Raw genomic sequence first — 288,358 nt, 5'->3', positions numbered from 1 at the left:
ATAGACACACATATCTGTATATATAAATACAAACATATATATGCATATCTCTAATTATACATCCATCTATCTTTCATTTATCTGTATCTCCTAACCATCTGTCTCCCTTTTTCATGTCTTTCCTTCCATGAAAAATCATAAAGATCATTGTAATTTGCCGAGAGTTCCCCAAAGTGGCTGTATAGTTGGATTTAGAAGAATCAAATTTCTGAGAAACATGACATATAATTTCAAAGAGTTTACTCAATCCATGGGATACCAGTTGCCCTTTCTGAGTACAGGGATGAAATTCAATTGAAAATGAAGTATGTCATTTTTACGGATGAATAGTTCCTTTCCAGTTCATAGTATATGCTAACAAGTGTATATGTGTGTGTGTGTGTGTGTGTGTGTGTTTGTGTGTCTGTAAGGAGGCGAGCTTCAGTTCAAATTGTCTGAACTACATGACTAAATGACATTTTTTTTTCCTTTTAGTCTTCACAGTTCTATGAGATGAAGCTGTGATTTTGCATTATTTCTAAAGTCATTTATCATTCTCATGTTCCCTCTAAAAAATTCTATGATGCAAAGTGCAAAAATATCAAATGCTAATTCCACACAGGTCCTTTTCTAATCTCCCCAATTGCTAGTGCCTCCTCTCAGCCTGTGACAAATATAATTTTTTTATATATTTTATACATATGATTTATCCTGATAGAAGGTAAACATCTTGAAGGCAAACAATATTTTACTTTTTTTTTTTTTTGTATCTTTCAGAAACAGTATGGGAAAATTTGATTGAGGGAGATAGAAAAGAGACCTGAGTAATATTTCCAGAAAACACTGAAATGCTATGTAAATGTGAGAGTTGTTTTAACAGTGTCTGCCTCCTTTTCCTTGTCCTCCTATTCTATTTTTTCTTCTCTCCATCACCATCTACAATCCATCTCTTTCTTCATGATTCAATTTCTTCAAAAAGCACTTTGAAGCCTCCATGTTTCTGTTTATTTATTTATTTTTTTTTTTTTGGCCAACCATTTTCTCCTTCCTCTCTTGGCAATCTGATTTTGCTTCCCAACACTCAAATGAAACTGTTCTCTCCAACATAGAACTCCTTATGAACAACCCATTTATGTTCCCCTTGGTGTCTGCCCTTCTTGAACTCTTTGCAGCATTTAAACATATGAATCACCCTTTCCTGGATGCTGTCTATTCTCTTAGCTTTAGTGAAGTGTCTTACTTGTTCTTCCTTTCTCTTTCATCACCTCTGTCTTCTTCACTAATTCTCTATCCTCTTTCTTACTTCTTCAGTTGGTGGTCCTGAAGGCTCTCTCTTTACTTCTTTTTCCATTTCCTTTAGCATCTCCTTGACAATCTAATTTATTCTTGTAACCAATTATCTCCTTTTCCTTCTTTAAAATGTTGTTTTTAACTGTGACTATTCTCTTTTTTATTGTAGTAAGTTTATTTTTAATATACATTGCTTTATCAAACATGTTGGGAAAGAAAAATCAAAGCAAAAGAAAAAAATCATGGGAATGACAAAAAAAAAAAACAAACAAATAAACAAACAAACAAAAAAAAAAAACAGAAAAAAGAAGTGAAATAGCTTGTGTTGATTTACATTCAGTCTCCTTAGTTCTTTTTCTAGGAGCAGATGGCATTTTATGTTCAAAGTCTTTTGGGATTGCTTTGGATCACTGAACTATTTAAAAGAACCAAGCCTTTTATAGTTGATCATCACATAATCTTGTTGTCGCTGTGTACAATGTATTCTTAATTCTGTGTTTTTCATTCAGCATCAGTTCATGTAAATCTTTCTAGACCTTTCTATAATCAGCTTGTTCATCATTTTTATAGAACAACAATAATTCATTATCTTCATATACCATGACTTATTCCGTCATTTCCTAACACATGGACATCTACTCATTTTCCAATTATTTGCCAGCACAAAAGAACTGCTACAAACATTTTTACACATGTGGATCCTTTTCCCTCTTTTATGATTTCCTATCTGTGACTATTGTCATGTCTAATTACTTTCCACTTTCTGTTCTATTGATTCTACTTCTTAATTTCCCAGGGTTCGAAAGCTTATGGTGCTTTTCAGAGTGAATCTTACTCTTCCCTCTTGACTTATCCCATTCTCCCAGTTTTAGGTTTAAAAGACAGATTGCATTGTTTAGTCTGTTAGATATCTCAGTCCTTTCGACTTTACCTTCCCCAACACAGCCCTAGTGTGGAAACTAAGAATTCCTAATAGATCCTTTCCTATTAGTAAATATTTTCATTTGAGTTTGAGAAACTCAACGCTAACTTAATGCCTATATTCCCTTTCCAAAATTAATTACCATAGTCCTAGGGAAGCATAATCTTACCAATATGAATGCACAGAAAGCTCTTTGACCAACTTATATTTTAAAAAGTCATGTATGGAAACTGAGAAGAGTAGTTAAGTGATACAGTGGATAGCTTGCTAGGTCTGGAATTCAAATTTGCCCTCACATATTTATTATTTTTTTAATCCTGAGCAAATCACTTAACATTATTTGTCTCAGTTTCCTCATTTGTAAAATAAGTTGGAGAAAGAAATGACAAACCACTCTAGTATCTTTGCCAAGAAAACCTCAAATGGGATCACAAGAAGTCTCACATAACTGGAAAAAAATAATTGAACTACAGCAACATACAAGATGAAAGTAAGGACATAGAACAAAAAAATTAAATGGCTAGACTACCACATTGAGGGATCTTATAGCTCTGGTTTATGTAATTTTATTGAAGCATTTGACTATCTAGTGCTATTCTTCTGAACAAGTTGGAGAAACATGGACAAGAAAATAATTCAGTTAGGTACATTTGGAACTGCCTAAATGAGTGGATATAAAGAAGAATCACTGATATTTCATTATCAACTTGTAAGGAGGCTTCTAGTACAGTATCTCAGAGACAAGTGCTCTTTAATGTATTTATCAGTGTTTTAACTAGATAGGCTGCTACAAATAGCAACTGGAGAGCTGATCTTGGAACTAGGATAATCTGGGTTCCTGGTCTATTCCTGACAAAAAGTGGCTCTGACCATGGGCAGGTGACTTAAACTCTTGATGATTCAAAAAAGCAACCAAACAGTACTTAGGGAAACTTTTATTTTTACAAGTTGGTGGCTTGACTGTAACAAAACATGATTTAGGAAATGACTTCCATGTCCATAAGTCATTTTATATCTTTTTAAATAAAACCCATTGAAGTACAAAACTAGGGAAAAAATCTTTACAGCCAGTGTTTCTAATAAAGACATCACTTCTAAAATAAATAAAGAATTGTATCAAATTTATAAGAATGCAAGTCATTCTCCAATTGATAAATGGTCAAAGGATATAAACAATTTCCAGGTGACAAAATTAAAGCTATCTATGGTTCTATGAAAAAAAAAAAAAGCTCTAAATCACTATTGATTAGAGAAATGCAAATTAAAACAACTGAATTACCACCTCACTGCTCTCATATTGATTAAAATGACAGGAAAAAATAATGATAAATGTTGGAGGGGATGTGGGAAAACTGGGACACGAATACATTGTCGGTAGAATTGGGAAACGACCCAATCATTCTGAAGAGCAATCTGGAACTATATCCAAAGGGCTATCAAACTGTGCATACACTTTGATCCAGCAGTGTCTCTACTGGGTCTGTATCCCAAGGAAATCTTAAAGGAGGGAAAAGGACCTACAATGTTTGTTTGTAGATGCCCATAAATTGGGTAATAGCTGAAGAAGTTATGGCACATGAAGGTAATGGACTATTATTGTTCTATAAGAAATGATGAACAAGCTGGTTTTAGAAAGTCCTGGAAAGACTTACATTAACTGATGCTGAGCAAGACGAACTGAACCAAAATACATTGCACGCAATAACAGCAAGAATGTGCGATGATCAACTATGAAAGGCATGGTTCTTCTCAGTAGTTCAGTGATCCAAAGCAATCTCAATAGACTTTGGACAGAAAATGCTATCTGCATTCAGAAAACGAATTAAGGAGACAATACTATGTTCACTTTGCTTTTCTGTTTTTTTTTTTTTTTTAATCTCTCCGATGGTTTTTCACTTTTGCTCTGATTTTTCTTTCCTAACATGATTTATAAAGTAATATGTATTAAAACTAAATAAATTTACTAGGAAGAAATATCCACAATTATATTTGATACTTTTCAAGTCTAGTGACTATGAAATTCTTAATAATTTCTGTTTGAAAAATTATTAGTGATATATATATATATATATGTGTGTGTGTGTGTTTATATATCTATATCTATATACATATATATGTATATATATGTATTGGATTTTTGTAGTCTACAATCCTTGGTATCTCATTTCTTACTGCTGAAAAATATGTTTCAAAAGAAAATATATTAATTTTCCTTTCCCTATATTTGCCTTTGCTTTGAAGTCAATGGGCATAAGGATATATGATTATTGTATTTAGAGGCTTCAATCGATTTTTCAGCAGGATTTCTCTTCTTTCTCGTTTTCTTCAATAGATGTTGGCACATAAGCAGCAATTATTTCCCTTATGGTCTTCTTGTAGAGTTTTATTATGAATTCTTCAATATAAGATCAGCAGATATTGCATACACAAATTCATCCACATATACACTCACACACAATTGTGCTTCTTGTTGCTTTTTCATTTGTGACAAAACCAATTCTGCCATTTTCTTTGCTTCTTTAGTGAGAACCTAGGAGCAAACCTTTTGTTTATCTGCAACTTTTGTCTTTTTGTTTCATTCATGGGTAAGTTGTTATTCAAGACTGGCAAGATTTTGTTCATCCAAAAGCATGATTACCTGGTCTTAGACAAGGACATTGCATTTAAACTGCCAACAGCAAAGTTAACATTAATATATCCAAAATGTCTTTGATTTTTAGCATTCTCTTATTTTATTCTGGTTTATTTTATTCTACCCCTATCTCTATTATTTTCATCAGCAGTTTTGATGAATTTTGACTCTCCTACCACTATCATCATCACCTATTCTTCCTTACCATCCAAAAGTAAAAGCATTAGCAAGAAATTCATTATAGTAGAGAGTAATCATTTTTTGGTACTGACTCATCAGTTTCTTCTGGTTCTCTGATTGGAGATTAAAGTAAAAACTCCTCTGATACCCTCCCTTTTTAAAGGTTTTCAAAATCCCAGATATCATTTGATTTGCCAACAGCTTCTAGGCTTGGTTCCAATTCTATCATCATCTTCATTGCCCCAGGTACCATTTGGGTGTTTGAGCTAGGGTTCCTTTTAATCTTTCTTATGTATATTTTTTTCTCCCATTAGACTGTAAGTTATTGAAGACAAGGATTGTTTTCTTTTACATATTTATATCTTCAGCACTTATCACAATGCCTAGCACATAGCTTAATAAATGTTTATTATATCTGATTGAAAGTGGAGGCAGGGACTTGCACTGGGATGAGAACAATGAAAAATTATTTTATTTTGCTGAGTGTGTTGTCATGGTGAGAGAATTCATCCCTAAAAAGCTAGCCTTTGTAGCTAGACTGGTTCTTAGGGGAAAAAAAAAAAAAAAAACTATTTGTCACAGTTTATGGAGTCTTTGATCAGAGCTTTTCTAAAATGGTAGGACTTAATTACAACTTGTATTTCAATGGCATAACCCTCAAAAACACTGGGTCGTTCACATTCCACACAATGATGAGACATCATAGAAAGAGTTTGAAATATGAAATATTTTTAATGTAAAAGTAAATTCTTTGTCTTTATATATACATATTTATGCACACAGATTGCACACATATAAAAGGGAGAAAGAAGATTTGACTTACATAGAAATTTATTCTTAAAGAAAGAATTTACTGAGAATTAAAAGTAAGATAAGTGAGATTATTTGGAAATGTTTTACTATTTAAAAAATCCCTTAAAATTTATTTCTATTTTGTTTCTTTTCATAATGTTATTGTTATTCTAAAAATATTTTCCTAGTTCTGCTCATTTCATTTTTTATCAGATTTTTGTCTTCAAAATTTCTTGTTTTTATTTGACATATTAGTTTATCATCTTTTCTCATGAAATGAGTATTATCTTTTCCTGTTTTGTAGTGAGCTTAGGCAGTTTCTCCCCAAGGTCTAGCATCTCTACTAGGCATGTCATTTTGATGGTCTTCTTGGATCTTTTACTCTCCACAGCTTCACTCCTCACAGCCAGAGCTAATGCTCTCTTGAATGACAAAGCTCATCCTAAGGTATATCTTAACTGTTAAAATCATCTGTGTGCCTTGCCCCACCTCCAAACCAAATAACTCTTGTTGATACTGCCTTTGATGGCCTAATCCAAATTGCAGAAGGAACTGGGGGAATAGAAGCTAAATACTGGTCATTTCAAAAATTAGTTAACACTCTTACCAGATACCTTTGCTAGTGGGAGGTGTATTGCTTCATATAGAGATAGCAAAGTGTGGATTTATTTTTCATTTATTTTACTTCAGACCTCTTTTAGTTACTGACTGGTTACTTTCTGTACTTTTATGAACTGGCCAGGGAGAGAAAATCAATTGATCAGAGGAGTGCTGTTCATCTCTCGTTCCCCCAACTTCCAATGTACTAGAAAATGATTTAAAAAAAAAAGAATACAGACAATGCATAATTTAGTATTTCCATTAATTCAGATTATTTTCCTTGTTATTTTGAATTATGTGTGATAGAATAAGAAAAATGAATGATTGGATAATGTGAGTCATTCTTAGAATTCAGTTACTTTGTTCTATTGTAATGCTTTATCTCAGAATATATCTTCCTATGAATGTTTCTATTACAAGTAGTACATAAGCTACAGTCTCATAATATTTAAAAGCATCAATCCACAGCAACCTATTAGGACATAGTGCCTTTTAAAAATGGCCTGTGGCATCCCAACTCATTTATATTGTATTAGCTACTTATTCAATAATATGCTTTTTTAGGTTGTAATACTAATTTAAGCAGTGGCTTTAAAGTAACCTGATAATATCACCTAAGTATCAGATGTAGTTTAACTCCTCATTGCTCTCCCTACTTCCAGCTTCACTTCCTTCAGACTGTCTAAACAATACCATTGTTATAGTAATCTTATTAAAGCATAATTTTGATCATACCATTCTAAAGTAAAAAACATCCATATATAACATATATAAAATATATATCTATACACACACACACATATATATATACTATATATGTGTGTGTATATATATATATGTATATATACATATACATATATATATATATATATATATATATATATATATATATATAATATAACTCGAAGTCCTTAACCTGGCAATAAATGCCCTTTGTTTTATCTTACATTATCAGAAAAGGAATAGTCACAGGGATGATGTCATTAGGTTCTTCGGACTATGGAGCCTACTGGAAACTGATTATAACAAGGACCTAGGTCCTTTCTTACCCTGGATATCATGTACTAAATCTTAGACTAAAACCTCCTTGAGTACAAATAGGTTGAAATCTGCTGAGGAGAAAGCAAAATCCTCCCAAAAAATAGCTAGCAACAGTGGCTATTTTTTAAATGGCTATATTTTAAATTTGTGTTATTAAAAATGTTTCTTTTCTTTTACTATTTAATAGTCTTTAGCTTTGCTAATGAGCAAGCAGAGATGCCCTTCGTGACTTGACCTCAATCAACTTTCCTAGCTTTATTGCCTACTGATACTTTATAAAAGCAATTCAATTCAACAGCATTGATTAAGCACCTACTATATACTTGGTGAATACATGGCTGGATGACAGAGGATAATATAAGAGTATTAGACTTGGAGTCAAGTTCAAATCTTATATTATAAACTTAGCCATGTGATTCTGGGCAAGTCACTTTACATTTATCTTTGTCTCAATTTCCTCATTTGTCAAATAGAGATGACAAAAGCATTATCTTACAGAGTTGTTTTAAGGTTCAAAAGGGATATAGATGTAGGGCTTTTTAAACCTTGAAATGCTATATAAATGCTGACTATTATGGTCACAGAAAGATGTCCTTAAAGAGATTACAATGTGTTTTAATAGCTCCAATGTAATCTATATAAGATCCAGAAGATTTTATATAATTGAGTACAGATTAAATTGTGAGTCACAATTTTGAATAGTAGCATTGCTTTTCTCCGCATATTCTATAATCCTGGCACACTAAACTACTCATTGTTTTTTAGATGTAGTTCTCGATTATCCAGCTGCAGGGTTCTATGTGTTATTCCTTGAAAACAACATTCTTTCTCCCATCTTCCTGTCTGCTCTTCAATTCCTGAAACTCTATTTCCCTTAGTGCCATTTCTTACTTTTCCTGACTTCCTTCAAGATTTCTGTAAGATGCCTTTCCTTGTCTCCTACCAGTAGCTTATGCCTTATATTACCTTCCATCTCTAGTTATTGTGTGTATACTTAGTCATTTACATGTTGTCTCCCCCATTATGTTAGCTTTTTGGGGGTGAGGACTATTTTTACCTCTCTTTGTATCCCTGTCTCATGGCACAGTGCCTGACAAACAAGTGGGTATTTAATAAATACTTGTTAATTGACTAACTTTCCCATTTCTACACCATTATTTATGCTTTTCTTTTTGTTTGATGTTTTCCCTAGTTTCCCTTTGTCTTTCAAAATAATTACTGCATAATATTCAAGTTTCAATTCAAATACCACCTTCTCCATTAAGAATTGACCAACATCATCCTGCCATCTAGGAGAGGGGGTGGGGGGGAAGGAGGGGAAAAATTGGAACAAAAGATTTGGCAATTGTCAATGCTGTAAAATTACTCATGCATGTAACTTGTAAATAAAAAGCTATTTTTAAAAAGTTAAAAAAAAAAAGAATTGATCAATACTATCCAGTAGCATGCATTGTTTACCTTCTCCAAACCTGTCTTGCAAATTGGGTGTGCCCTCTTATAAATAGCATAAATATACTATTTACCAACTCAAAGAAGTATGAAAAGCAGGCAGCCTTGGAGAAAACCAGGGATCTTCTGGTGCTTATTATCCGTAAGTTAATGAGTTCTTCATAAACTAGCAAGAACGGTACTTGATCATCTCTTTGGTAACCCTTGCCCCCTGTCAACTAGATTGCTTCATTTCAGCTAGATTATGAATCTTTTTTCCTTAATTCTGCCTGAGGTAACCCAAAGTTTCAATCCTCTCTGATTCTTGGGTTCACTATCTCTTTTCTAATGGTTTATGACCTATTGTCCTATCACTGGATTTTTACCATTTACCTTTCTGCTTTCTCCCTCTGTTCTCCAGTATTTAAGTTGAATATAGAAGGAAGGCAGAGAAAATGAAGTGGAGTGAGGGAGATAAGAGTATTCCAGGTATCCATGCAGTATAGAAGTAGGAAGGACAATAAGGGTCTAGAATTTTGTGTTATCCTCCTTCCTCCTTGTTGAGAATTTGAGGCCCTGTTTTTTCTATTATGCTTGGCATATAGTAAGTAGTAAATAAATGTTTTCTGATTCTTTTTCATTTAATTTGTATTTTTTACTATTCCTGAACAATGACTTACCTTCCTTGTAAAACTGGAAGTTTTTTGAAAAAAATCTTTGTCCTATTAATCTTTGTGTTCTCCATTGTGCCTGATATATAATACCTTTCATATAGTCAATTTTAAATAAATATATACTGAATAAATGAACAAAGAAATCATAGAAATTCAGACAAGTCCAAATGTTAGTGTTGCATGGGTGAAAGTTCAATATTATCTTGGGACTTTATATCTATAAATTGGAGTGCTGTTGGCTCTGGAAGAATAGCTGATGTGCTGAATTTGAAGTCAGAGATGCTGATTTTGAATCTCTGCTTTGCTACTTATAACCTGTGTGACCTCAGGCAATCCACCTCTTGGAACATGAATTTTTTTTTCTTTTACAAAATGAAGGAATTTAATTGGAATACCTCATGGGTCTCTTTTAGTTTTAAATCTATAATCTAAGATGTGGTTGTCTAGCAAAGGAGTCAGTCTAAAGTTGCTGAGAGAGAGCAGACCAAAGTTCTGGAGTCTAGAAACCATGGGGAGACTTGGTAACAGGTCAAGAGAGAATCATTTAAGAGCCTGAAACAGCCGTGGGACTGTTAGCTCAGCATCTTTCTACAAACTATCTATTTTTAAGATCACCCAACTCTACAGGGTTGTTGTACTTTATTAATAAGCCCCGGAACAGTGCCTGGTTTGGACAGGGTTATTGAAAAGACTAACTCTCAAATATCTGTAATGCACCTTGATAAAAGGTATATTAGATACTATTATCTAACAGTTAAACTCATATGGAAGATGTAACTGATACTTTGACAATAGTGGAATGAATTCAATCGGTAGATGATTTTAGTGTGATTCTTAATCAATATATACATCACTCTTTAATAACAAATAGCGAATGGGTGTTGACCAGCTTACCAGACTACATGGAGACTTTGTATTGATAACAGAGTCTCGGGGGTAAATAAATGGATGTGTACTTTGAAACCAGTTCAAAAAGCAATTTTTCCTAATACGCAAAGAGAAATGTGGGTTGAAATTGTAATGGAAGAGCCTTTAGAAAATCAGGGTCATCCATTGTCATAATTTGTTTTTTACTTTCCACTACAAAAGGTAACCAACCCATCTTAACAGCTCATCATATTTTTAGCCTTCCTTTGGATTTGTGCAGGTCTGCACGATGTGAGTTCCCTTACCAAGAAAAGCATTTATTGATTTTAACCTGAATAGCCAACTACTTGGAGGCTCTTGGCTCTATCAACAAGACTGAAATATATACCGAAAAGCATTAACCCTCAATGAATTTGTGGTGGCTTCTAGTATAGTACTCTTATTAAAGATAGAAGGTAAATATTCAAATATTTGAAGGATCTTTATTTCCATCAGCTATGAAAATTTTCAGAGTGGGACCTGCCTCTCTCAACTCTCAACAAAAATGGTAACTAATGTGTGAGATAGTAACTGTTTTAAGTTGCCAATTTACAGAGATTTAGTGATCAATTAATGGTTATCTATTTAATAATTTTCTGAGATGAGAAATGAACCCAATTGAGATCTTTCTGATTCGAAGAACAACAGTCTATTCATTATTTTAAAATCATAATTATGAAGACACGGGAGTGATTGCACAACTTTTCAGAGATGTATGAGCTGATACTAGGAATTATGTTATGTGCACATGGGATTTAAAAATACATATTTCCTCTTTTGATTAGCTCCACATACCCACAAAATTAACCAAAAATCTATGTTTTGATTCCTAATTATGTTTTCAATCCTTTATAATATAAAAGTTTCTATGGCCTATATATATTCTTGTTATTTTGTCTTTAATGTTTACTCTATTGTGAATAATATATATAGAGATAAATAAATATGCATGTGTGTACATGTATGTTTGAACATGTATATGTACATACTCATATATGTAATTTTTATTTTTTCCTAACATGGAAAGGTGATCTAGGAAGATCAGAATTCAAGTCATTGCCTCTGAAGAATATTAATTGTGTAACCCTGAGTGCCCAGAAAATGTTCAAAGAATATAGATTTCAGAGCAGGGATCAGTCTGCACTGGTAGATTTCCTCTCAGGAATCTCTCTTCAATAATGAAATCAGAAATACAATAAAAAACAAATCATGTCCTGTTCAGGTAATCTTAAACTCAAAATATTTTTACTAAAAATATTTTGAAAGGTTCTGCTGGTATAACCATTCAGAAATACATTTTTACTAGTCAAGGGAGGGAGTGTGTGTGTGTGTGTGTGAAGATCTAAGAGATGTCTCCTGCTAGTCAACTATGTTGACTGCACATGAATTTAAATGCTTATTTCATAAAATACTGGACTGATACCAAATAAAAAAAAATAATGAACAATTTTGTTGGACTTTATTTCAAAAAACTCTGGGAAATGGATTCTTTGATTAATATATTTTATGCACACAAATATTCACATAGGTTCACAAAAACTTTCTTGAAAACATTAATTTGAAGTCCTCTCCTTCCTCCTTTGCACATGAAGATATTTCTCCTTTTTTTTTTTTTTCTTTTCTTTTTGAGTGTTTTAAGAACGGCACAGCAGACAAAGAGCTGACCTTAAAGTCAATAAGATTTAAATTTAAGTCCTATCCCTGACAGGAGTTGGTTGAATGACCCGGAGCAAATCAGTTAACTTTTTAAAACTCTAGACATCTTTAAGTCTGAAAAAGGCATAGGAGGTGCTAACCTGAATTGGTAAAGAAGTTCCTAGTATTATTGAAATCTTAGAGCTATCCTTTCTTTTAGTATTTCCTGTTGTTTTCATCTCTAGGCTAGTTGGGCAATGGTGGCTATTGTGAGAAATCTCCAGTGGTTTTGACGATTATTTATTTATTTATGGTTTTCTTTTCTGGAGAAAAAGCTGGTTTTAATAATGTTCCAATGTAGTTATCTCCTTCTCCTCCCCACAAATCCCCTACATACACACTCTCCTCCCCTTCCCTGCTCCTCTGATTCTGGCATTTTCAAGGCTAGGTCAAAATGCATAAAATCAGGTGCTTTACATTAAACTAGAAAAGCTTCAAGTACATGGCTCAGGGAAGGGCTGAATTATGTCTGTTTCCTACGGAGCATATTAGTGAGGCTTAGAACCAGAGAACTGATCTTCAAATGACTTTTTTTTTCTTTGCTACTGCAGATCACAAAGTTTGTCTACCAAAATGCCTTGTACTTTAAGAAAAACTGGAGAGAAGTAACCAGAATATTTCTGGAATGAAAAATCTGTGCCTTAAGTGATTTTTTTTTAATTTTTAAAGCTTTTTATTTCAAAACACATGCACAGATAATTTGACAACATGACCCTTGCATAGCCTTGTGTTTCAGATTTTCTCCTTCCCCCCATCCCCTCCCTTAGATGGCAAGCAATCCTATATATGTTAAACATGTTAAATTATATGTTAAATCCAATATGTGTAAACATATTTATACAATTCTCTTGCTGCACAAGAGAAATCAGATAAAAAAGGAAAGTAAATGAGTAAGAAAACAAAATGTAAGCGAACCACAAAAAGAGTGAGAATGCTATGTTGTGAACCACACTCAGTTTCCATAGTCCTCTCTCTGGGTCTAGATGGCTCTTTTCATCACAAGATCATTGAAACTGGACTGAATCATCTCATTGTTGAAAAGAGCCCTGTCCATCAGAATTGATCATCACATAATCTTCTTGTTGCCATGTGCACTGACCTCCTGGTTCTGCTTATTTCCTTTAGCATCAGTTCATATAACTGTCTCCAGGTCTCTCTAAAATCATCTCCCTGATCATTTCTTATAGAGCAATAATATTTTATAACATTCATATACCATAATTAAGTAATTTTTAGGTGCATTTTAAAATAAGGCTTATATATAATTTGGCCTTTTAATTGAGAATATTTTGACTTTTGTGTTGGTATATGAGGCAGCTAAATGACACAATGAATAGAGCACCAATTCTGGAATAAGAAGGAACTGAGTTCAAATTCAATACTTGATACTAGCTGTATAACCATAGCAAATTACTTAACCCCAATTACCTCACAACATTAATAATAAAAATAACAATAATGATAATAATTATTATCATTAAAGTATATGTACACACACAAAACTTTGTGTTTTCAGATATTTTGATATCTTGAATTTTAAAAAATAAAAATAAAAACTCTTAGTATCCATTGTAGAATATCCCCTTTTCAGTAGTTGATGGCAAAATGAACAGGGCAATCACTTCTGTCACTTTTCATTATAACACAGTAGTGAAATAATCAGGAACAGGCCACCTGTCTCCAGACATCTGCCACCAGCAAAGAGTAAACTTACTTTTCACCTTCAGACAGGTTGCTGTCTGATATGACCTTATGTCTAGCTTATATTCTATGATCAATAAGAAATTGAATACATACACAAAAAAAGAAATTGACAACAGCATAACTATTACAAATTTGAATGATACTTCAAGGGCTTAGATGTTTTGATAATGTTTCTGTTCTCAGTATATAATTTTGTTTGCTATTTCTTGTGTATTTAAAGCCAGACATCAGGAACAGGAATAGTAAAGTGCTGCTCCATTTTGGCACCATAGCATAGTGATATGCTATGCATTTAAAAGCATTGTGTAGAAAAAGGAATCATACAGACCAGTTCCAATAATCTTGTGATGATGAGAATTATCAACACCCAGAGAGGGGTCTGTGAGAACTGATTGTGGATCACAACATAGCATTTTCACTTCTTTTGTTGTTGTTTACTTGAATTTTATTTTCTTCCTCATTTTTTTTTGATCTGATTTTTCTTGTGCAGTAAGATAATTGTATAAATATGTATGCCTATATTAGATTTACATATATTTTTACTGTGTTTAACATGTATTGGATACTTGCCATCTAGGGAAAGGAGTGGGGAAAGGGGGGGATTTGGAGCACAAGTTTTTGCAAGGGGCAATGGTAAAAAATTATCCTTGCATATGTTTTGAAAATAAAAAAGCTTCCCCAGAGATTCTACCAAAAAGCTATTGGAAATAATTCATAATTTTAGCAAAGTAGCTGGCTACAAAATAAATCCCCACAAATCCTCAGCATTTTTATACATCACCAACAAAACCCAACAGCAAGAGATACAAAGAGAAATTCCATTCAGAATAACTGTTGATACCATAAAATATTTAGGAATCTATCTACCAAAGGAAAGTCAGGAATTATATGAGCAAAATTATAAAAAAGTCTCCACACAAATAAAGTCAGACTTAAATAATTGGAAAAATATTAAGTGCTCTTGGATCGGCCGAGCGAACATAATAAAGATGACAATACTCCCTAAACTAATCTATTTATTTAGTGCTATACCAATCAGACTTCCACGAAAATATTTTATTGATCTAGAAAAAATAACAACAAAATTCATATGGAACAATAAAAAGTCGAGAATCTCAAGGGAATTGATGAAAAAAAAATCAAATGAAGGTGGCCTAGCTGTACCTGATCAAAATTATATTATAAAGCAGCAGTCACCAAAACCATTTGGTATTGGCTAAGAAATAGATTAGTGGATCAGTGGAAAAGGCTAGGTTCACAAGACAGAATAGTCAATTATAGCAATCTAGTGTTTGACAAACCCAAAACCCCTAACTTCTGGGAAAAGAATTCATTATTTGATAAAAACTGCTGGGATAATTGGAAATTAGTATGGCAGAAATTAGGCATGGACCCACACTTAACACCATATACCAAGATAAGATCAAAATGGGTCTATGACCTAGGCATAAAGAACGAGATTATAAATAAATTAGAGGAACATAGAATAGTTTATCTCTCAGACTTGTGGAGGAGAAAGAAATTTGTGACCAAAGATGAACTAGAGACCATTACTGATCACAGAATAGAAAATTTCGATTACATCAAATTAAAAAGCCTTTGTACAAATAAAACTAATGCAAACAAGATTAGAAGGGAAGCAACAAACTGGGAAAACATTTTCACAGTTAAAGGTTCTGATAAAGGCCTCATTTCCAAAATATATAGAGAACTGACTCAAATTTATAAGAAATCAAGCCATTCTCCAATGGATAAATGGTCAAAGGATATGAACAGACAATTTTCAGAGGATGAGATTGAAACTATTACCACTCATATGAAAGAGTGTTCCAAATCATTATTGATCAGAGAAATGCAAATTAAGACAACTCTGAGATACCACTACACACCTGTCAGATTAGCTAAGATGACAGGAAAAAATAATGATGAATGTTGGAGGGGATGCGGGAAAACTGGGACACTAATGCATTGTTGGTGGAGTTGTGAACGAATCCAACCATTCTGGAGAGCAATCTGGAATTATGCCCAAAAAATTATCAAAATGTGCATATCCTTTGATCCAGCAGTGTTTCTACTGGGCTTATATCCCAAAGAAATACTAAAGAAGGGAAAGGGACCTGTATGTGCCAAAATGTTTGTAGCAGCCCTGTTTGTAGTGGCTAGAAACTGGAAAATGAATGGATGCCCATCAATTGGAGAATGGCTGGGTAAATTGTGGTATATGAATGTTATGGAATATTATTGTTCTGTAAGAAATGACCAGCAGGATGAATACAGAGAGGCTTGGAGAGACCTACATGAACTGATGCTAAGTGAAATGAGCAGAACCAGGAGATCATTATACACTTCGACAACGATATTGTATGAGGACATATTTTGATGGAAGTGGATTTCTTTGACAAAGAGACCTGAGTTTCAATTGATAAATGACGGACAAAAGCAGCTACACCCAAAGAAAGAACACTGGGAAACGAATGTGAACTATCTGCATTTATGTTTTTCTTCCCGGATTATTTATACCTTCTGAATCCAATTCTCCCTACGCAACAAGAGAACTGTTCGGTTCTGCAAACATATATTGTATCTAGGATATACTGCAACATATCCAACATATAAAGGACTGCTTGCCATCTAGGGGAGGGGGTGGAGGGAGGGAGGGGAAAAAAAAATCGGAACAGAAATGAGTGTCAATATAATGTAATTATTAAATTAAAAAAATAAATAAATAAAAAAAAAAAAAAAGAAAATAAAAAAGCTTCAATTAAAAAAAAAAAAGAAAAAAAGGAAATATAGAGCAATGGAACCAATTGCCTGATGGTTTCACAGAAATTATCATTTCCTTCCATTTTATCAATGAGAAAACTGAAGACCTGAAAGATTAAGCAACTTTTCAAGAACTCCATGCATATTTATTTAGTAAAATTCAATAATTAATTTTTGTTAAAGATTGGAAAACTTTAACACTGAATATTAATAATTTGTTAGTCTCTAATTAGATTAAATTCTATTACAAACATTGAGATACTAAACACATATATTTTATGTAGCTATGTGGTTTTCTCTCAGAGCCAGCAAGGTAGCTCAGTGGATAGAATACTGTGTGGAGTGAAGATCTGAATTCAAATCTGCTCTACACGCTTACTAACTGTGTGAACTCTGGCATGTCATTTGAATTATTTCTGTCTTAGTTTTCTTCATTGTAAAAGGGGGATAATAATTCACCTATTTTCTAGAGGTATGAGGATTGAATGAAATAATAAGTACTTAATAAATGTTTTTTTTTCCCTCTGTGTCTCTCTATATCAGTCTCTCTGTGTCTCTGTCCCTCTCTTCCTCCCTCCTTCTTTCACTCCCTCCCTCCCTCTCTTTTCCTCCTTTTCTTCTCTCCCTTGTTCGTCCTTCCCTCCCTCCCCTTTCTTATTTCCTCCTGTCTCTCTCTCTCTCTCTCTCTCTCTCAGTCTCTCTCTCTCTCTCTCTCTCTCTCTCTCTCTCTCTCTCTCTCTCTCTCTCTCTCTCTCTCTCTCTCTCTCAGTCTCTCTCTCTCAGTCTCTCTCTCTCTTTTTCTCTCTCTCTCTGTCTGTCTCTTTTTCTTTCTCTCCGTCTTTCTTTTTATTCTATCTATTGTCTATCTCCCTTATACTTTATTATGACAGGGCAATAATCTTGTTTTCCCAAAGGTTAGCAGAGCACAACTTGTAGCTTCAAAAGTATCAGGTTTGAAATTGATGATAATTTATTAGTCTATAGTCAAGATAAACCATAGTTAATACCCTGGTTGACTACAGTGATGAGTTTTTAAGCCACAATAACTGTCAAAAGCCATCTATAGAAGAGGTATGAACTATACTGCTAGAAAGAATAATCATATCAATTAAATTTACTAAACTTGATATAACATTAATGAATGTACTTCTAAGGTTTTACCTCTCTGTGTTCATATCCCATCTCTATATATTTTACATGTTTATGAATAATACTAATCACTCACCCCTAAGGAACTGTATTTATTCCCTCCCATTCCCTTCCCTCTTAGCCAGCAGTATTTTGGGAATGCTTATCTTAATCTATATTTAGTGCTATACCAATCAGACTTCCACGAAAATATTTTATTGATCTAGAAAAAATAACAACAAAATTCATATGGAACAATAAAAAGTCGAGAATCTCAAGGGAATTGATGAAAAAAAATCAAATGAAGGTGGCCTAGCTGTACCTGATCTAAAATTATATTATAAAGCAGCAGTCACCAAAACCATTTGGTATTGGCTAAGAAATAGATTAGTGGATCAGTGGAAAAGGCTAGGCTCACAAGACAGAATAGTCAATTATAGCAATCTAGTGTTTGACAAACCCAAAGCCCCTAACTTCTGGGAAAAGAATTCATTATTTGATAAAAACTGCTGGGATAATTGGAAATTAGTATGGCAGAAATTAGGCATGGACCCACACTTAACACCATATACCAAGATAAGATCAAAATGGGTCTATGACCTAGGCATAAAGAACGAGATTATAAATAAATTAGAGGAACATAGAATAGTTTATCTCTCAGACTTGTGGAGGAGAAAGAAATTTGTGACCAAAGATGAACTAGAGACCATTACTGATCACAGAATAGAAAATTTCGATTACATCAAATTAAAAAGCCTTTGTACAAATAAAACTAATGCAAACAAGATTAGAAGGGAAGCAACAAACTGGGAAAACATTTTCACAGTTAAAGGTTCTGATAAAGGCCTCATTTCCAAAATATATAGAGAACTGACTCAAATTTATAAGAAATCAAGCCATTCTCCAATTGATAAATGGTCAAAGGATATGAACAGACAATTTTCAGAGGATGAGATTGAAACTATTACCACTCATATGAAAGAGTGTTCCAAATCATTATTGATCAGAGAAATGCAAATTAAGACAACTCTGAGATACCACTACACACCTGTCAGATTAGCTAAGATGACAGGAAAAAATAATGATGAATGTTGGAGGGATGCGGGAAAACTGGGACACTAATGCATTGTTGGTGGAGTTGTGAACGAATCCAACCATTCTGGAGAGCAATCTGGAATTATGCCCAAAAAATTATCAAAATGTGCATATCCTTTGATCCAGCAGTGTTTCTACTGGGCTTATATCCCAAAGAAATACTAAAGAAGGGAAAGGGACCTGTATGTGCCAAAATGTTTGTAGCAGCCCTGTTTGTAGTGGCTAGAAACTGGAAAATGAATGGATGCCCATCAATTGGAGAATGGCTGGGTAAATTGTGGTATATGAATGTTATGGAATATTATTGTTCTGTAAGAAATGACCAGCAGGATGAATACAGAGAGGCTTGGAGAGACCTACATGAACTGATGCTAAGTGAAATGAGCAGAACCAGGAGATCATTATACACTTCGACAACGATATTGTATGAGGACATATTTTGATGGAAGTGGATTTCTTTGACAAAGAGACCTGAGTTTCAATTGATAAATGACGGACAAAAGCAGCTACACCCAAAGAAAGAACACTGGGAAACGAATGTGAACTATCTGCATTTATGTTTTTCTTCCCGGATTATTTATACCTTCTGAATCCAATTCTCCCTACGCAACAAGAGAACTGTTCGGTTCTGCAAACATATATTGTATCTAGGATATACTGCAACATATCCAACATATAAAGGACTGCTTGCCATCTAGGGGAGGGGGTGGAGGGAGGGAGGGGAAAAAAAAATCGGAACAGAAATGAGTGTCAATATAATGTAATTATTAAATTAAAAAAATAAATAAATAAAAAAAAAAAAAGAAAATAAAAAAGCTTCAATTAAAAAAAAAAAAGAAAAAAAGGAAATATAGAGCAATGGAACCAATTGCCTGATGGTTTCACAGAAATTATCATTTCCTTCCATTTTATCAATGAGAAAACTGAAGACCTGAAAGATTAAGCAACTTTTCAAGAACTCCATGCATATTTATTTAGTAAAATTCAATAATTAATTTTTGTTAAAGATTGGAAAACTTTAACACTGAATATTAATAATTTGTTAGTCTCTAATTAGATTAAATTCTATTACAAACATTGAGATACTAAACACATATATTTTATGTAGCTATGTGGTTTTCTCTCAGAGCCAGCAAGGTAGCTCAGTGGATAGAATACTGTGTGGAGTGAAGATCTGAATTCAAATCTGCTCTACACGCTTACTAACTGTGTGAACTCTGGGCATGTCATTTGAATTATTTCTGTCTTAGTTTTCTTCATTGTAAAAGGGGGATAATAATTCACCTATTTTCTAGAGGTATGAGGATTGAATGAAATAATAAGTACTTAATAAATGGTTTTTTTTTTCCCTCTGTGTCTCTCTATATCAGTCTCTCTGTGTCTCTGTCCCTCTCTTCCTCCCTCCTTCTTTCACTCCCTCCCTCCCTCTCTTTTTCCTCCTTTTCTTCTCTCCCTTGTTCGTCCTTCCCTCCCTCCCCTTTCTTATTTCCTCCTGTCTCTCTCTCTCCCTCTCTCTCCCCCATTCCTTCCCTCCTTCTCTCTCTCTCTCTCTCTCTCTCTCTCTCTCTCTCTCTCTCTCTCTCTCTCTCTCTTTCTCTCTCTCTCTCTCTCTCTTTTTCTCTCTCTCTCTGTCTGTCTCTTTTTCTTTCTCTCCGTCTTTCTTTTTATTCTATCTATCGTCTATCTCCCTTATACTTTATTATGACAGGGCAATAATCTTGTTTTCCCAAAGGTTAGCAGAGCACAACTTGTAGCTTCAAAAGTATCAGGTTTGAAATTGATGATAATTTATTAGTCTATAGTCAAGATAAACCATAGTTAATACCCTGGTTGACTACAGTGATGAGTTTTTAAGCCACAATAACTGTCAAAAGCCATCTATAGAAGAGGTATGAACTATACTGCTAGAAAGAATAATCATATCAATTAAATTTACTAAACTTGATATAACATTAATGAATGTACTTCTAAGGTTTTACCTCTCTGTGTTCATATCCCATCTCTATATATTTTACATGTTTATAAATAATGCTAATCACTCACCCCTAAGGAACTGTATTTATTCCCTCCCATTCCCTTCCCTCTTAGCCAGCAGTATTTTGGGAATGCTTATCTTAATCTATTGGGTGTCTTTATTTTGTTCTGTTTTCTTTCAAAATCAAATATCTTTACAGTATCCCCCACAAAACTAGTTTGGAGAGGAGAAATGAAATTAAACTTTAATGCAAGCAACCATTTCATCACATTGGCCTCTATTCCTTATCCCTTAGTTGTTTTTCTTGTTTGTTAGTTTGCTATTTTCCCTCTTTCACTCCCATGTTCTTACATTTTCTAGATCATAAGGAAGATGCTTACCTGGTTCATTGATTATTATTCCCTCAGGGAAGGGGCCTGGGCCTTTTTGTCTTGAATCTGGGGTCCAGAGTTCTTCATGAGGTACTGCAATATAGCAGAAAGAATATGGGGTTGGAAGTATAAATGTTAGATTCTACTACTGAATTGCTGTAGGACTTAAGTCAATTTAGTTCCCCTTTCCCTTTCCTATCTATGAAGGGAGGGTATAGGACTGATTAGGTGATGGGATGTTAAGCATCCCTTCCAATTATGATTTGGCTCATATTAGGAGACATAAATGGTCTGGAATTGACAAAGGTCTATGCTAGGTGTTGTCGAGAGAGGAGAAAAGAAGTCATTTCTAAGTCAAAGACACAGTTGGAAGGAACCACAGCTGCTATCTACAAAAAAAGAAAGAAAGAAAAAACCCCAGAAATTCCTTACTGTAACTTACCCAATAAGCAATTTTCTAGCTTCTGAAAACCTCTAAAAAAGGGGAAAAACACCATGTTTAGAGATAAAGCATCTCACTTTTGGACTATTTTAATTGGTAGGGAGGTTTTTGTTTTTGTTTTTGCTTCCTGACATCAAGCTTAAATTTGTCTCCTTGCAACATGATCTTTTTCTGCTAATTCTGCCTTCTGGAGCCAAAAAAGTTAGTCAAAACTGTCTTTCAAATAGTTGGATGCAGTTATTATCCCCTAGCACTTCCATGAGACATTCTTTCTCCAAGCATGGTTTCTTACCTGAATTGTTTGTGATAGTCCATATCATGACTTCACACTTTACATTGGCCATTTTGGGGGGAATGTTTTTCCTCTTTACCTATACTTCTTACATCTATGGCTTCTTTCAGCATAAGCTCAAATCCTACCTTTTGCAAAAGTTCTTTCCCAGTCTGACAGTTCACCCTGCCTCAGCAAGCACCATCAGTGCCTTCTATTTGAGATGAAATCTTTCATTTATAAAATATAAATATATACATATCTTTTATGTAAATGGTTATTTGCATATTAACTTATTTATTTCATTTGAATGAGACTTCAAGAGCAGGTTTCAGGTATGATATAAAATTTAGAATGAGAACTTTTTCAAGGAAAAGTTTCATTGGAGAGAATGGGACATGTATAAAATTGCTTCAAGTAAAAATGATCCATTGAATCAGGCCAAAACACAGAAGTAGCAAAGTGGAAATTTTACCAAGGATCAAATATTTAAGATTCTGGTTCATTACTAATATACATCCTAATTAATGATTTTGTCTCTCCCTGACTAACTTTCTGTTATCATACTAGTTTAACTTTCATTTGTCATTACAGAATTGGGATTGTAACCTGAAGATTTCTAATGGTAGGAAACTCAGAAATTCTTAAGGTTTTGGATAACTTGAATTTAAATGAATTAATTTAATTTAATTAAGGTTTTGGATAACTTGAATTATTAATTAGTTTTTGCTCATAGCAAGTTAAACTTTTTCTTTTTCTTTTTTCTTTTTTTTTTGTAAATTCCTCCATCTGTTTAACTTCTTGCCCTCTTTAGCCAAATTGTTATTTTAATACTTCTTAAACATAATAGCCCTTCACATACGTAGAGATGGCAAGCTTATCTACTCTGAAATTTTTGTTGCTAAGGCTATATGTTATATAATATACATATACATATATAAGGCTATGTATATACCACATATACATATATATGTATATATACACATATACATACTTAAGGGTATGTATATACATACATAAGGTATGCATATATACATATACATACATAAGTTCTATACAACTCTTCAGTTTGGCAGTGCCACTTAGTTTTTTCCCTTACCTTAAAACTAATTAATTTTAAATTTAAAATAATTTTAAACTTTTTTATTACTTATTTATATTTTATGGATGTTGCTCATAGTTTTTATAGTTTGTGAAAATTCACATTTAAAAAAAGAAGAATAAGAATTAGATTGAGTTGTTGCCTAGGGGTTCACAGTAGGATATATAATTTCAAGTCGTTTCTTGCAAATTAATATTAACATCCATTTAAAAAAATATAGCAACTTCACTCCAAGCCTTCTAGATATCAATTATAAGGGAAATTAATTATATATGTAAATATACATATATGTGTATATATATATGTGTGTGTATACACACACACACACACACACACACACATATATATATATATATACATACACATACACACACACACACACACACATACACATATATATGTGTGTGTGTGTGTGTGTGTGTGTGTGTGTGTGTATTAAGGACCATACAGGGGCAGATTAATTCTCCAAGAGTTTCCACAGCTATAAATCATAAACTTGAAGGAGCTGCAAAGCAGCCTTTGCTTGTGAATTAGGAATGAAATAAATTGGAGGCAAGAGAAAAGAGGAGAGAGGTCAGAAAACAGCAACTGCCTCTCAGTTTCCTTGTGTCATCATCATCTTGAAGAGATGCATTCTACAGACTGCCACCAGCCGCTGGCAGGTGGCTCCTGTATCACGACATATATCCAAACATACTATCTTATATCCTGAGAGTTTAAATTTTTGGATTATATTTCCTCTTAATTGGGAAAATCATTTCAGTTTGTTCTAATCTCGCAGATGTTTTCAGGATGGATGAAAAAATAGAAACAAAATTATTTTAATTCCTAAGAAAAATGATAATTAAATAATTAAGATATTATTTAACTTATTTCTTTCAGCCTCAAGTGAGAAGGAAACCCTTACTGTGTTTTTATGCAATCTTTCTGCAAACATTTTTGAGTGCTTATTGTTATTTGCCCATTGCATTATTTTTAGTTGTGATCAAGAGTTACAACTAGAAACAGAAATTCTTGGAGTTGGAAAGAATCTTAAAGGTCACCTATTCTAACTTCCCACTTATGTAGGCATTCCTACTACAACCTCCTTGACAGATGGCCATCCCATCCCCACTTCACATTTTAGGTAAAACTTTTACTACCTAAAACGTGAATGAAATGGTAGATCCAAGATTCTGTCAATGGAGACTAATATGTGAGAGGGAGAAGGCTTAAGGTAAAATTACTCTTGTGGTGAGAACACTGATGATTTGTAGATATCCCTGCAGTAGGTGAAGTAGTTGAACAGAAACACAGTCCATATTATGAATAGACGTTTGATCTTTAAATAAGTGGCTTTCAAAAGTTGATGTAAAGTAGCTCACCTACATCCTAACTGTTATGGTCAGTGTATTTTGAAAACAATATTATGCCATAAAGAAAAAGAATAAAATGGCAAACAATCTTTTAATGGTCTGAATTTATTAAAAGCACTTAACAATGATTAAGATTGTAAATTAAATGACCTGTGGTCTAAACCTATTTCTTTTACTTTGAAGTAAAATTTTCATTTTTACTTCTCTTTTCAGATTGTTTTTTTGATGCATATAGTTTTGAGATTGTATTTTGACTTGACTAAGTTTAAGATAGCAGATGTACTAGGAAACAAAAAAAAAATTCTAATGTTCATTTCTTCTCTTAAGACTTTTCTGAAATTCTTTAGGAGTTTGTTTTCAAAATTCAAGTTGCCCAAATGATATTGTTGCTGCTAATGTTTTAAGTTGTTTTTGTTTGTTTGTTTGTTTGCAGAAACTGATTGTGATTAACATTTGTTAATACATGCACAATTTTTTATTACAAACATCTGCAGCCACTCAGGCATTGCAATAAATTGTTAATAATTTCCTTTATGCACTTGAAGCAAGTGACCATCCTTGATTGCTTTAATCAGTTAAACTGTTTAAAGTCTTAATCTTATATTATACTACTTCTATTTATACTGCAATTATTTTCCTTCACAAAGCTTTGAAAATGGACATGAGGACATTCTGAATATTTAAGTTAAAAACCAAGTATGTGTTTCTGTGTGTACCTATATTATTTATATATAGAATAGTTCCATATGGCATGAAACATCTAAATATCTGAACTAAATATGGCAATAATTTTGTTGGAAGTTAAAGTTTAATTACAGTGTTCATAACTTGTTACTTATACCTCAATATTTTGGTGGATTTATTAACTCATTGCTATTATTATCTCCCCTCCCATTGATACGATTACAATCTTTCCCTATCTTCTTATCCTGTGCTATTCTTTCTTCACTTCTTTTTGTAAGTCTTCTAAAAAGGATCTTGGCTATATAGGTCATTTACAATCTATTTACCTTATAACTTAGTGTCTGGCTATATTATTTCCTATATTGCTTCAAAGGAGAACTTTCAAGCCTTTGTTATAGGGAAATCCATAAGTAAATTTTCACTTTTCAAAGATGTTCTTTATCTTTCATCTTTTCATTATTCATGCATTGTATATATTGATCATAGGTTCTGCAATGTAAGTTGGAGATTTTTCTTTTGTTACTCCTGTTCTTAAAGTATTTCAATAATACAATTAAATTTTTATTGGTCATTGACTCTTTTGAGTCTCTTTTGATCATTTGTGTCCCAAATTAGAATTTTTTAAGTCCATTTCAAGAAGATATTATGATAGTATTTCATGAGGGTGCTTATGGGGTGGGGAAAAGAAATGCATTTGAAATTCAATTTTATCATTTTCTTTTTATTTCTAACCTTTGAAGAAGGGAGAATAAGTGAAGGGACTTTGTAGTTATTCTCAGCATGTGAGATCCTGATACTTTTAGAGTTTTATTGCTTTTTGAAAGGAAATACATTCATTCTTTCCTTGTTTGTCTTCTTGTACTCTAATTAAATTATTATACTTTAAATACATGTAGCAGTGCCCTAAATCTGAAAAGCCATCATTTACACTGCAACCTTTTTCAGTCAGTTCTATTTTCCAATTAATATCCAATTCTTTCAATGTTTTATTTCCATTTGTTGCTTCCATTTTGCCTATCCATCAGCTCTCTCCACGATTATTTTTATAATTTGGTTTATCTCCTCACCACTCTAACTGCTTAAAACTGGACTTAAATGGATCTGTACTTTTCTTTATCTTTCTCCTGTTCTCTTTGTACTATTTTTATTATTCTAGTTCTGTTATAATGTTTAATTTTACTATTACTACTACTTCTTCTATCTGGCATCTATATAGTACTTTAAGACTTGCAAAGCACTTCTCAGTTTATCCTCACAATAACAAAAATTTCCCCACTTTTCAATGAAGAAATGGAAGCAGAAACAGGCTAAATGAGTTACCAGGGGTCTTCTAGGTAGAAAGTATCAGGCTGAGTTTCAACTTAGTTCTACTTGATTTCAGATCCAGTGCTCCATCTACCATTCTTCCTAGATGTCTACATTTCTAAAATTTTGGAAGATTTACAAACTCCTTATCTCCTGTTTCCTAAGTTTGAAACATTTAGAAAGGAAAGGAAATAGAATTCAGATTGACTAATTTTATTATTGAATTATCTTTTTCCTATAAAATTTGAAGGCAAAGATAATTGAAACTTTAGACTCAAATGAAAGTTAGTGATGATGATTTTGATCTCATTAGTCCTTTAAACTATAATTGCCCCCTTCCCAACACCATGAATCTCAACTCACTATATTTGAGTGGTATTAAATAGAATCCTTTTATTCACGTAATATATGATTTTCATTAAATCATACACACTCTATAGTTTGCTTCTCTTTTGTCTGCAAGGCAAAATAATTGACAATCTGAAAGCGGTCTCTGATAGATATTGATGAAAGGATTTCCAATAAAGCTTCCATCTTTGTTTCTTGTTGCTCTACTGTTTTAAATTCACAACTGGTATAATATTCTGTCTTTGAATTTCCAAATTAGTATAGACAAAGAAATGGAAAAGAAAGCCCTTAAAAATCAAATAAAAATGTTCTAATATATCCTATAATCTTTGACTCTCTCTGTTGATTTGTAAGATTTAAGTTTGGTCAAAAACTACCCAAGAAGACATGAGAGTTTATGGAGGAAAAATTAATAAACTGAACTGTTGGAAGCTTTTATTTGTCTTTTTTTTTTTTAAAGCTAAGTAATTTTGTGTTTTGTTTTCTCTCTAAATATTCCTATTTCCAAAGTATACTTTCTTTGGAAAAACTATATAATTGAATGTTAATTTAAATCTAGACACCAACAAGTCTTGCTTAACATGCTTTTATAGAACCTAGTCTTATTATTTTAATGCAGTTTGGCTTTCAGCAAAGGAACTGTCTTAATTTTGAAAGCAGGAAGATGAGCATCATTACATTATAATGGTTCCTGCTGCCTTGGGCACAGGAGAATCTGAACTTAAATACTTTGAAGGAGAACTCTACAGTTGAGTACCTTCCCTCTTCAATCTATTAATCTTTCTCTATGTGTCAGCAAGGGATCTACAAAGAGTAATGGAATACTCAAATTCAAGTATTTCCTTTAGAGGTTGGTTATATCTGAATGAGGAACACTTAAAATATAAGCATCAGTGGAAGCTTATAACTCTCAAATTCTGTTTGTAAATTCATAGGTTTAATGCCAGAAAAGATCTTGGAAGCCAGTCTTCTTGCTGGTTAAATGAGCAGCTCATGACTTATAGGTGAGATTTGGAATTTAAGTGTAGGTCCTCTGCTGCCAGAACCCTTAATCTTTCTAATCTTGCTATGCTGCCTTCCCCTTTCGTGGTATGAGTACAAAATTTTAGAGTTTGGAAGAATTTAAAAAGTCATCTTCTCTAATCTCTGTTCCGTAGAGATGAAGAAACAGTGTTATTAAGGGATGGAATTTGGTCAATTCCCTCTGTCCTAAGCCTAACACTATTAACATAAAATAGTTAAGTCAAGGTCTAATTTTATCATCATGCTGCTAATTCAGGCTTTAACAAATACCAGCTTCCCCAACCTCTTTGCCTTTCTGACTGGAGAAATGGAGTATTAAACTCCTAATAATGCCTTCCTTTATAGTGGGTAGAAACTGGACTTTCTGGCCCACCCCACTTTGTAACTGCTGCTCTACCTGGTTTCAATTCCGTAGAACAAGATGCCCCTGTTCAGGGTATCCCTTAGTCTCCTCCATTCTTTCCTGCTTCCTTTTGAATGTTACCTCCTCCCAAATTATTTGGGTGAAGGGACTTTCTTTTTATTAATATTTGTATTTCCAGTACTTAATACAGTAGTAGGCACTTAATAAATGCTTATTGGATTAAATCAGAAATTAATTTCTCTTTAAGATACATAATACAGATAGTAAAAAAAAAATAAGTTTTCTGTAGGTTCTATTTTTCTCCTCTTATGAATCAAATTGTTTTTATAATATAAAAAAGGATATTTCATATTCTTCTCTTGAACTGTTCCTTTTCGGTGCACCATGGAACCTTAAACCATTTTATGTCTGTGCTATGTCAGTCCAAAGATGAGAAGAACAAAAAGTGACCTATGCCAGAGGGAAAGAGAAATGCCAGGAAAATGAATTTAATTAGTAGATTTTGAATTTCATTTTATTTTTTTAAAACCTGTTTTAAAAAATAAATCATCAAAAAAATCCAAGGAGAGGCATTTTGTCAAAGGTTTTATATGGATATGGTTTTTTTTGGTACATATATCTTAAAGATATGCTAATTTTCTTAGAATAGCGGAGAAACGTTATCAAATTTGATTTTTTCTTTAAACTCAAAAGAAAATTTTAGATGTTTTTGAAACTGATAAAATAATATAGAGAAAGACTTAAATTGCATGTATATGTGTATATAAAATTTGAATTGCCACATTTTGCCATTTTAAATTGTAAAGGGCAGAACTTTGGAGAAGTACACTTGAAAGAAGTATATTTGAAACAAGGTGTTAACTCAGTCCAATTGATGAGACAATGGTTATCTAGTTTACATATACTTAGTACTTAGCATGGTGATGTAATAGTTCTACAGCTGGTGTAATTGTAATAGGGTATTTAAACTGAAAACAAAGTCAGCCACAGAGATTCCATCTTTTATCAGCCTTGTGGTGGCTCTCCTGCCTACTGCACTAAGATTAAGACTGGGCCAGAATAAAGAATCTAGACTCTATTCTTGACCATTCTCGTGGTGATTATTCTGCTGAGATGAAGGACCTCCAGAAAACTAGCCTGAACAGTACATTAAATGACATTATTTTATTAAATGACATTAACAGTGCATTGTCACTTTTAAAATCTAATAAATCCTCTAAATTTCAGCATGAAGTTATTAGGGGCATGTATTATTCATTTAATACATAAGTAAACTAATACTTATAAATAAGCTTTAATATAAGATGACAAATGACAATGACTAGACAGGAAAAGATTAGTTTCATCTAGAGCCAAAATTACATGAGATTCTAGAAATCAAAATCAGATTTTATCTATAACTGAGATTTCTCTTGTGAATTCTTTTCCTTTTGGTTTTAAACCAACATAACCAAAATTATCCCTTTTATCAGACTTGAAGTCAAGAATTTTATTATTTTATTTAATGTTCACTTTAGTCTACCTCATTATTACTCAGTGTATTTTGGTCTGAGTTAGGCTACAATGCAAGTAGCTGCACAAAATTTTTATTGTCCAACAAATAAAAGAGATGGTCATGGAACAGCATTAGGTGATTTAAAGTATATGCTTATTCCTGAAAGAACTATTTGGCACCCATCCATAATCCTAGGATGAGGCAGCTACTAAGTAAATTTAAATTTAGCTCCACAGAGAAATTAATTAATGTCAGAAGGCCACTTCACTTGTTAATTGTATCAGGAAAAAAAAAAAGTATTTTCTTTAGCATATTCCTCATTACCAAAAGGATAATACTAAACCAGGCAAAAGTGAATCATTCAATTGGTTTTGTCTGGTTATGGTTATGCTATTAAAGATAATTTGGAAACATTTATTTATATATGATTCTGGTTCTTAAAGATGTATTTCTAAATATATTGAATATATTCATGTCCCAAAGTTCTGTAGAACATCATTCCAGAATATTCTTATGCTTTTGAATAGATTCTTAAAATGTCCACTTAAACTGACTACCATCATCAGCATACTACTGTGGATTGAAGAAGATTAAGGCCATGTATTAATATGTACCTACTTTGAGCCTAAAATCTTCATCCATTCAGTTGTTAACTGAATTTTGCTTTCTGAACCACATATTTTCTCATTCTAAGATATAAAATGAAAGTATTAGAATATAGAATGTGAATCCTTCTAAAATTCCGTGATTCCAAAATTGTATAATTGAGAAAAAAGCATAACCTTTAAAAAAAAAAATGAGTATTATTCTGCAGCAGAGGTCAGCACACTATAAGCTTCCATCTGTTTATGTAAGGCCTTTGAGCTAGGAATTTGTTTTTAACATTTTAAAATATTTAAAAATCTAAAAACAGTTTTTAGTTAGGGTAGATGAGATTTGGCCTTTGTTCACTTGTTTTTTCTGACTTCTATTCTACAAGCTACTAGCAAAGTATTGCAGTAATGTAGACTCAAAAGTTTAGACCAAAGTAGTATTTCCCAGTCTGTAGGCTGTAGAGCTCTAAAAGTATGAAGTTAATACAGGAGATCTTTAAAGCAATCAGTAAATTAATAAAAACATACCTTTATAAACTAAAAAAAAAACTATGCATAAATAAATAACATCATAATTAGCAAAATATTAATTCATAGATGATTTTTGTATTTTATCTCAATCAAGGGATATTCATGGTATATTTATGTTCACAGCAGGAAAATGATATTAAAGAGAGACCTTTGGAACAGAAAGATTGGGAACCAGATAAGTCAATAAATTTAACTGGATTAACTACAGTAGGGAGTAAAAATTTCCTATGTGATTATGAGATTCAGACTTGCCAGTGGGGTTATATCTGCTTACTTGACTTTTGACTTTTGATATCAGAATGTCATATGAATGAAATTTAACATAAAGAGCAATTTGGCATACTAAGAAACAGTTTGTTTTTCCTTATAAATCATAAAGTGTTATTTTCCTCCAACAAAAAGTTTCTTTCGTAGAATTGCACAGAAGATAGAAGACAAAAAAGATATTCATAACACTATAAGAAGCAATAAGGAAAAGAATAAGACCTTAAATTAAGATCAGATTAAAATTTTGAAATAATTGTACATTTTATAAATTCAGTAAATACAAGTAAATATTGAATAAATCTCTAAATACACCCTTAATTTAGAACTATTTACATTTTTATTTTTAAATGATTTGAATTTGTTAAATAAATCAATATTTACTCTGTGTCCCTTTCCAAATCCATTGCTGCATATATATAAAATAGAAATGTTTGCTGTTTTCTGTTATTATAACTGATGTTTATATATTTTGTCTTATGACATATATATGTATTTGTGTGTTTGTCTTTGTGTTTTCTACCTTAAAGTCCTATTGTGGTACCTCCTGGGATGCAAGTGATCATGATTTCTTTCAAGATACACCAGTAAGAAGATAAACTCTGTAACCTTACTAAGCTAGAAACATAATGTTGGATTGTATGTCTGTCATCTAAAGACTTAAGATTGAGAAGATTATCACAAGGTGGGACAAATATGATATTGTCATCAACTTCATTTTCAAAATCATCATCATCATTAGCCCAAGAGGTTCTTAGAGGCTGTTTATCAATTTGTATAGTAGTTCTGATCAGCACTGGACAGCCTATTCATAAAGGAAAAAAATTGCAGATCTTTGGAATGTTGAGGTACCTGGAGATACCATCTATAAATCACTTTTCAAATATGTTTTTCATGTTTGAACAATGATCAAGGAACAATAAGACATATTTTCAGGTTCTGTCTCTAGACTAGGAGAGGATCATTAAAAGCAGATAAATCTGGGGATTAGTTAAAGGCATAACTAGGATGAAATAACTGAGGTTTTGCCCATGGCAACACGTTTAGAGAGATGGCAGCTCTAGCAGTTCCTTCTTGGTATAGAAACAGCAGAGGTTAGCACTGAGTTAATAAGAAAAATTACTTAAAATAAAATCTTCCAGATGACAGGCAGGGGAGAACTTTTCTTCAGTCCAATGCTCATTCCAATTTAGCAAATTCCCTAGCAGAGACTGTGTATGTTTCAGACTTTCTGTTTCTCCCTATTGGGGCAGTATCTTCCTCTGGCTCAAGTGTGTCTATACTTTGGGTTTCTTGCCCCGGGCATGGTCCTCAATCCCTGCCTTAGGCCCAAATATCCCTACCCATAGAATCAGCAATTAGAAATGTTACCAAAATTTGAGTGTACTTTTTAAATTCTGTACAAAGACCAGAGTGATACTAATAAGAAATCTTAAAGACAAATCAATAAACAATAATAGCAAACATCTAATTCCCTTAAAATTAAAGGGAAATCTTTTGTAACTATTATCTGTGAAGAAGAAAACTATCATTCAGTAGTTTTTTTCTTCAAATTAGAATGTAGCATTTGGATTGATATACTAATGAGTAGTTGTTTTTGGTAGTGCCATTCTTATTATGCAGTTATGATAGGGCCAAGAATTTCTCACTGATGGGACAATTCTTCCAAGGTTAAAATTAGAACAGCATTTCAGAAAGCTGTTCTGATTTATCTGGCACCAAAAAACAAGTCATAGGTTAAACTCATTATTATTAAGGACAAAAATATTAACAATATTTTGTATTGTCCTTTTTATTTCAATCAGTTAAATCTAGCTCTTGCTAGGGGTCAGATATTGTGCCTAGCACTGAGAATACAAAAAGTAAAATGGCTTTACCATCAAAGAGCTGACATTCTAATTGAAGAGACTACATTTAAATAAAGAGAAGATAAATACATATGTAGAATAATATAAATAAATAAATAAATACATACATAGGAGATTCATAGAGAATAAATAGAACATGTCATAGCCTTAAGAAGACACTTGGTTCTGGGACAAACCAATAAAGGCCTCTTTTGAAAACTGAGATTTGAGTTGAATTTTGAAGGAAGGGACATGGAGTGGCAAAGTTGAAGTGGAAGAACATTCAGGACTTGAGAGTCAGTGAAAGTCAATGAAGTTGGAACTAGTATGTTAGTTGTAAAAAAAAAAAAAAAAGTCTAGTACTTTATTATTTTTGGATAATAGATTATATAAAAGGGAATAATATGTAAAAAGACTAGAAAGTTAGAAAGAATACAGGTGATGAAGAGCTTTAAATGCCAGAATGATTTTTATTTGATTATTTAGTTAAGTAGAAGACATCAGAGGTTATTGGGTAAAATCTGCAGATCTACATTTTAGGAAAATTGCTTTGGCAACTATGTGGAAGATGGATTGGAACAGGGAAAAACTTAGAAAAGTAAACCAATTTGAAAGCTCTTGAAATAATTAAGTCAAGAGATGATGAATTGTAGGAGTAATAGTATGAGGGAAAGAATATATTGGAGATGTTTTGCAGTCAAAAATATGAAAAAAGTTATTTTAACATAAAAGGAAAGGGAGGAAAGAAGAGAGAGAGGAAGACAGGCAGACAAAGAGAGGAAGGGGGAATGAGAGAGAGACAGAGACAGAAAAAGAGAGACAGAGACTAAGACATACAGAAAGAGATAGAAATAGAGACAAGGAAGTTATTTTAACAGAATAGGAAAGGGAGAGGAATAGGAATAGGAAGGGAAAGACAGGGTGAAACAGATAGAGACAGAGATAGAGAGAGAAGAGACAAGGAAGCTATTTTAACAAAATAGGAAAGGAAGGAAAGGCATGGGGGGAGAGTGAGAAAGAGAAACAGAAATAGAGGCAGAGACAAAAATAGAGATAGAAGAAAGATGCAGAGAAAAAGAGAGAGAGAGAGAAAAATAGAGTCAGAAACAGAGATCATTTTATAACAATGTGAATGGAAAGAAGGGATTAAAAGTAAAATCTGTTGTGTAAGATTTAGCCATGGATTAAATATGTAGGATAAGGGAGGAAAAATTGAGGATAACATAAAATTTACAAACCTAAAATAATTTTTTTCTGAGATAAAGAATTCTGTTTTGGTCATATCCAACTCTTAGTGACCATGGATAAGTGTTCATGGACAGTCAATCCATGGAGTTCTCTTGGCAAGGATACTAGAGGGGTTTGCCATTTCATTCACCAATGTGCCCCCACTTTACATTTGGGTGACTGAGGCAAATAAGAGTTAAATAGCTTGGCCAAAGAGACACAGTTAATAACTATCTGAGGACAGATTTCAATTCAAATCTTCCTGACTCCAAGTTCTGTGCTTTATCTATTGCATCACACTTGCCAAAAAGATTCAAAAGACATCCTTGATGCTAAGAATCTTGCAAGTTAGCGGAAGAGGCAACATTCAAACAAATGTATAACCAAGATAAATAGAAAGTAAGTAATAGAGGGAAGGCAGTGACTTGAGGCAACACGGAAAAGAGTAGGTGGAGATTAGGAGGGAGAGCATTCCAGGCATGGAGGAAGTGGGACAGTCATAGGAATAAGAAATGAGATACTATGTATGAGGAACATTATGTAACACAATTAAGCTAAATTTCAGGGTATTGGGAAGGGAGGAAAGTATAAGAATACTGGAAAGATAGAAAAGAACTACATAAAGAAGAGCTTTAAATTAAAAACTATTTTATTGTGAAGGTAACATTGAGCTATTGGAATTTAGTAAACAGGGGTGACATGCACATAATTATATTTCAGAAAATTCACATTGGTAGCTGGGTAGATAATGTATTGATGAAGAAATACTTGAAGCAGGAAGATCAACCAGAAGGTTATTGCTATAGTCCAAGAAATAAATAAGGAAGCTCTTAAAAAGCTATAGCTAAAATGATAGCTTTATAAGTGGAGAGAAAGGGATATATGTATGTAAGTACATACATACATATACATATATACTAGATGTTGGGAAGAAAGAACAAGATTCTTTGTATTTATCATCTTTGCTACTGAAAATATGCTACTCCATTCATAATACACAAAACTCTCATGTAGCATTGTAAACTCTAGCTTATAAAATTAGTTTGCTTGGTCTTCCCTGACTGATGTACATCTTGTTTACTTTCAATTCTTTTCTACTACAAAAAGGGATGCTAAAAATATTAAGGTTTATTTGGGATCTTACTTTTCATCTTTGACTTCCTTAGAGGTACATAGCTTTTCATAAGATCACTGAGTCAAAAAGGAGTAGTCATTTCAGTATTTAGAACAACAACAACATCAAACAAAAACAGCATCAAACAACAACACAATTCCAAGTTCTTTCCCATAGTTTTATATTATATTTATATGTATGTGTGTGTGTGTGTGTGTGTGTGTGTGTGTGTGTACATACATGTACATTTTTCCCCTCCAGTTCTACCATTACTGTATTCCTGTGCCTGCCTTTTGGCAGAATCTCCAGCATTGACTATTTCCATCTTTTCCAACTTACTATTTTTGGTTTACTTTTAAATCACTTACTCTCTAATAGAAATCTTAAATACAATTAATTTTCTGAAAGATTTCTTCCAAAGCTATAAAAAAGCAAGGATAATTGCAACCTTCTACTATTTTTAATTAAATCACAGAGTTAATGATGCAAATTTTATTGACTTAATCAATATCTAGGCCATTCTATCTGAGAGATTAAAACTCTTGATATTCTAGATCAGTTGTATTAAACATATCCTGATTCTACAGATCATTTGAGAGACTGTGGGTAAATCAGGGCAAACCCATTGTAGCTATTATTGGAAAAACAATTTAAATTGACTACTTGGGAGAATTCTGTGAAGATAGTGCAAATAGGTCAGAAAATTCCAAGCTCTCTACATTTCCTCAACAAACAAGATAAAATAGTGCCTCAAGGTGAAATACAGTTATAAGAACAACTAAGAATTGGAGCAAAACAGTAGTCATCCTGGGACAATCTAAAACTTTGAATAAAGATATCAAGATAGTAGTTTGACCTCTAGATTAGCTCCACTGCTCAAGCTACAAGAATTATCACCTCCTGGACAGTGTGGGGAGTTGGGTGTCTGAGTAGAGGAAGATTGAGGGAATCTCTGCTGATAATGGTTGCTAGCCCCACCCCTGTACTCCTGAGATATGGCCCTAGGTAAAAAGAAACAAACAAACTCTTGATGAATGTAAAAGCAGTGGGGCAGGGATATTGACTGTGGGCACTTATAGGATAGCAAACTTCTTGGTTTCAGATCTAGCTCAAGGGGAAAATTGTAGGAGGACCTAAGGCCAGAGACCCCATCCCTTATAACCTAAGACTAGAGGTGATAATTTAAAAAATAAGCAGGCAAAAAGAGAAAGAACCCAACCATACAATGCCACAATGCTACAGAAAAGATTGAAGTTCATCTTCAGAAGATACTAAAAGAAGAAAAGAAAAACAAAAACAAACAAACAAAAAACTTTAAAAATCAAATGAAAGATTGAAGATTTTTTTTTAAATAAAGACAACCCAAGAAGAACAAGATTATAAGGGGGAAAGCTAATCAACTGGAAAAGAAGATCCAGAATCTTAAGGAAGAAAATAATTCATAGACAAATTCCAAAACTCCTAGCTCAAGAAGAAAATAGTATGAGCAACAAGGGAAAAAAAAAAAAAAAAAAAACAATTCGAATATGGTATAGCCACTATTAGAATCACACAAGACTTAGCAGCACCTATATTAAATGACCACAGGTTTTGAAATACTATATTAGACATCAAAAGAATTGGAGTTGAGACTGAAAATATCATACCCAGCAAAGTTAAAATTAATCTTCAGTGAAAAAAAAGATATTTCAATAAATTTCCAGACTGTCAGTATTTTTGTTGCAAAAATTTAATAGAAAATTTGATGTATAAGATCTAAGAGACCTATAAGGTAAATATCAAAAATTAATTACAAAGTTCACAATAACGTCAAACTTTTTTTAACATGTGGAAATGTATGAAGTATATCTAAGATTGTCTTAGTGATTGGGTAGTTCTGAAGAAAGATCTGAGGAGAGCTGAGTATTATGAGATTCTAAAAAGCAAAACTTTAAGAAAAGGTAAAATAAGTCAATATCTTATACAAATGATATACAAGAGGAAACACTGACAGAGAAAGACCTGTCTTGATCTGATCAGCCATAGTTAGACACACTGTAACTTGATTCTAGCCTAGTGATGTAATTTTGGTCCTATTTCAGAATCAAGGGCAACAATTAAGAAATGGAAAAAAAAAAGATCTTCAAGGATCTGTTTCACAGAATCCCTAACTTCCTTCCAAGCTCAGATCAAGAGCTGCCTCTTAAAGGAGGTCTAATCTGTTTGACTAGTTGATTATAAATCATTTTGCATCTTTTAAAAATTTTCCCCATTCTCCAGTTGCTAAGTGGTCAAAGGATAGGAACAGACAATTTTCAGATGATGAAATTGAAACTATTTCTACTCATATGAAAGGGTCATTGATCAGAGAAATGCAAATGAAGACAACTCTGAGAAACCACTACATACCTCTCAGATTGGCTAAGATGGCAGGAAAAGATGACAAATGTTAGAGGGGATGCCGGAAAACTGGGACACTGATGCATTGTTGATGGAGTTGTGAACAGATCCAACATTTTGGAGAGTAATTTGAACCTATGCTCAAAAAGTTATCAAACTGTGCACACCCTTTGATCCAGCAATGTTACTACTGAGCTTATATCCCAAAGAGATCTTGAAGGAGGGAAAAGAACACACATGTACAAAAATATCTGTCAGCCCTTTTTTTAGTGGCAAGAAACTGGAAATTGAATGGATGCCCATCAATTGGATATACAGTATATGAATATTATGGAATATTATTGTTCTGTAAGAAATGACCAGCAGAATGAATACAGAGAGGTTTGGAGAGACTTAAATGAACTGATGCTGAGTGAAATGAGCAGAACCAGGAGATCATTATACACTTCAACAACACTATATGAGGATCAATTCTGATGGAAGTGGATTCAACAAAGAGAAGATCGAATTCAGTTCCAATTTATCAGTGATGAACAGAACCAGCTATATCCAGAGAAAGAACACTGGGAAATGAATGTGGACTGTTTGCATTTTTGTTTTTCTTCCCGGGTTATTTTTACCTTTCTAAATTCGATTTTCTTTCAACTTTACAATTGCTGGCTGTATAAATATGTACACATATATTGTATTTAAGATATACTTTAACATGTTTAACATGTATGAGACTACCTGCCATCTATGGGAGGGGGTTGAAGGAGGGAAGGGAAAAATTGGAACAGAAGTGATTGCAAGGGACAATGTTGAAATTACCTATGCTTATGTTCTGTCAATATAAAGCTATAATAAAAAATAAAATAAAATATTATCCATTTACTTCTTCCTTCTCCCTGAATAGAAATACAAATTCCTTGATGACAAAGTCCCTGATGACAAGGAATATTAATTTTTCCCCTTCATATATCTAGGTCCTTGCCTCAATAAGTGTTTATTGAGTGAATCAATGAATGAATGTAGAACAGCACTTTTGTGACTTTCCATTCTCTCCAAAATATTTTCACAGCAAATGGACAATGATTCAGCAATTTATTAAATTAGCATTCTGTGGAACTTCTGAGTAGGTGCTAGCATAAGGCTAATTACTATGAAAAATAAAACAAAAGTTAGCTGTTCCCCATCCTTAAGAAATTTATTATCTCCTGAAGGAGAAAATGTATAAATAAATAAACATTCTGAAAGATAAGAGAATGGGACAAACATTTATTAAGCACCTGCTATGTATCAAGTACTCTGTAAAACACTTTTTGGATTTATTTGACCCTCATGGCATTTTATTTGATATTCAAACAACTCTGGAATGTAGATGTATCTATTTTACAGTTGAAGAAACTGAGGTAAATAGAGGTTTAGTTACTTGTTCAGTGTCACACAGATTTGAAGCTGGATTTGAACTCCAAGCCAGTGAGTGAGTGAGTATTTGTGTGCATGTATTTATATATATGAAATATATATGTTTAGATTTTTGCTGAGCTGCCTTTTCTTTTCTAGAAACAATCATTTTTAGGGGTCAGGAGCTAGGGGAGGTGACGTTAGGCTGGTGATAATAATACTTTAGGAAGAGTACCAGTTAATTTGTGTTCAGTTGCTAGGACAACTCCCTTCCTATCTTGTCTATATTCAACATGGACCTTGGTAAACTTATTCAGTACTGTTACTTTTTCTTCCTTAAAAGGTTTCATCTCCTTTAACCCTTCCCTATTTATTGGGAGCTGTCAATCTTAAACTTTTCTAGAATGCTACATTTCAGTTAACCTTCTCTTAAAAGGTTAGCATTTCCTTTTCTCTCAAAAAGACAAATAAAGATGCAGACACTCATCTGATAATTCTGCTTCTTTTTACAAGGATAAAGAAACTAAAAGTGCTCCAGATGCTTTAAGCGTAATTTTCATTTGACAGTAAATTTTCTTCAGAGTGCTTGCTTCAAATAAGGTCAGGGCATTAGTGCTCATTAAGGACTATATACATGCAGAGCTTGAAAATTCATCCGAAAAACCAATCAGTTGTCTAAACTCAAAGAAAGCTTGGGAAAGAAATGCTAACTGATTTTTTCCCCTCTAACTTAGTAACCTATTGTCACCTTTCCTTCGCATAAGATAAGAAAAGGAAGACGGCTAGGTTGCAGTGTTGGAGAAAGAGTGCTAAATTTGGAATCCAAGGACCTGACTTGGAATGCTGGCTATATAGACCATATATTTCTTGGGAACGTCTTAAGGTCTCCAGCTTCTGATATTTCATATAAAATTGGAAGACTGGACTAAATCACCTCTAAAGTACTTTACAGCTCTGGGGAAGGAGGAAGAAGAAAAATTATTCAGTCTGCCAAATCTCAACTAAGGGAGAATTTTGGCACATGCTTTAAAAGCAATTTTAAAGTATGTGTGAGTGAATGGGTGTGTGTGTGTGTGTGTGTGTGTGTGTGTGTGTGTGTGTAAACCATTTTTAATTCTTATTTAGGTTGGCTGGCTTTACAATGAAGAAAAATTATAGTTAAGTAGTATTAAAATAATTGAATGACTCCATATTTCATTACAAATGATTCCATATAGTACAGGAATGCCTTCCATACTGTACGTTAGTGTAATTTCTTTTTTAAAACTGAGTATGCTTAGATGGTTTCATATATTCCTCAAATGAATATCTTAAACTCCTTTAAGATGGGAAATGAAAAATTTTACACAGGGGTATGAGACAAAGGGAAAATTTAAATCTCTCTGCCTGAGCCTTTGTAATAAAATAGAAAATTACAAACATGCTTATTGTATTAATAATATTCTTTCAGTCTTATGACTGGACACATGACTTTGTAAAGCTCAGTAATTATGTGTGTGTATATATATATATATATATATATATATATATATATATATATATAATTCTGCATTTAATGTGGTACTTCTGGTGGGTGGAAAATTATGTGAAAGGTAGAGAATAATAACTGGCTGAATGTTTAGCTGCATAATTGAAAAATTTTACTGTACTCACATGTGCCTCATACCTTACTTTTTTGATTCTTAATTGTATTTTGTTTTTCCAATTAAATTAAAGATAGTTTTCAATATTAATTTTGGTCAGATTTTTAGTTTCAAATTTTTCTATTTCTCCCTTTACCTCTCTCCTCTCTAATAAAGCAAGTAGTCTAAGTTTTACACATATAACCATTTTAGATATATTTCCATATTTGTCATGTTGTAAAAGAAAAATCAGAACAAAAGAGAAAAAACGCAAAGAAGAAAAAAACACCACCACCACCCCCTCCCCGCCAAAGTAAAAATAGTATGTTTTGATCTGTATTCAATCTCCATAGTTCTCCCTCTGGATGTGGATGGTACTGGTTCTGCTCACTTCACTCAACATTGATTCATGTAAGTCTTTGCAGACTTTTCTGAAAGCAGCTTGCTGATCATTTCTTATAGAACGATAATGTTCCATAACATTCATATACCATAACTTATTCAGTCATTCCTCAACTGATAAGCATCGACTCAATTTTTAGTTTCTTGATACCACAAAAAATAAATGCTACAAACATGTTTGTACATATGGATCCTTTTCCCTCTTTTAAGATCTCTTTGGGAGACAGACTCAGTAATGGCATTGCTGGATCAAAGGATATGCATAGTTTTATAGTTCTTTGGGCATAGTTTTTGATTGCTTTCCAGAATGGCTGTATCAGTTCACAACTCTACCAACAATGCATTAGTGTCCCAGTTTTCCCACACTCCCTCCAACATTTATCACTATTTTTTTCCTTAGTCATCTTAGTCAATCTGCCAGGTGCAAAGTGATACTTCAGAACTGTTGCAATTTGTATTTCTTTAATCACTAGTGAAAATCATTAACTTCTTCATTCTCCCTCTTATTCCTCACTCCATCCTCTAGCCCAGTGTTTTTTTTTAATTTTTTCCCCTTCTTTACCTTCACCCTTGGCATGTACAGATAAATGTTTAGCTTTCAAAAAAAAAAAGTGTTTAAGAAATAAACACTTTGAAGATTAATTTGCATTATTTTCTCCATACTTAAATTTAGACAATCAATAAAACAATGATTGCTGATTTCCAAGGGATAAGAACTCACACTGAAAATTAATCTTTGGTTGTTTGGAGCTGGCTCCAGGACATCTTTGTCTTAGAATCATCTCTCTTCCCTCTATTTAATCTTTAATATTAGGTTTCTAGTCAGTGGTTCTATTTGTACAAAGTTGTTAAGGAATTTTTCTGCAAATAATAAGGAAAATGGGAAATTTTTTCTCCTTATGCATTCAGACTCTTCCTTCTGTATTCCTTTTTAACCTTTGCTTCCCATGATGCTTTCTCCATTGAAGCACCCAAAGTTCTCTCCAAGATTGTTATGAAAGTTTTTTTCTTAAATTTCCTCCCCTTTCAAACTACAGTATAAAAGACTAATAATTGAAAATATTATATCATCTATTAGTATATTGTGATTGTATATGATTGTATATGTATATGTATATGAAAGTGCAAATAAAGTATTGAATCTTCTATTGGTATTTGAATTTTAGCAGTATGATTTGATCCAAAGAAAAAAAAGGCAAAATTTTAGGCATTAAGTATTGTATTAAGGTTTGAAAGATATTTCCAATTCTCTTGCAACAATTACTTCAGAAGTGATCAACTTGACTTTTTATTAAAATGCCTCCTAAAATATACTTGTTACATGGGGCAAAAACCCATGGACAGGAAGTTTAAGTTGTTCCTCAATCAATAGTGTCCATCAGTGCAATTGGACTTTTGTGTATGTCTCATTCCTTTAAATCAACTCAATAAAAATGTTTATCATTTTTACTATTTTGTATAAATATAGACTATAACTGTTATATCTATGTTTGATTTCTTTCTTACTTTTAATGAATAAATGTTTTTTCTTTCTCTTAATTCCTCCCCCCCATTTTTAAAAAATGGAAAAAGTCGTTTTATGACATAAAAGTACCTTATTTTCAATTTATAGAAGAAAGTATTAAAGGAAAAGGTAAGAGCATGATTGAAATTATGGTTAAATTACTTTTAAAAACCCTGCCTGATTATAAATGCAATAAATACAACACAAACTTTTTAATATATCAGAAGAACAAAAAATGATTACATGAGAAACTGTACTTCTTTTGTGTAGTTTATAAATATATATATATGTGTGTGTATGTGTGTGTGTTTGTGTTTACATATATATGTGTGTCTGGGTGAATATACTAATATCTGTATTTCTGTATATTATATTTAAAATGTGTGACAAAATTGCTATACTTATATCCCTTTCTATGCTTCTTTTTGTACTCTTTTGTATGCTTTTAATGTTATGCTGTTATTCTTTGTAGGGTTTTTTTTTTCATTTTTCTCTCACATTAACTGCTCCCACACCTGTTCCCAAATATAGTTGTTCCTTAGAACAGATATTTATAGTCAAGCAACAACAAACAAACACATTGGTTTTGTCTTAAAATGGATGTATTCATTCTATATCTTTTTGAGAGATATGTTTCTGGAGTCACAAATCGTTGCTGCTTTGATGAGAGTTCTGAAGTCTTTCAAAATTACTTTCATTTATGTTACTCTTATTTTCCATCTACTTTTACAATAGTATAGTGAACTATACCCTGAGGATGGGTAAAATAAGTCATATTATCTCTTTGAATGTCATATGTAAAAATAAAGAGATTGGATTAATGGATCTCTGAGATTTTATCAGTCTCTAAATTTTATGATCTAATGATTCCAAATAATGGTTCAGCGAAAGGAACAGTGAGGTTTTCCCCAAGACAGATACTAACCATCCTTCAATGAAATTAAATTGGATAGTTTCATAATGAACTTACCATTTGTATACTGACCAATTAATCTAGCTTTCATTATATTGTATTGAATAAAGAAATAAGGATCTATTGGATAATTTTTAAAAGTCTTACCGAATTTTAGGAAGGAAAAAAAAGTCCAACTTTACATATAATACAAATTATTAGCTGTTTTGATGCTTTGGTACAGTTACCATTTCCCAGTGGTGATTGCTAATTCTTTAGAAGGATGAAGATCATGGCTCACTCATCATTTTGAGTAAGAGCCTCGTCTTCTCACAGAATTAGAATTAGACAAGAATTTGTTGAATGCTACCCTTACTGACAATCTTGCCAACACTGATGCCATCAGCTGACTAAATTCTTCTTGGAATGCAACTGAAAAATGACCTAGTGGCCCTGAATGCTCCTTGTTACCATAGAGACTAGACTTTCTCATGTTAATAAGTATCCCCAGGGTCAACCTTTTGTAACAGTGATGTCACTTAGTTGGTAGCAGAACTGTTCCTGACTGTGGAAGAGAGCCATAAAACAAAACTACAGTTATGGGAACAAAGAATAACACCCACCCTCATTTCTCCTAATAAGGTTTGCTATTGTCCCAATCTCCCTGCATTGATGACTAGTATTCTTTTGCAGAATAACAAAAAAAAAATGAGGAAAGGTGGAGAGGAGAGAGTGGGATGAGTGCACTAATATTAGTAATGTACAAATGGCAAATTACTTTGGTCTTCATGTACTCAAAATGCAGGGGAATTAAGGCTTAGCAGTCATATAGAAATGCATGGGAATTTGTTGAAGTTTGGTCATTGTCAAACACTTTCATGTTCTTAACTTTGATTCAAAATAAATGAGGTGTCCTGTTTCAAGATTTGGTGGGCAGCTTGTCAGAATCAGTTAGAGTCAGAGATACAGAGGAAAGAGGGGAGAACAAGTGAACTGTTTTTCTTTTCATTTTTTTTTTCTCTCCTGACATCGTTTTGCTTTTTGATTATAGTTAGCAGGCTTGGTTGCCAGTTACTATGCTGGATAAAAACACATTGAAAAATATGACAGATTCTTGAGAAGTAAAAACCTATGGGTTTTAATTAAACATTTTAAAAATAAGGTGTATGTGTTTATAATTGAAAGCGTGTAATTCAATTGTGGTTCCAGATTATTTAGTTATTAACCACTGAAAGATACTTAAGCAATATCTTACATATTAAGGGCCGACGTAATGAATTCAGAAGACTTGTGTTTAAACACTTCCTCCACCAGTTGCTGATGGTACTTTAGGCAAGTAATTTTTTCCTCTCTGAATGTCCTCTTCCTCAAATGTAATGGAAGGATGGAACTTCCATTACCTACCTCAGAAAGGACAGTCATAGAAAGCAGAGCTATTTTTATTAAGTCCTGAATGAACGTTTGTTGAATTGAATTAAGACAGAAACCCAAAGTGACTGTCTTTTATAACATGTCAGTTTTAGCCCAACGAAGAAAAAAGATGTCTGAAAACTGACAGAATGTGATTTTTTCCAATACTGACATATTTTAGCTGAATTTGGTTTATAGAGCTTTGTTTTCCATTAAAGTCTACAACAGGTTTAAGAATTATACATTCTCAATTGCAAAGGAGCTGAACCTCTACCTGAACAGCAATCTCTTGATATTACCAACAAGTTTCCTTTTATAGAAAGGTGTCTAGCTTGTTATCTCCTGAGGTGGCCCATTTCACTTTGGAATAGATATGATTTTGAGGAATTTGAGAAAAACCCTGATATTGAGTGAGAATCAGTATTTCTCAGCTTCTGCCTATTACTCTTACAGCCAACCTTTGAGGCCAGATAGAATGAGTATCATCCCTCTACCACCTGACAATTTTTTGTACACTTGAACACAGTTATCATATTCCCAATCTTTCAAATATTCTGTTATTCAGACTAAACTCCTCAATTTCTTCAACTGATCCTTATATGGCTTGATTTCCAGTTGCCTCACCCTCATGGTTGTTCTCTGGAAAGATAAGCTGTTCTGTGTCCTCCCCAAAATGTGACATACAGAAATGAATTCAGTATGAAGAATTCAGTCTGATCAGAGCAGGATATGGTAGGATCAATGATCTCCATTTCTCTGGTAAATATTGTTTAATTAATGAAGCCCAGGAAAATATTCTGAGATTGGGAGGGGAAAGGCACATTTTGTCTTAACAAATTGTCAACTCACTGAGCTGGCAAGCCCACTAAAACCTCCACAAGGATATTAAAGGCATATGATAGGGAAAAAATCATCAACTCATTTCAGAGGTAGTCTCAGCAAAAGAAAAACTAGATAATTTGCCTAGATAGTATGACTTTTCTTATTTTCCCTATCGCTTCCCATCCAAAATGCCACCCCTCCTTTTACATTGGACATTTAATGAGTCTTCCCTATTCTATACATTTGCAGATGATTTTTTTTTCTTTTAGTCAAAATAGAGGACTTTAACTTTCTATAGTATTTCAAGTTTTATTCTATCCTGTAAATTCTGTGTGGATTAATGAAGGAGATTTCAAAACAGGAATGAACAAGCTCATTAATCTGTGGATTTCATGGAGGATATTTAAGGAAATGATGGGTCAAGAAGTTTTCTAAGAAACAGAAGTTTGAATCAGAAATTACTACTAGTGGCACACAGATGTGCTTAAAAGCTATAGAACTATATAATCTTTGATTATAACAAATTTAATGCATCCTTTATCTTCCTCAACCATCTTCCTTTCATACTTTTTATTTCATGACAGTTTATATTTAGATTAAATAGACGTTATACATACATATAAAAATATGCATATATATATATGTATTGCATACACACACACACATATACACACATATACATATATATAGTATGGTATATAGGTATATGGTATGGGATGTGGGCCTAAATCTATTTTTTGCCAATCTTCTTTCTTGATTCCCCATAATTATTATTGAATGGTAGTAATTTGTGTTGATTATCAAGTACTACCCCCTATCATATGTTCAAATGGTTTGGGGTCTTGCTTATCTAGCCTTTTCTGTTGACCAACTTTTCTACTTAAAAAAAAAACTAATCAATTTTTAATCATTCCTGCTTTGTAATATAGTTTGAGACTCAGGAGACCTTCCATTGCCTACTTTTTCCCTTTATTTTCTTTGATATCCTTAGTAGTTCACCCTTTTGGCTGATATTTGCTATTGTTTTCTCAAAATATGTAACTTTTGATAATTTGATAGGTATGACATTAAATTTATAAATAGATAATTGTCGTTTTTATTATATTGACAGAATCTAAGCAAAAAAAAATGATTAATCTCTTTCTAATTATTTCTGACTTCCTTTATTTCTTATAAAGGATAAAGGATACAATTTATTCACTGAAAAATTGAGCAGGTCATAAAGCTTTCAGAACACTTAGAGTTGATAGGAACCTTATAAATCAAAGTTTTGAGCTGGAAGGCATCTTAGAGACCATTAAGTACAATCCTGTATAGGATTTTAGAGGAAGAAATTAGATCACAGCAACAATAACTGACTTGCCCACTCAACAACCAGTAAACGTCTGAAATGGTAATTTAACCTAAATCTTCTCTAAGTCTAGGTCTATCCATTATGCTATGCTGCTTCATCATACCTTTCTCTTTCTACCTCATCCTTTCTTCCAAATTTCCAGATTTCTCTTACCTTACTACTATTTTCCAGTCACTACTATTTTCCAATCACCTAATCTCAAAAATTAGGTATTGTCACTTCCACTGATCCCACCTAGATAACACTGGTCTGTCAAGTTCTGACAGTCCTCCTACCCCCTTGCATCCAGCATCCACTTCTATCCCTTTTCCTGATCTATGCCCACCTGACCTTTCCTTGTTGGTTTTTCTGGCTTCATTCAAGACTCAGTTCAAATCCCACCTTTTACAAATGCCTTCCCTGCTCTCTTTTGACAATCTTTCTCTTTTCTTCCATTGCTAGTGCCTTGGTTAATAAATCACCTTACAGTTACACTCTATATGTCTTGTATATACATAGGTGTTTGCATGTTGCCTCCTCCATTAATAGAAAACTCAAGGAAGACAGGAACTATATTTTTGCCTTTCTTTAGAATACCTGGTGTTTAGCATTGGTATAAAGTAAAGATTTAATAAATGTTTGGTGCCCAGGTGTCTTTTCCAAGGTCTCACAAGGAATTTTAGTGAAGGTATGATTTGTATCCAAATCCTAAAAAACCACATGGTACACAAAGTAAGAAGAAAGAGAGAGAAAAGGAGAAGAAGAGGGGGAGGGAGAGGGAGAGGGGACAAAGAGAGGGAAAAGGAGAGAAAGAGAAAGAGGAAGAGAGAGGAAGAGAAAGAGGAAGAGAGAAAAAGGGAAAGGATAATTGATTTGGATTCAGAAAACTTGAATAAATCCTAACTTTGTCAATTAACCTTTTTATTCTCAGTATTCTCTTCTATATGTTAGACTAAATCAAGGTTTTAAAAACTTTCCTCATGACCCCTCTTAGTCCAAGATATTTTTAGGTGGCCCTGGATAAATAGATATATAAAATAGTTATACAAATCAAACATTTAACTGATAATAAATCATAATTTCATGATCCCCACACTCAGTTATGCCATATGGGGTGACAAACTATAGTTTAAGAAGCTGGGGACTAGATGATTTTCCATAGTGTCTCCAAATCTATGATCTTTTTTTTTTTTTCATTTAGAATCCATTGCTTTTTCAAACCTCCATGCTCAATACCTATCTGTTTGCTGAACTTAATGTCACTATCTATTAACTTGATTATCTTGACCTTGCTCCTATAGCTTGACAGTTGTTTACTTCAATTGCATTTGATGATAACCTTTCACAACTTTTTTTATATTGAGGTCCAGAATGCTATATTAGACAGAGAAAAAAGAAAGAATTGATACCTGAGGCAATCAGGGAGAAGACACTGATAAGATCAGTGTAGCTTCAAGGTCCCATCCTTTGGGGAGGTCATCCAATCAGAAATCCAAGTAATGTCAAATCCCTGAGATCCACTCTCTACGGGGGATTTGAGCAGTCTCACCTTGCCATATCCTATCAGAAATCCCAGTCATATATCTAAATTTAAATTTTTCCTATAAAATCTAATTGGGCCATGGCTTGGAAGCTACCCTCCTTTGAATCAGTCTGCCACAACACTCTGCCCTCTGATTCTTTCTCCTTACCTCTCCCATGCCATGTGGTATCTCCCCTAGCTCCACTATTCTTCTCAACATCATTTCTCCTCCTTACAGCTTTTTGTCCTAAGTTCCTTTCAGGATTTACCCTGCCACCTAAGGACACACCCCAACCTCATGGGATGTTCCCTTTTTACTTAGTAATCGTGAGTTCCATCTAGGAACTTTTCTTTCATATGCTTTCTCACTCTATTTCATATTTACCATTCCGTATGTCTATCATATCCCTTCATTTTGCCTGTAACCAATTCCCCTAAATCAATCTACCTTTTTTTTTTTTAATTTTTTTATTTAATAATTACATTATATTTACACTCATTTCTGTTCCGATTTTTTTTCCCCCTCCCTCCCTCCACCCCCTCCCCTAGATGGCAAGCAGTCCTTTATATGTTGGATATGTTGCAGTATATCCTAGATACAATATATGTTTGCAGAACCGAACAGTTCTCTTGTTGCATAGGGAGAATTGGATTCAGAAGGTATAAATAACCCGGGAAGAAAAACAAAAATGCAGATAGTTCACATTCATTTCCCAGTGTTCTTTCTTTGGGTGTAGCTGCTTTTGTCCGTCATTTATCAGTTGAAACTTAGGTCTCTTTGTCAAAGAAATCCACTTCCATCAAAATATGTCCTCATACAATATCGTTGTCGAAGTGTATAATGATCTCCTGGTTCTGCTCATTTCACTTAGCATCAGTTCATGTAGGTTTCTCCAAGCCTCTCTGTATTCATCCTGCTGGTCATTTCTTACAGAACAATAATATTCCATAACATTCATATACCACAATTTACCCAGCCATTCTCCAATTGATGGGCATCCATTCATTTTCCAGTTTCTAGCCACTACAAACAGGCTGCTACAAACATTTTGGCACATACAGGTCCCTTTCCCTTCTTTAGTATTTCTTTGGGATATAAGCCCAATAAAAACACTGCTGGATCAAAGGATATGCACATTTTGATAATTTTTTGGGCATAATTCCAGATTGCTCTCCAGAATGGTTGGATTCGTTCACAACTCCACCAACAATGCATTAGTGTCCCAGTTTTCCCGCATCCCCTCCAACATTCATCATTATTTTTTCCTGTCATCTTAGCCAATCTGACAGGTGTGTAGTGGTATCTCAGAGTTGTCTTAATTTGCATTTCTCTGATCAATAATGATTTGGAACACTCTTTCATATGAGTGGTAATAGTTTCAATCTCATCCTCTGAAAATTGTCTGTTCATATCCTTTGACCATTTATCAATTGGAGAATGGCTTGATTTCTTATAAATTTGAGTCAGTTCTCTATATATTTTGGAAATGAGGCCTTTATCAGAACCTTTAACTGTGAAAATGTTTTCCCAGTTTGTTGCTTCCCTTCTAATCTTGTTTGCATTAGTTTTATTTGTACAAAGGCTTTTTAATTTGATGTAATCGAAATTTTCTATTCTGTGATCAGTAATGGTCTCTAGTTCATCTTTGGTCACAAATTTCTTTCTCCTCCACAAGTCTGAGAGATAAACTATTCTATGTTCCTCTAATTTATTTATAATCTCGTTCTTTATGCCTAGGTCATAGACCCATTTTGATCTTATCTTGGTATATGGTGTTAAGTGTGGGTCCATGCCTAATTTCTGCCATACTAATTTCCAATTATCCCAGCAGTTTTTATCAAATAATGAATTCTTTTCCCAGAAGTTAGGGGCTTTGGGTTTGTCAAACACTAGATTGCTATAGTTGACTATTCTGTCTTGTGAGCCTAGCCTTTTCCACTGATCCACTAATCTATTTCTTAGCCAATACCAAATGGTTTTGGTGACTGCTGCTTTATAATATAATTTTAGATCAGGTACAGCTAGGCCACCTTCATTTGATTTTTTTTTCATTAATTCCCTCGAGATTCTCGACTTTTTATTGTTCCATATGAATTTTGTTGTTATTTTTTCTAGATCAATAAAATATTTTCTTGGAAGTCTGATTGGTATAGCACTAAATAAATAGATTAGTTTAGGGAGTATTGTCATCTTTATTATGTTCGCTCGGCCGATCCAAGAGCACTTAATATTTTTCCAATTATTTAAGTCTGACTTTATTTGTGTGGAGACTTTTTTATAATTTTGCTCATATAATTCCTGACTTTCCTTTGGTAGATAGATTCCCAAATATTTTATGGTATCAACAGTTATTCTGAATGGAATTTCTCTTTGTATCTCTTGCTGTTGGGTTTTGTTGGTGATGTATAAAAATGCTGAGGATTTATGGGGATTTATTTTGTAGCCAGCTACTTTGCTAAAATTATGAATTATTTCCAATAGCTTTTTGGTAGAATCTCTGGGGTTCTCTAGGTATACCATCATATCATCTGCAAAGAGTGATAGTTTGGTTTCCTCATTGCCTACTCTAATTCCTTTTATATCTTTCTCGACTCTTATTGCCGAGGCTAGTGTTTCTAATACGATATTAAATAATAATGGTGATAGTGGGCAACCTTGCTTCACTCCAGATCTTACTGGGAAAGGTTCCAGTTTTTCCCCATTGCATATGATGCTTACTGATGGTTTTAAATATATGCTCCTGACTATTTTAAGGAAAAGTCCATTTATTCCTATGCTCTCAAGTGTTTTTATTAGGAATGGATGTTGGATTTTATCAAATGCTTTTTCTGCATCTATTGAGATGATCATGTGGTTTTTGTTTGTTTGGTTATTGATATAGTCAATTATGCTAATAGTTTTCCTAATATTGAACCAGCCCTGCATTCCTGGTATAAATCCTACTTGGTCATAGTGTATTATCCTGGTGACAATTTTCTGTAATCTTTTTGCTAATATTTTATTTAAGATTTTAGCATCAATATTCATTAGGGAGATTGGTCTATAATTTTCTTTCTCTGTTTTCAGCCTACCTGGTTTAGGTATCAGTACCATATCTGTGTCATAAAAGGAGTTTGGTAGGACTCCTTCAATCCCTATTTTTTCAAATAGTTTATATAACATTGGAGTTAATTGTTCTTTAAATGTTTGGTAGAATTCACATGTAAATCCATCTGGTCCTGGGGATTTTTTCTTAGGGAGTTGATTGATAGTTTGTTCTATTTCTTTTTCTGAGATGGGACTGTTTAGGATATTTACTTCTTCCTCTGTTAGTTTGGGCAAGCTGTATTTTTGGAGGTATTTTTCTATTTCATTTAAGTTGTCGAATTTATTGGCATAAAGTTGGGCAAAGTAACTCCTAATTATTGCTCTAATTTCCTCTTCGTTAGTGGCGAGTTCTCCCTTTTCATTTTTAAGACTAACAATTTGATTTTCCTCTTTCCTTTTTTTATCAGATTTACTAAGGGTTTGTCTATTTTGTTGGTTTTTTCATAGAACCAACTCTTAGTTTTATTAATCAATTCAATAGTTTTTTTACTTTCAATTTTATTGATCTCACCTTTTACTTTTAGAATTTCAAGTTTAGTGTTTGACTGGGGGTTTTTAATTTGTTCCTTTTCTAGCATTTTTAATTGCAAACCCAATTCATTGACCTTCTCTTTCTCTATTTTATACAAATAGGCCTCTAGAGATATGAAATTTCCCCTTATTACCGCTTTGGCTGCATCCCATACATTTTGGTATGATGTCTCATTATTATCGTTTTCTTGGGTGAAGTTATTAATTATGTCTATGATTTGCTGTTTTACCCAATCATTCTTTAGTATGAGATTATTTAGTTTCCAATTATTTTTTGGTCTACTTCCCCCTGCTTTTTTGTTGAATGTAATTTTCATTGCATCGTGGTCTGAAAAGGATGCATTTACTATTTCTGCCTTACTACATTTGAGTTTGAGGTTTTTATGTCCTAATATATGGTCAATTTTTGTATAGGTTCCATGAACTGCTGAAAAGAAAGTGTATTCCTTTCTGTCTCCATTACATTTTCTCCAGAGATCTATCATATCTAGCTTTTCTAGTATTCTGTTTACCTCTTTGACTTCTTTCTTATTTATTTTCTGGTTTGATTTATCTAATTCTGAGAGTGCAAGGTTAAGATCTCCCACTATTATAGTTTTACTGTCTATTTCTTCTTGCAGCTCTCTTAGTTTCTCTTTTAAGAATTTAGATGCTACCCCACTTGGTGCATATATGTTTAATATAGATAGTGCTTCATTATCCATGCTACCCTTTAGCAAGATATAGTGTCCTTCCTTATCTCTTTTAATTAGGTCAATTTTTGCTTTAGCTTGATCTGAGATCAGGATGGCTACCCCTGCTTTTTTGACTTCACCTGAAGCATAGTAGATTTTGCTCCAACCTTTTACCTTTAACCTGCATGTATCTCCCCGCTTCAGGTGTGTTTCCTGTAAACAACATATTGTAGGATTCTGGCTTTTAATCCATTCTGCTAACCGCTTCCTCTTTATGGGGGAGTTTACCCCGTTCACGTTTATAGTTAGAATGACCAATTCTGTATTACTTGCCATCTTGTTAACCCCGGTTTATGCTTTCCTCCCTTCTTTCCCCTTTCCCCCCCTTCCAAGTATTAAGCTTGTGAGCACCCCTTGCTTCTCACAGCCCTCCCTTTTTAGTGTCCCTCCCCCCGCCTTAGAGTTCCTCCCCCTATTTTACCCCTTTCCCTCCCAGTTCCCGTATTCCCTTCCGCTTAGCTTATTCCTTCCCTTTCCACTTTTCCCTTCTCACTTTTCAATGAGATGGGAGAAGTTTCACCGTAGATTGAATATGTCTTAAGATTTTTCACTTAAAGCCAATTCTGAAGGCAGTAAGATACCCACTATATTCATCCCCCTCCATTCTTTCTCTCAGATATAATAGGTTTCCTATGCCTCTTCATGAGATGTACTACCCCCACTTTACCCTTTTTCTGGTACAATGTCCTTTCCACATCAATTTCTAGAACAAGGTATACATGTATTCTTTATACATCTATATAGTCGAAATATAGTTCCCAAGATTAATCTTTACCTTTTTAGATTTCTCTTGAGTTCTATATTTGTAGATCAAACTTTTTGTTAAGTTCTGGTTTTTTCATCAGAAATAGATGAAATTCGCTTACTTCGTTGAATGTCCATCTTCTTCCCTGGAAAAAGATGCTCATTCTCGCTGGGTAAGTTATTTTTGGTTGCATACCAAGTTCCTTAGCCTTTCGGAATATCATATTCCAGGCCCTTCGATCTTTTAATGTGGATGCTGCCAGATCCTGGGTGATCCTTATTGTGGCTCCTTGATACTTGAATTGGGTTTTTCTAGCCGCTTGCAATATTTTTTCCTTCATCTGAGGGTTCTGGCATTTGGCCACTATATTCCTTGGTGTTTTGATTTTAGGATCCCTTTCAGTGGGTGATCGATGAATCCTTTCAATGTTTATTTTTTCCTCTGTTCCTATGACTTCTGGGCAGTTCTCTTTGATAATTTCCTGGAAGACAGTGTCCAGGCTCTTTTTTTCATCATGTTTTTCTGGGAGTCCAATGATTCTCAGATTGTCTCTCCTGGATCTGTTTTCCAGGTCTGTTGTCTTCCCCAGAAGGTATTTCACATTTTTCTCCATTGTTTGATTTTTTTGGATTTGCTTGACTGATTCTTCTTGTCTCCTCGAGTCATTCAATTCCACTTGTTCAATTCTGATTTTCAGTGAAGTATTCTCTTCACTCACTTTTTTAAAATCTTTCTCTAATTGTCCAATTGAGTTCTTTTGTTCTGTGGAATTTTTTTCCATTTCGCCAATTTTGTTTTTTAGAGAGCTGTTTTCTGTTTCCAGTTCACTAATCCTATTTTTCAAGGATTTTACTTCTTTATCCACTCTCTCTTTAACTTTCTCCAGGCTCTTTTGCCAAGCCTCCCTCTCCTTTTCCCAAGCCTCCCTCTCCTTTTGCCAAGCCTCACTCTGCTTTCCCCATTTTTCTTCTAGCTCCCTTGTGAGAGCCTTTTTAATCACTTCTATGAGGTTCATCTGTGCTGAGGAACAGACGATCTCCTCCTTTGGGGAATCACCTGGGGACTGCCTGTTTTTAGTCTCCTCAGGATTTAGAGTCTGCTCTCTATCTGTATAGAAGCTGTCAAGGGTTAAAGTCCTCTTCAGCTTCTTGCTCATTCTGTCTATTAATCAGAGACAAACTACCAAAGAAAAACAGAAAAAACTGGAGTCTTTCTTTGGGGGGGGAGGCTGGGTGTGTTATCGAGCTTCCTCTACAGACTGCAGGGGGCAGCAGTGAGGCACTAGCAGGACTGTGCTGCGCCTGCGCTCTGAGATCCCAAAGCGTGCTGAGTCACTGAGGGGGGGGAAGGGGGGGGCGGCCAGGTCCTGAGAGACTCCAGCTGTTTGGGGTTGTATTCTTCATCCCCGGTGTTTTTAGCTTCTCTGCTGGGCTGTTGACTTGCTGCAGGTTCCAAACCTGTAGCGAAGCTCTTCCCGCAGAGACGGCTACGATCACTCCCCACCCCCTCTCCAGTCTGCTCCCGTGCTCTCACTGCCGCTGCCCTCAGCCTGCGCCCGATCTAAAACCGCCCCAGCCCTCCAGTAAAGACAGACCTTTCTTGGCGGATCTCAAGGATGGCTTCTCTTGGTAACTATTTGTGGGTTTTTTTCAGTCAAGCATTGATTCAGAGGCTTGTAATGAAGTGGATAGTGAGAGAAAGCGCGGAGCTTATGCAGCTGTGAGCCTCCTCTCCGCCATCTTAACAGGAAGTCCAAATCAATCTACCTTTTGCCAAAGAGAATAGACATTGTGAATTCTTCACATGATCAGACCCCAATTTTTGGTGTCTATCATGATCATTGCCCACATCATTTATAACCTTTATTTCTCAAGCCCATGTCTCACATAGGTCTTTCTGACTCAAAGATAAGTCTGGCCAATTCTCTGTTCACCATCCCCGGCTCTCTCTCAGAGTAGACTAATGACCAGAAATCTTGAGTGACGTTTATGTTATTCCAGCTATGCCTCCACACAGGCAAGTCTTGTTGCTCAATTTGACCAGAAATCTGAAAGAGTTAATATCACAGTGAATTCATTTCCTTTTGAAAGATATGATTAGATCTGTTGAGGTATAAGTACATCATAAATCCAATCTGCACCATAAAAACAAAGGCATAAAATGTCTGTTCAATATTATGTACTCTACAAAATGTCTATATTAAATTTTGGTCTCATCATAGAGAGAAGCAGTGAAATCTTGGGATCCAATTGTGCTTTTCAAAGTGTCCCAAGGAGTCTATATTTTACTGGCATCTTCCAGACTAGGTTGAACATTTTTGTCTCTGTTCACATTAACTGCCATTCATTTCTCCTGCAGCAGGAAATAAGGTTATATCTTCTTTAAGCTAAACTTCATGGAGATAGGTAGGGCTTAACTATTTTAAATAGATTTTAAACGTCTCCTCCCTCTTCCCAATAAGAAGACAATTTTCAATGTTGGGAGGAGTGGTGAGGATGTTGATTTGGGGAGGTTACTATGTCAAAAGATACTATAAAATGTTTAATGACTATAGCAATGTAAATGAAAAGTCACTAAAACACAAATTGAACAAGGGAAAAACCAATAATAGGTGGAGGGAGAAAGGGATAAGGAGATAGCTCCTTATCAGTGGTGAGATGGGAGACTACTGGGGCAACAGATTGTATTTCCTGTTTGGTGTAACTACTAGAATAGTTGCTTTTACTTTGTCACAAGAAAGTTCAACAGGGTTTTCAGGAAATAGAAAGTTGAATGGGGTGTGGGAGAGTGAAGAACGAATTCTAGAGAACACCCAAAAATAATTATGGTTAACAGCAGAAGTCACAAATAAAACTACTGTCTTTGAAAATATATTGATTATTTTTATCACATTAATTTTGAAATATATCTTTCCATCTTTGCCTATTTAAAAAAACTTTACATATAAGAAAATATAAACTAAAAATCGGCGGGGGAATGATGCTGCAAACTAACCAAATTAATCTCTGATAACATAGACCACTTTCTACATATATCAAAAACAACCACTATCATTCCTTCCCCAAACCCCTCTTCTAAGAAAGGAGACTGAACATATAGATCTATTTATTCTTTGAGGACAAACTTGATCGTTATAATTAGGGTGCTATAAAGCATACTGGATAGAGTTCTGAAATTGGAGTTAGGAACACCTGAATTCAAATTTAGCCCCAGATACTGATAAGCCAAGGAAATGTCAATTAAGTTTTGTGTGCCTCTGTTTCATCAACTGGGAAAAATATTAAACTTACTTCACAAGGCTCTAAGAATCAAATGAGGTAATGTTTTCAAATGGTTTTGTAGAGTGCCAGACACATAGTAACTAATAAATACATATTGCCTTGCCTCTCTTCTCCTCCCCTATACTCCCTACTTCTTACCTTCTTTTCCTTTCTCTTCCTTTTCCTTCCCTTACCTTCTCCCTTGCCTTCCTTTTCTTTCCTTTCCCTTTCCTTCTCTTTCTTCTATTTCCCATTTCATAAGCATAGCTGTAGAGCTCTAAGGGATGTCTAGGAGTCATCTTGTTCAACCTCCTCACCTTCAATTTACAGCTGAAGAAACTCAGCAGAGACTCACCTAAGACTAAACATATAGTACCTTGTAGAACAAAATTTGAATCTGGTTCTGATTCAGTGCAGCTTCTGCTCTATCCAGCTTCCATTTTTGTAAAGTGGAGCCTAGTGCATCCCTATTTATTGTATTTTCATAGTGCATTTGATAAATGTTTCTTCAATGTGGAACAAACCACAGTTACCAATATTTAGCCTTGATCATTGCTTTATTTTTAGCACTTAATTTGAAAAGTGGACCTTTGAAACAGTTCAAACACTAAAGTGCCAGTCCCCAAAATATAATACAAAATTGAATTGACAAATCCATGGGATCCCAAGGAGCCTTCACATTTTTGGGACCTGTTTCTCTAAATTGCTGGGTCATTATTTTCTCAACAGATCAGGAGTGAAGTAATTAGTTTTTTTTTTTTTTTTTTTTTTTTTTTTTTTTGAGAAACCCATTGAGAATAATTCAGTTGGATAATGAATAAGATTCAGAATATTATTAGTAAATTCATTTCTAAACTCACTCCATTAAAACTGGTTGGTGCTGATCAACTTCCCTTCAGATATCCGCAGAACAGTAGTTGAGAATATCTGACATCAGCTCCCCCAAACCTGCCAAGGTTTCTTGGCCTCTTGAACATTTGTTTCAGTATTTAGATTTTAGTTCTGGTCAAAATATATTGAAATTTGCTCTTCATAAATCTAGTTCAAAGTTTATAAACACAGAACAGATGAAAAGTGAATCATTCATAAGCCCTGGGGAAGAGAACTTTTTGTTATGAGACTGGGAGCACAGGGCAGAGGTTAGGGGTGAGAAACTTGGCAATGGAAAAATACAAATGAACTTAAATTAGTAAATGACAAGGCAGAATGTGTTAGATGGTAGAGTTTATGTCTTTTAGAACTGATTAATTTTATGGATGGTGTCCTGGGAAGGAAAAAGGGGACTTTATTTTAAAATAAGATACAAAGAAGGTGCAATTATGTTCTTTGAATATTTTATCATAAATTTAGATCTTTGAGAGAACTCTTTGAGGTTATCTAGTTCAACATTCATTTTCAGAGGAGGAAACCGAGTTCCAAAAGACTGACTTGCTCAAGGTCACATGGACATTATATGATAAACCTAGGATTTAAGGCAAGGTCCTTTAGCTACAAAACCTTGACCTCTTTTTACTCTGCCAAATTAACTGGCTTATTAAGACTCCAGTCAATTCACAAGCATTTGCTGAAGAACTACAATGGTTTGGGTGCTACAAAGATAAACGTGCTCATTTGAAGGCTTAAACATAGTAAGCAGATCTTTGTCACCAAATAAACTCATCAATTCTGTCAAACAAGTTAGTAACTGGTTAGTAATTGATTAGTGATGAGTGATGAGTGTGTTCAGACAAGCACTGTTAACATAGCTATATAGATATAAAATACCATATTTACCAATTTTCTGATTCTCCCTAGCATTTACTCCATCATATTATGATGACATATAACTTTATTAAATACCAATTTTAATACAAGACTCCTGAAGGCAAAGCAACTAATGAGTGTTTCTTTAAAAATGAAGATTTTTATTTCTTAAGTGTAACAAATTCTGACATTTGTATCTATCTATCTATCTATACATACACACGCGCGCGCACACACACACACACACACATACACACACACACACACACACACATATCATCCTTAGGAATTGTTTTATTTTTCCTTCCCTTTTATTATCACTTGTCAGAGTGATTGACACAATCATTGGGAGGCAATGGAAACACTTGGGATTTGTAACCATGGGATTTGGGTTTGAGTCTAGATTCTTTTACTATCCTCCTGTGTGAACTTGGGCACATAATTTTATCTCATTAGGTTTCAGTTTCCACATTTGTAAAACAACTGATTTGGACAAGATGAATTCAAAAATCCCAATTCATAATCCATGCTTCAAAAATTCAATTTCAAAGAATTTAATGTTTCTTTCAGGCTTTGTGTTGTTCTGGAGATAATAGCACAATATTGCATACATAGCTTTTTCTCTGTTTAAGTAAACAGTAAAATATCTGGAAATAAAGGAAACATAAGAAAATTAGGCAATTTTGCTACTCATTCAAGAAAAAAATATATATAATATATATGAAAAATAGAACTTACTTTTTAACTTTCAAAATAATAGATCTGAATAATATCTGAAATTATACTGTGAAATGTGACATTTGGTAGTATGCTTTCATGGATTTAATATTGGGCAAGTCTTTTTAATTCTTTATTTCAAAAAAGAAGAGAGTGATTTCAGCTTAATGACAGAACAGATTGATCCCTGCCAATGCTAGGAAAGCTAAAATCTTTTCAGTGCTGTTGACAGGATTACTGATGTCTTTGAGTAATGCTACATACACATAAATTAGCATTGATGTAAACTAATTTGTTGTATCTCTGCAGATTCCCCCGGCTAAATAGACAGTTTACCCACAACTATGTGAATAGAAAATTTTTATTTAATATCCTTGTTTGTAATCATAACATATCAATTGATTTGAAGCTTACTTAGTTCTTATTATTTTCAGGTGACTTCACTTTTGTTTCTATTTTCACCTTCAAATATTTCTTTATTACTGAATTCATATTCAAAGAAGTTTTATAATCATTCATTATATTTCTGAGAAAAAAAAAAAAACCAGAACCTCCCCCTTTTAAGAGGGAGTTCTCTCTTTTATTGATATTCATGTCTCACCATTCACAAGTCTTCAATTACTCTTTTCTGGATCTCATAAAGAGGTGATCCTTTTCATAGGGACAAACATCTCTATATATTATTTCCTCTATACTATCAACTCCCAGTAGCATTTCAGGATTCAGCTCAAATCCTTTTTGCTGGAGGTTTTGCCAGTATCTTTCCTTTGACCTTACTTCTAGTCTGTATAGATCTTGAATATAGATCTTGAATATTTATAATTATTTACATGTGGGCTGCTCCCTCATTGTGAATATCTTAAGGGCAAGGATTGTGTTTTACTCTCCTTAATGCAGGGTTTGACATAATAATTGCTTCAAAAATGCTTGTTAATTGATTGATTTCAAAGTACATTGAGTGTGTGTAATGTAAGAACTTTAGGGATTATACTCATTAAACTGGTCCCTGCTTGTTGAGATTTGATGGAATGACAAATATTACCCTATTCTACTCATAAAAAAATGCATACATACATACATATATATATATATATGAATATTTATTCTCATCAGTATGGATATTTTTTCCTAGGTCATATGCTGAAATATGTTCAAAGAAATGGAGATGTTTAACTTGATTGAAGGGATTACTACTGGTCATGGTAAGAAACAAAATAAAATAAAGTATTGATATATTTTTTATCATTAAGTTTTATAATTTTATTTTTATCTTTTGTTCTAAAATACTTCATTTATGAATGTCAGTCCTTCCTTCCACACATTATCTTTGTTTGTTGAAAAGTTTTTCATAAAAGGATATATGTTACTTTGTTTAGTAACCTTATCAGTTCCCACGGATTTAGTGACATCTCTATGCTGATAATTGTCAAATCAGTCTTTCCTGCTCCAATCTCTTTCCTGACCTCTAGTTTCATAATTCTATAACTGCTTTTCAAACATCTTAGACTGGCTATATGGTAGACATCTTAAATTTATTGTGTCCAAATAGTATTCATCCTCTTTCCCCTAAAATATCCATAAAATCAAAAACTATCTTTCCTATTATTGTAAAGTACAACACAGTCCCTTGTGTTACTATGTCTCCCCTTCAAAACTAAGCTGTTGCCAAAACCTATCAATTTCATCTTTTCTGTATCCTAAATTCTCTTCTCTCCTCTTACTTTGTTACCATTCTAGTGAAAGTCCTTATCCGCTAGCTCTTGATTACGTACTGCAATTGTTTGTTGGCAGGTCTACATGCCTCAAGCCTCTCCCCATTCCAAATCATCCTCCTATCAGCCATCCGAGTTATTTTCTTAAAACCTAGGTCCGATTATGTTACCTTCCCAACTAAATAAACTCTAGTGGCTTTCTATTGCTTTAGGGACCAATCCAAAAATCCCCTTTGGTTATCAAAGACTTTAAAAACCTAAGCCATTCCTGCCTTTTCCAGTCTTTCAATATCTTGCTCCCCAGTGCTCCTATGGCATTGGTCTCTTGGTATACAAGATACTCCATTTTTGTTGGTTCTGATCATTCTCTTTAGATGTCTTCCATGTCTAGAATAGTCTGCTTTTTTCTGCTCCAAATACTGACTTCTCTGGCTTCTTCTCCCAATTAAAAATCCACCTTCTCCAGGAAACCCTTCTCAATTCCTCTTAGTGCCAGTCTCTTTTCTTCATTAATTATTTCCTATTCATTCTGTATGTAGCTTCTTTATATATATTTGTTTGCCTATTGTTATAAATAGGTTATAAGTTTCTTGAGAGCAAAGACTGACTTTTGTCTCTTTCTGTATCCCTAGTGTTTGGCAAAGTGCCACAAAAATCTAGTAGACACTTAATAAATATTAATTGATTGAAGCAATATATATAGTGTATGAGAGAGAGAGAGAGAGAGAGAGAGAGAGAGAGAGAGAGAGAGAGAGAGAGAGAGAGAGAGAGAGAGAGAGAGAGAGAGAGAGAGAGAGAGAGAGAGAGAGAGAGAGAATGAATCTTCATCTCTTGTTTGGAAAAATTTTCCCACAATCCATATCTGTGAAAAGTACTTGATTTAGCTCTTGAGGGGATCAAGAAAGGTTTCATACAGAATACAGTAGCTAGAGCATCTATAGTAATTGCATACCTTAATTTATAACATCTTGATAAGGAAGATAGTGAAAATTTGCCAGCCATGTTGATTCATAAAACAGTGAGATGCAACAGAGAAGAAAATGTTTATCAAATCCTTGAAAAAAGGTACCTAACTAAATTTTTTTGAAAGTATTTTGTGATAATATTGAAAGATATCCAAACATCTTTAGTATATACACATCATTATTATTGTTACTACTACTGAAACTTTGAGGTTTAGAATTTAACATTTAAAGCACTTCATACTTTTCTTCCTTCGTTTTGAGTCTTCATTTAATCCCTTTTGCTCATTCTATGCATTACTTTCCACATAAATATTGTATGTCTTGTACTTTTTATCTTCATATTGTCTCTCCTTCCTCCCCCCATTAGAATGTGAGATCCTTGAAGGCAGGAATCTTGTTTTTGCCTTTCTTTGTATTCCCAATTCTCATTTAATATAATATCTGGCACTAAAGCAAAGTAAATTAGTAGTTATTGACTGATTAAATACTAGCCATTCCTGTAAGTGCTATATCAGGAAGCTAAAAAGGTAGTGGAGTAAACAAAGTCAAAAAGAATAGGTGGACAAGACAATTATGCACAGAAGACGTCTGTCATGTAGGGGAAATATTTTGAGAACATTGTGAAGAATATGAGAAGATACCAAAATTCTTAGAAGTACTCTTACTGTATTTCCAAAAATGAGGTGACTAAGATCATATTAATAATTACTCATCCATACACATACTATTCTACCTCTATGAAAATATTTGAAACCTCATGGGAAAGATTTGGATTCAGAGGTTTTAGGTTTTAATATTCCCCAACCCCTCCTTTCACTTCTACTTTTTGATTTGGACAAGTTATTTAACCCCTGTCTCAATTACTTCATCTATAACGGGATATTGAATTAGATGACCCCTAAAGGGTTTTCTGGATTTAATTATATTATTTTATGAATCTATTCATTAACAAATCTTTGACAAAATAGGAAAAGGGAACAGGAAGGCATTTGTAAATGGCATAGTATATCAAAGAACATCTTGACAGTTTTCCAGTTGACTTGATCCCACTATGCCCATCATCTGTTGACTACAAAAATGTATATAATTTGATAAAATACACTATGATTTTTTGGTTAGATAAATACAATATAAATAATTATGCATCCTCTTGACATTTTTTTTTTTATTATTGTGAGTTTCCTGAGGGGAACTTTTTTTTTTTTTTTTTTTTTTTGAATCTACAGTGAGTAACACTCGGCCTTTTGTATTAAGGACACTTCATAAATATGTGTTGCTTTGAATACAGCAAAACAAAGTAAGTGAACAAATTACATGCAAGTGTTTGCCACTAGAGGTTGTCTTGTCCAAAGTCCAAATGGAAAGATTTTCCAAGTAGAAAAATGAGGAGGTCTTCCAGATGCTATTGTTTATAGATGATAGTGTGATGATTGCAACAAGCCTGAGTGCTGGAGAGCCTCCTAAATGAGAAATAAAATCATCCTAAATAATTCAGGCCATTATTTATTCAGAGAAAAACAAGTGGAATTGTAATAATTATTTTAAATCTATAATATACAATTGAAGGGATAATAATAAATCTGGTCTACCAGCTCACATATATTAGACAGGTATTGCCAGTGAACCTGGCCTAAAATTGATTAGGAGAGAGAAGAGGGATGGATTGCTTTGGGTAACCATGCAATCATTTGTGATTAAGTTAGAGTTATCTTTTGAACTATAGCATTCTTCTAGAGATATATAATTGTGAGTTTCCCAAAAATTGTAGTTAAAAGTTACTTAAATGACAATATAGATTTATATAATAAATGTGCATAGACTACAACTTGGTACCAAGGAATACCTGCAAAAATAAGCAGTATAAAAATGTTTTCAATTGAGCTAGACTAAAATATGTGGATCAATCATATGGCAAGAGGGAGGAATGAGTGGTTGATAACTTGTGTGTATTCCTCAAGTATTCTTGGAATAACAAGACACTAGAAGAAGGCCTCCAAATGTTGAGTGAACTTTCTGTGAAGGAATCATAGGAGGATGTATTGAAAATAGTGACATAGGGTAGAATGACATGGAGAAATGGTAATCTGTACCATTGGAGAGAGTGCTTATTTCAGTGAAATTATAGATATATCAAAAATATCTAAGTATCAGATTGCAATCCCTTCACATTTTAAAAGCATATATATAAGATTGCTTAAAAGAAATAAAAATATTTAGTCTTTAATCTTCATGTAAAAGAACAATGACAATAACAGAAAAAAAAAAGTCCCTAAACCCACCAAATAACCAAACTACCTTGCTAAGAGAAATAGGAAGTCTCTTTGGAAGTCTTGAAGCAGATCCCTTGATGATCACTTGCCATGTAGATGAGTCATTAGGTATGGCTTAACATTATAGAGCCTTTGAGGCTTCTTCCAATCCCCAAAGTTTGTGATTACATGCTATGTGCTTCTGCCCATGCCCTCCCTTACATCCTTCAAAAAAGCTCCACTTAATGTATTGATGACTTCCTCTAAGTCTCACAGCTTTCTCTTGGTATCACATAAGCACTTGACAGATATAAACCCAGTACTGGTATTGCTGGGTCAGAGAATATGCACAGCTTTATAGCCCTTTAGGCATAATTCCAAATTGTTGAGATAATATTTGTAAAGAGCTTAGCAGAGTCTGCAATATAGCAGAGACTAAATAATTGTTTGTTCTCTTCCTGCATGTAAATAATTTCCATAGTAATAACTTTGAATTGTTTCAAAGACAAGTTATTAAAGTTTAGTGCATTTTTAGACAGCCACATACTGTCTTACAAATCATAAAGAGGTGATACTAAAAGTTTCTGTAGCCTTCATTTTCCCTTCTCTGATATTGGAGACCAATCAGTAGCACAGCCATATTTTACTTTTCTGGAAAAAAAAAAACTTGACCCAATTTTTGACATATTTAACATTACCATAGGTTATTTTCCATTGTAGCTACTATTAAGAAAACAAAGGCCTGAACAGCTTAAGTCAGTGACTGTTTGCTAGATAGTTACTCTGTATTTTTACTAGATCTTGGTTCATGCAAAGATGTATAAATTATGGTTCCTGTCATCACAGAATTTAAACATAATAGTAAAAATAAAATATACATCTACATAATTATAAGAAAATATAAGCACATTAGAAAATTAAAAATGCAGGTGATTTTATAGCTCTTTAAGGTTTGTGAAGCATCATTAGATATTATACCATTTGATCCTCATAATAATCTTGTGAAGTAAGTGGTTCAGACACTGTTTTCCCCATTTTAGAGTTGAGAAAACTCAAGTAAATGAATTGATTTGTTTAGAGTCACAGGGTAAATAAATGTTGGAGGCTGGATTTGAACACAGAAGTTGACTTCAAGTCCATTATACTTTATTTTTAATACAATGAAATATGGAAGAAAGGGAAGGAAAAAATGACAACTGGGGGGACTCAAGGAAAACTGGATGAAGAAAATCATGGTGTATCTTAACACAGCACAAAATGTGGATAATGCCCTAGGTCACATTGGTGTGACCACTCTTTGTGGTTTCTGCCACCATTTGCAATCCTGATTCTGCTAGAGAAAGTTTCCCCTTAAGAACAACCACTAACTCTCTACTTGAAAAGAGCAAAATTGACTTGACCTTGTTTTTTCCTTGAATTTCACTTTTCTGCTTCACTGCCTAGAATTGTCACTACAATGAATATTTTTTATGTATTTATTTAATATCATTAGACAAAGCTAAGGAAGGCACTTTAAACACAGTGAGTATGAGAAGAAATATGAAGTTAATTTTCCCAATAATCAAAATTCAAATGTCTAGAGTGTTTAAGGTTTACAAAGTGTTCTCAGAACAACTCAGTAAAGTAGATAGAACAAGTTAATTCTATTATGGATGGGGAAACATTTAAATTACTGTCAACTGAGTGCTGCTAAGACTTATTACTATTGAAATGGCTCCTTCCACTTCATTTTTTCCATAGTTCTAGCTCTCCCAGAATCAGAACAGCAGGTGCTGGTCAATAGGAAGACCTGCCATCATTGGATGTGCTCTCTCCTCTTGTCTTTCTGCTCACAGGGATGGATGAGATGGGATCCAATGACCCTATTCCTTCTGATAAGATGGAACACTACAAGTTTGCCATCTGCCCTGCTGTTCCCTTGACATTGTCATATGAATTATATGTCTTAAAGGCTGCTGTGCTTTGCCATTTGCCTCACCACTGAATCTTTAGGTCTTCTGGGTTTTTACATCTGCTCTGCAGCTGAACTTTATTGTATATATTACTATCTTTTCTCTTGATCTCATCACCTCTCAATATAATTTCAGTTCTCCAATAGTAGGTACTGTCTCAATGTCTCTATTCACATGCTTGGAACAGTTTCTCTTTTTCTCTATGATAAATGACCTTTCTTGCTTATTTTAAATCCCAAACTAAAATCCCACCTCTTACTTGAAACCATCCCCAATGCCTTTTAATTGTAGCACCCTTTCTCTGATAATTAATTCTTACTTATCCTATACATAGTTTGTTTTGTATATATATTTTTGCATCTTGTCTTCTACCTTAGATTGTAAGTTCCTTGAGGATAGGTAAGCACTTAATAAATATTTATTGATTAATTTTAGATCCAGTGATTAGCACAGGTGGTTGACATAAAGTAAAGACTTAATAAATGTTAATTAATTAATTCAGTATGATCTGAGAATGCTGAGGCAAATTTTTCTCTAATTATAAGCTGTGTACATGCTATTTGCTTCATTCATTCTATTCTCAGCTTGTAATCTGTAAACTATAATGGCAGAGTTTTACATAAGACTGTTGATAGTACACTTAAAAAGGTCTATATCACAATTTGCTCAAGATAATGAAAAAAATATCTGATGTGGTGAGAGGTGCCTGTGATTTTATATTTTTGGCAAGGGAAAAAAGATTTCTATAAAATTTTTTAAAAATACTATTTGAAGCATTAGAGCTATTTTCAGCAATAAACCAGAGGAACTTGGCTAAGAACATTCTAATTTTGAATGAATCATTTTGACAGCCCTTGTCTTCTTTCAGAGGAAAATCCTTTCCATCTTGGAGGAGATTTTAAGATCAAATATTTGACCTTTTGAATGCTTAGCTGTTCTTTAAATTTGATAAGAATCTGGCTTTTCTTAAGTCATAAATTTGGAAATCCATGAATTCCCTTAATAGCAAAGAAAATGTCCATGTTTGGCGTTATGAGAATTTCTTTTTACTCTTATCATGTGTTTTGCTTTGTGGATACAAAAGAATTTCCATACTATCTTTTTATTCCAATATCTGGGTGCAAATCTTTTATCCAATTTCTCATGACCTCTATGAAATAATTTCATTTTAAAAAATTCATGATTTCAACATTGTCTTATATGGTATTCCATTCACGTTGTACAGTTACACAAATATATACAAACAGATCATAGGGTAAAATGGGTAAAAGAATATTGGCCAATACAAACAAAATGGGATAACTATAAAAAACAATTATCTCATTTTTTTCCCCTCACAACACCCATGGGAGGAAAATTCTCTTATCATCTTTATTTTAAGAAGAGGAAGCTGAGATAGAAAGAGTTCATGACATATCATGAATCCAATAGCTCAGACAGGATTTGAAACCAGTCTTTGAGGCTTTAGGTGGCACAATGTAGAGAGTAGTAGGCTTGGAATCAGAAAGACTCATCTTCCTGAGTTTAAATCCAACCTCAAATATTTACTAGCTATGATCTTGGATAAACCCCTTAATTCTGTTCACCTCAGTTTCCCCATCTATAAAATGAGCTGGAAAAGGAAACGACAAACTATTCCAGTATCTCTGCCAAGAAAACTCCAAAGAGAGATCACAAATTAGAATTAAGGAAAGAAATAAAGGGGAAAGAGGTTTTAGTAGTAACTCTTAGCAACATTTTCCTCTCTAGTTCTGGCATTCTACCCACTTCACTCCCTGCTGCCCTACTAAAAAAAAAGAGTTAATTTAGAGTCTAGAGTATTAGGAAGGAAGAAAAGGGGAAAGTAACAAGCGATTTATTAAGCTTTATTTTGTGTTGTTTTATTTTGTGTGCTAAGATCTTTAGGAATATTATTTTATTTGATGCTCAAAACAACTCTGCAAAGTAGATGTTAGTTGTATCTTCCTTTTATAGTTGAAGGAAATGACTCAGACAGACATTAAATGACTTTCCCTGGGAATTTGAACTCAGGTCTTCCTGATTCCAGGCTTCTGTCCTCTGATACATGCACACTGGGAGCACATTGCATCACAAGTAAATAGGGAATTCTAGAGGAAAGTAAACTTAAATTAATAGAAGATGAGACAAAGCAAGGAATTGTGGGTCCTAGAAGTCCTTTTGTTGGGAGTACTTCATTTTATTCCTTTATGGGACTCTCATGTCTTTCTCCTTGAGTGTGATATAGTTTTCTTTGGGGCTCCTTCTGAAGCTGCATGTCCTTGGGGCATCTGGCTTGTGTTCTACATTTGATGTAGAAAATAGTCATCAGCTGTTTCAGGGACAAATTTGAGATGCCTATGGGAAATTCTCCTTTTGATCTTTCAGTATTCACAAGATTCTCTTCTAGCCAAGCTTATATAAACCTCTTCTCCTCATGCTCTTCTCCAAACAATTCCTTCTCAGAGGCTAGAATGGACTGTTTTCTCCTGTAGGTTAGCACAGTTCCTTGCATAATAGAAGCTAAAGTGATTGGCTTTTTAATATAAGCCTCAATCAACCCTACAATACCACCTGGGTCACATCCTTGCCAATAATTCTAAATACTCTCCTCCATGGTAACTTGATCAATTTATTTTAATTTCTTTGATTAATTAATTCAGGAAAATTGTTCCCACCAGATTAAGAGAAAGTGCTGTGATTGTGAAATTGATCCACATTTACACTAACAAGTGGGAAAAATTGAATTTAAAAATCATTTTTTATTTAAAAGCATACTTCAATGAAATCAAAATGATTTGGGATCACATATGAGAACATAAAATATTTCAAAAATTAAAAAATATTTTTTTAAAAAGCAATCATTACCACATAAGCTATTTCTGAATTATATTTTTAAAACTTAGCAGTGAGTGAAAGAGGAGGAAAGAACCTATTAGTTTCAGGAGGAGATAGGGACTAGATTTGTGATTTCATCAGCAAAAGGACTAATTCTCAGAGGAAACCCTCTCAGTGCTTCAATGAAGTAATTTGCTTTATCAATGAGGGGTATTAGTGTTTCTACAATTTGTAGTCTAAAAGAGTTTCTGAAAACAGAAAGAAACTTAATAATTTGCCCAGAATTATACATTAAGTATGAATTGAGTTTGACTCTGTTGAAAAAAAATATATTTGCTATATCATGCTGCTTATACTTAGTTTTAGTAATCCTATAGAAATCCTTGATTGAAATCCAAAAGGAAATCAAACATTAAAATATTTTTAAAAGAAAATCAAAGATCATTTTAATAACACTTTAAAGTAATATAAAAAAGTGGGTTTTGATAATGATGAACAGCAAATATATATGCACATCAAAGACATTGATATTTTATAAAGATTTTAAAATCCTACTATGTCCAAGGTCTTGTGTTTAGTAGTGAAGGAGATGCAAAAATGAATAAGAAATAGTCTGAAAAGTTTATACTGTACTTTAATAAAGAAACCATTACCAAATAACTGTAGTACCCCCAAAGCCCTTTATGGTATTTAAGAGAACTATATTTCAAAGAAAGGCTATAAAGGTTTAGCAAAAAGAAGGGATGTTAAAAAGCATCCAGTTGAACGTCTCATTTATAGATGATGAATGCAAAACTTAGAAAAGATTATATGGTTTGCACTTATTAACAGAACCAGAGCTTCTGATTCAATTAAATGTGCTCTTCTTTAATTTATTTTTACACAGTGATCCCATAAACTCAGGAAAAGAGCAAGGGTATTCAATTAAATTCAGTAAAAATATATTGGGTACCTACCATATGAAAGGTAGTGTGCTAGGTACTGAGGGATATTAAAATGAATAACATAATTCCAACCTTCAAACAACTCAATCTAGTGGTAGGAAGATTTATACAATTCAAATGCAAGATAAGTCAACCAAGGTAAATGATGAGAGAAAGAGGTGATTCTCTAAATTCTAAAGAGGGTGAGATTACAGAAGAGATGAATCTGGTCTCAAGTCCCACTTCTGACACATACTACAAGTGTGATACTGGTAAATTCTCCACTTCTCTTTTTCTTGGCAACAATATAAGATTATAAATTACAGAGATGGTGTTAGCCAAACTGTATCAGTAGAGTTTCTTCACCTTGAAGTTCCCTATACAATGAAATGACAGGTCTAGTACGTTTTCCTAGCGAAAAATCAGGAGAAATCTAAATTGACTTAGGTAGGATTTAAACAAACAGCGATTAAAAAAGGACATTTGTATTGGCAAAAGTGGAATGGTTAAATATTTAATAACTAACTATGCAGAAACTAAGTATATGCAGGACATGCTTTTTAGTCTAATCTTCATTATTAACATTTCTCCATCATTCTCTTAAGTTTAGACAATCAATAAAACAAAAATTCAATGCTTGCTTTGCAGATTGTCAATATCTGTTGTAAATGATGACACTGAAAATTTAACAATCAGCTCCAATGGGCTTTAGCATGTCCTGCAAAAGGGTACAACATTAGAAAAATCATGGAGAGAAAGGAAAGGATGAGACACGTTGCGGTAGCATTTTAAACAAGTTTGTGTTTATTAGTAATATAGGGTTGAGAGCCAACAAGTAAGGACTGAAGGTAGATTAGAATAAGATCTCTGCTGGGGAACAACCAAGAGAGGCTTCTCAATCCAAGTGAAGGACTTTTAGTTACAGTTAATTGGTATTCAAAGGAAGTTTTTTTTTTTTTTGGGGGGGAGTGATAGATTCTTCAAATCCCAATTATTAAATAGTTGCCAAAATAAACCAGTTGCCTGTCGGAGATATACTTTTGTGAAAATTGATGATTGTACTTGCCTCCAATTAATAGACATGACTTTTCCAGACAGACAAGACTATTTGTAACTTACACAGAACCAGAATTCACTTAGTAAAGAAAAATGTCAGGTTGATACACATTTTATCCAAAATATTATGGTTACTTGAACATAAAACATACAGATCCAATTTATTTCTCTTGCATAGAGAAGTATTAGTTTGAATTATACATCACCAGATTTCTAATATGAGATTGCAGAGTTAGATATATAGAGAGGTTCAGGCCTATCTGCCTGAGGCCTCTACTGGCTTTGGCCAGATTTGCCACCCTTTTAGACTCACTGGATATATCTAGGTGACAATTCAGAGGATGTAAGCTCAAAAGCTACAGGCTAGTCTATATTCAGTTTCATCCTGATTAACTTTCCCTTCTAATATGAAAATTTGAGGTTTTTCTTTCCTTCTTTTCTTTTCTCTTCTTTTCTTCCTTCCTTGCTTCCTTCCCATTTTACCAATGGCTGTATGATCAAGAACAAATCATATAATCTCTCTGATTTCAATGATGTCACCTTTAAAATAGGGACAAAATATATGGCTAGTTTTGTTGTGAGGAATGCATTTTAATACCTGAAAGAGCTAAATAAATACAAAGTATGCTTAGATATGTAAAATAGAATTATAATTGTAGATAGAAATAGACCAAATATGCAAAAACAAATACATACATGCATATACATATAAATATATATGGTGGAAGAAGAAAGAGAGATCCTACAGTCATTGACATTTTCCTCCACAGTTGAGAAGGGCCATTTTCAGTAATCCTGCTCTATATCTTCCCCTGGATTCAGATGGGGAAAGTGAGGGAAGTAATCTTGCATAGCCCTCCCTCACTTAAATCCAAATCACTTTCATGCTACGGCAGCTCCTTCCTGATGGCGTGGTCTCCTGGAAAATTGAATAACAATGGTTGAGAAGAGTATTTAGTCTTGTGTTGCCTCATCTAGGCAAGAGCATGGAATGACTAGACATGCATGAGCTGTTAGGATATGTGAGACCCTCAGGGCCAGAGTTTCCCTGGCTCCTGATAAAGGGACAAACTCATTGAACAAGGCATTTATTTTTTTCACCAACATTTATCAAGTTCTTATTGCATATAGTATGTTTTCTAGTGCCCTGGGTGATGGCAGAGTATGAGGGAATTTTCCATTTCTTTTGTTTTCAATGTATGGTCCATAACTCTTGAAAAACTTTTTACTTGATGCCAAAATTTCTTAGGCCTCATTTTAGTTACTGATTTTAGAGCATCATGAGGATCTCAAGTGTTTCCACTTGGGTGATTCAAAGGGAGAAATACATTCATAATTGATTTTAAAATCACTGTATTTTGGGATATGTATCTAGATTGGAGCAAGGTATAGAAGAGAGAGAAAAAAATTTTTGAGGGATAAGACCTGTGAAAATTTGAAAAAAAAATTGGAATATTCATTTTCTAAGGTGGTTTAATTCCATATTGGATATAATGTGTTAGGCATGTTAGATTATTATGTTTTAATATTTGTTCATATGATTCAATTAACATAGTTTTCATAATTTTAAGACTTTTCTTTAATAATCCTAATCCATCTGAGGATTTGACCTGAATTATCCAGAATACATGCACAGGTACACACAAACACAGACACATACTTCATTTATACTAATTTGGCATCTATTCAACAATTTAATTTCATTAAATAGGCAGTTATTAAGCATCTACTAATAAATAAGGTCCTCTATTAGATCTTGGATAACAAGGATAATATATAACTATGTCCTGCCCTCAAGAAATTTGAGGTACAATTGAGGAACACTAGACAAGGATTCTAATTAGGATGCCAGTTTGAATGTGCTCATAGAAAAATAAAGATTGAGACAAAGAAAAAAGTTGAGAAGGGATAAATCAGTTTCAATTTGAAGAGAAATCAAGAAAAGGTTCACACAAATGATAACCTAAATAGGGCCTTGTAAGAAGGAATTTTATTTTAACAAAGGAAATCAGAACTTATGTTGTGAATTAAACTCCAATGGCACCCTCCACTCCCTTAAGGGACTCTTGTTCTGGACTCAACTAGGCCAGGTTATTCCAAGGAGTGAGTTCTGAATACAAGCAAAGAATCAAGATTCTTTTGAATTTTGATTGATTGTTCCCACACAGATAGAGTTCCAGGAAAAATCTCTTCAAAGTAAGATCTACACTCTAATCATGGTGATGTTCTGGATGAATGCATAGAGAAAGGAGAGTGGAGGACTCATTTTGGTACAGCACAAAATAAAAGTATATAAATTAATTGATGTGATTGGCAGCTTGAATAATGGAAATTTCTAAGTATTGGAAATCGGAACTTATATTCTAAACCTGAATTGACCCTATGTAATCTCAGACAAATTATTTAACATCTCTAAGTTTCTATTATTTCATTTACAAAATGATACCATACACCCATTAAGCATATATGCTTTGCTCTCCCTCTTTCTCTCTCTGTCTCTCTCTGACTTTCTGTGTCTTTGTTCATCTCTCTTTCTCTCTGTGTATGTATCTCTCTGTGTTTCTCTATTTCTGTGTCTCTCTCTTTTAATTTCTCTCTCTCGATTTCTCTCTCTTGCTTTCTCTATCTCTCTGTATCTCTTTCTGTCTCTGTCTCTATCTCTGTCTCTCTGTGTGTATGTCTCTTATCTCTCGCTATCATACAAGATAATGAGTATACAATAGTTTGCGAATTGTAAAGTACACAACAAATTGGAACTATAACTATCAAATAACTAATACAACTTTTCTACTCCTATTTGAATGTGGAAACCCCAAAACAGAAGCAGCTTTTTTTTTTTTTTTTTTGGGTGGGAGAGTGGGTGGAAGACATCATGCATGTAAAATTCCCAAGAAAGGATCCAGGATACATATAGAAAAAGAAAATGAATCAGTTAATAAATTTAATTTTAAAGCTTTGTCAGTGATGATATGGAAATGAGTATGTAAAAGCTTCTAACTATATAATAAGGCCCAAAGTGAATTGCCAAACTCAACTAATGCTGATATAACCAGGGATGTGATGTACATAATTATTTGATAGGCTCATCTTTGAATATCATTGAGGTGGAATATTTATCAGAAAGTGAAGATGCACATCAAATACAAACTTGCTGTCATTTCAGGATAACTACCTACGTAATTTCCTAAAGAAAAAAAAAAATCCAGTAATTGAATCCTGTAGCTATGGATGTATTGTTAAATACAGAATGCCTTAAAGACTTGAACATGAAACTACTGTTGCGAATCTCACAGCAAATGAGTGAACAACTAAAATTGGCAGAATCTTGTTTACTGTTTGGTACATGTGTCATCTGCATCACTGTAACCTACTCTTCATTCATAGTGATAGTCGTCATAGTATTTGGCAAGGAAAAAAGCACCAAAAAACCCAAAGCAAAACAAAAAAACTTCCTCAACATGGAACAAACAACAACAAAACAGCCTCTTTGCATCTGTTGTTGTGAAACTATGATAGTATTTATTAAATTTTATTGTAGCTTCTTCAAAAGCTAAAGAATGAACAACCAGTCAATGAGGCTTTCACTTATAATTACTTCTAATTTATATCTAATTTAGGGTGCCTAAGCTCCTGGTTTCTAAAACAAATTTTAGAAATTTATAGACTGAAAATAATATTGATAAATCATCTAATCCATGTTATAAATATCCCAGACAATTGAAATTATATCCTTCTTTGAAAAGCTTACAGAAAGTATTTTTAATTCCCCTTGATAATATGTATAATGATACATAAACTTTCGTTATCAGAAATTCCCTCATATTTAAGCTATCTTGTACTATTGCTTAAAATTATATCCTTTTGTTTGTTTGACCCTCATTGGAGAGAGAATGCCTCTAGCTTTCATCTTTTTAATTTTTCATATAATGAAGAAAAAAAAATGCTTTCTCCCTTAGATTTACCCTGAATTGCCACCTATTATTTCAGCAATGTTTTGGGCTCAGATATTTTGTAGCTTGGTCAAAATTATGAACAAGAAAATGTGTACTAATAAATCCACATTTAAAGAAAGAAAAAAATCTAGATATTGTTAAATTCTTCTCTTATTTTTACTTTCCTTGGTTAAAATATTTCAATCGCCCCCCCCCTTTTTGCTAACCCTTTAATTCTCCTCCCCCCACTTCTTCTTAAACTGTTCCTGGTTTCTCTACATCCTTCTTAAATTATGGAGCTCAGAATTGAACATTACTTACTCTTTAAGTGTCTGAGCAGGGTTGAATTAATGGGAGAATTACTGCAGGTGGAGCAGATGATAAGGAAAGAGTACTTTATCCTTGCAGATTCTTTGAATATTTCTGACAGTAGTTTAAATAAACTCTACCTTTTGCTTTCCAAGGTGAATTTAAGCAATTCAAAAATTGTTCCACATTTCAAACTCTAACAGATCTCAGAAGAACATTCTATGCAATGCTGGGATGAAAGGATTCTAGTTTTTATCTATTGCTCTCATCAGGCATAATTTTAATAGAAAAAATAAAACTGATTTATGTCAGGCATCTGATGATTGTATACATAAGAGAATTTTATATTTATTGATATAGTATGGATTTTACTGCTGAAAGTTTGGGATTCCAGTTTTGATTAGTTTCTCTTTATATTATCTGCCTTGATTACAAACTTGAGAGACATTTTCACTGTCTTGTGTATCAGTTACGTTTTATTAAAAGAGTGTGAATATTCAAGTGTAGTAACCTTAACCAAACCCATAATGTAACATTATGCTATATTCTACTCTCAGTTCAAAGCTGGGGATAGTAATGGAACTAACTGATCTAGAGGTAAAGGAAACTCACAGGTTACTAAATCCCCCACTTTATTTAAAACAATAACTTTTTTCTCTAGCTATTTTGACAGAATTTCTTGTTGCTTTTCTGTCTTCTCCATTTCAAATGGAGCTCTTAAGAGCAATGAAATGACAAAATTGATGCAATTGACAGAGATGGAAAGTCATGAATAACCAAAAAATCAGTAACCTTTAGTGAAAATGCACCTTTTTTTCCTTTCACAGTATGATACAAAAGAGTAAATGCTCACATTAACCGATCACCTTCTAGTTGAAAAACATTTTATGAAAATTTAAGTGACCTGCCCCAAACTAATAAATGGTGGAATATGGACTTTAACCTAGTTTTCCTGACTTTGGGATTCTTTGTCTTGGGTAAGTTTGGTAATGATGAGATATCAGGAAAATTCTGTTAAAAAAAGAATATTAACATAATGTTAATTTAAATTTTGTATATACACATATATATGTATATATATATATAATACACAACATATGCATATATGTTTATATATGTATATATATGTACATATATATATGTACACACACACACATATATATACACATCCACATACATTATGTGTGCATGTGTATGACTAATACTATTAACTTAAAGGACCTCATATGGAGATGATTTTAAAATTAAAAAAATTGAGGTCATTCTGACAGTAAAGCAGTATATATTAGGATCATTTTACACAAGTTATTTCTGAAATATTAGTGAGAAACATTTTTGACAGTAAATAGAAGGGTAAAGATAAAATGTAAAAGATGGACCTTATTTCTCTATTTGTGAGTTTGGAGATAGAATAAACAATTTCACAGGATGTTCTTTAAATTACTTTTAAGTGTTATTTTTTCTTTATTTGAGGTAGTAGAAAATGGTTGGATAGTCAGCCTAGAAATTAGGAAAATCCAGTTTCTAATACCGGCTCTGACATGTATTGACTAAGTGACCCTGGGCAAAGCACTTAATCCCTTAGTTCCTCAGGCAACCTTAAAGTATAAGGAACAGAGGAGTTATTAAATGTCCTTGGCTGAGGAAGTTTGCTTGCTAGGAGTTCTTTATAACAATAAAATCATAAGAATCATAATGAAGATGATATGACAAAGCAATATGTATAAAGTACTTAAGTACAATACAGGAAAACTAAAATCGTACTATAAATTCATGCTCTAGAAACAATTTGAATAGATCTATTTTTGTACTTATAAAGGAACATTGTATAAATTCAAGAATAAGCTTTTATAGAAGATAAATTATTTTAACATATCAAAAATTGTCTTAAGGATTTCAAAATAAGGAATATTATCACTAATGAATATAGATTCAAAAATTTAAAATAAAATTCTAACTGACTACATTGTCAAGGCTCTTAAGTTTTAAGTAAATGGTGAGAAAGAAATCATTTGGGACAGAGTAGTGAAATCTTTAAGATAAGAAGTAAACTTTATTATATTAGAGATATCACAAATAAAATTAAATATATAATTTCATTGAAAAGAAAATGGTTTAACAAAAAAATGGAGCAGTCTAAACAAATAATCACTATTCTATAATTAGAGTAAATAGGAGGGTAGGGAATGAATATGAGAGAGCTTAATTATGATTTTATTTTTTTTTTGAAGGAAGATTTATTTAACTCAGTATGATATACTTAAAAAGAAATCAAAATACAATGAAAGATTTAAATCAAGGCCTCAAAATTTAATACAAAGACCAAGATCAAATCCTAAAGTATCCATATTGCATCTCAAAATTAAGGGGTTTTTTTTTTTTTTGTTTGTTTGTTTGTTTTTTTTAAAGTTTGAACATACATGCCTTACAGGATAGTAAACTAAATAAACTAGAACAAACATGTCGAACGTTTCTCTTTCAAATCACAGATACAGCTCCTATATTTGTTTTATATATAAAAAGCATGTCTCCCAACATTCATTTCAAACAGTATTCCATGTAATGTAACTTAACATAATTGTAACTACTGTAATTTAAATACACTTGCTGCTTAAGTACACTCCTACAACATATCTACCTTGAGAAAAGCTGAGATGGTTTAACAGTTATAATCTTTTCTCAACTTAGTTATTATTTCCTAGATGAATGTTTTTCTGTGTTCAATTATACTGAATTTGAAGTTTTAACAACAATCCCAATTTCACTTACAGTAATCATAAATCATAAGCTTGTGTTGAAAAAGTATTAAACTTCATTTGCGTCTGTTTTTTTTTTCTTTTAAAAAGGGTTAGAAATCAGTATTACTTCCCCTCATGTATGATGTGTCAAATGTTCTCCCTCATGTTCTACCACTCCCACAGATGTACTGCTCCCATTACTGTAGTAGCAGCTATTCCTTCACTTCCTGTGCAATGTTTGATTGAAAATCACTACAGTTTTCCTGTAAAATTTGGTCATCTCCGTTCATGCTTCTTTGACCACCATAGCCTTCTCCATAACCACTCAGCTGGTGGATGACTGGACCGATTGACAAGCTCATGCTTCCATCATTCACCATAAATAACACGGCTTGCACCTACTGTAGAATTCAAGAAGATGTCTTTTGACATAACTGTCCCAACAGCTTCATGAGTAGCAAATTCAGTATCTGCTTCTCCAGTCACTCTGCCATCAGGTCTGATTTCAGTGTGCACTCAAACAGGGTTGAGTGGTGAGAAGAAAGTTTAATATAATTTTCAGTATATCTGTAAGATAATCCCTCTCTTGTGCACACAATTGCCTCTTGTACTCTGGAAAGTGGACCCACTATCTCCATAGTATGCTCAAATATTCCTGAAAAATAGTGATTGAAATCTCTTCCAAATGTGTCCAACCCAAAGCCATATCCATCATTATATCTGTAATCATCAGAGACTCCATCCTCTCCACTATAGATGTCTCATTTTATTCTTTCAAATCCATCTCCCCTGTCAATGCTATTATAACCTCTGTTAGCCCCATGTCTGTCTTAAGCATCTGGTCATTGCAGAGCCATTAGCTCTTGAACCATTGAGTATATAAATTTCTGCTTAGTTGCTCTTGAAGATTTCAACATACTTCTACCCTTTTCTTTTCTTGTGTTTCTTTAGAGCCTTTTCATCTATTTCCCACAGAGCAAACTGCATGAAGACCTCCCTTAGATTCCTTCTCTGGAAATCTACTGCCAATATTATCCCATTTCACAAAATTTCCGACCCTGAAAAATAAAACACAACTAAACAATTTCTTCCTTGCTGCAGCCAAACAGGAGTCTCCTAAGGTACACAGAGCCATACTGGCAGTGTCAGGACTAATTGGGCCATTTCCATGTTGTTTAACTTGAACACTACAACATATTTATATCCCTTAGTTTGTCTTTTTTTCATTGCCAATTTGACTTCATCTTCTGATTCCAGTTCAACAAATGCTTCCACACTTGGTCTGTCTTCTCAGATACTGATGGAACAAATGCCCAATGCCTCATTTTGAATTTTGCACTCCAAGAAGAAGCATTGGAAATTTCAGCTGAATAGGATTAGGGCAAATCCTGGACTTTCACCATGAAGCCTTCTTCACCTTTGATCCTCAGCATCACTTCTGCAGCCAGTGATGGTGGCTTGATCCTTGACTTCAATGTGGCTACAAAGAAATAATAGTTATCACTTTAAATGAACATATTCAAGTTGAAAGTTAATGCAGAATGAGTTAATGTTCATAAAAGCATTGAAGATAATAGGAAAAAGCATTTACAAAGATAGTATACCCGAGGGAAAGATCCTAAAGAGAAAAGACTCTGGTAAAGAATGAGGAAGAGAAAAAATTAATGATGATGTTAAATTGGCACAGATATCAAGCTTATTATTTAAGTGAATTTTTCCATTAAATAATTGTAGATAATGAAGAAATAATGAAGACCTTGAAAAACTGACTGTTGACAGAAAGCAGATAAGGAAGTATAGTAATTGGAAAATTTTCCATATATGCAAATCAGTAGGTCCCCTCCTTTTTTTTACCATTATGTTAGAAAAATTATCTTTTGTACCTAACTTTTTTGTCATCAAGAAATTTGTTTGTATTGACTCATGTGTGAACTATGTCAGCATTGGTAGTTGGCTGAAAATACATATACATAGAAAAAGGAATCCTGTTACTTGGAGGAAACTTCTCTGGTTCCAGAGGTTTGGTGTTAGACTCAGTCTTGTTTGGAATACTTATTAATATATGTAAATGATACTAAATAGGAAGGTATTGTAAATTCTGTTATTGTGGTGGAAATATTAGAAGAGTGTAGCTATCTTTGATTAATTGTTTAGGTTGGTCGTCTAGAAGGTGCCAAATGTAAGCCATTTCATCAGGAATTGGAATTTTTACTATGTGTCAATTGCTTCAATTTTGAATGTTTTTTTTTTTTTAATTTTAAAATCGTATGTTTGGGTGTACATATGTGTATGTATAAGAGGAAAGGAAAATAAAACAAATCAAAATGTAAGGAAAGGATGAGTAGAAAAAGAACAAAATCAAATAAGAAGGCATGATTTCTATTTGGTTGCATGTAACATAAAGCATTGCTATTTGATTATACTTAATATATCAATTATTCCCCCATTATGTCTTCCTCTCAAGAGAAAAAAAAAAGACATTCATTAAGGAAGGGTTTATTATGTAACAGGCATTGTGATAAATGCCAGGACATCAATAAAGACCACTCCTATTTTCAAGAAGTTTAAATTCTAATGTGAATAGATAGTACCAAAAAGAAAAAAAAAAAAAGACAGTTGGAAAGGGAAAATAGGGAGGCAGCCTGACATAGGGCTGATTTAGGTTCAAGACCAATCTTTGACAGATATCATCTGTGAAATGCTGAGCATATAGGTCATTTAAACTATTTGTGCTCCCTGCAGACCAGAGACATATCTCCATTAAAAAATATATATATATATAGGTTTTTATTTTTCAAAATGGATGCAAAATCGTGCTTGCTTCGGCAGCACATATACTAAAATTGGAATGATACAGAGAAGATTAGCATGGCCCCTGTGCAAGGATGACATGCAAATTTGTGAAGTGTTTTATATATATGTGTGTATGTTTGTGTGTGTGTGTGTGTGCAAAAATAATTTCCAACATTCACCTTTGTGAAACCTTGTTTTTCAAATTTTTCCCTTCCTTCCCTCTAGCCCCTCCCTAGATGACAAATAATTTAATTTATATTAAACATGTGCAAATATATATATATATATATATATGTATGTATGTATGTATATATATATATATCCACAATTATCATGCTGCACAAGAAAAATCAGATCAAAAAGGGAAAAAATGTGTTTCCATTGTTGAAGTGAGTTTTTCACTCAGAGCTCCTTACTCTGATAAAATCACAGATCTTATTTTTAAATATATATGTGTGTATCTGTCTTTCTATCTACACACACACACACACACACACACACACACACACACACAGAGATATATATTTGTATACCATAGTTTATGTATCATTTCTCTCTTTATATATATATATGTATGTATATATGTATATATGTGTGTGTGTATATGTATATATGTGTGTGTATATATGTATATGTATACATATATATATATACACACACACATACACACACACACACACACACACACACACCAGGTAAAAATGTAGGAAACATATATATGTTTCTTTAGAAAAGGAACTACATTGTGTGTGTATTTATGTTTTGTGTATAAAATATTTTCTTATCTGCTTTTTGTCAATAATCACTTTTTCAAGGTCTTCATTATTTCTTCATTATCTATATATACACACATGATCTCTGCTCTTAGAGACATATTTATCTGCATAGATCAATTAAAGAAAACTATAAGTCAGTTTATAATCAAGTAATGAACTGAATAGACTATAAGTCGACAAAAAGCTCAGGATTTAAATGGAAAAATGGAAATAATCTTTTTTCTAAGAAAATTGAGAAATTATGAGTATGGAGTTATAAACTATATTCATAACTATTTATATGATTCTTTACATGTAACATATCATTTGATGCTCATAATATACTAGTAGATAGGTAGTATTATTACTTTTCTCACATTGCTAAAGAGAAAACTCACTCAAGAATGTAATGGGATTTATCCAATGTCACAAACCCAGTAAGTATGTGAGTTGGGATTTAAAGCCAAATTCTTTCCAATTCCAGATCCACTCTGTCTACTCTGCCATTTAGCCTCTCAAGCAATATTGATAACAATGATCTAATAATAATATTAATTGCTAATGATAGATCCTTGGGAAATAAAATCCTATGGGCTTCCCAAGGTTGTGTTCTATTTTCTCTAAGACTCCTCTAAGAATGTCTCAGAGGATTAAGAAGGATCAAATGATTCATGTCAAAATTTGTCTCTTATTTCTTACATAATTAAGCCAAAACTGTGGCATATTTTATTAAACATGAGTGCACAATGAAACCTCCCACTCAAACATATATAACAATGCCAAAATTTTATTATTCTTAATTGGAGACATAAGAAGGGACACGGAAATATTCGGTACAATCAGCTGGCATATGTGGGAGGGTGAGAGAGGTGCTTCTCAGTTAATACAGAAAATATTTTCCAATCCTTACCTATCAATTAATTTATAAATTTAGTGAACTTATTATTCATATTTTAAAAAGTTTTTCTACCTGCCTGTCTCTCTTTTTCTTCCTCCTCTTTTCCCTCCCTTTCCCCCCTCTTTTTCTCTATGTGTCTGTTGCTATCTCTCTGTCTCTCTCCCTCCCTCCCTTTCTCCATCCCTTCCTCCTTTTCTCTTTCTCTATCTTTCTCTTTCTATCTCTCTGTCTCTGTCTATCTCTCCTCCTCTTCTCCCTCCCTGCCCACAATCTCAAAGGAGTATAGAAATGACTGACTGTAGACTGAGAAAACTATAGCTATTATGAGTCTTGGGAGCAACTACTTGAGAAAAATTATGCCTCAGAAAACTTCCTAATAGTGAGACTATAAACAAGACTACACACTATTAACTATAAACAACACTTTAACCCCTCTCAGCCTCTGTTTCCTCATTTGTAAAATATTGTTAATAATAGTACTTAGCTTCTGGAACTATATTGTTGTAAGCTCAAAAGAGAAAATATATAAAACACTTTGTAAATTTAAAAGTACTACATCAATTTTGGATATTATTATTTATTTATTTTTTTAAACTATTGAAAAACACTATGCTCACAGAATGCATGCTTAGGCAGGTGTTGCCAGATTGAAAGGATTTTGAATATAAACTATATATACATATGGTATACACACATATATACATTTATATATAACACATGTGCAAGCACACTGTATGTGCGTTTACTCTTTTATACAAAGAGTATAACTCTTGTTATACTAAACATGGCAAGTTTACATGCACAGAGAAAAATATGCTGAATGCAAATTTCCCTTTTCTATTTTAAGTATACTCAAACATATTTCCTATTAGAAATAATATGGCAGCATTTATTTATTTACATTCATTGCAGTACAAATCCACACATAATTTCAATAGATCCCAGAAAATATAAATCAAAAGTTATGCTTATTTAAACAATGCACTTTGGATCTGCTGTCCTGCCTGCTCTCAACTCCATTGAACAAGATGCCCTTCTCCAGATATGTTTATCACTTCTATACTTAGCACCAAACTGCTAATTCATTACTTCACTGAAATTTGATTCCTTGTTATAGAATATTATTGTTCTGTAAGAAACGACCAGAAGGATGATTTCAGAGAGGCCTAGAGAGAATTACATGAAGTGATGCTGAGTGAAATGAGCAGAACCAGGAGATCATTATACATGGCAACAACAAGAATACTTGATCAATTCTGATGGAGGTGGCTCTCTTCAACAATGAGAAGATTCAAACAAGTTCCAATGAACTTGTGAAGAAGAGAGCCATCTGCTCCCAGAGAGAGGACTGTGGGAACTGAGTGTGGCTCACAAGTTTGCTTGCATTTTATTTTCTTTCTTATTTATTTCTGGTTTAATTTGATTTTTCTTGTTCAGCATATAAATATGTATGCATATATTGGATTTAACATATATTTCTACCAAGTTTAACATATATTGGACTACATGCCATCTAGGGGAGGAGTGGGAGAAAGAGGGAGGAATTGGAACACAAGGCTTTGCGAGGGTTAATATTGAAGAAATTAAAAAAATTAAAAAGAAACCACATATGAAGTTAAGCATAAATTTAATTCCTTCAAACCTCCTCTTCTCTCTCTTTGGAGGGCAGAGTACCAAACTCCTTCCAAGGTTTTCTTTTATAGAAGGCAGACATTAAACTTTCACATCATTGTACAGGGATTTTGCTGCCCTATCTGATTTTTGCTCCATGGAAAGAGATACCCTCCTGGTATCCCCTCCACATGCATCTTCATCCTTCTTTCCTCTTTTTATATGTTGTCTTCTTCTTTACAATATAGTTTCCTTGAAGGGCAGGGACCTTTTTTTCTTTTTATTAATTGTATCCTCATTGCTTTGCATGATCCTTGGCAAATAGTAAGCATTTAAAATTTTTTTATAGTGTTAGAATGCTTTTTTGTTTTAAATTGTTCTTCACTTACAAGAAGAGTAAGTTTCTGAGATGCTTACTAAAAGTAACTAATATTATTTTATTATATAACTCTGTTATCTTAACCAATAATAGTCACTGTCAAATATGGTGACTACATCAATGAATGCTGATGTTAAAGCTGCATTTACTCACCTTGAGCAAAATTGACTTTTTTGTGCAAGCTTTACCTTTTTTCCCTTCCAGGTTGAAACACTAGCTAACAAACACTTCTTTATTGCCCCTAAGGTAGTTTTTGTATCTCCATTCCCTTTTATTGACCTTATTTATGTTTTTAGCTTCCTCTGTTTTCTAATGCCTTTTCATTTGGCAAAAGTCAGATTGTAATAGAATAATCTCCTTTTTTCTATAGTATTTTAATGAAGAAACAGTACATAGAAGTTTTTTCACCATCATCCACAACTGAATCTTTTCAAATTCACATCATTTAATACTGTTTTGGAAATGTGTGAAATCTAGCCTCTTACTGGAGAGACCACTTTCTCCTGAGAGTGTAGAAAATTCCATTAGTAACTTTGTGCCCAAAGTAACATCAAAAATATCATTAAACTACCTGATTACTATATAGCCAATGCCCTCTATTATTCACTTGCTAACAATGTTTGTTATTTATAAGTGCGGAAAGACTACCACTGATTTATTAATGTTCTTCCTATTTTTGTTACTCTTTCATCACAAGGTTTGATGATATCCTATAAATCCATCCTAAGGAAGCAATTAAAAAAAATGATTCTATCTAGCATTTCTTTTAGTAGATTCCAGTAGAGATAGTCTTTTTTTCTCTTCTTTTTTCTTTTCCCTTCAATTTTGTCCCACTCCCCCCGCTCCCAATATATATCCAATACTTACTCCCATGTTTAGGAACCACACCAGTAAGAGTAAGGGGATCAAGCAAAGAGGAAGATAAAAATGATGATGGTAATGATTAATATGATGATGATAACTAGTCTTTATATAGTATTTTAAGGTTTGCAAATCACTTAATAAATACGATTAGTTTACTTTGACAGCAATGTCAAATGCTGTTATTATCATCACTTTATAAAAGATTAATTGGTACAAGAGATAGAAAGCTCTGGATTCAAATACTTCCTGAACTGAACTATACACTGATACTTCACAGCTGTGACTCTGGACAAGTTACTTAAGTAACTCAGTTAACTCATTTGTAAAAGGGGGGTAATAAATATCACCTATCTCCCAGGAGGGTAATGAAGATAAAAGGGATTCCTGTTTTAAAGTACTTTTTAAATATGATCACTATATAAATTATTATTATCATTATTATATTATTATGTTACAGATTAAGAAACAAGCAAACATGTCAAATGATTTGCACAAAGTCACAAAACTAGAGTCTAAGGGACAGATTTAATCTTAGATCTTGACCAAGTCTGAGAGTCTGAGCTTTTTTGGAACAGTGAAAAGTTGTCTGGCATAATTTAATCTTTGATATTTATGACTATGTTGCCATACAACTGGATGTGATTAGTTGAAATATTGGAAATATTTGCTGTGTTACAAGGCTAGTTATATGCAGATATTTATTTTCTTCAAACTACATTAAGGTTGGGTTTGCATAATACTAAATGACTGGTCAATTTGATTAAAAATAACTAATGGACAATGGAGAAAGAAATGGAGCAATGAAGAAAAAAAAACATTAAATAATTTAGCCAAGTTCTACTGATTACTTGTAAACTACCATACTGTAATGAGGAGATATAGACAGGTACTTTCTATCTATCTATTTACTTGTCTATGTATCTGTCTAGATATCTATCATCTATCTATCTGTCATCTATTTATCTATCTATCTATCTATCTATCTATCTACCTACCTATCTATCTATTCATTCATCTACCTCTCTATCTATTTAACTTTCATTCACATATAGCAAGATTCCTGAACTCCAGTTTAACATCTATATGGGAAAAATGTTTTTATCCATATTCAAATATTTACAAATATATATTTTTTTATATTTTGTAGAACTGATTGAAAGCTTTGATGTCCTGTAGACGTGTCCTAAGGAACAACAAGGTTTGTTCTCTTATTGATGACATAGTTATTCCTACATCACTTCAAATCATGAACCTTGTGATGTCAGGTTCTCTTTAAGAATGAAGGACAGTTTTACTAAGGAACTTAATATTTCTTATTTGTAAAACTTCTCAGAGATTACAAAATTATTTTTTAACAAAATGCATGAAGTAGGTAACTGAAAATGATTATTTACGTTTGTTAATAACAAGTAATACAGAAAAAACAAATTTTTTGCTCACTATCTCCCAACTAGTAACTATCAGAGCAGGGACCCAAACTGAGGTATTGTAACTATATTCTTTGGATTTTTTTTTCAGAAAACCACATTTAATTTAAACTTTATTGTCAATCTCTATAATTTCTCAGTCTTCCCTCCCAGAAAAACAAAACAAAACCATACACAAAATCTTCATTAAAAGGAAGTTTACCCTGATCATTAAGCACAAAGTGTCTCCATTTTTGAAATGGTTAGATATTTCTACATTTTAATAACCTTAAAAAGTAAAATCTGTAAAGAAATGTGAGGTTGATAGTTAAATACCTGATTATTTAAATCTATAAAATATTTATTCCCCCATTTAAATACAGGCATCCATTTAAAAAAATAACAATAAAACTTCTACTATATATAAGACATTTGATATATGAAGATCAAAATGATGGAGGTTTGAGTCAATGAGCTTACATTCTACTGGGAATAAGATTAATATATGTGCATAGACAAGTAGTCCACAAGTTAAGGAGACAAAGGAGACAGAAAAAATAATATAAGAAGATTTGAATAGGGAGAGAACAATTTTAATTGAGAGAATTAGAATAGGATCCTTGGGCTAGGGATTAAGTTAACTGAACTTTGAAGGAAGATAAGAATAGTGAAAGGTAGAAATGAAAACGGAGTGCATTATGGGTTCCGAGTAGGTATAGAGACAGGAAATAATTTGTTGAATTTGAGCAAAGGAAACCAGCAAGAAGAAAAAGTAATTTGAAAGGGGAAGAAATTTGAAACACAGTAAACTGGTTTCAGATTTTAATTTTAATTTTAAATTTTTTGAAATTTTAAAATTTTAAAGTTTAAAATGTTAAAATAAGGCATCATTAAAAATTCTTGAGCAGGAGAGTTACATGATCAAAATCATTTTTTTTTTTTTTTTTGTTTTTTTTTTGTTGTTGTTGTTGTTGTTGGTGGTGGTGGTGGTGGTGATGTTGATTTTTTTTCAGTCATGTCAAAATCTCTATGGTCCCATTTGAGGTTTTAGTGACAAAATTACCAGAGGCAAAGATACTGGAGTAGTTTGCCACTTTTTTCTCTGGGGTTAAATTACTTCCCCAAGTCGTATAGTTAAGTAAGCGTTTGAGGAACAGTTTGAATTCACATCCTCTTGGCCCCACAGCCAGCTCCTTATTCATTGCATCAGATAGATGGGCAAAAATTATTATTCAGAAAGATTATTTTGGCAATTTGTGGGTTTAATTTAAGAGGGGAAAAGACTAAAGGGAAAAACTAGTTGGGAGGTATTATAACAGTAAATATCTAAACTAGTGTGTTGATAGTATGAGTGGAAAGGAAAAGACCATGCAAAATATTGTGAACATAACAATCAACAAGACTTGTCAATTTAATGGAAGTGGTAGATAAGAGACAGCGAGAGTCAGAGATGTTTCCTACATTTTACTCCTGGTTGATTGGGAATATACTGATATCCTTAACAGCTATAGGGAAGTTTAAAAGATAAGTAAGTTTAGAGATGAAGAAGATAAATGATTACTAAATTAGGTATTTTGTGACTAGAAAAAGATGATGCCATCCTGACAGACTGCCATCCTTTTGTTGACAATCACTTTTCTACTCTGATATTGATAGTTCTGATAATATGTCTTTGGGGAAAATGATAAATATTCCAGAAAACCTTCTGTGTGTATAATTTTTTCTTTAAGGTATATTTTGAAGGATAAGAATATTTTTCAAAATTGTTGATGCACTTCATTATGTAACAGAAGAAAATGTGAATTTCATCTCAAGAGAAGAGAATATTTCTGTAAAAATCTCCAATCTCTCTCTCTCTCTCTCTCTCTCTCTCTCTCTTTCTCTTTCTCTCTCTCTCTCTCTCTCTCTCTCTCTCTCTCTCTCTCTCTCTCTCTCTCTTTCCCTCTCTCTCTCTCTTTCTTCTCTCTTTGATTACCTCTCTCCCTCTCTCTCAATATTTCTTTCTATCTCTCTCTGCCTCAGTCTTTCTGTCTCTGTGTGTTTGTGTGTGCAGATCAGTTTGCATTGATATGTATATGGAGAGCAATAAAGTGTATCTGGGTCCAAAATCCAGGGAAACAAATGAATCTTGTCAAAAACTTTTCCCAAAGCCATTTACATTTTAAATTAATTCTTAACTGGAATGGAATCTCATCTTCATCACTTACTACTTTTATAACCTCTGTTAAGTGAATAATCTCTCTAAATTCCTGTTTCTTCGTTTGTAAAATGAGGTAGTTGGGTTCAATGATGTCTTCCCACAATTTAGCACAGTTCCTGGATCATATTAAATATTTTACAAAAGCTTGTTAACTTACTGCCTGTTCTAAATCTATTACTCTTCCGTCCTCTCCACCCCTCAATGAAATCTCAGGACAGTTGATGTCAAACTTATTTTATAATCTTATTGAGAAAGTTAAAATATAAAACAACAAAAAGACCTCTAGCACTTTCAGGTTTCTGAAAGTTAAGAAAAAATGTTAACAATTCATTTCTTTTTATAATGAGGAATAGACTTTTAGTTGAAATGCAAACTAAAAGGTATTTTATGTTTCTACCTATAAAAAGGCTACTGAAGATCAATGTCCTTGGTCCTATTATGTTTAAGGTTTGTTATAAATGAATTTGAAGATGCCATAGAGAGTTTGCTTATAAAACCTGTATGTGTCACAAAACTGGAAAAAAACTATGTAGCTAATGTGTTTTAGGAAATGAGATTCAAATATATTTTGACAGGCTAAAACAATGGACTGAATATTTTACATTTGGTTGAAAAAAATAGCAACAAACTCATAGAGAGGTATCATATTATAGTGGATTAAGTGCTAGACCTGGACTCAGAAAGACAGACCTTGATTCAAATACCAACTCTGACATTATCTATGTGATCCTTAGCAAATCATTTAAACATTCTCAAACTCATTTTCATCTACAAAATAGATTTGTATTAGATGGTCCCTTTCAGCTCTAAGTCTTCAATCCTAAAAATACAAAATGAGAGAGGAAAATATGAAGAAGAAAAAAGGATCACGTGAATAAGATCTCCAGGTTTTAATAAACTGGGTAGTTATTATGTGATTTTTTTAAAACTGGTTTTGTGGGGTGGGACAAAGAAGATATGGCCCAGGAGGCAAAATATCTTTCTATAATAACAGCATGAGAATAAATACCTCATGGTCTTTCATTTGGAAGATACATCAATTGTGTTGCAATTCAGAAGCTAGAAGTAGACACAAAGGTGAAAGTTGCAGATAAAATTTTAATAACTATTGTGCCCCAAATGAAATAGGTTGCCTCAATTTTGTCTTCAAATGGAGATTGATTAAGCTTCTACTGGCTATATATTAAAGAGGATTTCTATTCAGATCTATAGTCTATAAACTTGGAAATGCATTTCAAATACTAGAGTCTTTGGTTCTTTAATAAAATGACTTAAAATCACTATTTTAATTTCACATTTTCATAACTTCTCTGTATGTAAAGATTATGTATCCATATGTGCAATAAATTATGTGTGTGTATATATTTCTGAAAAAATTAATCTTTGTGTGTTATATATTGTACTGCTTTCCAGGATCTAAAATTGTTTCAATAAGTATTCATGGAATCCCTATTATGTAACGAGTATTTTGCCAGTTAAGAGCATTTTCTAGTTTTAAGTTGATTATTTGCCTCCTTATGTCTATAACAACAATATATATTTATCCGGTGCTTTAAGATTTACAAAGCACTTTAGGTACATTATCTTATTTAATCTTTATAAAATCCTGGTGAGATGAGCACTCTTGGTATTATTATCCCTATTTAAAATATTAAGACTCTGAAACTCAGATCAGTTACTTTACTGCCCCAGGTTCACACAGCTAATTATTTCAAGAGAAGATATTCAAACTCATATCTCTCCCAATTCCAACTCCAGTGCTTTGTGCATGGTACAAAATTCTGCTAATCCTACAAAGAACTCTGAGTATCTTTTAAAAATCATAATTATTCTTAGATGGTCTGTACATAGAACAAAGGTGAATTGGGTGGGTGACCTGCTTTCATAAGCGAGAACAATGCTATTTTAATGGAAAATGTATTTTGTTTCTCAAATGATTCATTGATATTAGATCTTACAAAATAGCCACAACAGTATGGCCTGAATAGTGATTATTTTTAGCATTAGACATTGTAAGAAAAGTGGATCATATACATTTTACATGTTTCTGTAAAGTATAAATTCATAACAGTTAAAGGGATAGAGATGAGTATAACATTAAAATTGATAAAATTGATATGAAAAATAATGAATTAATATTAAAAATCAACTCATATAACAAGAAAAAATAATTGAATACAATAGATTGTGATGAATATTTCTAACAATGTTCTGCTATCTAAGATCAAGAATCACCTGTCAGAGATATACAATCAAATACAATGGTTAACTCCCTTATAGAGGAGTTGTCAAAAGAAATCATAAGAATGAATCAGTTTTAATAATTATATGAAAGAATACTCCAAATCTGAAATAATAAGAGGATTGCAAGGCAAAATGATCTTCAGATTTTACCTCACATTCAGAGAGTTTGAGATAATAAGAAAAAAATGAGAATAATCAATTTTGGAAGGGTTAGAATAATAAGCACATTATTTGCATTGTATGAGGAACTGTAAATTATACCAAACAACCTAGAAACTATTTTGGAATTTGGAAACTGCATAGAGAGATGGATTAAATCATTCATACTTATGTGTGTGTATATATATATGTTTACATATATATTCAACATATATGTAATTGTATATCTTTATATGCATAGATCTGTGTATATATTAAAGGTACATACCCCCATATACACCCCCCCCCAACATGAAGGAAGTTGTCATTGGCTTTTTCTGTTTGTCAAAACAGAGAAGCATTATATCTACCAAAATATTTATAGAAGTGCCTTTTGTGCTTCTATATACATAATGACTATGATAACTTCAATGAAACAATACAAAAATTATTAAAATTAAATGCTGATAAATGAGAATGATAGAGATTGAGACAAAAAAAGAGATAGGATGGTATCCTCCCCCTGCTTCTTTGTACAGATAGAAGACTTTTAACATCATATTTCTGTGTTATAAGAAATATCTCTTGGGGTGGTTGCAATAAATGGGAAATATAAGAGAAAGATAAAAAATAAAAGTATGATCAAAACTTTACCTTGAGAAAGCATTGAAGAATATGAATGAAAAGCGTAGACATGTTGTGGCTTGCATCATTGGAAAGTGTCTCACCCAATGAGATCACAGATTCACTGAGTTGTTGAAGTATAAAATGAATAAAAATTAAAGTGATATGTTCTGAATACACAGTAGGTATTCCAAAAAATAGGGAATAAATGAGAGGCAATTTGTATTCAAAGGGAAATTTGTAGTTATAATTTATTTTTATTTAAACAAAGCATTCAAAGAGGTCACATGTGACATAATATGAAGGCCCCCCTTTTCTTGATTCTGGCACACAGGGATTTGTGCCAAAGGTTTTCATTGTTCTCAGAACTTTAGACAAAGGAGATTGACTTTTAAACATTATGGCTTTCAATGTTTTGTGTTCTTAAGAACACTGTTTTCAGTCAAGGAAGTTGGAGCCATTTAATAATGCAACAAAATATGGCAAGCAGAACTCATGCAATTAAACTAAATAAGAATGCCACAGAGATTGGTGGCTAAGGTGCCTTCAGTGGTTAAACTAAGGGATTCTTCAATGGCCTTGAGTTGTTTCTGTCTGTTTTTGTCCCTCTGGGGAGAAAGACCTAGACTGCTTGTTTCACTGTGACTTAGTTTGCATTTTAAGATGTTAAGACTGGGGGATGAGAATATCAATGACCTACTTACCTCATATGAATATATTGCTAACTTGCTTGGTATCACTCGAATTTACTATGGCTTGACTACCCCTTGGATTTGGCTAATATTATATCTACACATCTAAATAATAGTTTGTAAATGGAAGCTTAATTATTATTATTATTGTTGTTAATATAAAGTAGAAGGTGTCAAGTAGATGTTAAGCAGAATAGAAGTCCTTAAGGGAGGTAAAGGAAGAAGGAACAAAGAAGGAAAGAGACAAAAGAGCTATGCAGTCATTAGTTTGACAGCATTTTCATTAAATTCAATTTAAAAAAAATTGAACTGAAACATTTTCATCTGACATTTCTTTAACATTTTAAGTTTGCAAAGATCTTTTTGTACATTATTTTGATTGATCTGAATGTTTCTTCTATAACTGGTTATTTTGGTATTGCCTAGATTCAATGCATGTAAAGTATATCAAGGGGTTTCAGAAAATAACAAGAACAATTTCTCCAATTATTTATTCATATTCAGAGGCCACTTAACGGTTTCAATAAGCATTCCATTCCACGCAATTGCAATGAAAAAGGGATGTAGCTATCATTCTGTAAAGAACAAATCCTATCGCTCTTAAGCATCAGCACTTAACCAACCTTAAAATAATTTAATTTTTATCATGATTTCCTTATTAGTTGTCTTGTTAAAATGCTAAATCGAAGCAATAAAGCACACATTGTATTGAATGTTAAGATATCTTTGATTAATTTTGAATCCAGAATTGTTCCATCTTCTTTCTCCCAGGGCAAAAATTACATTGTCCTTCCATTTCTTACAATTTGCTGGTGTTTGTGTTCACTATACACACATATAATTTTTCTTCACAATATAAACTCAATGTACTTGTGCTTTTTGATTTAGGACTAAAGTAATTTGTTCTACTGAGCACAATATGGAAAGAAGAATGACAAAGGAAGCAAGCGATATAGGGTTAAGACCCAGTTCTGCCATTATGCTGGTAGATAAACTTCTGTTAATCTTAGATTCTTTGTCCTTCAGTTTTCTCATATGTAAAATGAAAATTTTCTTTTTTGTGATTGGTAATGGTCTCTAGTTCATCTTTGGTCACAAATTTCTTTCTCCTCCACAAGTCTGAGAGATAAACTATCCTATGTTCCTCTAATTTATTTATAATCTCGTTCTTTATGCCTAGGTCATGGACCCATTTTGATCTTATCTTGGTATGTGGTGTTAAGTGTGGGTCCTTGCCTAATTTCTGCCATACTAATTTCCAGTTATCCCAGCAGTTTTTATCAAATAATGAAATCTTATCCCAAAATTTAGAATCTTTGGGTTTGTCAAACACTAGATTGCTATAGTTGACTATTCTGTCTTGTGAACCTAACCTTTTCCACTGATCAACTAATCTATTTCTAAGCCAATACCAGATGGTTTTGGTGACTGCTGCTTTATAATATAATTTTAGATCAGGTACAGCTAGACCACCTTCATTTGATTTTTTTTTCATTAATTCCCTTGAGATTCTCGACTTTTTATTGTTCCATATGAATTTTGTTGTTATTTTTTCTAAATCATTAAAATATTTTCTTGGAAGTCTGATTGGTATAGCACTAAATAAATAGATTAGTTTAGGGAGTATTGTCATCTTTATTATATTTGCTCGGCCTATCCAAGAGCACTTAATATTTTTCCAATTATTTAAGTCTGACTTAATTTGTGTGAAAACTTTTTTGTAATTTTGCTCATATAATTCCTGACTTTCCTTTGGTAGGTAGATTCCCAAATATTTTATGCTATCAACAGTTATTTTGAATGGAATTTCTCTTTGTATCTCTTGCTCTTGGATTTTGTTGGTGGTGTATAAGAATGCTGAGGATTTATGGGATTTATTTTGTATCCTGCTACTTTGCTAAAATTATGAATTATTTCTAATAGCTTTTTAGTAGAATCTCTGGGGTTTTCTAGGTATACCATCATATCATCTGCAAAGAGTGATAGTTTGGTTTCCTCATTGCCTACTCTAATTCCTTTAATCTCTTTCTCGACTCTTATTGCAGAGGCCAGTGTTTCTAATACAATATTGAATAATAATGGTGATAGTGGGCAACCTTGCTTCACTCCAGATCTTACCGGGAAAGGTTCCAGTTTTTCCCCATTGCATATGATGCTTACTGAAGGTTTTAAATATATGCTCCAGGAGATTGACTTTTAAACATTATGGCTTTCAATGTTTTGTGTTCTTAAGAACACTGTTTTCAGTCAAGGAAGTTGGAGCTATTTAATAATGCAACAAAATATGGCAAGCAGAACTCATGCAATTAAACTAAATAAGAATGCCACAGAGATTGGTGGCTAAGGTGCCTTCAGTGGTTAAACTAAGGGATTCTTCAATGGCCTTGAGTTGTTTCTGTCTGTTTTTGTCCCTCTGGGGAGAAAGACCTAGACTGCTTGTTTCACTGTGGCTTAGTTTGCATTTTAAGATGTTAAGACTTGGGGATGAGAATATCAATGACCTACTTACCTCATATGAATATATTGCTAACTTGCTTGGTATCACTCGAATTTACTATGGCTTGACTACCCCTTGGATTTGGCTAATATTATATCTACACATCTAAATAATAGTTTGTAAATGGAAGCTTAATTATGATTATTGTTGTTAATATAAAGTAGAAGGTGTCAAGTAGATGTTAATCTGAATAGAAGTCCTCAAGGGAGGTAAAGGAAGAAGGAACAAAGAAGGAAAGAGACAAAAGAGCTATGCAGTCATTAGTTTGACAGCATTTTCATTAAATTCAATTTAAAAAAAATTGAACTGAAACATTTTCATCTGACATTTCTTTAACATTTTAAGTTTGCAAAGATCTTTTTGTACATTATTTTGATTGATCTGAATGTTTCTTGTATAACTGGTTATTTTGGTATTGCCTAGATTCAATGCATGTAAAGTATATCAAGGGGTTTCAGAAAATAACAAGAACAATTTCTCCAATATTTATTCATTTGTGGAAGACAGAGGCCACTTAACGGTTTCAATAAGCATTCCATTCCACGCAATTGCAATGAAAAAGGGATGTAGCTATCATTCTGTAAAGAACAAATCTTATCGCTCTTAAGCATCAGCACTTAACCAACCTTAAAATAATTTAATTTTTATCATGATTTCCTTATTAGTTGTCTTGTTAAAATGCTAAATCGAAGCAATAAAGCACACATTGTATTGAATGTTAAGATATCTTTGATTAATTTTGAATCCAGAATTGTTCCATCTTCTTTCTCCCAGGGCAAAAATTACATTGTCCTTCCATTTCTTACAATTTGCTGGTGTTTGTGTTCACTATACACACATATAATTTTCTTCACAATATAAACTCAATGTACTTGTGCTTTTTGATTTAGGACTAAAGTAATTTGTTCTACTGAGCACAATATGGAAAGAAGAATGACAAAGGAAGCAAGAGATATAGGGTTAAGACCCAGTTCTGCCATTATGCTGGTAGATAAACTTCTGTTAATCTTAGATTCTTTGTCCTTCAGTTTTCTCATATGTAAAATGAAAACATTGGAGTCTTTTTCACTTTTCAAATGCTTTTAAAACACTCCAGAGCTCTGAGATCTCAGTAAATATTCCTTTTCCCATAAAGTTATATCTCATTCATATCTTATAAAGTACAGCTCTTTCCCTTGGTCTTCCATAATTTTGCCACAAAGGCTGGACCTAATATTCTGGAGACTTCTTTTACTTTTTTGTTGCATTGTGAAAGAAACAGTATAATACACAGACTACCCATCTATTCTTCTTTGACTGATTCTCAATTTAATTCTTGAGGGATTGTAGTGTTTCATAACTTACAGAAATATAGAAACACCAGAAGGATGCTGATAGTTTTTAAATGTGTTTTTGTTTTGTTTCAGTTTTGCCTAGGGTCAAGTCTTTCTAGAAAGTCACTGCTGACTCGCACTGGTGTCGTTTTGGTTAGTCGGTCTCTCTGGGCTTCAATTTCTGCATCTGTCAAGTGAAAGGTTTGGAGTAGAATACTCTGACAGTCCTGTCCACTCTTAAAGCCACAATCTACAAACCCGGCGGTGATTCTCCCTTGTGGGTTGGTATAAGTACCAAATATATTTTCATTTTTGAGGCTATAACTTGAATTAAAAATATTCCTATTCATACTCAAAGTCCAAAAGGAAATACAGCCATAAAACTTATTTGTTTTACTATCTGTACACACTGTTATGACTATGACTTTGGACAGGTCACTTAACCCTATTTACTTCAGTTCTTCATCTGTAAAATGAGAAGAAAATGATAAATTTTTTTTCTAAGAAAACAACAAATGGGGACAGAAAGAGTTGGAAAAGACTGAAAACGTTTTTCTACATATATTTGTAAAAGCAGGTTTGTTTTACTCCATATATGTGTGTGTGTGTGTGTGTGTGTGTGTGTGTATCTTTGCATGTTTGTATAATTATTAGGTTTGGTTAGCATATATATATATATATGCTTAACTCCTCTACATCTTAGAAACATATATATATATATATATATATATAATTTTGCCTAATTTGAGGAATGAAAGATAGAAAGTATTTTCTAGAAAATATTTTAATATTATATCTATAGATCTATAGAAAGGTGTGTATATATATATATATTGAGAGAGAGAGAGAGAGAGAGAGAGAGAGAGAGAGAGATTGATAGTCTTGTCTGGCTTAAATATTTAGCTCAATCATTTAATTTAAATGGAATCTGATAAAAATAAATTGATCAAGGAGAGGGATATATACTGGACCTGTGATTTGATTGATATAGAAAACACCTGGAGAAGAAAAATTGCTTCAGCAATCCATGTCAGTGTAGAGTATCATGAGGTAAAGTATCTTGTCCTGCATGGAAAGCCAGTATTTATCACACCTGGGATTTGAGTACAGGTCTTTTAGAACCAAAGGCAAATTCTAAATCCACTATGTCTTACATAATGATTCTGTCTCTCTGTCTGTCTCACTCTTTGTCAATGTTTCTCTCTAGCTTTCTCTATCTGTGTTTCTATATCTCTCTCTTCTCTATTTTTCTCTGTCTCTTTCTCTGTCTCTACCTCTCTTTGTCTTTCTGCTTCTCTCCATTGCTATCTGTCCTTTTGTGTTTCTTTCTATACCTCTCTGTCTCTGTCTCTCTTTGTTTCTCTTTCTCTCTCTTTGTCTCTATTTTTCTCTGTCTCTTTCTCTCTCTTGTCTCTCAGACTCTTTCTCTCTGTGTCTCTGTTTCTTTCTGTCTCTATCTCTGTTTCTTTCTATCTCAGTCTCTCTGTCTCAGTTTCTTTCTATCTTGATCTCTCTGTCTCTGTTTCTCTCTGTCTCTATCTGTCTCTTTCTCTATCTCTCACTTTGTCTCTATTTGTCTCTGTTTTTCCTCTGAATTTCTCTGTCTCTGTTTCTATATCTTCCTGTCTCCATCTCTCTCTGAATATCTCTGTCTCTGCCTGTTCTCTGTTTGTTTTTCTCTGTGTCTCTGTCTTTCTCTGCCTCTCTCTCCCTTCTCTACTTTGTCTCTCTCCTTCTTTCTCCACTAGGTGACAATATACTAGAGATCATTTGGTACCTCATTAGAATAGGGATACTTGAACCTTAAATACAATTTGTGCTATACCAATTTTAGATCAATGTTGGGCCCTTATTATGATCAAATTCACCATTATTTAAACAAAAAATGATGAATTTGTTTTACCTACTTTAACTTGTGTCCAAATTATGCCTAATAAATTATTTTGCTTCAGATTTAAAAATTGTCATTTATCTCAAAGTCTAAATTAAAAAATGATCATCTGTAGTCTCTCTACTTGGACCAGGTGTCATTTATAATTACTCTGCGTAGCATTCCCCTATTTAGTTGATATCTGATGATTTTCTCTAATGGTCAAAACCTACTCAGTGGGCTTATAATTGAATATAATGATTTTATTCAATCTTAACTTGCTGATGTGCATATCTAATCCATTTAAGCTTCTTCACTGAAGTTAGAGATGTTCCCGTTTTCAGATGACATCATAAGAATTTCACTGAACCCTGTGTTTAGCCAAAGGAAGAAGAGAAGCTTCTTTTCTTGTTATCATCATTATTTTTCATTTTTGGAAGGCTCATTTTCTTTATATTTCTGAGTAGTTTAAGAACTGTTTTTCCTGGCCTTGTCTTTCTTTGTTTAATAAGTTGTTTATTCCTTAATATTTTGATATCTTGCCTGTATTCCTTCCTTTCTGCTTTGGCTGGCTTCTCTAGAGCAAGGTTTCTTAAAATCTTTCCACTCACAACACCTTCCCACCCAAGACATTTTTACACAATACCAGGTAAATAGATATATAAAATACTGATCATAAATGACAATTTTATAACCCCCAGATTTAATTAAGTGATCTCATATGGGATCATGAGCCACAGTTTAAGAAGCTTTGCTCTAGACCACCGCTTCCTTACCTCATCAGAATTCTGAAAACATATACACCATATATTCCAGATTGGAAACTTAAAGCTTCTTATCTGATTAACTTCCCCATCCCCTGTCAGGGAGGAGCCAATTAGACCCTCCTAGGCAGAACCTCTACTTTTCAAATACTTTTTTGCACTGATCCTAAGATAATCATAATACTTTAGCTGGTTCAAAAGTTGCTCAGATACTTATGGTGCCTGAATTGTCTGAGCTATTCTAAAGCTTGAACCTTGAAGTCCTAAACCTTCATGGATTTCCTCTCCCTACTATGAATTGAAAGTATTTGCTAATATCCCTGATTTTATCCCTTCTGAACTCCTCACCAGTTCTTTTTGGGGCATTACTCTCTCCTGTAGTGTGAGGGATTTGGTGGGCTACCTTAGTTTGGAGATGTTGGTCCTGAATTCAATCCAAAGATCTCATCGGCCTGCCGAGGTAACCTTTCCTTGTTCCTGTTTTTTATCCCTTTGTCTGTCTCCAGTTTATAAGAGAGGTGGCCTTCTTTCCTGTCATGCCCTTTTAAGTCCCAGCAATATATTCTGACAAACCCCACGCAATATTCATCCTTTAAGACTAGCAGCACTGGGATTGAATTCCTCAGATATGTTTTATTGGACTTTGAATAATTGTATTTACCATTTGTAAAGGTTACCCCAGTGTCTCACATCTTAAGTAATTTACTTTGAGATTGCAAAAGCTTCAAATCTGTGGCCCATTCCTACCGAATAAATAGTTCACCCTTTCAGAACTCGATGGTTCTTTATGGTAGAGATGTCAAATCCTGCTGTCTGTAGGCTGCAAACTCCAGCCAAACTAATGCTGCCTGAACGAGATGAAAATGTAATTGGGAAATGCTTAATAAACTATATAAAAATCAAATAAAAATAATGACAATTTGTGCTTTTCTAAGTCTGTAACCACAGTGGCTGAATTCTATTTGATTTTAACATCACTTCTGGCTTTCAGAATACTCTCTTTGATTATGAAAGGCTTTTATAACCTCATTCTTTCCTGGATTTCTAGTCTTTTTACACTTACTCCCCTCCACATAGAGTGACACAGATCCCTTTGCTGTTTCTCACATAAAACATATCTCGTGACTATACCTTTTCTGTCCCCTATTCCAGAAATATTCTCTTTCCTCATGAACACCTTTTTGCTTCTCTGTGTTGTTAAGTATCAACTAAAGTCCCATCTCTGACCAAAAAAATCCAAACAACAACAACAATAAAAAACTCTTCCACTTCTGCATAACACTAGAGCCTTCCTTCTGTTGTCTCCAATTTTTAATGTATATTTCTTGTATGGTCATAATTGTTTGCATGTTTTCTCCCTATTGAACTGGGAGCTTCCTGCTTACCTTCCCCAGTCCCTTCTTTGTGTCCTGATCACTTACTACAGTACCTGTCCATAATAGGTGCTTAAAATGCTTATTGGTTTGACTTTTAAGAAAGACTTCATTTTAGCTAGTGAAGAAAAGAATGCCGTGTCAAAAAAATTCAGTTCTTGAGAAGGAATTGTCCCTCACTTTTACCTTCTATAGCAGGAAAGATGAGGAAAACATTTCTTTTTTCCTATGTTCTACTTTAACAATGATGTCTTATAGTAGAATTTGCCTTCTAGGTCTCAACACAGTCAGTAGAGAACAGTCTATATGTATATTAAGTTAAATAAAGAAATAAGCTTAGGGATCCTGGCACAGATGCTCTATCCAAAGGAAGCAGCCTCCTAAGGATACTTTGGAAAGCAAAAGACACGAGAGGGTAATGCTTAAAACTACAGTTGTTTTTTTTTTTTTTCAGATATCTTTGCCCTGTGTATTCATTTATATTTGCAAATGCTAAACATGAGCCCACTTGTCCAATACTTTATATGTGTGGGAAAATAAATATAATGTTTATGGTGGAGATGTTTTATGTTCTTTCTGTATCATTTTAGTAAATGTATTTTTCCTTGAAATGTTTCCTGTGGTTTGCTTGACTAAAAGGAAACCCTTTGGATGTGGTTTTATTTTAGGAAAAGGGATTCATGTAAACCTTTGAGTCTGTGGTAGTTGTTCCCTAGGGAACCCAGTCTGAGAATGTGAAAGGTGTGGGGATAGCTTAAAGCGCAGAGTGATTGTTAGCTGAATATTAAAGAAAAAAAAATAAACCCCATATTACTTTAAAATTATAAATAATGTAGCATAGCAGATAGAAGGCTGGGCTTGAAATCAAGAAGATCTGATTTATACCAGCAGCTTTATCAGGATCAATTTACTCAGATTCTCAATGTCCTCACCATTTTTTTTTTCCTTTAAGATTACCATTTACAGATGGGTTTCAAATCTGTGCTAGTGGAGGGAATTAAGATATTAATTATGCTATTGTTGAAATCACAATTCCAAAGCTGTGTCCCAAACGCATAATTGGCTGCATACATGCCCAAATTCTAATTATTCAGAAATATTTTCTTTCTAGGTTTATATTAAGTCTTGGTATTATTTTACTAGGGGTCTGGTTTGTTATTATTCAGCTGTTTTCAGACATGTTTGACTTTCCACGATCCAATTTGAGGTTTTCTTGGCAAAGACACTGGAGTGATTTGACATTTCCTTTTCCAACTCATTTTACAGATGAGGAAACTGAACTATACAGGCTTAAGTTATTTGATTAGAGTCACATGGTTAGTAAGTGACTGAGGCCAGATTTGAACTCAGGAAGATGAGCCTGTTACTCTTTTGTGCTACATAGCAACTTGATAGCTTGACACATTTAAAAGAGTCATGGAATCAGAGGAACTGTATTAAAATCCTAATTCTAATATTTACTACTTGTGAATTTTAGAGCAAATCACTTAATTTCCATCCTTGTTTTTTAAATATATATTTTCATTTGTAAAATGAAGGTCCTGGACTCAGTGTGTTCTGATGTCCTTACAAAATCTAGATAATAGTTATTTTAAAAAAATAAAATAACAATCCTTTATAGTTTCTATTTCTTGGTTTTAAAGAAGGCCTTCTTGTCTATTGGTTGAGTTTAATTTTACTGGTCTCCTTCTTCTTTTTACTCTGTGATGCAGTCACTTATTTGTCAAAGTTCTTTAACCATCTCTGTGTCTATTTTACTAGCATCAGATTGGGAGCTGCATCCTAGGGAAATAAGTAAAATGTATTTGACACAATAGGGAGCTTAATATATCATTTTGCTATCTCCCAAATTCTGGGTTTTCGACTATTCATGGGCAGTATTTGGATGGTTGTTATGAATTGCTTGTACATATTTTGATCAGTTTTATCGCATTTGTGATTTGTTATATAGCTCCTCTGTTTTGGGGTGATTAGGATTGAACCATCATGTGGCTGTGACATATAACATGTCAGAATTTAAAGCATTGGTTCAAATGCAGGAGGTATGAATTAAAGAGGTGACAGGATCTTTAACAAGACAAATGATACAATTTCACATCTAATTTAATCAGTTCTAGACACTAAAAAAGTTTTGAACTGTATGTTTTAATCTGACTCACCAGAAAATGGAATTGGAAATGTGTATGCATACTCCTTTTAAGTAACATGGCCCCTAACTGGAACAATCATTATACTTAGCTGAACCTCTTGACAATGAGTTCAGAGATATTTTCTAGCTTTCTCTCTCTCTCTTTTTCTCTCTGTCTGTCTCTATTTCTCTGATTCTGTCTATCTCTCTCTTTCTATCTGTCTCTCTGTCTTTGTCTCTCTCTTTCTCTGTCTCTCTCATTAATCTCTAGTAGTCTTGGGGTTAGGGGCTTTAGAAATAGAAATTTATTTAATCTTATTTAGATAGTGTGAAGGATACTGACTTGCTATTTAATCTACTGATTTTTATGTCAAAATAAAGGAAACTTGAAGAAAAATGAGAATCATTAAAGTTAAGAGTTGATTATCCTCCAGACAGTATAACAAGACCCTCAGTATGACAAATCATGTATTAAACAGAACTCCATGCTAATCAATTGAACAAATTTAATTAGAACATATAGAAAATATATCAGAAGAGGAGTAAAAAATAAGAAAAATGAAACATGACTTAGTTAAATAAGAGGAGGAGTCATACTGTGCTTTTATGTAATGCTAATAGATTCTTGTTAGATGTTCAAATATCGGTTTAATTCACTTAATGCCACTCAGCAAAGATTTTTAAAATGATATTTTAAGTCTCTGAGAAGGCTATTCTGTTGTATTTCAGGCTGAAGTATTCTGTTTTTCTGTCTCCAAAAGAGTCATTAAGGTCATCAGTCCACAAATTCGTGCTCTGAGGAATCAGATCTACCCACTTGAGCATAGAATACCTTTGATAATACACAAGGGCACTGACATCTTGATTAGACAATTTTTTAGACACCTGACCAGATTTCTCGAAACTAAAAATACAAAAGAGATAATTTTCAATGAAAATCTAGTAGTATTTACAAAGAACCATACTTATTGTTATTATTACTATATTTTTGTGAACTGATGGAAAGATAAAATCTCAAATTTATACTGTCAGTTGTGTAGTTATGAACACCAATGAATGATAATAAACAAGCTATTAGGAGAAAATGACAATTAAATATGTTGTAAAAAACAATAAGGAAATCACAACTAGACAAAGAAACTTAATAAAAGAAGTAGCCTTAGTTTTTTTTTGTTAAAATTCACAAACCTAAAAATACCTTCTCTTGAAGGAAGTATATTTTAAACAGTGAAAAAGAATGAACATCTGCTATCTGAAGCCCTATATTTAGATCATTTAGACCACTGAAATGAACTAATGTAATTATCTGATTACTGAAGGATTATTGTCTTTCAAATTCATTTTTTCTCCTTCTATACTAAGTTCCTCTCTTAGTTTACCTCAGAAATTTTTGAGAAATTGAAATAACATTAGCTTGTGTTGTCCCATATCTCAATAAAAGACATTAGACCTAATGACTTTATTAGGAATACATGAAAACCTAATCTCATTGTAAAAAAATTTTTATAGCCCAAGATTTTGGCAAAAGTAAAAGTATATTTTTAATTTTTCAATAATAAAGAACTATTTTAAAACTACTTTAGTATCATACTTTATCATCTATTGTTTGACCTTGGAGCCCAGAAAACTAGAACAATACTAGCAATGATGATGATAGCTGGCATTTATATAGTATTTTCAGGTTTACAAAGCACTTTACTATGTTATTTTGTTTCAACCTTACAATATCCTTATGAGGTATGCACTATTCTTCTCATTTTACAAATGAAGAGACTGAGGCAGAAAAATCAACTCAGGTTTACACACTCATTGAGTGTAGGAGACATGGTAAAGTCTTTTTTTTTTTTTTTTGAAGTCCAAAATTCTGTTTTCTTTTCTAACACATTTGACAATTTTGAATGCATGCTTGAGGATAGAAACTTGTCAGGAGAAACCTTTTCACTTTATGGCTTTAAGATAATTTTTCTTTTCTCTTTTTCTTTTTTGACAACAGAAACTCTTAATGACCATTTAGGAAGGAGGATTTATAGTCTGCATCAGTGAAGGGCGAGTACCTGTATCAGTGAAATTATATATCACTGAAATAGTGAAATAATTACAAAGAAATGAAATTACATAACAAGTGAAAGTTTCTGGATGGTCTCCCTTTGGAAGCTAGATTTCCAAATTAAGGCTTTTCATGGATCCTTCAATGGAATAGGCTGGATTTTGCTTATTTATATGTATTTAGCAAAAGTAGATTTTGCTTCACATCTTATATCAATAGAGAATCTTCTTAAAGAGAAATTATGCTAGCAATCCTATCTTATTTGGATAATAAGTTGAGCTTATATGTGTATATTTTTGGATTTTCCTTGTTGTGATAATTGCAAGGATGCTAATTACCAAATTGTATATCCATTAACCACCTCAGTTTATTTTGCTTTTTTAAAATATAGCAAAAATAGTATGATATTTGAAACACAGACATCCTAAGACTATAAAAAATAACAAAAATGTGACCAACCACTATCGTTGAAAATTGTCCTTTATTATTCTATATTTCTCTCAGTGATGCTACTATTCATTCTTTCTTCCATATTTTACCCATTGCTTTATCTTTGATTCTATTTCTCATCTTTCATATCCATTAAAATAACAATCTTTCAAATTTATATTTCCAAAATATCTCACATATTTCTTCTGCTCTTTTCTCATTGTACGCACTTTATTATAGACCTTCACTGTTAGTTACTTAGACTAGAGCAATAACCTTTGAGAGGTTGCTGTGCTTTTGCTTTCCTTTTTCCTTCCAAGTCTGGCCTTCATCTCACTTACAGAATAATGTTCTTTATGTATCCCTCAAGTTATGTGACTTCTCTGATCTCTGATTTCTTCTCTAGTTTTTCATAGTCAACTAAAAGAAGCTTAAAACTTTCTCCTGCCATTCTAATTACTATAATCTGACACTAGTCTAACCTCAGTTGATAAAATACCACCATCTTATACCATTATTGTAGACTAATTTTCCAGAATTATTTGACATTGATGCTTTACATCAGTTCTGTGTTCCAGACTATTAGTATTATTTGTTCTCCCTCCCTTCACTGCCCTTCCACCAAATAGAGCACTGAATTCTTACCTCTACTATCTTATAATCTTGCTTACTTTGTCAAGAATGCCTTCCTTCTTCAACCCCCTTCATTTGTTAAATTCCCATCCATTCCTTTTCCAATTTTGTTAATGATCAAGTTAATTTAGAATTAAAAAAATATTTGCCTCATACCACCCATTCCAAAATATGCATATGTATAATACATACATATATATAATATCATATAACATATTATATGTTATTGTTTATTATATTACATATAAACCATGGGATTTTTAGAGATTCTTCATTTAAAATAAATAAAGGGAGGAAAGAATCCCAACATAAAATTGTGTACTTGTAAAACCCCCACAACAATAAATATGTGCTATTCTAATATAATTTGTCTCCATTGTAATTTTACAAATTTTATTTTGTACACTGAAAAATATTAGAGAAAGTATCTATAGACACATCCTTTGAATTGCTAGAGTCCATGAAACAAAATAATTAAGAACTTCTAATCTTGAGTAAGGAATATTTCAATTATAATTCATAATTCATATATGCATATATATTCTCCAAATAACTTATTCAATTCTAATGGGATTATAGAGATCAGGATTATAGCATTGCAGGATCTGAAACTAGAAGCTATAACTCATTGGCCTTCTTTTGCAAATCAGGGAATTGATGCACAGAAAGGTAAAGTGATTTAGTAAGGTCCTATAAGCAGAAAGTGATGGGGACAGGATTTGAATAAAATCCTTTGATTCCCAAACCAGAGTTCTTTCCATTATAAAATGTTGCTTTTGTATATGAGTTAAATTTCATTTGCTAAACTGAAAGAGAACTTAAAAAAAAATCCAGCAAATTTAAAGTGATAGAAAATGTCCAACCTTGAAAAAATAGCAATTTCAGATCCTTTCACTTTCTTCTCTATGATACTTCTTCATTCTTATAGAGTACAGGGGAAGCTGGTGAACCTGAAAGTCTTTGTATGGAAATACTTTTGAATATTGCAGAGAGCCAAGTCACAGGGACAAAGTCCTGGGAAATTATCTTATCATACTTCAAATAAGCCTGGATTGCTTCTCATGTAGAAACTATAATCACCTACCAGATGGTGAATCAAGGAATCTGCTTCTTGGTCCTTCAATAATTCAAGTCACCTTGGGTTGCCCTGTCCTCCAGACATAGTCAACTTTCTTTTCCAAATTTCCAAAGGATATGTGGCTGACATTGGCAATGGCCAAATTCCAGTCCTTCCTTATTGAGTTGTAAGCCTATAATTTCATTTGATATTACAGTCACTGAAAATAGTGATGATGATGATGATGATACTATAGATGATTATAGCTAATACGTATAATATTTTAATATTTGTAAAGATACTTTATAAATGTCATCTAATTTGGTCTTCCAAAGAACACCAGTCACACTGAAATATGCCGGTACTCAATGGCTAAACACAAGGAAGCATGAGGAAAAAAAGAAAGTTCCAAGGGATGCAAAATACTTCACATCTCTTTTTAAATATTCTGTGAGAGAATGTTATCAAGACCTTTAACAGCTGACATTTATGAACCTTCCCCCAGTCCCTTCCACCTTCAGCACTATAGTATTATCTATCTTTGGTACTTAAGAATATAGAAATGCAAGGTGATGTGTGTGTGTGTGTGTGTGTGTGTGTGTGTGTGTGTGTGTGTGTAGAAAGTTACTTGCCAAGTGACACTTTTTATGTACTTTATTGTGACTTTTTCTTTTTGGAATTTTCAAAGGAAATGAGTATCCATTAGCAATGAAATGATGCATGCAGTAAAAAGAAACTTACAGTTTATCTGTGCTAAAACCATGCCTACATAATACTGTAACACCTGGCTGAAAGATGAAAAAATATCAGATTCTTCATTTGGCACCATTTCAAAAAACATTCTCCTATTTAAAAAAAAAAATATCAAATCCAGCTTCTAGAGAAAGACAGAATTAAACTAAATTAGTTTATATGTTGGTACAGTCTTTCCGCCTTTCTTCCTTCTATTCCTATTTTTTCACTATCCTTCCCTTTCCTTTCTATCTCATTCTCTTCCCTTCTCACCCTTTTTTCCCTTCTTCCCCCATCTCCTTTGGGTATAACTTGACTTTCAAAAATTGATAGACATGAAAAGTCTCAGGTATTGCAGACAATAAGATCTTGCATAATCTTTCTTGCTTTGATATCTCTTAATTAAAAGAAAAATATGTGGACTGCTATTGGTCTCTCTTTGTAAGCTTAAAGTACTTCTTAATTTTGAGGTTTGGATATAGCTTGCTATTGGATTTGCTTGGAAGGAAAAGTGTGGTCTCTAGTCACACATTCTAATAGCATAGCATAAAATAATGCATACAAATAAAAGAAAGGATATTGGCAGCTTGCCGGCCGCATCATATGCCAATCCCTTCCTCTGCGGGAAGTCCTTCTTTAGTGAATGTGCTGCTCTGTTGCTATTGGAAGTTGATTTGTGATAGATGAAACCCGCTGATCTCCTCTTGCCAAACAATTTCCTGAAAAGGAAGGAAATCTTTTCACACAATAGACATACAATAAAACCTGATGATATGAACTAAGATGTTTGACTCATGGGTACAGGTATAAATGCCACACAGGTAGCTTCTGAACCACAAGAGTTCAGCAAAGAAATATGAAAAGTATTTCTCTCCATTTTTCTCCCTTTAGTCAACCAAGGGTAGGGAAGTGGGCAAAGGGTATTTTATAGTTCTGAAGTCATCAATGATACCCAAGAGAGATTTTTGTTGAAAGTTGTTGTTTCTTATGATTCATTTCAAGAGAACCAAGTCAAGAGGAAAGGTTTTAGATTATTTTACTCCCTCTTCTAGCCCCAGCCTAATGGCTCTTTTAGATTTTCCCACTTGGATTCTTATAGAATCTCAAAACAGGGGAAAAACTATTAATAGGCATCAAATCCAGACATTTCCAATGGAATCTGAAGGTTTAGCAGGTAAAGGAAACATGAATGATGGTAGCATGGGAGTCCTGGACTTGGAATCAGGATATCATGGGTTTAAATTTTTCCTCCTGACATTTACTAGCTTGAGAAATTCTCAATCATAGGCTGCCTGAGTTTCTTCATCTATAAAGTAGAGATAATTGTAGCATCTGCATGTTAGAATTGATATGAAGAAAAAAAAGAAACATTTGCAAAGTTCTTTGCAAACCTGAAAATACTATAAAATAAAGAGTGTCAATTATTGATATTGGAGTACCATCATTTGCCTCAATGAAGGAAATCTGGGCAGGCTGATCAATCATTTATTAAGTGATAACTATATGTCAGACATTATGTAAAACAAAGGGAAACAAATTCTCAAGGAGAGATTCACTACTAGTAATAATTGACTGAGATTTTAAAGCCAAAAGAGCTATTTATGTGTGAATTATTTTGCTTCTCTTCTTTCAGACTAGTTATCTTTCAAAATAAGTAAATAGCAACCTAAAGTTTAAGAATACTTTCAGAATCTTAGAGGTTAGGGCTTTAGAGGCCCTAGTTTTAAACTGTAACTGAATAGGAATTCACTCAATGTTCCACCTAACATTATTATCTAGACTTTGATGGAAGAATAAGACTGTTGACTTTTGAGGTAGTTCATTCCACTTTGGGAAAACTCTAAAAGCAGAATAAAACCAATTCTTCTTCTATATGACATTTCTTCAAATATCTGAGGATGATTATTGTATTCACACAAGATATAGATTAATAAAACCCTGCTTTCAATTTTTAAAGCAGGGGAACCAAGTTAATAAATAGTGTTAAGATAGTGATATATGGCAATAATTTGAAGGAACTGAATATGTTTCATTTGCAGTCCAGATATGATTCTCCTTCCTAGATTTTTCTCTTTTTTTCAAAAGAAACAATAATTGTGATTCCTCCATTTTTCCATTGTTTATCATTTCATTTCAATATTTTATTGTCTAATATTACACTATTTCATTTATTTTGTATAAAGGTCTCATCATTTGTTTCAAATTTCTATTTTTACCTTGTTAGTCAGTAGTTTCAGTTATGTCAAACTCTTTGGGTCCCCCACTTTGTAGTTTTCTTGACAAAGACTAGAGTGGTCTGCCATTTTCTTCTTCAGCTCATTTTACAATTAAAGAAACTGAGACAAGCAGGGTTAAGTAATAGCTGAGTCACATACCTAGTAAATTTTGAAGTCAAATTTGAAGATGAGTCTTCCTGATTCAAAACTCACTGCTGTATCCACTGTACCACTCAGCTACCCATATATTTTTACATATTATAGCTAAACAATTTTTATTGTTTTATGCTAATTCCTTGTTGATGTTAGGTTTTCCATAAATGACTCTGCCACAGTTTTGCATTCACACACTTTTACTTGCCCTCATTTCCACAGTTCATATATGCCTTAACAAAATTTAAATCCAATGATGACACATCTCTTTGGAAACTTCTTTCTTTTCCTCCAACTGTAATTGTTTCTTTTTATGATTTCACTACTTCATTTCTTAATTTCCCATGCCCATTTAAATTTTAGTCCCCTACAATAAATCAACCACATAATGAACATTTATTAAGTTTCTACTATGTGTCAGCAATAATACTAATATCCAGAATCTTAGAAATCTCTTTTGTAAATCATTTACAAATAGTTCAGCCAGAGTTTCGAGCTTTTGATAGTAACATACCTGACTTCTCACTCTGTGTCATTTTAAGGAAAGTAGTAAGGAGCAGAGCCAGGATCCGAAGAAAAGTATTCCACTATTTATAGAATATTTTCTATGGGAATAGTCCCAAATACTCTGCTGTTACCCAGAGAATGTTAAAAAACAAACAAAAAAACACCCAACAACAAACACTAGAAAAAGGCTTCTTACATATTAGCTGCATATTCTTTGAAGGATTCATGAGAATACTGGAAAAGGAGAACAAGTGGCTAAGATGTGAGCTGAATCATTTGATGAAATAACTGCATGGATAAAAATATAAATCTTAAGATGAAACTTTTGAGCATACAGGGATATCTCTAGAGATTGGACTACATGGCCTACAAGATTATCATCTATTCTAGAAATCTGACATTTCATGGAAAACACCAATTTTGTTCTTTAATTTTCTAATTGTTGTTCAATATTTAACATTTATTCAAGTTGACACTTTCTTCATTATAAGGGTTGGTGAACACTAATACAACCTTGCTTAAAGACATTATTATCTTGTTGATAGTATGTATGATTTTGATAATAAAAACTTTTTAAGAGTCCAAATGACCTGGAAAAACAACTTTTTTGCTTTTGATCTTTAAAAATACCCTCTTCCCTGAGCACATTTTTTTGGAAATACTAATTTCCATTGAACATATATGAGAAAAAGTTATTTTTAAAATATGGCAGACAGATGGATAATCCAAGTTTATTGATGCTTTTACATTATCAGTAGTTTTTATCTCTCTATTATAATGTAAAGTATCTTCTTCCTTCAACAGTACAGTACAGTAGGGCCCTGCTTAGTGAATTGACACAATCTCTTTTCATTGCCATGGTTTTGCAAAGCATGATATCAACTGCTTACAACAGATACGCAGCCATCTTTTGAGATGAAAATTTATTTTTTATAAAAAAACATACAATATCTATCTTTTTCCAACCTTCCAGCATTAAATGATGTGAGCATTATAAATCTAAAGTTCCTTATTCATGACATGCAAGAAAGTGATTTGGTAAAGAGAAACAGCTAAATGCCAATTCAATTTTTTCCCCTCTTAATTTCCCCAAAGGGGAAAACCAGAAAGGCATTTGATATAATTTTACTTTAAAAAGGATAAGGTAAAGAAATATGTAAAAGAATTCTGATTCTTCTTTGTTAAAAGCACATTCTGAACATTTTGTTTAATTACCTTCAATTTTCCTACATTTTGGTGTAAATTGCTGTACTTGATATAAATAGTAATGCTGAATTATTGTAACTTGTGTTGTTATTCTCAATTTAGTATCATTCATTTAACTATGGATATTCCTATACATACTAATGCTTTTTAAAAGAGATGATGCTTTCACTGACACTATATCGGAACCATATGGGCATCTGCTGCAGTTGCAATGCTAGATTATGTTAACAGCTGTTGCCACAGAATACAGATATTAATAAAAATGAAAATATAGTTTGAATAGTTTGAATATGGGATAATAATGCCATGAGATTAATGCTGGGTGAGCAACTAAAGAACCTTTCTCAACTTTTTGGGGTTTTCATCAAGTCAAATTTCATGATGTATCCTATCGTTATTGCTATTAATCATGTTTCATTATTATTTAAAAATTATTATATTTATATGGGGAGGGGGAGGACATGCAATATAAAGGAAAACATGCTAGACTGACAGCAAGTAGACCTTAGTCCAAAACATGCCTTTAACATTTACCAATTTTGTGACATTCTGATATATTGTACTTCTATGTGCCTCAGGAAGCTCACTACATTTCTTTTGAATTTCAGATGGCTTGTAATCTATTTTTGAGGTTGTATGGCTGCCATACCAGAGATTCATACTTACATGAAATGAAAAATCTTTCTGTACTTGTATAAAAATTAGAGTAAAAGTCAAAGGGTTTCTCTTGTTCTCGAGTTATTTACAAGAAAGAACAAAACATACACCCCTAGTGGTCTTCTGAAGGTCCCAACATACCCAATTCTTTTTGATATATCACCTTGGTTTCAAGTTTTTGCTAAAGCGGGGCAAAGGTCTAGTTTTGTATAGATATATATATATCTATGGCACATAATTGTTAGAAATCCTATTTGTTACACTGTCCTTTCATTTAAGGATAAGATTTGTAATATCCATGCTATATCAAAAAAGAAAGATGGGTTTCAACTTTATTGAAAGATGGAAGGAAGTTATTATAAAATATTTCCAGATAAGAGAACACCTAGCATTCCTTGGTGGCCTTAAATGTTTTTACCTAGACTGATGGTTAGCAAAAAATCCATGAAGTCCAAATCTGCCTCTTTATAATTTCTATACTTTATTTCTATGCTCTGAGTCCAACAAAAGCAAGTTTAACCTTTCCCTCATGACAGTTTTTTAAACATTTTGAAGACAAATATCACATTTCATAAATCTTTTCTCTAAGCTAAACAAACATTATCTAATTCTCACATAGCATATTTTTTATTCCCAAGATTCTTAACCCCATATGAGGTTTGATAACTGAATATGGGTCATGAAATTATGATTTATTATCAGTAACTGTTTGATTTGTATTCCTCTTTTATAACTATGTATCCAAAGTCACATAAAAATTTCTTGTATGAAAAGGGAGTTGTGAGTGAAAAAAAATTAAGTCCCGATTTACTACATTCGACACCCTAGTTTACTTTCTCTGGTAATTGCCTACCTTATCAATACTCTTTCTAGGATGTAAACCATGAAAAAAAAATTACCTGTTTGTTCTCACGTAGTTGTAGTAAAGAAGTACTCAAATCTTTTTCGTTATTGACTATGTCTCTATTAAGACAGCCTGTAAGCATATTAACATTTTTACTTTCCATATTACACTGTTAAAAGGTATTTTTGTTAGTATAATAACCCTTCTTGATATATATTTTTAATAGCTTTTTTATTTACAAGTTATAAGCATGGGTAATTTTACAGCATCGACAATTGCCAAACCTTTTGTTCCAATTTTTCCCTCCTTTCCCCCACCCTCTCCCCTAGATGGCAGGATGACCAATACATGTTAAATATATTCAAGTATAAATTAAATACAAAATAAGTATATATAACCAAACCGTTATTTTGCTGTACAAAAAAAAAATTGGACTCTGAAATATTGTACAATTAGCCTATGAAGGAAATCAAAAATGCAGGCAGGCAAAAATATAGAGATTGGGAATTCAATGTAATGGTTCTTAGTCATCTCCCAGAGTTCTTTTGCTGGGCATAGCTGCTTCAGTTCATTACTGCTCCATTGGAACTGATCTAATTCATCTCATTGCTGAAGATGGCCAGGTCCATCAGAATTGATCATCATAGAGTATTGTTGTTGAAGTTTTAAAATATGAATCATTGACTAGTTATGCTTTCCCCATTTGATGGTGATAAGTCAGATTTTTAAGAAATCCAAGTATATAACATATTTGTTTCCCTAAAACTTTATTTTACTATATTCAGATCATCATTTTACCTTGTTAAGATTTTTAGGTGGTCCTTTGTACATTAAAATGCTAAGAAAATAATTTTCTAGAGTAGCAAAGAACTGAAAAGAAGTATATGCTTACTGATGGGGAAATGTCTAAACATTGTAGCATATGAATGTGATTTAATATTATTGCTGTAAGAATGATGAATATGGAGAAACCTGGGGAGTTTTATATGATCCGATGCTAAATGAAGTGAATAGAATCAGGAAAACAACATAACTAATGCCTACAACAATATAAATGGAAGAAATAATGGGAATCAAAAGATAAGAAGCTAAATGCTTCAATAACAAAGCACATGATCCCAAAGAAGAGCCATAAAAAGGTACCTTCCTGTCTTATACAAAGTATGGACTATTGAACTTTTTTTGATATATTGGTTAGTTTTACTGAATTTTTTCCTTCTTAAAAATATTTATTTTAAGGCATAAAACTCTCTTGTAAGGGGAAAGTAAGGAATGAATTGGGAAATGTAGAAGTTATAAAAACAAAACATATAAAAATTTAAAAAAAACCTAGAAGGTTGAGTTCCCTTTCACTTTTTGTTGTTTTTTGCTGAGGCAATTGGGGTTAAGTGACTTGCCCAGGATCACACAGCTAGGGAGTGTTAAGTGTCTGAGGCCAAATTTGAACTCAGGTCCTCCTGAGTTCAGGGCTGGTGCTCTATCCACTGAACCACCTATCTGCCTCTCCCTTTCACTCTAATGAAAGATTATAGGGAATGTTGCACATTTTTGAACCCTTAGGAAAAATAGAATTTAAAATGACTGATTTTAATAAGAAGAAAAATTTAAATTGGGCAAGTTTTTTAAAAGTACCTTAAGCCTAATACTCAATTTAATTTTAATAGTATAACTTACATGATGATTTTTTTTTCTATTTGTTCTCATCTTTGTCATGTATCTTTATCTCAGTTTATCTGCCTATCAGTACAGCTTCTTATCAAACAGTACTTTGCTTAAGAATTGGGAGAGGGAAATTTCCAAATGCAAAAATAATATTTTAGCTGCATATTTCAAATTGATCATTTGAAAGAGGGTGGTAAAGTACAGTTAAAAAAAAATTAGAAAAATCCTTGCTTTTGAAATTATTTTGCAAGTTTGATGCTTCTGACCTACCCAAAGATGATTTTTTTGGAGAGGTGTCCTTGGTTACAGCTATAGCCTTCAGCAATGGCATGCATGTTATGAATGAATTCATTGTTATTAAATGTGTATTCATGAATGAATCCATTAGTTTTTCTGTTATTCCCCAGCTTTTATTCTCATGTACCTCTGCTACAGATTTCACAGAGCTGAGTTTTGCTTTCTGTCAGCAATGTCCCAGAAGCCTGCAGCATTTTGGCCTCTGTTTTCTAATAACTCTTCACTCTTTCCACATTGTCTCCTGTTATTCCACACTTTTTCTTGGGTTCATTTCTTTGCTGTGGAAGCTAAAGTAACTCACCTGAATCATTAGGTTGTGACTGGAGGCATCTCCCCTGTAGTTCTCTGTTGGTAAAAATCCTCAATAATGCAGTCCAGGAAAGTTCAACTTCACCCTCTCCTCTTTTATGGGTTTTCTTTATTTTCCTCATCTAATCCTTTCACCAAGTACCTTAACTTTTTGTTGACAAACACTGATATTCGACAAGACAACTTGTTGTAAGATATTCCTTGTGAAGCTAGTTGGTCAATTTTTTTTTGTTGTTTGTTTGTTTGTTTGTTTTGTTTTTTTAATGGGAATAAAATGTAAATTTGTCCTTTCCTTTTTTAAATCACTAAGTATGCCTTAAAAATAACAGATTTAAAATATTAATTCTAAGAAAAGCATTTGTGATTAAATCTTGCAGATAACTATAAAAATACACAAAATATGAGTAACAAGTCAGGTGAGTTTGAAAGTTTGATTCAAGGAAATAAATTTGACATCATGAAACTTTGTTAACTAGTACCTATGATGGAAACACCTTTTTTTCTGGAAGGGCAAACCTTCTTCAATCAAATATATGAGATGATTCACCCTGAGAAATAGATATGTTCTTACTCCTTTTGTCTCAGTTCCCTCATCTATAAAATAAACTGGAGAAGGAAATAGTAAACCACTACAGTTTCTTTGCCCAAAAAAACCTCCAATGGGGTCGCAAAGAGTTGGACATAATTAAAGTGACTGAATAACAATTACTGAATTTATAACATTTTTTGTTCTTCATTTTTCTTCTTACTGAGCTTTAACAGAATTAATATCTCACTTTTTTAATGTGGAAAGTATATCTTTTAGTGAAAAGGTCGGGAATCACTGATGAAAACCTTGGTACTAATTAGTAGACTGATCTATTAATATTCTTGTCTTTTCCTCCAAAATATAGAATGCTAGTTGTTGAAGAAATACATTTTATTCTCACCTCTGCAGATTTAAAAAAATCAAAACAAAAACAAACAAAAGCATTGGCTATAGTGTTTTTAGCTCATTTGCTTTGATTAAAACTTTGTTTTTCTCTCTCTTGTGGATGAGCTGTTAGACTGCATTTCATCTTCTTTTTTGGCCTTTCCTTTTTCAAGAAAAATCAATTCTCATTTAGCTTCAGAGATCTTTAACATGCTCTATCTTTGAGGGGTTATGTGGGCCACAAAAAAGAGATATTTCCTTAGATAGTCAATGATATTTCAAGTAATGTATCAAAATCATCCCATAAATAAGCTAACATGCTAATATTTACTTGTATTAAATAACTGGGCTTCTTACCAAAGTTAATCCTATAAGGAGAATAAAGAAGCAAATGTTTTTGTTTTGTTTTGTTTTGTTTTTTGTTGTTGTTGTTGTTGTTATTTTTTGTGTATGAAAAACATGGTATTTTAATTTTTAAATTTGCTATTGGGAACTTAATACTCTTAAGTGAACAAATCAGGCAAAAATGTTTAATCATGTTAGTTCTTTTTATCTGCCACCATACCTAACTCAGTTCTAGCTTTATAATTCTAATATCCACTAGATTCATGATCTCATCAGTGTGGCTATTCCCTGTGGTGATGAAGATTGCAATTCACTTGTGTCTATCCTATGTGATGCTGGTTCATGTCCTGTCATAAATTCAACAGAGTGGTTCTAGCCCACTTGGTTGGGATCCTTCTTTGCATTTTCTCCTGTACTTCATGGATACCAATAAGTATCTTTATGCTACAATTGATATGCAATAATATCACTGGGATAACAAGTCTTATGTATAAAATTAATATGCAACAAATAAAACTAACACATACAATGTGTTTATGCAAAATCAACAAGTGCATAATTAAATACAAAATGCAATGTTGTATAATTTGAAGATCTTTGCATGAGTGGCACAGGGAAAAATATTGTATGTGAGAAGATAGAGATTAGTACGGGTTAGACTCATTCTGTAAGATTTCCTAAAGGAAATGGGATTTCAGTTAGGGTTTAAAGGGCATATCAGATATATTATAGGCCCCTATCACTATTTTCCTTAATATATAATTTTATAAATGAGTACTTAAATTCAGTAATATTAAAAATAAATTTAAAGACTTTATATACATGATCTGACATTTCTCTTATCAAATAGTGGAAGGAATTTCAAATAACCACTAGGGATAGACTCCTGCCTTGAGAAAATTTGAAATATGTGAAGAAAATGTAGATAAAATATTTTGACATATATCTGAACAACACAGATTATGATGAAGAATTGCATCTTAGATATTATATTTCATATCCATGTATGAGTTAATGTGGTATAGTGGAAAGAATACTGACTTTGAGTTGAAGAATGATAGATCTGGGTATATAATTTTATTTCTGACTCTTTTTAGATGTCTGACTCTGGACAATTTCCTTAAATTGTCTGAATCAGAGTTTCCTAAACCCCAAAGAAAAATACTCATGCCTTCTTCAGGAGACTATTAGGAGGATGCAATGAAACTCTGTATGTAAATACATCCATGGAAGATGAAACTTCAAGTGAAAGTTCAAAAAAGTTCTCTGGAAAGGGTTAAGAATTGAGTTTGAGAAAGAACAAGGTGTCAGGTCAGCAGGGAAAGCAGGTGGAAGACTCTTCCCAGGAGACTGTGAAGTCCTGTGGTGTCTTGGAACCTTTTTCTTTTCCTGACTTTCAGCTAATTCAAAAGAAATCAGCAGGGAGCCACTAAAATGTGGCTTTTGGGAAAAAAATTAAAAGGATGAATCTTTTCCACCACTCTTTGTTTTTCAATTTTGTCTTCTTGTTGAAAGGAATGGATGACAAGGTTAATCAGAATGGGTTACTTTAATATTTAAACAGTTTGGGCTACTAGTTATCTACTTTTCAAATAATAATAATTTGATGAAGATAAGATAACATTATACAAATCCCAAGTTTGTATATTTTTTCTACAGAAAATGAGAGAAAGGGAAGGACTATTTGTGGATATTTGTTTGCATTAAACTCAACTACCTGAGATATCACCCCAGTTTGGCAATCTATATATTGCCTCTAACTCCAGAGTATTTTTATGATTTATATTAACAATTTACATTTTAAAATAGGATTAGCTATGCAGAGAAAGGAAGTCTTATGGAACTGCAATCTTCACATTCCACTAAAACCCTTCTGAACTAATCTCATTATTTCCAAGAAGACTGCTTGTACTAGAACCATTTATCTTCCCCTCACCCCTCACTAGAGTTTAGATCTCAAGAGGTCACAACTTGAGTCAACCGCAGTAATCTCTTCTGAGAAATCATTGTTTATTTTAGATACCTGAAATGAAAGAATGACTAGAAATTATTTGAGAGGTCACTGGAAATATCTGAGTAGTTTTGGAAACTTTCTGGCAAAACTTCTCAAAGATTTGAGCAGGTTTAAGTTAATGTTTGCACAGGAGACAAATAAAGGCATTGACAGGAACTTGAACATCCCTGGTTATTCATTTATTGGTGAAAAAAGTATTAAGCATGGGTCTGATTATGGCATCCTATTAGTTCAGGCTGATTTTAGGATAAAATGAGGCACTGATAAGTCATGAACAGTTAACAAAAAGAGGTTTACTTAATTCTAAAATAGCTAAAGGGAGACGTTCAGGTGTGTCATTAGGCCCTAATGAAGTAATGGATATAAAGCACTTTGTAAATCTTAAAGCACTATATAAATGCCAATTTTTTTCTTCATCCCCCATCATCATCATCATTTTATATGCCAGTGATTAAACCCCCAATATAGTCTGACTTCATGCCCTTAGCTTTCTATAATCCTGCTGAGCTCAAGCACTGTTTATAGAACAAAAACAGTCTGTTTTGATAAATGTTTAAATAGTAGGACTCTTGGGAAAATTTATATATATATATGTGTGTGTGTGTGTGTGTGTGTGTGTGTTCTCACATACATACATAGCTATATTTTTATGTTTAATCCCCATTAATACAACAAATCAGACCCTAGTTTGTAACTTGCCAATCTCTTATGTGTAAATATCAAATTGAAAATTTGGAAATCTTCCCCTGCAAGCTAGTCAGTGCAGACTTGAACACACAGCTGGATATATTGGTACTTAGATTCCATAGATGACTCTTTTAATCTACATACAGAAATGTGTCTTCAGACATCCACTATTTGGATTGGTTCTGACTCTATGTGGGTTGATCATTTTATGCATTAGATGATTAGGGTGCAGCAACAGAGGCAGCAGTAGCCAATCAGGTTCTGGGAACAAAACTCATCCTGTTAGAGAAAAGAACAATAGAAACTTGATAGACACTGGTAATCTTACAATGGATGAATTATTACTGGAGAAGCCTATGGGTAACTTTAAAAACAGATCTGGGACGCTAGAGGCAGGGCATGAGTGTAACAACCATGACATTAGTAAAATCACCAGGAGAAAGCATAATAACAAATATAAACAAACATAAACAACCCACCCCAGAAGATCCCAATATTAGATTATAAAATAAAGGATTTGTTCTAGAGGACTGCAAATACTATTCCATGGTTGCATTTTACACACATATACATGTTTATGCCTGCAAGTTGTTATTCAGTCATGTCTGATTTTTCATAATCCCATTTAGAGTTTTCTTGGTAAAAATATTGAGTGGTTTATCATTTCTTTCTCCAGCTCATTTTACAAATGGGGAAACTGAGTCAATTGGACTAAGTGACTTGATCAAGGTCACTCAGCTAATATATGTTTGAGGCCGTGTTTTAATTTGGGTCTTCCTGACTCCAAGCATAGTGCTTTATCCACTGAACTATCTAGCTGCCTCTATACCTGCAAGAGGAAAAGGTAAAGGGGCTTGGGAGTTATTCTTTAAATTGAGAATAAATAGAATCATTAAATAACCATAGTATGGGACTAAGGCCTGTGCCGAATGAGTCAAGTTTATATGCTACATATGATTTCCAACATAAATTATTATTTTTTCCACTTGAAAAGGAGACAAATATGAATTCATTAAGGTGAACTTTTTTCTCCTTCTGTTCCATCTAATTTTATTTTATACAATGACCAGGAATACAAATGTGGGGTTGGCTAGCATTCATTGACAATAAGAGGATAAAAAAAACTCATTCAGCAAGAAGCCACTGTGGATGTAGCACATGCTTTTTCATAAAGATTTTGCTTTTCAGTATTACCATTTATATTACCATGTTCAGAAATTAATTTATTTTGTTAATTTAATGATAAAATATGTAATTGTATTTACAGACCAATAGGTTTCAATTGAATCAGTGAGAAAATAATCAGTTGACAAAATAAAGCCAAACATAGAAATAAAGACCAGGAATTAAAATTATTAAATTGTACTTGTCCCATGCTCCCCTTTCTATTTATAAAACATTTTCTTCACCTAACATTGAGATTATTGCCTAAACTAAAGGTGGAATGCAAAACAATGGAATTATGGTGGCCTGTGCACATCTTGAAACAACAGATTTTGCTTTGAGTACTTTACATCCAGCTGTTGTGTCGGAACACAATTGAGCATAGACTCTTACAGAGCCAAATCCATGCATAGATGACCTCTGGGTTTCTACAGCAGAAGGGCACAAGCAAATTTACAATAGATGCTTGTTCACAGCATTTCTGGAGGGAGTTCTATTGGTACTCTTTAAATACAATGCTTGAACAAAGAGCTATTTTCACTCAGGTGATGAACTTACAACAGGCTTTCTGAGCTTGCATTTTCTGCAAAGTTCTGAGGCTACATTAATTAATTTAGTGTCTTTCTTTTTGCCCAGTGGATAAAGAGGTTTTTGGCTACTAAGATTTCTTGATCTAAACTTTTTTTTTTTTTTTTGAAAAAAGTATTCTATTTTTGTGTGTCTTTCTCACTTTTTGTTCTCTGTCTCTCTGTCTATCTCTGTTTCTATCTCTCTGTGTCTTTCACTTTCTCTCTCAGTCTGTCTCTCTGTCTCTGTCAGTCTCTGTCTCTGCCTTTGTCTTTGCCTCTGTGTCTCTATCTCTCCCTCTCTTTCTCTCTCTGTCTCTCTCTGAATCCCTGTCTCTCTGTCTCTCTTTGTCTCTCTGTCTCCATCTATATCTGTCTCTGTCTCTTTTTCTGTAGCTTTGAGAAGGTATGCTAAAGGGCAATACTGAAAATGAGCCTCTATATGATAGATCTGTACAATTATTTGCTTAGGGGTACAAAAGAAAACAGCAGAGCTTCAGGTAAAATACTATATTTCAAATCAGTCCCTTTGAAATCTATTACCAGGGAATGAATATCTCTATTATATAACTTGAGTTATAGAATCATAGATCTAGTACAGTAAAGAACCTCAGAACCCATCTATATCAAATTTCCATTTTACAAATAAGGAGCCTCAGGAAAATTGAAATTAAAATTACCCAAGATCACAAAGGTGGTATTAGAACCCATTCTGTTGCATGAGCCTTATCTTTCTTCTACAATATATTATTGCCTCTGCTCTGGGAGGAGAGGGACAAGACAACAACGACTTGGTTCCTTTTTACCTCTTTGTGGTCTAATATTGTCAGATTCCTCTCCTTATGGGTTCTATCTTTGTATAGACACAATATTTTCCTTCCCCTTTGTCTCTGTCTATACTACTCCCTTTGCCTAGAAAAAGTATCCTTCCACCCTTTGAAATTCTATCTGTCCTTCAACATGTGGTTAAAATTTTACATTTTTCAAGATGTCTCCTTTGGATTCTCCATTTATCCAGATGATAGTGATTATCAGTTCCACTGACCCCACTAAGAACTTTCTGGCTTTTTTATTATATTTCTCAAACTATTGCATTATGGAAAGCAATACAGTTTAATGAATGGAGTGACAACCTTGGAGTCCACAAGATTTGAGATTGAATTCTCAAGTATATGACTAAGGCAAAGTCACAACATTTCTTGTTCTCATTTTTCTCAATGCTGTTCTCAACAACTTGTCCTATGAGTTCGTTACTTACAGTTAATCTATGGTTTAGGCTGTGTATATCTGGTATTTGAATTTCTTTATCTTGCTATGACCCATGAAGGAAGAGACCATGAACTGATTTGCTTTGCACCTCATCCAGTGCCTAACAAAAATTAGAGCTAAAGGGGCTAAATAAATGGTTTAATTTAGTTCTACTTATTTCCCTGAACATAGTATGCTCTCTTTCTTTCTTTTTAAATTTTCAATAATATTTTATTTTTATACTTGTAGAGTATATATATATTTAATATTATGTATGTATATATATGTACATATATATACATATATATATATATATATATATATATATATATTTAAAATATATAGTGCACCTCACAATTTTTTATTCCTTTTCTTAGAGGAAAGAAACAAGCTCAGTCTGGATTGATTTTTTTTTTTTTTGGAAAGAACTCCACCAGTTTAATTAGTAGGTATGGTAAATTATGGTGAATGCTTGCAGAAAGGCAAATGTGGAATAACATACTGGTGATAAAAGGGCCATAAACTATAACATTGTGTTTAAATACCCAAGTTACAAAGTTCTAAATTGCTTATTACCGGTTTATTATTGCCATGTCTTTGTTATTACTTATTATCATTATTTTCATACAACCTACTTTCATTTTAAAACAAAAGAGAATTCTAATCATGCTATTATATGGCAGTGTCAGCTATCTTTCTATTATGATTCTATTGTAAGGAGTAAGAGTCATTCTCGATTCATACTGAGCTTGACCAATTGCATGGATGCATATTAGAGCTGTAAAAGGGGAAAGAGACATGTCACCAGATATTTTCTGTTGACTACAAAATGACAAATGTTTAATTCACAATCATAAGATTGTAGAATTTATCACTAGAAAGAACCTTAGCAGATAGTGTATCCAATGCCCTCTTCACAAAAAAGGAAACTGAAGCAAAGTAGTGATGTGCCCAGGTTGTAATAAATAGTAAATATATAAAGACAGAATTAAGTCTTCCTGACTCCACGTCTAGTAAACCATCACTTGTGATATCTATCAAGTTTCATGAAATCTCTACATCAACCAGCATACAGATGTGTGTCTATATATTATATATATATTATACAGACACACATACATGTATATGTATGTGAATGTATCTTTAATATAAAAAAACATTCTGCCTCCTTAGAAAAATATAGAATTGAATGGAAATAGAGTTAGATAGTGCACATATTCTAGCTCTTTTATCTGACATAGACACGAAGAAATGCATTGCTATTTACTTTACCTAGCCTATCACACTGTTAAAAAATTCTATTTTATTTTCACTTCTGAATTCTCTCTCTCCTTTCTCTCCTCCACCACCCATTGAGAAGGCAAGAGAAACAAAAATCTATCAAGCATTTCTATGATAAAATTCTGATGCATACATTTTTAAGGAGGAAAAAATAATTTGGGTTATGTTTATTTTTAGCCTTGGGCAAAAGTATCAATTTACCATACCAGGTTGCCTTTAGGGACATCTAGTTTTATTGAGGTGCTTCCGACTTGAGATCAAAAATATTTGAAAATGAAAAGTAGAAAGGGATAGGATTCTTGAAAAGAAATGATCAGAAATAAAAATTATAATGTATTTAATATTCACATTGTAAATAGATCTTTATAATGCCTAAAGATATTGCATTTCTTTTAGTTTATATTGAAGATATTTTCAATATTTTATATATCAAAAAGATATATGTGTATATGTATACATGTATAATTCTATATGTGAATTAATAAAATAATAAAACAATAAAAAGTAATAAAATAACAATAACAAAAACAAAATTAATAAAACAATAATAAAGAGATTTATCACCAGAGAGTAGAGTGGGAAATATATCCCAAGTTGTCATGACAGGAACAAAGGCACTGAGGCAGAAACAAACAGTGTGTGTGTGTGTGTGTGTGTGTGTGTGTGTGTGTGTGTGTGTGTGTGTGTGTATACATTTCTTTTTGGCCAGGTAATTGGGGTTAAGTGACTTACCTGGGATCACACAGCTAGGAAGTGTTAAGTGTCTGAGAGGTTGGATTTGAACTTGTCTTGACTCCAGTGTTCTATCCACTGGGCCTATACAGCTGCCCCAGATACTAACTAATTGAAGCAAAGGACTTATGTTTCAAAATTATGAGTTTGTATCAGTAATGTATCCAGCTGCCCCAGATACTAATTAATTGAAGCAAAGGACTTATGTTTCAAAATTATGAGTTTGTATCAGTAATGTAAAAGCTCTATAAAAAGGGATACATTTTTATGCTTTAATTCTTTAGGCAGGTGACTCTATCTTTTTATTATAACATTGCCTTGCACATGTTGCAATTGGTTTGATGAATATTTTACATTAGTTAATTTTCAATTTGTTTCTTTTGGTCTTTTGAGAGATGCCCTAATCTCTTGGTCATTATTTGCATAAGAATACTGTTCTCATGAACAACTCAGTCACAAAAGCTTCTTTTAGATACCATATTTTTGTTGTTGATTCTTATAATCTTAGTTCCAGAGGGTGATATTAAATGACTTTATTAATATTTAAGGGATCTCTGAGGTCTGTAGACTCCTATTCTTGGACTGCACTCTGCAGAGCTGTAGTAGTTGAAGTTATAAATATGGATCAATTCTTTTTCAGAGTGAGTACAAAGGAGAAGAGGGAATAGTTCTCTCTCTTCCTGGAATAATTAATGGCTAATGGGTAAAAAATTTAGTAAAATAGATTTAGGCATAATGTAAGAAAAATAACAAGAACAACAACCTATTCTAACAATTAGAGCTGCCTCCAAATGAATTTTCCTTTACTGTCCACATTCAAAAAAAGTTTAAATAAACAATTGCTGCTCAGATGTTAGTTGCACTAATAGCCTCTGAGGTCTGTTCCAACTCAGAGATCCTGCAAGAGGAGAATTTTTTGCTTTGTTTTGTTTTGTGAGGGGCAGAGGTACCAAAGTCCTTTACCAAATAGAGGAGATGTATATATTTGGAAGTAAAAGAGAATAAGCTGATAAAGAGTGAAAGACTGAAAATGCTGAAAGGCTAAAATATCTAAATATTGAGGTAAGATCCTTCCCTTTTCTAGAAATTTGCAGCTTTCTTATTTCAAGCTGAATTGAACCAAGCTTCAGAATTACCTGTGACATAGTTGAATTTATCACATATTAATTGAAATGAGATTTAATATTAACTATATAAATTTTATATATATAAAATTTATATAGTTAATATTAAATCTCATATATATATATTCTGCAGGATAATGAGCAAGCACTTCTGAGTGATCACTGATCAACTAGGCCGATGAATTCTTTTTTTTCCAGAAACACTCCAAGCCTAAGACCATGCTTATACATACAAAACAACCAGATGAAAGCTGAAAAATTAAATCCAAAAGCTAGGTGCATTCTAGTTTTTGAAGATTTGACATATAAAGGGAAAAGTACACTTTTTGTGTGTGCATGCACACATTTAGAGAAACCCCCATCTCCACTTAAATGTTCAGTGCCTCAAATAAGTCCCTACATTTTTATAACTTTAATTGATTTACATACATATATAATATTTATACACACACACACACACATATATATAACTTAAACTGATACTTTAAAAAATCTATCATCATTTCATATTCTTGGGTGTTTTGTGTTTAAATAAAAAGAATATTTCCTATATTATAAACCCATGAAATCATTTTTCCCCAACCACTAAATCAAAAGAAATTCCATTATTTATTACATGTATATGTAGTGCCCATTTGTGCCTACATTCAATTCTTCCTTCCCATTATCTCCCTACACACATTGGTGGATTGGTTTCCCAAAGGGAAGCTACCCACTTCTACCCTTAGGGTTTAGGGGAATTGAGTTTCCCAATACTATTGCTCACAAAAGTTTTCTCTATAGATATTCAAGTAACCAGACTTAATTAGTGGTTAGAAAGTGGTATTTGCTGAGGTGATATAGTAAGAGCTATTGGTCAATAAAAATGCAAAAAAAAAAAAAAAAGTTGAAAATGAAAATAAAACTGGAAAATAAAGTGAACTGGTGGGATATTTAGAAAGTATTAGGTGCTATAGTCTTATGTCTTAGGAAGTTTTATTTCACTCTTGCTCTAAATTCTCTGGAGCAGTTTTTATACATTTTTAATAATCATGCCCTTTCCAAAATGATATCCATTGCATCTCCTAAGCCTGTGCTCAACTTGCAGAACCTTGTCCTCTTTTCATTTTCCCCATTCCCTTCCCTTGAATTGAACATGGATTTTTCTATTAGCAAGTGAACAGACTACATATATAATAAGAGGCCTCCTAGGCAGCATTACCTCAATTGTCACATCATTTTCATTCCTTTGCTCACTGAGCATCATCTTGTATACATAAAATGTGCTTGTGTATGTCTGCAGGTTGGCTGGCACACCAAATCTTTACATGAACTGGGAAAGATCATCATGGTCTGAACAAGTGCTTTTTGTTAATCTAATCAGAATGAATGCATTTCACTGACTTCTCCAAAGATTCTACATTTTTAAAGTTCCACATTCAGATGTTTTCCACTCTGTTATTGAAGGCTACTTTCCCTTTGTGTATCAGGTGGGGCCTATACTATTAATGCCAGTCTTTATTATAGCAAACTTGTGAAAAATCTCTTATTCTTAGGGATCTCATGGGATGAACATCTAACAAGATGAAAAGGGAAAAATGGGTTGTAATAGACCCTGATGAAATCCTGTAAGCACTAAAATATATCATTGGCCTGGAATTTCTTGTAATCTATATTCTCTCTCATTTAAAATAGCAATATTAAAAGGGACCCATGTGTTCAAAAATGTTTGTGGCAGTCCTTTTCATAGTGGAAAGAAACTGGAAACTGAGTGGATGCCCATCAATTGGGGAATGGCTGAATATATGAATGTTATGGAATATTATTGTTCTATAAGAAAAAAATCAGCAAGATGATTTCACAGAGGCCTGAAGAGACTTACATGAACTGATGCTGAGACATTATATACTTCAACAACAATACTATATGATGATCAGTTCTAATGGATGTAGATTTCTTCACAATGAGATGATTCAGACCAGTTCCAATGGTCCAGTAATGAAGAGAGCCATCTACTCCCAGAGAGGGGTCTAGAGGAACTGAGTGTGGACCACAACATAACATTTCCACTCTTTCTGTTATTGTTTGCTTGCATTTTTGTTTTCCTTCTAATGTTTTTTTTTCTTTATAGATTATATTTTTCTCTTGTGAAGCAAGATAACTGTGTGTGTATATACACACACACACACATATATTGGATTTAACATATTATTTAACATCTTTAACATGTATTGAATTATCTGTCATCTAGGGGAGGGGGTTGGGGGAAGGACGGGAAAAGGGGGAACAGGAAATTTTGCAAAAGTCAATGTTGAAAAAATTACCCATGCATATGTTTTGTAACTAAAAAGATATAATAATAAAAACAATTTAAAAAATAAAATAGCAACATTAGCATTGATTCTTTTATCATTTTGTTATTACCAATATTCTTCCATATGCTTTGACAAAAGCAGCTGAAAAATCTTAAAATGATTTTTGTGGAATCCCAAAAGATATCTCCTCTTGATTGTATTCCTGTTGTTGGTATATTTGGAAATCTGCCACAAATGACTGTTTTGTTGACCTTCAGTAATCATGAGTTGATCATATTATAAGCCGTATTTATCTGACTTTTGTTTCTGAAGAAATTCCATGATGAAAATTTCTGTTATTTGTCTATTTCCTTTTAGTGGTAGCTAAAAACTACCTATGAATATAGGTATATACCCATACTGTATACTATTGTGTATATATACCTATACTATACTATAGCTATATTTCTCCTATATACTTTGACAATATTCATATTCGTTTGTTTCTTTTGTTACTCTATATTTAATATATTGTGTGCTCCACATTCTAAATCTTTTCCCCCTAATTAAACTTTCTGCTAATTTCTTCTATACATGAGAATACATTTGTTCTCTAAAGATTATGGATTTATTCTTTTCCTTTTAGAGCTTTCATTTTATGTCATTTAATATAATGTCACAAAAATTAGAGACATTGTAGACTTTAATTTATTGAAACCCTATTATAGTCAGATAAGGGCAAGGAGGTCTCCAGAGGTGTGGCTCCATAAAGTCACCTATTTCCTGCAGTAGCTAAAATCTGAGCATCTCTTCTACCAGTCCAATGCATTCTCATCACTGTTTGAGATCCTGACAGTAGAACAATATTTCCCTTTTCTTGACCATTTTTTACCTTAGTTTAATTTCTTTCTTTTCTAACAGGAATTTTCACTTTCTTTAAACCTCTCAAATTTTCCTTGATTGTAAAATATAATCATGGCATGATAAAGAAAAAAAGATGGTATCTTTTGAATTTCACATAACCTTATATTTACAACATAAATTATGGTCAATTCTATGGGCTCAGTTGATTTTTGTTTTTGTATTTTCCAAATTGTTACCATCAATCCAAATAAATACCATTTAATGCTATATTTTTATAATCCAGTTCTAAAACTCTGCCTTTGTAAGTTATATTTTCTTTGACTCTATCTCCAACTTCTTTTTTGGACATTAATGTTTCCATTGTGCTGGCAATACCCAATCAGAGGAGAACCATGAGATGAAGTATTTAGATTTCTGTTTCCATGGGGAAGAATCTTATTCGTTCTCCAAATGCTATCATCATAGCATGTGGCAAAACCCTATTTAACTTGTGCTAATTATGATTCTATCGCTACTGATTTGGACTCTGAATAACTTACAGAACTAAAAGAGGAAAATGGGGAGGGGTCTGTATGAGCAATGTCTTCACATAGCTACCCCATTTCCTTAGAAAAGAACTATTCAAGAGAAATAATAGACCCACTATCCTGATAAGGCTACTAACCAATGATAACTACTAGCCAATCAATCAGGTAGTGTTTGTTAATCCTCAAAGTTTGGAGAAGATGGGAACAGTGGTTTGGGTGACCAAACAGTTGAAAAATGCTGCATTTTGTCAAGACTGAAATCATATTTTGAACAGAATTGCCACAAAATTGTCAACACCATAATTTTTCTCACTTTCCAGGCAATTTTCAGTTGCTATTTTGTGACATGGCCTGTCATACTCCTAAAAGCCAGAAGAAGCTTAGCCTAAGTATGAAGAATTACTAAACTAATGATTGGGAAGGGAGCGGAGTAGTTGGAAACATTTTCTATCTCTTACCACAGAATAAGGGTCATTTTTGGATTCACTGTCCATGTAGAATTGTCTATCATCCACTCACCACTGAGGTGATGACTAAATAGTATTTGGAAGACTGAAATTACCCAGGGATCCCCTCCTTTTGGCTACTATAATTATGCTCAAAGCCAAGGCTACATCAATTATAGGGGAGCATATGTGATTACTGCTCTTCTCTCTGTCTTGGTTTTATTTGAACAAAACGAACATCTGGTCTGAACATTATAAGAATCTAGATTTCTAGCCTGGTCTGAGCCCTGTTGCCTCATGGTTTCATGAATGAGCTAACAAAGAGATTTCATTTCAAAATAATATCTGGCATGTGGATTAACTTTTATAGTACCTTGATATTCATTGTTTCATTACAATATCCTCATGAGAGAAAACAGGTATAACTTCAATTTTACAAATGGGATAATTGCAGCCCAGGGTCAAATAGTTTATGAGCAACATAGCTAAAACTGGAGTCAAGCCTTCCATGGCCACTTCCAGACAATCTTTCTGTTATAAATATTCAAATTATTCAATTTAAGGAACATTTCCAAACCACCTATTGTATACATGGCCAAAATGGAGAAAGTGAAAAAGAACAGAGAAACTGGACAGCTTACAACATACTCATGAGACACAAGGGCAATTAATGTTTATTTTAAAGGACATCACTTTGTCTTATTTGTTGGACAAGTACAAAACAAACAAACAAAAAATAATGAAGAAGCGCTTTCTCTTAAGGCAGCCAAAACTCAAAAGAGCTTCTTTGTTCTCTGCATCATGCTGCTGACTCATTGACATATTGTTGTTTTAAAAAAGTTCAAGGGATAGCTAGATGGCACAGTGGGTAGAGCACCAGCCCTTAAGTCAGGAGGGACCTAAGTTCAAATCAGGTCTCAAACACTTAATACCTGCTAGTTGTGTGACCCTAGACAAGTCACTTAACCCCAATTGCCTCAGCAAACCCCCCCCAAAAAAAAAACAAAAAAAGTCAGAATAATTGTAATATATCCAAGCTTCTATATCTCATATTTATAAAGTTTGATTTTTGCACCCAAGTGTGAACTTTTACTTTTGTCCTTTCTGAATTTGATCTTGTTAGAAACAACCCTAAAAGCTGGTTTGTAAATATATTTTTGAAATATGATTCAGTTATCCAGTGTCTTAGCTATCCTTGGAAGCTTTGTTTTATTTTTGCAGCTTTGATAAACATACCATTTAGAGCTTTATCTAAGTCATTGCTAAAAACATTAAACAGCATTAGACCAATGATTGAATGGGGAGAAAAGCACTTATTAACACTCAATATGTACAAAGTACGAGGCTAAACACTGAGGATCATAATGTTAATAGCTAGCATTAATGTTTGCAAGGCATTGTACCTATTTTATCTTATATTTTCCCCAATAACCCTGTAAGATGTTTTTGTAATAATACACATTCATTTTGCATATAAGAAAATAAAATTTAGATAGTTTAGACAGATAATTTAGGCAACTTTTTCAGGTTACTTAATGCAGATAGGAAACATAGAAGCCGTAATTCCAAATTAGAATTTCCTTTAAGTCACTTTACCATAAAATCTCATAAAATCTCATTTGAACCTCATAAGTTCCCTTGGCGGCAGATAAGATCATTATTCCCATTTTTATAGGTGTAGTGATATTAAATTACTTACCTGCAGTCATACAACTCATAAATATCTGAGGAATCATCTTTGTGACTCTATGACAAATACTTTATCCTTGCATCTAAAAAAATTCAATTCCTGATCTTAAGGAAGACACATTCTAATTGGGAATTTGGAGTGGAGGGAGGAAGAAAGGGAAATATATAGGTTTCAACAGCAAGTCAGAGTTTGAAATATCTCAATGATGCTGATGCTAAAGCAGCAAAGCAGATGGGAAAACATCTCCTTTAATATTATTTTCACTGATAAAATCATATTAGTTTTTAATGTTGAACCTTTTAAAATGCCAAGGACTTTGATGATAAGAGCTTTATTTTCTGTGTTGCTAGTGGCTGTGACTGCAGCAGCAGCAGAAGCAGTTACCAGATTCCTAGGGATAGACTGGAAGGAATACTGATGTTCTTTGGAGTACTGCCCAATCTGAGACTCTTAACTCTCTGGGGAATCATGGGAACAGGTGTGAAAACTAAACAAGATGCTCAAGTAAAATTTGCAGAATAGGAAACTAGGTGAGATGATCAAGGAAGGCTTCCTGGCAGAGATGCTTCAGAGGTGAGTTCTGTATGGAGGACGTTTCTGATATATTAGCTGGGTTTCTGTCATCGTGCGACTAATAAAAATGGAATTTTAGAAATAACTAGTAATCCGTTTTTGCCAGAATGTAGAAAATGAAAAGGAGTAGGGAGATTGGAAAGCTTATGACATACTTATGAAATAATAAATTAGGACATGTGAAGGAAATTACATTTTATCCTATACATAATAGGAAACAACCAAAGGAATGACACAGACATACTTATAGCTTAGAAAGATTATTTTGACAGCTATATGAAGGATATATTAGAGAGCATGAGAGGATAGGAGGGTTTAGGAAAATCAGTCTATTCAAAGAGTGAAGGTGAGATATGATTAGCCCCTGAAATGGGGATATCACAGAGGACAGTATGATAAGAAATGGAAATTAGAGGATGGGGTAAGACATGTTGGCAATGTGGATAGATAGAGCACTAGAATTGGAGTTAGGAAGATATAATTTGGAATAATACCTTAGATAGTTACTATCTGCTAGATGGTCCAGTAGATATAGCATCAGCCCTGGAATCAGGAACACCTGAGTTCAAATATGACCTCAGAAACTTAACACTTAATTAGCTGTGTGACCTGGCAATTCTATCAAACCTAATTGCTTTACCAAAATAAAAAAAGCAAAAAGAAAGAAAGAAAAGAGAAAAACATATATACGACTTGCCTTAGATTAGTAACTAATTTTAGACAAGTCACCTAAACCAGAGCCTCTTAAACATTTTCCACTCAACCTCTTTTTGCCCAAGAAATTGTTATGCGACCCTACATATATAAATATTTAAAATAGGTATATAAATCAAACATTTACTGATAATAAATCACGAAGAAATTTATTTTAAAACAATTTTTTGGCATACATACAATTTCTACCATTTATTAAAGGTGAAAGCAAATTTGCATACTAATGAAATGTATGTGCTTCTTTATTTTTATACAAATAATTAAAGCTTAGAGGAATATTTGATATCTTTTATTGTTGCCAAGTTTTGCTTGAGCTCCTCACATAAAGTTGCATGACCCCACATAGGGTTGTGACCGAGTTTAAGAAGGATTGACGTAACTGTTTTTGACTTCGTTTCCTCATATGTGAAATGTGCTTAATAATAATAACACCTCACTCACTGGGTTTCTGTGAGGATCAAATAAATTAATGTAGGTACAGTATGTTGCAAAAGTAAAAAAAAATCTATAAATGGGATCTTTTAAGTAAAAACTTATTTAGGAGCTTTATTTTCTTTTCTATAAAATGGAGGAGTTAAACTAGATAGTCTCAAAAATTTTTTCTATCTCTAATATCTTACATTCTATATTTTCCCAAGGCTATATGCTTGTTTACCACACCAAAAGCAAAAAGCAGAATATATGACAATAGAATTTTTTGGATCTTTATTTTTGCTGTTGTTATGAATTTAAAAATCAGCAAACTCAGATATTTCAAAACCCAAAATAGAACAGGGGGAAAATACACACACATATAAAACAGAAGTTTATAATATATGTGTATATGTGTATATACATGTTAAATTTTAAAAAGTAGTGACAATTGTTTTTTTTTTCTGTTTTTCCTTTTGCATTTCTTTTATGTTTTTTAAAAAAAAATATCAGTGTTCTTTTTTCATGTTTATCACTAGCACTAATCCATTTTAGTGCATTAAGTTATTTTTAATTTGTACAATGATGCCAAACAAATCAATATCTTGTCCATTTCTGAAAATATATGTCTCATTTCTTATTTCTAGTCTTTTACCACTGTCAAGAAATGACATTTCAAGAGTTCTAAGAACTTTTTGTGTGGATTTTCCTTGCATTATTGTTGTGAATAGTGAATAAATTATTCTCCAGATTTTGTTCATTTCATTCTGTAGCACAAGTCTTCTCCAATTTCTTTGAGTCATTTACATTTACCATTGCTTATGGAACTACAATATTATATCATATTTGTCTATGAACATTTTTAGCTCTTCCTCATTTATTTTGTTTCCAGTTCTTTATTACAACATAATAACTTCTGCTCATCCTATGAATTTGCTTGTATATATTGGTTAGGAAAAAGTATTTTCCTCAAGTTTGTAAAATCTTTTTGTAAAATCTTGTAATTATTCCATTTGATATGTAAGTTAGTTTGAGAAAATTGTCATCATTTCTTACCGTTTAAAACTTGTTTAAACTCCTTGGATGTATACATTTTGCCTGTTTCTGCAGTGCCTAACCTATTATTGATGTTAGATTCCCAAAAAATTCCTCTTTATTAATTAAGGGAAAGTATGTAAAATTTCAATTTACATAAAATTCACATCACATAAGAGAAATCCATCAAATGTTAAATTCACACATCTTTTCCTATTTTGAATTTGCTTTGAGATAAATATCTCCTTCAACATAGCCGTCTGTAAAAATGCAAAATCTTGGGCTGTTGACTTTCTTTTTCTTTCCTTATTTTCTCCTTTTTTGGCTGTTGACTTTTAAGGCTTGTGTTTCCACAAAAGTCTTTATTAGAAACAAATAATGTTCCTGCTGTGACATATATCAAGATCTTGCTGAGAATGTCTACAGATACCTATATTCTTGTCTGCAGCTAACCAATTTTGAAAGCTGCTACCCACACTCTTTCTTGCTTTGGTAGAATATCTACTAATCATGAGCCATAAAAGGTAGTATTTCAAAATATTCTAGCTGGATTATAAAATTTTATTGACCAGCCTTTTCATAGATGTTGATTCATTTATAAAGTTCTTAACTGTTACTCTGAAAACTGTAGATTATTTTGCAGACCAGTCATTATATGAAAGCAGATAAAAGAATTCTGTAACCTTTTAAGAATGAATAAATGTTTCTATAGGTCCCTCATTGAAAGAGTTGTTTTGTATTTGTTCAATAGTTTCAAAGTGCACTTCTTGGCAATAGTGTTGACAATATTAATATTATCTAATGCTGTATATTTAAAATATTCCAAATACTTCAAAATAGCAAGTCATTGTTGGGGGCCAGGACTGGTCACAGGAAACCACAACGGTGACTGCCTCTTCCAGCTTCCCCGAGCCTACAGGGCTTCAGCCGTCTCGGCCCTGCTCGTTGAGACGGGAGGAGGGAATCACTAGACAGAGAGCCGAGGTGGATAGAACACAGTGATGTTTATTGAAGTTACAAGTCAGCAGTGTCTCTCTGAACCATCCCGTGTCCACTCTTTTTATAGCTCTTTTCCCTCCACTTGTTGTTCACCAATCGGGGTAGAGACTCCTCCCCAATCCCTCCCCGAAGGAGGAGCCCATCCTTTCTGTGCCTCCCCCGCCCCTGGCCAGGCTCTGCCACATCAGCATTGCTAACGTGGTAATCCAGGAATCTGGGTTAGGGTGGGTCCTGACACAAAGGAGCCTTCAACTCACTCCAGGAGGTTCAGGTCCAGAGCCTCTTACAAGTCATGAATTAAAATGATACTTTAAAGGAAAATCAAAAATTGGTTATTTTTAGATTATGATGATGGGCTCAATCATATTGCCTCTAAATATAATTTTCCCTCTGTCTTATTGTATGCAACTATTATTCTCTGAATATGTCTGTTCTTTAGGGGAGGAAATTTATACATTATACTAAGTGAAATATATGGGACACTCCTCTGCCTCCAGAAGATAAGTCATTTAACTTCTCCTGAGCCCTCTTTAATTGGTAAAATGGAAATGTTAACACTTGCACTCCCTATCTCATAGAGTTATCGTTAAGAAATCACTTTGGCAACTGGAAAGTACCACTAGGACCATAAAGCTGCTTTAGGAAGATCATCAGGCAGTGAAATTATACATCTTCATTCTCTGTCCTTTATCATAATTTTCCAAATTTCATAAGGAGTCTCTTTTGAGCTCTGGAATTAATAGGTCTTTATACTTTCCTGCCCTGTGGAGACTATTTATATACTATGAAGAAAAAGTAAGAAGGAAGAGAAGATAGTTAATTAGTTGTAATCTTCCTAGCCTTGACTTTAGTTTCTACATTGTTTTCATGCCTTTTCAAAAGAGGACAGATAAAATATATAACTAGGCAAATACTAGAAATCTGTATGAATTATTTTCAACCTGGGACCCACCCAAATCAGCTCCTTAAAAGCATTGTCCTATAAGGTAATGGTGATTGCCTCAAATAAAAATAGAGGTCACTACCTCTGGATATAAGAACATAAGTGTGCAACCCTGACAACTACATGTTGATTTAGTTTGAAATGAATTTTTATCTATGTTTTATTGTATTTTTATTTATTTTGTTAAATATTTCCCAATTTCATTAAAATTGGGCTCAGACTTCACGTGAGTGTATTGTGGGCTTGTCAGCAGTCTGCATGTTTGACACTTCTGCCATTGTTCATATTAAAATCTCTGGGTCTCTATTTTCAATAATTTCACTGGACTAAGCTGTGTAATACAAGAATTCAATACAAAGGACGTTTAATTAAGTGGAACAGCAAGATATTATACATAACAAAAAAAAAAAATATTCTCCTGCTTTCCAAGCAAAAAGAACCCAATGAACTGCTGATTCTCATGCTATTAGTAAAAAGGGTGTTATTTCTCAGATAATTCATAGGTTTAGGGCTATGGGTCACTTAGAACATCTCTTATAATTCCATTAGTTCTATCTCTGGGCAAACTACCATGCCTCACTGATGCCCAATGGATATCTACATTCTTTCTAGTGTCCAATGCCTTCTTTGTGTTGTTGTTTTCTTGCAGCAGTTGTCCTCTGCCCCTAGGCTTTTTCTCCACTGAAATGTTACTGCCATCTGATGGAGAGCATCTTCTTTAATTCTTGGAACTTCTTGCTTGAAGAGTGCAATTTCTCCTTTAGAGAGACTATCCATGTATAGACCTATTTTAGCTTTTTAAAAAAAAATGAGTTCCTACTCTTAGGTGGACTATTTGTCACTTAAATGCTTGTCAAAAACCTTAAAAATTATCCTTTGGTGAATTAACATAATTTAAATATACAATAACTTTGAATAGTCCTACTGGATCCATAGGCCCAATGTCTTATTATCTTTACTTTCTAGCCTTCAAGATTTTTAAGAACTGCCTTAAGCATTTCTCTACCACCTTTCCAAGAAATTGTAAGAAATTAGTGGAGTGAGAGGTATATATAAGGCTATTTTCCTTTTATTACACTGAATTGTGGCAAATAAATTAAAAGAATAAAAGCAAAAAAGGGGAAGGGAAGCAAATCTTCATGTAGAAATCCCCTTAGAAAAGGCAGAGGTACTAATAGAGTGAGCAAGAAAAGAGGAACTTTTAATATAATATAATAAAGAAATATTGAAAGATAAAAGTATCAGGGGAAATATTCATATAAAGATAATAAATCTGAAATAACTATAAAATTTTGACTTTTAAAATTAATCATTAATTTAATTTTTAATCTAGTAATTAAGATTGTGGTATAAATTACCAATATGTAATTTCAAGAAATGAGTCTAGAAACCTCAACCCTTTGTGAGAGCAGTGATCATTGCAATGACTTGAATCAATATGTTTCATATTTGTGATTCTACTAAAAAGTGTATGACTTTTTGGTATATTCTAAGTGTAATCTGTTCTCTTTTCTAGGGAAAAAGGGGAAGAAGCTCTTCTTGAAGATGGTTGTAAGGAAAGAAGGGAATCACTGTTAGTAAATTTTGGGAAGCTCTTATTCCTGAGCATCTTTGACTCAAAGCCTTGGCTGGTTTCCATCAGTGACCAGAGCTAGAGTATTTCACAAATTAGGAAACTGAGACCCAAAGTTACCTGATATCATAAGTACAAGTTATAGAAATAGGATTAATGTAAAGATCTTGTGATTTCAATACTAAATACTCTTTTTACTATTTTATTCTGTCCCCCAATTCCAAATTCAGTTAGTCACAGTCTCATTGCCTATTCTTTCAAAAAGCCAGAACTGTCTATCATTTCCTATTCGTATATTCACCCTAATCCAGATGCTCAAGAGTCCAACCATGGATTACTGCAACAATCTTCCAGCTATTGTCTTGAGCTAAGAGTCTTAGCTAGGATTACTGGGGTTTTTCCCAGGGCACCAGATTCAAACTGTAGAATAGATTTTCTCTGCATGAAGATCATATTATCATAGATAAATAGCCTTGGTGGGACTTGGACTCTCAGTTTTGGCATGATTAGTAACTCCCTCATTTTATTGCTATTTTGCTGCTCTAAGTGATTAGAAATTTCTGTCTTTATAGTGACTTAGTTTCCTTTGAATTTTTTTCCTACTTAATTAAACATTTAAATGCTATCATCATGATACATAACATGTTAATGCCAATATTTAGGTCAATATAAGAATGAGAGAGGATAAAAAGAAAAAAAAAAACTTATAAAGCATTTATTTAAAGGTGAATTTACCAAAAAATGCATTATATATGTTACTTTGGGAGGAATAAATCAAGGAATACATGAATGAATAAAAAAAAGTAATTTCTTTATACCAAGGACTATGCAAGTATAAAAATTTTGCTGTAAGACTGCTTCCCCAGAATATGGTATATTTTTAATATATTGTATTTTGGCTTCAAAGTATTATTTTTCAATCTTCCTATTATCCAAATAATAAATTACAGAAGCAGGGACTAGTACTTTGGATCATATAATAATGCACTCTTCTGTAGTGCTTCTAAGATCAGAATTGAACTACTACTCCCACAGATAATCTTGAGACCCCTTTGGCGGAGATATTATCTCCTGGTGAGAATCATTTGTTCTCCTTGTACTTATGCCTTATCCTGGACCAATTGGGTACTGGCTCTGTTTATCTTTAGTCCCTCTAAGACTGAATCTTAAACTGGCAACATTGCTTTTAAAATTCTCAGTCCTGAATGGAACTTAGGAATGCTGTGATTTTGTTCCAAGGGGCAGGTTTAATACTAAGCTTACAGTGATGACTATTTGGAAGGATCCTGACTTCAACATGACTGTTGTAGAAATGGGGACTAAAGAGTCTAAAAGTCCACTCCATGTTTAGTTTTCATCTCCTTTTAAAAAATTACTTCAGCAGAAAAAACTTCAAAAGGTAACCCAAGATCAGCTGTAGACATTGCCAGGAGAGCCTCTCTCCTTCTGATATTCCTTGGGGAAAATCAAGTTATTTTTCTTTTCCCTTCTGCTCCTTTGATCTGTTGTAAATTGTTGGCTGGTTATCCCAACCTGTGACTTTGTAACTGTGTTTTGAAAAAGTAAAATAATATTTAAAAAAACAAATAAAACCAAAGTTGGCAGTGTCTAGGAGTACTGAGAAAGGCAGACCATTTGTGTGTGATGGATCTAGTTTTCCTGAAACTATCAATTATGCCCTAAATTTATTTAAAGTAGATTAAGATATTTAACCTATATTGCATCACTTGCTGTTTAGGGAAGGGGGGATGAGGAATATGTTTTACAAGGGTAAATATTGAAAACTATATTTTCATGTATTTTGGAAAAAAAGCTTACTATAAAAAGTAGATTAAGACTAAGTCCATAAGTGGTGTCAAAGGGCCAGGATTGTAGAAGCTAGGTTGGTGTGTGTGTTGTAAGAGCACAAGTTGTGATAGAGTAATATTTTTTAAATGAAAGCTAATAATAGAAATTTGAGTTCTGCAAAGGATTTTATGTATGTTATCTTATTGTATCCTTGTATAAACTTTAGGAAGCAGATGCTATCATTATGCTATTTTACATATGAACAATGAGATTAAGTGACTTGTCCAGGCTCACACATCTAGTTATCTGAGGATGGCTTTTAATTAAAATCTTCCAGAGTCCACTACTCTATCCCTAGATCAACCCTGCCATTTTTGAGTAGTATGTGGACAAAAAAGATGAAGAAACATTTAAGACCTACAGTTTCTATGAATTTATATTTGTGAAATATGATGGTGGTAGGTTCCAATTGTTATATTAGAATTTGATGTGAGAAAGGTGAGTTTTAGTTTTCTAAATAGTTTTTTCTGTGTAAAGTGAAATTTTTTCCAAAAGAAAAAATTCTAGACTGTTACTGAAGAACACTTAAGTTCTCTCTATTACCAATGTATATGACTTCAGATAATTCACTTCTCTTTATCTACCCAAGAAGGATATAATGTCATATATAGGAACCATAAGGATCAATTATATAAACACAAATTTTAGACCTAGCACTGAAAAAAAAATGATCTCAGGTGTCAAGTAGAAGAAAACTTCTTAGGATCACACAACTGCACAGAGGGGTCGTGAAATTATGCTTTAATATCAGTAAATGTTTTATTTGTATATCTCTTTCATATGTCTACATTGCTAGAGTCATCATCATCATCATCATCAGAATGAGTCTTTCTGCATCAACAAAAAAATCATCATGAAATAAATAAGGATATATAAATATTCTCTCAGGGTTCACCAATCTGGGAAAGATTTTAACTATAGAGCAAGGAGCTATGATATATGCTGAGTGAGAGTCACCCCAACTGCATTCAAAGAGACTCGATCACCAGAAAGTTGCCCACATACAGAAGTTTCTCAGACTTCTGCATTTCATTAAGACTATCTACTCAGGTGAAAGAGTACTGTGACCTTTATAATTAAGGAGCATACACACTCTGATGATAATATAATGTAGATGTTAAAGTTACTAATGATAATGACCAGACAAAAGGGGAAAAGGGCTCCCTCTCCAACCCATGAGGGCATGTGTTGACATCAGTGATGAAGATCTGAAAGTATCCTGTAGTTTAGTAAACATTATAGAAAAGAAAGGAGAAGGCATTAGAAGGTCAATGGTTTTCCATTAGTTTATATTAAAATACCAGTTTCTCAGTTTAGCATTCAAGTGTCTATATAATTTGTCTCAAAAATATATTTTAATGAGATACACTCTTGCCTCCTTGTCATTACCCAAATTATTGCCACTTCTTGTAATGCCCTTTCTACCATCCTATCTGCTAATCAAAATCCTCATCATTTTTAAATAGATGTTGATGGTGGCAATATAACATTGATTTAGGAACTGCAATAGAGAATGAAGAGTGTGCTGATCTTTCTTTGTCCTGTTCCCTGGAAATTTGGAGATTCAGGAAAATAAAAGACCTTCCAGAATAGTACTATCAAGCCAGGATTCAACTGAGCTTAAGAAAGGTGGTGGGAGTTTGAGTTTTGGTAGAAAAGTTGAAGAATGTAGGGTAGTTAGCCGAACTTCCAAAATAAACACTAGACATTTCCTGAAGGTTTACACTTTGCTACGTGCTAGTGATGCAAAGACAAAAATTAAAGTCTCTGATCTCAAAAAGCAACTTGTATTCCATGGGGGAGACAATATGTACAATGTAGATACATATAAAAACATTCTTAATAGACACAAAAATTTAAGAGCACAGTGGAAAATGCTGATGCAGGGATATGCAGAATCTGTATCAAATGCTACTGCCAAAGGTCTATTCATTATATTTTGATATTTTTGACATTTGTTTTTAAATGCTATATTTCCTTCCCTGCCCCAGACACACACTATGGCAACTACATTAAAAAAATTGCTCCAGTATGGGGTAGGAAGTTCATTTTAAGTGATAAAATTGCAAAAACAACGTGTTTGGAGTTTTATTTATTTATTTATTTATTTATTTTTGTATAACTTTTTATTGATAGAACCCATGCCAGGGTAATTTTTTACAGCATTATCCATTGCATTCACTTCTGTTCCAATTTTTCCCCTCCCTCCCTCCACCCCCTCCCCCAAATGGCAAGCAGTCCTTTACATGTTGAATATGTCACAGTATATCCTAGATACAATATATGTGTGCAGAACCGAACAGTTTTCTTGTTGCACAAGGAGAATTGAATTCAGAAGCTATAAATAACCCGGGAAGGAAAACAAAAATACAAGCAGTTTATATTCATTTCCCAGCGTTCTTTCTTTGGGTATAGCTGCTTCTATCCATCTTTGATCACTTAAAGCTCTCTTTATTGAAGAGATCCACTTCCATCAGAATACATCCTCATGTTTGGAGTTTTAGATGTAAGTTGGAAAGGAACAAGAACAAAGTAGATAAGTAGAATAGAGTAGGCAGATAATAGGTTATTCTATCTAGGTAGATAGAATTGGATGGAGTATGCTGTATATTTCACTATTTTTTCAAGCATATCCTATGTCTGATTCAGAAGACAAAAAGTAAATATATCTATCCATTCGATTCTATTTAAATTCAGATGAAATCTGCCCATTAAGTCCTACCTTTAAGTATCTTTGTAATAAAAGTACATCTGACTTGCACCTCACTAGTATGCAGATATTAGTTTTTACATTTAATGTTGATTCTGTCTTTTGGTTTTGGGGGCAAATGAAAGGAAGGTACATAGAGTTCCTCATTTGTCAAACAAGAGCTTTGGACTTATTGACTTCCAAGATCCCTTTCTTCTTAAAATTTATAATACTGTGATAACTAAAATTAGCACTAACAGTATTCATCTGACAAAGAATGACTAAATAAGCTCTTGGCCAAGCCTGCTGTTATATTTGAGGGCTCAGAGAAACATCCCTTTATTTTGTTGGGAGCATGTATCTTCCTAATGTGGAGATTCAGGAGTGAAAAATGTGTGGGGAAAGATCACTATGAAATGATTTATTTAAAATACTAAAAATAATGCAATTTGCAGACTTTCAGCACTCCTGAATAATTTAACAGTTAATTTAATTTGAATTTTATTGTAGAAAAATTGAGAAACTGAGGAGAAAATGGATAAATAATAAGAAAAAGTCAGGGGGTATTTTCATTAGTGTCCATTGGTGGTGGTTCCCATCAAAGACAATACAAATAAGTTTTGTTTTTTTTTTTTTTTTAATGGACAAGGCTATCAAAATTCTAACTACCACAATCTTCCCATGTTTCCTTTCTCTTGTCCTTTCAAATACCACTACTCTATATAACACATTACAACTTATATTTTAACCTTTAAAAAAAAAACTTTCTCTAGTGTACTATGAACTGACCACTTCTCATTCATTCCCTGACAGACCTCTGTTCTATACCTTTTCCCACTTAAGCAAGTACTAATGGGAGGTGATTCTCTAGCTCAAGGAAAGAGATAAAGGCTAGGGGGGAAAAATCTGTTCTCTGCCATCAACTCCCATTAATTGCAACTTAAAATGAAAAGGTGAAGGAAAATTTACTGCCTGATGAACTATATATGTAAAAACAGACAGGTGTCAAAATGGCAGTAATGGGTAATAGTAGGGACAGTAACCTCTAGGCTAATTAAAGTGTGATTATAATTTTAGATCACCTGCCCTGGTTTTTTTTTTTTTTCTTTCAATTCAGTATGCTTAAAATGCTTCTATTAGTGATATATCAAAATCATTCTGAAAATCAATCAATCAAGAAGACTTTATTGTGTGCCTATTTGAGATTACAAAGGCTAATAGAAATAGTCCTTGTCCTCAAATTGATTTTATTTTGGTGCAGAAGACAATATTCTCATATATGATTGTCATTTTTCAGAAGATGCATTTTTTAAAGGACCTCAATTGAGGTTTTCTTGGTGAGGATACTGAAGTGCCATTTCCTTCTTTAGCTCATTTTTCAGTTGAGGAACTGCGGCAAAGAGAGTTAAGCAGCTTGATTAGGATCACGCAACTGACGTCTGAGGCTCCATTTGAACTCATGAAGAGGAGTCTTTCTAACTCTGGACCCAGTGTGCCATCCATTGTACCACCTAGCTACCCATTCCTATACTTACATATACAGACACATGTACATGTACATACACATAGGTATACACAAAACACACACACAAAAAAGGGCAATTTTTAGGGGTGTGAATATTTGTTGGGACATTTATGGCTTTGGATTTCTGGCTTCCTGTCCTAGATGATTGTCTTTAAAAGAAAAGCTTCCAAGGGCATTCTTATTTAATTTGGATAGCTCAGTCTATCTCTTTCCCTTCCTCTGTCCTTCTCAAATCAGCATCCTCCCACAGCAGCCTATTTAGCTGGGAGAACCAAGTGCCACAGTGAAATAGCATAGATATTCTTCACTGTCTACAATTCTACTTGACATAGAGGGTTGGGGACTGTCTTGACACCATATAGATACCTACTTTCTTCTACTATTCATTTTATCTTGATCCCCTAATATTAGGCACTCCACAGAAACAAGCATGATGAATTTATTCTCTCTGGCTTCCATCCTAGCATTTCTGGGAAGTGGGTAGTCAGGCTGGGGTTTAGAAAAACATTCCCATAGTATTGGATCAGTCTTGAATACTGACAATTTTAGTCCTGTGGATAGTTTAGGAAAAAAAAAAAACTGATTTCTACCCTAAAGGACAATGTAAGAATGTAATTCTCTTTCTCTTTCTTTAATTTTCTCCTTCCTTCCCTCTTTCCTTCCTTCTGCTCTTCCTTCCTTCCTCCATTCCTTCCTCCCTTCCTTCCTTCTTTTCTTTCCTTCCTTCCTTTCCTTTCTTCCCTCCCTTCCTCCTTTTCTTTCTTCCTTCCTCCCTTCCTCCCTCCTTTCTTTCCTTCCTTCCTTTCTTTTCCTTCTTACCCTCCCTTTCTCCCTTTTCCTTTCTTCCTTCCTTGTTTTCTTTTCTTGCTTTCTTTTTTTTTTAAAGTAGGCAAATTTCCAACTGAAATCTGAACACTAAAGTACATTCCCAGCAAATATTATATGTTTAAGAATCAAAGAACAAGAATCATTAACATATTTACAAGATCTAAAAATGAGTGAAGGGTATATCTTTTATATGCCTATTGAGAAATCTATGAACATTCTTTATTTGAAGTATATAATGCCAACCTTTCTTGTTTTCTGATTGCTGGCTTCGCAGTAGTGCTCAAAGGAACAATTAGAAATATTTTTTGAATATATATTTTGCTGATCAGTATTGTTAGATGTTTGGGGATCCCTACATCTGTACACATTTTGCTTGTGTTGTATCATATTTTATAGGATGCTACCTAGGTAGAAATAAACACCCTTTAAAATTGCATTGGAAGAGACTCTGGGAACCCAGTTATTCCCACACTCTCCCCCCTCTCCCCCTCCCCCCCGCCTTTTTTTTTTTTTTTTTTGGCAGCTAAGATATCGTTTCCATTTTGTGGAGAAGTAACTGATGCTCTGAGAGGTTAAGCATAGTGACTTTCATATAAACAGAAACATGCTAATTGTGTGAATACACCTTCCTTTGTTTTTTCCCTTAAGCTAAATGTTCTTGATGCCTTATATTTATATATAATTGTCATTTCCGGATTCCAAGCATGATTCCTCAACCACATTGAACTCTTATCTCACAATTAAAAAAAACAGAAACAAATGATTTGGAGATTATGTTTGACAATATAAGCATCATTTTCCTGCCTCTCCTGTGAAGAAGTGTGTCTCCTTATCTGTTTTTTTGTTGCAGAATAGGGTCTTTGTTGCAATATAGGGTCTTCCCCTCCCAGATTCTTCTTCTTTTCTTCTTCTTCTTTTTCTTCTTCTTCTTCTTCTTCTTCTTCTTTTCTTCTTCTTCTTCTTCTTCTTCTTCTTCTTCTTCTTCTTCTTCTTCTTCTTCTTCTTCTTCTTCTTCTTCTTTTCTTCTTCTTCTTCTTCTTTTCTTCTTCTTCTTCTTCTTCTTCTTCTTCTTCTTCTTCTTCTTCTTCTTCTTCTTCTTCTTCTTTTTTTCTTCTTCTTCTTTTCTTCTTCTTCTTCTTCTTCTTCTTCTTTTCTTCTTCTTCTTCTTCTTCTTCTTCTTCTTCTTCTTCTTCTTCTTCTTCTTCTTCTTCTTCTTCTTCTTCTTCTTTCTTCTTCTTCTTCTTCTTCTTCTTCTTCTTCTTCTTCTTCTTCTTCTTCTTCTTCTTCTTTTCTTCTTCTTCTTCTTCTTCTTTTCTTCTTCTCCTCCTCCTCTGTGACAAAGAGTTAAGCAGCTTATTTAGGATCACACAGCTGATGTCCGAGGCTCCATTTGAAGCAGAATAGCAAGGGCTATAGACTGATTTTCATTGGGTCTGCTCCCCAGTTTATTTTAGGACAACTTAGGCTGTTTTTTCAAGCTGGTTCCTTAGATTTTTAGGTTGTTGTTTAGCAGAACAATGCAATGGAGTAGAAACAGGCTCATAGGGATCATAGATTTTTGATCTGGAAGAGAACTCGGAAGCTATTGTGTCCACATTTTATAATTGAGACAATTGAGACTTAGGAAGAGAAAACTATTTTGCTAAACATCACACTGATAACAATTGACCAAGCTGTCCTTGGAACTTAGATCCTTTGTCTAAAAATCTGGTTCTATCTACATTATGAGGGAGGAGTAAATAACTTCAATGTTTAGATTTATGAGGTAAATTTAGACTTGATTGGGGGAATAAATAATGCTAAAAGTTAGAGTTGTTCCAAAGTGGAGTGAGTCATTTTAAGAGATTATAAGTTTTTCTTTGTAGGTATTTAAGCAGATGGAATAATCACTTGTCAGGTATGTTAAAGTGAGGATCCCTTTTGACATGAGTTTGCATATGGTAGCTGACATTTTGCAACATGTAAGTCCTGTGATTTTGTGTCTGTCACATGTTCTGATCTTGACAGTGTTTTAGACTGGACCACAGTCTCAAATTAGATGATTGAGAGTATCAAATTCAAATAAGAAGCCAAATATTGACAAATTAACATTATTTGTATTGTTTCTAGTTTTATGTATTTTGTTCATTGTTTCCCAATTGCATTCTAATCTGTTTAAGGACACAATCCAAGGTTTTGCTGGCTTTTGAGGTCTGTAAAGTGGAGTAGGTGATCTTCAGATAGATTCTAGCTATGAGTGTTTGATACTAGAACGGAAATCTTTCCATTCTCTCCTTTCTCTGCAAAGACAACAAATGAAAAAAATTCTCACTTGGCTTGAAGTTCAATTTAATAAATATTTACCTATCTTCTTCTCTAAATTAGCCCAATCTTCAAATTTCTCTATTCTGTTGAGAGAACTACTTACCTTGTTCATAACTTTGGAGTCATTCTTGGATCATTTCCTCCTTTCCTACTTCCCCTTCACCATCCAATCATTCTTATAAATTCTACCTCCACAATATCTCTCCTATCTATTTCTTTCTCTTTTCTTTCATGACCCTTCTCCTAATTTATTTCCTTATTATTTTTCTCTTGTATTATTGCACAGTCTCTTAGTTGTATTCCCAGATTTCAGTCTCTTTTCCCTAGACATCGATGCTTTAGTCACTTTAGTCATGTCTGACTCTTTGTGACCCCATTTGTGGTTTTCTTGCCAGTGATCTTGAAGTAGTTTGCCATTTTTTTTTCTCCAACTCATTTTATGGATCAGGAAACTGAGGCAAACACAGTTAAGTGACTTGGCCAGACTCACACCTCTAGTAAGTATCTAAGGTCAGATTTGAACTTAGGAAGATGAGTCTCCCTGACTCCAGTTCTGGCACTCTATCTACTTGGCCATCTAGCTGCCTTACATACAGTGATAAAATTATGTTTCTTTCCTGCTCAAAATTCTTAAGTATATCAAATCAGTCATTTGCCTAATGTAACTTTATTATGATGAATTCTTGTAAGAGATCCTGAAATATAGAGTAGCATGTCCTCACTCTTCAGTATGAATTAAGATGTCTTTTCTGTGACTTTGAGTGATTCTCACAGCCTTGTGTTTCTTGTGAGACATGCACAAATCCCTGAGTCTTTGCATTGCAATGGCTTTTGTCTAGATAGTCTCCAGAGGAAAGCTTTCTCACTTTGCTTACCACCAGTTGTGCGTCTTTAGTGCTTCCTTAGAGCCGGAGCTGATTCTTCTTCTGTTTTCTGAAGCCAGCTGAGTTGCCAAATCATCTGATCAATCAATCAGGAGGTGTTACCTCCTTGATCCCCCAAGCTGAAAACCTTTTCTCCTCCATCATTTTTCCTATAAAATTTCATTTTCATCACCCTCTACATTGTATTCTACTTCTTTTGTCCCTGTTGTATCCTTACTAATAGTCTGAAAACTCCCTGAAAATAGTGACAGTGTCTTTGTTCCATCTTTCTCTCCTCACCATCTAACATAAAACCTTGCATATATCGTATTTGTTTCTCTCCCTCTTATTTTCAACATTCTTAACGCTTTGTATTTTTTATTTTTGACAAAACTGAAGGTGTACCTGAGTTGTGGGGCAAGGCTATGCTAACTTAACACATCTGAGCTGATTTATCTCCTGTCCTTTAGTAATACTTATGTAATGCTTGCTTTGCACAGAGCCATCTATCTCAATTTCTCTGACCTTCTATTTGGCTTTCATCAGAAATCAAAAGTACTATATTCTTTTCTTGCATAGAAAGTATCTAATTATTAGAAAAAAACAGAGATTTTGGTTTATCTGCTCAAGCTGACATCAGTTATTATTTTCTCTGTGAATTAAAAATAACTGTATTCTCTGAATTGCCTTCTTTTATAACTGCTAGGAAGGTTATGTTCTCCAAGTAGATGAGTGGGCTCAAGAACTTGTTTTCTGCAAGTTGTTTTATCTTATCAGTGGGGAACCACTTACAAAAACCATGTCTACTGAAAGAGAAGCGAATGATGAAGCACCTGCTTAGATTTACCTTGCTTTGTATTTATTTACCTTCTGTGTTTACTTGAGACATTGATTCCGTTATAAAATGCTGGTAACATTATCATTCTACATTAAAATGGAATAACCTGCAGTTAAGTGTAATTGTATCAAATCCTGCATCCTCAAAGACAGCAATATGTTTAATGAATTAAAAGCAGGTGCTAACTGTTCAAGAGAATAACAGTGTGGCAACAGGTTGTCTGCCAACCTGGCAAACTGGCAAATAGTAGGAAGTCAAGTAATTGGTCCAAATTAACTCTTCCTTCCCTACAGCATTAGATCTTCCGTGATAGCCTGAACTAAGTTCTTTGAATGAGTTCATTTTTCATGTGATCCTTATAATAGCAACATGAAATAGTTTTACAGATAAGCAAATGGAAGTTGAGAGGTTAAGTGTCTTGCCCAAGTTCACACAACTCTTTACATTTTCTGAGGCAGAACTCAAATCTTCCTCATTACATGTTCAGGGTTTTATCTACCAGGCCAATAAGTCTTATTTTTTATACTTATTTTTAAAATATATTTTGTGTATTTGATTGATTAGCTTCAGAGCTTTAAAGTACTATGAAGTATTTTTAAAAAGAATTCTCCAAATAAATTTTTAAAAATTATCCAGTCTTATAATAATGGTTTTTAATTCAAATCACAATTTGAAACATTGAAATATAAACTGGGATTTCTAGGTTAATTTCTTTAATCCACTTAGTTTAGCAAGGATTTTTCTGCTCATAAGGCAAATATTTAGTAATAATAATAATAGGCCAGGTAGAATAGGGATAAAAACAAATCTGAAAGTTATGGAAATCTTAGGTCAAGTCCCATTTCTGACACATATTAAGTATGTGATTATGTATAAGTCACTTAACCTCAGTACTTGAGGTGACCTTCTAAGACTATAAATTGCACACCAATTGCCAGTTAGCATCAAGGGACGGTTTCCACACAATGAGATTCTTATGTCAATTAAATTACATAGCATGACCTATAATGATGATGATCATAACAAAAATAAGTTACACTTGTATAGATGTTTTCTTTTGACAAAATGCTCTCCCCACAGCAATTGTGTGAATTCCTAATACCATTCCTTTCCTTTATAGATGAGAATATTAAAGTTTCATTATAGGGATTTAAGTACCTTGCCTATGATTACACAGTAATCATATCTCCTAATTCTAAGTTTAATGCTCTTTGTATTACACTAGGTCTGTTGAAAATATAAACTAAACCAATAAGTAAATAACAAATAACTATTAAAATAAATATTACTCAACTTAATCCAATAAATATTTAAGTATTTAATATATGCCAAGCATTGGGCAAAGTGATAGGGAGACAAGTAGGAAAAAGAAATAGCTCATGTCTTCAAGGATATTACAACGTAAAGGCAATACACAAAAGGATTCTGAAAAGGATGGGAAAATAGGAAGAGAGTGTTTATCTTGCTTACTGTGGGAGCATGAATTGAAGTGAACATGGAGTTACCTGAAAAGTTGTGAAACCTCTATAAAGGAAGACTTTGGGAGAAGTTTAATAGTAATTCTTAAATGTGAGAACCATATTAAGATTGTTGAAATCACAAACATTCTAGCTCCTTAGTTTAAAGCAGATTCAATTTTACAGAGTCGTAGTTTGGTAGGCAAAACAACAGTATGGATATATGCTCCTTATTTTTTAGAGAGTTTCTCTGTTCATGCTGACATTTAATTCACAACTCTGTGAGTTTTCACAATAGTTCTACTGGCAATATTTCCAATCTGTGTCACTTGAGTTTGGGCCAATATGATTTTGTTTTGGCCTAATTCAAAACATTAGCTTTGTATAACTGCTTTGTCTTTGCTGACAACAAATCTCATGGAAATGTTTGTACTTTTCTTCTATTGACTTGATATACTGAATCTTGTTTACATTATGACTGTTGCACCATACAGAGGATGCTACAATACAAGCAGTAAAGCAAGCTATGGTGTTGAGTACATCTTTGGCATGCTATATTTTAGGAGAAATCTGTTTGAGCTGGAGTAAATGAAATATTAACGTTTTCTACTCTAAAATCATAAAATCTAAGAATTGGAAAAGGTCATTTAGGAAGGAAAGAAACAAACATATTAATTTTCTTGCACTAAATATTATCTCATTTGATCCTTACAATAATCTTGAGAAGTATCTTCTATTATCATTATTATCATTCTCATTTCACTATTGAGGAAACAGAGTCAGTCAGATTAAGTGATTTGTCCAGGGTCATCAGTTTATAGGTGTCTGAGACTGGATTTGAAATCAGATTTTCCTGACTGTAAGCCCAGTACTCTATTCATTATATCCCCTAGTTGCCTCTATCCAAAACATGAATTCTATATACAAAATCTTTACCAAATGGTCATCTGGCTTCTACTTACACATCTTTAGTGAGAGAAAAATCATTACTATATGAGGAATTCATTCATTTATTTTAGACAGCTCTAAAGATTAAAAATGTTCCTTATAATGTGTCAAAACTTACTTCCTGTAATTATTACCTGTTATTTCTAATTATGACTTCTAGTTCAAATAGAAAAAAAAGTTTAACCCTTCAAATATGTGAAGATCATTCTTGAATCTTTCCTCTAAGTTCTCTCTTTTCCAAAGTAGGTAGTTTCAGTGTCTTTCATCACTATACAGTTTACATAATTCTGGCTTTCCTCACTCAAAGACTAGGCTGTCTTTTTCTAAACATCCTCAGTTTCCATCATCCTTTATAAAATGTGACATCCTTGATATACACAATACTTTTTGGGCATGACCAGCCCGAAGAACAGTGGGACAATGAGTTTTCCCTTTTGGAGTACTCATATTTGAGATCACTATTATTTCTTTGAATATTATTTCACAATTGTGTCTCAAAATGGACTTGAAGTTCACAAAAGCACCTGGTTTTGCCTTCCCACCTCCAGCTTTCACAGACATATTATTCCCTTTATGTAATTGAATCCCTTTTTTATTTTTTTATACAATTGATTTTTTGTACCCAATTTTAGACTATACTGGACTATATTAAATATTATCTTCAACCTATTGTTTCAATCTGTCAGGGTCATTTTGGAATAAAGGACTCCAAATCAATATATAGATGAAAATATGGGATGTATTGTGTGTATGTGTGGGTCTCTGTGTTGAGGGAAATAGGGAGGTATTATACCTTTGTTTTCTGAGTATAGGTTCCAAATGACAGAAAGATACATATTCACATTCTAGCACAAATAGTTAAATCTTTGTTTCTACTTTTCATAGCCACTTAATGAAACTGTATCTTCATTACCTCAAGTTTAAGAATTATAGTACAATGAAAAATGTGTCAGAATAGAAGATCTAGCTTCTAGTTCCAGCTCTGCTAATTAATAGCTATGTGACTTCAAGTCAATCATTTAACTTTTGTGTTCCTCCATTTGTTTATCTTTAAAATAGGAATGATACCTATTGTGGGAATTGCATGGAAATTAAAAAAAAAACCTTAAATATAGATGAAATATATCGAAAATGCTTTGAACACTCTCTAGGAAAATACAAGTATGATTATACTTGTACTATAATTACCCTATCATAGAAGACTAGAGACAAACACTGCTGGTATTTACAGAGGCTCAAGATACTTCTCCCTTTCTTCTCTCTACCTGATTCATGGTTTTAACCTTGACTGACTTCTCAATAAAGGAAGTTTGCTCTCCATTTTCATTTCCCTTGAGTTGGACAATTCTACTTTTTGGGACTCTAAGGTCAATCAAAAAAATATGAGAGGAAAAACAAAACAAAAGAAAAACATTACCTAACATGCTAATAGGAATAAGCATGGAACAGATCATGTTTTCCACAAAGAAGAGGTAATTCAAAGTGAAAAAGAATGATACCTTGAATTACAGAATGTTTAGGAAAGAATTCACTAATTTATCATTATAAGAACAATCAGTTGGGAACTATTGTATTCAGGCCTCAAAATTGACTCTTTCCTTGGTTCCAACTCATGCTTTTCTTACTCAGGTGCACCCTCCTGGTGGTGATACAACTACCTGCGTGGGTGCTGGCCCCTGCTGTATGTTGCTACTCTTCTATTGAAAAATACTATCATCTATTTTGATACTAGGAAAGGTCACCATTGGAATGACAGGTACAGCATCCTTCACCATAGGGAAGAAGACTTAAAGGAAATGGCCTCATCCCAAGCACAAGCTTGCCTAGGCAGGACAAATGATCACAACTTTTATTTGATGGGAAGGGGAGAAAAGAACATCCCAAAGAATCACCTCCTTTTTCACAGCCAGAAAGATAAGAACTGAACATGAAGTTCTGATTGAGAAATCATTCATGGGAATTCACTCCAGTCATGTCATAACTAGATGGAGACTGTTTTCCTAGGCTCCCCATCAACCCAGAAACAGTGGTTGAGCGTGCTCTCAGTGATGAAGGGAGAGAACACACAAAAATTATCCACCATTCTAATCTAAGTATAACATGATTTAGATACATGGTAAAAATAGATTCTCTAAAAAGAGATGCTACTTGATAGTGGGGAAGGACAGAAATGATGGAAGCATTAACATAATAATTATTAACTGGATATAGTGAAGAATCCCTTAAATATAAAAGGAAAAAAAAAATGAAGGAACATGAAGCTGATAAAAAAAAAAAGTGAAGTGTTAGATTAATTTCATTCACCCTTTGAGCTTATAGATGGGAATCAAGGACTTGGGAGTCTTGTGAAAGAACCCCTTTTATAAGCTTTTAGTTCTCAGAAATGAAAGTTTAGTAAATGTAGTTTTGTACTGCATCAGGGAGAGAGGCAGATATTTAGCTTTAGTTTCGGAAGACCAAGATCCACCACTTTATTGATATAAATGGTTTGTTTGAGACTGTGTTACTTTTGTGGGCTTGCCAGAGTGCATGTCTACTGCATCTTGATTAGGGAGATTTTATTTATATGGCTACTATTAAAAATCAATGACATGTAGCAACTTGCTTTTTAATATACTTTTGCTTTTGATTGAATTTTGCTCAGCATGGAGATAGATGGTGATTATCTGACTGGCTTAACTTTTTTTTTTTTCCCAAGAATACTATTTCCATTTATAAACTGTAAGCCAGTCTTTACTTATCCTTTCTGTCCTCAAGCTTTCCATGCCTTAAGAGAACTGTATATCATAGAGTATAAATTGACCTTTTAAGGTTAAAAAGGAGATTCTTTAGTCAATGATGCTAGCAGCCAGGATTCTCCTTTGCTATTACTGCTGTTGCTGTTAACATATATAGACTTCTGTAATTTCTCCTATTACAGGATGAAACCAGAATTTAATAATAACATTAGTATGTAACATCATAATTTCATAAATGATTATATATCATATTATAATTATAATATTGTAATTTCATGCAATATTATGATTCTTTATAATTTTATATGGAACATCTTTTCCGTCAGAGCTTTTTGAGGTCAAGGACTGTTTTTGCTTGTTTTGTGTCTGATTGGCATTTAGCATAGTGTCTTAATAAATGCTTGTTAACTCGACTTGACTTCTGGGGTTGCTGAACTCAGAATCTGCTAAGGGTATATATAAATGAGAGACTGAAATCAAATCTAATGATGATCCATATAAAACCACAGCATAAGCTAGATGCAGAAGTTGTTTGCTGAGAGCTGGTTTGTAAAAGTGATCCTGATAAAACTAGAAGGTGCTTGGTGTTTTGCAATGTGAAAAATCTTAAATTCAAAGTCAAATGAGTTCAAAATAACCATGTAACAAAACTCTATTTTTCCAGTTTCTTCATCTATAAAATGAGTGGAAGGAGAGTAGATTACATTGTTTTACAGTTCTCCCTGGTCATAGAACAGGGATTCTTAATGTAACATCTGTAAATTGGAAAAAAAAATTATGATAATTGTATGTCAATGTAATTGATTTACTTTATAATGTTTTATATTTTATTTTGTATATTTAAAAAATATTTTTTCTGAGAACAGGACCATCAGATTCACCAGATTGTCAGTAATGACATAAAAATATTAAGCCCTTATTCTAGAACTGTGATACAGTACCTGACATATTGTAAGGCCTTAATAGATATTTATTATTTGACTGATAGACAATAATAATATGAAGAAGTCATTCAGAAGGAAATTCAAATGATCTGTTCTTACCAGGTCATGATTATTTCTAATAATTAAAATAATAACCAAATCTTCTAAAAGACATTCTCTTAAGCTCTTCTTTTCCTCTAGGTTTCTTACATACACACTTATGTGTATATATACATGTATGTATGTATTTCTCTATAAACTATACTTTGTCCTCTAATGTCAAATATTTGAGGTCTATAGTAACTGAAAATAGTGAGTCATGGACAGAGCTAATTAGTGTCAGGAACCTAGTAAACCTCCCAATGTGAGAACCATAATTGTAAATACAAGACGCTTCAAACCGCTGCTTCACATTTGTGAGCTATCATAACGAGCACCATCTGCCAAAGGGGAGAATAAAAAATGTTAAGAGCAGTTGGTTGGGACGATGAGCTGCTACTTGTGGCAGGGTATTTTGGCTTTTTGTTTCAAGAAAATGTGTTTGATTTGCCAATGAGCTTTTTTATGTTTTCTTTTAAATTTGTTTACAAGGAATTTATACAGCAAATAAACAAGCATTAATGTTACTATATCCAAAGATGGTTTTCCCAGATTCCTTTTTCATGTTTGTTTGTTTTTTTTAATATCTTTTTCTTCTTCCTATTTCCCTTCAGTTCAATTGCCTAGTTTAATACAAATCATTAACTTACCTATCTGTACCCGTCAGATCTTGGATTTCAAGGAAATTTTCACACTGAGTTGATCTAATTAAAAGGCTTATTGATAGCATGCATAAAGTAGCTGGAACACTCACTTATGCAAAAAGATATAAGGAAACATAATGTATCCTGAATCACTATCATTCCTATATCTCAGACCAGATCTGGCTTTGAAAAATTAACGCTCTGAGACCAGGTGGTAGAGTTAAGAAGGCAAAGCAAAGGCTCACAATTGCCAAATTTTCCTCAAACCATCCTCTAAAAAATGACCACAGAAAATGCTAAATCAAATTTTGAGAGGAAAAAAAAATTAACCAAAAAACACAGTGAGTCATTTTCTTCAATCAGTGCAGCTTAGGAAGACAGAAAGAGCAGTCAGTGGATACTATAATGGGAATTGGCTGGGAGAGTGGCTCAAGAGACTTGGTGAAAGTAGCTCAGGCTCTGAGCCTTTAGGTGGCAGCTATAGCAGCACTAGTAGGGGCAGCAGATGTACCAGAATGACAGGATGGTAAGGGAATTAAATATCCAGTTAGAAAGAAGTTCTAGATAAGCCTGTTCTCTTTCATTTTATTATAGAACTTAATAGGCTTGCAATTTTTTTAAGTTTATGTATTCTAATGAACATACATATATATACAAGTATACTTTTTTTTTTTAAATAAACCTCTTATTTCATAATCACTGGAAGGTCTCACTAACAGATTTTCTTTTCCAAGGCAGGTAAGCACAAATTAAAATCACTCACCTTAAAGAGCTTCCTGGGCATTGAGAGGTTAAATAACTTCCCAGGTAACAAATAACCATTATAGGTCAGAGATGAGACTTGCCTCTAGGTTTTTCTGAATCTGAGGCCTTTGTTCTGTTACATTTAACTGCCTCTCCTATTCATTTATGTGTTTAATAATAACTTTCAGAGAATGAATCACAGCATCACAAAGCTGCTCTTCAGGGAAACATCTATTTACATGGGGTAGAGCACATGCTTACAGATGTGTGTGTATGTACACACACACCTACACATATGTCTACCACATATTTGGACTCATATGTGTTACATATATGCACACTCAAGTATGTATATATTTGTCTATGTATGCCTGCACACAACTGCCTGGCCTTAATTTTAATTTCAATCTCTAAATTCATCATTCTCCCTTCAACACTCTTTCTCCTCTTTCTCTCTGTTCCGCTTTCTCTATTACTGTTTTTTGTCTCTATCTCCTCTCTTTCTTTACTTTCTTCTCCTGGCTCAAGTTTCTTATACACTGCAAATTATTAATAATGAGATTTTTTCAACTCTCAATTCAATGAAGAATTTAATAGGGTTATATTTTTAAAATTTGTGTGTTCTTCCACTAAACATATATACATCTATGTTTTATTTAAAACAAATAAAATAAACTTTTATTATTGGGATCTTGAGAGTGGATCATTGGGATTTCATATTAATGTGTTCACTATTTTTTTTCTTCTTATTTACTTCTTCCTATAAGATTTTTCAAATTTCTGTGAAATTAACTTACAATGTCTCTCTTAAAGTTCTCATTTTCCTTCTTTCTTTCACTTTTATCTTTCTAGGATACTTGAAAAAAAAGTTATTAAAAACAGTCTCTTGGGAATCCCTGAGATCTGTAATATCAAAATTATTTTCATCATAAGACATTATTTGCTTAATTTTTCCCTTTTCCAGCTATTGTTGTACAGTCATTTTTTCCAGTTCTGTCTAACAATCTTTATGGTATCATTTGGGGTTCTCTTGGCAAAGATAGTGGAGTGGTTTTCCATTTTTCTTCTCCATTTTAATTTATAGAAGAGCTAACTGAGTCAAATGGTATTAAGAGATTTGCCCATTGTCACACAGCTAGAAAGTAAGTATCTGAGTCCAGATTTGAACTCTGGAAGATGAGGCCTGATACTCTCTTCACTATACCACTTTTTCCCAACTACATATGTGTATAGTGCTGGAAATTTTCTTCATATACTTCAACTAGAAACATATCCCAACAAATTGAATGCTAAATGAGATATGAGAATCAAGCTATCTTACATTAAACTGTACAATAGAGATTTGTATGTAAAATGATGATATTCTCATTATTTGAGGGGAGGATGTAATATATTCATGAAATCGTTTATATTAACATGTAATGGATTATTATTATAAATTTAAAGTTAATTGATAATTTATATTTAAAATTATTTCTTTCAGTTTCCAATATGGCAAATGTCTAACTCACATAAATAAAAGCTCTTCAGAGATTTCAACAATTTTCGTGAATGTAAAAGGGTGAGACTGAAAAATTTGAGAACTATTATTCCAGAACCTTTTCTCAGAAATGACTCAGTGTTAACAAAGAGTGCTTCCAGAACATGGAAGTATTTTATAATGCTCTCCTACGGTAAGGATCCTGTTCTTATCTTTTTTTTTCCTTATCATTTTACAACTGCTGGGGACATGGAATCTTTTCACTAGATCTCAGTCCTACAGTTCAGCTCTATGACTCCTTAGGTTTCCAACCATTTTCTCTTCGATTGCCAAGATATGTGAAACTTTCCTGTGGAGGCTGATCTGCAATGTATAATACTGTGCCCACTCCCTCTCAGACTATTCTTATTAGCGATTATTTCACAACCCTCTTGCCTTTGTAAAGTTTTCATTGTTTCTACATCATTTCCTTGTGGCTGGCTATACCCAACTTCTATTCATTTTTCTGTATCCTCAGTGTCTTATTCCTCTCTATTACTTCAAAGGGAAGTGGAAAAATTGAAAGCCTCTCTTCAAAAGTATTGAAGAAACACTATCCCTTCCCAGATCCTATTCTCTCCTTTCTGATTTTGAGAGGAATTCCTTCATTGTGCTCTTGCCAGTTGCATATATAGCTTTGACCTTGAGGTTTAAAGAAATTTAGCAGTTTGGATATATTATAACAAATTACTAAAAAGTAGTAATCAGCAGCAAATAAGTGCCAAAATGGAGAGAACTGGGCAGAGTCAGGAAGATAGGAGTTCAAAGCTGTCCTCAGAAACTTCCTCCCTGATGACTCTTAACAAGAGATTTAACTGTTTTTGCCTCAGTTCCCTCATTTGTAAAATGAGGTGGAGAAAGAAATGACAAATCACTCCAGTGTTTTTGCTAAGAAACCAGAAATAGGGTCACAAAGGGTTGGACTGGACTGAAATACCTGAATAACAGCAAGACATTATATTAAATATATTAAACAATGATTAGAAAGGATGATTGACAAGTTTGCTTTTAATTAAGCAAAGAATTAAGGAGAGGTTGAATGTTGAGTAATTTCTAGTCTACCAGAAACACTTTGACTTGTCTCATGTTCCTATTTTAGGGCCATGTCCTGATAAACCTGATTGCTGACTGAACTACATCTGGTACAAGCTTCAGAAAGAATATTCCTTCCTCCTAATTAGCTGAAGAATGGAGATACATTTCTCAGATCCAGGTCTTTTTCTAATAGGGAGAATGAATAAAGGTGAACTTAAGCATAAAACGAACAAACAGTTACACAACCATGAAAAAAAAAAAGACATGATGCTCTTTATAGGTCAATACATAATCATTTTCCTTGCTCTATTTGTTGTAAATGAAATTTTCAGATATTTATAATTTCTGCTAGTAACATTCAATATTGTAATGGACTTGTAGATCATGTTATGGTAGGAAAGACCATTGGATTTTGAATCAGGAGACCTGAATTAGAATTTTAGATTCCCTATTTATTTATTAATTGTGAAACTTTGGCCATGATCGGACAAGTCAATGTCTAAGATTCATTTCTTAACTCTAAATTCTATGATCTTATTTTCTTTTCCTCCCACTGAAAAAATATCTTCTCAAAATTTCATCTATCCATTGCATTAGGTTATAAAAATTCAAGAATAAATTGCATAGTATTATTTCATTTTAAAGTACCTGTCCTATTTGATATGTATTCTATTGTAGTTTTATATTTTAATGACTAAACAGATACAATTAATTTTCTAGCCTATCTATTTCATTTTCGATTGTTCACTTAAATTGAGCATTATTGTCACACTGTTCCTTGTTGCCTTATCACATTTGATTTACTTATCCCCTTCCTGTGTTCTCATAACTAATGTCTACTGTAACTGTCCTTGTTATTGGTCCCATCTGGGAATCAAAGAGGTGAGCCTCTGATTACTGACATAAGCAAATCTGATGGATCACAGACAATGTGATCAATAGAATTGATGCTTTTGTGACAAATGACGCCTCTATTCTATTCAACTATGTTAGACATGACTGTTAGAGATCCTTTTAGGAAAGTATAATTATTTAAAGAAAGTCAGAGTTCTTTATATGATATAGGATTTATACTATATAGGATACAGCTGATCTATGTGGAAGCTTTCAATCTTTTTCCTTCCTCTTGATAACTTTGGATAGGAAGGTTAATGGATTTTTTTTTTTTGAATAGCAAACACTACATCCCCATTTCTATATGTTCAAGACACTTGAGGGAACTCATAGAAATCGAGTATGGGATAGAAAAGAGTAGCTCTAATAAGAGAGGAAAGGAAACTTTTTCTCTGGCTGGGTCAAGAAAGTAATCAGAAATAAAATGACAAGTGTGAGCAGCAGGAATTATATAGACATTAGCTATTAGATCAATGCTAATGTTTATCGAGTTAGGATTATAGCTCAGGAAATCAGGTGGTATTTTGTCTCTGGGCAAATGGTAAGGATTCCTAAGCAAGTCTAGATAGGAATATAAAATGGCAGCTGCCAAGCAACTGAAGAGTCCCTAAACTGTGTCGTTTCCTCATCAAGTCAAGAAATACCAGTCCATTAAGAACTGGGATAAGATTCCAATAAAAAGAAAAGGGTAAGGAGGAAACTAAATAACTTGTCTATGAATTTGGACATAATCTTTGCCCTTTTCACTTCTGCCTCAGATTTGACTGGTTCTTCCACTTTAAGGAGCACACCTGGGCCATCCCTGTTTTAATTGCTGTCCAGACTCTTATTTCTGATTATCTTCCAGGACTTTCTTTTCACTTCCCCTGCTGGATACCTACTTTTTCTCCACTTTTTTCAGCTTCCTTTGATGAGCTAACTCTCTCATTAGAATGTAAAGATTCTATATTTCTTTCTTCTCATTTCCTACTTAGCACAGTGTTTGGTACAAAGTACTTATTAAATGCTTGTTGACTTATTGAATTGACTTTAACATTACTGAATTTTACTAACTCAGAGGTACTCTACACAAAGTCTAATTATCTCTATTCCTACATATACAACTGTGGCTATTTAAAAGGAAAAAAAAATGTTTAGGATCTTAAAGGGAATAGAGAGTGAATTTGCATACCAGTGTATATAGACCTATATATATATATATTATATATATATATATATATATATATATATATTGTGGAACAATCAGGGAAGATGACATCTATATAGTTTATGATTACAGTAACTTTATGTGAACTGAAAACCATAGTTTGCACAGAATATTTTTAGGAACTTACATCACTTTATTATTTTTCAACATTTTTTGAAAAAAATTTGGAAGAATTGTGCATATTATTTTCTGGCATTTTCTGTTTTGGGATTTTATTACAGAAGAAGGTTTGAGTTTAGATATGTGGATTTTTTGGTTTGGTTTTACTTTGTTTTGGGCTCCTTGTGAACATATTTTCTTTTTTCACTATAAACTATATCCTTCAAAAGAAAGCTCAGATTTCTTTTTATGATTTCTTCTCAATGCTAATGCTATTGTTCTTCTGCAAATTGGTTTTGCTGTCAAAAAAAGAAAAGAATGGGAAGGTAAACAAAATTAAAACTTTCTAAAATGACTTGTAATGGGGAAAAAAACTTTCTGCCCTACTTTCCTAGACTTAGGAGAAAAAGAACCTAGAAAAATGGCTGGTTTGTGACATTTCTAATAGTCCATGGGGGAAAAAAAAAGATTTTCTTTTAGTGACATGCACAACTTTATTTAAAGGTGAGCAATCTATTTTAGCTAGTCTCCTTACCTGCCCATTTGAAGTGTTTTACATTTTATTGACTAAAACCCCATCTCATTGTAGTCTCCCCATTTCCCCATATATGTTGAGATGTCACAATAATCTAAATCCATTATAAAATATCAAGACTTTAGAAATATACTTGTAGTTTAACTTTTATAGAAAGTTTTCACAAAGTTGCTCTTGAAACATAACTTTTTAAAGAACCTGAAAAATCCTGCTCCTAAGATTTAAGTTGCCTTTCGTAACTTGTGAAAGGTTGTTAACAGTTTAATAGAGGCAACCTGAAATACATTCAGATTATTTCTAAGGTCAAATTTTGTTCATGGACATGGGTATGTATTTTCCAGGACCAAACTTTTAAACCATACTTTAAAAAATTTTAAAGTCTTTTGCTTTTGACACTGTCTAATAAATTTTTTGAAAAATCATTCTGAACATCATCATTGCCAAAGGCATTTAAGATCCTTAGCTTTTATGTGCTTTTTGACCTGGGTGTTCCTTCCAGTAGTAGTTGTAGTCTCTGCATCAAGGACCTCTTTGCAGTATCATTTGTCAGAGGAAGCAGCTTTCCCAATGTCCTGCTTACCTACCAAGGGCTGTTTGGTAAAAGAGTGGAATAAACAGAGAATGAACATCATTCACACTAATGGGGTCTAGAAAGAAGCATGGATAATGCAAGATCAATGGACAATGCCCAAGCAGTATATATTTGACCTTTAAATGAAAGAAGAGATAGTCATTATGCTAGAGGGGGGGATTGCCTTGGAATAGGAAGGAAAAAAAAATAAAACAAACACAAAGGTTTTTTTTTTTTTTTTTGAGGCTTAGACATTAATTATGTGAATTCAAATAAATCTATTAACTTCTTTAAGAGTCCCTTTGCTATAAATTATAGATAATGATAATGGCCAGAAATCAAGGAGATTCTTCCTGAACTCACATCAGCTTTTAGACACTTACTAGTTGTGTGACTCTGGACAAGCCCCTTAACCCTGTTTGCCTCAGTTTCCTCATCACTAAAATGAGCTGGAATTTTTTTTTTTTTTTTTTTTTGCCAAGAAAATCCTAAATAGGGTCAGGAAAAGTCAGATGATGGAAAAATTATTCATGAGATCATGAGAGATAGATGCAGAGAAAGTTCAGAGAATATCCAATTGTACTAGTTCTCTCTCTTTTTTGGGTAGCATAGAGGGGAGACACAAGATTCAGAAGAGATCCTGAGACTGTTGACTTATGCTATGTCATGAGCTTTACCTGGAGTTTGCCTAGGATCAACTTGGATGGAGTATGACTGCAGAATAGGAAAAATAAACTCCAAGTTCTCACATTCATTGGCTTATTATGCCTTTCCTTATTTCTCTAGGGAAAATTCTACTTGGTTCTAGTCTATGGGTCCCACCCCCCCAAAAAAAAAAAACAAAAAAGGAAAAGAAAAGAAAAGAGAAAGGACTCTAACTTTTCAATGTTCTACCAGACCCAGACAAAGCTAAATTTAAAAAGTAATTATAAAGCATATAATATGTGCCAGTCACAATGCTAAGCACTACAGTTACATAGAAAACCAAAAGATGGTCCCTGTCCTCAAGGAGTTCATAGTCCAGTGTAGAAGATAGCATGTCAATAACCATGTACAAATAAAACACATACAAGACAAATTGGAGATATTCAGCAAAGCTAACATACTAGTATTATGGAGAATTGGGAAAGGCTTTTTTTTTTTTTTCCTGAGGCGATTGAGGTTAAAATGATTTGCCCAGAGTCAAACAGCTAGGCAGTGTTAAGTGTCTGAGGCCAGATATGAACGTTCCCTATTTCTTTTCTAATGTCCATATATCCAGCTCCACTAAGTGTGTTCCAATTGCCAGAATCTCTACTTAAAGCTTTAGGGCTCAGTCACTGGCAAAATCATTCCCACTTACCAGCTTAGAAGCTAATATATCCATATGCTTTCATTTGAGTTTTACTCTAGAAAGCCTAGTATCTGACTGTAAGAATAGACTTAAGATGATAATAATGCATAAAGTAAATATTATACATTTGCATGTTAATCAAAAGCTGCCTTTCCTTTGACCAAAATATCCTATAATATTGTAAACAAATCCTATCAGCAGACATTTCTTTTTCCTCTGATACCTGAAATTTTCTGCCTCCTAACCTCTCTTTATAATCCCTGGTTTCCTCTGAGACTCAGCTCAAACCAAATGAGTGTCATGATCCCTCTCAACCATACAAAATCTACCTTCTATTCATTGTATAGATGCATTATATGTATTATATAGCAATGTATAGTTCGGGAGTGTCTCCTTATGCATTTCCACTTAGCAAAATCCATTACACACAGAAAGTTCTTCATAAATATTTGATTGTTAATGGACTAACAATATTAACAAAACAATTCAAATAAATAAAAATATGTTTCCTTGTGATAATACAAAACCTGATATAATAAACAGATACAAAATTAAAACCTTAAATGTCTTTTGAGGTATTGAGCTGACTTTTTTTTTCCTCACTTGAAATCTGAAAGGGTAAGTGGGATTCACTTTCAGATTGGGGAATAAAGACAAAAAGACTGCCTTTATTTTTTTCCCCAAAAGCATATTGATGTTTCTTTAAGGAGCTTTAAAAAGTGAATTAAAAAAAAATAATCTAATCTTCTAAACTGAGTGAGTACTGACTACAGCCCTTTAGGATAAGCTTAGTAAAGAAGCTCGGTAAAAAGACTGAGCAATCTGAGCTATATTAGGGGAGGGAAGAATAGATAAGGAAGTTGTATTAAGTATCACATAAAATCAATCATCTTTCCCCATACCAGCAAATAGACCAGTCCCCTCCCATGTCCTCCTTCATACTTAGGGAGGTGTCAGCAACAATTTAGTAATTTGTGTGCAAAGGAAGAATAATATATAATCAAAACCTTGATTCTAAGACTGATTGGATTATACTGTACTGATTAAACAGATGCCAGCATATTCCATTTCCTTCGGTGATTATGCAAGGGGTGTTTCCCCATATATCCTAAAGGTATCACTCAGTTAAGCATCCTGCTCTTACCTGGTAGGGGGTTGGCCAAGTAAGGTGTTAAATTATATGTTCCTTTTATTGTTTGTAAATGTGCTAACTAGCTCTTAGCTGGTCCTTAGGGACTGAGCCCCCAGGAGCTGAGAGCAAAGCCATCTTTTTCACTCTAGGGGGCTTAATGGAATTTATTACCACAGAGTTTTGGCAAGCTTGATGCTAGCTTGTCTCTTTTGAGTGAAAACAATATGTCAAACACTATAGCTTTCCTCTCCCTAACATTAGGTATCCTGCCCAGTAAGTTTACAATTTAATTCATTAAATCAAATAATTTTCATTAAAAGACCAGCTTCATTTGTAAGTACTAGCATTAAAATCAATCATTTCATTCAATCCATTATGTTAAGTGATACATTTATTAAGTTAAAGTGTTCTCTAAGATTTTCATATTCAATTATTCCTGTCACAAGTAACTTTAAAGATAACTCCCCAGGAAGCATCTACCTAACAAAACTGTTATCTAGTGAAAATGTCTGACTCCTTAGCTTGGCATTCAAGACCATAGTTATGTTGCTTTTACAAACTTAGTTCTCCCTTTCTCCCCATAGAAATAGCTTAACTCAATGAGATTCATCCAATTGCTTAATTCTGAACACATCATGGACATTTTTACCTCTATCATTATTATTAACTATTCATATCATTTGCTTTCTAGAACATCCACTTACCTCTACTCATCCAAATTCTATTTACCTTTCAGGGATCAGATCAAAAATCTTCTCCATAATACCTTCCCTTATCACTCCAGTCTAGGAGAATGTTTGTCTTGACTTCACCTGTAGTATTTTTTTTTTTTTTGGTGATTCTTTACTTGGTACTTATTCATATTTATGATAGTTGTTTATTTAACTCATATACTTTTACTTAATATTTTATATACTCTCCACTGCCTTCATAGAAAATTGTAAATTCATTGATAGAGAATTCAGCTTAGAAAAAGATTTAGAGCAGATGGCAGGGAGTGTGTTAGTCATTTTTATATTTCTTCTAGTACCTGGTACAGTGAGAATTATTAGTGAAATAGAGATAGGTTCTGGATCTAAAATCAGAGAGACCAGGGTTCAGATCCTATCTCAGACACTCAATATATATTTATGGAATGAGCAAATTCCTTAATTTCTTGAAGTGTCATTTTCCTCATCCTAAAAAAAAAAAAGGGATTATAAAACCAGTAGTATTTAGGTCACAGTACTATTGTGAGACTCAAGTGAGAGAATTATTTCAAGAATTTTGCAAACTTTAAATATGATATAAATGCTGAGAGGCAGCATGGCGTTGATGAGTTGCCAATCTGCACCAGTGGGGGAGATTCCCCCCCAAGGAGTTTCCTACAGTGAAGAAATCATAAGTCCAAAAATAATTAATTTTAGTTATTATTTTGCATCTAGAAGGCACTGAGACACTTAGAGATTTTTCTAGTATATTGTGTCAAGTATCTCTGTGTGTATCTATCTACCTAGCTAATGATACAATGCAGATAAGTGACCAAATTAATGATTCAAGGGAATAACCTCTTCATAGTTGTAATGGGCTAATTAATCAATCATCCTTTCTCACCGGAAAGCAATGACTGAAAATTCTACAAATTTTATACTCAAATCCTTTCCATGATTTCCCCACCTTGAGCGTACCTTGTAATATATATAATATATTATAATATATATAATATATAGAGTTACTCTACAAAGCCCTCCCCCCCCCATTATCATGTAAAGGTTTATATTAAAAAGCAATTGTAGGGTCTACACATATTTAAACTCAACTATGGACATAAACTCATAGATATAGCTGTTGTTAAGGTGGTTGGGGTAAACTTCCCAGTTCCTTTTATTTATAAACCTAGTATTAAATGCTAGAATTAGATACTGAGAAAACACATTTGAGGGAAGGAAGGAAATAACACTGTGGGAGACGAAGGAAAGAACTCTGCTTAAAAGAAGGTTGAAATACTGGACATGGAAAAAAATAGGCAAAAGAACACATTAAGTAAGCTAACACTCAAAAAGTGTCTTTGTAAAACAAGGTGGGTTTTATAAGGATCTCCCAAGCTCTAACTCAGTAATTTATATTCTCTCAGAGTTTGTGGTAGAATTCTGTACTATTGGATATAACTTGCATATTTCAAGCATATATCTTGTGTCTTAGATCACATTTTTTTTTTAATTTGAATCAAATATATTTTATTTGAAGCATTATAAAAGCTGGAAATTTCTGTTATGGAGAGAATTCAAAGCTCATGTTATAGCATTTTGAAAAGGCTTAACTTTAAAAAGTAATTGAATATATAAAGATTCCCTGTAGGATGCAGATAGTTAATAAATAATGGGAATAGGGGTACATTCATCTGAAGTGGGCAGAACTAGTTTATTGTAAAGGTTCATTGTGTCCAATCCATGTGTAGATCTGATTATACAATTATGCAGTGCTGAGTAGTTATAATCTTGGCCCTAGAAGAGAGATAATTTAGCAGCTAGCTCCTTTTATCAGAAAGAGGAAGAGCTCTAGATCTGAAATGTGAATTACATTGTTCTATCGCTATATATTATTGTTTTTCTTTGTTGCAAGATAGGTAGGTTTCTGTGTCTCTTGGTGGGATCAGGAAGCAGTGTTAATATCTGGCAATAACTGAAGAAAAAATCTTCTCAACAATACCTTGTTTTAAGGAAGCAGCTAAAATATATGACAAAAATATTAATGACTTTGATTCAACCCTATAAATCTACATAATGGCAGACTTGTACTACTGGTAGAATCTACCGTTACATAGACTTGTAGTAGTGAATTTCAGCGATAGTTGCTACTTATAGTTTGATAATATTTATATGTAATAATATATGCATCAATTTACATATAATAATTTATTCAACTATCACTCATTCCCTAGACCCTCCCTTCAAATCTAATTTTCATCTATCATAAAACTCTGAATATTTTTTTTTCTATTCCTTCTAATCTTCCAGCTTATCCCAATAATAGGTGGACCCATTTTCAAATAAAGATTCAAATCTGAAAATTGTTATTTACTCATTCAAAAATATAAATTATAACTTAAGGAATGGAAGTATGAGGTGGTAAAAGAAAATCCCTCTTTTAAAGTATATAGATAACACTTTTTATTGAGGTAACTGAAAATTTTATGAATGTTTTAATTAATGTTATGGATGTTCTTATAAGTTTTATTTATGTGCCAATAAGTATTTGTTAAATATTTAATTGTATTATTATCACTGATAAATTGATGGTAATATATTTAATTGCTCTCCCAATTTCATCCTTTATTAAAATATGTTTTATGGTTCCCTATGGAACACAGAGAATATTTAGAAATTTAAGGCGTATTCTGAACATGTGTATACAATTTTAACAATTCAATATTTTTTGTGAGATAATTTAGTCTTTCGGGCTACATTCAGAATATTAGTTGTAAAGCTATTTATTCTAGTATGACAATTGATTCTTCATGTCACTGGTTGGGAAGCTCACCGACCAATACAGATCACAGTGTTTCTATTCTTACATTTAAATTTAATGAGTTGCTGTTCTTCCTATTTGCAAAAAAAAAAAAAAAAAGGACAAACAATAACCTAATATAGAGCTTTTTTGGTGAGGATGTTTTCTGAGTATAGGTAGGATGACCTTTGGGAAAAGAATCTGTCCTATGGCCTAAAGTTTAATCCTTTCCAACTGTGTTAAAATTTATGGAATATTCAAAATTCTTTATTAATCTTAAACTCATGATAAAAACATTTTAAAGGGAAATACATACACTTGATTGTTTGATAGTTGACAATAACAGATAGTGACTACCTACATAGGCTGATTTTGTTACTTGAGCATTCTTTTTTTTTTTTTTTTTTACCATGTGCAAAATGGGAATCTAGATAGTTTCCCTAGTTAAAATGCAAAGTCTAGAGGCAAGAGACTCATTTTCCTAAATGTAAATATAGCCTGAGGTACTTTCTAGCTTTCTAGACCCTCTAGTAAATTGCTTAATCCTGCTTACTTAAATTTCCTCATCTGTAAAATGATCTGGCAAAGAAAATGGCAAATCACCCCAGAGTCTGTCTAGAAAACCCTAAATGAAGTCACAGAAAGTTAGACACAAGTGAAAATAACCGAACATCAATAAAATTCACAGAACATCGTTTTAATGGAAATAAGATACCTAGAAGGTCTATGATTTTCTATTTATACTGCATTCATGGCAGTGGTATCATGGTGAAGTTGTGGTATTTGTTTGTTTGTTTGATTTTTAATAGGCATAGGACAGGACATTTTCTATAAGGAGTTTTCCAAGGATTTCATTAATTGATAAATGAAATTTGTTCTCTGCACACAGAGACCTGAGATTAATAAATGAATGTGGCAACAAAATTATTTTGATAGGAAAGTCCCTCCAGCTTCATAATAAATGACTTCTAGTCTATCCTACAGACATATACTAACATTATTTTCCTTTCTTGTCTAAATTTTGTATTTTCAATTCCAAATTCTTTCTCTCTCCCTCCAGTTCTCTCCCATTCATTAAGAAAGAAGGAGATATGATACCCATTATACAACTTAAATCAAGCAAAACATATTTCCAGATAGAGCATATTTTTAAAAAAGCAAGAAAAATAAGAAAGTAAAAAAAAAATGTGGTTCACTGTGCAGAAGAGAGAATATCTCTTCTTTCTCTGGAGGTGGAGAGCAATTTTCATTGTGAGTTCAAGGTTATTTTCCTAAAGCACAATTCTAATGACACCATTCCCTTAGTCACTAAACATCAATGAATCCCTATTTTCTGGTTGCAGAAGTTTTTAATCTGGGTTCTATGAACTTTATATAATTATATTTGTGTGTGTGTGTGTGTGTGTGTGTGTGTGTATACATACACAAGTATATATATTGATAAACATTTCAATATAGATTGGTTTCTTTTGTAATTCTATGCATTTTATTTTATTCATTTAAAAACATTTTTCTGAAAAGAAATTCATAAACCCCTACCAGGTAATTTTTTTTTAAAAGTCATTCACAAACTGATTCCAACCTACCTTCCTAACTATTATTATATATTATTCTCCTTTATGAACTCAGTAATCCAGACAAACCCTAAATTTGCACTGTTCCTCATATATAATACTCCATCTCCTGTTTATGCTATTAGAAAGCATTTTCTTCTCACCGCTACCTTGTAGAATCTTGAATTTTTTTCAAACTCAGCTCACATGTCAGCTTTTACATGACACATCTCTTAATTCACTTTAGCTGCTAGTGCCTATTTCCTGTCAAAGAATTTAAAAATATTTATTTTTTATATAACATATATGTACTCACATATATATATATGCATACACACACACACAAATACATGTGTTTCATAAATGAGCATTGAACATTAAGTGCAATCAAGGTAGCTCAAAAAATAAGAATATACCATAACATAAACATTCAAATGAAAAAAAAGTTGAAAATGGATGAGGGTGTTCTCTCCAAATTAAGGATACACTTCTTGCAAATGTCCAGATGTCTCCACATGTCTCCAGATATCCAAATTTAGCCTATCTCTTCTTTCCAAAATATTTCTTTTGAAATTAAATTTCAAGCAGTTTGTAATGGAACTATTTAAGAAGTAAACTAGCAGTGTTACTATGTTGTTTTCTGTGTTATTGCTTTTGTTTTATAGGTAGAGAATTAATTTTAATAATTTTATTATTTTGGAAAAATTCCCTCCCCCAGAGTAAAATTATAGAGTATGCTGCTTCCCCAAATGTAATAGGGTTTACCAAAATCATATCATTAAAATTCACAAGGCAGTTTTAACTACACTTAGTCACACACCAATTAGTAAAAAGAAAGAGGGTAAATTCTGGCAATCCTACTATTCTTTTTCATATTTTTTTTTCTCTCAACTAATCCCATAATCCCAATGATTCATATCACCCTGGGTTTTCTATGTGATTAAAATTTAGACAGAAATTCATATGTAAGAAATAGAACAGATAAGACTACAGATTGACCATGTGACAAAGTAGGGCTCAACCATCTGATAGAAGAAGAAAATACAAAAAGAAAGTTGGAGATTTTGAAATGTCAACTCCTGTTACTAATATTTAGAAAAATGAGCAATGTTTTTCATTAAGTTTATGCAGCCAAGTTTTAGCATATCCTATTTTTAAGGACTATGAGGAGCGAATAGATGCAATCAAATAAGTGCAATCAAGGTAGCTCAAAAAATAAGGATATACCATAACATAAACATTCAAATGAAAAAAAAGTTGAAAATGGATGAATCAGGAAATCTGAGTTCCAATTCTGCTTCTGACACTATGTTATGTCATACAAGGGAATAACTCTTTCAGGGCCTTAGACAACTTTCTAAGATCATAAATGGAAAGAGGGCTATTGAGATCTGAATCAATGGAAGGAGCACATATTCAAATGACTGAAATTATAAGCAACAGGCAAATATTTAGCTCTATCTCTCTCTAAAAATAAATAAGCAAGCAAATGAATAAATAAATAAGTGAATAATCAGATAAATTATGAAAACTAGATAAATCAATAAATAAGTAGTGTCTAACAATTGGTGGATTCTATTATTTTAGTAATGAGGAAACTAAGGAAAACAGGTTAATTGGCCAAAGTCACATACCTCATAAATATCTGAGGCTTCATTCATAGCACCACTTAGCTAAACATAAGCTTCTCTCCTTGGTTTTTAAATCTCTTTTTAAAAAAAATCTCTTTCTAATTTTTTTTTAAATTTTTAAAAATCTCAAAACAATTTTAGTGCAATCTTTCTATTCCTCAAGAGCAGAGCAGAGGAAGAATAAGGAGGAGAGGGGAAGGGATGACAGAGAAGGAGCCTTTATTATATGCCAGACACTTTGTTAAGCTAACAAATGTTGACTAATAACAAATTAATAGTCCTGTATGGTAAATGTTATTATTTAAAGTTGAGGAACCTGTATGTCTATATTTATATCATTCATACCCACATCATCTATGTCATATTTTTATATCTATCTTTATTTGGAGCAGCAAAGTGGTACACTGGGGAAGGGGATCACAAAGAACAGAATTTGAATCTAGTCTCAGGGCTTAGTCAAGTTATTTAATTCCTGCCTGCGTGAAAGTGGCAAAAGAAACAGCAAATCTCTCTATTATCCTTGCCAATAAAATCCTATGGACAGTTGGTCCACAGACTCAGAAAGAGACGATTAGGACTTAGTGACTGGACAATATATTTATAGACAGATCTCATAAGGATAGATCCTATATCTATATCTACAGATATATAAATAGGTCATATAGATGGAAATAAACATGCATTCAAATGAGAGAAAACATTGTGGATAGAGGACCAATCCTGAGCATGAAAATACCTGGTTCAAATACTGCCTTTGACATACATTAGGTGGGTGATTTTTGACAAGCAACTTAAACTTTTAGTGCTGGAGACAAATCCTTGAGATAGTATGATATGCATTCATGGATGAAATTTTCATATGAGGGGTTCCAAATATTGATGGAATCATAATTCTGCCTCTCACCATGTACCCCTAGATACATTTTAAAAAAACACAAACATTTCTTCTGAGTAAAAATACCTCCCAAAACAAAACATGTTTTTTTTTTCTTAATACGAAGTTAAATTTGAAGTAAATTAATGAAATAATAAAGTAGAAGTTCTTCCAAAAATTAGAAAACCTATTTTCTTAAATATAATGTTCATTCTATAACAGAAAAAAAAAAGAATCAAACAAATGAAAGCACCAACTCTTTCACATTTCAAGAACAAAAAAGCCTGATAATAGCAGAAGATGCAAATATATTGAAAACTTTGCTTTCCCACTGTTAACTTTTCCTATCAATTCACTTTCACACATGCAGTGCACTATATGATAATTATAAGTACATTTCCTACAAGACAAGAAAGTCTATTTTCAGTTTATTTTGAGTTTTCACATAAAAACTTAAAATATATAAACTATGCTCCTCACATAAGTCCAATGAAAGCCTGTGTCAGAGATGAAATTAAGCTTAGAGTTACTGTCAGTGGTAAGTGTTCTATGATTGATGAAAAAAAATCTTTCAAAAATGAGGTTATATTTATACATTTCATCATCTTAATCCCTATTGTACATTTGCCCACTTTCTCTGTCTTCATACTGAATTATGGATTTCAAAATGCAGCAGCAGTAAACTACCAGAACTAAGGAATATTAAATAATACCATTGATCTTTTGATTCTCCTTGCAAAGTACATTAATTGTATGTACAAAAGAAATGATGTTAGAAAATCCTTACTTATGCATAAAATTATTAACATTCTTGTCTCTAATAAAAGTAATTATTATTTTTCTTTTTATTAGCCTGAACATATTGAACTCTTGCATGTCAAAGTCTTCTAAAGTTAGACATTTTTAAATGATTTTGACCTAATCAAGCAATGTTTCTTGTTTAATGATATCATTTTTGACATCTTCGTTAACATTTGGCATCAAAAATCATTGTTCCTTCTTTCCTCCCAGAACTACATATCATATCAATAACAAAAAGTGTGCTCCCTTCTCTCTACCCCACCCTCACTCTGCTCCACTCTATTTTTTGGTTTAATTATCTTTTCTCCTGACCTGCTATATGTCAATGGCACAATATCATAGTAACAAGAGCACTGGATTAAAAACAAACAAGCCAGCACCCATAACATGGTATCTGGGTTCAATTAGTTATCTATATACATCATTTTTCCTGTCCGTGCATTAATATCCTCTTGTGTAAATTAAATGTGTTGGACTAATGATTTCTAATGTCTTCTGTGTCCTAGAGAGGTAGACAGATGGATAGATAGATAGATAGATAGATATACATAGATAAGTGGATGGATAGATAGAATGATGGATGGATAGATAGATAAATGGATGGATGGATAGGTGGATGGATGGATGAATGGATAGATAGGTAGATGATAGGTAGATGGATGATAGATTCATATAGATGGATAGATAGATGAGTGAATAGATAGATAAATGGATGGATGGATGGAAAGATAGGCAAATAGATGGATGAATGAATGGAGATAGATAATAGATAGACAAATAGATAAATGGATGGATGGATAAGTTGGATGGATGAATGGATAGATAGATATGTGATAGATATATAGATAGAAAGATAGATGGAGGGTTAGATTAAATTGATAGATAAATAAATGGATAGACATATGGATAAGTAAATGGATGGTTAGAAGTAAATGGATGGATAGATAGATAGGTAGATAGATAGATAGATAGATAGATAGATGATAGAATATTATTATGGAAATACTGTATGCCAGATCCTATATTATACTTGGTCAATAGAGATACAAGCACGCAAGTCAGTCTCTGCTCTCAAGAAGTTTATAATTTAATGGATGAAGGGAAGGATAAGGGACATAGTCTAAAGATTTTTAAGAAATGAAGTGAAACTTTTATCTCACCAAGATAAAGCAAAAAGATTTAAATGGTCACAGTCAGAGTATAAGTTTCCTGAATGAGAAGGGGTAAGGATAAAGGATGAAGTTGACAAGTACCAATCAAAGTCCAAGGATTTTTTCAAGGGCAGAATTTAAGTTTCTGTTGGGAATGAAGACTTCAGTTGAGGTGATATTGCATACAGATGCATATAAAATATCTCAGGTTATTAAAAATCTGTGGAATCTGATTCATTGAATAGATATCGTAGCCTTTTCAGAATTAAGTGTGAATTAGAAAACTATCTGAAAGTAAACTACTAATTTTGTTCTTCTTAGAATCAAGTAATTTGGATTACTAACAAATCTATAATTTTCTTTATAAGGGATCATCTCTATATTAGCAGTATTATGTTGAGCTTAAAGATAGATCTACTTATTGTATGATAGAATTCAATTGATAGAAATAAATGTCAGTCCCTTATGCATGTTCAAATGTCTTCGTTCCATATACAACAGGAAGTCCAGAAGGGTCAATCCTATTATTCAGTAAATTTGATGAGTTTGAATAATCCACATATCTCAAAACATCATATAACCATGTCCAATAATGCTCTGGTTAATAGAGTTAAATACTCAGAAGCTCTTTTTCTGTGCTATGTGATACCAGATCAAAGTATTAGATTTGATGGCTGGTTTTAGATATGTACCTGAAATCTCTTTGTCCTTCTGATGTAATCCATGAAAAAGGTAAATGTTTGATCATTAATGATATGTCCTTAGTTTGTGATCTCTAATTGAGGAAAGGGAAGAAAAAATATTTAAGGATTAATGATATGATGTTGGGAATACCCTTTTTATTAGATGAATGATAATCATAATAAAGATAATTAGTTGACAGTCTGCTTATATCTGCTGAACTGGGTTTGAACTTTTTTTGAATTTTTCCCATGTTTCTAAGAACATGTGTGACCAGAGGCTTCTAAATGATTAGTTCCCATGATTTGGGTTAGCTCTACTGGTATTTTCTGTGCTATTTGATACCATTTGTTAACAACATGGCTATTAACAGGAAATTGTAATATCACAAGATTTTAGGTAGCCAAGATTAGAAGGAGTCTACATGAATATTTCATTTTGGGTAATTTCAGAGTCCATATCCTAGGACAGGGCTAGATTGCCTTTTAACCTTGAAGATGGTGAAAGGAAATGAACCTGTGCAGAGCAGCATTATAGCTTGAGATACACCTTTTGAGCTCTAGAGCACTGCATATATTCTATCATCAAAGAAAATCTGTACATCAACAGACACCCCACTTTGTAATAAAAAAGGAATTTCTGAAGGTTATACAAGAAGACAGGACCATAAATTATAATACTAATAGTTCATAATCCATTTAAGAAAATATATATAGACCTTGAGGGACCCCTCAAAGGTCACCGATCTCAATCTCCTTTTTATTTTATAGCTGATGAAAAGAAGACCTGTAGAGGTCATGTGATTTACTAAAGATTCATAGGAATTCACTGTTGTAGCCTCCATTGAAACTCCATTTTTCTGCTTCCAGATTTAGTATTCTTCTTTAAGATATACTATTGTGCTTCTTAAACCTTGATAAATGTAGCTGATGAAGAAGAGGAAAGAAATCCTTATATTGCTATACTGTATATCAGTTTTTGTTCTTTAGTTTTCATCATATTGACTTGAGTACTAAGTGATCATGACTGGCACCAATACAGAATTTAATGGTTCACAAAGTGCTTTCCTTTCAATAGCCCATTAACTCGACTATTCAGGCATTATTATGCCCAAGTTACTTATGAGGGCACTGAAACTCGGAAGACCAAATGACTTGTCTGTTGTCACATTAGCAAATGTTAGAACTCATATTTGAACCCAGATATTTCTATCACAAGACTGGGTGTGTGTATATATGTACATACATATATATATACACACACACACACACACACATATACACATATATATACATATATACATATATATACATATATATATGCACATACATACATACATACACACATATAGATATTAAGATAGTGAGAGACAGACAGACACAGAGAGACACAGAGAGAGACAGAGACAAAGAGATAGGGAGAGAAACAGAAAGAGAAAAAATAAGAGAGAGAAAGAGAGAGAGAGAAAAAAGAGAGAAAAAAGAGAGAGAGAGAAAGAGAGAGAGAGAGATAGATTTCCTAGATGCATCAGATAGTCAAGTAGCATTTAAAGACACTTTTCAAAGCAATGTATAGAAAATAAAAATATATTGATATTTTTAAATCTCATTGATTTAAATAGTAATTTTTGGTAATAATGCTTTATATTGTCAGTTAATTCAAAGCATTTTGAAGATATTTATTATGGGATAATATATATTTTCAACATCAAGGGACTTTAGTTATAATTTATTTCAGTCTCATCATTTGCTATATGAGGAATCTGAGACATGGACCATAAAGCTGAGATGATTTTCCCAATCTCACAGACAGTTAGTGCCAGTATCAGGATGAAAATCTTATTTCCTGACTTTCACATTATTGCTATGCTAACATTCTGCTATAATATAAATTTTCAGGATGCCTCATTGAGAGGAAGGAAGTAGTAATTATGTTTCTAGAATGTCAATTAGGTCTGGTGGTCCAAGATTGGGGAAGCAACTCACAAGTCTACTACCAATTGTTTGACTACGGGAAAGCCATCTAAACTCTGAATTTCAAGTTCCTTATCTATGAAATGGAGGGCTTAGACTAGACAGAATTTAAATTCCTTTCCAAGAGCTTTATACAGAATGATCACCATAGGTATTTAGCTATTTCAGTCATGTCTGACTCTTTGTGATTCCATCTGGGTTTTTTTTTTTAGCAAAGATACTAGAGTGATCTGCTATTTCCTTCTGCAGATCATTTGACAGATGAAGAAACTGAGGCAAACAGGATTAAGTGATTTTCCCAGGGTCACAGGTAAGGTCATACTTGAACTCAAATCTTCTCAGTTCCAGACCTGGCACTCTCTCAGTTTTATCACCTAGTTGCTCCTCCTAACTGCACTATTTAAATTGTTTCTTATTGTAAGGGGAAAATAAACACACACACACACACACACACACACATGCATACATATATACACACATATCTACATATATGGATGTATGTATGTGTATGTATATGTGTGTATATGTATGTATGTATGTATATATGTATGTATGTATAAATACATACAGAGAGGGGTGTGTATGCTTTCATAGCTGTTTCTCATTTTTTTAAATCACCAGAATCTTTAAAAATCAAAAACCTTTCCTAACTTTCCAGACATAATACTTAAGAAAATGTCATTAAATATTATTAGATGATTCAGATGCCCATGAGGAATATTTTAACCATTGTAAAGAAGTATTAGATTAATCCAATGAATTTGGTGGATGAATACTAAATCTTTTAAAATCACATTGTATTATTAAATTATAGCACACATTTCATTCTTATACTTGTTCACAGAAAGTTTAATTCTAAACTTCCTTACTAAGAAAGATTAATCATAATGGGCATGCTTGGAATCCCAACATTTCATTAAAAATCACCTCAAACATTTAGATGTTCTATATGCTCTATGAGATTACAGGATTCTAACTCCACATTTGCATTTCATTCTTTGGAAAGGGTGTCAACCCTGAAACTGTAAGGAGAATTAAAGGAATTTGATTTATATTTTTTCCAATAGAAATTGTATTGCTTATCATTGTACAAAATTTTAAATTTCAATGTCTGCTCCAACAACCTTGATAATACATTTCAAATTGCCTTCCACCATCTAATTGGTTTCATATCTCTTTGTTCTGTTCTATTCCAGCTAAACTATTCGTGATGTACTTTTGCTAACATTATTTCCTTATTTTTTTTCAACCCTGGACTTATGTGTATTCATAAAATTTTCGATAACCTACTTCCACCAATTTGTATTTAAAATTCATTCTATTAAAAGTCTTTTTTTCCCCTTGATTATATCTATATCTTGACTTTCTTGGCCAATTGACCAAATGATTAGATCACTAGCTTAACATATTTTCAATGATCAAATTATATATATTTGTAACAAAAATAAATAGGAGAAAGAAGATTGCATTTCTCATGAAACGATGAGGTTTAATGCCTAGATTAGCATTTTCAGAATTTCATTGTTATGAGTTTGTTTTCCTGGAATTAGAGTGATTGTATTTTCAGGGTAATGGAAATTATTATAAAGATAGAAGTGAAAAGAAGTTTTCTTTTGGGAAAATTCATGTACTACATGTTAGATGTTAGACTGTGACACTGAAGATCCCAGGAATCCTAGAGGATTCTTGATTCCACACGGAGGGGATATATGATAAGTATGACAGAACTTTAAAGACCAATGGAATGTATGAGCAAAGATTAAAATGCTACAGGTGAAATAACTGGACAAACTACTTTCTGTTTTCACCATATTCTTTCCGTTTCAAAGACAGGCATCATGAAAAAAAACAACTGTTTGGATAGAATAAGTTTTATAGATTTGACCAAATAATTCTGTCTAAAATTTTTTTTATTTACTTAAGTTTATTTATTTTTATTTTTTTGAATTATTTTTATGAATTATGTTGGGAGAGAAAAATCAAAACAAAAGAGAAAATCAAAGAAAATATTTTAAAAAAACAGAAAAAAGAAATGAACATAGCATATGTTGATTTATATTCAGCCTCCTTAGTTCTTTTTCTGGATGCAGATGGCATTTTCTGTTCAGTCTATTGGGATTACTTTAGATCACTGAACCATTGAGAAGAATCAAGTCTTTCATAGTTGATCATCACAAATTCTTGCTGTTATTATGTATAATGCATTCCTGATACTACTTGTTTTGCTCAACATTAATTCAAACAAATCTTTCCAAGCCTTTCTATAGTCAACATGTTCATCATTTTTTTATACAACAATAATATTCCATTATCTTCATATAGCACAACTGATGAGAATGCCCTCATTTTCCAATTCTTTACTATCACAAAAAAAGCTGCCATAAACCTGTTAATGGACATTCTTGCTTTCTCAATTATCTTATTGGAAATATTTCTAGCTTATCTCCATTACGAATAGTGTTTGCTCTATATTATTATTTTAAAAAATCAACAGCAAAAAACCCTCCTTTTATTCATATTCCTTCTAGTTGTTCAATATTCATTTTTAAAAAGTACCAATGATATCCTACAGTCATCTTCTGACTTGTGGGAATTGGGTTTAAGTGAGGCAAAATTGCACAAAGTTGTCAATCTCATGTTTCTTCCAGAGTCATCAAGATCCAGTGGTAAAACAAACGTTTGGAGGACTGATGATGGCCCTGGCTTCAGTGAATGATCTTGTCAATTTTAATGTCTCACCAAGTTCAAATGGCTCGACAGACCCTGCTTTAGTTGCCTTCATGGCCATTGTAACCTCCATTCCTCATGGGGAAATCTTTGCTTGGGGTAGTCATCTCTCTATCTCATTGATGGGTTTGAGAACTGTAGGTAAACTGCAACCTGGTTTATCCTGATTGCCAAGGTGATTTTACTGAGTTGTGGCCATGGTGCGTGATGTAACCTTTTAAAACTACAGGTGACAGTTGGGTTAAATGTGGACACTGAAGGTGGGTGAATAGCTTTAAGAAGAGCTTGGCAAACTCCCACCCCAGAGGTGCTAGCCTTCCTTAAAAACTCCATACCATGCTGAAAGAGCAGCTTAATACATATGGCAAAATGGAAAGAGTAAGTACTCAAAGATTGTTGCTGTTGTTGTTCAGTTGCTCTTCATGATTCCATGGACTGACCAGTGCCTACCAGGCCTTTCTATCCTCCACTGTCTTCCAATGTCTGCCCAAGCTCTTATTCACTGCTTCCATGATAATCTCTATACATCTCATCCCCTGCCATCCTCCCACCCCTTTCTTCAATCTTTCCTGACATCAATTCCCCCTTCCCATCTCCTACCAATGAACTCCATCTTCCCATTTGATATTATGGCCAAAGTATTTAAGTTGCAGCTTTAGTATTTGATCTCCCAGTGAATAGCCGGAATTCTTTAAGTATTGACTTTCATCTCCTTTCTGTCCATAGGATTCTCCAAAGTCTTCTCCAGCACCAGAAATTGAAACCATTGATTTTACAGTGTTCATTCAGCATGTTTTATAATCCAATTCTTATAGCCATACATTGCTACTGGAAAAACTATGTGGACTTTTGTTGGCAAAGTGACATCTCTCTATTTATAGTAGGCAGTCCAGATTTGATATAGTTTTCCTTCCAAGGAGCAAGCATCTTTTAATTTCATGGCTACACTTGCCATCTACTGTGATCTTTGAGCTCGAAGTTATGAAATCTGGGATTGCTTCCCTTTCTTCTCTCTCTGTTTGCCGTGACATGATGGGATTAGTTGCCATGATCTTAGTTGTTTTTTTAAATGTTAAGCTACAAGTCAGTTTTTACTTTCTTCTTTTACCCTCATTAAGAGGCTTCTTAATTTTTCTCTCCTTTATGCCATCAGCATAGTAATGTCTATATAGCTGAGATTATTGATATTTCTCCCGGGAACTTTAATTCCAACTTTTGATTTATCCAGCCTGACATTTCACATGAAATATTTTGCATATATGTTAAATTAATTAGGGGAAAATATATAGCATTGTTGTACTGTTTTTCCAATCTTAAATCAATCAGTTGTTCCATGTTTGGTTCTAACTGTTGCTCATAATTGGAGGACCTCAGTTCAATTTCAAACTTCAATGTTTACTTCCTATGTGACCTTAGACAAATCACTTAACCTTGAGCCTAAGTTTTCCCATCTGTAAAATAAAGGAATTGAAATTAGATGACCTTTGCTGTCCCTTCCAGCACTAGATCTATAACCCTTGCCAGTAGCAATGGCAGTATTGATTAAATTATTGTTCCACTATTGGAAAGTTGCCCAGGCATTCACACAAGGCATTGAGAGAACCAGGGAGGAACTGGGTCAGGTGTAATAGGAAGCATGACTGAAACCTGCCTATTTGTGATGGGTCAAGTGAGGTATTTCCTAATCAGGAAAGCAAGGCCCTAAAATAATCCTTCTAGAACTGAATGGGATATTCCTTCAGCACTTAGTCTCAGTCTACGTGGAATGGCAGTTGGTGAGGAGATATTTACATGGATGTATTAGTGGTTGAAAGATGACATAAATCCTAGCAGAGCAGCTAAGAACCCAGCTTCCTACCTAATTTTTATTTCTTAGCATCTATTTTAAATGTATTTTTTCTTTTTTTATATGAACTAATACTGAAACGAGGAGTAATGAAATAATATCTGAAGAGTTCTTTATGTTCTTCTGAAGAAATACATTGAATCTTTTTTTACAACTTTAAATGATTCATAATGGTGTATCATCCTGCAGTGTGTCATGAAAGGTTACAAAGGAACTTTTCATGTGATTCTACTAATAAAATGTATAAAGAAGAAAAAATACCTTGCTCCTTTGTAATTTTTTAAATAACACATTAAGTTACTTCTTAGCAAGTAGTTCATATTGGTACACACACACACACACACACACACACACACACACACACACACTGATAATTATCTTGTCCATTACTTGACTAATTTGAGAAAATGACATATAGATATTACATAAATGAAACAAAAATGTATGGCTAAGAACTATCAATATTGTGAAAAGGGAATTTCTAGAAGAAAACTAATTTCCTGAAAAGCAGCTTCACTTATTAAATACTAAGACAGGAAATGCAGAGAACTAGAAAAATCCCATCAAAACCAGCCACTGCTTAGAATAAACATCCAATGATTATCTGCTTTCTTTATCTCAAATGCTCTTCTTGCTGGAAAGTATCAGGTCTAGCACAGTGGAAGCCAATAGTATTATACTAAAAATACTTTCCACTTATCAGAAAATGCCTTCCGAAAAGAGGAAGAACTAAAAAACTGATAAATATTGGATACTTTTTTATATTTGTAAAATAATTAATTCTGTAGCCTTAATTTCATATTCTTTCTCCTCTATCAAGATTCCTTCTATAAAGAATATATATATATATATATGGCATAGAAAAAGAAAGAATAGTTATAATTTTGGACATATTAATATTAATTAAAAAAAGAAAATGGATTTAAAATATTTTCTCTGTTTAGGAATTTATAGATTATGTCTGTTCCTCATTTGACCTTCCTAAAATATTTCTAGGACCTTTCAATTCCTCTAATCAATCAATCAACAAACATTTATTAAATGTCTACTAAGTTCCAGGAAACCTGGTAAATACTAGGAATATAAATATAAAAGTGACACAAGAAGCTTACATTCCATTTAGTTTGTGGAATTCCATCCATTATTCAATAAGCTCAGTATGGTAGCAGTTAATTTTTTTTTTTTTTTTTTGTAAAGTGAATGTTTAAAAGCCTGTATAAATGTAAAAAAAAAAAATGTGTGTGCATGTATATATACATGTACACATGTATATATGTGTATATGTATAATCTTATCATTATACACTTCGACAACGATATTGTATGAGGACATATTTTGATAGAAGTGGATTTCTTTGACAAAGAGACCTAACTTAAATGACGGACAAAAGCAGCTACACCCAAAGAAAGAACACTGGGAAACGAATGTGAACTATCTGCATTTTTGTTTTTCTTCCCGAGTTATTTATACCTTCTGAATCCAATTCTCCCTATGCAACAAGAGAACTGTTCGGTGCTGCAAACATATATTGTATCTAGGATATACTGCAACATATCAAACATATAAAGGACTGCTTGCCATCTAGGGGAGGGGGTGAAGGGAGGGAGGAGAAAAAAATTGGAACAGAAATGAGTGCAAAGGATAATGTTGTAAAAAAAAAAAATTACCCTGGCATGGATTCCGTCAATATAAAGTAATTATTAAATAAAAATTAAAAAAAAAAATAAATAAAATAAGTAGAATAGTTCTCTCTGGGGTAGAAGGTAGGTTTTTCGGGGAGGTTTTCTTGGAGGCAGCTTTAGTATCAGTTGAAAGTAATAATCACCTCAAAACGCAGCCAGGTGATAAAAGTTCAGCTCTTTTATTGTCTCTAATATAGCCTGGTTAGCTTAGAGCCCTCCGAATGTCTCCAAATCCAAAGGTTTTGTCCTTCAGCCTCTGCCTCTGCTTTCTGCAGCCTCCAGCCAGCACAAAGATGGAATGAATCTCTTGTCTCCTTCACTTGGGGCTCGGCTAGCTTTCTAGTGAGTCTTTCAGACCAGCTTGGTCTCAGTGGCGGAAGTGCAGGAGCCCAGCCACCAACCACAGTGGTGTGAGATGAAGATGAATCTGGTTGTCTGCTGAACTCTAGACTAGTAGCTTCTTCCTCTGAAAACTATTTTTCCGCCACCAGCCAGCCAAGTGGAAAATATTCTGCAGAATCTATCTTCACTGGATTTATATAGGACTCTTCTGAGAGAATGGGATTATGGGTTTTCTCCCATAATGCTCTCTGGCCCTAAGAGCTTTAAGGGAGGTGTGAATTCACAAAGTTACAAAGTTTACTTTGTGAAACTCCCATACTTGTGAACTCCGATGAGTAAAGGTGTAAACACAAGCATTGTACTAATTAGTTCTACTTAGTACCTTGTTTCAGGTTCTGGCCCAAAACATCTTCTTGTAAGATCAGATCAACAATCTATCAACTCTAATGAGTTAGCAGTTTGTAAAGATTCCAACATTACTCATTTTGATCCATTAATACATTGTGCATTTTCTTGATGACTTTGTGCTAAAAAAAAACAACCACTGGGATTTTTTCCCAGTGATTTTTTGTTTTGTTTGTTTATTTGTTTATTTGAAGGGGGAAGAGGTCAGAAAAATAAGTTTACTTCTTACAGATCCATTTTGTTTATTGAATTCACATTGGATTGCATTTCAGAATCAAGCTAGAGAGGAAGAATTTAAGATTCAGAATGCATCAATAGTAAGGGAAGAGAAAAGTACAGATTGTGACATTACATCTGAAGATTAGCAAATGGAATCTGGGAAGCATTTGTTATATGCAAATGTTTGAAATTAGATTTTCAAATATGTTTTCATTTTTCTGCCTTCTTGGATAGCCACCCAAGTTATGACATGATCATGTGTACATGGTGTCAATTATTAGGTAAAAATTTCAAAAAGGCATTCAAATTTTGTGCCTTGCACCAAGTAAATGTTGTTATTACTACTGGTAGTTATAGGGATAGTGATCACTGTGATGATGAGAAAGTGAGTAACATTATCCAAATTATCCAACTATTCTAGCAAGTCAATTTCAGTATTTTAATACAAAGATAACTTTGCATGGTAGAAGTATACAGATGTGAGGAAATATTCTTAACTCCCTATGTAAATTAGAATAAATCACATCTCCTCTTTATCTCAATTTATCACAAGGTTGAAATAAATGATCTCTAATATCATCCATAAAGTTCTGTAATACTATGAAAGACATAATCTTATCTCATCGAACATATTGTTTCTTGCATAGTATAAATTTGACTGCTTTCAATTTGTTTTTGTTGAAAATTCTCTTTTCCCAAGTAGATTTTCTCTACTGAGTTTTCATGGCATCGTTCCCTCTTGGTTCTTCTTCATCAGTGTCACCATTCCTTTTCAAGCCCTTTATTTGAGCATCATTCACATTCTGCCCCTATATGTGGGTATACTTCGGTATTATGTCCCATGCCCTCATTTTCTCTTTCTTTACATTTCTTCCTTGGTGCACTCACTCATCCATTCCCATGAATTAAATCATCTCTATGCAAATAATTCCCAAGTGATACTCTAGCATTTATCAACTGTGTTCTAGTTAGAGTTCATCAACTACCTACTACCTACTACCTACTACCTACTGCCTACTATGCTAGGTGGCACAGTGGATAGAGTATCAGTCCTGAAGTCAGGAGGACCTGAGTTCAAATCCGGCCTCAGATACTTAACATGTCCTACCTGTGTGACCCTGGACAAGTCACTTAACTTCAATTGCCTCAAAAAAAAAAAAAAAAAGAAAAAGGAAGAGTCTAGCATTTCTTAAGGCAGACTATTCTAGTTTTGAATTGCTAATCATTATATTTTTAACATTTAGCCCAAATGTAAATTTTTGCAAAGTCTATTTGCAGTTATCTTATCTTTTTGGTCTTCTCTGCTCTCTATGCATCATCAGTTCCTTCAATCCACCCCCTTATTGTATAAATTCAGGGCTTGCTTCTGAATGCAGTTAAGCTTATTAATGCCCTATTTAAAATGTACTGTTTGGACCTGAACAAGGCATGTTAGGTGAGGTCTGGATGGATAGGGAAACCTATATCAGGATTCTCTTCAGTAATCCATAGATGATTCTTTACTTAATGCAGCTTGAGAGAACATGAGCTTTTTGTTTGTTTTCCATATGAAACAATTGTCTTATATTGGATGTTCCATTTACTAACGCTCTCTAGTGGTTTTCCAATAAGTTCTGCCTAGCCATGCCTTCTTCATCTATTTGTAAAAATTATTTTTAAACTCTACTGTGACCTTCCTACTATTAAATTTCAACTTGCCAAGTTTAGTTCAATATTCTATACCAAGGAATCCTGACTTTGTCATCCAGTGCATCAAGTATTCTTGATAGCTATTTATCATCTGAAAACGCAATAAGCATGTCATCTATACCTTTACTGAAGTCATACACACATACATGTATGTATGTGTATTTGTATATATATTCACATATGTACATCTATCATCTATGTATATGCCTATGTCCAATATTATAAAGAAAGATAAACAGAGATGAGAGCACAGTAAATGTTTGACAAACTTACCAACTTCTTCTCTCAGTTATTATCATCCCATCTACATATAATAGCATTTCTATTTTTTCTGGGATCCTTTCTCCCCAAAATATAGCACATTCTTCCAATTCATTTTCTCATTGTTTTTTTTTTTTCTTTCCTTGACAGTCCAACTTGTTTTTATTTTTTAATATATCTGACTTTTTTCTTATCTAATTATGCATTCATTTTGCATTTATTCTTCATTACCTGCTTTCATATCCATCTCCTTCACCAAAAAAAAGAGCTAAGCTGCTGCTAAACTTCCTGTTTATTCACATTGGTGGTATTAGCATGCTTGGAAAAATCCTATAGCAGGTTTCTGGTAAGTCCCCATAAGAGAATGAACTGCAACATCACAGAACCTCTCTCTACTCAGTGATTGTCTAATAATAACAGCACATGGGAAGAAGGCTCCTTGAAAGTTGGTGAGGAAGAGTACTCTCTGTGGGGTCACCAACCCTCCCCTTGATTCCCTGATAACATAAATGTGTGTGTGTGTGTGTGTGTACACCACTGGATTGGACTGTCCAGTCATTCCCACCTTGTAACGTTTTCCAAGACTAATAAACCTTTATGGTCAGCATTACAGGTGTTTCTCCTTCCTTGCTTGTTGAGTGATTTGAGGAGAGTGAACAAACAGATGGAAACATGGGAACTCTTCAGTCTGGGCTTCCTTCTACTCAATTGCCTAGGGAATAGCCTCTCTGGTTATAGCCATTACAATCTAGAAATTTTATCATTCACATAGAATCATTATTGCACCTGTTCCTGTGAAAGAAAATTTCTATGATATCTGTAAACATACCTGGTGAACATACATCCACCATCCATGACTGTTCTAATTATAGCAATTAGTGAACTAGTACAGACATTACATTTTGTGTCCCACGTTGGGTACCAGCTTGAGTCCTTATTCATAGGAGAGAAGTGAAGAGGTAGAACTCATGTGGATAGTCAAACATGGAGTTTGTTTATTCCAAATACCCTCAGCCCTTACATAACTATAGCACACTGTGTATGTACTATATATACAGCACATGCAATTACTATATACTGTGCATGCAGAACCACATAAACAACTTGCTATTGTGGGCAAATGTCTCCTTGCCACATTAGCATAACTCTGCTTTAATTACAACAGAGGTTATCATGCCCCCTGACTTCTCAGGAAACCCAACACATCTCCCAACGGGGACAGAGATCCCAACCAGACACTGTTAGCAGGTTCCCTGGCTGTGCTGGAAGGTATTATATCTCACCCACAGTTCCCCCCATCTGTGGCTCTCTACATGGGTAACCACTGGATTGGATTGTCCAGTCATTCCCACCTTGTAACATTCTCTAATAAACCTTTATGGTCCAAGTGTTTCTCCTTTCTTGCAGAATCTGAACCTCCAGATTAGTTCCACCAGCTCACTCTAACCACTCAGTTTCTCAACCTGTTTTCCTCCTTTGTGTTACTCCTCCACCCAACCTCAACCACACATAGCGATGGTCACACTTTTGGTCCAGCTTAAAAAATATATCACCTTCTTTTTTAGAAATTCAGAAATTCTTTTACCTGAACATAATCTTTTGGCCTTTCATCTCTTCCTCAGCTTTCTCATAAACAACCCTACTCATCATTTGCATTGTGTTCTCCAGTCCCTCATATGTTTTCCAGCTTTCTTCCTCTTCTTATCTTGACTCCTTGGTGAACCAATTCCATGCTATATTGCCTTCCTTTCTTGAATTCCTTGCCCCCTTATCACATTGCTGATTACTCTCAGTGGATCCTCAGTTCTGAATTACTCTCACCATGTATCACCTTTGTTCCTAAACACATGTTGCTGAATGAAAGTGGAAAAACTCATACAACCTTTCTAACTGAATCCACAACAAATTCATGTTATAAAACATTAAGGTTATATAGTCCTACTGCACACCCCTTACCAACTCACTTTCTATACTGATTTTTCCAAAACTTTTCATCCTTCTTCAAACTTCCCAGGACTCTTCCTTCTCTCACTCTCTAAGAACCTTGCCTCATATTTTACAGAAAAAAAATATTGAGGCTATTCATTGTGAACTTCCTCTTCTCCCCTCTTCCATATGTTCTATCAGTCAAGTTCTTTCTGCCACTTTCTTCTCCTTCACCCCCGTCTCAAATGATGAGTAGTCTTATTCCATACCATGTCTAGCCCTTCTTCTTGTTCATTTGATCCCATTGCATCTCCTCCAAGAATTATCCCTTTTTCATTTGTACTCTTTCACTTATTTTCAGTCTCTTCCTTTCAACTGGCACATTTTGCACTGCTCTATCTCCTCTAAATATTATTCTAAATCTCTTCCGCCATTTTTAGCTAAACTCTTCTGAAAGGCTGTCTATAACAAGTGCAGGCACTCTCGTATTATTAACACTCTCTTTTATTAATGCTTTATAATCTGACCTCCCAATTTATCATTCCAATAAAACTATTCTTTACAAAGTTACTAATGATCTCTAAGTTGCCAAACTGAATGGCCTTTTTTTCTCATTCTCCTCAACTTCTCTGCAGACTTTAACACTATTGATAACTCTTTGACTCTTGACATTCTCTTCTCTCTGTGTTCTGGGACACCCCTCTCTCTCCTGATTTTCCTTTTATCTGACTACTTTTTCTCTGTCTCCTTAATTGGATCATCCTCATTCCTCAGGATTCTGTCCTGGGCCCTCTTCTCCTGCTATATTATTTCACTTGATGACCTCATCAGTTCCCATGGATTTAATTACCATCTTTAAGCTGATGATTTTCAGAATTACCTACCCTGCCCATCTCTTTGCTAATCTCCAATCTCACATCTTTAACTGCCTTTCAGACATCTTAAATTCAATACATCTAAAATAGAATTCATTCATTATCTTTCCCCATAGATTTTCCTGGATTTTCTATCTTTCCTGTGACTATAGAGGGCAACACCATCCTCTCATCCCTCAGCCTTACAATCTTGGAGTTATCTTGGATTCTTCACTATCCTTGACCCCACCCTCCTCCACCACCCACCCCACCCATATCCAAGTTTTTAACAAAGCCTGCCATTTTCATTTTTAGAAATAGCTCTTGAATATGCCCCATTCTCTCCTCTGACATGGCCACTAGTATGAGCCCTCATCACCTCACAGAAACCTGTGGTTATTACAATAGCCTGCTGGTAGATCAGCCTATTTTAAAGCTCTCCCCACTCCAATATACACTCCATTCATCTGCTTTAGTGATTTTCTTAAAACATAGGTCTTATCATATCAAATTTCCTACTCAATAAACTTTGGTGGCTTCCTATTGCCTTCATGAACAAATACAAACTGCTCTGTTTGGCATTCTTAACCCTTAACAATCTAGCCCCCTCCAACCTTTCCATTCTTCTTTTGCCTTACTCTTAGACAAATATTCTTAGACCCATTCACTCTGATATCTTGGCTATCCCATGAGCAAGATCTATGGTGACTAATAGTTCTCTAGTATAGTATGATTGATTTAATCTTAAAACAAATAATGGTTCTCTTGTGATAGTATTATGAATTAATTTACTTATAATAGCATAACCGGGGACCAACTCAGCCTGAGAAGAGAAGACTTGATCAGCCTCATGGTGGCTCTCCTGCCTTCATCACTTCTCTACTAAGACCAAGGACTTGGGCTCCGAGATCCTCCAGAGAGCTAGTCTGGACACTATATTTTAATCCACCCCGGTGTGGGAGTTTGTAGAGGGCTGAAATTATTGAGTCAATGCACTGAGGTCAGGACTGCCGAGCACTTGAGGCTAACTACTGATTGGACAATACTCTATGGGCATATGCTTGGAAAATGGTCCTTCCCACTATCCTGTGCTGGCTCAGTGATTGGTGTATACAGAGGATTGTAGGAGAAACTAGGAGGTGGAGTAAGACTAGCCAGGGTCACTCTTTGCAGTAGACAAGGGAGAAGGCGGTTGCAGAGATTCTGCTTCCATCCTGTTCAATCCTGCATCTTAAGACCAAGAATAAAGACTAAGGACTTTTGCTTATCATCACTCCAGCTGATTCTAAGGTATCCAGGGTGTAAGCGCAGTTGTCACAGGAGCTCTAGAAAGCAATGGTCCATTTTGTCACCCCAACTTTGGGACTCTAGGAAGCAGGGCATTGAGATTTGCAGACTACTGACTGGCTGACTGACTGACTGAGACTCTTGACATAGACTGGAGACTGAAGGAGACTATTCTTATGGTAATTGTTCTGCTGAAACCAAGGCTGGTCCTGAGACCTCCAGAAAGCTAATGAGAACATTACAATTCCCCATTCCTGGAATGCTCTGCTCTGACTTCTGACCTTCCTGACTTCCTCTAAGTTTCAATTAAAATCTCCTCTTTTAAAGAAAGCTTTCAACAATACTTCTGCATTTTATTGCCCTTCCTCTGTTATTTTCCCCCCTATTTATCCTGTATATATCTTTGTTTATATTTGTTTGTATGTTGGTTTCCCTATTACATTGTGTGGCCCTTGAGGACAGAGATTGTATCTTGTCTCTTTTTGTATTCCCAGCACTTAGTACAATTCCTGGTGCATAGTTGGTACTTAATAAATGTTTATTGTTTATTGATTGATGGCATGACTTTCCCGTTATTGACACCAACCAGTTTTTATTGTTAAGGATTTCCTTTTTTTTTCTTCTACATTTGGAGAAGTAAAATTACTATTAAGTCATGTATTGAAATTTTTAGTGGTGCTCTTTTTTTTGGCAGGGAGAACACCAGCAGATGTCCTCTATCATAACTGTTCTCTGCCTCTATGCCAGGTTTGTGATCTGTTTCCTGGATTCCTTCCTTATCTGTTTCTTCTTTTCAGGTTCTCGTAATATGCTCTAATGACAACATCTTTTCTGTTACTTATTCAGTTGAACTTCACCTAAATGCTCTCCACATGCTTCTCTACCCTGGTTCCTGGATTTCCTTATATGAGTATATGTTCTTAATATGTAGCATATTCTCTCCCCCATCTCCAGTCTTTTGCATACCGTGTCTCTTTTGAAGAAAGTATATACTTCCAGAACCATATGATTGTCAAGAGTTTTCTTGAGACTTAAGAGAACCAAATTGCTGCTTTGCATTAACTTTTCTTCTTCATTTTGCTTGATAACATTCATTATTTATTTATATATTAAAATCTTTGCCTATTGGTTTTATTGCCAGTTCCTTTTTGTGATTTTTGTCTCTTGGCAACTTCTGGATGTCTCTACTATTATTTTTCTTCTGATATTATAGTTGAATTTTTTAGTAAATGATCTTAGAGATGGATATACATTGACTTTCCCTTTTCTTTTCTCTTCAATCCTTTTCAGTTTAAAACACTTGTTTTATTAAAAAAAAAAAAAACAGCAAATAACAAAAGAACAAACAAAATGAAGTTAAAAAAAAGGCAAGTTAGGCTATAAGTCCATTTCTATTGTCAGGAACATATTATTCCTTTATTTTGAGCCAAAATACAGAAATGTCATTAGTAAGTGCATTATTATACCATTCTTAGACACTATTTCCTCATCTTTTTAACCTTCAGAGAGTAGCTCATTTTCCAATTTTGATTTCTCTTTGGGAACTCATACTTTCATTTAGTAACAGTGCTGAAGATACCATCTTTTCTCCTAAGATCTTCAAATTCTTGCTCAATATTTTGTAAAAAATTAGTAAAACTTCTGATTTTTTTTTCAATCAGCAACTTTTCTAACCATATAATATATCAGAATTGAATAGTGGATACTCACTTTGACAAATCTTGAGAAGGCTTCTTTCATATTTTATAAGATTCCGCAAGGTGATGAGGCATTTTTATGACAGTATTTATTTTTTCCATAGAAATTAAAAGATAGATAATGAGAATTTTTAAAATGCCATGCATTTACAAAGTAATTAGGAAAAAAATTCTGTGAAACACCAGAGACTAATATTTAATGAAGTTTGCTATTTTATATTGCTAAGAGTTTCTCAACTGCACTTTCACCTAGTCTGAATACCTGTACATAATAATAATACTTCAGCATCTTAGAGATTTCTTTGCTGTGACCTAATGATCTGAACTATTAACCTAATCCAAACTTATCTCTCCATAGAGAGATGAAATTATATGTGAAATGTCATGGACACTATGCTTTCCATTTGCTAATCCTCTTTCTTGTTCTGAAAAATTCATTATAAATTCCTACCATGAACATAGGTATGTGCTAGAAATTGCTTCAGTTCAGTTGAGGCTTTCACTGGAGATAAAGAAGAAAGGCAGCATTGTCAAGATAATAAGCAGTAGACATAAAACTTTGGAAAACTTTTGAAATCTTTGAATCTTCAGATAACTCTTTAGGAGTGCTTTGTATATGGGTGTGTGCCTGTAATACTTGCATAATATATAAGATTATACCTAGTGTGTGGTAGATTCTGTGTTGTTTGAACATTTCTTGAAAGAGAGGCTCAACAGAATGGTAATATCTTGGGATAAAATGAAAATGTTGACTTTTCATTAGCATAAGATAAACTTCCAGGAAATTCCAATCCCACCTTAATTTCTCTATTATGTTTACCATTCTCTTATTATTTATTTCATTTGAACATTATTATTGGTATCATATTCTGGCAGATGTGTATAACAGGATAGCTAAGTCTTGGGTTTCTCTGGTACTGACCAACAGCAATATAATTAAAATAAATATTTAGTAAATGACATCATAACAAAACCCAAAGTCCACAGCAGAAATAATATTAAATTTAACATTCTGGTCTCTCAAGGAAAAAAAAATAGATCCTTTAGTGAAAGGAGCCATTTAATTGAGGATCATTATTAATTCATGAAGGGATCTGTATATAGATATATAAATAAAATTATCCATTTTAATTTGTAAAAGTCCTTGTAAGTAAAATTTCATACATCTTTTTAAACAAATCTATTGTTTTCTGATTTTTATTCCCCTTTAATATGAATGTATATATTGTCTTAAAACCACATACATCTTCTTCTTTCTTGAGAAATCTATCAAAATCCTTGTTGATAACCTCATTTCTTTGTCATCATTATCAGTACTGATACTATTATTAATATTAATAATAGCTACCATTTATATAGCATTTTAAGATTTGTAAAGCACTATACTTCCATTGAATGCTCATGTTAGAACAATTTTATATGTAACATCTAACTTATTTAAGCTCTTTGAATTAAAGTCACTCTTTTTGAAGAAATTACATTTTTTAAAAGAAATAACTTGTTACAATCCTGCTGCTTGATAGTTGAATTATCACTGAAACTATCTAGAGAAAAATGTTTAATGTCTGTTAAATTCCAATAATAGAAATATTTTTAGAGATTTATAACAGAGCATTTAAACAAGAATTAATAAAATGGTAAGAAAAAAAGATATTTACATGTAGAATTAACTCTGATCAGTAATACCAATAAAATACAGCCATAATTAGGGTACTCCAATATGCTATAATACATGCTAAGCTAAAGAGCCACCATCAAGCAATTAATACTTTTGATACATATTCCATAGTAACTAACAGTAAGATTATATTCAAATATATGCCACTTTAAATATTGTAGTACATCTTCTGATACAGCATAGTGTATTGGAAATTGAACTGATCTTGAAGCCAGAATGATGTAAGTTTATGTCCTACCCAGAGGAGGGTCACACATACTGTCTCTCTGATCTTGAGCAAGTCAACTACATTGTTAGTTCTCCAGATGGCCTTTAAGACTACAAATGGCAGTGAAGATATCAATTTGCATTGGTAGAGAGATTTTTCTTATTTGTATTTATATGAATTAAATCACAGGTCCAGTCTCTATTTCAATTGAATGATGATGATTAGCACCCTATAGTGTTTATCTATCAGCACATATATATTGGATTCACCTTGAGTTTAGTTGAGAATTGAACAGAAGAAGAATGTGATGATTTTTTTAAAGATATTACAAATTTATTGTTAATGATTTAATTTTCTCTTTGAAACAAAACTCCATCTTTAAAAATTTTAAACACATTTATCCATGTAATTATTAGACAAATAAATATAAAATAAATAAAACCTTAGAAGGATAAGAGCCTTTGAAGAAGATTGATAAAAGCTTTTTGTGAGAAATGGTATATAAGCTACGTCTTGATGAGATGGAGGCATTCTGAGGCACAGGTCGGGAAACACAAGGAGAAGCAGTGCAAAGATAAAGAAATGGAGAAATATTCCAAAGGCAAATGTCAAAACAACAAAATTTCTATGAAGTAAATTCTTTTTGTTATTGATAGCAAAAGTTTCTGATACACCATACTTTCTTATAATAGTTCATTTAAACTTTTCGTGTGACTTTTTTCTTTCTTTATGATTATATATGTACACACACACACACACACACACACAAGAGAGAGAGAGAGAGAGATACTATAGTAACTATTCAGAATAATTTTTACCACTTATTCCTGAATCTAAATTGTCAGGACTATAGAACATAAATTTAATGTGAACTAATTGTATCTGAGATTTAGAGAAGTACAGTTCTAATGCATTGCTTAATTGGATTAATTGATGCATGACTAAGTGAGACAATGGACTATCATTCTCAGTGGGTGTTAATAGTACCTATTCTTTCAAAAGCTAAAATTATTTTGAAATAATGAAACAAACAATAAGAACTCAAGAAGAAAGTCTCATGGACCCATGTTAAAACTATTTTCCTGGAAAGGTTGAAAAATTTTGCTGAACTACTAATCAAAGTTTATATTACATATCTGGATTTTTTTTTTTCGGAATTAAAAAGAAGCCCATATGTTTGAGCTTGCTTAAGGGCTGCCCTGTCTGAAACCTAAGGATGAGTTAACTGGCCTCTGAAGGCTTCTCCCAGGGTTGGAATGAAATGCTTAATTTAGTTAGCTTTTCTTATTATGCAGATGAAATAACTTGGAATTTCCTTATTAATACTCAAGATTTAAATATGAAGCAATTTAACCTTAGACATTTTGCTAATGCCAGACATTTTGGAAAAATGATATTTTATCATTTTTTTCACCTACAGCACAGTTCTGTAGCTTGCATATGAGGAGGAGGAGAAAGAGAAAAACAACAGCTGGAGGAGTTCTCTGAATCAATCTTTGGAGTGGATACTTTTTTTGGGAGGGGGAGGGATGTGAGAGAATTATGGTAAGGCATGGAGTACAGTAGCCTAAGCTATGGATATATTATAATTAGTAACACTGGAGAAAGTAATTATATCAGTAAAATCATGGATCCAATGAAGTATTGAATGTTACTATTGACTACAGTGTTCACTACAGTCTAGATATGGTAGGTTGGAACGGAAAACAGAAGCAAACTCAATATGATTTAGTTTATACAAAAAAATTGCAAGAACAAGAACATCAGCAACAAAAGAGCCACATGATTTAAACACACACACACACACACACATACACATAGCACCTCCAAATTTTTATCTCAGTGATGTCTAAAAAATTCTTAAAACTTTATAATATTGGTTGTTACTAAAACAATTATAGAAACATAATTTTTCTAATTATGGAAAAAAGAAAACAGATATCTTTGCTTTTGTTTTTTTGTTGTTATTGTTACTGTTAGTTTGCTTGTTTTTTGATAGAGGTATCAGTTTGATTCAACAATTATTTTTGCATTCAATATTGGAATGCAAAATACATGCAGATTAGTAATGTGAAATCAGTCCAGAAAGATAGGTTATAGCTAGATAGTGAAGAGCATTAATGCCAGACAAAGAAGTTTATATTGTATCCTAGAGAAAAAATATAAACCACTGAAATTTCCTGAGTCAAGAAGTAACATGGCTTTAGGAATATAAATTTGCTTATGTGTCAATTTAGAAAGCTGTGTTATAAAAAATCTACAAAACATTTATTTTAACAATAGACAATTTGTCGTGCTCTTGTCCAGTGTCGTTTATACCATTCTAGTAAGTTTAAGTTGCATTTGGAATATCAAAATGATTAATATTGTAATTAATTCTATAAGAACAATGCATAGAGAACAATGTGGATCATTATAGATGGAGAGTTTTTGATGCAAGATTTTATTTTATATACTTGAGTAACAACTTAACATTACTCTTAGGATGCTTTGATATTAGACACTTTATATTCTCAAGGAATATAAAAAAAAAAAACTTTCTCAGATTTGTAATTCTGATAGAATTTAAAGAGTCCTATAACAAAACTTTCATAGTTTTATGGCCATTAAGAATTTCACTTGTAACACATTCAGAGCTTGATTCTCCCTGAGCCCTCATGTATCTTGATTTTTACAGCATAAGCATAAAAGCAACAGAACATGTTTCTCATTTAAATTATGTGAAATTGATATTGTGCTGCATTCATATGTCATAAAAAAGAATGCATCTAGTAATGAGAGCAGTGTCACAGACAATGGAGTTTGAGTGGCTGGGGAGAGGGCTCTGTCCACATCTTACCTTGCCTATGAATCTCAGAATCTTTTCTAAAGGAATTTAGATTCAGTTAAGCTAGTTCTAATTCTGGATTTGATTACTAATCATGTAATGTACTTCTTTAAGTGATTACATGTAACCACAGTCAGTTGCAACCAAGGAACAGAGAAATGCTTGGAGATAATGTTTGCTACAGAAAAATAAAACACATGGATTTTCTTCTGTTTGAATGCACAATTCTGATTCATGAGTCTGAACATGATACTTCTATCTTGATCTCGGAAAATCCCATCTGTTCCCAACTTTTGCCCTGATAATGCTACCTCATAAACTATAGAACCAACAGTTTCCCTTCAGGCAACTATGTATAGATTAACCATGTGGATATTTAATTAAGGGGGTGGGGAGGAGTTATTGCCATTACAGGTTTTCTTCTTGTTATCTTTCAACAAGCACTAGAGATGAATGAGGAACCAGGGGCATGATGTCCTCTACACTGTTCTAATCTGATCCCACTCCCATCCCTCTACTTACCTCTCACCCTTTCATGCTAGTTTCTCTTTCCCTCTTTCCCTTCTTGCCCCCCTAAGTTTAAGTAACTTCAGAATTCGATGTCGGACCTTCTCTTTTTTGTTTGCAGTCTTCCCTTTGGTGATCTCCCATGACTTCAAATGTTACCTTTATGTGAAGGATGAAAAACATTCTCTCTGTGCTATAAGGCTTGCCTTATAAGCCTTATAAGCCCAGATGCCCAACAGAAAAAAAAAAGTGCATTAATACTTGGGGGGGGTGGAGAGAGAGAGAGAGAGAAGAGAGAGAGAGAGAGAGAGAGAGAGAGAGAGAGAGAGAGAGAGAGAGAGAGAGAGAGAGGAGAGAGAGAGAGAGAGAGAGAGAGAGAGAGAGAGAGAGAGAGAGAGGAGAGAGAGAGAGAGAGAAGAGAGAGAGAGAGAGAGAGAGAGAGAGAGAGAGAGAGAGAGAAGAGAGAGAGAGAGAGAGAGAGAGAGAGAGAGAGAAGAGAGAGAGAGGGGGGAGAGAGAGAGAGAGAGAGAGAGAGAGAGAGAGAGAGAGGAGAGAGAGAGAGAGAGAGAGAGAGAGAGAGAGAGAGAGAGAGAGAGAGAGAAGGGGGGGGAGGGAGGGAAGGAGATAAAGAAAGAGAGAGAGAGAGAGAGAAGAGAGAGAGAGAGAGAGAGAGAGAGAGAGAGAGAGAGAGAGAGAGAGAGAGAAGGGGAAGGGAGGGAGAAAGGGAGAGAAAGCAAGAGAGAGGGAGAGGGAGGGAGAGAGAAGGAGAGGGAGAAAGAGGAAGGGAGAGGGAGGGAGAGAGAGGGAAAGATAGAAACAGAGATAGATATAGAGATAGAGAAAAAGATGTAAACAGACACAGAGAGACAGAGATACTCAGAGAGACACACCAATTGAGAGACACAGAGAAAAAAAAGAGAAGCAGAAAAAGATCATCTATGTAGTGCAGCACAAAACATTAAAATCTATATGAAAGTCTGTGATCTCTGCTTATTGAAATCCCTTTAATCCTTTAAGACTTTCTGCAGCTTTACATTGTACCCTTTTTTGTGTGTGAAGCAATTGGGGTTAAGTGACTTGTTCAGAGTCACACAGCTAGCAAGTGTTAAGAGTCTGAGCCCTGATCTGAACTTTTATCCTCCTGACTTTAGGGCAGTTGCTCTATTCAGTGTTATCCTCCAGTTGCCCCAATATTTTATTTTTTAATCATTCCCTGACCACTCCCTAGTTACCTACCCTATTAGTTCAATTTCTCCACTACATTTATTACATAAATTCCAGTTGAAAATGGAGTTGTTTGTGAACATGTCTTATCACCTTATTATATAGTAAACTTCTTGGATTCAGAGACTTTTTTTTTTAAGCAATGTTTTCTTCAAGTCCAAAACACAATAAATTCTTTAAAATATTCATTAAATTGAATAAATCTATAAGAGATTTTACATAAGATTTTATTTATTTATTTGGAATCTTGGGGTCTTGATTTTCTGTAGTCACAGCATGTTAGGTTTGGAAAAGACCTTAGAAACCAACCAGTCCGACTTGTAATTGAAAAGTAAAATCTCCTTTAAAACATACATTGCATCCATCTTTTGTTCGAAGATTCCTAGTAAAGGGCAATGAGCTTACTCTCAAATAGATCATTATGTTTTGGGTGGATTTTTTTAGTCCTTATATGAAAACTAAATGTGTGTCTTTGCATCTTCCTCTTAGCAATAGGTGAGGAATGTGAAATCAATATAAATAGGTGGACTAGAGAGAGACTATAGGGTTTTAAATGCAAACATCTAGCATTCATATTTTATCCATTGGAAATGGAAAATTCACTGAATTAGTTTGCGCTGGAGAGGACAGTTAGATCTGTGCCTTAGAGAGGACTCTCAATATATCAATACCTTTTCCCTACTATTTCAATTAAACCACATGATATCATTCAACCAAAGAATTAGCAACAATAGAAATTCTCACTAAAAAACATTTTTTTTGCCATATGTATATCATAAAATTCATATGTGTGTATGAACAAAACACTGTATTAATTTTTTTTAAATGCTTAATTATGGAAGGAAGGTTACCATATGCTGACAAACAATGGAACATAAGCACTGAAAAGTTTAACAAATCTAGAAAGGTTATGTTACAAACCCTGTGATGGACTCTGTACCTGTCATGTATAAGTGGTACTTACAAATAATTTGGAGGTCATCATGATGTTTGCCACTTAATAGTGGAGTGAATTTTTTTTTTTTTTTTAGCTATAGCTCTATTCTTAAATTGCAAAGCATTTATGATCTGTTCTGATAGAAACAGATCAGTTAAACATAGAAAAAATCCTCATCAGAGATTCAAAGGTATAAAATTAAAAAGGGTCTTAGAGGCTATCTTGCCCAATTGCCTCATTTTACAGAGTAAGAAACTGAGACCCATACATAGGGGTCTTTTCTAATGTTCTCTGACTCCAAATAAATCCCTTTCTGAAGCAAATGTCATGTGTACACAAAGTAAAAATGTCCATGATTTTCCTCTCTTATCAGCATTATGTAATAATTATAACAATAAAAGAGAGGTTGGTTGTTCTCAGGTGTCTTGTGTGTCCCATTTATTTTTTCCCCTTTGGTTTGCAGATTGAAAGTTTGTGGAAGCTGAGACACATCAGCCAAAATCAGAGAGAGATTTCCTTCTTTGGTTATCTTCTTTGACAATAGCCATGATTAAAAACTATGAAAAGCAGATGTATTTGAAAATATGATTGAAGTTCTTTCAGGATAATGACATTTTCCTTCCTTTTTGAATCAGCTAAGTGATGATATTTGCAAGAACAACACTCATACCACATAACACCTAGGTTTTCTTGGGTCTGAGCCTTTAGCTCTGCATCTTACAGCTGGCAAGCTTTAGATAGAGACTAATGCTAAATCATGGGAGCTGAAATTTGTGTCATAGTAAAATCCAAAATACGTAGCAGCCATGAAGGGTACATATTTTGTTTTTGTTTTACAGTTTTTTTCTTATTATTTTTCTGGCTTGGCAGGACCAGATGTTGCTCCTAACACATCTGGAGAACACATTTTTATTGCTTTTGGTGCTAGATGAGAGAATACTGTCAAATGTGGCTAAAAGCCAACTGATTCTTTCAGGCTGCTGAAGGCAACAGGAAGGTGGATGCTGGCTAATCACAGAATGGAATTGCTATGTTTGAGGTTATTGGATCTTTGATTGACTCCATGTTTGCACTACTGTACTCTGCATTATTCAATAAATCTACTTTGCTCAGCATTTTTCAGTGGGTACTGGGCAATGTGCCTTTTAACTGACATTGTTTTTGCCCAGATCTAAGTTAGATGTTGAACATGTCAGTCATTTAAATTGATGATTGAAAAGAATTGTAACTAGCTTCTTTATTTTCTTTGATTAGAATTCTTTCTCAAAGAATCCTATTCATTGTCACCAAACTTATTTGAGTATTTGAGTATTTGAGATACTCTTACAGCTCAATAGAATGCATTCACTTTCTGACAATTCTTAATCTTCTATTCACAAGTTTTGTTCCATGATACCTTAGGGTGGATGAGGGTTTCAAGTGGCTTTTTTAATCTGGATATATTATTTTTCTTTATCTTTCTTTATTCCATTATTATCATCATCATCACCACCAATACCACTAGCAGCAGCAGCATTGATTGAGCAACTTCCTAAAAATATTATGCAAAACAGAATCATAGTGATAAGGTCTAGATATGGGGTACCTAAATGAAATTAGGGTTTTGGCACAAGGATACAGAGTTAAATAAGTCTAGTGTCAGCGTGAGTCCCCAATAAAAGCATAGATTGATAAAAGAGGTTTATTATGGGGTTTGAAAGTAAGGTTAAAGTATAGTTAAGAAAACAGGTAACGGTAGAGCTAAGAAGGGCACCAGACACAGAGTTCCAGTGGATAGAGGGTTCTGACATGCCAGGTGTAAGGCTGCCATGTTTGGGACCTCTGCAAATAGGGGGAACCAGCGTGGCTCTTTTATAATGGGAAATTTAGCTAGAGAGTCCTATGGGTATCCCCAAGTTGGCTCAGATCGGGATGGGGCTGGGACACCCCCTGATCTTCTATTGGAATTCAAAGGGACCAGGATTTGTGAATCAAAAGGGCCTTGATTGATAATTACATCAAGTAGGAGGGGTTGGGAATCACAAAGAAAGGAATAAGTCAGTTCTTAAAGGGATCACACCCCCATCAATAGGATTCAGAGTTCCAAAAGACCACAGAATTTTCAATATGAAGAAACTGCCATGTATCAGTCATGATCTAAATCCTGGTCTGAAAGATGTCTCCAAAACCAGTGAAGTTTTTTTTTTTTTTAAACAATTTTGTTATTGTTTTTGGAGGTATCAGGATTAAATGATTTGTCATGGGTCACATAGATAGTAAATATTTGAGCAGGATTGAGCTGAGGATCTCCTGATTCCAGAGAAAGTGGTCTATCCACTGTGTTACTTAGCAACTCCTGTGTTGTGTTTTCAATTCACCTCCATTGCATTAAAAGAAAGAAAAAAGAAAATCTCATAGCAAATGTATATAGTCAAGCAAATAAATTTCAGCCTCAGCCATGTCCATTTTGCATCTTGAGGGTATTACCCTTCTCTCTAGTAGGAACTAGAAAACTAGTGTTTTTGTTTTCCCATCATGCCAAAGTGCTATAGAAGTCACATAAACCTGAAGCAGACAATTAATCAGTATCTGTGATTTCATGAGAGGAAGCTCTCCATCAAAGCAGACAGGCAATTGTTTCTGAGACTCATAGCTGCAAGTCCCATGCCTTCAAAGATTTCTTCCATTTACTCTACATTTGTCTTTTAAGTTTAATTTATGTTTTGTTTTCCCCATTAGAAAGTTCCTTAAGCATAGACTTTTTTCCTTTTTTTTATATTCCTCAGTGTTTATCAAAGTTCCTGGCACAGAGTAAGTGCTTAATAAGTGCTTATTGATTGATTGATTATAGTCTTAGTAGTCTGGGAACTCTGAGAAGCTGTATAGTTTGCCATAGGCAACTCATAAAGAAGTTTGTTAGAGACAAGAATTGAACCTGGGACTATGTCAGCCAGGTGGCTCTATAATCTCTAAGCAGACAAATGTAAGTTTTTCATCTATACCTCATATGAAAAAAAAAAACAAAACAAAACTGAAGAGTCATTGGGAAAGTCACATAAAAATAATGCACTGAATATCAACAGTACAGGGAGAAAAGTATATTATAAGGTTTTAAATGAAGGGGAATCTTGAGATCTCAAAATTCAGATGTGAGGAGAAATTTATTCTTTTCCACTTAGTAAGGAAAAGCTTCATCAGAGAAGTACTTATAGATTGATTTAGTGTTCTATTTGAGATTGTATATTATTACAAAACAGTAAATATGTCTATTTGAAAGCAGGAATTATACATAGCACTAAGCCCGATTTAGATATTTGCTTAATATCAGCGACAATAATGTCTTAAATCATACACTAACCATTGGAATATCTGCATAAAAACAAATGTCTAATAACAAACAATATTATAACACAAGTGCCTATACAAAAAGCTTCTAAATAATGTCTATTTATTTCAAGCAGCATGACTACAACCAAATTCTAGAACAACTTAAGAATAGAAATAATCCTTGATGTTTGTTATAAAAATCATATTACCTTATAAATACCATTTGTCATTTTAGAACTCATACTTTTTCAAAATGCTTTTATCTGCATGATCATGGTGACTTGGGATTTAGGCTTAGGACTTCTTTACCATTTTGATGAATGGACCCATTTTACAGTCTGCTGAAATCTAAGTTCCTCTACCCGTCTTTATGGAATGTTTTAAAATAATAAATAAAATATATAGCCTTATAAAGGAAATCAATTTCATTCCATTACAGTTATCAAAGTATTTAAAAATGAAAATTCATGGAACATAAGTTCAGAACAATTAATATAGTCTACCCTGCACTCCATGGTTTTTCATTACAAATAAGGAAACTCAGCACTACCAGAGAGAATGAAGGATTTGCTCATGTATACTCAGCTAGTTACTGACCAAGGCAGAACTATCTGTCTCCTAATTTCTACTTTAGTACTTTTTTTTTAACCTCATATTGTCTTTTAATTTGATTCTTACTGTAACCATAGAAAATATTTTCTGCATCTTTTATATGCAGAATCATGTCATTTTGGTAATGCTCTATGTTGTTAAGCATGGAATGCCATGGTTCCTGAAGAATAAAAATTGCAAGACACATAAAAGACAATTGCAAGACATATAGTAAATATGAATAGACTATAATATATGGCAACAAAGAAGCACTCTGGAGGAGTAGTTGAGAGAAAAGATTATCATTAACCAAGGATTTCCCCTTTCCTTAATTCTCATTTATAGATCTCAGTCTCTGAAGGGTGAGCTATCTTGTCCTCTATCTAGACCCAACATGTAGGGCAGCCATTGTGTTCTGCTTAGGTTTGAATGGGACATAAATTCTTTAAATAGATTGCCAAAGGTTTGTTTAGGCAACTTGGAAGAGAATGACATAATCAAATTTCAGGTAATTCATTGTAATATTCATTCTCTCATTGATTGCTAATCAATTAGGGTTGATAGCCACTCTGGGAAACAACTACTCTTCTAAGGACACAGAAACTGCGAGCCCATCACCATGATGGTCTTTTGGTCTATGAGACAGCTAAATGGCCATCCTTTTAGTAATATGCTGACATTATTAATAAAGTGATTAAATTACTCAGAAATTATGTCTCTCAAATCTTTTTAAATACCACACAGTATGGAATATATTATCTAAGAGCTGTATGGCTGCACAAGGAATTAGTAATCAGGTAAAGATGTAATATCAATTGATAAAGCAATAAGCATGTCAATGTAGAATTTAGAGAAGGTATTGGATAAGAAAGTCAGAAGTTGATTTTGTACCTCCATAAGCCTGTTGATGCCTTGGATTTTACTTTTTATTCATGTCTTTTATTATCTGAGTAGTGTCTCTTGTCTTATAAATGTTATTCCTTATATATTTGAATTAGCATTTTCCCATTTTTGTGCTTTAAAAAATTAAATTACAAGCATTTGTTTATTTGATCCCCCACCTCAAACTACTCCCATTAGAAAAAAAAAAAAGAGAAATGAATAGTAAATCTCCTGTAAGAAATATACATAGTCAAGCAAAACATATTCCCATGTCGGCTATGTTCAAAAAATGTACATCTTATTTTTCTCTTGAACTCAAAATACTCTTTATGGAAAGACTTCATGTAACTTAGAAATGTGACCTTTTTCTGACAAACTTTCAGCAAAGATGCTTTTTGCAAATTTTTGAATGTTAAATGTGCCTCTGGATAATTGATGACATACATGGAACTATCAAAATATTTATATACTAATTAATTTTATGTAATATGTTGGTTTAAATGCTTACATGATAAATGATAATTTAAAATCTTTTCTACAGTTCTTTTACAACTGATTGTTGATAGTTTTGCTTCTTTGAAAAAAATTATAAATGACAAAATTCAGAGAACTTGAACTTTGTCAAATACAAAAAGGAAAAAAAAAGGGGGACTTTGAATTTGGAGCTGTGAGTTTTCATTTTGTATAGTCTGTATTTTTCAAAAGTACCTATTACATTTAACACAGTAGTATGGTTGCAACCTGCTTGTCTCGGTCCTCTTTTTAACTACATTCAGTTTTCTTCTGTTTATTTTTAAATGTTCATCTATGTTCTTTTTTTAAATTTTTTTTTTGTATTATTATCACTTCCTCTCACCCTAGACAAGACTTAGTTATTGAAAAAAAAATTCTCCATTATAATAAATATCATCTAAAAATTAAATCATATATTATCACATTAGAAAATATAAAGAATTCTTATTTTCAACATGATATTAATAACTGCAAAAACAGCCTGAAGTATGCCAATAGGGCAGTGAGTTTGTTAAATTAGATTATATGAAAGGGACTTTAATATCAGAAAGTTTTACAAATTGATCTTTATAATCCTTTCCTAAAAACATACTGAAATATAGAAAATAGATTAGAGACGCTATCAAAATTGTCTTCATATTTTTAAGATCCTATTTCAAAAGGAAACCAGAGAAAGTAAGACATTTTTCCAAGGAAGGCCTAGAATGTGAGCATAGAAATCCCAATTCTTGATCAGAGTAATGGTTGACTGGCCATTACTATGTCTCACAATGGCTCCACAAAATGTTTTGTGGGACTTCACCTTTGTCCATCTTAACATCAATCTCAAAAGGTTAAGGACGTAGCTAAACTCTCTTGGCCTCATTATGGCCTCATCCATGAACTAATCTTTTTTTTTTTTAAACTCTCTCTCTTTTTTAGCACTTGGGTAAGAAGTTTCATAAATTTTCTTACTCTATTAAAGCCATATTTCTTTTAATATTCCCTTAGGTTACCTTTTTCAATCTTCAAAAAACTGTCTTCTCTATTCCTCTCTCATTCTTATACTCACCATTTGAGTGAACAAATCTGTGTGAAACTATTAAAAGAGGCAAATTTGTGGAGAAGAAAGTAACTCATGATTTTGCTGATTTAATAACAAAAACATAGTTGTAGCAAGGAATAAGTCATTGAGAATTAAGTATTAGATAATATTTTGTTCTATTTTATAGGATTGTAAAAGTTTTGCTTTCTATGATCCTAAAGTTTTTAGTTCCACAAAAACTTTTTAAAAATATCAATGTTCTCCAGGTGTTTCAGACTGTAAATCATGGAACATTGTTGTAGTTTAGGGAAATAAACAAACAAAATAATAAAAATAAACCCAAAAAAGTCTTTCCCCCTTTTGTGATCTAGCATTTATCTATTTCACAGACAATATATTCCCTAATCACATCTGCTATTCTTGCTTTGTATTTCTTTTCTTATATATCTTTTTTGGACCTAAGCCTCTTCCCCTATTGTTAGAATTAAATAGATTGTTTAATGTGATATCCCTGTTCTATTTGAATTATTTCATTAGTTTAAATTTTTATGCAGTCTATCCACTTTCCTGAATATTCTGTTAAATTCATTCCTATAATGTATCTTACTTGCATAATTTTGGTCTTGTGATGAATTTTTAAATACTTTTTTTCTCATGCAGATATTTTTCTTCTTTTCCTTGTTATAAGCACATTCATAGGATAATATCATAGATTTAGAAGTAGAATGGACCTTAGAGATCATCTGATCAAACTTTCTCATATTAAATTTTAGGAATCTGATATTCAGAAACATTAAATGATTTTGCCTTTTGATAAGTGGCAGAATTGGGATTTGAATCCACATTCTCTGATCCCAAATCCCAGATTTTGCTTGGGCATGGGGGAGAATTTTGTGGATATTTGTTTTATTATGCAATATTATTAAATAGGTAAGCATGAATTGTACTTATTGACTGATTATCAAAGGAAAACTTAGCTTGTGCACTATAGCTTTAGAAGGACAGTTAAACAGAGTAACCTTAAAACTAAAATACTTCACCTACTCCCACACTGGGCACAAACTAAATTTGCACATGGAAATAGAGGCTACTTATTTTCCCCTTGATAAAAGCTTCAAAACTGTTTCAGCAGTTAATATATTTTACATCTTTTTCCCAGCTGATAGCCCAGTTAGTATCTCTCTTCCTGTAACCTCAGGGGTAAAAACAAATCAGCTCCCCCTAAGGTATATCCCTTCCTTCCCTATTGAATGTCTGAGATGCTCTGATCTCATATTTACCATGACTCCAAATTGAATCCATGTCTATGGTCCAAGAACTTGCTGGGCTGCCTTGAAGCATGAAATAAATTTACATCCAACAGTCCATAACGATTGTTATTTGCCTCTTTCTAATGCAGATTAGTATTCAAAGGTGTTCAAGGAGGATGATACAGTAAGGTGTTTACAAGGTCTTATCCACTGATACTTTATGAGATTCTACAATTCTCTGATTATTTCAACTTCAGCATACCAATTTGATTGGTTGAACAAACAAATTAGTCATAGTCCTAGGGTCTTTAAATAGCTACAGGTTGAAGAAAATGGGAAGGGGTCAAAGCACAGAGTAGTTGTGGAGTGAGTGGAAGATTTACTTCAACAGAAATCAAGGCCCAAATGAAAGAGGAGACACAAAAACTCTGGAGAGAGAAGAACAAAGGTGGACACATTCATCTGAACAAAAAAGTAGTTTCAAGGAATGGCAGCTTGGGGAAATAAGCAGTTATTGTCTCAAGACAGGAAAGACGCAAAGGAGCTCAAGAAGAAAGAAAGTACTTTCAGGCCCAATAGTTTCAGTCTAAGATATTTTGTTTTTGTTTTTTTGGCACATGTAGTACTTACATGGCTCTTTTTACCATTCTTCTTTATGGTATTTTTACTTTTTACACTGACATTTTATACAAAAGGTGAAATAGCACACTCCAGATTTTGTTGAGGCAGGGGGGAGAATTTTGTGGATACTTGTTTTATTATGCAATGTTATTAAATAGGTTGGCATAAATTGTGTTTACCGATTGATTATTAATTAAAAGCTCAGCGTTGGGGGCTCATGTATTATAACATTAGAAGGACAGTCAGAGTAATCTTAAAGCCAGGATACTTCAATCATTCCCACACTGGGCATAAACTGAATTTGCACATGGAAATAGAGCCTACTTATTTTCTCCTGGACAAAAGCTTCAAAACTGCTTCAGAAGTTAATATGTAAATATATTAGGATCCCATCTAAAGTACTATTCCCCAACTTCTATTAATTTCTGAGGCAGTTTTGAATCTGCAAATTTATACCTCATATCTGTTGATTGGGGTCATGTTTCCTTAGGGGGGAAAAAAAACTGCATTGTCCTTCTCTGTCACATATGACATATTCCCCAAAAGGAAGAAACAAAATGATTTTCAATCACATTTGCACATGAAAATAGAGCCTACTTACTTTCCCCTGGATAAAATATGAGAAAAAAGAAAATTATTAAAAGCTAGGGTGACTCTTTCATTAGACAAAAATCTAATGAATTTTTAGATATGAAAGAAATTGGAACCAAACTGCTATTTAATATATTAGATAAGAAAATAGAAAAAAAATCTAAGTAAAGAAGTAATTTATCTTTCCACATGTATTATTTATAAATATTCTGGGCAGAATCCACTAGATAAATTTGGAAAACTTTGCATTGGTGACTCAGACTATGTAAAATAAAGTCTAAGTTATGCAAATTGATGTTACCAAAAACTACAAATTATATTCAAAAATTAAAACTGCCATGATGAGGGGGAAAAATGCTGCTAGGAAAAATATGCCTGAAATCATGTCAAATGAGAAAACTAATCACCCTTATGTCTAGGGTGTTAAGTGCTTACATTACTCCAAAGTGAGTTATACCATTATTTTATAGAGATTTGCTCTTATTAGCTAAGTCAACCATTCATCTAGAGTCATAGCTGTAAGAGCTACAAGGAGCCTTACAGATATAGTGTGACTTCCAAATAGTAGAGAGAAGAAAACTCTGTCTAAAGAGGTTAAATGAGTCTGTATGGTTATGTAGCTATTTAATTGGTAGAGCTATTGGTAGAGAATTCATGCATTCTGATTGCAAATCCAGTACACTTTCCACTAAAATATCCTGTTTTTAATGACACTTATTGCTATAAACTATGATGTTACTCTTCACTGGATAAGATTGCAATATATAAATGATGCAATATGGTATGAGATAACATAATATAGCATACATGCATGTCAATAAATCAACAAGTATCAAGTGATTATTATATGCCAAGTATTGTTCTTAGTGCTGATAATATAGATAGAAATAATGGAAAAGGGCTTTCATATGTGTATGATACATGGATAATACCATGTACAGTTATGTTTGCTTACACATACACACACATACTAAGTTGGATATTGATATCTAAAAAGCTTTCTCTTTTTCAAGTATTTTGAGTAGTCTGAGGAAGATTCTAAGTATTCCTCTGATTAATTATTAAATAAAGACAGATAAGAAAGACTGGGTTTTTCAATTTTAAACCCAGAACTTATGAAGTCAAAATAATTCTTTGTATCATTCAACTACCTCCATTTTTAGTAAACTAAGAAAAGGGCTTCCTTTTTTTTTCCCCAAGAAACAAAACAAAGCAATAATACTTGCCTTCTGAACATAGATTTTTGCTCTTGTTCTTTTAACATTACATATATGCAGATTGAACTAATCTTTGTTCATGAATGAAATCCTGATGCATATAGTATGGAAAAAATTCCAATGAGTTTTCTGGTGTTAATTTTTCCAAATAATTAAAAAAAAGAACAGAGGTTATTGGGTAAAAGTAGAAAAGGGTAGAATCTGAGATGCTATACTTTTTCAAAAGTATATAAAAAAAATTCAGGGACTAACAGGGAAAATATATACCATGCATCAAAAGTTAAGGTATAAATTTAAGAGTGTGAGATTTCCACTACTGTCATTCATGGGCCAAAATTTGATGTTTTCTCACCATTAATTATAAATTAAAGATTTAATTAGCTTTTTAGCAAAAAACATCTCTGATAGATTCCCATAGTACCTGTGGGGAAAATGGTATCAACTTTAGAAACTACATGTGATAAATGGGATTACTCAAAGCTCCTCATTATTCAAAAGAACCAGCTTTCAGAAAATGAATTTCCTCTATTCAAAACTTCGGATTGTTCCCCATCCGTCAAGGTAATTTTGCTAGGCAAGAGTGCACTATTCTCAGGTCAGAGAAGCAATTTCTAATCTACCTGGAACATAGAGAAAGAAAACAAACAAACAAACAAAATCCCTCCCACTTCATTTCCAGTACTCTGGAAACAATATAAAATGGAAAAAGAAACCAACTCATTGAAAAACAGAATTTGTGAAATGCAAAAATAAAATCCAATGAACAAATTACCTCATTTAAAAGTTCAATTGGCCAAATGCAAAAGGAGATAATAAAGCTAACTGAAGAAAATAATTTGAAAATAATATAATTTACTAAAAATTTGAATTGAACAAATGGAGTGAATGAATCAGATCAAGGAGAAAATATTGTAAGCAGCCAGAAAGAAACAATTCAAATATCCAGGAGTCACAATTAGGAATGACCAGGACCTAGAAACTTGTACTTTAAAGCATCAAAGGGCCTGGAGTCTGATATCCTGAAAGGCAAAGAAACTTGTATTGCAGCCAAGAATGAACTATACAGCAAAATTAAGCATTAAAGTGAATTTCATTTATTTCTGATGAAAAGACCAGAGCTGAACAGAAAATATGATCTTCAAATACAGAACTCAAGAGAAGTATAAAAAGGTAAAAAGAAAATAATAATAATAAAAAAAAACCTCTTGCTTTTAAAAGTTAAAAAGTTTACATCCCTATATGAAAAGATATATGTTTAACTCTTGAGAACTGTGTTGCTGGGATGGATATACTTAGACAGTGCAGATATAATTTAATTTTATTGTGATAATTTAAAAGACATTAGAGGTAGAAAGGGGATTGTAGTGGAAAAAGAGGAAAATGGAGGTAAAATGTGGTAAATTATATTTCATGAAGAGGAAAAAAAGGCCTATTACAATTGAGAGAAAGGAGGGAGGGGGATGAGCATTGTATGAATCTTACTCTCATCAGATTTGGCTCAAAGAGAGAATATCAGACATATTTAGCTTCACAGTGAAACTTGTTTCACCCTATGGGGAAATAGAAGGGAAAAAAGGAAAGAAAAAGGGGGGATTTATGAGGTGAAGAACACAAGTAGAAGGGAAAAAGTATAAGAAAGAGGAGGGGCTGTAAAAGGGGAGGGCTGTTTGAGGGAGGTGGTGTCAAAAGTAAAACACTAGGTAGGAGGCAAAGGGGGAAATGAAAAAGAAAAGTATAACTTGGGGAAAATAAGATGGCAGGAAATACAAAGTTAGTAATTTTAATTGTGAATGTAAATGGGATGAAATCTCCCATAAAACAGAAACAGATAGCAGACTGGATTAAATGACAGAATTTTATAATATATTGTTTACTAGAGACACATTTAAAGCAGAGTGATACAAACAGAGTAAAGGTAAAAAGCTGAAGCAAAACATATTATATTTCAATTGAAGTAAAAAAAAAAAAAAAAGCAGGGTTAGCCTCTCCTGATCTCATTCAGATCAAGCAAAAGCAAAAATAGATCTAATTAAAAGATCTAAAAAAAAGATCTAAGAAATATATCTAATTAAAAACTAAAAGTGATAAGGAAGGAAACTATATTTTACTAAAGGGTACCATAATGAAGTAATATCAATACTAAACATGGATAACACCAAGTGGTATAGCATCCACATTCCTAAAGGAATAGTTAAGACACCTACAAGAAAATTAGACAGCAAAACTGTATTAGTGGGAGATCTCCACCTTGTTCTCTTAGAACTAGATAAAGTACACCACAAAAAAAATAAGAAAAAAGTTAAGACAGTAAATAGAATTTTAGAAAAGTTATGTATGATAGACCATTGGATAAAATTGAATGGAGACAGAAATTTTCTCTATGGTACATTGGACCTACACAAAAATTGGCCATGTATTAGGGCACAAAAACGTCAAAATCAAATACAGAAAGGCAGAAAGAGTAAATGCTTGTTTTCCAGATCATGATGCAATAAAAACCACATGCAATAAAGGGCTAGGGAAAAACAGACCAAAAATTAATTGTAAACAAAATAATCAGATCCTAAAGAATGAGTGGGTGAAACAACAAATCATAAACACAACTGATAATTTCATTCAAGAGAATGACAATAATGAGACAGCATAATAAATTTATGGATTGCAGCTAAAGCATTTCTTAGGGGAAGTTTTATAACCCTAGATGCTTACTTGCATAAAATAGAGAAAGAAGATCAATGAATTGAGCTTGCAACTAAAAAAGCTAAAAAAAAAAAATTGAAAACCCTCCAATTAAATATCAAATTTGAAATTCTGAAAATAAAAGAGATTAATAAAATTGAAAGTAAGAAAACTATTGAATGAATAAATTAAACTAAGAGTTGGTTTTATGAAAAACAAACAAAATAAATAAACCTTTAATTAATTTTATTAGAAAAAGGAATGAAGAAAATCAAATTGTTAGTATCAAAAATGAAAAGGGTGAATTTTCCACCAATGAAGAGCAAATTAGAACAATAATTAGAAGCTATTTTATCCAACTACATGCCAATAAATCCTATAATTTAAGTGAAATGAATACTTACAAAAATATAGATTATCCAGATTAACAGAGGAAGAAATAAATTACTTAAATAGTCCCAGTTTAGAAAAAGAATTTGAACAAGCTATTAATCACTTCCCTAAGAAAAAATTTCCAGATCCAAATGGATTTACATGTGAATTCTACTAAATATTTAAGTAGCAATTAATCCCAATATTATGCAAACTATCTAGAAAAACTGGAAAAGAAGGAATCCTACCAAATTCTTTTTATGACACAGACAGAGTGCTGATATCTAAACCAGATAGAATTAAAACAGAGAAAGAAAATTATAGACCAATCTCCCTAATGAATATTGATGGAAAAATCTTAAATATAATATTAGCAAAGAGATTACAGAAAATCATCCCAGGATAATATACCATGACCAAGTAAGATTAATACCAGGAATGCAGGGTTGATTCAATATTAGGGAAACTATTAGCATAATTGACTATATCAATAACCAAAGTAACAAAAATCATATGATTATATCAATAGATGCAGAAAAAGCATTTGATATAATCCAACACCCATTCCTATTAAAAACACTAGAGAGTATAGGAACAAATGAAGTTTTCCTTAAAATGATCAGTAGCATTTATTTAAAACCATTAGCAAGCATCATATGTAATGGCAATAAACCGGAAGCTTTCCCAATAAGATCAGGAGTGAAGGTTGCCTACTGTCACCATTACTATGGGATATTGCATTAAAATGTTAGCCTTGGCAAAAAAAAAAAAAAAAAGAAAAAAATTAAAGGAATTAGAGTAGATGAGGAAACCAAATTATCACTCTTTGAAGATGATATAATGGTATGCTTAGAGAATCCTAGAAAATCAACTAAAAATCTACTAGAAACATTTCATAATGTTAGCAAATTTTCAGGATACAAACTAGGCAAAATTAGGAACACAATTACAAAACACTTTGTACACAAATAAAGTAAGATCCAATTAATTGAAAAAATATTAATTGATCATGGATAGGCCAAGCTAATATAATAAAAAATGACAATACTATCAAAATTAATCTATTTATTCAGTGCCATACCAATCAAACTCCCAAGAAATTATTTTACAGAACTAGAAAAAGTAATAATACAGTTTATCAGGAAGAACAATAATTCAAGAATTTCAAGAGAATTAATGAAAAAAAATGCAAATGAAGATGGCCTAGCTATACCAGACCTAATACTATATTTTACAGTAGCAGTCATCAAAATGATTTGGTATTCGCTAAGAAATAGAGAACTTGATAAGTGGAATGATGAAATTGAAACCATTTCTACCCATATGAAAAGGTGTTCTAAATCACTATTGATCAGAGAAATGCAAATTAAGATAATTCTGAGATACCACTATATACTTCTCAAAAGAGCTAAGATGATACGAAGAGATAATGACGAATGTTGGAGGGACTATGGGAAAATTGGGACACTAATACATTGTTGGTAGAGTTGTGAACTGATCCAACCATTCTGAAGAATAATTTGGATCTATGCCCAAAGGGCTATTAAACTGTTCTTACCTTTTCCTCCTCAAGGTTTCTAATGAGCTTTTTGTCTTAAAGAGATCATAAAGGAGGGAAAGGGACCCACAAGTGCAAAAATGTTTGTGGCAGCCCTTTTTGTAGTGGAAAAAACTGGAAACTGAGTGGATGCCCATCAGTTGGAGAATAGATAAATAAGTTATGTTATATGAATGTTATAGGATATTATTGTTCTATAAGAAACAATAAACAGAATAATTTCACAGAGGTCTGGAGAGACTTACATGAACTGATCCTAAGTGAAGTGAATGGAATTAGGACATCATCGTACATGGTAACAGCAAGATTATGTGATGATCAATTCTGATGGACGTGGCTCTTTTCAACAATGAAATGATTCAGACCAGTTCCAAAAGTCTTGTGATGAAGAGAGCCATCTACACCCAGAGAAAGAACTGTGGGAACTGAGCGTGGATCACAACATAGTATTTTTTCGGAACAGAACCGAGTACAAGGGATAATGTTGTAGAAAAATTACCCTGGAATGGCTTCTCTCAATAAAAAATTATTATAAAATAAAATAAAAATAAAAAAACAACATAGTATTTTCCTCTTTTAGTTGTTTGCTGCCATTTTGTTTTCTTTCTCATTTTTTTTTTCCTTTTTGATATGTTTTTTTTCTTGTGCAGCAAGATATTTGTAGAAACGTATAGAAGAATTGCACATGTTTAAAATATATTGGATTACCTGCCATCTAGGTGATAGGGTTTGGAGAAAGAGAGGGAAAAAATTAGGAATACCAGGTTTTACAAAGATGAATGTTGAAAATTATATAGGCATATGTTTTAAAAATAAAAGCTTCACTGATAATAATAAAGAAGACTAAGAGGCAGTAAAGATCATAATTTCATGATAAACTTCTTTGGAACCAATACATTTGTTTTCACATATTGCATTACTAGGAGATATTTGGTTTTTGAGATGCTGAAACCAGGCCAGAGAGCTGATGTCCTTATTTCTTGGTTCATTAAATGTTGCCGTGAAGAAAGAAAAGTCAAGTAAAAACAAACAAGAAAAATAACAAAAACTCTGGAAATGTCATTAAAACTGTACTTCATATATAATTGAACTGGAATTACAAAAAGCTATTAAAGAAAGCATTGTCTAAGTAAATAAAAACCAAAACAAACAAAAAAGCATCCTTTCCAAATAAATTTGATTATGTATGTGCCAATATACTTAGGACTCAGTTAATAAGGATAAAAATGAATAATGGTTTGGAGATATTTATAGCTAAGATGTGGGATTCTCAAAAAAAAAAAAAAAGTTTAGAGGCAAAAAAAAAAAGTCATTGCTGATTGGTGCAAAACATATTTTCAAAAGAGAAACCAAATTCAAAATCCATTATGTGTCAAACTATTCAGTGGGACTGGGGATACAAATACAAAAAAAAATGACATAACTCCTACAAACAAGGAGCTTACATCATTAACTTGCATGAGAAGCAAGCAGGTAATAGACAAAACAATTGCATTAACAATTACTTCTAAATTCTGCTTCATTTCACTGAGAAATAAAGCCTATCTTTCTAATTATATCTCCTACTCTACTCCATGAACTCTACTACCCCTGTAAACCAGATTATTCATTGTATGTTCCGTACTTTGTGCCTTGGGAGCTTGGTTTTCACTGTTATAAAATAAAACCAAACCACAACAAAACCACAAACTTATGGAACAAATATTAGAAGAAATTCTATAGATGATACTCTACATACAACTATTTTTGAAGCTTTTTATTTTTTTCAAAATACATGAAAAGATAGTTTTCAACATTCACTCTTGCAAAACCTTCTGGTCCAATTTTTTTTCCCACCCTTCTCCCCACCATCTCCCTATATATGTTAAATATGTTCAATTCTCCTATATATCAATGTATTTCTATAACTGTCATACTGCACAAGAAAAATCAGATGAGAAAGAAAAAAAAAAAACAAGCAAACAACAAAAAGAGTGAAAATGCTATGTTGTGATCCATATTCAGTTCCCATAGAGCTCTCTCTGGGTGCAGATGGCTCTCTCCATCACAAAACCAGTGGGATTGTCCTGAATTATCTCATTGTTGAAAAGAGCCATGTCCACCAAAATTGATCTACATATAACTATTAAACTAGATATCACAATCCATAACTAGTGTGTATGTGTATGTGTGTGTAGATTATCAGTAGAAAAGATGAAGACTTTCATACCAGACAAAATTCTGAAGACACCACCCATGAAATTATGACTTCAGATCTCAATCAGTCAAATCAACAAATTTCTATTCAGTGCCGACTTTGGCTAAGGATACAAAAAGAAAAAAAAAAAATGAAGCAACCCTTGAATTTAAGATGATTCCATTGTAGCTGGAGAGAAATTATGTATACAAATAAATATAATAAGATACTGTTGGGATCTAGTTCAGATGGATCTGAATCGGCCCCACATTGGGCGCCAAATGTTATGAGTTCAAATGTTGGAGTTCTTGTTCTTCTCAAAACACAGCCGGTTTAGCTTAGAGCTCTCCAGGGCTCGGCTAGCTTTCTGGTGAGTCTTTCAGACCAGCTTGGTCTCAGTGGGGGGCGTGCAGGAGCCCAGCCACCAGCTACAGTGGTGTGAGATGAAGATGAATCTGGTTGTCCACTGAACTCTCACTCGTAGCTTTATCCTCTGAAAGCTCTTCGTCTGCCACCAGCCAGCCAAATGGAAAAATGTATTCTGTCTTGCCTTGCCGCGGAGAGGGCTTCTGGCATAGCTCCACTGAAATCCGTCAAAGTGTTCTCTGCACCAGAGTCGCTCCTCTCGAGTCCAGCTGAACTCTCTTCTGCGACCAGCCAGCCAAGAGGAAAAAATGTATTCTGCCATAGATCCCTCATCGCTGGCCTTTTATCTGGCTCTTCTGAGAGAATGGGATTATGGGTTTTCTCCCATAGTGCTCTCTGGCCCAAAGAGCTTTAAGGGAGGTGTGAACTCCCTTGAAGTTAGAAAGTTTACTTTGTGAAGCTGGCATACTTGTGAACTCCAATGAGTAAAGGTGTGAACACAAGCCTTGTATTAATTAGTTCTACTTAGTACCTTGTTTCAGGTTCTGGCCAAAATCTTCTTGTAAGATTAGATCAACTCTAATTAGTTAGCAGTTAGTAAGGATTCCAACAAGATACCTATAGGATTAGCTGCTAGAGGAAGAGGAAGAATATCTAGAAAGATTTCCTTTAAAATTTGATGCTCTAACTTAATCTTGAGAAATTAAGAGACTCTGGGATGTCTGCATCAATGAGCAAAAGACAGGCAATAAACAAAATGAACTTTAGTTCTTTTAAGAAGAAAATAAAATCTCAATTTGAGAAAAAATATTATCTGATGGATACCATGGAGATTTGATAGGATAAAAACCATGGGTGTAATACAATTCAGGAATGTTATTTTGTACAAAATGTATTTATACAACTAAATACATTGTTGTAGTAGTTGTTGCTGGTGTTTTAAATTGTGAATTCATTTTGGTAAAGAATTGCTTGTGAAGGAAATTGCTTTACAAATGCAAATATGAAACTTTTCTGTAATTTATTAATGCAGAGCATTTTCTAAAGCAAGGAGAGATTGAGTGATTTTTCCATAATCTCAAACCAATTAGGACCCTCTGTGGGGCTGACTTCCTATCTATAGACTTTTCAATTCTCAGATCGGACACAGTATATATCATATAAAGTGAAGCACAATAATATATTATCATACAATAAAACATGTAGGAGTAGGATAATATGTAGCAGAGCTTCTTAAACTTTTTCTTATCAGGACCCCTTTTCTCCTGAGACATATTTACGTGACCTCTGGATATATAGGTATATAAAATAGATATACAAATCAAACAGTTATAGGTATATAAAATAGATATACAAATCAAACAGTTACTAATAATAAGTCACAATTTTATGACCAGTTACATTATGAAACCTCATATGAGTTCACAAATCACAGTTTAAGAAGCTGGGGCATAGGGGAAGGACCATTGAGTTTGGCATCTGGGGATAAATTCAAATAGTGATTCTGTGCTGTATCCTTAGATTGGCTATTAATCCATTAAGGACTCATTTTGTTTATTTGTAAAATGAAGGGAGTAAATTAGGTCTCTTTCAGATTCAAATCCTTGGATTTGACTGGATACCTTGACTGATATTAAAAATTAAGGAAGACATAATCTTTCAAAAATAAACAAATTAGGACTTCATATGAATAGCCAATTTGCATTTTTTTTAGAGAGTTTCTAACAAAGAGGTGTCCAGCTCAAGAAAAATTTGTTCCAGGGATCACCCTTCCCTCCCCTCTTTCCCCCACCCCCTCCCCATATATTTCCCTTCAAAAAAAAAATCGATTTTACAACAGTATTTCTTTTCCTTCCATAGATAATAAAAGAACGATGTTTTTCCAATAATTTACTGAGCTATCTTTAGAAGGGGTTTGATACTCCCATGTGGGGAATTTTTAGTCTGTAAATTAACTGAATTCCCTATGTCTTCAACAGCTAACTATAATCATAGATTAAAAGCAAGAAGGAACCTTAGACATTATTGAGTTAAACTCCACCATAGAGGCTAAAAGACAACTTACTTGGAGTCATATTGTCAATAGAAGAATTTATTAGGGTCAGAAGTCTCAAGCAGAATTTGATGTGCAGTCATTCTTGACTCCAAATCTAGCTGTCTATTCATTGCTTTCCCTTATAGCGTCTGTTCTTTAAAGAAAGGGAACTTTTGTGTCTGAAGTGATAAGTTTTTAGATTTGTTCAACTTGATTTTCAAGAAGGTTGGGAAGGAAGGATAGGTGACAGAAGGATAAAATCCTCCCACCTAAATAATTGATATTTCTCATATTAGCGCATGTTGTTCCCCATTTTAAAACTAAATATGTACATAATATGAATATGACCTGGGTTTCTAGCCAAGCCTGAGGTATTTTGCCTGCTGCTGTACAGGAGAAAGGAGACTTAAAAAATGGAGAGATACTGTATGACTCTTGCAGTTGATCACAGAGATTCTATCAGGCTGAAATTCAATGAAAGACTAATGTAGTAACATATTCTCTGAAACTCTAGCAAGGAAATCTGGAAATCAGATCAGTTTTTCCAACTGTTTTCAACTTCTAAGCTCTTTGATTTTTATCTAAGAGGATCTCCCCACCAAAAAAAAAAAAAAGAGCCTGGAACCATATACCTCTTACTCCCCTAAGTCTCTGCCTCATTGTATCTGGACCCAACTTGTCTCAGACAAGTCTATAGTATAGGGACATCATCTGCTAGTGCTTCCTTCTAAATATGTAGTAACATAAAAAATGCCCCAGTCTTGGCTAGAAACCTGGACTTACCAAGCAAATAGGAAAAAAGTATTTTAAAAAATTAAAAGGAAAAATATGAAATGGCAAAATGGTGTTAAGATTAAATTAATGACAATTGGTTAAGCCACATATTTTGCTAAGTAAAAGAAAGTAAATACTAAAGGAAACATCTTGAGACAATCAAAGAGATTAAAAAGTGGGCTTTCATTGCTTAGTAGATATTCACAGAGGCTGGGTCATCAGATAAATACCCTGGGGCATATTTGGGGGTGCAGGAAGGGGTGAACAAAAGTATATGCAGAGAACTATGAACAGAAATTCCTCCTTCATGCATCAGCCAGAGGCCTGCTTTTTTACCTGGAAATTGAGAGCTTAAAAATGGAAACCAATGAGAACAATGATTACTTGATATTATGATGTGTTTTGTTTTTTTTTTTTTTTCCCATCAAGACCTTCCCAGAAATAAGCTACTTTCATAAAGTTTAGTTTGCATGTTTGCTTTTTGTCCAGATTTCCTTTCCTTTGCTATTTCCAACTCAGAATTAATCAAATTCTCATTACTTCATTATGAATTAGTGCTTTGTTAGAATTAAATTCAGACAATAAAACATCCCTTTTTCAGGTTAGGGGGTAGTTTATGATTTCTCAAATTAGGAGCCAAGGAAAAGGAGGTAAAGATTAAGAATACAATGAAAATACAATGAATACAATGAAAAAGGAATCAGGACATAGAAAGAAGAGGAGTCAATTTTCAAAGTGAACATATTTTCATAAATTAAAGATGTTTAATAGCAATATTTTCATATATTTACAAATTTTGCAAAGGAATTGTAACCGTCAATGGACAGTTGGAAAACAATGCTACAGTTGTAATTTACTAAATGGGTCTTTATTAGTCTGATTGACCTAATGGAAAAATATCCATTAACTAACATGTATAAGTTCAAGATTACCAAGCATGGCTTTGGCATTTTCCATGAATACTACTCTCTATACACAATCTAGTGTGATTTTAATAACTAATGAATAGCAATAATTGTGTTTTCCATTGTGTTGAGTATTAAAAAAAAAAAAAAAAAAAAAAAAAAAACTAATGTCCTGTGCTCTCTAAGTCTTAACACTGCAGGAGTATTCCTATGAAATATCTTGCTGACAAGTCATCATCATGATGTAAGACTTCTTTGCCTTCATGTTTTCCTCCCTGTGTCTTCCAAAATGTTTCATCATCTTGTCTTATTTTTAATTGATGAAATAGTGACACAACTTAATTACATGCTTATCAAGAATTAACAAGAGAACAGCTGTTAGAAACAGCCATGCTAGTGAGTTATTTTCTGAAATATATATGTATATATTAATTTGTAAAGATCCAATCTATCTAAATAAAAAAAAAGAAAAATCATTGTTCTGATCTAAGTACAACTTGTATCATTTCAGGTGACTAAGGGAGTTTTCTGAATCTAATTAATTTATATGTGTATATATATGAATATATTATACATATATCATGGTATGATTTGAAATTCTAAAAGCTTTTTATCCTTATGAGTCATTAACATTATACTCGGTCTCATTACTTTACTCCCTAGCCTGATAGCCTAATTTCTTGAATTCAAATGGTAGTAAACTCATTTTTTATCATTAATAAGTAGATTGTTTGACATATATTTGGAAATAGCTAGGGAAGAAGAAAAAAATAAATTAGGTTGTAACAAAACATATACTATTAATGAGGAATTATGGATTAGGCACAGCAGGGTTAGATTCCGTCCATAAGTAAGATTGGGCAAATTTCAATGATTCTAAGCCATCAAGCATAATTTCTTTGGCAGATACGAGACTGCTTCTTCTTTTCTCATTTAAACAACATAAAACATACAAGTTATCCCATAGACTAAAAAGTAAATGCCCAGTTACTTATTGGAATAACCTAAAGGAGATGGGACATCATAGAAATTAGGTATTATTTTAATATTTCCATAACACTATTAAGTCTTTAAAAAAACCTTTATTTATTTACAAAGCATATGCTTGGGTAATTTTTCCAATATTGACTCTTGAAAAACACATTAAGTCTTATAAAGTATTTGGATCCATCAGTCTCTGAGATAGGCTAGATAAGTATTATTATCTTTATTTTACAGATGTTCTTTTTGTTGTTTAGTCATTCAGTTATATCTGAATGTTCCTGACCCCATGAACATGACACAGGCTCTTCTGTCCTTCAGTATGTCTCAAAGTCTCTGCAAATTCATGTTCAATGTCTCTGTCTCATACTTTGATATTCCCTTTTCCTTTTAGCTTCAATCTTTCTCAACATTTATTCTTTTTATTATTATTTTTCCAATGAGTTCTATTTTCTCATTATGTAGCTAAAATTTTTACACTTCAACTTCAACATTTGACCTTTCATTTAAAGGCTTGAATTAGTTTCTTTAAGTATTGACCTAATTTGACCAATTTTTTGTCCAAGGGATTCTCAGAAGTGTTCTCCAGTATCACAATTCAGAGATGTCAATTCTGTTGAGCTCAGCTTTTCTTACAATTCAAAAGAAGTTGTATCACTTAAGACCGGAAAGTAGACATACTCAAAACTGAGAGATGACTTCTGTCGATCCAACATCAATTATCCTGGTATACATAATTTACTCTGAAAAATATTCAGGATTTCCCAACAAATTAGCAAATTCTTGCCAGTTCATCCCAAATGTGGAATAAAATTTTCACAAGTTAGGAACACGAGCTGGTTAAACTCTTGCTTTTGTAAAATATCTTTCAAAAAACCCCAAAAAACACATCACTTTGACAATATGGATCTTTGTCAGTAATATGATATCTCTGCATATTTGCCATAGCTTTTCCTTCAAGGTGTAAGTGTCTTTTAATTTCATAGTTGCACTTATCATCTTCAGTGATTTTTGAGCTATAAAATTCCATTGCTTCTCCCTCTATTTCTTTAGGAAATGATGAAACTAGTTGCTAAGATTTTATTATTATTTTTTTAATGTTAAGCTTAAAGTTGACTTCTGTACTTTTTTCATTCACTTTCATTAAGAAGATTCTTAATTCCTCTTCACTATCTGCCAAAAGAGTGCTATCATTTGTATATCTGAGATTGTTGATATTTCTCCTGGCAATCTTAATTCCAGCGCTTTGATTCATCGAACTTGTAGTCCCCATGATGTACTCTGCATGTAAGTTAAATAAATAAGGGCACAATATACAGTCTTTGTTTTATTCCTTTTCCAACCTTAAACCAATGTTCAATTTTGACTTTTGCTTCTTGGCTATTATACATGTTTCTCAAGAGACAAATAATCCTATCTCTTTGAGGACTTGTCACATTTTACTGAGATCCACACAGTCAAAGGCTTCAGTATAGTCAATGAAACAGAAGTAGTTTTTTTTTTCCCCTAGAAACTGATCTTTCTCCATAATCCAGAAAATGTTGACAATGTCTAGTTCAGAACATTGACTCATTTACTGAGCAAGTTTGTCAATTAAATTATTTTCATGGTTTAATTCAGCTTTTCTAAAAGTAGGGGAAAAAACTCTGAATTATGAAATGCAAAATTAAATGGATCTATTGAAAACAATAACAGCAACCTAAACAAACAAACAAACTACAACAATTGATGGTGAGAGGAGAAAGTATATTCAAATGTAAATTAAATTTTAGATGCTAAATATCCCTAAATTAAATACATTAGGAGAGGTCTAGGTAGAATAAATGAAATGGGTTATGATCTAAAGATCATACTTCAAAGGAACTGCTATATTATTTTCATGGGATTACTTCCCTGTTATTCCTATGGAGAATCTTCATCAATGCTAACCGACTCCAAATAACAGGTCCTGAAAGCCAGTTTAGCTGAAGTAGCAAAGCAATTCAAAGGAGAAAGAGAAGGCAACTTGTACCAGGCAAATCAAAACAACTTTTCCATCTCCTGGCAACATTTCCCTTCAGGTTCTATTGGAAACTGTCTAGCATTTATAACCCAAGATTCTTGGGAATTGTAAAGGTACTAACCCAGTGCCTGCAGCCATCATCCTGGGAAGCAATACTTTGGAGATATACTCTGACAAATTGCTAAAATATAACTCCTGAAGATTCTGAAAAGAAAGTTTCTGTCCAAAATCCTTAACATTGTCAAAGGGTTCAACATCAGAATCTCATAGGATTTTATCAGTGAAAATGACGTTCATTCACTTCCACTGTGCTGTTGCATCCTAAGAACAATGGAGCATTTCCATCTAACTTGAAACTGAAATCCTTCATGTGTGGTCTCAAGCATTAATTAGAATGTCAGCTTCCTCAGAGCAGGGACTGTCTTAATGTTCTGTTTGTGTCCTTCTTGTTTAACCTAGTGTTTTGCACATATTTAATAAACATTTTATTCATACATTAGTTCCCTGAAGTGTATTGCAACATTTATTTTTATTTTTGCAAAGTAATTGGGGTTAAATGACTTGCCAAGGTATCACAGAAATGTGTTAAATGTGTGAGGCCATATTTGAATGCAAGTCCTCCTGATTCCGGGACTGGTATCTATCTATTATGTCACCTCACTGCCCTATTTGCTACTCTTTATGACCAATAATTTCCAGATTTTCACGGGAATCCAATTTTAAATAAAAACAAATAAAAAACACCATCTGGTAACAAGACTCTTTGAATTTATGTAGGTTCTCAGGTGATAGATCACCATTTTTGTCACACTGGATCCCTACTCAAAGATGTTCCACTTTGGTAAGACCTATCAATAATTTTGCGTTGCCACACTATGATACAACCTCAAAATAGAGTTTTTAAGATTACTGAATGATGAATATTTAATTACTATAACAAGGTTTCAAAGTTTAGGTTTTGGGACAGGCAAATGATTTGATAGATTAAATTTATTTAAAAAATTAATTCACACTATTCACAAATAATATACCAAAGCTCTTTAAGCTAATTTAAAAATTTTTAAATTCTGTTTGTATTACTAGTTCAGCTAGCAAAATCTTTTATCTTCTGTATGGAAAAATTCTACATGAACCCTGTTGAGTTATCACAAATTCTGAATTGCTGGATTTAGAATTTATGAGATTGTACTGAGCATGAATTTTATGGCCTTATTACAAATCATATTCTCCACTAATTTAAGAATGCAGCTTTATTCAATGGAATGAAGATAGGATACAAATAATATGAGTCACTGTTGTTTTTGAATATGCCCTTCAAGTTACTTTATTTTTCAAATTAAATATTTTAATTTAAGGGTATCTACTATAATGTGAACATCTCAAAACCTAGACACAGTCAGGTATCCTTAACTATAAATGCATAGATGTTCCAAACATATATATTCTTAACATTTTGACTCTGCATTATTCACCATCTTTTGCTCAAATAAGATCAGAGCAAAATCTAATCTGAAAATTAGTCTTTATAATACTCACATAGTTCTCTATTAATCTGAGTGCTAATCCCCAAACTTCATATATTGCATTCATATCCATAATATACACACATTAAAGATAGATAGTTAGATATAGATAGATAGATATAAATATAGTGGTTTCTCCCTTTATCCTGTGCTGGCCCATTTCTGAAATTCCTCTCCCTCCTCAATATGGGGCATTCCCAAAGTCTTACTGTAGTTTAAGACTTTTAAAGCTTAAATTTAATGCTATTAAAGTTTAAAACCGCAAAAGACTCCAGGGATACCCTGTTATTTTTGATTAGAAGTTTCTAGCTTTCTAATTAGTGTCCATTTGATGGTAATATAAGAAATGGGGGAAATAATCAGAAGCATCTAATAAAGATCAGCACCACTCTACAAAACACGGGACCTTCTTCATTCAATAGTCCCCATCATACAACCTTTCCTCCTTCCTTTCTGCTTTTTTCTGTGTCCTCAAAATCACATCATCCAAGACCCAGTTTCAGATGTAGCCTTTATAACAGAGATTTGGTTGGTTTCTTGCCCATGGAGTAAGTATAATGCTAATGCCTTTGTCTTCCTCCTGCCCCCACCATCTTGAGAAAGGTCTATAGTTATATGCCTTTATTCATATAAGAGAAAAATACCCATCAAAAAGGGCAATTACTCTTAATATCAATAGTTCACTTTTTCTATAGAAGTCTCATCTCCTTAAAAAAAAAATACATAGTGACCTGGGGCAATAACTTTCTTATTAGGAATCTAAATATGTGTGTGTGAGGTGGGGGAGGATTCTGATAAATGATAAATGAGGCACTTTGATCACTTCATTTAGATCACATTAAAATCAATAAATTATTAAAATTGTGTTATTCATCTATTACAAGGCCATTGAATGAATAAATATTTGTGAAGTACTCACTATGTACTGTGTGAAGTGGTGGGAATACCAAAAAAAAAAAAAAGGCAAAATAAGGGTCTTGCTCTCAAGGAACTTACAATCTAATGGAGGAGACAGCATGCAAACAAATATGTAAAAAAGTAAGCATATCCAGAATAAATAGAAAATAATAAAAGGCACAGGGGGTTGGGGACCAATTTCCCACAGAGGATGAGATTTTTGTAGAGACAGAGGAAACCAGGGATAGCAATAGTTGTTGAGGAGGGAGAGCTTTTTAGGTACTGAAGACAGCCAGAGAGAAATTAAGGGATTCAGACACGGAGTATCTTCTTTGTGAAAGAACCAGGATGCCAATGTGTTTAGATCAAAGAATGCCTGTCAGGAAGATATGTGAAAACTGGAAATGTAGGAAGAGGTGTGATTATAAAAGGCTTTGAATGCCAAACAGAGCCTTTTGTATTTGCTCCTGAAAGCATTAGGAAACCATATGATTTTAGGAAGATGACATGATCAGATCTGTATTTTAGAAAAATCACTTTAGAAACTAAATGGGGGATGGATTGAATTGGAAGTCACAGTAGAGATGAAGAGTTGCTGTTGTTGTTCATGCATTTCAATCATTTTGTGACCCTGTTTGGAGTTTTCTTAGAAAAAATACTAAAGTGTTTTCTTCTCCAACTCATTTTACAAATAAGGAAACTGAGGCAAACAAGTTAAGTGGCTTGTGCAGGGTCATACTGCTAATTGGTGTCTGAGATGAAATTTTAACTCAGATTTTCCTGACTCCAGACCTGGAGATTTATCTACTGTGTCACCTAGGTGCCCAGATAAAGAGAAAGAGAAAGAAATGAAAAGTCAATATCCAGGTAAAGGAATTTCAGAATCACTGTGAACTTCAAAGGAAGAGAGATTACTTAGAGATGGAGGAAGGGGAGTATTCCAATTCCTTTACATCAAGGAGAATAAATAAGTTCAAGAGAATACATGAAGAAAGGATCACCATAGTGGCTATGTCATCATGGTGAACCTAGAATTCATTAAGACCTAGTAGATGAAAGGAGTGAGAGAAGAAAATATTTTTATTAAAGCTTTTTATTTTCAAAACATATGCAAAGATAATTTTCAATATTCATCCGGGTAAAACCTTATAATCCAAAATTTTCCCCTCCCTTCCTCCCAACCCCCTTTCCTATACAGCAAATAATCTATGTTAACCATGTGCAATTAAGAAGAACAGATTTAAGATGAAGAGAAGCTTGTTGCCAATAGAACAGGAGCTGCAGAGGGCATAGTGGAAGGACTGGGTGGAGTTAGGATGAAACTTTGGAGTGGGAGAATTGAAAGAGATAAGGAATGGATTTTAAATGATGATCCACAGGAGTTCCTACTTACTGTAGTATGAAGAACATGACCAGGAACACAAAGTCTTATAAAAATGAATGTTGAAAACTATTGTTACGTGTATCTGGAAAAATAAAATACTAAACAGGGGAAAAAATAGTATGGCCAGGTGTGAGAATGAGTTGAGTGGTATTCCTCTACCTTCAAAAAATAGGCACAACAGGAGATGGGAGGTTTAAATTCTTTTTGTTTTTTAAGTTCCATAGCAAGACATATTTAATCATTTTTGATATCCTGATATCTTTCCTTAGAGCCGAAGCTGGCAGCTTTTCCCCCTTATTTCTTCTTCTTTTTTTATTAAAGCTTTTTATTTACAAAGCATATGCATGGGTAATTTTTCCAACATTGACCCTTGCAAAACCTTTTGTTCCAAAATTTTCCCCTCCTCCCTACCCCCCTCCCCTAGCTGACAGGTAGTCCAATACATGTTAAATATGTTAAAATATATGTTAGATCCAATATATGTATACATATTTATACAATTATCTTGCTGTACAAGAAAAATCAGACCAAGAAGGAAGAAAAAGAAAAAACTGAGAAAAAAAAAAACAAAAAAAAACAAAATACAAGCAAATAATAACAGAGAAAGTGAGAATGCTATGTTGTGTTCCACACTCTGTTCCCCCAGTTCTCTCTCTGGGTATAGATGGATGTCTTCATCCCTGAGCAAGTGCAACTGGTTTGAATCATCACGATGTTAAAGAAAGCCACGTCCATCACAACTGATCATTGTATAGTCTTGTTGTTGCCATGTATAACGATCTGGTTCTGCTCATTTCATTTAGCATCAGTTCATGTAAGTCTCTCAAAGCCTCTCTGAAATCATCATGTTGGTCATTTCTTAAAGAATAATAATATTCCATAATATTAATATAATATAACTTATGCAGTCATTTTCCAATTGATGGGCATCCTCTCAGTTTCCAGTTTCTTGCCACTAGAAAGAAGGCTGTTACAAACATTTTTGCACACGTGGGTCCTTTTCCCGCCTTTAAGATCTCTTTGGGATATAATCCCAGTAGAAACACTGCTGGATCAAGAGGTATGCACAGTTTAATAACTTTTTGAGCATAGTTCCAAACTGCTCTCCAGAATGGAGAGCACAATTACACCAACAATGTATCAGTGTCCCAGTTTTCCCACATCCCTTCCAACATTCATCATTATCTTTTCCTGTCATTTTAGCCAATCTGACAGGAATGTAGTAGTATCTCTGCATTGTCTTAATTTACATTTCTCTGATCAATAGTGATTTGGAGGACCTTTTCATGTGGCTATAAATAGTTTCATTTTTTTTTTATCTGAAAATTGTCTCTTCATATACTTTGACCATTTATCAATTGGAGAATGGCTTGAACTATTATCAATTTAAATCAATTCTCCATATATTTTAGAAATGAGGCTTTTATCAGATCCTTTGAATGTAAAAATATGTTTTCAGTTTATTGCTTCCCTTCTAATTGTGCCTGCATTAGTTTTGTTTGTACAAAAACTTTTTAACTTGATATAATCAAGATTATCTATTTTGTGATCAATAATGATCTCTAGTTCTTCTTTGGTCACAAATTCCTTTCTCCTCCACAGGTTTAAAAGGTAAACTATCCTATGTTCTTCTAATTTGTTTATATTATCATTCTTTATGTCTAGATCATGAATCCATTTCGATTTTATCTTGGTATATGGTGTTAAGTGTGTGAGTCAATGCCTACTTTCTGCCATACTAGTTTCCAAATTTCCCAACAGTTTTTGTCATTGACTATTTTGTTCTGTGAACCTAACCTATTCCACTCATTAACTCATCTATTTCTTAGCCAGTACCAAATGGATTTGTTGACTGTGCTTTATAATTTAGTTTTAGATCTGATACAGCTAGGCCACCTTCATTTGCTTTACTCTTCGTTAATTCCTTTGAAATTCTAGACCTTTTGTTCTTCCAGATGAATTTTGTTGTTATTTTTTCTAGGTCAGTAAAATAGTTTCTTGGGAGTATGAGTGGAATAGCACTAAATAAATAGATTAATTTAGATAGTATTGTTATCTTTATTATATTCACTCAACCTATCTGCAAGCACTTGATATTTTTCCAGTTGCTTAGATCTGACTTTATTTGTGTGGAAAGTGTTTTGTAGTTTTGCTTATGTAATTTCTGACGTTGCCTTGACAGATAAATTCCCAAATATTTTATACTATTGACAGTTATTTTAAATGGAATTTCTCTTTGTATCCCTTGCTGTTGGATTTTGTTGGTGATGTAAGAGAATGCTGATGATTTATTGGATTCATTTTGTATCCTGCAACTGTCCTGAAGTTGTGGATTGCTTGTAATAGTTTTTTTTAGTTGATTCTCTAGGGTTCTCTAAGTATCATTTGCAAAGAGTGATAATTTGGTTTCCTCATTATCTACTAAATACTTTAATCCCTTTTCCTTCTCATTGCCAAGCTAGCATTTCTAATATAATATTGAATAGTAATAGTGATAGTGGGCAACCTTGTTTCACCTCTGATCTTATTGAGAATGGTTCCAGTTTATCCCCATTATATATGATGCTTGCTGATGGTTTTAAATAGATATTACTGATCATTTTAAGGAAAAGTCTATTTATTCCTATACTCTCTAGTGTTTTTTTTTTTTTTTATTAGGAATGGGTGTTGGATCTTATCAAATGCTTTTTCTGCATCTATTGAGATAATCATATGGTTTTTGTTAATTTGGTTATTGATATATTCAATTATGCTAACAGTTTCCCAGTATAAACCCTCCTTGGTTATGGTGTATTATTTTGGAGATGATTTTCTGTCTTTTTACTAATATTTTATTTAAGATTTTTACATCAATATTCATTAGGAGGATTGGTCTATAATTTTCTTTCTCTGTTTTTGTCCTACTTGGTTTAGGTATCAGTGCCATGTCTGTATTATAAAAGGAATTTGGTAGGAGTTCTTCATTCCCTATTTTTTCAAATAGTTTATATAGTATTGGGGTTAATTGTTCTTTTAATGTTTGGTAGAATTCACATGTAAATCCATCTGGTCCTGGGGATTTTTTCTTAGGGAGTTGATTAATAGCTTGTTCTATTTCTTTGTCTAAAATGGGACTATTTAAATGATTTATTTCCTCTTTTGTTAAGCTGGGCAATCTATATTTCTATAGGTATTTGGGAGGTTTAAATTCTAAAGGTCTGTTGATCTTATTTGCTTTGGAGGTTCTCCACATTCCAATTGGAGGAATGTGTTACCAAAATATGGAATCTGCCTTTTGTAGGTGCAGATAGAAGTGGTTGCTTTGCGACACTTAGAAGATGCTTGCCCCAGTTACTAGCAGTCTTTTCTCAGGGGATACACTATCCCCAGCACATTTGGGGAGCTAATGCATGAATGACAGAGGTCCTTTCACCTAAGGAGGCTGGATATGAGGTAGCAACTGCAGGAAATCGTAGATTAGGACATTCTGGGCACTGCAGGTCAGTCAGTATGCAAGCACTATTAAGTGTTTGCTATAAGGCATCCACCAGAGATACAAAAGAAAGACAGAAAGACATGATATATACAATGCATATAGAAGAGATAAAGAAGTGTTAGGAAAAAATGATAGGATCATAGAGTTAGACCTAAAAGTAACATTATAGAGGCTGAGTCCACCTCTAAACAACTAGTTGATTTTTAGACATTATTTGAATCCAGGTCCTCTTGATTTCAGGAACATTATTCTCTCTTTTATATATATAGCCTCTTGTCTAAAACAGCTATGCTCTGGAGAAAGTGAGAAGATTAATGCACATGAAGCATTTTTTCCCAAAATTTAATAAAATCGAGTGTCTAATTATATGCCCCTTCTCATCTAAATGTTCAATGGCACAGAAACTACCCAGAAACAGTCTGTTAAATCCACAACAGTTAAAGCGAACTCAGATTTATAGTATTTACCACTAAAATATGAAGAAATAAGAAGGTTATTTAGTATCCCTATTCCAATAGGCAGACTCCAAAATTAATTAATATTATTGTTTTCCCAAGTTACCACCAAATACCATGAATAATTTAAACTTCTTTCTAATTGTTGCTCCCTGACTTCCCATCCTCTCATGGCCTTTTCAGTTGCAGAGAATAATGTAGAGGGACTTGGATTTATCTGAGTACTTTACTGAACATACATAGCTCCAAGTAAAGCTAATTAGTTCCCTGAACCTCTACAACTCAAGTCCAAATCCTTGCTTGGATTCCTGCCCTTATATACATTAAGTCACTTCCCATTCTCCATGATCCTATGATGTTGGTAGATGTAGATCTAGCCTCTGCCTCCACACATCATCCAGACATTAGCCGTATTTCTAATTCAATTGTTACTTACTAAAATTTGCATAGCCTTGCAAATATCCATTCTATCTCTAATGTCTTAGCAATTAAAATCTGATTTCATCTACATATCATTGCCTGGGTTTTTTCATTTTGGTTTCAAATTCTGGCTATTTTATCCTGTATTCTACTGGTATTCTATTTTTGTGATCCTTCTTGTAGCTATCCCCTCATACTGTCCTCCATTAGGATGTGTGTCACTTGTAAGATAATCAGTTTTCTTTTCTTTTCCTGTCCCATGTTCTACTGTACTCTTGAGATGATACATACATACATAAATGCACACACACACACACACACACACATCACTTTATTCACAAGAAAGAAGGAAAGGAATGTTCCTTTTTTCTTCCATTCTGATTCTGGGCCAGTGTTTTCTTACTTTAAGCCTTGGACTTACTGGATAGATAATTAAAAAGATAGTAGCTAGGGAGAGAGAGATAAAGACAGAGACAGAGACTATACTATATGTATTGAAGCTATAAACATTTATTAAACACTTAACTATCCCAGACATTGCGCTAAATGCTAGGGATTCATATACAATAAGGAAAAAATAATCTTCATCTTTGAGAAGCTTACATGCTAATAGAGAAAAAGGAAGACATAAATAGTAGAAATTGGTGTTAGAATTGGAAGACTAATTTGCTGACATGGTATGAAGTTGACTAAAGTGGGGCAGAAGGTCTGGACTTCAGTAAGATGAGGCAAAAGCTTATTTACTGGAGTCTTGGATTCCAGAGATTATGTCCAAGCATCAGATAGAAAGGGTGGTATGGTATAGTATGTCTGGGAAATAGTTTGGATTGAGTTGAGCCCTCTAAGATAATGTGAAAGCTCACTGTTTTTTTTTTTCCTTTTAAGTATTGATTGTCTTAGTCATCATCCTCATCCTCATCCTCATCTTCATCCTCCTCATCATCCTGCTTATAAATAAAATAAAATTATCTATTATCATAAGTAGTAAGATAAAAAAAGAAAGTATTAATATTAGAATATTACCTAATTAGTAGATACTGGAGAGGTCACCATGAGATAACACCTTAAGTGATATCTAAGGGATAGGAATCCTTAGTCTTCAGATGCAAGACCCTGTAAACTGTGCATACTGCAAGAATTTGAACTGATGGTGACAGAAGGCTTAGAGTAAATAAGAAGAGGCTTGAGATAGTCAATAGTTCATGTCGAATGACCTGGATATTTGGTTTCTCAGTAGGGTTGTTAAAATACTCCCTTCATAGAATTAAGAAATATTGATGCAGGGGAATGACTTCAGAAGATTTATTCTTCAATTTGTAGTTAGCATTATATTTAATTGATCCAAGGTTCCAATATATAGTATGATTTGAATGACACTTCATACTGTATTACGATAAAACTTTTGTAGGTTATTTACTAGATAGAGAATGTCTAGGTGTCCAAATAGAACACACCCTTACCATAAATGATGGAGTCCCTTTTTTATAATTTAAAACTGTATTTTAGATAATATATGGTGCAAACTAAAAAAAAAACAAAACAAAACAAAACAAAAAACAGAAAAGAAACTTAGAAGAAAAGTGTTAAGGTTTTAGGCCTATAATCTATGAGGGAGTAAGTCAATATTTATCACTTGCAATAAAGAAGGGGAAAAACATTTACTTAAATAAGCATACTTAAATATGCTATTCTAATTAAGTGTTTGCTGCAAAGTTATTCTAAGCCATAATGGGATATCATCACTTTATAATGTCTATAAATGAAAAGAGCATTTAAAATCTCTTAAGTAATATTTCTGCCTCTAATTCTCCTTTAACCTAAGCCCTTCAGAAAAAATAAGTTGCTTATTTAAAAACCTGCCTTCTCAAGGCACATAGCTCAGGAACCTGAGTCCACTATACTGTGACTTAAAAGTTTACTTCCTCCTCCTGCACCTTTAACAATATTGGCAAATGAAAGCTTATGTAAACACATGAATAATGCATCTTGTATTTAACTAACAATGGTCATTAAATTACAAATTACAGTTGTCTACTTATCAATCAACTTTCACTCTTTGAAAAGCCTCTTTAGCTTTGGAGCTTACCTGGGATATCTCTTTGCTTTTGATCAGAAATGACAGGCAGAATGCCTGTGCTTCACATTATGTTATATGTTATATGTGTTTCTAACTTGGTGACTTACTGTCTGAGTATTCTCTTTATAGCTTGTAAAGAGTTAGAAAGAATAATCCATTCATAGGTCCTTAAGGAAGTAGAAATGTTTATACTTCAGTGTTTCTTATGTAGGTATGAAATTTTTGCATCAGCTTAATGGGATTATATTGTATCCAGCCATTGACTGGGTAAAAGATAATTTGTCCCCTTCGTTGCCTGTATGAAGTCAGACAGTTTTGCAGACAGAAAATACCTTCCAAGAAGTCAGCACAGGTCAGTTCTTAGGATTGCTTCTTGCAAGCAAAGTTCACCAAACAAAAGGAAAGGATCTGTTTCTCTTCATTCATTTCTTCTTCATGTCAGCATCCAGTAAGGAAAAATCATTTCTGGGAATTGAGTGTTAGCTCTCAGTTGAAAGTTGAGTTGCAGAAAGGAGTAGGCTCAGGGAGTCCAGCCAAGTGACCTACCTAGTAGGAGCCTGGCATCCAAGGAAGAAACTACCATGAGAAGAAAAAGGATTTTAGGATGTTGAATCATTAGAGGTATAAGTTTCATTCAAATAAGAGTTCACTGAAGGCAGGAGCTATTTCTGGCTTTCCAGGTATTGCTTAGCAGAGTGCCTGGTACATAATAAGAACTTAATAAATTCCTGTAGACTGACTGAGTCCTTTGATAAATCTGCTCCCTAAATATTTAACTCCCCACTAAAGTCTTCTATGTATATATGCATTCTTCCTAGTGAAGCTATGTGCATATTGAAGAATCTACCCCAAGTTTGTGGAAGTGGGAGATGGTCTTTATTTGATGAACTGCAGAAAGTAAGCCTATTTCTGATGAATCATATAATAAGCAATATTCAATAAACATTTATTAAGCCCCTACTTTTAGCCAGGCTCTTGTAATGTTCTCTTTTAATGTCCTGACCCAGTTTCCCTAATTGTTCTATTTAGTTACTCTGACTCAGGTTATAACCATTCCCTCTTAATGTTTAATGGGATAAAGGTCTTTATCCATTTTAAACATCATTAGCATATCAGGAGCCTCTCCAGTACCTACCTCCCTCCATTATGTCATCTTAGGTGCTTGCCTCATCCTAGGTTCCTCCCCCCATTAGGTCATCCCCATTCAGGTACCTCCCCCATTATGTCATTGGTCTTGTAACCCTATAAAAGAATCTTGTATGGGACATTCAAGGCTGGATTCTTGGAGATGCTAGTCTCATTCAGCCCTGGGACCAAACATGGATCCATTTGGTTCCAGTAAATCTCTCCATTTAATAAACTATCAAATTGTTCTCTAACCTTTATCTTGCTCAGTTTCTCCGACATTGCACTCTGTGTCAAGAAAAATTATATAATTATATAAATATAGGATAAAATTAACAGAAAAACAATCCTGGCCCTGAAGGGTCATACAATATGTGTAGGGGATTCAACACGCCTGTCATATTCATTCTCTTGACAGATGGATGACAGAGGTATGTTATATTTCTAATACATATATTTGTGTGTGGGTGAGAATGTATCCAATGACAAATTTAGTAGCTTCAGGTGAGGAGGAATAAAAGAGACTAATGGAAAACTCTATATTCAACATTTATCTCTTACCATAAAAGGCTAGAAGTAGGCCAAAACCAATCTATTTTGAACATAGCATTAGTCATATTGATGGAGTGTAATACAGCTCATTTTCAGAACAAAACTATAGATTATGTACTATATTTATCTATTGTTTAAAATTCAAATGGCTAATTATTCTAGGTCAAAGTTAACTTAGCAAGAAAAAATGTGTTGGTTTATACATTGTAATATACCTAATTGCTAAAACAAATCTTTACCCTTCATATTTCTTCTTCTATTCCAATCCCCCTTGTTTAATCAATGTGTTGCATGGCTTATTTAATCATTTATTTAGACAAAGAGCAAAACATCACATTTGTGTGACTATATGTAGGCCTTGTGCATGGATATCAGTTCACTCTTACTTAATAGATAAGGAAATGCAATGTAGACATTGTAGATACTGTTCATTTTTCCTAGGCTCTTAGTATTTTTATAACTGCTACCAATTGAATCAGGGTCAGAGAAACAGCATCCAGAGAGGTAGTAAGATGGAACTTGTAAATGATCTGAAGTGAGAAGAAGAGAAAAAATATGGGAAGAGGTGAGAAATGGCTGTTAATTGGATTTTGCTTGACTCGCTGTCATGGGAAACAGAAGTGGGCAGCTGTTAGGTAGCTCCTGTTTGCTTTGGTTGATTGAAGGAATATGCTAATTGACAATCAAAGGCAGCTGTTCAGTATCATAATTATCAAGGGAAAAGGTGGGAAGCATACTATAAATAGGTAGAAACTCAGGAGATTAGAGAAGCTGAAGCACCAATGCAAAGAGCTGAAGATGTCATCTAGTATCTCCCAATAATAGCTAGTCATGCGATTTACCATCTAGAACAATGCTATGGCATACCCTTGCTGACAAAGCTTTCAATGGCTCTAAGGTAAAAAACCCTCTTGTTCCTAAAGTAAATAACAAAGTCTTCTGATTGGATTTTAAAGTCTTTCCCAATACAGCTCCAACTGGCTTTCTAGTGTTGTTGCTCTTTTTCCCACTCTCTAGGTTCTATGAAAGAACTGGCTGAGTTATCATTCCATCTCCTATTTCTGTTTAGGATGTCTCCATATATGGAATATCTTTCCTCCTTAAATACATTTTTGAGAACCTCCAGATTGACTCAAAAGTAAGATCAGATGCAGTCTCACTCAAAAAATCTATTGATTCACTCAACTATTAGTGCCTTAATCACAGAAAATAACTTGGTTTATATTTTGTACTCAATTTTCTATGTTCATGTCACTTTCCTCCAGTTGAATGTAAGTGCCCTGAAGGCTGAGGATGTTTTATTTTAGGTTTCTTAGTGCCTAGAATAGTGTATAAAACTTCTATGTCAGTGACTAAAGTCCTTTGAATTAAATTGTTGAATTGACTGAAGTCTGAGACTCCTTTCCTGGAAGGATTTAGGACTAGAGGAATTTTGAAGTGGCCTCTGGCCAATGAATTTTATTTGTACTTCTGGCCAAGATAAGAACAAATTACATAAGTGATTAAATCACAAATTGTCTTTTTATTGGGAGGTGAGAAAGGACTAGAGGAATGATGTCCTCTTCTCCAGAGTATTTGGGGGGGAAAAAAAAACTTCAAAAGGAAAACATAAAAAAAAGGAAGTTTTGATGAAGCAGAAAAGAATAGTAACTTGAATCAAGAGGGCAGAAGAGCATTAGAAGAAAGAAAACATATTGTCTTGGGAATAATTTAATTAACATCTGCACAAAACAACAAAAAAATCCTTGTAAAATATATGTCTGGCATGAGGATAAATAGACATCTCTCTCTGCCTGTTTCCCCCTCTCTCTTCTCCTCTCCTTCTTGATACTCAGAAATAATTTGCTTTTTTTGAGGGGAAACAAAGGAGGTAGGAGAGATAAATTCCCTCTTTCTCTTTGATGAACTTTGTTATAAGTATTCCTAAGAGTTGGCCTTTTTCCAATAACTTATTAGAAGTTGTTTTCTATCTGTGTAGCTGTCTGGTTGGTTGCCTGTATAAAATGTCCCAAATATCCCTCCTCTCTTCCTCCTCCTCTCCCTAGTCATAATGATAATTTTAGTGTTCACAAGATGAAAGAAGGAACAAAAAATTGCTACTTTTGACTTGAGCTTTACCAAATAGAGCAGAATTGGTGCATGAAGTATAAAAACATAATGTTTAGGATTTCATACTCTAAAATGCTACAAGGTAAATCCATGAAAGAGGAATGGAAAATTTCCAAAAATGAATTTCTGATAGTGCAGGTAGAAGTAATTCTGCTAAAGAAGGAAAAAAAAAAAAAAGCTGTTGCTTTCAAGAGGCCAATGTGGGATATTCAGGGAACTCACAGAATTATTTAGATTTTCAAAAGACTTGATCTTAAAACGTTAAAGAGAAGGGCTTGTAAATCAGGAATATAAAAAAAAAATATGCTACAGTTCTTGAAGAGTTGTCAATTGTTCTGAATTTCTAAATTAATTCAGAGGCTAGTATAGTGGATTTAGTTGTAGTTTCTACTTTCTTTTCCATGAATCATGTTCATGCCTTTCCTTCCAACTGGAATACTAGGTTTCCCTGTCAGATTACCACACTTTTTTTTTTTTTCCAGATCACATTTCATTTAGATTCTTTCACTTGAATACGACCATTTTCTCTATCATGATACATAATGCTTCACTTATTTGGTTTTATCACATTTCCCTGACTTATATTATACTTATTTATGTATTTGCATCATCTCTTCTGTTTGAGATCAGGAATTGCTTGTACTCTTCAAGATATCTATCACAATGAGCCTCATAATATCCACTTAAATATTCATTGCAACTGTATAGAATTAAACATTTTAGCTAGCACTCATCACTACCTCTGTTTATAAATTTAATTCAAGATGTTACACAGAGCAAGATTTAAGGTAAAAAAAAAATACAACAAAATTACCCTTATATTAGTTTTCAGTCTCTCTAAATTCAGTTGTGGGTAAAAAAAAAATACATTAATCAGAGTTTTTATTTTCTCCCCATTTTTACTTTATGGTATCATAATAGTTATAAATAGTTTTCACTTTCCTTAACTCCTCAGAGCAACTTTCTTGTGTTTTGAACTTTTTTGGGGGTGTTTTGTAACTCTACCTTTTTGGAAAACAAAGTAAAACGTTTATCCAGGAGTACACTGTTCAAAGATCTTAAGTCCCAATATCTTCCTATGCTTTTATCTAATTTTTTCTCTTTCATTTAACTCTAAGGAAGTAAGGGGGGGGGGGAGATAAAAAACCAAGACAAAAAAAAATTGCCTCATTATATAAATCTCTAAGCTGCTATGTAGAACTCTTGATTACCTCCTACCAATCAAGAAATGGTTGCTAAGACAATTCTATTTTTATGATTAGTCCCATGTACTGGGCTCACATCATCTTTATCAATATTCAATAACCATTGAATAATTTCTTTGCAAACTCCTGAAATTTTATTAATGACAGCTCAGTTCAGATTACTTTCCTTTAGCTATAAAACTGTGCATATCCTTTGATCCATCAATAGTACTACTAGGTCTATATCCCAAAGAAATCATAAAAGAGGAGAAAAGACCCATATATATAAAAATATTTATAGCAGCTTTTTTTTTTTTTTTGTGGTGACAAATAATTGAAAATTGAGGGGATAGCTGTCAACTGGAGAATAATTGAATAAGTTGTGGTATGTGAATGTATTGGAATACTATTGTATATAAAAAATGATGAGCAGGAGGATTTCAGAAAAACCTGGAATATGAAATTATTACTGTATTTGGAAGGAAAGAGAGAAAGAAAGGAAGAAGGAAAATTTGGATCTCAAAATCCTTATTAAGATGAATGTTGAAAACTATTTTATATGCAATTTAAAAATACTATTAAGTAAAATAATATTTTTATTTTCTCTTTCCATTTAAAAATTAAATAAATGAATTAAAAACCACATATCAAGCTCTTGAATGTCAATATTTTCTTTAAAAAGTGTTAGGAATACAAACAATAAATTGAGAAATGCTTTGCCCTAAAGGTAACTAAATTAAAATTATGGAAAACACATGGTCAAAGGCTTCTACATTAAAGAGAAATCACAACAAAATTTGATGAACAGAAGTTGTTTTGAATTGGAAAATCATAGGAATAAAGTAGAACATTAGCATGTTTAATTTTGAATATTGCTTCTCATCTATTGATGAATTTTCTAGTGTTTTTGTCTATTTTACTTTTAATAAATTTGAGATTTGATTGCCATTTAAATATTTTCATTATTCCCTTGACATTAATAACATTTTATTTCTTCCAAATTATTTTTATTTTGTCTAATTTTATCACAATATAATTTGGACACAATATAATTTTGTACTTTGGCAGAATGGAGACAAAAATGTTGATTGTCTCTATAATTATTTATTTTCATTTATTGTTGTGAAACTGATTTATATTAGTATGTTTACAAATTCTGTCCTTGACTTGAGAACTCATAAATGTCTATTTTTTTTGTTATTGCAATGGAATTTTGATCTTTTACTTTTGTTACTATTCCAAATATAGCATCCTTGATTAACCTACATTTATTGTGGAAAAGAGTCAAATATTTCTTCATTAGGTAGATACATTAATGTTAGATAATTATATTAATATTTACATTGTTAACTACTGAAAAAAAATCTTTCTATTCCTATACATTTGAGTATAGCACATGAGTGCTATATTTTGAAAAATGATTTTTTTTCAATCTTTATATTTACAATTTTTTAGTGGAGCTCAAGCTATGACAGGGTCTATATGATAGAAAGCCTTAGAGACAGGAAAGAATTTGTTTTCTCTCCTTCCCCCTTTCTAAGGATTTATCTAGTTAACTAAATGTGAAAAGAATCATAAGAAGATTGGACATGAATCATTTAACTATGAAAGCAAAAGAAATAAAGAAAAAAATTTGAGTTCAAGCATGTCTTAAGACACTATCTGTAAAACCTTGAGCATACAGATAGTGTCTTAAGACATACTTGAATTCAAATTTTCCTGATTCCTTATATTCTATCTATTGCACTACCAAGCTGCCCACCTTATATCGATTTAGAACAGGATTAAAGACCTTTGAGATAATTTCATCTAAATTCCATAGGTAGCAAAGTGACACTGTGGATTTGTATAAAGGATGTGAGATTTGGAGTGAGTTAAAAACCTTTTTAGGCACTAGTTGTATCATCTTTTATAAGCTATTTGACCTCAAGCTTCAGTTTCTTTGTGTAGACAATGACAGGATGGGAATTGATTACTTCTAATTGAACTTTTCCAGTTCAAAATCTGTGACCCTATGAAATTTGGATACAATATTTCATGGCATACTTGGCCATTTCACTTATTAGTGGTCATGGTAATCATTAAACAAAAATAAATAAAACAAAACAAACTCCTATGACTTATCTTTTAATATCTTTTTAGACGATGAGGAGCAAAGAAATTTTAGGAAGAAGTTGATATGATCTTCCAAATTATATCAATTTATATTTGAAGGCCCTTAGTGACTTCAGCAGAAAAAATGGGCATGGAGAGAATGGCAAAGACTGTATCAGAAAATATGATTCAGTTCTAAGCGACAAGAGGGACCAAAAGCTTATAAATTAAAAAAAAAAAAATCACACCTTCCCAAGTATCATGTGTACTTTAAGAAGAGGGTTAAGAGTTATATGATATATAAAGCACCAAATAACATCTCCCCAAATCAACTGATATTATCTTAGTAGATGGGAAATAACTGCTTGATGATGTTTCAGCCACTCCTGAATCAGTTGTTTATATATAGCTAGGCTTGTTAAAAGAAAGATAAAAATCAATGGCAATGATCATATGATCAGCAAGATGGTAAGATTGTTTTCAGCATATCTTTTCAATGGAACAATATAAACAGAAGGAAATGGGTGCCAAATCTATAGTAATTAAAAGTGAATCAATATGACGAGAAGACAGAAGCACTACCTAAAGTACAAGTTGCATTCCATCAGAAAATTGATATACTTAAAGCTCCCATTCACTATTCACAGTAACATCCAATCTTATATGACAGACATAGCAAGCATTAAGTAACCTCATTAATATGAATATTAGAGTTCATTTGTTTGTACCTCCAATGGGAAAAAAATCACAAAAGGGCAGGGGTAAGTATAAACTTAATTTTGATGAAATAAAAATTGATATTCATAAAGACAGAAAGATGGGGGAATGAAGGGAAGAATTTGCCCAAGTTCTCCCTCACACCCCTACTAATACCTTTAAATAAAGACGCAAAACAAATTTTAGAGTTTTAGGATTCACAAAAAGATTTAGTGGAACAATTGTCTAGCTGAAGGCAATTTGAGAGTGGGGCAGGAGGAGTTTGTTACATGGGGGTGGGCCTGGAGCACAAAGCCAGCATAGCACTGGGGCTGAGCATCAGCAGTTTCAATGAGAGTTAGTGCTGGAGGCTTCTGGACTTCTTAGCCAAGAGAAAAAGTCTGCAGAACCAGAATGGGAGCCCAGAACATAATCCCAGCATAGACTTGCCAACACAGCTGCAGCCTGGACCAGACCCCAGCATCAGCAAAGTAGGAGCTCTGAAGAAGCAGCAGTACTGGAGGCTTCTAGACCTCGTGGCATGGATACCAGAGAGGACTGCAGGGTCATTGGAGAGAGGATCTGTGGCAACTGGATGGGAAGCTTGTGGTCAGGTTACTAGAAGGATATCTGAAAACAGCTACACAAAATCCCTGAAGTACCCTCCACCCTAGACACAGAGCCCTAATTTAATAAAGAGGTAAAAGCCAAGTAATAGGCTAGGAAAAAGGAGCAAAAACAAATGAGTTTCTGATTATAGAAAGTTATTATGGTGACAAGGAAGATCAAGATGCACACCTGGAAGACAAAAAAATCAAAGTTCCTACATCCAAACTCTCCAAGAAAAATAAAAATTGGGCATAGGCTGTGAAAGAGCTCAAAAGGGACTTTGAAAATCTAGTAAGGGGGGATTAGGAAGAACTGAGAGAGGTTCAAAAGAAAATATAAAAACAAAACAAAACAAACAGAAAAACTAATGAGGAGAAGAATCCTTTAAAAAGCAAAATTGGCCAGTTTGGGAAAGGAGGTACAAAACTCAGTGAGAAAAATAGTTCTTAAAACATAGAATTGAGCAAATGGAAGCTAATGACTTTATAAGAAATCAAGATACAATAAAGCAAAACCAAAATAATGAAAAAAATAGAGGAAAAATGTGAAATATCTCATTCAAGATTGGAAAATGGATTCAGAAGAGATAATTTAAGAATTTTTAATCTACCTCAAGCCAAAATCAAAAGAAGAGGCTAAACATCATCTGTCAAGAAAGCATCAAGGAAACCTGTCCTGATCCTAGAACTAGAGAACAATCTAAATTAATGAATTCACCAATCTCCTACTAAAAGAGATCCCAAGATGAAAACTCCCAGGAGTTTCTGAACTTCCAAGTCAAGTAGAAAATATTACAAGCATCCAGAAAGACATTGTAGTGGGGAAAGTGTACTTAAGGAGTCAGTGAATTGGATTCACATTTTACCTTTGCCATTGACTAGCTCTGGAACCTCAGGGAAATCACTGAATCTGTCAGGAACTCCTATCTTATCCTTGAAATGTGAAGTTGGAATTCTCTATGATCTGTTTAGCTTTCAATCTATGATCCTATAGGTCTAATATAGAATGATTTAAAAAATACTGTTTCTTCAGATTAATGTTTTTATTCCATTTTACATTTTGATCAAGAACAACTGAAATCACTTTTGAGAAAATTATTTATTAGTGGTATTTGTGTAAGAATTATTATATAACTTGAATCTCCCTCCCCAACTGTTATGTCTTTCCACATAATACCAACATAGCTCTTTGGTGTATGATGGATAAAAACAAAATAAAATGGCATTAAAAATAAAATCCACTAAACTTGAGACAGAAAATATGTTAGTGTTCCAGTTGTGATGATTTTCTAAGTCTGTGACCTCATTGAAATAATTTATTCTTTAAATGTGAGGCTTTTCTCAGCAATAAGAGTTGAGGAAGAGATTAAAGGAATTAGAGTAGGCAATGAGGAAACCAAACTATCACTCTTTGCAGATGATATGATGGTATACTTAGAGAACCCCAGAGATTCTACTAAAAAACTATTAGAAATAATTCATAACTTTAGCAAAGTTGCAGGATATAAAATAAATCCCCATAAATAGTCAAAGGATATCTTTTCCTACTCATTTTTTTTTAAATGAGAATTTATTAGAGCAACAATATCTAATCCTAGGGTAGGTGGATAGTGCCTCGGGCTTCACTTCAACTCTCTCCTCTAGCCTGGAACTCCAAATCGAGAGTTTTTCCTTTCTTCAAGTGGCTGCAGCCTGCTGAATCTCTACCTCAATCCTTCTGCACATACCAGTGTGTTGGTTCCTTCTGTCTAGGACTTTATCTCTGCAGCACAACTGGGCGTGGTGTTCCTATAAAGCAGAGGTTCCCTTAGTCTTCTGGGACTCAAAACCTCAACTGCTTAGGTTGCCTGGGAAGTGAAAGTTCCTCCTGCTGAAGCTCTCTCTCCAGAAAGTTCCAGGGCTCCCCTCTTCCTATTTCTAAGGAGCTAACCTGAAGGGGTTTATATTTCACATCAGTTAAAGCTTGGTCCTGGGGGACTTTCTTTTAATCTTCTCGAATTGTCCCAGGAGAATGCCTGTTCTACCATAAATCTTATTTTTTTCCTTGGTCCCTGTTCTTCCTTAGGAATATTTTTTTGGGGGTATGGAGAGATCTAGAAAGTTTGAAGTTTTCTGACTTACTCCACCATCTTTCTGGAATCCTCCCCTTCCTATGATGTTTTTATTTTGTTTTTTGCTTGATTTTTTTTTTTTTTTGGAGAAAAAATAACTTTTAAAATAGAATTGGCCAAATGGAAAGGGGGAGGAATAAGAGGTAACTGAGGAAAACAATTCCTTAAAAGTTACAATTGGTCAAGTTGAAGCTAATGAATGACTTAAAAATTCAAAAGAATGAAAAAGTATAAGTAAAGGTAATATACCTCTTTGAGAATATAAAACTAAAAATAGATCTATTGAAAGAATCCACCAATTCCCTCAGCAAAGAGATTCCAAAATAAAAAATCTAAGAAACAATATAGTTAAATTTCAGAATTGTCAATAAGGTCAAGGAAAAATTCTACAAAAATCCAAAGAAACATTTCAAATATCGGGAACTAAATTTAGGCTTATACAGGATTTAGCAGCTATGACATTAAAGGATCAGAAGGCAAAAGAATTAGGAGTCCTTCCAAGACTCATCTATCTAGCAATATTAAGTATTATATTCCAAAAGGAGAGGGAAAAAAGGTCATCCAATGAAAGAGAAATATTTCAAACTTTCATAAGGAAAAATTTGAGCTTCAATATCGAAATCCAAGAGAAGTCTAAAAAGACTGAAAGGGAAAAAAATCAGGGATTCAATGGATTTGAACTGTTTATATTCCTACACAGAAAGATGAAGTTTGTAATTCTTAAATGTACCAATAATAGTATAGCTAAAGGAATATACACAGACAGAAGATAAGACTAGAGGGTGAATTTGAGGGAATGATACAAAAAACATTACTAAGAGGTGAGAGAGGAGTACACTGGGTACAGAAAGAAAGGAGAGGTAAAATAGTATAATTTACTTTACAAAAGATGTATAAAAAACCTATTACAATGGAGAGAAAGATGGGAGAGTGGATAACGGACAGCAGTTGAACTTAATTCTCATGAGTGTTAGCTTAAAGACAAAAGGAAATATATGATCAATTGAGTATAAAAATCTATCTTCTGGCTAGAAATATGGAAATAAAGGAGGGAAGGAGATTAAGTCAAGGTGTATATATGTGGGTGGATTAGTTGAATGGGGACTGACAGAAGAAAGGGAATATTGGGGGAGGTGGTAGATAGAAGGGGAACACTGCCAGAGAGGGAAAGTATGAAAGAACACAGAGAATAAAAAAGGAGGAAAAATAGGGAGAAGGAGGAAAATACAGAATTAGTAATCATAACTGTGAAAGTGAATGGAATGAACTTTCTCATAAAATGGAGACAACAGATTTGATCAAAAAGCACAATCCTACAATATGTTGTTTACAAGAAACACACTTGAAGCAGAGAGAAACACGCAGAGCAAAGGTAAGGGGCTGGAGCAGAATGCATTAAGCTTCAGCTAAAGTAGAAAAAAAAAAGGGATGTTAAACTTGATCTTAGACACAGGAAAAGCAAAAATAGATCTAATAAAAGAGATAAGGAAGGAAACTACATCTTGCTAAAAGTTACCATAGACAATCAGGTAATATCTATAATAAACATATGTCTAAAATCCAAACAGATCATAAAAAAGGGAAAAGGACACACATGTGAAAAAGTATTTATAGCAATTATTTTCATGATGGCAAAATATTGGAAGCTGAAGGGATTCCCATCGATTGGGGAATAGCTGAACAAGCTGTGATACATAAATATAATGGAATATCATTGTGCAATAAGAAATGAGGAGGCAGATTTCAGAAAAACTTGGATAAACTTGTAGTAACTGATGTAAAATGATATAAGCAGTACATTGTACATAGTATAAGCAAAAAGTATAAGCAACAATGGATGATGTGCACCTATTGAGAACTCGGCTCTTCTAAGCAACGCAATGATCCAAGACAAATACAAAGGACTCATGAAGGAAAATACTATCTGCTTCCAGATAAGGAACTGAAGAATTCTGAATGCAGATTGAAACCTATTTTATTCACTTACTTTATTCTTTCTTGTTTTCCTCCCTTTTGATACATATATTTATTATATATTTGAATGGAATAGCAAATTATCTATAATAGATTTTCAGTTTCATGTAAAATCTTTTTTTTTATTATATTATGGGAATTTTTGTTTTATCCCATTAATTGAAAATGAAATAAAGTGTAAAAAACAAATGTACTCTCAGTTTTTGCTTAGTAGCCAGTTAAAAAGCTCTTTTTCTCTAACCAGGTAGAGAATTAGAATTGACTATTAGAATAGGTGAAATAATAACCCATGGCTATGTACTAAGAAGCAAGGACCTTTCTAGTAGGCATTATTATACCTTTTAAGAAATAGGATCCCGAGTTTCTTATAGGTGAACTGGTAGCAGGAAGGAAATGCACTATGTTTTTTGTTTTTTAATTATGGTTTTTTATTTACAAGATTTATGTATAGGTAATTTTTCAGCATTGACAGTTGCAAATCCTTTTGTTCCAACTTTTCCCTCCTTCCCCTCTTTCCCTCCCCCAGATGGCAGGTTGACCAATACATTTTAAATATATTAAAGTATAAGTTAAATACAATATATGTATATATGTCCAAACAGTTAATTTGCTGTATAAAAAGTCAGACTTTGAAATAGTGTACAACTAGACTGTGAAGGAAATAAAAAATGAAGGAGGATAAAAATAGAGGGATTGGGAATTCTATGTAGTGGTTCATGGTCATCTCCCAGAGTTCTTTCCCTGGGTGTAGCTGGTTCAGTTCACCACTGCTCTATTGGAACTGATTTGGTTCATCTTCATTGTTGAAGAAGGCCACATCCATCACAATTGATCAGTTGCATCATGTTTTATGAAGACAAAGCTTAATTAGTTCTCCAATGCAATTTGATTATTATTCATAGAGCCATAGTAGGGAAGCAAAAGGAAGAGTAAATTTGAAATAGGGGTAGGGGAAGTGTTCCCTCTCTGACATGCAATGAAAATGGCTGAGAATTAGCAGTGTATCTGAGTTCAGGTTGCATATGGTGAATATGATAACTTGTAGTGAGATGGAGGAAGGCTGAGGGGGAAAAACTGGGAGGTGGTAGGAGAAGAGAAGATTTAAAAAAGTAAGAGAGAAGGAAGAAGAGAAATGTGAAGGCAACATGAGTCCTTATAATTGGAAGTATTTACCTTCACATAGTGGCACCATATGCACAACAGATTGGGAAATTGTAGCTAATATATTTGTATATCTTGGAAATGCCCATATCAAAGCTAGTGGTGAAAATATTTATCCATCTAGGCATGTGATACTCAAGTGATTGTAAGTAACCATTAACTTATTTTCAGGAAATTTATTAGAATCATACATGTTGAACTCTAATTAAATATCAATTATAAATCATAGAATTATATTTTGAGGCTATCAGAAAATAGGACATTTGCAATAGCAATTTATAGCCAGTATACGATAAATATGATAGCAGGATAGCTTTTGAAACATGTTCTTCATAAGTAATGAGCACGTTTTTAAAAGTTCTAGGTTATTAATGGGATGGACTTTTAAAAAACAAATAATAAACTTTTAAAATTGTTTATATCTATAATTATATGAGGAGACTAAAATTAGAGTGAAATTTTATAAAAGTATAAAAATAAACTGAAAATAAAATATTAATTTTAATAGGCTATAGAAGGATATATTTTTCATTTGTATTTTTGTTTTAGGGAATCTCTTGGCTAAGCTATCCACAAGAAAAGAATCACATTCTTTATGTATATGTTGCCAATCAACTATTTTTGAGAAATAGCGCAATTAAAACCTAAAGGAGAAGATGTAAACATTTTCCATGTTAACAATAATAAAAAAAAAAAAATCAAGTATAGTTTAAAAAACTCCATGCATACTGAAACAATACTTTAATTAAGAAGCTATAATGTGTACTTAATTAAAGAGAAGCAGCTACATGAGTATTAAACTTGGATATAAATACAGTCAATGTGGGAAAAATAAAGTTAGATAAAGATTATTAATAGCAGAGTGAAATATTCAAGTTGTACTGAAAATAAGGAGAAATCAAAAAATATTTAAGAAAATATGGCATAGTCATCTGCCTTTTGGACATTTTAAATTGGATATTATATAAGCATCTTAAAATCAAAACAGAACTCATACTATCTTTTCCTTTATTCCTTAAATCTTTTCTCTTCTAAATTTCTCTATAACGTTCCAAAGACAGCCAAGCTCAACCTTTGTGACATCCTCAAATCCTCACTCTCCCTTAAGTCATTTAGCCAAACAGGAATCATTCTTATCCATATTTCTTATATGTCAACGTTCCTTAATTCATTCAATCACCATCCTAATCTATAGCCCTGTTACATTTCAACAGGATAATACCTTTAAGACTCCCATCCATTTTCCATGTAGATGCCAGAGTCATTTTCCTACAACTTTTCTGTTCATTTCAATCCTTTTTAGTAAACTCATGTGGTTTCCTTTTACCTCTAGTATCAAAAATAGAGTTCTGTTTCACATTTCTGTTTCATAGTCTTGTACCTTTTATTGTCTACCATGCATCCTGAGGAAGCCACCCTGGTCTTCTTGCTATTCCTTTAACACAAGTCTCCATCTTGAAACTCATTGTTTCACAGACAATTTTCCTTTTCTGGAATGCTTTCAATCCTAACCTCTGGCTTGGCTTCTTTAAAGACTCATCTGAAGCTCACCTTTCTCATAAATCCTTTGCCTGTTCAATTAGCTGCAAGTAGCTTCTCCTTTGATATCAACTTTCATCTATTTTGAATATATTTTGTATGCTCCTAATTTTTTACTTTTACATGTAGGTACATGTATCTACCATTAGAATATCAGGCAGGAGCTACTATTGTGCTAAGCTTGGGGGATACAAGTATAAAAAGAAGACAGTTCCTTCTGTCAATGAGCTTACAATCTAATGGAGGAAAATAATATATAAAAGAAAGATAAAACACAGCAGGTCAAGGGGAAGAAGGTCCTGAGGGAAAGGGTATGATAGAGTTCAGTCCCAGGAATAAAAACTAGTGGATAACAATATGGGAAATCACTTAATTTCTCTATATGTTAATTTGTACATCTTTAAAACAAATGGATTAACTCAATGGTCTTTAAGATTCCTTTCAACTCTTAATCTATGATCCTAATCATTTGCTACCTGTTCTGTTCTGACTTTATTCCTTGGTTCCACTAATTTGGCTATTGTCTTTTATTTATAAAATCTATATATTGATTTAATTTGGTTGCTTTTATGTACAACTTTTATATCACATAGTATTTGTTTTTATATTTATATGTAGTATATCTTATAAATAAATACACATATATTTATAGCTTATACTATTTACTGCATGTTCAAGTTATCTTTTCTATTTTTGAATATGAATGCTAATAAATCAAATCCCCTAAAGGGGAAAGAATTACTCATGACTCAGCAATATTGGAGCAGAAAATAGATTAGAACATGGAGCTAAATCAGGGTTAAGTGTTTAGTGTTCATTGTCTGAATTCTGCTGATTAGTGAAAACAAAGGTGTGGTCCAGTGGGGATTATAGAGATAGAACTGTGTCAGAGCTTAGGATAGGCAGAATCTGGGAAAGGGAAATAAAACCTCTTCGCTCCAAGTAATAAATACCCCAGAAAACATGGGAGTATAGTTGGCTATAAATCTCTCTCAGATCACAAGAGTTCTAGGAAAAAGACTGTTGAATAAAAAATAGGATGGGATGTGCCTATCACAGTTGAGGCAGCAATTTTTTACAATGTTGAGAATTCAACACAATTTATTCAAAAGAATCAGTTGGTTAGAAACTTAAGAGTTTGATATATGTTGTGGTATTGAATTCACAGAATTCTCTTGGACTGACAGTAAATGGTTTTACGGTCTTATAGATGAATTTTACTTATATAAGTTTTACTGGCTTTAGTGAATCTGGAACATCTGGGTTAAAATTATCTCTTTGAGATTTTTTGGCTTTATGACCAAAGAAAAGTTATTAAGGTTCTCTGAGAAGCAATTCTCAATGCTCTAGATAACTATAATTACATATTGTAGGGAAGATGTCAACCTGTATTGGTCAAGAGAATTTCCTCACATAAGATTTCCCTATATGAATGAAGTCACAGATCCATTCCCTAACTTGATCCAGATTTTTTGAAGGATAATGGAGAAGGACAAAGCATGGTAATCTCTATGAGGCACTGAGGAATCCAAGATACTTTTAGATGTTACTCTTGCTTTATCAGTGCATAATTGCTGGACTTGGTATTTGTGCTATGCAATTTCAAATTACATTGTTGCAGCTGAGAAATTCTTGGAAAAACTGAAATATTTTCTAAGAAAATATATTTTAAGCCATGACCATATGGTATCTCTCTACAGATATTACCATTTACCTGTACTTTGCAAGATTATGGGAACCCCAAAATAACTCTCAGCCTGTACCAATGTTACAGTCTCCATTCCAGACAGAACTGAACTTGGTGATTTTGGTTCAGTATCTTATAGAAGGGCTGATTCAGGTAAGAAGGGGAAACTAAAATCAGAAACTAGGAGGTTGTATTTAATTTATCACCAGTATCAACTTATATAAGACTTGTACACATAGAGCCTTTCCATTATTTGTCATTTCCTAATACTTAAAATGGTTTCATACTTTAATTTCCTAACGTGTGACAAAGGACAATGTGAAAGTAATGTGTCCTTCCCTAAATTCAAAGTTAGTATGGTGGAACAAGTTGGTTTTGGAAGACTATCACATATTCTTTTACTTGGGATTCCAGAAGGGAACACCAGGTGGTCATGTCCTTGGGATGTCTGGCTGACAAAAATGAGGTGAATGCTTTGTAATAGATACAAAAGTAAAGCATATGATAGGTATTGTTGTGCCAAAGTTCCCTTTTAATGTCGTGACCTAGTTTCTCCAATTGTCTTATTTAGTTATTCTACCTCAGGTTATAACCTTTCCCTCTTAATGTCATGGTCACTGATGAAAACTGACTCCATTTATATTCATCTAGATATCATCTGGGATTAGCATTCTGAAGTCCCCATTTAAAGATGAGGAATTCTGAAAAGCAGGAAGTATCAGAAAAAGTCATTGTTCTACTAGTCCATTCATGAACAGGATCCCATTTCCTGAACCTTAGTCCCAATGAATGAGTCCCCATTCTATTGAATTTTGCTAACATTGACTTACCTCCTCTATTCCCTACTGTGAAAGGTCTTTTCTGCTCATCTCACCTCTGCTCTGCTCGGTATCAATAAACTATCATCTACTGCTTCCTGATGCCTATTGTTTGACTTTTTGGATGCTAGTAGCTTGGATCCTCAGCAGGTCTCTGAAAAAGGACACTCTATATTCAACTTTTGCAATTGAGTTTTTTTTTTTTTAATTAAAGAACTACTGTATTTGAATGAACTTCATTTTTCTAATTTATAAGATACTGAGTGCTGACCTTCCGGTCACTATGCAAAGTATAATTATTGAGTCAGGCTTATGCCTGATTTAATTTATTTTTCAGGCTTAATTGCCTTTTATTCTTCTTTATATTAAAATCTAAGATCAATTACCTATATTTTGAACACACACACACACACACATATATATATATATATATATAGCACATATATATATATATATATATATATATATATATATATATATATATATATATATAGCACCTATATATATATGCATATGAACATAGTGTATATGCTTAATGTTTTGATACCTCCATGACACATGCATGATTTGTCAGTATAGAGCCTACTTCCAACACTAATGACAAACCCCCTATACATTATTAAGCTGTTTTTGAAAAATTCATCACTTTGTCACCAAATAGTAAGGATAATTAAATATATAAATTGTGAGGGGCTCCAGAATAGACCTCCTGAACGGGAAGTGAGCGGTTCAGTGTCTGACCCCGCCTACTTGGAATTGCCACGTAGGCTAAAGTTTACGTGGCTAAGCCGAGGGTGGTGGGAGGGCACAAGAGGAGCATAGCTCCACCTTCAGGGAGGATCTAGGAGGAGTCATCGAAGAGAAGCCTTGAGAGATAAAAAGGAAGAAGCACGGACTTGCAGACGGAACAGACTTTTCTTTTCCCCTCCATTTACTTAAATAAATAGTTGCAGTAAAATTCCCACTCCCTGTCTAGTCATTTCCCTTTTAAGGGATCCGGGGACGCCCGAAGCTGAGTCCGAGGTGGGCGGGCTTAGATTGTGGAGGAAGGAGACCTGCTTTTGCCGTTTGTACCCTGATTCGGCCCCTAACAATAAATGTGCAAGTATATCTATATAAATAACATATATATATATATAACATATATGTAGGTAGATTAGTTCAATTACCTATGTTTTGCTACATTCTAAAATGAAAAGTATCATTAATAAACTTTCTTTAGAAATCGATTATAAAAGATTCAATCTGAAGCATTTATAGAATTATACATTATATGTCTAATATTAGAAAGGATTCCATGAGGAGCACAAAAACATCTAGCTTATGTGACTCCTCCTTTAAGAGGCTTCCCAGGTATTTGAAGTAAAAAACACTTAGCTATGTGAAGCTATTAGAGAGACAAAAACTATGGTAATGATGTTAATATTTAACTATGTATTCATAACTTTGTCCCGACCTGATTCTAGCATTCTAAGGCTTTCGGAATCAGAATATCCTAAATCTCTGAGGCATCCTGGATTCAGCAATAGTCATTTAGTCCTTGATAACATGTAGTTCTGCAGCCCTAATTTTCCTTTTATAAATAGTTGACTTTGAGAAATTAAGAATACTCAATTCTCTTAATGAATCAATTCTCCATTAATAAAATATAACTTGATGCTACTCGATAACTTGATATTTACAATGATAGAAAATTATTTAGACCAATTAATTAAAAAGAAACCGCTTATTACTCAGGAGTTTTCTGTCTAGACTCAAGTATTTTGTTCTCTGAAATAATTATCATTACTTACAATGATGAACTTCTGTAAAGGTTAGGCACTGATATAATATTTCTGACTGACTGTCTCCTTCTTTATGCCACTTCTTGATCAAGTATTACCACTTGCCCTGAAGCCAAGCTCTACAGGTCTCATGACTGGAATTATTCACTAAATGCTTACTATTTATTCCTTGTATTAGACTAATTAAAAAAAAAAAAAAAACTCATATGGTAAATGATTAGCTTCCTTGTGAAGTCTTTAGTAGAAAATAACAAAAAAAAAAATTTAAAAATGCTAAAGAACCCAGTTTTCCATTTTCCCCTTTGATCACCGTACTAATCCAATCAAAAAGACATTTGTGGCAAGGCAACATCTCCCTTTGTCTCCAAATATTATTTCTAGAGAATTTCCAAGATTTATTCAGTTATGTCTCACCTGTGTATATATATTGAATTGGAATATGGTCAGTAGCTGGAACATTGATCTGAGAGTAGGAAATATTGGGTTTGGGATTTTAGTCCTGTTTATGTCTGTATCATACCCTTATCAAGTTAGTTATTCTCTTTGCATTTTCATTGTCCTTATTTTCAAATGAGAAATTTGGCTAGCTCATCACTAAGGTCTCTTTCACTTCTAATGTTCTGTGGGATTCCTTTCCAAATTATTTTGACTCTTTGTCAATTAACAAGCATTTATTAAGCACCTACTTTGTATCAGTCACTGCAGAATGACTGGTATATAAAAAAAAGTAAAGAATACTTCCTGTTTTTTAAGAAATTTGCATAATTATCACCAATTTCTCATGATTCTACATAAGTATACATAAACAATGCATATTTTAAGTAAATTACATAAATTGAAGAGAAATAATTGCTTCCCTTATAATTGATTGAATATGCGGTATAAATTCTAAGAAGCCAGAATTGGGTGAGAACATAGGGATATAGATATTGGCTGACTTATGTATATATATTTTATAACTATGTATTTGTATCTTATAATGATTGGCATTTACATAATGCTTTAAGGTTTGCAAAGTACTTTACTAATGTTATCTCCTTTTATCCTGTAATGGGAGAATAGACAATTGGGAGCCATCCTTATATTAATTTATGTATTATTTGCTTATTTTGTTGAGGTAATTGGGGTTAAGTGACTTGCCCAGGGCCACACAGCTAAGAGGTGTCAGAGATCATATTTGAACTCAGGTCCTCCTGACTTCGGGGCTGGTTTTCCATCCACTGTACCACCTAGCTGCCCCTAATGCTACTTTAAAAAAGGAATGCATCTCTTCTTTCTGGTTTCAATGCATGGTTATACATAGAAAGTATCTTCATATTTCTAATACAATCATATATGTTAGTTCGATGGACCTGGTTGTAGCTATAAATGACTAAAGAGCATATCCTATGTGGTAGCAATGAGTTTTGTTTGTTGACTGAAGAACCAGAAAGATTACTCCTCTGAGGTACCAGGTGAAGGGAAGAGAGGCTGTCTTCTCTCTCATTCAGCTGCCCTGTGTCCATGAATACATACAACCTTTACTTCTTTTGTGTTTATTTTTTCCTGATAGGTGGATGAGTATTTTAAGAGAATATTGGCCAGATGTTTCAGAAATCAATCATAGGTCCTACGAGGCTATTCTCCTCTAGGCTGAACATTCTTCAACTATTTTTATATGGAATGGCCTCTAGATCCCCAGATATAATATTAATTTTCACCTGGATATACTGCCCAACTTTCTAATATCCTCCCTAAAAATGGCTTTTAGCATTTATCAGTGATGCTGCTGCTGCTACTGCTGCTACTACTACTACTACTACTACTAACTAGCTAATATTATGAAAGTTATTGTGAATAAACAGTATTACATAGTTGAATTGAATCTCATGAATCAACTTCACAAATTAGGATAGAAAGAGAGGGGAAGAATGACCAAACAGTGTTTCATAAGAAAAAGAAAAACCTTCTTATGACACAGCAATGTTGCCTGACTTTCAATAAAGCTAATGGGATCTTAGGATGCATAAAGAGCTTTATGCACATTTAGAGAGTATTTTAAAGTTTTCAAATCATTCTATAAATATTATGCCATTTCATTCTCACAACAACCCTGGGAAGTGGGTGTTATTATTATTTTTCCATTTTGCAGATGACACTGAGGCAACCAGATCTTCAGTGATTTACCTTAAGGTTCACATAGTAAGTATTTGAGGCCACATTAGATCCCGGGACTCTGGTTCCTGTGGTATAGGAACTTTTAAAATACACGGTACATTGGAACCATCACTCTTTCTGGATCCCATTTCTAAAGTCTTTATGCATTTTAAGATCCCATTAGCTTTGTTGGCAGCCCTGTTTATGACACATAGTTTATTCTTTTGTGTATAGACAGTTGATACCATGAGTTTATTGCTAATTCTCCTCTTGGATATTATCTTCTGTGAATTATGGCTTCTCTCCTACTATTCTTCTTGTAGTGTCACGACTGCTATTCATTATGACATAGGATTTGGTGAATATATGGAGGCAGTCTCTTTTTCTTTCCATAACCTTTTCAGTTTAAAACTCTCTTGATGAGAATCACAAGACTTAAGGCAAATATATGTTAATCAACCCAAGATATGTGCATTCCATTGCTTGCCAAAAGTTCCTAATTCCTATATTTTAAACTGTCAGAAAAAAACTCACACTGACATCCATAATGGTTCATTTCCAAATATATATTTTCCCCTCATTATCCATAGGGAAATAAATATCATAGTATAGTATATTTAAAAAAAAAAAAAAACTGGGCTTGGAGACATTGTTTTCAGAAAGATTTGGATTCAGATCCCAGCTCAGACACCTACTGAAGATCTATCCCAATTAGAGTGGATATTGAGCCCCATCAAGTGATTATATGCACTCAAATTTGCAGTATTGAGAATTGTAGTTCTACAAATATGATGATTTGTCTCAATCCAATGAAAATAGGTAGTGTGATTTCAAACAATGCAGCCACTTCATAGGACTGTGACTTGCCTGTATTTGTACAGCCATAGGGAAATCACTTAACATCTACAGACTTCCTTTTCTTCATTTGTTAAAAAAAAAAAAAAGATGGAGATGGACTTGATTATCTCCAAAGTTCCTTACTATTGCAAGTTTTTGAACAAGTTTTTGATTCTAATATACTTCAAATATTTTCTTAGAACTTTAACATTTCTAGAAATGTTTCCTTAATCCCATCTGGAATTGTCATTTGTTCCTATGAAACAAGATTGAATCATGAATCATCAACAGTGGGTTCTTCAGTTTTGACAAGAGTTGAGGAATTTTTTCATTAGTTCCTAGATATGTGTCTCAGGAAATCAGCCAATCTTTCTATTGTTTTTTTACCAAGTGAATGACTTTGAATCAAGGGAATTGATACCTTGTTGTTTCTCAGCATAAAATCACCAAGGAACATAAATGATTACCTCTTTCTCTGATCTTTATTGAAGGATCTCAAAGCAGCTTTCTTAATTATAATCACTTCTTTGTTCCAAATGTTCTTGCCTTCCTTCTTAATGTCAATTCTTTTCCTCTCCACATCCTTGATAGAATTGAGGATTTCTTTCTGCTTTAGCTATGTTGTGAGATTATCAACATTCTATTATTTATTTTTTTTACCTAATTCTCTTATCAAATTATGCATTTCTTCTATCCTTTTACCGTATTGGGGATATGAAATTTCTTTCTGATGCTTTATGTATTTGACACTACCCTTTTTGATTATTTTGAGGGACTGTTCAATATTGTTTAATAGTTCATGATCCTGAGATCCTCAACTGCCATTTGCCAATAAATAGCAGCTTCCTGACAAAATTCCAATAAAACAGAAACTTCCAACAACTATTGTTGGTGTGGAGGTCTCAAAGTTCCAATAACCATACACTTGATATATCTTTATATAAGATCTATACTTTCTCACTGTTAAAATGTCAGAAACATCTTCAGTTCTTTGATCTCAGTTGTAATTCTTTAAATTTCAAAGGAAAAATTGATACACATTTATGATCAAAAATAACACAGTAGATTCAGCTCTGTCTGGATGGTTCTAACTGTGATTTCACATGGGTGAGCACATGCATATGTATATGTGTGTGAAAAATAATGCTTTGAAAAACTGTCTTATTTAATGGCTTATGGTGAATGTCTGGTACATGAAGGGCATTTGACACAATTTGAAGGACTTGGAATTCAAATATTGGACAAAGATCAAAATCTTTGAGTAATGTACTCAAATAGAAGAAGTCAACACTTGAAGTGTCAAGTGTTGGATCCCTACAATTTCAGTTTTTGATTGACAAAATAACAGATTTAAGTAAGTGTAAAGAACCTATAAACATAAAATAAATTTCACTTATATTCAGAAAGACACACAGAAACTAAACTTTTACACAAGAATCATGATGAGCCCATATAATAATTTATAGCCTACTTTCTATCAGTAAAATACTAACCAATCACCAGAGCACAGTGATAACATGAAACCAGAAATTAATTTCTAGATGTATCTGATTGAGAGACAAACAATAAAAGTAAGATGCCATTGATATCCTAAAACTGTTATTTTGATAGACAAAATATTTTATTATTTGATCCTTACTTTACCCAACCTCTGAATCGGGAATATCATTACAGGTCTATACCTTAAAAATATGAGAGGAAAAAGAAAAAAAAAACTTATCTCCAAAAATATTTGGGTCACTTCTTTTTCTGGTGGCAAAGAATTAGAAATTGAGGGGATATCTATCAATGGGGGCATGGCTGAACAAATTGTAGCATATGATTATAATATATTATTGTGCTATTAAAATAATAAAGAGGAAGGTTTTTGAAGAAAAAAAAAAGAGAAGACCCAAATGAAATCATCCTAAGTGAGGTTTGCAGGACTAAGAGATCATCATAGATGGTCGAGGTTATATTGTAAGGATGATCAATTGTGAAAGATGTAACTACTCTGATCAATAATATGATCCAAGGCAATTCCGAATAACTCATTACTTAAAATGTTCTCCTCCACCAGAGGAAAAAAAAAACTGATGAACACTGAATGCTAATTGAATGATGATTCTTTTCTTAATTTTCCTAGCTTAAATTTAATGTGTGATGTGGGAATGTAGTCATTTTACATTTATAACCGATTTCATATTGCTTGCTTTTTAGTGAGTGGAGGGAGAAAAAAATCTAAAGCTCAAAATTTGCTAAAAAAAGAAAAGATAAAATAAATAATGTTTTAAAAAAAAGAAAAAAGAAAACACCGTACTATTGTATAAGTGTTGCAGGCAAATTAAAGAGGAAACAATAATGACTGTAGTGTAAAGAAAAAAAAAACAAAACAAAAACACAAGATAGTACTCATATAGCCCATAAGTTTATCTGTAGATAAGAAAAGACATCAATTTAAGTGTGTAGCAATAAAAAGTAAATAAAAAGGAAGATTAAAGTAAGAGTTCAAAGAAATAGAGTTCTATGGATATTAAACATATGGTGAGTGATTTTATGGTATTCCCTCTGGGTACTATTGAAACACCCTCATGTAATCTGATCACTTGTCCCATCTGGAAAATCACAAAGCTTCAGGTTAGTTGCTGTGTACTTCAATGCCTCCCTGCAAAACAATTCGAGTTGTCACATTTTTCCCCCTCATTAGCATTCTGCATCACTGCCAAGAATGGCATGGGGAAAGTACAAAGCGTGAATACCTAATAATTGTAATGTGCTCTGGAAGCACTTCTCAAGTGCTGCTGTGTGTCTCACCTACCTGTCTTACCTGAGACTTTCTTTTTTCTGAAAGACATGCCTCTTAAAATATTCCTTTGTTGTTGTATATTAATAATATGTTTAAAATTATGTCTAAAATGAACATAAATTTGGTACCAACTTTGACCTCTAGATATAGTATTTCTAGATGAACTACATGAAACAAATAGATAAAGAGATGGGAATATAGTAATAAGGAAAATTGTTTGTCCTCTCCATCCCTGAAACTTGAAATAATGCAATGTCTATGAAAGCTTTCAAACACAATGGAGGAATATCTATGCTGAAGTGTTTGGAAGTGTTTTTTGGAATAGAGAAGCTAATGATTGATTCTATTTTGATTCAATTTGACAGACATTTATTAAACATCTAATAAGGGCAGAATATTATTCTTGATTCTGGAGGAGAGAATTATAATAAAAGTTGGCCTTTATATAGTTGTATATATAGTATATAGTTTGTAAAGTGCTTCAGTACATACACATATAAACATCAGGACAACAAGGTAGCATAGTGGCTTAGAGTACTGGACCTGGAATCCGAAAGACCAGAGTTCAAATTCAGTCTCAGATGTTTGCTACTTGTATCTGGCCAAGTCATTTATCCCTGTTTGCTTCATTTTCCTCATTTGTAAAATAATCTGGAGAAGAAAATGGCGAACTCTAATTTTTTTTTAAAAGAAAAACCAAATAGGATTATAAAGAGTTGGACAAGACTGAAATGAGAGAACAAGAAAAAGTACACATATTCATATTTGAAATTTATAACAATCTTTTAAGATAACTGATAATCTTATTCACATTTTCTCATGTTTTGTGATACGTTCAGTGTCATATAATTCCCATAGGACTGGAATATATATTTTCTTGACTTCCTTTCTAGTCCTAGGAACTCATGATCTCTTTATCCATAGAGCTTCAATTATGGTAAATAGGATGTATCAATTTCATGAAAAAATGATTTTTTTTCTTATCTTTACTCTTGCAAAGGCCTTAGCACTTTGAAAAATAAAAAAGGACCTGTTAGAGCAAATAAATCTGTAGGGTAGAATAGGAGTAAAAATAAAGATGCTGATAATTATTGTAATAATGGTCATAACCACATTTATATAGCACCTTAAAGTTTATAGGGCATTATACATATATTATTTTATCTTTAAAACAACCCTATGGCGCATGTATTCATATCATCTTCATTTTATAGTTGAGGAAACTGAAGATGGAAGAAGTTAAATGTCTTATTTGGGATTACACAGATAGTAATTTTCTGAGGTTGAATTTGAATTCAGACTTTCCTGATTTGAAGTCCTAAGATTTAATCATTATGTTGTGCTACAATAATTTATTATATGAAGATTAATTAAATTCTATAATTATATCTAGAAAATTTAATTCACTTAGTTGTTTTCTTGGTGAAATTTCTCAAAAAAAAATTATGCAATATAGAGAGGCAGGTAGACAACAGATACATTCATATAAACAAACATAAGCCTTAATCTATACCTATCTATGTCAATGTACTTCACTGAAGGATTTCCAAATGATTTAAAATAATATAAAATGAAGTGAATCATTGTATTCATGCTCATGGTAAACTGTCTTTAGGAAAAAAAAAATCTATATATTGACCCATATTCTATTGCATCTAAATGACTACCTTTGATGCTGTTTTTCTTTAGGTACCGGGCCATTGATAGTTCTGTTTAGATAAACAGGGTTGTTCTACAATGGTAAAAAAAATCATCTTTTATTTTCCCCGAAAAATGGTTAAGATCAGAATGTGAAAATGCTTCTCTCCAAAGACTTCTAAAGGAACTTACCCAATGGAACTTGTTATTTTGACAATATATAAGTATATATCAGTACAAATGCATCTAGAAGACCATATGACAAGTAGCTTGCTTACTGGATGGGAAGTTTGAAAATGTGACTCATATTATCTTCATACTAACTTCTGTAATTGAAGCCAGTCTTGCAATTACCTTGGTTCAGTATCTTTTTGAAACTGGAAAAAAAAAGTTAAGATTTGTAAATATAAAATTACTTGACAGGAAAAGGAGGCTGGGATCTATCTTCAAACTACTTCTTTCTTTAAACTATTTTTCTTTCTACAAAGTAGATAGAGTTAAAATGACTTTTCTCAGCAGATATTTCTTTATAAAATCATAACTATGTATAATACATGTAAAGAATGAAAACATATTACTATTAGTAATTGTGAGCAGGATTATTTTAGTAAAATCTGGAAAGTCTTATGTGAACTGTCACAAAGTGAAGTGAGCAGAACCAGGAGAATATTATATCCTATAATAGCAATATTGTAATGAAAGACTTATTTACTCTGATCAATACAATAACTGAAGATAATTTCAAATAACCCATGATGAGAAATGCTTCCTACTCCAGAACTGATGAATGCTAAATGTAGATTAAAGCATATTTTTTTTTCACTTTAAGAAAAGAATGAAAACAAATGATGTAATATTTTAGAAATTGCAGACTCTCACACTTGGAGGAACCTTCATAGGCCCTCTTTATGAACTTGTACCTGAGGAAAAAATCCTCTACAACTATACCCTTAAAAAGGTTAACCTAGCCTTCCTAGAAGACACCCCCCCAGGGAGAACCTCTTGGAATAACCCATCACACATTTGGTTAGTTCTAATTGTGAGGGAATTTTCCTTATATAAAGCCTATAACTGTTTCTCTGGAATTTTGAAACATTAATCTGGGATTGGCTATCTGGGACCGGCTAGAAAAAAGTACAATTCCTCTTCCACATAATAATTCTTCAAATACTTGAAGCCTGCTAACATTTTGTATTAAGTTTTTTTTTTTGTCCTTTTGCTTGGTAAACATCAGTAGTTGTTTCAACTAGTACTTGCATGGTAAAGTGTTAAGTTCCATAATAATTCTTGCTATAATTCTTCTGGATTCACTCAAATTATCAATGTGTAGTTTAAAATGACCTAGCAAGAACTGAATACAATATTCCAAATATGGGTTAATTAGAGTAGAGTGTTTCTCTACTAGGTACTTCATTCCAGATATTCTTCCTCTTTTTAGAATCAAATAATACTTTAGTTTTTTTAGATGATATCATATATTGATAAATATCATTCATATTGAGTTTTTAGTCCATTTAATCATACATATCTTATTCACAGGAAGGGAAAAAAAAAACTAATTGTAGATACTCTCCTGCTGGTGGAATTGATCTTTTAAAACTCAAATATAGATCTTTACATTTATCCCTTTTAAATGTCACCTAAGTTCTCTAGGATTTCTAGATACTTAGGGATTCTAACTGCACTATCCAACATGATAATTTTCTGTCACAAATTCATGTGATCTGAAATTTGACACCATACTTCTTAAGTTTTTATTTAAGTCAATATTTGCAGTATTGAACACCAGCATGCCAAGGCTATATTCTGCAGGCACTAAATAAGAAATTTCCCTTGAAGTAGATAAGAGCCAATTACTGATTACTCTCTTGATCCAGTTATGCAATTAATTTCCAAGTGCCCCAACTATATTAGAATTTTACTCTTCTCTTTCCATCTTATCCATAAGAATACTTTGAGTGTCCTTGTCAAAGCCTTTGCTGAGATTTACGCACAATATAGCTGCAATATAGATATATGCTATGTCTACAGTCCTCTATTGATCTGCTCATCTGGCAATGCTGCCAAAAATCAAAATTAGGTTAAGCTAAAATTACCTGTCTGGGTTACTAACTGTAGTGATATTTCATCCTGGTTACTTGAAAAGTGAATTGAGTTCTAGGCTGGGAATCAAGAAGAGCTGGGTTTGAATCTCACATCAGTCATTTATTAGAGCATCATGGAACATCTCTGGGCCTCAGTTTACTCATCTGTAAATGAAGGAATTGGATTTAATGTTATCTAACATTCTTTCTAACTCTAAATATATAGTTCCATTTATTGTCTCTAGTTTTAAACAAATCCATCATGATTTAAACACAAATCCCTTTTGAAATGCTAATAATTCATTCTATTAATAATATGATACTAGAATGTTTTCAGGATTGAAAATTAAGTTTATTGCTCTGTTTCTTTTTGTAGACTCAAAGAATAATAGGTTAAAACTGGAAGAAATTTTGTAGTTCTCCTTTTATATTGTAACAGTTTTTTTCATCATTTTTCCTTTTTTTAATTAAGAAAGAAAGAAAAGCAGAGAAGGAATACAAAACAAAATAAACCAAAATAAAAGAGAACATTGTCATATACCAGAAGAACATCAGGGAGAACATCCATGTTGAGTTCCTTAAAATTGATCTTTAATATTGGCTTTTATTTGTCAAATTTTCTATTAAGTTCAGATTTGGTTGACAGAAAGTCCTGAAAACCTTCAAGATTGTCCGATGTCCCTTTTTCCTCATTCAAAATTATAATACTGTTGCTGGATGTAATGTTTTTAGCAACAGATTTTATATTTTTGCTATCGATATGATTCCAAAACCTGTAGTCTTTTATTGGAGCTGCTGATAAGTCTTTTACAATTCTAATTGTAGCTCCAGGAGATCTGAATTATTTTTTTTCTTGTTTTTTGCAAAATTTTCTCTTAGATCTGGGGTTTTCAAAATTTGACAATGATATTCCTATATTTCCCACAAAGGATCTCTCTGAGGTGGCAGATATACTCACTATATCATACTAACTCCCTCTCAAAATTCTTTTCTCTTTGAGGTTTCTCTATAATAAAATAATTTTTTCCACATCAAACTTATAATAATATAAAAGCTAGTTATTTATTTTGGAAACTGGGACAGCATTTGTGTCTCCCTCATCCTAAGACCACTTCTCCTATCTTTTATTCCTAATCAAAAACCATTACCAGTGACTGAGGAATCAAGTTTATCAGTTCTTTAAATGTATCAGAAAGCCAGTTGCCTAGATTTGTTGTCTTAAATTGTTAATGGGGTACCTGGATAGTATAGAAGATGGAGCATTGGGCTTGGAATCAGGAATATTCATCTTCATGAAGTCAAATCCAACTTCAGTCACTTAGTAGCTGTGTGATCTTGTCACTTAACCCTGTTTGTTTCAGTTCTCCATTTGTAAAATTCCCTGGAGAAAGAAGTGGCAACCAATTTCAGTATCTTTGCTAAGAAAACCTGGCCATGAAGAGTTGAATGTTACTGAAATGACTCAACAACAAAAACAGGATTAGTGTGCTGTTATGTTCTCACTTGCAGTTTCAGTTCCATTTTTCTCTTAATTGATTTGTACTTTCCAAAGAGCTGAAGATTATTTTCCATGGCAGAGAAAACAGAACTAAAATAAGGCTTTTAAAAAAAACTTTTTTAACCTGCTCTCTGGATTGCAGTGTTTTCCTTTCTTTGATCTCCATTTTGTCTAAAACCATGAACCATTTTTGTTGTCCTTAACTTCCATCGTGGACATTGACATCATGGCTTGCTTTTGTGTTCTTCTTTATTTTTATTTTTTTATTAAAACTTTTTATTTACAAAACATATGCATAGGTAACTTTTCCAACATTGGCCCTTGCAAAACCTTTTGTTCCAATTTCCCCCCTCCTTCTCCTCACCTCCTTCCCTAGATGGCAGGTAGTCCAATACATGTTAAATCCAATATATGTATACATATTTATATAGTTATCTTCTACACAAGAAAAATCAGATCAAGAAGTAAGAAAAGGAAAAATGAGAAAGAAACCAAAATGCAAGCAAGTAAAAACAGATAGTGAGAATGCTATGTTATGATCTATACTCTATTCCCACGGTTCTCTCTCTTAGTGTAGATGACTCTCTTCATCACCAAACTAGTCGAACTGGTTTGAATCATCTCATTGTTGAAGAGAGCCACATCCATCAGAATTGATCATCCTATAATCTTGTTGTTGCCATGTATATTGATTTCCTGCTTCTGCTCATTTTACTTAACATCAGTTCATGCAGGTCTCTCCAAGACTCTCTAAAATCATCCTGCTAGTTGTTTCTTACAGAACAATAATATTCCATAGCATTCATATACCATAACTTATTCAACCATTCTCCAATTCATGGACATCCCACTCAGTTTTCATGTGTTCATTTTTAATAACCTATCCTTGACATTATTATTTATATTATTATTAGTATTTAGGTTTTACAAGGGTCATTGTTGAAAAATTACCCATGCATATGTTTTCTAAATAAAAAAAAACTTTAATAAAAATAGAGAGTATGTATGCTCATTACAAATACCTCCCTAGTGACATAAGTCTAAGAAATACAATTTTTAGAAAATCTGGATTAAAATTTCTGCTCTGCCAATTTTTTACCTTTGTGAATCCATTAAAAAAAAAAAAAACCTTACATTTATTGAGTCTTTGTTTCTTCCACCAAAATGGAGATGATTAAACTAGATTATCTTTAAGGTTGGACAGTGGGTGGTTTAGTGAATAGAGTGCTAACTCTGGACACAGAAAATCCCTAGTTCAAAATGGGCCTTAGATTTGCTGTATGACCCTAGCCACGTCACTGAATTCTGTTTGATTCTGTTTCCTCATATGTAAAATGAGTTGAAGATAAACTCCTTGAGTATCTTTGCCAAGAAAATCCCAAATGTGGTCCTGAAGTCAGTTCATATTTGTCTTAGTTTGAAAGGCTAAATCCACTCTGAATCACTATAAACTAAAGTTCTTTCAAAAGGAAAATGGCTAAATGAAAGGATTTTTTAAAGTTTGCAGTGGGATAAAAGGAAGGAGAGTAAAATTAATCCTAAAACAATTGAGCAATTAAAAAAATTATTTATACAATCATTATGAACATATATGTTATGACATATAATATGTCAAATTAACTATTGACAAAATTAAGTAAATAATAAATGAACCATTAGGTTTATACCCAAATGATTGGGTGTTGAAATATTTATTTTTAATAGGATATAATGTTATACAAATTAGAGTGAATGAGGCAATGTCTAGGGAAGCAAAGAAACATTGTTTTGCCTCCTTTGTCTAAAATTAAGATTTTTAGAAGGATGAAACTAGAAAAATCAGACTTTTGAAAAATTTTTCAAATGGAATAGATGATATCAAAATCAAGAAGGCAAAGCAGCTATCTGTGAGACTACAGGTAGCAGAGGTTGGGACATCACCTTCTAACTCCTTCTGAGCTTGCATGCCAGTGGCATGTAAAAGTAGAGCATAACTAAATGTCTGAATGCTGTCTAATATGGCTTGTTGTCTTTTTTTTTTAATGTTAGAAAAAAACAGAGCTATGTGACATTACTTTTGTGGCAGGATATTGTGGCTCTAGAGAGATTGGTTAGCTGCATAGATATTCCAGTTGTTTCTTACAGAACAATAATATTCCATAGCATTCATATACCATAATTTGATATTCTGTGATAAGTATGTCGTTGGGACTGTTTAAGATTTTAAAAGAAGGATCAAACAATTTGTATGAGAATGCTGTTTTGGTCTGTTTAGTTATACCTGTGTCTTTCATATACTTTTTGGATTCTTATCTATCTGTCTATCTATCTATATCTATATCTACATCTACATATATATATATATATTTGATTAGAAGTCATGAAATTCTGATACTCTTAGACCACTACTTATAACAATTTTGATTTAACATGAAGGAATCTATCCAGTGGGTATTTAAAGTACACAAACATGTGGATCTTTTGCATTGCCTAAATAACATACCTAAATTTGTGACAAAGTATTTTTTTCAATCTACATGTTTTTGGCTTAGGGTAGAAAAAGTTTAAATTAATTAAAATTAAAATAATCAGTGATATTTTTTTTACCGAGGTATCCATTTTTGTTATCTTTATTCTACTGTGAATAGCAACATGACATTTGAAGACTGGCTTTATTAATAGGCATAGAATTCCATACATATCCCAATACCTCTGTCCAACAATACTCAGAGAGACACTGGATAGTTGAGTTTGGCTATAACTGATTTTCAAAGGATTTGTAATTCTTGTTGTTCTCATCTGGTAATATGGTGAATGAGAATGTTAGAAACTGTTATTCTAATTCTTGTATTATAGCCTAGTTTGGAAGTGTCAAACTCTAGTAGAAATAGGACCACTTAACTATATATAAGGATCTCAGTGGGTTCCTTATTGACTGAGAAGATCACCAATTAACTTTCTTTTCTAATGTATTTTTTATTTATTTTGTTAAATATTTCCCAATGAAGTTGTAATCTGATTCTCTTCAAATTTAGGAATGCTGTGAGCCTCACTGCAGCCTGTGGGCTGTGTATTTAAAATCTCTGTCCTAGATGACTGGAGCATCAGAAGTTAAAGAAACATGTTAGTCCTGCCCTTGACTTAGAAAACATTTCAGTTTCTTTGGTTTCCATTGAATAAGAGGGAAATTATATTAGCTTTCCATACAGTTTCAATATGTAATTAAACTAAGCAAATAGAGTGTCTGAAAAAACAAACATGTTTTATGTATGTGTGTATATATATATATAATATATATATATATATAATATATATATATATATATATATATATATATATATATATATAATAAATACTAATACTAGTGTGCTTCTTTCCCCCCAATTACAAAAAATAAATTTTAGGCCAACCTATCTTCATTGAATCTAAAAAAAGATTTTCAAATTTTTCTTTATATAAGGAAAGATTAAACCTAAAAGTTGCCAAATTATAAAACTTAATTACTAAGCCAAGAAAGTGATTGTGGTGATCTTGATTTTAGTATAAACATTGATTCTACCCTCTTAGTCTAACATTACTTTGCAAATATCAAAGCATAAAAAAAGATTACATTTCTTTTTTAAAACTTGTTCCTTCCCAAATGTACACTAATCTGATTCCTAATTGTACTAATCTGTACCTCCTACCAGCCTATGATTACTTACAGAATCTCTAGTTGTATTACTCATTCACTTTAAATTATTTTAATCTCATTTTTAGACCCAGAGTTTGCCAGTCTAAAATTGAGGTTTCAAATGTTTGAATGAAAATACATTTATTTGACACTGTGGCAGAGTGTGATTTTGAGAATAAGAAGCACTCCTATAATTTGGTCCTATAAAGACCAAAAGTATTTGAGGAAGGTCATAATCTATGAGTGCCATACACTTACTGTAATTTTAGAAAATTCTAAATTCAATCAGATCATTCATAGAGTTGCTCCCTTGGATTTCAAATAACAGTGGACTTTGAATTGTCCTTGGAGCAAAAGAAGCATTCATAACTCTTCACAATGAAAAAAACTCATTATGAGATTGAAAACTAATTCAAAAAGCAGGGCACAGACAGTTTTGAGAGGCTCATCTATTTGCTCTGATTAACAGTAAATAGAAAATTTGGTTTCAAAGGAAATTCCTAAATAGAAACAGAGAAGTGATGCTGGAACAAAATAAATGCTAATTTTATAGTAATTTTCCTCCCTTACATTATTTCAGCTATCTGAAATCCTTTTGTTTGCTTATTTAATTCAATTCATTTGAATAATCATTTATTAATTGACTGCTATATACCAAGAACTTTGCTAGAAACTGGGAATATTAAGTAATTCCTCCCCTCAAGGAAATTACAATTTCCTGGGAGATATAACATGGACATAATTGTGAGAGTTTATATGTATATATGCACATTTACATATATTCATATGCACATGTGAACAATGTATATAGATATAGCTATGTGTCATCTATGTATATGTGTGCACATATATGTGTATGTATATCACACATACATTTCAGAATGGAGGACAGGTATTAATAACAGGTGAAATGGGAAAAGTGTCGGAGTATAGTGATTGGGAATGGAAGGAAGAGAGAGATTTTATTAAGAACAGACGAAAAGAGAATATATTGCAAGCATAGAGATTGTCTAATGCAAAAATACAACAACAACTGGAGCATAGAGTATGGGATGCATGAGTAAACTGGCATAGAGGTAGGAGAAGGGAATTTATAGGAACACACAATAACACATCCATCCATATATATATATATATATATATATATATATATATATATATATATATATATACAAAAAAAAAAAGAAAAAGGCTCTAAATCACTATTGATTAGAGAAATGCAAATTAAGACAACTATGTGGTAACACCTCTATATCTCTGATAAACAATGGTTTGCAGAGTAATGACTAGAATGTAATTCAGAATTTGTGTCTTTAAATAGGAATGGTAAATCTTCTAAGCTTATAAACTCAGTGTCATTCAACTGGTAGGATCTAACTTCATTGAAAACCTAAAAATGTCATAGCGAAAAGAAGTTCCAAATTAATTACTTCAATCTTAGTAAAGTTTAGATCTGGTTAGAAGAAAGGTCAAGTTTAGAATGAAATGACCATGTCATGATCTCATTTTCTATATGTGTTATAGAAAGAGAGGCAAAGTGTCCTTGAAGCTAGTGACCGTACTATGAATAAGAGTGTAAAAAGAGGAAGGGAAAATACATATGGCCTAAAAATATTTGTATATACATTGAAAATATAAAGATTGTGACAGGAAAGGGGGAAAGGTGTCTGATTTTTCCTTTTTCCTCCCTGTTTTGTGGCTCACACTGACAGTTTGTAAGGGTGTGAAGGGGAAAACAGACATAATTTTTTTCAAATCTTATCAATTATTAAAGAGCCATAGAAGCACACGTTCTACTTTGTAGTAAAATAACAACTAGACTATAAAGTGGATAGCGCATTGACCCTGGTTTCAGGGAAATTGAAGTTCAAATCTGCCTTCATATATTTATTAGCTATGTGATCTTCAGTAAACCAGTTAATTGTTGTTTACCTCAGTTTCCAGATGTATAAAATGGCAGTAATAATAGCACCTATTTTTCAAGTTGTTATGAGGAAAAAAGGAGATAACATTTGTAAAGTGTTTTATAGGCTTTAAAGTGTCATCCAATTGTTTGCTACCATAATCAATGATATCATTCTAGGATGGTTGAGAATATATACTTATATACATAAATAAATTCGGTGCCCTTCCAACTAAACATTTCTCTAACATTCAACATTCTTACATATATATTAATTTCTAGATGTGATATCTATATATACATATAAATATCTTATAGAGCTATATAGATATACTTGTCTTATTATGATATACACTCCTTGCAAGAAGGGATTATTTCATTCTTTGTCTTTGTTTACTCACTGTCTAGCACAATGTTTACCCATGTAATTGCCTAATAAGTAGTGGTTGATTGATTCTTTTCTTTAGACTAAACTTTCTTCTACAGATGTTTTCATTTCATGAACTCAAGTTGTTTAAGCTTCCCTGTCATTAGCTTCTGGATGCTCTTCAGTTTGCCAATGGACTCTTTAAAATTTAGTAGCCAGAACTGATCACAATATCCCAACTGTGGTGTGATTTGGACAGAATACAACGTGTTCATCAGCTCCTAATAGAGGCTGCTCTTTCCATCTTGATATAGTCTAAATTCACAGTTCACTAATATCAATAAATAATAATAAATCAGAGACTTAATTCTGGAAAGTACCTTAGAGGTCACATGGTATATCCCCCTCATTGTTTCTGATTGCCATATCAAAATTGTAATGTGTCTACTAAAACCTACAGGTCTTTTGCAAATTAATTGCTATTAAGCCATGCTTGATCCATGTAATATTTATGAAGTTGAATCTTAAATTCAAAATCAAGAGTTTTTACATTTTTCTTTATTAAATTTTACCTCAATTTAACCTTAACCTAACTGATGAGAACTTTAGATATCCTTACTTATTTGGCTACTATATTATCAATTATTCCTAGTTTTTTGTTATTTTTTTCTTATAACCATCCAATCTGTACCTTCATTGGAGTCATTGCTCAATCTATTAAATACTACAAAACCAAGCTCAACACTCTGAGTCATTTGACTAGTGCAAAGTCCTTTTAAAATTAATATTCAACCAGTTGCTACCCTTTGGATGAACTGATTCAATCACTTCTGAATTTGCTCAAATGCAGTACTAATTATCATACAATTTTAAACTTGTCAACAAAATTAGTAAAAGAGGAGAAAATATGAGAAAAAAGAAGAATGATAATCACTGCATGTCTTTCAGAAAACAAGAACATTGTTGGTGGTAATACATTGTTGATAGGATCCATGAATAAATTCAATCAACCATTCAGCAAATTATATACAAGATGATTAAATGATGTAAGTTATCGATCCACCTTTACCACTACTAGAACTATACTCAAAACAAATCAAGAAAGAGGATCAGTACTATATGTATACAAATATTTATTGAAGCTCTTCTTATGCTGGCAAAAAACCTGAAAACTAAAATAATGTTAAAAAATTAGGGAAAGGATAAATAAATTGTGCTATAAGAATGTGATAGCCTACTATTGTTCTATAAAAATAAGGAAATAGATGATTTAAAAAAGACATGGAAAGACTTAGATAAATTTCTGCACTGAGGCAAATAGAATGAGAAGAATAACTTATACTATTACTTAATTTATTTAAAAACATAATATTAACAAGTACTCATAAACTGATGAAGAATAGAAGCAAGAAATCAATTTCTAAAGTGACAGTAATGCCATACACATAAACAATTTTGAAAGCTGTAAGAAATATAATCAATACAATTACCATACGTGTTCTGAGATCAATGCTGATTACACTACATTTTAAGCTCCTTGAGGGAAGGGACTTCTATTTGCATCCCCAAAATGAAGCACAATGCCTGATACATAGTTGGTACTTAATCAAAAATTATTGATTTATTGGTTGCTGAAATATCCTTTTTATGATAGAGATGTAGCAAACTCAGGGTTTGGAATTTTATATATATATATACACATATACATATATATGCATATATATGTATATATACACATACACACATACATACATATATATATACATATATTTATATATACATATACGTGACATTTTCAAAGTGCTTGATTTTATTTTAAATAGATATACGTCTATTAAAGAAAAGAGGGCACCAATCCCCATTATAGAAATCATCCACTAACTTTGAGATGAAATATTTTCTTTGTGTTCTTAACAATTACTTATCTTTTAAAAACTGCCAAATTGGTTCTTGAAGCTTCAGTAATGCTAAGTCCCTAAATACTGGCAACAAGAATGAATCTAAATGTCTAATTGCTTGTGCCTCAGCAAGATTCTCATGTTATGATGGGAGGAATATAAATATCACAAACCAAATGCAAGATAAAAAGCATTCATTCAGATGATTCTAAATGTAGAACATTTTTGTTTTCATTAGTATTAAGTTAATATCTCTGTTCTAACGAAAGAGGTGCCACAAAAATGAAAATCAAAATCTGTATGGAGATTTCATTCTTAGTGTAAAACAATGAGAAATATAATTACAGATTGCAAGGAAGAGTATCAACCTAGATGTATTATAAGAAATAATTAGCAAAAACTCATTCCATGCCTTTTTTTTTTTTGGTTAAGTATAATGCTAATGATACTATTGTAACATTGGATAAATTAAGGCAATTCAGTATCTTTTCAGAAAAATTTAAGTATACTCTTTATCTGAATTATTTTTGCCCAGTTGTTTCATATGTAATCTTGGAAAATATTATAATAATATAAAGATTTTGTGGCATAGATAGAGATGTGGAATCTAGTCGAATGTTAGGTATGTTATATACAAGATTCATGGCTAAAGGTTAACCTTGCTGACATGTAAGTTATTTTCAATACTATGTAAGTCTATAATATCCAAGTGTATCTACATATCTTATTCATGTTCCTCATTTGTGGTTAGTTCATTCACTTGGTTAGAATATTGATCAATGGTTGATATGATGCTGAGCCAATATAAGGGAGAAAGCAGTAGGGCTACCAGAAAGTTAACAGAAAGAAAAAATGGTAAGAAGAGAGACCAACATTTGAGAAGAACAATAGGATCGACATTAGTGTTGTTATTTGGATCAGCTTTCTCTATTACCCCAGAATAATGAAGAATTATAAAATTTCCCTCCACCCTCACTTTGCCTTTAGTTGGGTGGACGTATATAATAAGTTTTAGGGTCTTCCAATTTTGTCAATCTGATGCTGACAATCTCAATGTTCTTTAGCATCTTAAACAATTTTGTGACACGAAAAATCTTTCTGCATTAGGATCAACAATCCTATATGCCCTATGCCATGAATGCCAAACTAGTTTAAATGTAAATGATGTTATTGGAATTGCTTCTCGGGATCAAAGTGAAAAATAAACAAATAAACAAAAACAAAACCATAAAAACAAACAAACAAAAAACCTATGACATGGGGACAAACCTCCGATCAGTCTCCTTCCAGATGAATTATTCTAGGCAACAGGAGGTAGGACAACTATGCTGAGCTGTGTCAATGCTCTATCCCTTTTCTAGCAATGACTTAATAAACTTCTTTTTGCTAATCACTAGATGAACTACATGTATTTCATTTAAATTCATTCTCTAATCTTAACACCTACATTGATTTAAGCCATTATAGCACTTGTCACTTTCTAAAGGCTTGCTGCCCAACTGACTGCCACATTTAAACAAAACCTGAGAATTTTCTTCTGACAAATTTTATTTCGATTTCTTTCACCTTTTGCTTGAATTCTAATAAACAGAGCCCCATTGATCATTATTTAGAGTCTGAAGTATGGAAAATAAAAATGAAAATTATTATAATATTAATGGAGGAAGAATCTGCATTGTTTTATTACATTATCTCAGACAAAGCATTCCAATTCCAACTTAAACAGAAGGTGGTATGTATGGTACAACAGAAATAGTTCTGTATTTGGGTTCATATTATATTTCAGATGATCCGCAGGCTCTAATCTCAACTCTCCAGATATTTATATGACTTTAAAACTTCTTGACCCTAGAAGTTCACTCTATCCCTGGACATCTAATCTTGATTTGGGATTTCATCTTTTCTTTTTCCTCATGATATATGTTATTTCTTACTTTAATTCTCAGTTTCACTTTGTGTAGAAACAAATTAATGCCAATATCATACTATAAACAGTAATTAATTAATTCTGTTGAATATCTTCTGGAGGTATTGTGGCAATTTCTCAGTTTTCTCTATTTTACTCTTATCCATTATCAGAGACTTCTTCTGGTATCTTGTCTCTTCATTTTCCCATGGTTTTTCCTGGAGTCATGAATAACGTGTTTTGGAGTTCATTCTGTGTATGTTACATGCTTATCAATGTAGTTACATTTTGCTATGTTTAATAATATAATTAATTTATATTTCTCAAGAACATATTAACTGATAATGGAAGGCTCTTTGGAAGTAGGAGTTATCTTGCTTTTTTTTTTTTTAATTTTAATCCTCAGTCTTTAGTACAGTGATGTGGATATAGCAAATGTCTGATTAATACTCCCCCCTTGAATTATTCAAATGTAGTTATCAATAATTAAGGGCAATGGGAAAAGATTGGGATTATAAACTCATTGGGAAAAATAGATAAAAGGAATAATGTATACATAGTTGCTAGGAGAAAATGTATACTTTAATATTGCAAATATCTGTGGTTTTGTTGCTATGAGGACACCCTCCACCAATGCAGATTGCTAACCCTCTAGGATATAGCATATAATATTCCAGAACTTCTGAGATATTAAAAAAATCATCACTCTGTAGTCACGTTACAGATTAGCTTCTCCAAATTTAGGTGGGCTGTTCTAAAGGCAACATGTATCCACTAAACCCATGCTTGAAACATTTCTGGCTTGGTTGAGTCTGCCAGATTTTTTTTTTTCTCTTCTGGTAGAACCTTTGAGGATTTGAGGTCATTCATGTCCAAGTTATGCAGAAACACCAACTTATATGACCTGTAAACTTAAATTTATTGTATACACATATAATTTTGGATACATGTCTTTTTTGTGTTACTCTAAATGGTATTTACAAAGGCACAAAGAGTTAATGCAGCTGAGAATGTTTTTTTTTTTTTTTTCTTCTCAATAATGTATTTTCTCCTTCATGTTTTTCATAGGATGCTAATGAAGACTTTCTTTTCTTTGTTGGTAGAATTTAACTTGTGACTAGCAAAACCACAAGATTTATGATAGTTATAGAAATAAAATTAATGAGATGTTTTGCCTGATACCTTGTCCCCATATTTAAATAATTTATTTTCTTTTTTTTTTTTTTAGACATATTCAGCTGCAATCTTTATAAAAGTCATGTCAGTTGTTTTTAAGTTCCCATAAATCCCTTAAGATGCTAACTGGCAGTGCCTAATGGAATTGCTATAGATAAGTCACTTCTTACACAGCTTTTCTGCTAGGGCTATTTAAAAAGAAAATAGATCATCATAACAAGAATGTTATATTATGTTCTATCAGAGACAGTTCATGTAATTTTCATTCTTTAACAACACAAAAAAATACTTGCATGTGATTCTTTCCTAATAAATGTAATTTGCTACTTGTACTGTATATCATTCTAATTGCAACCCTATCTCTTATGCTAAAGACAGCTTCAAACTATTGGTAAGAGGGGGAAATTCTCTTTCATGAAAGGCTTTAATTATGTAGTTGCAACTGTCTTTGTTGTTCAGTATTTGCCTTCCTTTCAAAGCACAATACTTCAATTTTTCTAATAATCATTCTACCTGCTCTTCTATCCATAATTTCACATATTTTCAGATTTTTTTTCTAAAATTGATGGTAATTCTAGATGTACCTTACCTCCAAATAGCCTACCTGGAGCTAAATATTTTAACTTCCAAGCCCTGCTTTGAATAAATGCGGAGAACATGAAAATAAAAATCCGCACAAATGAAAAAATCTTCTAATATAGACACATACACATAAAGAAACACAATAATCGCCAAGTCAGAAATTTGGAACTGGAATTTATTTTTCAACAGTGAGGTTATTGGTATGGACTTATAATGTAACAACAGATGAAGGTAAATAAATAGTATGGACCATAAGCAAAGAGGAGGAAAATGAATAAAATAGTATTTTTTTTGTGAAGCTAGGAACATGATTCTTTATTAATCAATGCTTTATACAATGCTTAAATTTTCATCATAGCAACATTTTTAGCCTGTAGCATCTCCCTGGGTCTGGAAAATTGACTTTGACATATGTAACATTTTCTGAACAAGTTACAAAAGTTACAAATATCTGTAAAGTATAGGCAGTACCTGGTGAATAGCAAGCCTTTAAATACTCTCCCCCTTTCCTCCCCACCCCTTGCCCCGTTTATCCATTCATGATTTAGAGAGCTTGATTTTTCAGGAAATTGGTATATACAATTAATTCTACTAACATTTTTTCACATGCTCAAGTGCTTTACACCTTCAATGTTCTATACCATATAGATGGCAGAGAAGAGAGAATTAATGATGGGACACCAATTAAAAGGCTATAGTTGGTGCTTAACAAATCGTTGTTGCTTTAATCTCTTAAAAAAAAAAATAATAACAGGTGGCAGCTAGTTGGTGCAGTGGATGGAGCACCAGCCCTAAAGTCAGGAGAACCTGAGTTCAAATCTGACTTCAGACACTTAACACTTCCTAGCTGTGTGACCCTGGGCAAGTCACTTAAACTCCAACTGTCTCAGCAACACAAGAGCAACAATAAGCCTTCCTTTAATTATATCCAGTAACAAGTGATATAATTTCATCAGCAATCTAAACCAAATAAAGTTAAAGGATTTCTTCTTCCTATTTATCTTCCTCATACCTTCTTAGTCATTAAGTCATGTCAATTCTTCCTTAAAAATGTTTTATGTACTAATACCTTTCAAAGGTGCTGTCAAATTGTACAGTGGGTAGAGCACTGGGACTGGAGTCAGGAAAACTCATCATGGTGACTTCAAATCTGGCCTTAGACATTTACTAGCTGTGTGATCCTGGAAGTGTCACTTAATCTTGTTAGCTTCAATTCCCCATGTGTACAATAAGCTGGAGAAGGAAATGACAAACACTTCAGTATCTGTAATAGGCCAGAACTCTGGAGTAAGGTGTTAACTCAGTGGAATTGATAAGACAATGATCATCTAGTTTAGCATATGAGTTCTCTAGTTCAGTATGATTGATTTAATCTTACAACAAATAATGGTTCTCTAGTGGTATAATGATTGATTTATACTCAGTATACTGTAATGATGTAATTGTAATAGAGTATATGAACTAGGGACAAACTCAGCCAGAGAAAGAAAAGACTTGACCACCATCCTGGTGGCTCTCCTGCCTCCTGCATTTCTCCACTGAAACCAAGACCCATTTCCAACGACCTACAGAAAACTAGCCCAGCCCCAGGCAAAGGAGACAGAGTGTAAAGGAGATAATAAAAACTTTGGACTTTGTTCCTGACTGTTCTTGTGGTGATTGTTCTGCAGAAACTAAGGCCCATTTGGAGGACCTCCAGAGAGTTAGCTAGAACATTACAGGTATCTTTTCCAAGAAAACTTCAAATGGGCTCATGAAAAGATGCCTACAACTGAAAAATGACTTTACAATATCTCCCATTCAGGCAATCTAGGTGGCACAATGGATAGAGTGTTAGGACTACAGTTAGGAAGAGTGATCCTCCTAAATTCAAATTTGGCCACAGATACTTGCTGGCCATGTGACTCTGGTCCAATATCTTTGCCAGTTGTTATCTAGTTTTTTGGATTTTTTTTTTTTGGTGTGTTTAACACTTCATAATTCATTTTGGGTTATTTTTGGCAAAAATATTGGCATGGTTTGCTATTTCCTTCTCCACCTCATTTTACAGATGAGGAAATTGAGGCACACAGGGTTAAGTGACTTGTCCAGAGTCGCATAGTTAGTATCTGAAATCAAAGTTGAACTCAGGACTTCTTGACTCTAGGCATCACAATCTATCCATTATGCCACCTAGGTGCCCTTAATATCTATGCCAAGAAAACCTAAAATAGGATCACAAATAGTTGGACATTACTGAAAACTGAACAAATATTCTACTCAAAGTGACTCATTTCAATTTCCTTTATCAAGCTTGTCTTATATTAGATATTCCTTCATATCATAGTTTTATTTCTCTAATAAAACTACAGACTTGTTGATTACAAGAACCATTTCTTTTTAAATGTCATGAGTGTTCCATGAAGCCTAGAATAACACGGGGTTCTTTGATCTCTAAGTGCTTCTTAAATGCTTATTAATTGATTTATTTATTGTTGTGGCCAGCATTCCCTAGTATGAGATTTAACAATCAGTGTACTTTAAAATTCCTTACTCTGTTTTCTGTACCCATAGTCACTTAAAGATTTCATTGAGGCACAGAGGTATTTCCCAGATTGCTTTGCTATATTTTTACATGTGAAAGATTTTTAGTACTGGAAATGTAATTGGAGCAGAAGTGTAGTGAAAATGAGAGACAACAAATAGATATTGTCAGAGTTGAACAGTTGTACTCTCAAAACATTAAGAAGATCCAAGGGAAATGGCTGTAGTACACATGTGTTCTATAGAGCTCTTAACAACAACAACAAAAGTGGATAAGAACTGCTTAGAATGGAAGGAGATGGATATGCACTGACCTGGAGTGGAGGCTCCAAGGAAAACCTGGGATTGTCTAAATATACAAGATTATGATTGGATCAATTTTAAAAGCTAAAAAAAGAATAGTTGGTTTTTTAAAGCTCTACAAGAAATTACTTTAATTGATTTACATCTCTTCTACCTACTTTCATCCCCTTTACCCTAATATATTAGTTTTTTTTTCCAACTAGTATGACACTGATTTAAGAGGCAAATCATATGTAGCCTCAAATGAGGCTCAACTGGGATGGAAGAAAGAGGAAATCTTCTTACAAAAATATGTTAATGGATCATACTCATTGTTTGAGTATAATCTTGTGTTATTTGTCAGAAGGTTACTGTCCAATATGTACTTCAGCTTTTGACATTACTTACCAATTTCTTACAGTCAAAATGACTTCAAAGACAAAGGAATTAGGAAAAATTGATGGAATCATGCCCTTAATAATATATATTATATATAATAAGAATAGTAATAATAACATCTAGAATTTACATAATATTTTCAGGTTAGCCAAGCTTTTTATATTTTATCTCATTTGATGACTCTTGGGAGATAGATACAATTATTATCTCTATTTTTTACAGTTGGGGAAGATGACGCACAAAACTTTTAAGCGACTTACCCAGAATCATGAACTAATTCAAATGAAGAATAGCACATGGATATTATAGGAATTGATTTTGCTTGGCTATGCATATTTAGTACAAATATATATATTTTTATAAGAAAAATTGAAATAAAAAAATGGATTACTTGATTTCCCCCAAATACTTTGTTTTTCTTACAAACATATATTTATCATGTTCTCACCACCCAAATGCCAAATCCTCTCCCCTGAGTTGTCTGTCAAATCCCATCTATTCCTCAGAAAATATTTCAAATAACACTTCCTTCAGGTAACTTTTCCTGTACTTTCTTCTACTAGTTGGAAGTATTGTTCCATTCTATGTATTTATTACATGTTAGTTCAATTTCTGCTACTGCTTCCTGTTAAAATATTTCTAATATGAGATTGTAAGCTCTTTAAGGGCACGAACCTTGTCTTGTTCATCTTATTTGTCTTCTCTACTCTTTCTAGAAAAAAATGCTTCACATGTAGTAGAATTCTATGTGTGTTGAATTTTTATCAGGGATCAAAGTTGCAATAAAATTGTCTGCCTTAATCCAAAAGTTCTGAGCTGACTTTTCACACTCCTAGTTTGTCCTTTACAAATTCATGGAACTCTAGAGCAGAGTTGTCATAGTTCTTCAGGTATTGTGAGTGACAGGTTTTATAGAAGTAAGTATAGGTATTAGGAGAAAATATATATTTTCTATTAGCAGATTCATAACAGAAATTTGACAAAAATTGATGTTACTTAATTCTAGATTTGATTTTAAAATTTCTGGTTATAACTTTATACCCTGCCAAACTATGGAGAGCCATGAAGTAGCAAATTTTCTAAGGAAAGGAACCATTTATTTAGTACTATGCTATTTCCCTGTCTCTGTCTTTTTCTCTGTCTCTGTGTGTGTGTCTCTGTCTCTCTCTTCATCTACCCATTTATCTATCGATTCATAAAACTCACTAAAATAAATAGATGTATGTTATGTTTTATTAATGGGAAGCCCTATATCATCTCTTCCCCAACTTTTTCTAAACTTTCACTGCAAATAAATTATCTCATGCTTATACAAATCCATGAAAGACTTTTCCCTTCTTTTGCAGATCTACAACAATCAAATTAATTTGTAATATCCCATTTTGGAGAATTTGAGAGAATATTTTACATGGACAATTCTATTAATGCTTATCTATACATGACTTTATTCCAATTTTTCAAAGTGCTGTTACCAGTCATTTTAACAGTGCTTTAATTCACATGATTTTTCTTTTCTTTCTTTTTTTTTTTTTTTTTAATTTTAGTCACCAATGCCTCTTTTGACTACAGGGTTTTTAAAGGTAAGTGATAAATTTGTTTTTTAACAGTAGCAAATAGCTTCAGGGTATCTTAACCTATCCAAAAAAGATTTCCACTGCAATATGTTCTTCTGTTGAATACCAATAGTAACTAAACAAAACGTTTCTCTGGGGGCACTAACTGATGATTATCAAATGAGAATTTTGTTGACATTTCTAAGAGCCTTATTTTAGTCCTCACTTCTCCAGATTGCTAATGAAAATCCTACACTTAAATAAAGACTTTTATTTGCCTCTAATGATCCTAACTTGTAAATGCAACCATTGTAAATAATTTCACAGGATGAGTGTTGCAATTCTCCTTCCTTGATCTTCTTTTTCTCTTGATAATGGAATAAATACCATGAAAGGAACTTTTTCATGCTATGGATAAATAAAAACCAGAGCTAAATATCTCTAAAGAATTGATGCCTTCTAAATAGATATGCAGTATTAGTAAACAATAGATTTGCACAACATGATGGTTACATTTTGATAAACCACAAAATGTGTTTTATTTTAATTGTTTTCAAAAATGGAATTAATGTTTCTTAATAATTACAAATAACAGAACCAAATATGTTTTTCTTTTCTTTTCTTTTTCTTTTTCTTTTTTTCCTGAGGCAATTGAGTTTAAGTGATTTCCCCAGGGTTACACAGCTAGGAAGTCTTAAGTATCTGAGACCAGATTTGAACTTAGGTCCTCCTGACTTCAGGGCTGGTACTCTATCCACTGCCCCACCTAGCTGCCCCTCAAATATAGTTTCTTAAGTCACTTCATTTATAAAGGTATAACTGTACTAGTTTCCAAAGTATCACCGTTAGATTTATTTCTTCAGGATCTCCAATCTAGAAGCACTATAGGTCTGTGTTATTCCAACATTGATTCTGATTCAGGTATTTTCTTCCTCAAATTCAGCATCTTTTCCTGACACTTTGGTCTTTTGGACATTAATGGAAATGACCATAACTAGTTGGGGAAAGGACAACCAACCTTTTGCCCATTAAAGAGATAAAAGGGACCACAAAATCTATACTTGTTCTCCAACATAATAGAAACACAAAAAAGGACCAAGCCCACATCTTGATGGAAGAGTGGGGAATTGAGGGATCTAAAATCCTGGTCAGTTGTGAGAAAAAACATTTAAGAGCCTACTTTTTCCTTCTCTTATCTTTTCCATGAAGAAATTCTTATCTTGCACTTCTTAGTCCCTCTTGGCAGTTCTCCTTTGCACCTTTCTGGACAAATCAGCCTGTCTCATTTGCTGTTTCAGGATTTTACACAAACAAGGATGGATTAGTAGGCCTAGGGTTTCCTTTTATCTTGTATACTGTCTAAGGAAAAATCCTCAGAAAAACCTCAAGGGTATAGAAAGGAAGCATGAGGCCTTAAATTATGTGGTTTGGACCAGGTGACATCTGAAATGTCTTCCTACTTTGAGCAGGTAGTCCCTAAATCAATGCCATTTTCCATTCTGTATCCTATTTACCTGAATTGTTCTGAATTCCTTCTTTTTTTATTAATAGCCTTTTATTTTCAAAATACCTGCAAAGATAGTTTTCAACATTCACCCTTGCAAAACCTTGTGTGTTCCAAAGTTTTCTCCTTACCTTTCTTCTCCCCCTCTCCTAGACAATAAGTAATCCAACATATGTTAAGCATATGTAATTCTTCTTTACATATTTCCATATTTGTCATGCCATATAAGAAAAATCTGATCAAAAAGGAAAAAAAAAGAAAGAAAAATAACCAGGCAAACAACAACACAAAAGGTGAAAAACTATGTTGTGATCCACATTCAGTCACCACACTCCTTTTTTTGGATGCATAAGGCTCTCTCCATCACGAGTCTATTGTAATTGTTTTAAATCGCCTCACTGATGAAAGGAACCATGTCCATCAGAGTTGATCATCACATAATCTTGTTGCTGTGTACAGTATTCTCTTGGTTTTACTCGCTTCACTCAGCATCAGTTCATGTAAGTCTTCCCAGCCTTTCTGAAATCATTCTGAAAAAAACTTCTTGCATTATTTTCACATCATGAATTATAGAGTTTATTTGCAGGTGAATTTCAGGACATTAGTCATGGCCAGAGATTGCATCAGCACTGCAATTGTTAGTCATGTTTCTGTAAAGGAATACATCTTCAGTTTTCTTTTTGTAGTCACCAAAACAGATGTTTGGAGACATTGAGTTCATGTATCATTTCATTTGTATTCAGTTCCTTCATTAATATCACAGATGAGACATAAACAATTCCCATAGAAGATCAAACCACAAAAATATACCATCAAGTATGTTCACTGTTGAAATCACAGTTTCATGATTTTAATAAAATTTGGATGGATTAGAGAACTGAACAATCGTAAAATGGCAAAGTAGAACAGAGAAAATGGGAAAAGAACACATCAAAGAAAATCCAAAAAGACACACTTAAGGACAATGTCAAATAGATCAGCTTAATTTTTTACTTCTAAGTAGTCTACCTTCTAATCCTAATTACATTAAAACAAAATATTTCTGATGATCTTTATTGAAAACTCAACAACAATTTAAAGGTCTATTATCACTTCAGGGTATGTGTATGTGTTTGATGAGGCTGTTCTAAATAATAATTCAGCATGAAAATACTATGTAATTCATTAAGTCATCTTTGGAAATTACTTTGATAGAAATGTGTTAATATATATGGAAATATATGTTGATGAACACTATCCAATTTAGTTAAGCTAGTAATTTGTCAATGGATTTACACTCCATGAGTGGACAATATGTGAAGTTGTACTAGTTAATAGACCTTAGAAAAACTTATCTTGACCTCAGAAAGTCTTTAAGAAACCAAAATTATTTCTAGTGAAAGCTAAGCCTTAGAGAAAAATTTCATCTGAGGTTAACTTCTCTGTCAATAATGGATAGTCGTGATGACAAGCTTCTGAATTATGCTATCAGTGTGGTGGAGAACTAGAAAATTTCCCTTCCTTATGACCTTTCAATCCACTCCAAAATGAGAATCATCTAACAAAAAACAAAAAACAATTTCATCAATCTCCAAGATCTACTCTGACTCTAAAAAATGCTGTGTAAAAACCCAATGAGATAAAACCAAAGAAGAACTATCCTAATCTCTAAAAAATTTCTTCATCACTCCATCCCTTTCCCAGAGTCTGTCTGAACTGGTATGAACACCCTTTTCTCCTCAGTGAGACTGACCTTTCTTGATTTTTCCCCATCTCTCTTGATCTGGAGAGTGGTTTCATTCCATTCAAAGCCTTGGTTTCATGTGGTTTTCAAGGAAAATTGAGAGAGCCCAAGCACCTTCCTGACTTTACTTAGCCATCTTGGCTCCATTCTTGGAAGTCTTTACTGTTCTAGTTTTTTAAGGTGTGATTTTCTTCTCTAAGCTTTTGTAACTCTTTTTCCATTTGGCTAATTCTACTTTTTAAGGAATTGTGTTCTTCAGAGCATTTTTTCCCTTCCTTTTCTAAGCTGTTGACTCTCTTACAGATGTCTCTCATTTCCTTTCTTATTTTTTCTTCTACCTCTCATTTGCTTTTTAAAGTTTTTTTTATAGTACTTCCAAGAAGACTCTTTGGGCTTGAATCCAAATCAAATGAATATTTTGTCCTTGTCTGAGTTGATGTTTTGATCTGCCCTATCACCATAGTGGCTTTCTATGGTCAAGGTTCTTTTCTGTTTCTTGCTTATTTTCTTTCCTATTCTTTTGATATTTCCTCTGTTTTGACTTTTATGGTTGAGCTCTTCTCCTGTAAAGGGAGTGCTGTCCCAGGCTTCCTGTGAAGTTCTGAATCATGGCTTTTAGCACAAGTGCCCTTGTGCTTGAAGATTATAGCTTTGCCTGTACTTTTCAGGAAACTGTCCCCTGATCTGCTCTTCTACTGCGTTAGGACTAAGAGTCTTAGTTGCTGATTTGCTGTGATAAAGACCATCTCCCCATTTTCTCTTTCAAAGCATTCATGAACATTCTGTTGTGGTTACATATTTTCCTCAAAAACTGTCTTCAGCCTCATCAGGTGTTAATTCATTTTTCTTTGTTTGAGATATTTATTCATAGATTTCTTGACTCTTTCTATCTGGAAGCTATTCCCCCCTATATTCTTAATATCATCACTGTTGATTTATCAGTTTGGCCTCAACATGTTTAGCTGAAATTGAGATCTTGGGTAATTTCAGTGTTTTCCCCTTATATTTCCCTATTGAGATAGCTAGGTGATATAGTAGATAGAGTATTGAATCTTGGTCAAAGAAGACAGGAGCTCAAATCTATACTCAGATACTTACTAGCTATGTGATCTCATGTAAGCCTAAGAAAAATTCAAAAGATGTCACAAAATATCTATCATTTCTAATGACATACCTCAATTTTCTCATTGTAAAATTGGATAATGATACCATCTACCTTGCAGGATTGTTGTAAGTTTCAAACATTGTACCTGACATATAGTAAGCACTATACAAATGTTTCCTCCCTTCCCTTTGCTGACCTTCCTTTCCGCTTTGTTCACTTTCTTACTCCTTCCCCTTTGACAGTCATTTTCCTAGGGTTTAGACTTCAAAGCTGCATGATCTTCCTCCAAATTTGAGAAAATTTACATTTTGCTAGCCTTAGTTTCTGTCACAAGGGATTTCTATTGGGAAAGAACTGTTCTTTTCTAAAAGCATACCAAAAGATGCATGAAAACAAAAGTCAAATAGAAGAAATCACTACTAAAAATTTTAGATAATTTTGACTATATAAAATTGAAAATATTACACAATAAAATTAATGTTCCCTTGTTAAGAGAGAAAGATGATGAATGGAAAAATTGTTAAATGCCCTAAATTAAAATTTCCCTGGTAAGCATTTGACATCATATATACATATATATACACAAACAATTTACATGTAGGTGCATATGCATTTTATATATGAAGACATCAAAATCCAATCTCCAAAAATGAGTGGTCAAAGCAGACAAATCAACACAAGTACTGTGTAATAAATTTTTTTCAAACTTTTGATGTATCAACTATGTCATGTATCAATCATTTGATGTATCAAACCAATCCTGATTTCCTTCTCTTTTTTAATTTTAAAAATATTATTTGTTATATGTAATAACTCTCTAGAAGAGGGAGAAGTAAAAAAAAAATAAAGGGAAATATAACGACAGGCTTTTGAATTATGAATTTTCAAAAGCTGGCACTCTAGGTGATACCGAGTCATGCATGGTATATTTTTGAAGATCTTCAATGCATTTGAGATAATAGATAAAAGAATGGATATAAGAGAAAACTAATCCAGATTAGGTCTGGAAGATATGTTTATATACGAAGCGGTAGTCAAGTAGCAGCAAGCCAAAGGTGAATTGCATCCAGTTACAATAAAAAGTTAGAAGCCAGTCACATGTCTGGACTAGATAGATAAATTAGAGTCAAGATAAAAATGAATATTGAGGATGATGGTATATAGTGAATAAGAGTCTAGACTGGCTGATAAGAAGCAAGGGAGCACACATATGGCAGATAGAATGAAGAAGGTGATCATAAATTCAGGCATTTAGCAGCAAAGAAGACAGGACAAGACAGGTAGGGAAAAGCATAAAACAACAGAAACCAGACAATCTAAAGAAGTTGAAAAGGTAGAGTAAAATAACAAAGATCTGTATACCTGAAATAGATTTTTGCTTCTCGGCTGAGAGATATTTATATAGCTCTTGTGTGGTCTATAACTAATCACAGAATATGTCTGTTAGTGTTGACCTTAGATATAAAAGACCTAGGAAAGTTCTTGGGAGTTGTCTTTACTACCTACTTCAATGTGAAGAAACTAACAAGATTAGGACTGAAGAGCAGGTTTTGTCTTAGTGCAGAGAATTGTGAGGATCTCTTGAAAAATGGAGGAGAAAGGACAAGCAAAAGAAGGAGGAGGAAAAGAAATGACAAAATGATATCACACTCTTCAACCCTCCCTCCTGTCCTCCCTCCCCCCCCACTGCTACACACACACACACACACACACACACACACACACACACATACACACATACAAACACACCCCTATTAGTCTATACTATTAAGTAATAGGCTTAGCATCTAATGGCAATAAAACCTGCAGGCTCCTTCAAACCTGAACTTCTGCAGATCATGAGGGATAAAATTTAAATGAATGTATTTATGACTGTTTTTTGTTTGGTTTTATGATAGATCTGAGTAACTGAAAGAAAAACACAAGAGAAGCTTGGGTAGTGTCCTTATCAAATCTCGTTCAAATTATTTTTCAAAAATAATCTTAATAATTATATTTGATTTATCTAGCCTTATTTCTCAAAAAATACCAGTAGTTGACCCTGTCCTTTCCTTACATTGTGTCTCTTTGTTTGTGGCATGTGGGTATCAGACAGTTTAGAGAGAAACACAGAGAAGAACCTTTTATACATAAGGGCTGAGCTGTTTCTCATCTTACTCCCAGCTAATATCATACTCCCTTTTTTGCTTTCTCTTTGGGGGTATCATTATAAGCCACTTCTTAACTACTCTTCCAAGGACAGAATTATCTTGATCTTGGCCCATAACAAATAAAATCTGCTTCATAGACAGGAACCCAGTAGTGACATTATTTTTCTTCTTCTATTTGGTTTGGGGTGATGGGAGATAAGGGAGATAAGGAGTTCTTATAGGCAGGTTCTAAAAATTTCATTCTCCTCAGACACAGATATTGTTAATCTTAGCAACTATAGAAGTTGATAGTTTTAAACAAATTTATCAGTTAGCACTCTTTTTGAGACTTGACAATACATGTAATACTTCTATGAAGCAAGTATATAAGCTAGAGAAAATCATTCTAACCTAATAGGACTGTTTTGATCAAGAGATTTGTGAATTCAGAAAGTTGAAATCAAGTATTTAAATAGAACTAAATAAAGATTTCTATCACTTTAAAAATATAATACTCATGCACTATGTTGTAGATACTGTTAATATTTTATGTACAAGTAGATTTCATTTTCATCTCAATTATTATACTAAACAATGGTAAAGTGTTCATTAACCTTCACAATGGTATTCTTAAAGTTTCTTCATCTTCATCAATCTTAACTGCTTTTCCAATTCTTATATTCTCACTTGGCACGTCATTGTCTCTAAAACTTTCTTGGATTTTAACATTATGTTTATTTAATTCTATTCAGTAGTTATTTTTTTTTAAAAATGCCTATTGATACAACTCTAACTCAGTTTTTTTAAAAAGTCCAAGTTAGAATGAAATTTTGCTCAGATGCATGTGTCACTTGCTTGTAGTAGCAAATTAAGTGCATTGATGAATGTGTTAAGTAGGCCCTTGAAGTATGAAAAAAACTCATTATATAAAAATACGGTATGTGCTTTTATTGATTACTTATAATGGTTTGAAAATCAGCAATTAAACTATTGGTGCAACCAACCAATCATTAGGGATCCCTGTTAGAGCAGGTACTGAATTATATAATTATCAATCTAAAAGCTGACCTATTATAATTCAAAATGTCTTGAGAATTGGGGGACAGTTATTAGTTTCAGCAATGTAATGATTCATTAGTTTTCAGTGTCACAGGTCTTAGCTGATGTTCAGCCTAAGGCTGTGCTTTCACAGTATAAGAGGCAAGCAGCCATATATAGAGTTGAAAAGTACAATTTCAGTCAATTGCTTCTTTCACCTGATACTAATCTTTTTTCCTCCAAATAAATTGAATAAACTTATCAATTAACTTGGCATCATGCAGCCATAGCATTGGTCCTAAATTTCATTAAATTTACTCATACCATTGTACATTAAGTACTTCCTTCTCTTTTTCCCTGTTGTTGCTTATTTATAATTTGTTTGTTGGCTATTAAGGCTAGGCATATTTATTTCAGTTCAGATGGGTCTCAAAGAAACAGTTTTTCCCCTTTTCCAAACAGGTTGATATACTATAAATAACTTTACTTTGTTTGTAAGCTTGTCCCTCCTGTTGTGCATGTTATATATATGATTAACTAATTTTAAAAAATTGTATTCAACTATATTTTGAATTTAGATTTCTATAGTTTACTTAAATAAAGAATCATTGAGATGTCTTGGCTTAATGATCTTTTCAACATATGTAATTCCAATCTAACAATTATTGCATGACTGATTTAATTCACTTGTAGTTTCTTGGTGTACACTTACCACAAAGGTGGAGATTAAACATACAACCAGTTTGACCATTCTATTATGGTCAACTATTCAGTATTATTGAAAATTTAAAAAATCAATCATGTATCTATCAATTAATCATTAATAATCATTGGCTATATTGGGCTCAGTATCACATGTGTAAGAAATTAGAATTGATTTAAAAAATGAATCATCTTAGTTTTTATACATTTCATTTTCTATATTACTTTCATAGGATTCATGAATTATGAATGGTTTTGGATTGTTAAATTATTGGTGTTTTCCAAAGAACTTATATTTTTTCATCCGAAATAGACCAAACGTCTTTTTGTGACATCTTCCATTATTTTCTTCATTATGTTCATGCTGTATAGTTTTTGTGGTCTATGTGACTTTAATTTAACAAGTATTTATCAAACTCCTATTGAATGCCAGAGACTGTGCTAGGTATTGGAATATAAATATAACTAAGGAATGTTCCATAAGCCCAGTCCTTATTAGCTTGAAGAGATTACAATATTGTACTTAACTAATATAATTTTCTGTGTGAAATAACCTTATGGGATCTTGCTTTCAGAAGCTGGTCCAGTTGGCACTGCTTTAATTTCATGGGCATTCAGCATATATAAATAGGGATTTTTCCAGATCAGCTTTTTCATAGTATGGATTGTAAATCCCACTGTTTCACTGAAATACTTTGAATGCTGCTGATTGGCACTGTACTCTAAGCAGGTCTAAAATAAAAGCTATGTAGGCTATATCTGTGCTAGTTAGCTTAAGTTAGTTCCAGCCTAAGCAGCCTACCTTAGTGTGCTGATATATTTTCTTTCCTTTATCTGCTCTTGATTTGATATCCATTTGTGT

General features: G+C 33.1%; 1 non-coding gene and 1 pseudogene across 1 annotated transcript; one reads left to right on the top strand and one right to left on the bottom strand.

Moving 5' to 3' along the window:
• Positions 1-78,113: 78,113 nt before the first annotated feature.
• Positions 78,114-221,674, bottom strand: LOC127541381 (heterogeneous nuclear ribonucleoprotein H-like; annotated as a pseudogene).
• Positions 80,715-80,821, top strand: LOC127542190 (U6 spliceosomal RNA). The gene has a single exon (XR_007948578.1). It is a non-coding gene; the product is annotated as a U6 spliceosomal RNA (small nuclear RNA).
• Positions 221,675-288,358: the final 66,684 nt, after the last annotated feature.

Source organism: Antechinus flavipes, chromosome 6, assembly GCF_016432865.1.
Source record: "Antechinus flavipes isolate AdamAnt ecotype Samford, QLD, Australia chromosome 6, AdamAnt_v2, whole genome shotgun sequence".
Lineage (NCBI taxonomy): Eukaryota > Metazoa > Chordata > Mammalia > Dasyuromorphia > Dasyuridae > Antechinus > Antechinus flavipes.
Note: the sequence above shows the minus strand (reverse complement) of the source record. Positions and strands in the feature narration are given on the sequence as shown.